This window comes from Dryobates pubescens, chromosome 30, assembly GCF_014839835.1.
Source record: "Dryobates pubescens isolate bDryPub1 chromosome 30, bDryPub1.pri, whole genome shotgun sequence".
NCBI lineage: Eukaryota > Metazoa > Chordata > Aves > Piciformes > Picidae > Dryobates > Dryobates pubescens.
Window position 1 is genome coordinate 3,405,816 of NC_071641.1, and position 288,358 is coordinate 3,694,173.

The following is a 288,358-nucleotide window of genomic DNA, read 5'->3' on the forward strand; positions in this document are numbered from 1 at the left end:
AGTACTTGGCCATCGATTTGTCTGTCAAGGACCTGGCCATTGACCTTGTCCTTGTCCATGCTGCTACTGCTGGGCAGGAGCAGTGCCCTGGTTGTGCTGCAAGGCTTATTACTGGGGGATTAGCATCTTCCCTACGTGCTGTCCTGCTAATCGTATCTCATCTCCAAGCACCGTCATCTCCTGGCTGCACGCAGCCTCGCCACAATCTCATGTTTCATGTGGCAGTAGCAACTGGCAGGTTTAGGGAGTGAGGACACAAGATGGAGGTTCCCCATGGTGGCACAGGTGACACCGAGCATCCCACTGTTGTTACCATGACATTGCTGGCATCCTCTGCCCTGGCTTTTGGCCCCCCAGCCCTGGGTGCTTGAGCACTGTCATATGTGCTCAGACAGCAGCACAAGTGCTCTGCTGTCAGTTGAAAAGATGCCTCACTCTCCTGGGTATTGCCAGGCATACTTCTCCTTGCAGGACAGCCCTCTGTGTGCTTTCCAAATAAGATAAATCAAGAAGCAGACCAAAGTCGGGCTCCATCCCAACATGCCCTCTGCTGCTCTTGCTGCAAGCACAGAAATGACAGCCAGGGCTTTGCCTTTCAAGCTCACCCCCAGCAGTTTGAGGCTGAAGCTCTGTTTCTATTTATCACAGTATGGTGGAGGTTGGAAGGGGATCTCTGGAGATCTAGTCCAACCCCCCTGCTTAAGCAGTGCCACCCAGAGCAGGTTGCTCAGGGTCACGTCCAAGCAGGTTTTGAAAGTTTCCAGAGAGGGAGACTCCACAACCTCTCTGGACAGGCTTTTATCTGCTAACACCTCTCACCCACTCACCAGTGATTCTGTGAGGATCCTGATTAGGGTTTCCTTTGGGGTTTTTTGTTTGTTTGCTTTGTTTCTATAGTGTTTCAATGCATTCCAAATACTGGTATCTTCCTTCTGTTGAAGTAGAAGATTTAAGCTATCATTGACCAAATACCTTGGGGAGGTGTGGTGTTCCTGATGGCATGGATGCAGAGTCAGCTTAAAGCACCAGAACTTGGCCATTTAAAAGGGAAAAAAGATCCTTTTCTTTAAAATTCCTCCTCCAGGATTTGTGTGGAAGTGGAAGAGACCCTAATTTTCCAAGAAAGCTGTTCTCCAAATGGCCAGCTTCTGCTGATGGGTGATGAGATCATTTGCCAGAAGCTGATTTTTAGAGGTCCCTGAGTGCACACAGCAGTGCTCACAAAACCCCAGATGTACTTGCACTCAGAGGCCCTCAGGCACTTCTGCTGGGATGGCCCCTGGTTTTCCAGGGCCATCATGGTAGTGGCTCAGCTGCATCCAAGAGAAAATGCCCCCATGGAGGAGTGAGTGCTTCCAGGGAAGGAAAAATAATAGTTTGGGTATAAAGTATGAAATGCTTTTCTAGACGTGCCTCTCTGGTGCTCCCAGCAAGGCAGGAGTAAGGGTTGCTCCTGTGGTGACACCCAGCTCTTCCACCAAATCCTCTCTGTCATTGCTCCTCCAAGCCAGGGTGCTATTTGCACAAAATGCTGCAAAAATAAGAATGCTTTCTGAGTCTGAGAGATGGCCTCAGGCCATTGTAACTGGTGGGACTGTTTAGCTTTGCTTTCCCACCCTCAGCTATGTTATCTCAATTACTCCTCAGGCTGGTCTCTGCCTCTGAATCAGTAATGGCATCAGTGGAATGCTGCATGTGTCTGTGATGGGAGAAAACTAATCCTGCTGGAAAATGTCACCTTCTCACCCGAGGAGCTGAAGCAATAGGAGCTTTATCCTCTGCTCTCACATGTCCCACCAAGGTTGCCTGAGCCAGGGATGGTTGTGAAAATCCCAGGTCAGCTTCATCTCCTGTCTGCACAATTCAGCAGTGTGCCCAGGTGGCTAAGAAGGCCATCAGCATCCTTGACTGTATCAGGAATAATGTAGCCAGCAGGACCAGGGAAGTGGTTGTTCCTCTGTACTCAGCACTAGTGAGGGCACATTGCAAATACCAGGTTCATTTCTGGGGCCCTCACTGCAAGAAGGACACTGAGGTGCTGCAGCATGTCCAGAAAAGGGCAACGGAGCTGGCGAAGGGTCTGGAGAACAGATCTTGTGATGAGCAGCTGAGGGATCTGGAGTCTGGAGAAAAGGAGGCAGAGGGGAGACTTCATTCTCTATGACTCCCTGAAAGGAGGTTGGAGTGAGGTGGGGGTTGGTATCTTTTCCCTAATGACAGGTGTTTGGATGAGAGGAAATGGCCTTGGGTTGCACTAGGGGAGGTTTAGGTTGGACGTTATGAAAAACATCTTCCTCAAAAGAGTTGTCAAGCTCTGGAACAGGCTGCCATGGGAAATGGAGTCCCCATCCCTGGAGCCATGTAGATGTGGTGCTGAGGCACATGATTTAGTGGTGACCTGGCAGTGCTGGATTAGTGGCTGGACTCGATGATCTTAAAGGTTTCTTCCAACCAAACCGATTCTATGGTTACTTTCCTCCTGAATGTTTCCTGGCTGAAAGGTGAGCTGAAGGAGGCCTGGCACGTCCAGGCCAACACTGAGCTTCACCTTACACCGTGCACCGCAATGGGGCACTTGGTATACTTGGAGGAGGCATGTGCTGGAGCACTTCACTGAATTGGAGTCTATATTTGGAGATCAACTGCAGGAGCCTGCAGATAGCTTGAATGCTTTGAATGTGGACTTGGAATAAGGTGCTCTTTGCCTTGGGTGACCCCAATGCTGTCTCAGAACTCCTGTCTGCTGGTGGATGTTTCCAAAACAAAACCCATGCCAGCCTCCTCTACAACAGCAGACCAGTGTACTCAAGGAGCAGGAAGAAATCTTTCAGGCCTGTGGAGATTTGTTCCCAGCATGTTTTTGGAAGAGAAACTGAGTTAATTTGTGAAGACCAGCCTATCTTGGTCATGCCTTTGAGCTGCAAGCTCCAGCTGGGTTAGGTAACCAACAAAGAAAGAATCATAGAATCATCAGATCATTTAGATTGGAAAAGACCTTCAAGACCATCAAGGCCAATCATTAACCCTACTCTACCCAGTGAACCTGAATGTTCTTCAAATGGATAGGACTTTTCCCCCCCAACATCCCACTGAAAGCAGCACCACAATTTTCTTTCTTTTTTTCTGAATGGGACCAGTTTGGGAATTTTTCATTTATTTCTATTTACAGTTCACTATGAAGGTATTGACAGGGCTCCAGGGTATGAGATTGTGGTAGCAAACAAACTACAAAGCCATCTGAGGACTCAATAGCAGCTCTCAAGCTGCTTTTTGATGAAGTTTTATATCTAAGAAGTTGAATGGTCCTCATGAATATGTTAGATGATGTGGCTTTGGTTTAACTTTGGGGTTGGGTTTTTTTTGACTGAGTGATCTATCAAAGCTGCTGAACTGTACTCAAGCCAGTTTCCAGTGAGGAGGTGGAATTTTGCATGTCACCAGCTGATGATACAATGCATTTATAGGGCTTTAGGTCTATGTAATTACTTTGATGGATAAGTTCTGTAGATGGAACTGATCTCTGGGAATAGCATCTAGGTTTTTAGCTATCTCCAGATGGGGTTCCAGCATACATTATGGCTGCAGGGTGTTGCAATTTTAATATGATATAAAATACTCAAGTGTTAGAATAATCTGCTCAGGTCTAAAGTGCCTGAGCTTAGCTCTAGCTGAGAAAAAGGACACAGAAAAATTGATTTTCTTTATGAATGCTTTTTTTGAAGTTTCATTTGCTAACTGCAGATGAAGAGACAAGAGGCTTGTTCTGGTGTTTGATAACTTGCCCAAAGTTTCTGGCAGGCTTCAGGGTTATCAGTGGTGGACTGCTAGCATTCAGGTTCAGATGAGTTCATCTATGGTTTTGGAGACAACAAAAGAGACTGTGCTGGAGATTACTTCACTGGTCTCATGGGGTTGTGAGGGCATTCAATGAGACTGTGTAGGGTAGGAAAAAGTAATGATGAGACCACACCTGGAATACTGTATCCAGTTTTGGGCTCCCCAATTCAAGAGAGGGAGCTACTGGAGAGAGAGTCCAACAGAGACCTATGAAAATGATTAAGGGACTTGAACATCTCTTCTATAAAGAAAGATTAAGAGACCTGGGGCTGTTTAGTCTTGATGAGAAGGGTTAGAGGGTATCTTATTGATGTCTATAAATATCTGTAGGGTGGGTATCAAGATGAAAGTGCCAGTCTCTTTTTGATGGTGCCCAGTAACAGGACAAGGAACAACAGGCACAATCTGAACCATAAGTTCCATCTCAACATGAGGAGAAACTTCTTTACTGTGAGGGTGACAGAGCCCTGGAACAGGCTACCCAGAGAGGTTGTGGAGTCTCCTTCTCTGCAGACTTTGAAAACCTGCCTGGATGTGTTCCTGTGCAGCCTGCCCTGGGTGATCCTGCTTTGGTGGGGGTTGGACTTGATGATCTCTAGAGGTCCCCTTCAACCTCTAACATTCTGTGATTCTGTGATTATCTTAGGAAGATGGCTCAGTCCCTGACCTGATGGAAGGTCCTGGTCTACCTTACGATTCCACCCCCCCTCCAAATCATTCCTAATCCCTTAGAGTAATTCTGAGCTGTAACTGCACAGTCACTGTTGGGGGGAGGGGGATTATAATCAAAATGTCTCTGATATGAACACTTTGTGCTCTTCCCTTTTCCAGGAATACTTTTGCAGACTGACACCTACTATTGTGCTGCTGCTCTTTTTTTTGCTCCATCAAACTTCTCTGCAGATATTTCATCTACTCTTTTTTAAGTTATGCTTACAAAAGGCACTGACTCAAGTCTTTTAGAGTTGTCCTTTCAAAGATGGGTAAAAAAAAAACCCCAACCAACCCAGCATTTTTCAGGGGAAGGAGAGAAAACCCTAAAAAGCACTGAATAGAATAAACTTGAGCACAACTTTTTGGCAGGTGCTGGAAGAGCACATCACCACATTTATCATCACTTTGGTCTCCATCTGTCAGGTTGTTTTATGTATAGATAAGACCTTGAGGAAAACCAAGCAGTGTTTAGGAGGAGCTGGTGGCATCAGACTGTAGAGTAGAAAGAGTCCATAGGATGAGGAGAGGCTGAGGGAACTGGGATTGTTAAGTTTGAAGAAGAGGAAGCTGAGAGGAGACCTTTTCACTCTCAACAGCTACCTGAAAGGAGGTTGTAGTAAGACGGAGGTCAGTTTCTTCTCCCTAGTATCAAGTGATAGGATGGGAGGAAATGGCCTCAAGTTGCACCAGGGAAGGTTTAAGTTGGACATTAGGAAGAATTTCTTTACTGAAAGTGGTCAGGCATTGGACCAAGCTGCCCAGGGAGATGGTGGAGTCACCATCCCTGTAGGTGTTCAAAAAATATGTAGACATGACACTTCAGGACATGGTTTAATGGGCATGGCAGTGATAAGTCAGTAGTCAAACTTGATGATCTTAGAGATTTTTTCCAACCTTCATGATTCTATGAGTCTATACTGCAGCTCAGCCAGCCAGATGGCAGCAGGTGATCCATGGAATGGTTGCAGTTGGAACAGACCTTTAAGACCACTGAGTCAAATCATTATCCAAGTCTAATGGAAAGAACACAAAGATGGAGAGCTGAGATACGCAGGAGAGGTCCCTAAGGAAAAGCAGGCTTGGCCTTTGCCAGGTGCTGACCCTGGAGGGTGCAGAGAGCAGAGTGTGGTGTGATGTGATGTGGCAGCCTGCCCACTGTGGCCAGCCCACCAACAGCCTCTGCCAGCTTATCTGCTGGTGAAATGTAATGTGCTGTGTGCCATCTGCAGAGCATTAAATGACCGAGCCCCTCCTTCCATCAGAGGCTCTCTTGACAACTGCTGTCTGCAGCCAGGCTTTGGCTGGCTTCCCTTAGTGGGAGGCTGGAGGAGTGTGAATCTGTAGTTGGGGAGAAGATCCACTGGTGAAGAAGGGTGAGGGGTGTTTAAAGTAGAGCAGGTGGAGTTTTTCAGCATGGTTAAATCCACTAACATTACTTATTTGCTGAAAATCCCCAGGGTTTATTTTATTGTCTACATTTTGATAAAATCTTCAGAAAACATTTTGCTTGGTGGAACCAGTTGGGGTGAGTAGAGAAGTACTTTGAACACCAAGGAAGAGGATCTACTTCAAGGCACAGAGACTGAAGGTTGAGTGCTAGGAGAAGGTAAGGTCCCTAGATCACCTGGCTTACGTCTGAGGGATATAGGCATATTTGTTTTCAGAATGTGACCTGCTGGTTTCTGATTTCATAACTGGAAGAACAGATGAGCTTCTGAGTCCTTGGGCAGCTTCACTCAGTCTCTTCAGTTTTGGGTCCCTCATTACAAGAAGGGCATTGATTGTCCCTGTGCATTTGGCACTGGTGAGGCCCCACCTTGAGTCCTGGGTTCAGTACTCGAGACACTGAGGTGCTGGAGAGTGTCCAGAGAAGGACAATGAAGCTGGTGAAGGGTCTGGAGAACAGGTCTGGTGAGGAGCAGCTGTGAGGAATCTGGGGTTGTTTAGTCAGGAGAAAAGGATTGTGAGGGGAGACCTCAGTCTCTCCAACTCCCTGAAAGGAGGCTGTAGTGAGATGGGTGTAGGTTTCTTCTCACAAGTAACAAGTGATAGGACAAGAGGGAATGGCCTCAAATTGCACTAGGAGAGGTTTAGGTTGGATATTAGGAAAAATGTCTTCCCCAAAAGGTTTGTCACTGCCCAGGGCAGTGCTGGAGTCTCTGTCCTTGGAGGGATCTAAAAGCTGTGTAGATGTAGAGTTGTTGGACATGGTTTAATGGTGACCTGGCAATGATGGTGACCTGGCAATGATGGGTTAACAGTTGGACTCTCTGATCTTAAAGACCTTTTCCAGCCTAAACAATTCTATGGTTCTATGCCTCTTGGAGCTCCTAATTTTTAATGAACTGATCTATGCTATCCCATTGCAGCTGGACTAGATGATCATTATAGGTCCTTTCCATTATTCTGTTCCATCCCATCATCAGGGACTTGACTTTATTGGATGCCAAATGAGCACATCAAAATGCAGTGCCCAGACATCTTGTAAAGGTCTGTACCAGCCCCCATCAACTCCAGTCACATGCCTGGTGGAAAAGAAAGGACAGCCCATGACATGCAGAGCCCTTGGCCGTGGGCCATGTGCAGCAGGATTCAGAGTCCAGGAAGCAGCTGAAGCGAAGGAGAGAGAGAGACCTTCAAGCAGGTGAAATGCTCATGGTTGCCACTGGCAACATCTCTTGATTGCACAGTATTTGATAAGACGTGGGAAGTTGAGGAGGTGGTTGTTTCATCCATCTAACACTACTGTAAGATGTGAATGTGTCTACCACCCATTTTCAGCTGAGCTCATTATAGAATCTACACTGGCTATTGATCATAAATGTTCTCCATTTTAGGGACAAAAGCCTTTTCAGTCCAGAGTGAACCTTTCCTGACAGGTTTCAGGTTAATCAACAATTGTCATCCTTCATGGAAAACAATCATGCAGCACATGCTGCCTGTTCTACTGCAGTTCTCTTTCACTTGCAAACTTTCCCCATCTTTTATTTTTTCCCCCAGTGTAAAATAATTAAAATCAGAGGTTGATTTGCATCCCAATGCAGCTATTTTTTTAATGTTAACCAGAAAAATGGCACAGATAACCTTACCATGAGAATATTGTAACACAAGTTGGGATATTTTTCCCCAACAGTACAGGCATTACAGATAAAAGCTTTTACATCTTATAATGGGTTTGATCATGCTGGGGTGGTGTCACTCTCCTGGATTTGTCCCAGGAACCAAACACTGAGCTAGCTCCTGCCCCCTGCTCTGCCCAGCACATCATTGCACCCATAGAATGGTTGGTGTTGAAAGGAACCTTAAAGATCATCTGCTTCCAAGCCCCTTACCATGGGAAAGGATACCTTCCACTAGACCAGGTTGCTCAAGGCCTTGTCCAACCTGGCAGGGAAGGAGCATCCACAACCTCCCTGGGCAAACTCTTCCAGTGTCTCACCACCCTCACTGTAAAGAACTTTTCTGATACCCAGTCTAAATCACAGAAAACATCTGGTTGGAAGAGACCTCGAAGATCATCCAGTCCAGCCCTCTACCCAGCACTGATGGGTCAATGCTAATGCATGTCCTTGAGTGCTAGGTCCACATGCTGCTTAAACACCTCCAGGGATAGCGAGTCCACCACTGCCCTGGGCAGACTATTCCAACGTTTGATCTCCCCTCTTCCAGCTTCAATCTATTCCCTCTCATCGTACCACTACAAGCCCTTGTAAAAAGTCCCTCCCCAGCTTTCTTGCAGGCTCTCTTCAGGTACTGGAAGGCCATTATAAGGCCTCCCCAGAGCCTTCTCTTTTCTGGGCTGAACAGCCCCAATTCTTTCAGCCAGTCCCCACAGGGTAGGTGCTCCAGCTCTCTGATCATCCTTGTGACCCTACTGTTGACCTGCTCCAGCAGTTTTAATGTCCTCCTTGTGTTTCCTGCTTTCTCTGCTCCATGTGGGCAAAACTAGTGCTCTGAGGTGAAGAGCTTTAGTGCATCACCCCCTGCTTGCTGCAGCTCCAGCAGCTCAGCCCATCTCCCAACCACATTCTCCCCCACCCCAGAAAGGGGATAATGATGCTGTGCATAAAGGATTAATGTTTTAAAATGGGTTGAGGTTAAAAGGTGTCAGGTGGATCTGCTCTGTGTTATTGAAGGTCAGCAGAAGCTTTAGGGTGAAGTAATAATACATTTAAAAAAATTAAGGTGTTTTTTATTATTCTTATTTTTTTTTAATCCAATTATTTTCCAGTTTTAGTGTAATGGCCATAGAAGCTGAGCACAAGGCATGCAACCCCTGTGTGATTCACCACGCTTGCATTTAGCCCTGATGTTCTCTCTCTTGGGTATTTAAATTTCTCCTTGCAAAGTAGTTTCTAGTAAGCTCTCAATACAATCAGTGTTAAAACACATAATGGGCTGATTCCCTACATGTTTCATTTTCCTTTGCCCCACCAATAATGTTTACTGGCAGCAGTGGCACAGCGCTTTGGCCACACAGCCAAATCCAGGCCACATAGCTCCAGGCCGTTTGTCCCATGTGATGTGCTTCTGTGGCTTGGACATCACCTCCTGTGTTGTACCCAAGCTGCCAGCTGATTGTTGTTTTTTTCTCAGATGAATTCTCAGACATAAACTCACCAAAGCAACTGCCTCTTTGTTGGCAGGCAGGACACCACTAGTCACCTGCCCCCATCTGGACATCGAGCCATTGACCACTACTGCCCTCTGTATGTGATCATCCAGCCAATTCCTTATCCACTGAGCAGTCCACCCATCAAATCCATATTGTTCCAGTTTAGAGAAGGCTGGGTGGAAGAAATTTAGAGCATTTTCTTCTGCTTGTTGGCATCTAGAAGGTTATTTGCATGATTGTCTATGTAAGGTTTGATATCCAGTCAAGCTATACAGTTGTATGTGGGCACCAGATGCCTACCTGGTTAAATGTGCCCACTGCTACACATATGCACCACAGTGCATCCCAGCACACCCAGGTGTGGAAATCCAGTTCCTGTGAAGTGGATTCGTCTCTGCTTTTATCCTGTGAGTGAGCAGGCAGTCCTGGGGCCGTGAGCTCTGCTAGTATTTGATGTCAGTTTGTTGGAACACATTGCCCATTGTCTTATTGAACATACTGCATTATTCATTTGAGAAGTTACAAAATGGAGCAGCTGTTGTTGGTCCCATTTAAGCTCTTGGTTCCTGCAGCATTGAAAAGAGCAGTCATTACCTGTCTCCTCTTTCAGGGGAGATCCAGTTTGCCAGGATGCATATTTCCTGGGAAGCTCCAAAGGGCTCCTCAGAATTGGGATGATTTATTTATAGGAATGACCTTAGCACCACTTTGAAGGTCTTCTGCTGACATTTGTGTACTGCATAGTATTTGTGGCAAGAAATTCTCTGTCATTCTAGTTCCCCCTGCAATTTGACAAAGTTTGGGTGAGAGTCAGGAGGCTGCAGCGGATTCTTAGTGGTGTCCAGTGACAGGACAAGGGACAACAGGCACAAACTGGAACACAGGAGGTTCTACATAAAGAAAAAATGTCTTCACTTTGAGCATGCCAGAGCCCTAGAGTAGGCTGCCCATAGAGGCTGTGAAGTCTCCCTTTCTGGAGAGATTCCAAACCTGCCTGGCCATGATCCTGTGTGATTTAGTCTAGGTGTCCCTGTTTTGTATTTCGTTAAACTCCAGAGTAAACCATGGGCCGGAGATACAGCTTGGATGCCACTGTGACTCACTCACATGGTGTCCTTTTTTTCTCATGCCCATGTTTTCCTGTTCCCTCTCTTGATACAAAGACCAGCACTGATCTACTGCACTGAGCAGCACTGATGCATCTTCCTGCAGGTTGCACCCCTGCAGCAGTGCCACAGCATGCCTTAGACCCCCTCCCCCCAACAGATGTAGAGGTCCTTTTGCCTTGTGCTGCTGCCTGGGTGTGTTGGAAGAAGTATTGTCACCAATTAAGCTGCAAATATCTCCAGGGACATGGAGCATCACCTAAACCTGTGATGCCTGTTCTGGCTATGACCGAGGCAGACTAAGGAAGTGCAGTTGCATGACCCATGGGCTTGGCCATGCCCAGCTCCAGGGATGTTCTTGACGAGCGGGACTCTGTGCTTATCTGGGCAATGTGACTGGCCTTTTTTAGTGTCTATAAACAGCCAGGCTGGGCTGACCCAGAAGGGTTTTGTTTGCACCCGTGGTGTGTTGCTCTCTGAAGGGCTTTAAATAGCACCTGACAATTATTTTGGGATTTTGAACAGGGAAAGAGCTGGTAAATATCTTTGGAAAGGTCTGATTTAATGCAGTGGGAGAGAGCAGGTTGCTGGGTAAGAGAGGTATGGGTGCAGAGGACATGTGGGCTCCCCGTGTGTGATGGGACCTGCAGTTAAATGATGTTGCTGACCTTTGCTGTGTATTTGGTAGAAACAAAACTAATAGCTCCAGCAGAAGAATCAAACTTCTCCAGTCTGGTATCTCTGTTAGCCAACCATCTATCCTCTTTATGTGGCTAAGAGTAAAGAGAAATAGATTACCCTAAAACTTCTCACTGAGTCACTGCCACAGCAGTGATCAACAGTTTGGCAGCTGATGCCCCACTACCTCCCCCAGGTGCTCTTTATCAGGGATCTCAGCAGTATTATAAGTCCCCAGGCATTTAACAGATGTGCACCACATCTCTCCAGGCTCCTGCACCAACCCCCTTCATCCAGGCTGAATCTCCCAAATGCTATGGTGTAGTTATAGAAGCATAGAATTGTTTTGGCTTAAAAATATCTTTAAGATCCAAACCCTATCTAACTCTACCAAGGCTGGTGCCAAACCATGTCCCTCAGTGCCACAGCTCTGCATCTGTTGATCCATTTTTGAGAACCCTTTCAGTGAAAAAGTTTCTTCTGATATCCAACCTAAACCTCTCCTGGTACAACCTCAGGCCATTTCCTTTCACTCCACCACTTGATACTAGAGAGGAGAGACCAACACCCACCTCGCTCCAACCTCTTTTCAGAAGCTGTAGAGAGCAATAAGGTCTCCCCTCAGGCTTCTTTTTCTCTAGGCTAAACAACCCTAGTGTTCAGCCACTCCTCATGACTTCTGTTCTTGAGGTCCTTCACCAGCTTCGTTGCTCTTCTCTGGACATTCTCCACCACCTCAGTACTTAAGGTGTGGTCTCAGCACTTTGTTTGCCTTTCACTGGGCTGATCAGAAATCCAGCCCACTGCTGCTTCAGTAGAGAAACACAGGAGAAAAGATCAAAGTCCTTCACAGAAGGATGGGAGAGTCAAGTAGATGTAATGTCCTGCTGTAGAGAAAGACCAAGTGTGAGGCAGGTCTTTCACTTTCTGAAAATGAAGTGAACTGAACAGTTAATGACTTTTAAAGTGTCATAATGATGAAAGGATTATTAAATCCTGAAATTATGGGATCAGGTCTTGACCCTCGGTTTAATTGTTTTCTGTGGAGACAGTAGAGGGCTGTTGAAATGGTTTATACTAGAGCAAATAGGTAAAAAAAGGACTGAGCTGCATTTTGGATCAGGGATGAGATTATTTGACAAGCTATAATCTGAAATCTCTGAAGTCTGGGGGAGAGCAGTCCTTTTAAAGTATCAGATTGATGGTGGTTCCAAGCTGGGACAGCACGAGCATTAGGGAATGGAAATTCAGTCATGCAAAACAGCTGCACATAACTGCTAGAAGAGATCCTAGTTTGTGGAAGAAAACAGGGAGGCTGGCCCTGTAATTTGTTCTCCATGAGGATTTTGGAAGTACTTATCCAGACAAAGCAAATGTTCTGCCCTGCTCTGCTCCAGATCTCCCCAGTGCCTCTGTGTGGTTAAGAATTAAACCCTGAAAGCTATCTCTTGACAAGTGTCTCAAACACCTTTAGCATCAGGTAAATTGAAACCTGACTTCAAGCTCTTCATCAGAAGGCAGCTTTCAGCCTATTTCTGAGAATTTCTGCTGAGATAATGTGACTTGACTAGAAATCTGAAAGCAAAGCTTTTCTCCAGCTGAATTTACAGAACATACCAAAGTATTTATTGTGGCTTTGACCACACAGGGGAGGTGAGGCAAACAAGGGAAGACTATCTCACATCTGACCTACCAGCAGTTGTGGTGACCTACTATGAGGTTCGTTTTAGGATATTGCTTTCCACAAGCTTCAGTTCTGGGTCTTTCCTTGCAAAGCTGCATCTTTACCTAAGAAAACAGCAGTACAGAGGCACCCATCCATGGAAACCCCTGTAGCAAGTTGTGTTTTCCCAGCTTCACCCAGAGGAGACATCTTTAGAAAGCTTATTTATAGTCATCCATGGGGTTTCTTCCATAGGGTTCCCCACTTCTACACAGATGAGAATTTTCTTCCTGGTAATGAATAGTTTTCTTTTAGCTTCTAGTCATGACTAATACTCATCCAATATTTTTTTAAATGCATTTTGGCTTTTGTGTGCAAGGCCTCTGTTTCTTCCTGCTGTGCTGACTTTTCCCATCTACATACGATTCATTTACTCTTTCCCAGAGGAGACCAGGGAATTAGATTAATGAGGCAAATTAATAAACTATTGTAGCTCTGAGACCTCATACACTTTACTTACCAAGTACAGCACATCAGCCCTAACCCAAAGGTCCAGAAAAAGTCATTAATGATCAAATTTTGCCAGCCTTGATGCTATAATGGCTACTGCCAAACAGGGACTTGGTGGCTGTGCCCTGAGTGCCAAGACAGTGGGAGTCCAGGGGTTGTCTGCTACAGCTCAGGCATCAAGGTGTATCTGCTGCTGTGGATCTATCTGTGTCAGGGAAATGCAGAGTATAGCTGGAGATTTTATCACAGACCATTGTAACTTAACAACAACAAAGCAATTAGAGTTTGGGCCTGAGTCTTCAGCACTTGGAAGGATGGTGGACCTTGCCTTTATGGAGACTAAGAGCAAGATTGTGTTCCCCTGTTGTGGCTTTATCCATCAGTCTTAACAGCAGGCAGATTTGTGCAGATGGATATCAGAGGGTCACCTTACCATAGCTCCACCTAAACATGAGGAGAATTTTGTGGGCTTTTTTCCCCCCTGTGAAAGTGTTAGAGCACTGGAGCAGGCTGCCCAGAGAGGCTGAGGAGTCTTCTCTGGAGATATTCAAAACCTGCCTGGACATGGTGATCCTGGGCAGCCTGCTGTGGGTGCTGAGATTGTGCTTCAGCAGGGGGGGGTTGGATTAAGTGATCCCCAGTGGTCCTTTCCAACCCTCACTATGCTGGGATTCCCTGCAAATGTTGCTTTTGTACTTCAGCACTTTTTGTGCACTCAGAATTTGCAAGAGGTCGGTTTAAGAACAGTAGGTGTCTGCACTCTCTCAGCACCTCCAGTCCTTTGGCCAGGGTGAGGTGGGAAATGATTAACATGGTAGAGGAAAGAGGTAGCTGTCTTCAGGAGATGCACCTATACATCACAGTCCGTGCCTTGATGTGGCCATAATGAGATGCTGTGTGCTCTGGACAAGCTCGTGATCTAAGACAGGAATGGAGACCATATATCTGATACTGATCTTTGTTTAATGTAATATATTAAGTAATTTAAACAGCAAGTACCTGGCAGAGCTCTTTGGCAGGCAGTCCATGCTCTTGGGAGAATCATTCCCCTCCTCTGCTATGCCCAGCCCCTGTTTCCCCTCTGCCAGCAGCTTCAGAGAATGGCACAGAAAGCTGGGAGGGACCTAGAATTATTTACTCTGAGCAGGCTGGGGCTGGAAGATCCTTTATTTTGGTAGCAATATTGCCTTTTCTTGTCAGCTTTTTCCTTTGGGCTGGGATACAGAGGGAACATCAGGGCAGGCACTCTGGCAGGTAGCTGTTCTTGCTGTTCATAGAAAGGAGCACCAAGTGATAAAGGAGTGCACAAATCCAGAGGAGATTTGGCTTTTACTAGTGGCTTTCTTCCAAAGTGCACCTGTCCATGTCTGGGATAGTTTTAAAGATACACATCTCTCTGTGTGCAGGGAGGTGAGACAGAGCAAGGGCTTCCATCTGACCCATTCAGGATGAGCACAGCAAACCTGAAGGCTCCTGACCATGATGGCAATTATACCATCCTCATGGTTAACCTAGTTCTCTGTCGGCACAGGATGTGAAGAAAGGCTCCTCAGAAACATGGAGATGTCAATGCAATGATTGCCATTAATTCCTCATCTCAGTGCTGGTGGTAGAAATATCAGCTCTTCACCAGGGAACACGGAATATCTGCTGGGAAGAGGTTGCCTGGCTGTGGTTTAATCAAACTCTAAACTTCATCCATCCAGGTTAGAGTTACAAGTATTTGTCTCACCAGGGAGAGTAATTTCTGAGCATCCTCTAATCTGGGAACCCCACCTTTGTTAGGGAAAAACCTAATGGATTCAAGGACCTAGGCCTGGGTCTGAATGCCTTCCCAAGTTCCTTCAGTAGAATTTTCTACTTGTTTATGTCAGTTTTGCCATATGTAATCTGTTTGGCCTGCCTGGGGCAGCAGCAGGGCACCAATTAATTAATGATCACAGGAATGACTCACTTTCCTTTCCTGCGGCACCTTCTTTGTCACAGTAGGCAGCAGGAGCACACATCCTGTTCCAGGCAGCTCTAGCCTAGCTCCTAAGGAGGCCAGAAAAATAGGAATTTACAGTGACTGTGCAGTGTTTGCCACTTGCCCAGTGTCACCACAGAAGAGCAGTCTGAGTGTGAGCTTGCCCCATGAACAGCCACTCTTCACTCACTGGTTCTGACGAAAGCTGGAAACACTGAGATTTTAATGGTGTTGGGATGAATGTTGGCTGCTTGCATGAAGTGTGTCTGTGATTAATGTGACTTCCTGAACAAAAATGGGGAAACTGCTTGCCCTGCTAGTCAGAAAAGGAGTGCAGGCTCCTTTGTAGGGCAGGCTGAACTGTGAGGTTCATACATCCCCAATGCAAAGTCTCGTACAAGCTCCACCACTTGTACAAAAGCTGTCACAGTCTGTGCAGGCATGCAGAATCACTGAGGGTGAGAAATCTTGCAGTTAAAGTCTTTCCCCCACCCACAAGCTGTGGGATAGTGAGAGCACAGAACTTACACCACATGTGGGAGAAAATAAACTCACAGAAACATAGAATGGTAGGGGTTGGAAGCAACCTCAAGAGATTATCTAGCTCAATCTCCCTACTAAAGTAGAGTCACCCAGAGTAGGTTCCACAGGACTGTGTCCATGTGGGTTTTGAAAGTCTCTAGAGAAGGAGACTCCACAACCTCTCTGGGGGGCCTGTTCCAGTGCTCCAAAACCCTCAAAGTAAAGAAGTTTTTCCTTAAGTTCAAGTGAAATCTCCTGTGTTCCAGTTTGTGCCCACTGCCCCTTGTTTTATCACTAGTCACTACTGAAAAGAACCCAGCCCTATCCTCTTGACCTCCACTTCTTAGATATTGATGAGCACTAAGAAGATCCTCTCTCGGTCTGCTCCTCTCCAGGCTAAACAGCCACAGGTGTCTCTGCTTTTTTTCCCCCTCAAAAATATCCTCCAGTTTCCCTTAGCATCTTTGTGTCCCTGTGTTGGACTCTCTCCAGCAGTTCCCAGTCTCTCTTGAACTGGAGAGCCCAGAAATGGAGCTAATACTCCAGGACAGAGCAGAAGGGGAGAAGAACCTCCCTTGACCTGCTGGCCACACTGTTCTTAATACACCCCCAGAACACTGTTGGCCTTCTTGGCCACAAGGGCACATTGCTGCATATGTAATCCAGTTTTGACCACCTGGACCAGAACAGGAGAGAGCTGAGGCTGTTCTCCACAAGGACCATGCTGACTAATGCAAACTCTTGTGTTTGGTGAGTACAAAGGAGATAGGATGCTGGAGGAGTTGATACTGGGACCATTGCCATGGAAGGGGTAAACTGTCTTTGTAAGGCAAGCAGCAAGCTCTGTGTTGTGGGCAGATTCTCTTCTCTCTGAGATCATCTCAGGTAAGTCACCAGACGTGGCTGAATTCTCCATCACCCAAACAAGGCTTGGTCATATCCTCTTATGACAGCTTTGAGTCTGTTATTACTGTTTATTACCAGACTGACACAGGACCGCAGGTGCTCTGCCTGCAGCTGGCAGAAGCGTGATGAGTGCAGGATTCAGGAACCCTCATGCCATTAGAAATCCTACAAGGAAAAAAGCCTCTGAACCCGAAACCTACAGTAGGCAATGTCACTGCACCAAAATAAAACAGATCTGCAAAGGGCCTAAAGAAAGCTGGAGTCAAGCTTTTTAGCAGGACCTGTTGTGACAGGACAGGGGAGGATGATATTGAACTAAAAGAGGGAGAAGCCAGGAGTTCTTTACAATGAGGGTGGCGAGACACTGACCCAAATGGCCCAGAGAGGTGGGAGATGCCCCATCCCTGGAACCATTCCAGGTCAGGTTGTCTGGAGCTCTGTGCTCGTTGTAGATGCCCTTTCTGACTACAGGGGTGTTGGACTAGATGACCTTGAAAGTTTTTTTTTTTTCCAACTGAAATCATTCTATGATTCTATATTTTAATTACCTCTTAAGTGAAGAAGCAGATTTCCAGGTAACTTAGCATTGGCGGACAGGCTGAGGCTTGGCTGACTGAGCTTTTTGAAGTTCCACATACAGTTCTTTTTCATGCTGTGCTGTGCAAAAGTACGACCAAACACCACACAGCTTGCTTTCTAACCTTTTCAAAGGTTAGGAAATTATTATTTTTTTTAATGGACATGTTTATCCACCAGTTTAGCCAAGGAGGATGTGAGCACAGTGAAGAAACTGCCATACAGTGAAAAAAGAAAGGACTCCCTCAACGTACTCTATTTTCCCAAGGATATTGTTGAACTGGAACCAGATAACATGATACAGATCTCAGCACATGCATTGAGGTGAGAGCTAAACTGGATGTTTACTTTTCTCCTGCTTACATTTGTCACCTGTGGCTAGGAAGGGAGATTCAGTTCCCTATTTGTTTAATGGGAGATGATAGAATATTTCAGGATACAGAAGCCGATGTTCTGCCAATTCACAGTGTAAACAGACAAAATACTTCCTGGGGTTGATTTGTAACGAACAGCTGTTCTTTAAGATGCTGTAGGTATCCTTCCCTTGAACTGAATTGATCATGACTGAAAAAGAAAAAAACTCCTAAAACTAATACTCAAGAACTCAAGCGGATAGTGCAGCTGCTGGGTGAGGAAGGCTTGAGTTATGAAAATGGGGAAATTGCTCCTCTACGGGAAGATGCCAGCTAAGTATTTCCTCTGGTGTGGGAAGCATTGTCATGGCAATGGACTAAAACAGAGCACCCAAGGAAATAGTACCACGAGGAAGGGTCATTAGTGGCTGGCAGATCTAAATCATTTTGCTCTGTGCTTGGTATGAACCCTTAAGGACAAATACAGAGGTTCAGGAGTCACCTTTTGAAAGTATTCTATATAAGAAGAGGGAGAGACTGTGCCTAAGAATATCAGAATGTCTTATTTTGGTCATATTTTACCTTTTTTTTTTTTCCCTCCTTCACCTCCTCTTAGTCATCATTTTTGTGGCTCAATGCTTTATTTGTCACCAAACGCAGTTCAGTTGTCCATCTATACCAGGTAGCCTCCATTGTATTTTCAGTTTTAAAACTACACAGTGTTTTTGACATAATTTATTTAAAAAAATAAATAAATATGGAAGTGGTTGTATTATATGTAGCCTCTGAGAGAGCTGTCTGGAATGCTACATAAATTACAGCCTCTTCCACTGATCATTTAATGTAAGTAAGATGGAAAAAAAACCTAAACAACTCAACAACAAACCAGCATGCAGATGATGATGGAAGACAAGAATATTTTTCACAACTCCAGGTCTTCCTGCTAAGAATAAAAATACTCTTCTCTCTGCTGGGGGTGACCTTGTGCAAAACAGCTTGCATGTGTATTTCAAAACGTCAGGACTAAATTAGGTCTTCATAATGTGACTGTAGTTGGAACTAGACTGTTTGTGCTCCCCCGGGGGCTCACTGTGCCTAGGAGGTAACTTGTTTAGCCTGGTTTAGATGCTGTGAAATGCACTGAGATGTTTTCAAGTGTGGTAAGCTGCAGAAGTTGCTTTCTCCTTGCACTTAGAAGACAGGACATCTTGGAACCACTTGTGGTAAATGGCTGTTGGGGAGATGGCTGCTAGATGCTAAGCAAATTATTTCCTTTTAGGTAGGAAATGTTGCTTGCTAGGCAGTTTCAGAAAATGCAGATGTTGTGGTAAATGACAGTTTGTTGAAACCAAATTGTTTTGCATAAGCTAAGGAGTTTCAGTGCATTTTTGAGCTATAATGAGTGCTGCCAGTTTGCCAGTAGGGCCATGCCTGGACTTGATGAACTGTGCCTCTGGGGAAGCCTTATGTTACAAAGAGGAATACCCATCACTTCAGAGGCCATCTCTAAACCAGCCACGTTGGGTTGCTGAGCTCCTTGGCTTGCACACTGGAGATCACATTTGGAGAGCACACAGAGTTTTGGAGAGCAAGTTCCAGAGTTTCTGGATAAATTATGGAAAAGTTGTATGATGATTTTATTTTTGTTTTAATGGCAAGTTTTCAATATGTTGTCTTTTGTAGAATTAAGTATTTAGCAGAAAAGAATTAATGACCCTTAATCAGTTCTTGAATGACAAATATCAATTAAATAATAGGTGTTGTCATAGCCCCTTCAGTATTATGCTGGAAAAAAAAGGAAGCCAAAGTTTTTCTTAAGTTAATGGCTGTGTTTCTAATTTCAAATCTCTTACTTTGTGCAGCCTCAGCACACTTAGGGCTTCATGATCTCTAGTCATCTTATCTCTCAGTGGAAAACAAGTAAATTAAACTTCACATAGACTTATAACAGTAAAAAGAGGAGGAGTGTGGATGTTTTGGAGACAGCCAGTGCAAACTTAGACTACATATCAGAAAAAAATAATAGGAGTCACTCAGACCCTAGAACAGGGCTCAGAGAAGCTGTAGGATCTGAAGGAAAAAAAGTCTTCTGTATTGTGAAACTGGCAGTCAAAGACAGTGGGGGAAGAAACAAGCACAGCTTAGCCAAACTGTCATTCTCAAATCCCTCTGAAATATTTTTCAGTAATGAGTTTTAAGAACCACTACTTGTGGTGGTTTTGGTCTTAATGTCTAGTTTCTGAACCTTCAGACTGAGGTTATATTTAGTCCAACTTCATGCCTGCCTTCGCTGCCTTGAGGATTAGAAACCTGCTTTGAAAGTAAGACCTCAGAGTTTAACTTAATCACTTGACTCTAGAAGCAGGAGGTCTGGGACAGAAAGCAAATATTCCAAGAAAAACATTAAAATACTGAGAGTTGACAGAATTGTGATTTAACAGTGTTTAACTGAGAAGGTCTAACAGGACTATGTGCTGAGGCAGTCATCAGCTCAAAAGGGAAGTCAAAGTCCAAGGGACTTTTCTCAAGGGGTTATCAAACTTAAACAAGATAAAGCTATTTTGATTTTGAGCAATATGCCAGTGAGACCTTATTTGGAATATTGTCTGATGTGAGAGGAAGACAGCCAAGAAATTATATGGTTTGGAGATGTGTGCTCTGAGAGAAGACCAGATCCACTTGACCTCTTCAGTGAGTGCCTCAGAACAACAAGAAACCTCTTGAAGATACACTATCTGGACAAGGACACTTGGAATAAGAGAGTTGCAAATATGAAGCCTGGATATCAAGATAAGAGGAAAAAGCACCAAAATGAAAGGTCAAACCTTCTGTTTCTTTCACAGAAGGCATTAATCCAAACAGATTTTTGTTCCATCTGAGAAATAAGCTTCCTAATTTGATGCAAGTAGCCAGCTCTATTCATCTGGACAACCTTCTTCTGCTTCTGACATGTGAAGCCTGGATTCTGTCTCCACCAGTTGCGTAATAGATGTTACTAATACACTCACTGTAATGTGATTTTTCCATACTGATCACATACAGCTTGTGGGCAAAGGTCCAAACCTTTGTCACTGCGCCTTGGGTATTTGCCCAGGCCCCTTGACTGTAGCAGTTGACTTGACAGAGAGATGTATGGTGGGAAATCTTGCAGAGACTGGGCTACATGAAACCTCTGTCATTGCAAGAAGAATCACAGAATCTTTTGATTGAGAGAGACCTTTAAGATCATCGAGTCCAACCATTAACCTAGGTCACCAGTAAACCATGTCCCTCAGCACCACAGTGCAAGAGCAGGGCAGCATCCGGGAAGAAAAGCGCGCGCGTAGCCCTCCCTCACCGGTCAAGGCTTTCAAATGTTTGTAGGGGTTCAGTCTCCAGCAGAGGAACGTGACCTTCATGAGGCTGAGCAGCTTCACCAGTTTCCAATTATTTCAGCAGGAGCTCAACATTTTGCATAATTTTGCCAAATTGGTTTTATTGATTACTCTGAATTGCACTGGGCAAATGTAAGTCAATGACTTGCCCTCTCTGCTGCTGTTTTACTTGGCCAGTAATGAGATGTACAGACAAATGATTATACATGGATCTGGCTGGCTTATTGTTGAGACAGGGGTTTACTCCTCAGTTAAATATACTTCTGAAGTCTCTAATACTCAGTCCTTACTCTGACCTCTATGGAAAATCTAACTTGCTGTAACATTTAAGCAATTTCAGCTGCATGCATACTTTAAATTGTCCTTTTGTGTTAAAGCCCTGTTAATTTCAAATTCTCCCTGGAGACTGGCAGCTCCAGAGCTGTCTGTCTTATGGAAGTGGAAGCTGTTGAAGCTTAAACTTCTTTTTCAAAGAGCTTAGGCAAGACACACAGTTGAGGCGTGTGGTTGGAATACTGAAGCAACATGTTCCTGAATCTCACAATCTGTATTTCTCAGGCTGGCAAGCATTATCTGGGAATCAACAAATACATTCTTTATATGAAAGCAGAAATGTGTGCTACTAAAGGGCTGCTTATAATGCTGCTTACCTACCAGATAGCCACATAAGAGCTATCAATGGGAGAGAGTCCTGACAACAAGCTAATGAGCTCCTGCTGCTCGATAAATGTCTTTGCTTTGCTTCAGCATTTCTTTGTGCAGTGGGAGGGAGACAGTAATCCCAGTCAATGCTCTAGTGCAATTATTTTATTGTTTCCAGACATCATTTTAGTATAACATACAAGAAAGGAAGGCACAACAGCTTTTGTGATGCCTGACACAAGAGAACCATAGTTGCTCAAGGTATAATTATTGAATTATTTTCTTTTAAAGTTAGGAATAACAGCAAGCAGAGATCTGTTCTTCCAGGGAAATAATCTAGTTTGAAAATGATGTATTTTTCTGTTTCTCTGATTTGTTTTCCCCTTGGAGTATCAGTAAATAAGGCATAGCATTGCAAGTTATCCTGCTAAATGGCCTTCTGTAAGATTAAAAGCAGGAGTAAGATTGAAAGCTACTTTTTATCCAGTTGTTGAAGCTGATGAGAAATGCTGGGAGAAGGTATGGATTTTTTTCAAGACTATACTTCTAAAATAGAGTAATGGTACTATGAATTTATGGCCTAGGCTAGAGTGAAATTAAAATACAAATCTATTTTCTTCTGAAATTCAGGACTTCCCAGAAACCCATCCTTTCCACATTCTAATTCCAATCTCATATATTCCTCAGTTTCATCAGCTACCATCCTTACAAGGTCTCCACTAATAGCATTAAACAATCCCTGATGTTACTGATATTCTTTCACTGTCCTGCTGAACTGCTGGTGTGGCAAATGGCACCACTCCATAGGCAACACTTCTCTCAAGTGTTTTGTTTTCCCATTTTTATTTGAACCATATGTATTTAATCCTAGATTTGCTCATTAAAAAGGGAAAAAAAGAAAAGAAAAAAGCTGAGCCTCAATGAATAGGTAAGGGAAAAGCTTCTGGGACACAGAATGAACATATCCAGAATCCTTAAGCAGTCTATCGGTGGATTACGTCAACTCAAAGATAGATTTTGCTCCCTCTGGCTCATCAAATAATCTGATTAGCTGGCACTGATTATGCTCAGCATGATGTACTGTGTTCTGTAAACCAAACACAGACCATCCCTTCTCTGTTGCCTCGTGAGCTCCTGGAAAGCCTGATTTTAAAATAAATTCCCATTTCACTTTCCACAACCACTTTGGCTGGGATTTGGGGCATATTAATGCCACCTGATAATGCTGCCTTGCTACAGAGGAATAGTGTTGTGTTCACCTCCAGCAGAAAAATGCATGAATTCTTGCTTCTCAGCTTTACAGCCACTGAGTTCAGCATTGATGAGTTTTATATGTTTGGGGAGTAGTGATGCCATCCGTGGGGCTCACAGAAACTAGTACTTGGAAAGAGGGAGCTGCCTGACCTAGGCATCAAAAACAGTGTTTGTAAAATGTGGTAAGTGGTGCTGGAGGAATCAGTGTTATGCTCACCCCACAATTCTGTCAATGCCTGGTTTTTTCTGCTGGGAGGAGCATTTTGGAGTGGTTGCAGTGTTTGATAGTAGTTAAAACTGTCATTGTTGAGGATAAGAGAGATGCTGGCCATTGCACAGTGGAATCCAGTCTCTTCTGCCTTGACATTTCTATACAGCAATTAGTTTATGGATTTTAGTCCATTCTTCCCATGGATTTGTGTCTCAAAACCTCACAAATGTCTTACATGTCCCTAAAGGGACTCAGGCTGTTGCTTCCTTTTATAGCTGCATTGTTACTTGTCCTCCCTCACGACTTTCTTCGAGAGTGCATTCAAAGAGCTCTTTGCATTTTCCTGTTTTATTTTGCTTTCCTCTTTGTTTTTAATACTGTTTCACATTTTCATTCATTCTCTCCCTTTTTTCCTTTTCTTCTCTTTGTTCTCTCCCCTGCATTCTTTCGCTGTGACAAACCTGCTGATGCATGCTTAGAGCAGTGGCAGCAGCCATGCTGTGCTCACCATCTGGGACAAACAGATCCTGCAGTCTCCCAGTCTCCAGAACCATACTGATTTGTGGACGCTGGAGAACAGCCACCTCATTATGTCCCAGTTTCCCATTTTACTTCATGTGAGTTGCTTTTCTGTTGGCCATTCAGTACAGGCTCCTTCACTTGCTTAGTGTCTGCCTAGCTGAGCAGAGTTTCTAAGATTTCCTGCTCACATGGCTCAAACCTTTCAGCACGAGGAAAAAATCTTTGCTGTGAGGGTGCTGGAGCCCTGGAGCAGGCTGCCCAGAGAGGCTGTGGAGTCTCATTCTCTGGAGACATTCCAAACCAGTAACAACATGGTGATCCTGGGCAGCCTGTTGTGAGTGACCCTGCTTTAGCAGGGGAGTTGGACTGGATGATCTCCAGAGATCTCTTCCAACCCCCACCATTCTGTGACTCTGGGATTTTAAAGTGATTTAGGACATAACACCTAAGTACATACTTTAGTTATGTTTCTGCATGGCTTTTTCTAGCTTTATTTATGTATTCTCTATCTTTCCTAGATATTTTGTGCCTAAAACAATCACACATCTCCTTGTCACCTCCACTGGAGTGCCTCTTGCAGGCCCAACGAAGAGCCCTGGTGCTTTTGAAGTGGGACAGCCCCATAGCTGAAGAAAAGGAGGAACATGTGGGTGAGTGTTTAGCTATGGAATGTGAACTGCTGCTACCCTCTGGGAGAAGTTTGCTACCTCTTCCTGGATATGCACACACTGAGGTAGAAGGGGCTACTTTTCTCTTTGGCTGCTCTTTCTGTGTTCCTTGTGCCAAAGCTGTTAGTGCCTCAGAGTATGGGATAAACTCTTGCTTGTAGTAAATAAGACCAAAAGGAGAAAAACTTGCTCCACATGCTTCATCTTTTCATAGCACAAAGCCCCTGAGAAGGTCAGAAGAAAACTCCTGACTCTAAAAATATTTTATGAGGGGTGGTTGGTTTGGCTTTTTTTGAGAAACAGCTGAAAACTGAGCCAACAGAACAGGTAGAATCATCAAAGCCATTTTCCCACTGCATGCAGCCATAAGCCTCATGAGCCTCACCCTCAGACCAAGCCTAGTACAAGGGCAGTAACACTCCCATCCTGACTAGAAGCATGTGGTAACCTTCCTTCCATGCCCAGAGGTCAGCTGCAAATATTTGAAGCTTACTCACAGGTCTCAGGGTGGCAGCCTGTAACAACACCCAACAGCTGTGGCAGGGAAGAAGGGATTTGGCCAGGGCATTATGCCTTCCCTGATACCATCCTCATCTGGTTGGGGGGTAGTGATATAGCTATAGTTGAATATTTTTCTGTTTCAAACTAATGTGGGAAAAAGAGCTACAGTATGAGATTTACTGAGAGTAAAGGCTGAGGCTGACTCAGAGAGATGGATAAAACGGCAACAAATCAGCCAACCATGTAAAATATCCTGTTCTCAATAGCTTCAAAAACTCTTCCTTTGGATTTCTGTGCATTTCTATTCCTCACCCTTCACCAGCTCCTTCCTCAAAAACACCGAATAAAGTAATGGCAAAAATAGGATTTGAGGAGCCGGTGTGAGCAGGGAGTCCTGTGTATTCAAAGTTCAGCTGGTGAGAAATAACCATCTGGTGAGCATGTCCATCTCTGCTCCTGGATAAGCTGAGGATGAATTGCCTCATGGGAGCCAGCACTCTGCCTGAGAGCGAGTAGTTACCAGGGTAAAGAGAATTACATAAGAGCAGTACTTATACATCACTAACTAGATGTAATCGTTGCACTTGGGCTGAGGCAATTCTGCTGCAGCACAAAGCCACTTCATGCCAGCCTAAAATAATTTGGTGTTTGTCTTTTTGCTTACCTGAAGCACAGTTTTGCTTCCCTAAGTCCCCCAGCTATCATATGCAACATCTAGAAACATGCTCCTGTGAAATGTCTTGGTGCTTTCTTTCTAATTACAGCTTTTGGTATCATTTTCCTTCAGTTACAAGCAGGGTGAATCAGAACAGAAACATCAGGGAGGGGTAAGGGAAGAAACCTTTTTCCAACAGGGAGCATCAAGAGAGAAGAAGCAGGGCAGCCTCTAAGGCAGTGGGGTGGAAAATGCCTTTGTTTAATAGGAGATAGCAGCAAATTGCAACTTGGTTACTCTTGAAAAAATCCTCAATTAATAAATCCTTTGCAGAAAAGGAAGGGAACTTCCCCACCATCTGCCTTGCTGGCTGCCAGCAAGGCTGGCACTTTGGCGGCACAAAGGGTTCCTGCTTCAGGCAGTCTGTGCTACTGGTTGCTGCACAGGTGCTGGAGGTGCAGCTCCAGGCTGACAAAGAGGAGGAACTAGGTGGGTTTCTTAGCCAGGTTCCACCGATATCTCTGCAAAATTGTGCAGATTTCATCAAATCTGTGACCTCTGACAAGGAAATTTACTATCAGCTCTTTCCTGAGCAGCTCTTGCTCTAGAGGAGCTGGAGAGAAGGAAAAGAGATAGAAGAGATCTAGGATGGCTAAGGAAGGTGGGGAGAAAGCAGCAGGCATGAGAACAGAGATTTATGATGGTTAAGAAAAAAGCAAGCTGGAAGACATACGTGTGCAAATGGTATTTTTAATGTGAATGTGCAGTTTTGCTCTGGGTTTCCTCTGAGTTACTGAGGGCAGTTGCACACCCAATTAATGAAAGCACATCATCTCCAAGGCAAGAGTGGCTTCACAAAGCCAAGTTCCCAAAATAACATATTAAGCTGTCACATGAGCGTGGCTGCTTGAAATTCCTTACTAATGGGTTAAAATTTGTCCTTAAACAGGTGGAATATGGGAAATTAGTACTTGCATACAACTTGTGCTGCCTCTAACAAAGATAGAATTCTTTCTGACATTTAGAAAAGAAAGAAAGATGATCAACTGCCAGACCTATTGAGAACTGGCTTATTAAGGCACATAGATGTTGACTTCTCTCTAAATTAGGAATCTGAAAGCCGTTATTGAATGAAATAGAAATATCAGTGTTCTGAGCTGTCAAAAGGTCACTCCCATTGTGTTTTAGTGTTTAAGTCTAGAACAAATAGCAAACTCCTCCGAGGTAAATCTAGTGGAGGATGACAACAGGTTCTGAGGTAAAGCCAAAGACACGGACTTGGGAATAATGTCACCAGCATCAAAAATGTCCAGTAGTTTGGAGGTGCAGCTGGGATTCACTTTGGAAACAAACAGCTCTGAGATTAATTTTCAAATCCAATGTTACCACACATGGTCACCTTCATGTGTTCACCTTCATGTACTATATAGGTACCTGTTTCACTACTTGGGATGCTGTTGTTTTGCCAGAACAATTGTGCAGATATGAAAATCACTTCATAGATTCATAGAATGGCTTGGGTTGAAAGAGACCTTGAAGATCATCTGTAACAACTTTCCTGGCACTGGCAGGGACTCCTTCCACTGGACCAAGTTGCTTAAGGCCTCATCCAACCTGTCCTTGAATACCTCCAGGTAGGGGGCATTCACGACCTCCCCGGGCTATCTGTTTCTGTGTCTCACCACCCCTCACTGTAAAGAATTTACTGTCTCCAGAGTTCTTCTAATACTTTCTTGTTGTTCAGAATTTTTTTACCTATGCAACAAAAGGCTTTGAAATGAGATGAGTCCAACTTCATCAAAGCTCTTTTCTGTGTTGAGAAAGTACATTACAAGCTCCTGATGTACTGCAGCACACTGTATTGTTTAAAATGGGTTTCTGGGCTCACCAAATGATTTCCTGACAGGTTTCATGGAATCATAGAATTGTTTAGACTGGAAAAGACCTTTAAGAACATTGAGTCCAACCATTAACCCAAAACTACCCAGTCCACTGCTAAACCATGTCCCTCAGCATCAAGGCTACACATCTTTTAAATCCCTCTTGGGATGGTAACCCTACCAATTTCCTGAGCAGACTGTTCCAGGGTGTGACAACCCTTCTGGGGAAAAACTTGTTCCTAATGTCCAACTTACACCTCCTCTAGTGCAACTTGAGACTGTTTTCTCTCATTTTGCCCCTGCTTACTTGGGAAAAGAGACTCACCCCACCTCACTCCAGCCTCATTTCAGGTAGTTGTAGAGGGCCAGGTATTCTCTCAGCCTCTTTTTCTCCAGGCTAAACAACCCCAGTTCCCTCAGCTACCCTTCACAGGTCTTGCTCTCCAGACCCTTCACCAGCTTTCTTACCTTCTTCTTCTTGCTCCTTTGTTGTTCTTAGATTGGAAAATATTCTGTAAGTGATATTCCCCCCATTGTTACGTATTCCTTTCATTTTCACATCTTCTTAGTCAGTGTGGTCTGTAACAATTATTTCCCATCGTTGTACAGTTGTGGCAGCATTTAGGGTTTACCCTGTTTGTTGTTCACTTCCATGACAGCTCTTCCATCACCTTTCCTGGGTGCCAAGGGCAAGGGATGTGTTATCTCTAAGCACAGAAATGGCACAATTCCTTACGATAAGGACTATTTCTTTTACATGACTTATCCAAATGCACCTGGGTCTTCTACATGGGTGTGTGAAAGAAAATACAGTTGTCTGTATCTTTTCTATAGCTAAATATACAGGTTGGGGCCCAACTCGTTCAGTGGAGTCTAAAAGAGAATTCAGTAAATAACTAGTCTGGGAAAGGCAAATCACATTACCTTCCCTCCAACAGTTTTTGATGTTTATAGGGATCTAATTTAATTGCAAACGGAGACAAATTTTTATGTCAGTCTCCACAAGCAATTACATTTTACTTCTCCTGACTCCAGTTCTGGCTGTTTGTCTGCTGGACAAAGGGATTTTCTCCAGTGTGAGGCAATGCTCTGCTTGAACATCTCAAGTGCCTTTCTTTTATGCTGACTGATGGATCCAGCTGGTCAGAAGAGGGTGAGTTTCCCAGTGCAATGCCTAGCCCAAAGCATTAGCTAACAGTACCCTCTATCACCTTGGCTGGAAGAGGGGAATGAAACCATAGAAATAAAAGGTGCTAGAACATTTGAGAAAGCCTGAAATAAAAAGTAGGAGCTGCAGTGGGGGGGAAAAAAGAAAAGAAAAAAGTCAGGTGTTAAATGGTGTAAGGCTCATGAGAGAAGAGCAAGGATGTGGGCAAACACCCTTTTTTTGAGCTGCCAGGAGCAGCTTGAAGAAAGATGCAGACCTGCAATTTTTGAGTAGAAAGCAAAGAAAAAAATGATTGCATAGCTAGCATGAGCACTGAACCCAAGGGCTGGTAGAAAACTTCTTACTGACCTTTCCCCCCCAGGAAGAGCAATGGGCTTTGCACTGCATGGCCCCTACTTGGCTAAAGAATCCTTCAAGCCAAGGTGAACATCCTGAACTCCAATCCCACACACACTTAGGAATAGACAGAATTGACAGAGGAAGGAAATCGCAATCGTTTATTTCTTAGGAGTGCTCAGGGAAGTATTTTGCTGTGGAAGAACTGAAGGAATTAATGGGAATCTGCCACAGGCTGGAGGCAGTACAGCCTGAACACAAGACTTTCCATTGCAGTTTATCACATGCAGCTGTTTTCCATCAGGACAGGGGCAGGATCAGGTGCAACAGAAGTGGCATTTTTGATACTGGCTGGCTGGCGGTGTCCCACTGCAAGGGGTTTCAATGAGGGATTCTATCCATGGAGGGATTTATGTCAGTATGAAGAAACCTTTTCACTGAAAGGCTTATCAAGGACTGGAATAGGCTTCCCAGGAAGGAAGTTGAATCCCCATCCCTGGAGGTGTTCAACAGAGACAGAGGTGTGCTCAAGGATATGATTTAGCACCAGACTTGGTAGAGTTAAGAGAATGGTTCGACTTGATCAAAACGAATCTGTAATTCCATGATGTAATACCTACAATCAGGTATATAAAGCCAGGCAAGTGGTCTCGTTACCACTCCTAATGCAGCCTCTTCCATGACTCCCCACCGCTGCTGACCCCAACGCACCAGTTCGCCTCAGGGAGAGCCCTGGTACGGGAGAGGGGCAGCCGACCCAGGGAGGCCGCTGAGGTGGCCCCGAGAGGACAGGGCGGTGTGTGAGAGAGAGGCCGCATTGGGAGTAGCGGGGACTGAGAGGGAGGCCGGAATACAGCAGGCAGGAACGGGACAGGACTCCTCGCGCAGCGCTGACGCTCCCCGGGCCGGCCGCTGAACAAACCCCACCAGCCCCGGCGTAGCGGGGATGACATCATCCATTCTGTTCAAAGAGGCGTGCGCCCATTGGCGGAGGGGAAGGCACGGGCTCCGCCAATGGGCGCCGCGCAGGACGGCAGGTCGGGCTGACGTGCGGGCTGCTGGCCGTATGGGGGTTTATTTTGCTTTGGGCCGCTCCAGTCGCCGCCATTAGAGGAGCCCGGGGAGCGGGGTGAGAGGCTCCCCCCTCCCCCCCTCCCCCCTCCGTGTTGAGTGGGAGCGCCCGTGCCCGCGGCTGCCCGCCGTCTTGGGAGAGACCATGTCGTGAGTGGGGAGAGGACGCCGCAAGCCAGCGGGCCGAGGGGGGGGGGGGGGGGGGTACGGCGGCGGCGCGGGGCGCAGGCGGCTACCAGTGGCGAGTGTGTGTTGCCTGAGGGACGGCTCCCGGCGGCGGCGGCGGCGGCGGCGGCGAGGTAAAGTCCTCTTCCTGGGCGGCGCTGGGTAGGGGGGGGGGGGGGACTGCCCGACGGCGGGGGTGAGCCGAGCCAGCCGCTGCTGGCTCCGCGACCTGCTGGGATTCGCCCACCGGCGGGGCGACACGGCTGATGGGCGGTGTGAGCAGTCAGCTTCACTAGGACCCCACCGGGGTCGGCTCGGGGTCACCGTCCCGTGTGGAGAGGGTTGGGGGGGTTGCTTCGGCGGTAAGCGCAGCTTGCTCGGCTGCCGGGGCATACGGCGTTTTTGCCCACCGTCCCGGCAGCGCCGTGAGTGTACCACCGCGTTCGGAAGGTTGTGATACAGCAGCGAAAGGCTCGCTACAAAGGCAGGAAACTGAATTTTTTTCTTTTGTGGCTGCTTTTCCAAATGCTGGGCTGCAGTACCTCGATGTGCTGGGGTGAGATCATGCCTTTGCTGCCTCCCACTTCTTTCTTCCCACTCCTTGTTTTTCTTTTTTGGATATGCCTGTTTTGGTCTGTGTGCTGTGGTGGAATAACTGATGGGAGCTACCTGCTTGTAGCTGTGAAATTTGGTTGGCAGAACTTCCATGATACTGCCTGTAGTACAATGTCTCGCCTTGGCGATGCTTCCCACGCTGTATTTTATTTCTGATAAGTATTTCAAAATCGAGCTTGTTTTTGTAAACCGAAGTATAATAACAAATGGGGAAAGTTCGATTGAGGAGTGAGACAAAGCTTGGTAACCCACGCTTCCAGTGCCTTTCTGGCTCTACCCTCGCAGTCCCACACTGCGGCAGCTTCCAGCCGGAATAAGGTAAACTTCCCTGCAGAGGTCACGGATGTGCCTGCGAGAGTCCTTCCTTCGGAGTGACAGCAACCATTCCTTCCAGCCTTCAGCCCACATCTCGAGCACTCTGTCCTCACAGTAGTCGCCGCTCTCTCCAGAGCAGCGGGTGGGAGAAGTGATGGGAGAGATTAAATCTCCTGCATGGCAAGCACAGCGCTGCTGCTGAGAACTTCTTGTTGCCATAGCGGCTTTCAGTGATTACAACAATGACAACTTTTTCTAGAATTCTTGAGAGTTGGTGTAGTAAACAAGTGGTATTTGACTGGCTTTGTGCTGTTCTTGAATAGTCTCTGCTCACTAGTTACCTACTGTGTCATAAGTGGTGGAACTGGCATGTGACTTTAAAATGTTGATACGTTGGTGCGAAAACTGAAACGTGAAATGTTCTATGTCATGCCTTAACTCTCTCTAACACTACTGTGTTCAAGCTCATGCTGATGTGAGCAGAACGTAGTAACAGTAGTTCAGGAGAGATTTGTTGCACTTTTCCTTCTCATACAAAATGTTGTCTTTGGGGACTGTAAGAGATTCCCTCCCCCTTTCTTGTGTTTTCAGTGTTTTGGTTTCCCCCCTCCCCTTTTTGAGTAATTACTCAGAGTGAAGGAAACGCATAAGCAGCAGAAGGTCTTCTGGAAAACTTACTTGCCTCCTTCCAAAGGCCAAGTTGAGTTGGTGTCTCAGCATGTGTAGTCTAGCATGTCATATGTAGGAGATCGCTTCAGATCTGTCATAGCATTAAAAGAGAATAATGCTTTTGGATGTGTTGCATTCTGTAGGAATTGAGAAAATCCTAATTATGTTGAGTAATTCTCTCGAAGAAAAATTACTACCTTTTCTTTATGCTGCTTAAGTAAGGACAGACAGATGGGGATGACCGCTGAGGCCGTAATTTGTTATTGTAGAGTCGTAGCCATTAGGATTTTCTCAGAAGTGTAACTAAAAATATTAATTTAATTGGAATGCTGAGTGGCATAAAAGCATCAATGGGATTCATCACAGAAGCATGGCGTAAAGTGGGGACTAGTTAAAATGCAGAGTTGTCTAAGGGAACATCTTCAGCTTTGTGTATGGTCACTCCGACTGTACATCATTTGATATGTAAATTCTTTGGGGACAGGAAATCCCATCCCTCTTTGGTGTTCTTCGCAGGATGGGTCTGTAAGTAAGTCAGAAGTGTAAGTAGAAAATGCTTTAGTGATTGGCTGGGAGATTATTTTTGATACAGTCAACTAAAAAAGGCAAATGTTCTCTCAGGCACTTCAATGTGAGATTTACTGGCTCCTTCATGTGGTATCAGTGTTTCTCTTTCCGCCTTCTCTTTGCCGTATCAATTTTGCACCAGTTTGGGATTGTGTGGAATTTTAGGCCAATACATTATCGTGATGGGCCATCTACTAATTCCAGGAGAGCACACAAACTGCTGATGCCACTTCTGTTAGTAATCTCATGCCCCTTTGTGCCCCCAAAATTTTAAGACTGGGCTACTTTGAGCTGTTCAAAATGTATGGCAAGAAGTGTTCCTCATTTTAACTGCATGAATTATGATTTATGGTCTCCGGGTACTGAAATGGAGCTAAACTTTAGTTTGGCAGCTGAAGATGGCTGGCTTGTTTGTGACAGAGTCCTTATTTTTTAAAATTTTTTATTTTTTTTGGTAGTACTACATCCAAAGAGGGAAGTGAGGCAAAGTTGAAGAGAGTCTTTTTTCAGCATAGTTGATAAAGAGCTTACCACTTCACTTGTCAAATGGTATAGCATGGTAAAATCACTTAAATAACAGACAATTATGTCTTTGTTAATGCCAATTGAATGGAATTTACTGTACTGTAAAAAGAAAATGTCTGTCTTCTAATTAAGGTCTCAAACATCAGGAATTCAGATAACCTTCTTGGCGCTTACTCACTTGCCTAGCTGATGTTGGTTTAACTTGCACAGAATCAGACTGATTTTGTTTCTGAGTTCATTTTTGTATCATCATTTGCTGCAGCACAGCTTCTCATACGTATGTAGCTGGTTCTTTTGGAACTTTCCTGAGATACAAGATTAAGAAAAGGACTTAGCTCTTTAGTGTCTTAACAGTTAACATACTTTAAAAGAACAACTGTACTACTTAAACATCAGTTCTGAGAATATGCCAGACTGTATATTTTCTTCCTCTGTCCTGTGAGCAGGTTTTCAGAAGCTCAACTGGAGTTGTATCTGTTTGTCATTTTTCAAAGCACCTTTTTTCCCTGCTCTTTGCTGCTGTCCCATTTATGTGAAAAGTGATTTTTGGTGAAGACAGAGGCATGGTGTGCAGGGAGCAGAGCAGGGAATGAGTGCAGTGGTGTTTGAAGAAGGAACTGCCTTCAGGAAGGGCCTGGTATGGAGACCTTGATTCAAAAAGCTGAGGGAAGGGTAGATTACAGGGCTTTTTTTGTAAGGGACATGGGAGAAACGGGAAAGAGTGATGGTTGCTGGAATGTGCAGAGTGTCTTGCCTGTGAAGCAGCAAGTTTTCAGGCCTTTTGCATCTTTGGCAATTTGCCCTTTGGTTATTTGAATTTCTCCTGATATAATCTGTTCTGCCTGTTCTTTAAACAAAGATACTATTGCATAATTACTATTTTATTATTATTTCTAATAAGGTGGCTTTTTTTTTTCTTTCTCCCTGACAATGGCTGCTAGCTTTGCTTGTGTTCACGTGCCTTTTAAGTTAACTGGATTTAGTACTGCTAAGGCAAATACTTCTAGGACATGGACAGAATTTACATCTCTCTTTAAGGCTGAGTTCAGAATTGAGCTGAAAATACTTGAAGTGCTGAGAGCTAAGTACAAAAGGAATACCAGGCTGCTGTCCAGGGGATGGGGGAACTGGAAGAATGGACCTGTGTCTATTTTGGTAGGTGTAAATAGGACTAAAACTGTCAGTTGTGAGCAGGGAGGCTACAGTCTTTATTTGGTTTTTTTTTTTCCTTTTCTTTTTTTCTTTCTCCTCTTCTCCTTCCTCCCACTGTGCTGGAAGCCACTACTTGGTGGTGTTTTGTTTGGGTTACCTTTGCCATTATTTTTGTAAACAAATATGAAGGTTTAAAAATCCTCCATGTGATACTTTGACTTGATTTAGCACCTAGTCTTGAGTAAGTGTTTTTAATGAAATGGAAAAAGGAGTGGAGGCATTTTGAACTTGAAGTTTTGTTGGCATTCTTTTGTCTTGTGGATATTTGGGACTTAGCTTTCCCAAGCTTTTCCAGCTCTGGCACTCCCAGCACAAGGACATGGAATGGTAAAGAGTGGGTCTGGAGGCAGCCACTAACATGATCAGAGGGCTGGAGTACTTCTCCTAAGAGCAAAAGCTGAGAAGAGAGTTCAGATTGTTCAGCCTGGAGAAGAAAAGGCTCCAGAGAGACCTTGGAGCAGCTTTCCAGTATTTGAAGGGAGTTACAGGAGAGCTGGAGAGGGACTTTGTAAAAAGGCATGGAGTGACAGGATGAGGGGTAATGACTTCCAACTGGAAGAAGCTGGATTTGGATGAGACGTTAGGAGGAAATTCTTCCTGTTGTGCATGCTGAGGCACAGGAACAGGTTGTTCAGAGAGGTTGTGGAAGCTTCAGTCCTGGAAGTGTTCAAAATCCAGTTGGATGGGGCCTTCAGCAACCTGTTTGTGCTCACGGCGAAGGATTGAATCTAGATAATCTGTAAGGTCCTTTCCAAACCATTCCATGATTTGGTGATGGAGAAAATTGTCAAAACCACAATTTACATGATTCTGGACAAAAAAACTCAACAACAAAATTGAGTGGTCTGGTTTGTTTTCTACAGATGAGAATTGTTGTGATCAAGTAAAAGAAAACCAACGGTTACAAATGTCATGAATGTGGATAATTGTAGAAAAAATAGGGAGTGTGCTTTGTGAAGTTGATTGTCAGTTTGAGACAGTCCTGTTGCTTGTGGCTGTAAAGACTGTAAGTGCACTGTGTCAGAGTTGACTTGTACTTCTTTCAGCCTAATGGGCTTGAAAGTGTTTCTGCTGTCTCCATTCATCTTCCAGGATCTAAGCAGGGATTCAGTTGAGACAGCTGGCATATTTATTAGCTGCTGCTGCCTGAATACTCCCCTGAAAAAGCTTCAACCCACTGGGCTGAGTCTTAAGTCTTCTGCAGTTCCAAGAAGTGTTCAGTCTACACTTACATTTTCATGCTCCTTTCTTTTTCAGTTTGTAAGTCAGAAGTACTTTGTACTCGGTGTCTTAATGATATCTGATTGTCACTTAGGTCGTTCATGGACTGGCCTGTGGGTTTAGACTTTGGCTACCAAGGCTTCCTCTTACCCTAGCTGATCCTGCTTTGGCAAGGGGGTTGGACCTGATGATCTCTGGAGGTCCCTTTCAACCTCTAATGTACTGTCATACTGTTTCCTTCTTCACTTACTGCAAGCTTGAGAAGCTAAACTTACTATCTTCCTGAAGGGGTTGGGAGGGTCTGCTGGACTATTTACATTTTTCTTGACCTTCACATTGCTGTTTATCTTGGCAGAGATAAAAATAATTGTCACCTCATGATTTTGAAATGGTTTATTTAAAGAAGGTCGTTCAGTGTTGTCTGGAGCAGAAAGTTATTCCCAATGCCCCAAAAGCAGAAGGTTTCCTGTTTTAGAACTGTTACTCTGAAACTTTCTAGCAGCTCAGATCACCTTGCAGGGATTAACTTGGAGTTGTTGTAATTTTCTTGGCTCATAAAACATATCCTAATCATAAGGTTAAAAGCCCCCAAAATTATTTAAAAAGAGAAGAGCTGGTGTTACTCCTATGGAAGAGTTTGAGTTTGTTTTGCCTGTGGTATTTGACACTAGTTCTTTGCACCATATTAAGCATTTGTGTGTGCTGTGAGAATTGCATTTTTACTACTTTCTCTTCTTTTTTTCCTCCCTTCTCCCCTCCCCCCCCCCCCCTTTTTTTTTTTTTCTTGATACTGTTCATCCAGCTCTCCTTAAGATAGTGGTTAGATGGCAGTGAGTGTCCCTTGTATGGCTTAGCTGAACTAAAACTAGTCTTAACTATGGCCTAGTTGCATATGTGTATTCCAAAGGCAGTCCTTAACTGTATCTGAAAGTGGCTTGCCATTATTAGGAGCAAACTACACGATCCTTGATGCTGAGTGTGTGTTTCCTTGTTTCATTTGAAGGCAGGTGTTTTTTCTCCACCAAATGGTGACTATGTCTGCATGTAGCCATGATCCGATTTATTGTCAGCAAGCATTGAGGAGGTCCAGAGGATAATTGCTAGTGCTCAGTGTCAAATGTACAAGTTCTAATATCATGTTCCTTGGTTGTTGGACAGGTTTAAGTGTTTCTAAGTTTTGATGTCAGACTCCACAGTGTGTTTTCATTCAGGGCATGACATCTGGTTTTCCTCATCTTGTGTGAGGATGGCTGAGATCTAAACAAAAATGAGTGTGGTGTTTTGGGGCATGTAGTCTAAACACAGGTAAACTGTTTCTTTGTGTTTGACCTCACTTTTCATGAAGAATCTTCTTGTTCAACCTCTGTACTCTTAATAACAAAGTTTTAACAATTCTTCTGTGTTAAGTATGTTAGTTACACTGTTGTCCATCTTACCTTGAGCTGAAATTCATATGACTGGTCATGATGATCAGATCCATTAAAAGCTTCTGGCTGTATTTATGTGAATGTCCTATCATAGCTCATTATTTTGAGTTGCTTTGTGTGGGTTTTGATTAGTGTTGTGTGGGAGATGCTGTGCATTATGTAACTGTTGATCTGCTTACTCTGATTTTCCTAAATGGTATTGGTTTCTAAGTAAGCAGTTGTATTTAGTTCATCCTAATGGACTCTCATCTGCAGAGTTTTCCACTTTTAATGAACCTTAGAATAAAACAAAAAACCTTGCAAAATGTAGCTTTCTCCTGAAATAAGAACAAGGACTGAACTGCAAGCTGCTGCTATTGCTTTTTATAGGTTGTTTTTAGCAGTTAAGGTTTTCCTAGGTTTTAGTCACAGATTCAGTGGAGCTGTATGTAGTTTGACCCATTTGAGATGAGTAATAAATAAAATGGAAACTTTTACTTTGCAAGTTACACAGCAGGACTAGCTGTAGTGGTTAAGGGCACAAAAATGCTTTAAAGGCTAAACATTAAAAAAAGAGGCAGCAGAAAGAGTGAAGGTTTCGTAGTGTCAAATGCCTCGTCAGTTCAGTGCCGAGTTTTCAGCTTTTGCAGAAGAGTCTAGTTAGGTCTACATCTTAACCTGAAGTTCACTGTAAATTCTTGTATTTTGGATGTCTCCTAAGATCTGTAGTCTCCCAGATGTTTTCCAGCTGTGTGGAGCATTTGCAGAATTAGGCATATTCTCGCATTAAAACTGCACGTAAATTCTCTTGCTTATGAGAGGTCAGGCTGTAAGGTTTAGCTGAAATGATTGCAGTTGCATTGGAACTTTGAATAGACTATTGAAAAGAAACCTAAGGCAAAATCAGGGTACTTTTTCTGAGCACCATAGATATTTAACGAAGCGGCCCTAAGATGCTTTGTGATGAGATACAAAGCCATAAATCAAAGTGTAAGCGGTATTTATTAATACATGTAAATGAAGTCCATCAAAATTAACTTGGTGAAGTTTTCAATGGGTACTACAAAGTTGCTCAGATTTTTGTTGTTGTTTAAGAGGAGTCTGAGGGATAGGATGAGAGGAAATGGCTTCAAGTTGCACTGGGGAGGTTTAGGTTGGTCATAAGAAGAAACTTCTTTACTGCAAGGTTCTCAAACACTGGGACAGGCACCCAGGGGCGTGTTTGAAGCTCCATCCCTGGGGATCTTTAAAAGACACAGAGGTGTGGTGCTTTTGTAATGGGCTTTTCCAACCAAAATGCTTCTGTGATTCTAAGTGTGTTTATTGCAGCTCGTTTCTTTGTGAAAATTCAGGTCTTCTGGGGTTTAACTAATCAGCCACTGGATGGAAAGTACGTAATCAAGGAGGGAGTTGTAATGCAGTTGTAGGTAATGAGGACAAATCTGTAGTACGCAGTATTCGTTGACAGCCTAAACTGTCAAAACTGAGTGAAAATGTTTAAACTCCTTTAACATAAGAATGGTAAATATTTACCAAGTTATAACTAAAATATTTTCAATGTCTCTTTTCTCATGCACTATTAATGTTACTGTTTGTGGATTGTGTTGTGACTTACCTAGCGATGGTTTGCTCGGTAATAGAATGGAGGCTTGTGCCAGTCTGAACTTGATGTCTTCCAGGATTTGAGGGGGCCCTACAGAACTGTTGGAGGAGGACTTTGTACAAAGGCATGTAGTGACAGGATGAGGGGTATGGCTTCAAACTGAAACAAGATGGATTCATATTAGATATTAGGAGGAAGGTTTTCCTCATGAGGGTGGTGAGGCGTTGGAACAGGTTGCCCAAAGAGGTTGTGAAGGCTCCAATCCTGGAAGTGTTCAAGGCCAGGCTGGTTTGAGCAGCCTAGTGTAGTAAGTTGTCTCTGCCTATGATGGGTGGATGGAGCTAGATAATCTTTAAGGTCTCTGCCAACCCAAACCATTGTATTATTTTATGCTGCCTTTAAAACAGCCACATTCTTCCTGTGGTTCATGTTACTGGGAGCAAAGGAGCACCTCTACAGCTCAGATGATCCTTGTGTGTTTTGAGAGAATGTTCTTAGTGGGATGAAGATGGGAAGGAAAATGTAGTCTCTGTCTTCCAACATAGTTCTTTGTATGTTTGTAACAATTTCTGCCTTCTGTAGTGATAACTGCAGTCTGAGTCCAGTTCCTGCTGTCTGTACTGGAAAGAGCCAGCTAATATTCTTCAAAGATAAAAATTTGGTAAGCAAAAACTCCCACCTGAGAGAGCAGCTTGCAGAAAGCGATTTCAGTGCTCTGTTCGTGGGATGGCAGAGGATTTTCTCCCTTCTGCTGATCTGTTTGGGACAGTGTCTTTTCATTTTTGAAGAATTGTACAACCAACCAAGGCAAATTACTCTTGTTAAATTCTGTATTTCAGTGTATTCAAGCTAATACAGAAACTGCTTTTACAATAGTGACTTTGCAGTAATCTTCCTGTTCTTTATTCTATTGCCATTACTGTAAAACTCCCAGATTCAGCACCGATGATCTGATTTGGTTGTCCAATTGACAAGGTCAGTGTTCTTAAGGAAAACAAAATGCAGCAACAAAACCTGACAAACCAACCCTGAAAACAAACAAAGCAACAACAAACCCCCCTGACAAAACAACACCCAAAAAACTAAATTGAAGAGATAAGAAAGCTTATTGTTATTTCCCTTTAAACTATAGAAGTATGGGTTCAAGTTTAATGCTTCTAACATACTGATCTGTTGAGGCTTATGCTGAGTTCTTGAGTCAGGTGAGATTAGCAAATAGTTGAAGGTGGAGTAAGTAAGTTTAAGAGGAAAAAAATGTCACTAAAATTGCACCTTGGCAAATGAGGCAAGGCAAATTTCCTGTGCAAGATCGATTTCTTGATACTTGGTAAATCTGATAAATTTCAGATAGGTTATTTAAAAATGTAAGTTGTCTTTGTGGAAGTGTGATAGTTCCCAAGGATTCTTGAACCCAGTTGTTATCTTCTAGACTTTCCTATTGGCTATATTTAAAAATTGGCCAAATTATTGTTGTGGTACAGCTTATGTGAGCTTTAAGAGCATCCCCTGGTTAGAGACAGCAACAGGGTGTTTATGAAGATATTTGTTTGGAAGAAGTGAAATCAAGCCATTGCTTTGTTCCCTATGGTGAGCAGCTGACTCAAATTCATCTTGGAATTATAGAAAGTTTAGGCTGGAAAAGATTCCTAAGATCATTGAGTCCAACCATCAACCTCATAGTACCCTGTCTGCTGCTAAACCACATCCCTCAGCACTGCCTCTGCATGTCTTCTAAATCCCTGCAAGGAAGGTGACTCCACCACTGCCCTGGGCAGCCTATTCCAGGGCTTGACAGCCCTTCTGGGGAAGAAATTTTTTCCTAATATTCAACCCAAACCTCCCCTGGTACAACTTGAGGCTGTTTTTTCCTTTTATTACTTGCTACTTGGGAGAAGAGACCAATCCTTACCTTGCTCCACCCTCCTTTCAGGGAGTTGTAGGGAGCCAGAAGGTGTCCCCTGAGCCTCCTTTTCTCCAGGCTAAACAACCCCAGTTCCCTCAGCTGTTCCTCACAAGATATGTTCTCCAGACCCTTCACCAGCTTCATTGCCCTTCTCTGGACATGCTCGAGCACCTCAATGTCCTTCTTGGAGTGAGTAGCTCAAACCCCAGTATTTGAGGTGTGGCTTCACAAGTGCTGAGTACAGCAGGGGGCAGTGCCTGGTCCTGCTGGCCACACTTGCTGGTAGAGGACAGGATGCCCTTCTTGTGGATCTTCACAAAACGTTCTGCACTTTCACAGAACAAAAGCAGCCACAACTGTCTGAATTCAGATGAGTGCATGTTTTATAACCATTTAAGGGGATTATCCAGATGTGTGATTCCCCCCCCCCCCCCGGTTTTCCTTTTACAGCCTTAATTTGAAAGCATAATTGCGTGCAAATGAACGACAGTTTTCTAAGAAATATGCTGGTTTTTCTGTGTAATTGGAAGAGTACTTAAGGTAGAGGTGAACAAGGGGGAACCCTTCAGAAAATACTATGTGGGGTTAATCACAGGCTCTTTCTCTTAAAAAGCTCTTTGTCCATTGTGTAAATACAAACTCCACGGCAGTGTTATCCAGCTGTTAGTGAGCAATTCCAGCCGTCAGCTTGAGCCCCTTTCTTGGTAAATGTACTTTTAAATACAATTTCATAATGCATAAAGAATACAGTAGGTGAAAGTGCTGCTGTTTGATCTTCTGCTCTGACTTTGTCTTGTTCCTCTCTGCTGCCTTTTGTAGTTGGATGTGTGAAAAGTGCTTTTTCTACACTTGTGAGCTCTTAATAGATTCTGTGTTTGCTTATGGAGACTTTCTCTAAGAATGGGGTGCTTCTGCCTATTTTGTTCTTCTGAAATGACTTTTCAGTCATGTACAATGAAAATAAAAGCATCCTGCCTTTCTATTTGGAGCAGGCTTAAGAGGAAAGGACAGTGGATCCTGCCTTGGAAGTCTTGTTGGAGGCTTAAGTTGAGAACTAAGTTCCCTTTTCCCTCTAAATCCAGAAGCAGTTAGCTTTGTTCAAAAATCCCTACACATGAGCAAACCAAGGTGGGAACACTGATTTGATCAGCATAATTACATAAGGTTTCTGCCAGCATGGATGCTAGCAACATCCCAGTACAAAATATGTAGTGTAGACTGGTCTAAATCAGCATCTGGCTTACTGATGGGCAAGGGCTTGATTATTTAATGAAATGGAGCTTCGTAGTGTTCCTTGTGTGAGCCAAAGGAACAGAGTGAATAATTAAATTGAGGGGACTATAATATATCCTGTCAAAAATATTATTTGAGGACTTCATAGTTTCTTTCCACTTTCTGTTTGTCATTTTGTCTTTTCCTATGCACCTAGAAAGAAGAATCATAGAATCATTTTGGTTGGGAAAGACCTTTAAGACTATCAAGTAAGAAGTGACAGGATGAGAGGAAACGGCCTTAAGCTGTGCCAGGGTAGGTTTATGTTGGATATTAGGAAACATTTCTTTACTGAAAGAGTGGTTCAGGCATTGGAACAGGCTGCCCTGGGAGATGGTGGACTCAGCAAATCTGTAGGTGCTAAAATGTTTCATAGATGTGACACTTTGGGACTTGGCTCATGGGTCATGATGGTGTTGGGTTGATAGCTGGATTTGATGATCTTAGATCTGTCTTGTCCAACCTTAAGGATTCTATGATTATCTAAAAGTTCCAAGTCTAGTGTCAAACCATGTCCCTCAGCACTGCATTTCTGCCTGTTTTAAACACCTCCCAGGGCAGCCTGTTCCTGTGTTTGAGAACCCTGAAAGTGAAGATGTTTCTTCAGATCTCCAACCTAAATCTCTCCTGATACAACTTCAGGCCGTTTCCTCTCATCCTATCACTTGTTACTAGGGAGGAGAGACTGACCTCCACCTCACTCCAGCCTCCTTTCAGGGAGTTGTAGAGAGCCAGAAGGGCTGCCCTCAACTTCTTTTTTTTCCAGCCTAACTGAGGGAACCCCAGTTCCCTCAGCTCCTCCTCTCAGGACCTGTTCTCCAGACCCTTTACCGCTTTTCTCTGGACCTGCTCCATGACCTCCATGTCTGTCTTGTAGTGAGGGGTCCAAATTCTGAGGAATACTTTTTTTTTTAAGTTGAAATAAAGCAAAAGAAAAATTTGTGACCCTTGTAGGTGGCCTTTTCTGACTGACTTTATATAGTAAAAAGGTAATCTGATAATGTTCTGATTTATCAGATTTTAATATAGTCTCCTCTTCATTGTACTCAGTTATGCTGTTAGTCTGCCCAGAAGGTACTCAGCACATTTTATGAACTTGCTTGGAGTTTTGTGGGTTTTAACTTCTTGCCTGCTCATGCTTTTTGGGCACTCAGGCATGCACCTGCACTCCAGTCACTGTTGTGCTATTTCTGTGAGAGAAGGTACTATATGATTCATCTCCTCTGTGGAGAACCTAAAATAGCAAAATAGCTTGAAGATGGAATGCCAAGGAAATAATAATGATAAAAAAATGTAACTAGCTTCAAACTACTTAGTGGCTGGCTGATGAGCCTGTATTGCCAGTAGATCAGAGGGTTCCGGTGTCCCTTGGGTGGAGGGCAGCTGAGGGTCAGACCAAGACCTAAATGCCAGAAAACCCTGATACTTGGAAGCACTGAATTTCCTCCTCTAGCTGTGCTGTAGTGGGTGTTGGCAGAGCTATCACAGGAGAGAACTTGCATTACTCCATTGAGCCTTTTAATATTCTTTACTTCATAATAACCTGAGGCCTCATGTTGGGAGGTAGTGAGCTCATGTCTTGTAGGCTTTCAAAGCTGCAGATGCTCAGCCTCTTTAAGAGTTATGTCTGAAAGCATCTAGCTTTTCAAGGGGCACCAAGAGTAATTGCAGCGAAACCCCTAATCTGATGATATATGTGAAAGCTTTTCTGTAGCACAGTGTGTACTCAGTATCTCAGTATTTGCTTAGATTGCTTTTGCCATCAGCTGCTTCCCAACTTGAGCAGCAATTCCCACTCTTAGTGTCAGTAAAGCAGGTGATACTTTGTTTCTTGCCCCCTCGCAAATGTGGGTTGGGATTTGTTTACTGGGTTCAAGTATTTACAAACTAGGGCAGGTAAGAGACCATTTGAGTTACAGATCCCTTTTGGGGCTCTGTCAGCCATTGTATACAGCTCTGGCTTTTGATTGAAAGCATTAGGTACTCAAAACAGGTAGGAATTATTCCCAAGCTTGTATTGGGATAGCCACTTTGTGGTTGTCCACGGCAGTGCAAATGAAACTGCTCGTGGTTCTGTTGGTGGCAGGTGGCAAGTGCAGGGACACTGTGCTGCTTCCTTCTCTTTCCTGAAAACCATGTTCAACTGCCTTCTGTTCCGTACTAGGAAATGTTCATGTCTCAGAAAACTCTCCAGAGCAAATAAGATTATTAAGAACTGTTAAAGTAATTAAATAACTTATTTGGGGAGTTGGGGGGAAAATCCCTTGACCAAGTGCAATAGATAAATCCAGCACATAGTGTGCTCATATAGGAGGTGTTTTGGCAAAGCTTTAGCTTATGGAGTAGAAAATCTGTTTTTCCTCCAAGTTCCTGAAAAATCTTCTTCACTTTTATTAAAATCAGTTTGATTTTGTATTCTTGTGTGTGTGTATACACACACATACCCCTTTTTTACTCATTTTGTTACAGAGTTGAGGAGCTGAGTATAATTTTGATCCTTTTTTTTCCATTATACATGGACATTTGGGAGGAATGGTGGAGGGGAAGCAGTAGGAAGTCTGACTGCCTTCTCAGCACATTCCTTAGACTGACACAGTTTTAGACCATTATGGGTGGGAGTGAAGAGCTCTGCAGGCTGTTCAAGCAAGTAACATTAGAACCTGAACTTCATGAGAAAGCATTCTGTATTCCTGGTTGCTCATCTGCTTTCTTGTAGCATAAATATGGATTGCTGCTGAAAAGGATAGTCCTGTCCTCTCCTCTGTCCTGGCCATGTGATAGCCCCTCATTCATGCAGCCACCTGATCTGGTGAATAGATCTGCTGGAAAAAACCTATGCTGCCTGCTGGAGTCCACGGAAAGGAGCTAGCAGCAATAAGGGTGACAAATTTAAGTGACTGTCTAGCTGTTCCTTGGTAGAATGAGGTGTGTGAAGGTATTTCAGTGAAGAATGTACTAAGCCATAAAAGATTTCCTGTCCGGAGACCAGGTATAAACTACTTTTGAGTTTTATGTCTCTAGTTTTGAACTGAATCCTGTTGTGTAACAGAATTCTGAGTTGTTGTTTTCTAGACTCTGGGTGTGTTGGTAAGCCAAGAGGGTTTCAATAAGATGAGTAAGAATTGCCAGTCAATTGATAGGACAAATTAGTATTTTAAACAATTTAGCAGGCTTAAAAATAGCACCTAGCTGAGTCTTAGATCTTGGGTAAGTGTTCTGTGGTAAGGGAGGAAACAGACTGTATGGGTTTTTCTATTTGTCCTGTATCTACCTGCCTCACCCTTTCCCTCTATTATGCCCTCTACACAAAGCTTTTTTTCCCCCTCCCCTATCCTAAGTTTCAGGCTCCAATAAGAGTGTTCATGGATGTTTTGGTGTGATTTTGATGTCCTTTGGGTCTGCTTCTTAAGCAGATTGATCACTTGTGTGACAACTAACCAGTCTCTGTTAGTCTCAGCAGGTCATGACTGAGTTTAAACAAGTTAATTGGGATCAGCATAGGCGTTGCATTTAATAATTAACTTTCTGGTTACTCAGGTCCAGTAGGAAACCTATAATGAGTCTTGTTTTCATCTTGTTTACAGGAATAGTTATCTGCTTAGTCTCATCCTTCATACTTGGCAGTCTGAGGTCGAGGTCTGAGCCAGCATGAAGACAGAATCCCCTCTTCATTAGAGAAAAAGTGAGTTGGAATTAGATTGAAATTTGTATTTGTAGAATGAGAATACTGTGTTAGCTTGTCAACATACCCAGCTTGTGCTTCTTTCAAGTGGCATTTTAACTTTGTAACCCTACTGTTATGACTGATGTCCAATCAAGGCCTAGTCTTGCTTAAGCACTTCTATAGTATTTTCCAATGTATGTGTTTAATGTCGGCTCCTACACCCTGCTTTCCCAGAAGAACTGCTTACTCATTGTATAACTGCCCACCTGGTAACACTCCTTCCTTCCAAATCCTGTGAGGTCTCGTAATAGACCTCACAGGAGCTGGATTTTGTGTTCCATTCCTTGTACTGCTGTATTCATTCTGAGTTTCATTTTAACAATTGTTGTGGCTGTTCTCCAGTATTCTCAGGGCTTTTTGCATTTCTGTTTTGCAAGCCTCCTGAATTCTTCATCTAAAATGTTTAGTGAGTCTTAGTCTTTTCATAGTGGTTTTTCCCACTTTAAATGTTGTATTAGTATTAGGAAAACAGGATTTCCTGTTTGCCCAGCCTGATTTTTCTGTGTGCTGCAGTACACATAAACTGGATTAAGTCTGGCTTTCTTTGAAGCAGAGATGCTGTGCAACCCTTGTCCACTAATGATGTCTTCTGGTTCTGTAGCTTTCTGCCTGCTGCAGTTAATTTCAAGCAGTGCACGATGACAGAGCGTGGAATGAAATGGGCTTGTGAGTATTGTACATATGAGAATTGGCCATCTGCAATCAAATGCACCATGTGTCGTGCTCAGAGACCTAGTGGAACAATTATCACAGAAGATCCATTTAAAAGTGGTTCAAGCGATATTGGTAGAGACTGGGATCCTACGAGCACCGAAGGAGGGAGCAGTCCTTTGATATGTCCTGATTCTAGCGCAAGACCAAGGGTTAAATCTTCTTACAGTACAGAAAGTGCAAATAAATGGTCATGCCACATGTGCACCTACTTGAACTGGCCCAGAGCCATAAGGTGTACGCAGTGCTTGTCTCAGAGGAGGACCAGGAGTCCCACAGAGTCTCCTCAGTCTTCAGGTTCTGGGTCAAGACCAATCCCTTTTTCTGTTGATCCGTGTGAGGAATATAATGACAGAAATAAACTAAACACAAGGGCTCAGCACTGGACTTGTTCTGTTTGTACATATGAAAACTGGGCAAAGGCCAGGAAATGTGTTGTATGTGATCATCCCAGACCTAACAACATAGAAGCAATAGAACTGGCAGACACAGAAGAAGCTTCTTCAATCATAAATGAGCAAGACAGAGCTCGATGGAGAGGGAGCTGTAGTAGTGGTAATAGCCAAAGAAGATCTCCACCCACAACCAAACGTGAATCTGATGTGAAAATGGACTTCCAAAGAATTGAATTGGCTGGAGCTGTTGGCAGCAAGGAGGAACTTGAAGTTGACTTCAAAAAGCTAAAGCAGATAAAAAATAGAATGAAGAAGACTGACTGGCTGTTTCTAAATGCTTGCATAGGTAAGTTGTTTCCTACTACCTTACATTGTTATGCCTGTGGTTGGGTATTTTGGGAGGATGAAGAACGAAACCAAACTTAAGGTGTGATTTTTGAAATAGCTTGTTTATTAATCTCTGCATTTTAATTTTAAAAAATAATCCAAATGTACAAGTTCCTGAAATAGCACTTACTATGAGAAGGGTGCAGAGTTCATCCATCATCTGAACTTAGATGTGTTTCTGTGCCACGTTTGGTCTCTTTTGACCTTTCAGATATTCTCGCAACCAAATCCTGTTGTTCTATGTAGTTGTTGAACGGTGGGGAAAACAGTAGACAGCTAGCCAACAGAACAATGTAATGCATGTAGTACTGTAGAGGGAAAAAAGCCATTCCTGGATAATTAAAATGACTCTTCTGTTTTTGTGGGTTTTGTTTTTTTTTTTCTCTGGCAAGATATGTTAGTAGAATCAGCAGCTGCAGCCTGGGAGTATTTGTAAACAGTGTAGAGCTCATAAGGGTACAAGATGCTCTGTCAGATGTTAAAAATAACACCAAAATATGTAGCTCCAAGAAACTGCATGTGTAATACTGACCTTGAAAGTAATAATGTTGTATTAATACGGATACTGTGTTGTAAATGTTTACAGGCTTTCTGAAAGTATTTTTTGTAGTCAACTGCTTCCAGAAAAATTCAACTACAGGTTTTGTTTTGTATTTTAGTGCTTTCCTAAGGAAATTCTGGATAATTCTTCCAATGCTGTTAAAGAACAGAGACATATGAGAGCAGGGTTTTCTTCAGGGTTGACCTTGTGAGTTAACTTTTGTGCTGTAACTTCCCAGAGGCAGATATCTTGTGCCCTAGTATACAAGCAGGTTAAACACTTGAAATACAGAACTGTTTTTAGAGCAAAACACTTCATTTGAATCTCTGGTGCTCCTGATATGTCTCATACTGTTTTTTAATGTTTCATGCAGTCACTTCATGGTGGTCACAACTGAAAAACTAATTTGTGGAACTGCTTTATATATTTGATCAGGTGTAAATGTTTTCATAGGTATCATGGGTTTGATTTTTCTGAGCTAATGAATATTCCACTTCGCGGTACATAATTAGTTGGACAAGCACGTTTCCTTTTGAAATGCAGTTAGATGCCTCAGTATTTCTTTATCTCCAGCACCTTACATGCTGGCAGTGCTTCTTTCTTCTGAAATGAAGCAACTGAAAATCTGTATGGTGTTCTTTGATTGTTAAATACCCAAGATCAGTTGTTGGAGATTGTTCTTGTGCTTTACAAGAATATTTTGCATTCTTGTATTAAATACTAGGAATGCTGTGTTCCCCCCCTGCTTGTTGAAAAAGGAATTCTTTTGGACTATTCTGATACTACTTAAAATATTTAATACTTTCAAAATTAATCTATATGGACATGGTTGTGTTTGTATTTAAGGATGTGAATCATGCAAGTGTTTAAGATTGCTTTAGACTGTACAATTGTATATGAAACTAAAAATATTGCCATTTCCTAAGGCAATAATGATTTAGTTCTTTAAAATGCAAATAGTTGGAAGGGATTTTGATGAGAAAGCCAGAAGTCAAATGGAGTGTGGTTCTATTTTTACTACTGTTCCTCTGAAAGCTTTCATGGATTGGTTTCTGTATCTTAAGTACTACAACTTTTTATCAGGGGTGTGTGGTGTGTAGCCAGCAACCAGAGCTGTTAACTATCAGTCCCTCATTTCAGAATTTCATTTTGCAAATCACAGATGTTGTATTTTTCCAGATACTCCTTGTAGCAGAAATAACCTTTTGTGGATTGATGAAAGATTCATAGACTTTGTGACTCTCTGAAAGTTTTGCAGAGTGTATCATTTGCAGAAAGGTGGACCAGTTTAACCAGTAATTGGAAAAGTGATAAGCCACTTCTGTGCCAGTTTTGTTGACTCAGTGTGACATGGTTAAAACAATTTAACTGCCAACTGAATAATTTTGTCTGAACTTTGTGTGCTTACCATTGAAATTGGTATCACGGCTTGCTGAATTCCTGTGTCAGCCAGCTGGAGCTCTTGTTTAGGTGAGCTGAATATTTGTCACTACTTAGCCAAACAGTTACAAAATAAGACAAATTCATAGTAAATGTCAAGTTAAGTTGGTGGAAATTGATGGAGTAAGAGTTACATATAGCCTGTTACTACTGTCTAGCTGACAAGTGGTGGCTTGTTAGGATTTGGTAACTTCACACCATAACACCTCTGAGTTTAACCTCAGCCAGTTGTGGAGAGTCCAGTTGCTTTGAGTCTATCTTATGTGGAAGAGAGGTATTCATTTAAAGCTTTTGTATGTATGAAGTGTAGCTTTCACTGAAGTTAAAATGAAGGATTAGAGGAGCAGAAATAGGAGTAATTGTTGGCAAACCAATTATTTTGTGTGAAGAGCAAGGTGTCAGTCTCTTTTCAATGGTGTCCTGTGATAGGACAAGGGGCAGTGGATACAAACTGGACTATAGGAAGTTCTACCTCAACGTGAGGGAAAACTTCTTTACTGTAAGGGTGACAGAGATCTGGAACAAGCTGCCCAGAGAAGTTGCAGAGTCTCCTTCTCTGGAGGCTTTTTTCAAGAGCCACCTGGATGCATTCCTGTGTGACCTGCTATAGGTGATGCTGCTTTGGCAAGGGTTGGACTCGATCTGTGGAGGTCCCTTCCAACCCCTGCTATTCTGTGATTCTATGGTTTTTGTTGTTGTTTCTTTTCTCTTAGAAATTGCCTTTCAGATGGTACCAAGGAAAATGTTTGGTACTTTAGGAGAGCTGTTCAGTTTAAGTACCTCTTTGCATCTCATCTCTAGTGTAAAATTCTTTTGGCTAGGTGTTTAATGTCAAGTTTCATTAAAGACATGTACTGGACTCCTTTTTCCACATCTGTTCTTTTTAGCCAAAATATGAGGATAAAATGTGTATCTTGTATGAAGTTAGAACAGTACCTCTGGGTGTCTGTCTGGACATCCAGTAATGCTCTACCCCTCTCTGTCAATGTGCCATTGAGGATTCTATTCCTTGCACACCTAGGCTGTGCAGGATGTGATGAGTGTAACTCTTGCATAACTAGCAACCTTGGTGGAGAGTATTCTTTTCAAATAGTGGCATTCCCCCTTTCAAACTCCCCAAGTGTAATTGAATGTTGTTTTTGTTATTGACTTGGGTTTTGCAGCAGTGAATGTATCCCTCAGATGATTCTTTCTCAAAAGGGTGAGGCTTTAGAACTGATTCATTTGGGTAATCAAAGCAGAACATGGAAATATGGCTGTTGAATAACATGTCTTGCTACAAGTGCCAGTTTGAATTACAACAAGAAATTACACATGGCTTCTGCAAGGACATCAGTGCTTTCTACTGGCCTTGTACAAAGTCAGTGTGAAGTCTAAGGTGACTCATTTCTTGGTGTGTGTGTGGGAAGCTAATGTATATTTAAAATTAAGCCCCACTATCTTATAAATATGGTATCTATGGTATAAATGGTATCTATGCCAAAGAGAATCTGAGAGAGCTTTTGTGGCCTGTGTGGCTTAGGGACTCTGATGTGCAAACACAACGTTACTGCTGTGGGGCCTGGTGAAGCTGGTTACAGCTGGCTGTAGATTTTAGTACAAATGGATGAAGATGGTCATGACTGTAAAACCTTTTGATCATTCTGAGTTTGTTTGGGGCTTACACTTCAGTACTTGCTGAAGCTTCCTCTCTTCTGGCACTTCAGGGCTGGGTTTTACAGTGATATTAGCGGAGTGTGTTTGCTGCAGGGCACTGCTGAGGATCCCTGGGTTGTGTACTTAACTCCTGGGCTTCAGTTGTAGCCCACAGATTAAAAGGAAAACACCTTTCTTCTTCTTGTCCTTTCTCCTCCAACCCTGCTGATTTACTGCTGCAAGAAGATGCTCATCTCTTGGTTCAGGTCAGTAAGGAATTGTGGAATGGTTTGTGTTGGAAGGGACTTTTAAAGGTCATCTAGTCCGTTCCCCCCTGCAGTGAGCAGGGACATCTCCAACTAGAGTAGGTTGCTCAGTCTCAAACAACCAGACCTGGAATGTTTCCAGAGATGGAGCATCTACCACCTCTCTGGGAAACCTGGATCAGTGTTTTTCTCTGCCTTCAGGGTAGAAAAAGTCTTCTTTCTCTCTAGTCTAAATCTCTCTCTTTAGTTCAAAACAATCACCACTTGTCCTGTCACAAGAGGCCCTGCTGAAATGTCTTTCTTAGAGGCCTATTTAAGCACTGAAAGGCCACAGTAAGGTCTCTCTGGGACCTTCTCCAGGCTGAGCAACCCCAACTCTCTCAGCCTTTCTTCATAGCAGAAGTGTTCTGTCCCTCTGATCGTTTTTGTGGCCTTTCCTGTACCTTCTCCAGCAGCTCCATGTCTTCCTTGTGCAGAGGACTCCTGAGCTGTACCCAGCACTGCAGATGTGGTCCCTGCAGAGTAGAGGGGCAGAATTGCCTGCCTTGACCTGTTGGCCCCAATCCATCACAGGCTGGAGTTGCACTGCTGGGATATGGTGACTCCAAAACGAAGCAGACATGCATTCCTCTTAGCTCTGTGAAAGAAAACGCAGAGTGTGTTTCTTAAATCCAAAATATTTAAAGCAATCTGTAATGACTCTTGTTTTGCAGTGTGTCCTTAAAAGGACTGTTAGTTCATTCCTAATGTTCCTGTAGATGTGGCTGTAAACATTACCCTTTTGTCAGTTACTTTCTCTCTCTTACAAGTTCTTGTGTGGTTTTTTGCTTCCCCTTTGTCCTTTTTCTCCTTTCAGTTTTTGAAGTATGTGTTCAAATGTGTTACCCAGGCATTCAGAAACCCTGTGGGAAAGGAGAGCCATCCTGCCCAGATATAGGTATGAAGCTGGTTGGGCAGTGTCCCAGACTGCCCAGCAGCTACTGGAGATTTGGAGGCCAGCTCCTGCTCTGTGTCTTGCAGAGCACGTGGCTCTTCACTAACAACAAAGCCTGAAGGGACTGATGTTCCAAGGTGCTTCCAGCTGGCACTGCTATCCACAGTACTGCTCCAGGCTGCTTGTTTCTGTCCTCCTGGGATGTTTGTGTGCTAGTATACAATGAAGTGCACCTGGAAGCTAATCTATAGATCCATAGAAAGGTTTGGGTTGGTATAGTGATTTGAGCCTTAACTGGAGTTTAAGAGCTCAGATGGTAGCAAAAAACTGAGAATTCCTCCCCCCACCCCCGAAGAGACTGGAAGTAAATTTACCAAATAGTAATCTGGAGTTGGTTTGGATGTAGGAGAAGTAAATATTTTAATAAAATATATCTAACAGTAAGAGGGAGGATTTACAAGGGTAAGGAATAAGGATGAATAGGAAAATACGCAAAACCAAATTTGGATGGCCTTGTATCTCCCTTGATGTGTGTGGATTTCAGTCCTTTAGGGAGGCATGGATGTGGCAGAACCAGGAGGCTGGCAGCAGCTGTGGGTCCTTTCGAACAGGCAAGGCAGGAGCAAAGAGCAAGATGGCTACCATGCCCTCCCCTTTATAGTCTTGCTGGACAGGAAGGGGGAGTGGAACACACCAACTTATACCCAGAGGACCCCTCCTCCTGGGGGGGAGGGGGGAAGCCAAGTCCACCTGGATCAGGTTTCTTTTGTCCCCTGGGGGATGCAGGGGTCTCCCAACCCTCCCCCCCAGGATGGGTGTAACCCAACACAGTTGGAAAGGGGCCTTAAAGATCATCTAGTTTCAACTGCCCACTTTCCACTAGATCTGGTTGCTCAAGGCCTGGCCTTGAACACCTCCAGGGAGAGGACATCCACAGCCTCCCTGGTCAGCCTGCTCAGTGTCACACTACTGTCACTATTTCTTTCTAATATCCAGTCTAAATCTCCCCTCCTTAAGCTTCAACCCATTCCTTCTTGTTCTCTCACTACAAGCCCTTGTAAAAAGTCAAAAAATCATTGCCATAATGAAGCTTGATAAGCTTGATTAGGGAATATTTTTGTGGGAGCTGTGATAGTTACTTTGTTTGTTGGTTTTGCTGCCTTAGTACACCCAGAGTGGTTTCCTCATGACATCAGTGGTAGAGCTAAACCTCGATGGGGCTGTTTGTGCTGTAATAAGCAAAAGAGTGTGGGTGGGAACAAGTTGCTGGAGACGGTCAAGGGTCATGCACCATTCTGTGCTAGTGTCAGAGTCAGTTTAGGCTAGCTTGGGGAGGTATAGCATGAATTAGTCACTGACAAGGGATTACCTGCCACGCTGGCCTTGGCTAAATATGGTAAACTGCCTGTTGGAGAGATTGGGAAAGAGTCCCTGGTGTGAGCTGTACAGCCTGGCTTCCTTCCCCCATTCCTTTGTGGTGCTGGGATGTATGACTTGGCATCCTTGTCTGCTTGCCATGTAACAATGATGTAAGTGTACAGCTTTCACCTGGGTAAGAAATCTTCTTGGAGTGGTGTCTATGCCCCATACATATATCCTATCATAAAGGCTTCTGTGTGTGTGCCTTTCAGAGTACAGAAAGCTTCTACAGGCCTCGCTGGTGGTAGAAAATCTTCACTCCAGAGGGACACTTTTATTTCTTGACTACATTTTTAAATGCTCAGAGCTATTTGATGTCATAAATAGTTACTGAAATTTGCTTTACAAGTACTGATGGTTAACTTCAATATCATTTGTGATTTTCCACCTGCCAGCCTCCCTCCGGGTGTAACCCTGCAAGCAACTGATTTGCTTTAACACAGCAAGGAAGCTGTGTATAGGAGAGGGCATAAGAACATCTTTAAACAAAGGTGGTGGAGTCACCATCCCTGGATGTGGTGCAGAGGGTTGTGGTTTAGTGGTAGTGGCTTAGCAGCAGTGGTGGGATTGTGAGCTCTAGGCAAGCTGTCGGACTTGATCTCAAAGATCTCTTCCAACCTCAACAGTTCTGTGGTGGTTCTTCCATGTTTGCCACTTTGCCTTGCAGTGATAAATTAGCAACATATCCCCATACACAGTCCGTGTAGTAAGAGGTGTTTGGATGGAAAAAGACTAGGTGTTAGTCATGCTCTCATGCATAGGATGGCTTCAGCTTTAGAGTATATTTTTCCTTGGAAGTTAGTTAGTTACTTTTAAGCTGATGCAAGTTGTTAAGCTCAAATAATTAAATTTAATAATGCAGAAAATTCTGTCTCAAGATGCCACAGTGACAAGGGAGGTCCTGGAAAAGAAAGAGGAGAATGAACAGAAGGGTGTGGTTGGGCCTGTAGAGATTTTTCAGACAATCTCTCCTTGTATTAATTCATGTGTCATACTTGCTTGCAAAGCTGTTCTTCCTCTGACAGGAGAACTTGGACTAAATGGGTTTTGTGCTCAAAATGCTGAAGTGGAGTAGTTATTGATAATAAAACTTTATTTAAGGTTGCCTTATTCACCCTTGGTGAATAGTTGGGTGAGGACTGAGTTCCAGGGAATGCTACAGCTTGTGTGGTCAAACCACATCCTCCCCACTCTCAGTGCTATTGCAGGACTAAGATTTCAGCCAAGCATCAGCATTAGGTTTTATGGGTCAGTTGATCAACTCATTTGCTGGAAGGTCGCCTTGGCACTTAAACCAATCTTAGGATCAGTCTGTAGATGAGTAAATGAGTGCATGTGTGTGATGTATACCACTTGCAGTTGTATCTCTAGCAGAAGAGAAGCAGCACAGGGCTCTGTTTCTGATCTGGTGTACGTTACAGGGGGATCTGCCTCTACTTCTGACTTCTTAAATGTGTACTTTGGTCGCTGGAGAGATTTGCCTTCTGTAACCAAGCAGTTCAGTAACAGTGACGTTGATTACAGTCATCCCACACGTGAGGCACAATGACCTCCTTAAGGTGATGTGTTTGCTTTTGTACTCTGCTCAGATGTGGGAACATGTTTTCTTTCTGTAGCATTGCTACCTCCTTGAACTGGAGAAATCTCAAATCTTTGGGTTGTTCTTTAGGTACTTTATCTAAAAAGAGGCATCTTCACACTCCTCCATTAAGTTATCAAAACATATATTTATTTTAGCAGGTATATTATTGAAATGAATTCTCTTTTCCTTTCACCTTCATTGTGGTCACCCTTTTCAAAGACTTAAAATGCTTTCCCTGTAGTATGTACAAGACTGTATGTGTGCTTTTTAAGTATATATATATACACAGTGATGGGGCTTTTTAACAGGCTTTGAGGGTCAGGAGCCTGCTGCAGAATCAGCTGCCGTAGGCTGTCTGACCTGCTGCATTTTGCTGCTCTACAGTTGCTCATTTGTCTTCATAGCTGTTCAGCTGAGGTATTGTAGAGGAACCTTTAACTAAATTGACAGCAAATGTGGTCAAAGGGAAGGTTACTATTCCCTGTCTTTGCTTTTCCTCTGTCTCACAGCATATTGATACCTTACTGCTGTTGGGAGCTGTGTGTGGAGCTGGTGGGCCATGTCCTGACTATGGGAGGCAGTGCTGCTGCCCAGGTCTGTTTCCCTCAGGCCCTCTACTGCCCTGTAAACCAAAAAAGGCAGAACTGCATCAGCCTATTTGAAAGAATTTGCCTATTTTATTTGCAAGTCGTGCCAGCCAGTGTGCTCCAGAACTATCAAACAGAGAGTGAGTAAATAAAGGCTGCAGCTGTAGTATTTTCTGGGGAAACCTACAACAGGTTGTTCTATCATCATTCATTGGGACTGTGCAATCAGGGCAAATGGGATTTAGGTTTCTAGATGGACATGTAAGCTTTTCTGTGTTTTTCATATTTTATTTAACTGCACTAAACCCTGGGAATATTTACAGAATCACAGGATTCTAGGAGTTGTAAGGGACCTCCAGAGAGCATCAAGGCTGCAAAGCAGGACTGCTTAGGGCAGCTCACACAGGAATGCACCCAAGCAGGTTTAGATGATCTCCAGAGGAGACTCCATAATCTCTGAGCAGCCTGTTCCAGTGCTCTATTACCCTCACAGTAAAGAAGCTTTTTCTCATGTTGAGATGGAATTTCCTGTGATTGAGTTTATGTCCATTGCTCCTTGTCCCATCATTGAGCATCACTGAAAAGAGACTGGCTCCCTCCTCCTGACAGCCACCCTTCAGATGTTTGTAGGCATTCATAGGGCCCCCTCTTAGCTTTCTCTTCTCCAGACTAAACAGGTGGCTTTCTTGGCCACCAGGGCACATTGCTGTCCCATGGATAACTTCTTTATCAACCAGGACTCCAAGGTCCTTTTCTGCAGAGCTACTCTCCAGCAGGTCATTTACTTGTTTTAAAGAATAAATGTCATAGCACCTTAGGTGAAGCAGTTTTGGTTTTAGCAGCTAGGCTTAATTATGGGCTTATTTCATAGGAGCAAGACTGGCAAACCTGCTTTGGTAGGGAGGATGGAGTAGGTGTTCTCCAGAGGTCCCTTCCAAACCCCACAATTCTGTGACTCTGTGCAATACTGATTTTTAAAGAAGACAGTTGTAGCAGGAAAACCACAGGACCATGGTGGCACAAGTAGTTGTTCTTGGGTGATTAATATGTTTTTAAATTGGTCTTTTAAACAACCTTAGTCTCTGTTGTTTGTCTTGTGTATACTGAGATTGCTTATTCCTGGTCTGTGCTCTCTGTAAGAGGCAGGATTTTACTAGAAAAAAGAAAAAATGTTGGCTCCTGGTGCTGTGAAAGAATGTTCCACTAAGAGGAAGTGCCTCAGTTGCAAATGGGGTTACCACTGAACTTGTAAATGCAGAATATGAACTTGCACTTTATTTCCTCACAGCTTGGGTGCAGCACTTGCCATTCCATCCTGTCACTTAGGAGGTCAGGTTATAGTAGGGTTTGTGCATTAAAGAAGGCAAAACTTGGTGTTGGCCACACACACAGACTGATGTTTTTAGCTGCAGCATCAGAAGAACTTTTCAGCAGTCCACTTCAAAGAGAAGCTGTTCTTGCTGTGGATCAGAAACAGACCTTGAGTACTAAGGATTTGTTTGCTGATGTATAGTTCTTGCAGCTGATCAGAGCTCTGCCCTCACAACAGGTCCAGCTGCTGGAGTGCTTGCTCATGAGTGCTGTGTGAACAATCTTAAGGCAAATGCCACTCTTCTTTTGACATTTCAACAGCCTGAGGAATGCAGTGGGTGTCACTGGGGAGGAATCCAACTGGCACAGCCCCTGGATTAGAACACAGTTCAGAGACTGCTCGTGGAAGCAATCGTGCACTTGTATGTTATGAAGTGTAGTGAATTCTGACATCAGTAAATAGTGCTGTAATATTTCTTGTAAATAGCATTTTGCTAAGCTTTATTTAAATAGACTTAATAAATTGGAGGCTGTCATTCACCTGGACAGAAATCGAAGCTGTTGTAGGAATGTGCCTCCTGTTGTCAGTAGAAGCATACTAAGGCCTAGTTTTGAAGTGGTGATCCTGACTTTAGCAAATGTAGGCAGGTTTTGTGAATGTTGCATGTAGGCAAGTTTACCCCATAGTTCTGGGGCAAGATTTGTGTTTTCTAGTTCAGATTTCTGGCAGTCTGCCTGTTACTACTCTCTTTCTGCTCAGTATTCACTGCAGCTTTAGACTTCTGACTGATAGTGGAAGCAGGCTGGCACCTGATAAGCTGTCAGGAATTTTCCCTGTTCTTTTGAAGTGGCTAAAATGGAGCAGATATTTTGGTAGAATGGGTAAAGGGAAACTTGGACTTTTCTTGCTGTGGCTAGGAAGAACTCCAGAGATGACCACAGAATATCAACCCTGCAGTAGTGATGCTCTGGATACTTGGGTCACAGTATTTCAGTGTAGGTTAGTAGAAGACATCAGAACATGCAGTAGGTTTGCAAGAGGAAGCTTGCAAGGAAAGCAACTTGTAATGGGCTCCGTGCAAAAAATTACGCAGAGGAAGCTCTGTGTAGCTTGAATTTGTGTTTTAAATTTTTGTGTGTCACATTCATCTGTTGAGACTCAACTACAAAATGGATAGTGTATCCAGGAGTGATTTTTGTCTGGACTTGGTCTAAAAATTTCCCGATGCTCTCTCCAGCAGAAATAGTCATTTGCATGTTTGGATTAAGGAACAGAGGATGACTAGATCTGATGCCTGCACATAGTCACATCACCATCCCTCCATGAGCTATGAGTGTGCTAGTTTGATGTGTCATTTAGCACACCATCACTGTTCCTCAGTTCTAGATAAAGTGTTGCCAGCCCTATACATAAAACACATTTTCAATCTCTATTTTTAAATAAGGCATAGAAAGCTTACACAGTTTGCCTGGGGTTTTTTTGCGTCACTGAGGTTGAGAAATCAGCCAGCAGGAATAGGGCAAGGATCCTTCCCCTGTATTTGGCACTGGGGAGGCTGTGCCTTCAATATCATGTTCACTTTTGGACCCCTTACTGCCAGAAGGGCATTGAGGTGCTGGAGTGTATTCAAAGAAGGGCAGCAAGGTGGTGAAGGATCTGGAGAACAGGTCTTCAGAGGAGTGGCTGTGAGGGAACTGGAGGGTTTTGTTTAGCCTGGAGAAAAGGAGGCTGAATGGAGATGATCTTTCCTTTCAGGTAGAGAGTGATTGTAGCAAGGTGGATGTTAGTCTCTTCTCCCAAGTAACAAGCACCAGGATGAGAGGTGGCGGCCTCAAGGTGTGCCAGGGGAAGTTTAGGTTAGACACTAGGAACAATGTTTTACGGAAAGGGTTGTCCAGCCCTGGAACAGGCTCCCTAGGGAGGTGGTTGAATCACTACACTGGCAGTGTTTGAAAGCTCATGTGGATGTGATGATGAGGGACATGGACGTGGGGCTTTCAGGAATGTCAAGTATTGCAAGACATGGGAATAAACTGCAGGAACTGGCGGAGCTGCCTGCAGCACATGTCGCTGCTTTTTGGAGCCTTAACTGCAGCTTGTGGTAGTTAGTGCTGGAAGGCATCGCCCGACCTCACATGGCCACCTCTCAGCATCAGTCTTATACCTCAGCTGTTGCTGAGGTTTGGTTAGGAGTGGGTTGGTAATGAGTTGCCTCAGCAGCTGAGGGTGGGGGCTTAAAAGAATGGTGACAAATACTGACTCAGCAGTAGGCAGCATGTTGTATACTGTGTAGTTTGTACTTGATAGCCTGGCCACTGCATCTGTTATGGGTGATTTAAGTCTGATCAAGTAATTGAGAAAATGTTTTGGGGATGTTTATTTGAATTTTGAAATTATGCTTGGATATTTGAATCATCAGAGTGGCTACCTATCAGTCTTGGGTCGCCTTTGGTATGGTTGCTGTTGGGTGGCATGGTGGAAGGTTTCAGTAGAAATGGTTAAACTATGAAAGGGAATGAAGTAGTTATTAGTCTTTAACAAGAGGTCTTCCCTGAATTACTTCAAGAAGAAGAAATCAAGGTTATTGTGATAAAGCAGAAAATATGCTTTTCCATAAAAATTCTTTCCCTGTGGATTCTCAGTTGATGTTGTGCCAAAGCTGTAGTATAATTTGTTTTAAGAGGGGAGGTCATGAGAAATTAGCTGGCTTTATCTGTGTATGCATGCATGGCTACAGAAAAACCTCAGCAAGCCAGTTCTGATGCATTTGGTTGGAATCATACCACAGGCAGCCTTGGTTTTGCCTTATCAGTGGCATGAATGTGATGCATGGAAATAAAATGCTGCAGTTGCCATTCTTGTTATGGATACAGCATATACTGACAAAGCTGGACCTTTTGCTTATTTTAGCTCCATATGGAAGTGAAAATCTTGCAATAGGAGAACAGCTATGTTGATCACATTTCATACTGCATTTGATGTGTGCTTTGAAGAACATCTTGAAAATGAATGAATTTTCAGTGTTCATTTCCTTCACTGAAGTAACTTTTCTCCATCAGTAGCAACTCCTCTTGAAAATAAAATATTATACAATAGAGTAAGTTCTCACTCGTACAGACTGAAGTTTTATCTAACTAGTTCTGTAGCTCTTAGAATCTTAGAACGGTTTGGGTTGAAAGGCACCTTAAAAGATCACCTAGTTCCAGCCCCCCTGCCCTGGGCAGGGACACCTTCCACTAGACCAGGTTGCTCAAGGCCTCATCTAACCTGGCCTTGAACACTTTCAGGGAGGGAGCATTCATCTGGGGTGAATACACAATCAGGCACTTAAGCAGCAGGAGACATTACTGCTGAAGTGGAATGGGATTGTCTTCTGTACAGGGAGACCAGAAACATGCATCTGAAAAGTAAGAATGTGTCACATCTTGTTTTCATTCTGCCCTGGCATTTGAGTCTTTGATGAATGGGTAGATGTTGGGTGAAACTTGCAGGTGAGTTTGTATTCTGGAACTTCTCTGCTTTAGAGCACTGTTAAAAAGAATAATCTGACTTCTATCTGTCGAGGCTTAGTAAGCAGAGCTGATAACTTTGCAGAGAAATGTCTTCACTGATAATCCATTTCCCCACTGCATTTCTTTGGAAAGCTTTGTAATCTCAGCATTGAAAATGACTGACTTTTGGGCAGAACTAAGAATGCCTTCCTAAATCCTGGATTATCCAGCAACCTGGTGGTTAGTGTGCTTCTGTGGTAGCAGGCAGTTCAGTTTATGTGGGGATTGTGGGATTTGGTGTGGAGTGAAAGCCCTTCAAAGTGTTTGAAATTTACCTCTCTGCCTTCTGATCAATTTCTGAGTCTTGTTAAGCAAATTGATTGAAGGGTAAACTGGAGTCTCGGTTTGTAGCTTCATGATCTCTGCTTGACTGCTGACTCTTAGGAGTTGGCAGGGAGGATTAGCTACATAAAATAGGGGAAAAGGTTTTGTTGCTTCTATGATCTGTACTCCACTGTTCTTGAGCTGCTGCTAATAAAGCTGCTTCTCAACAGCAAATCAGAACTGTTTACTTCTCTCTTAAAAATGGTCTTAACATCACTTTTCCTCAATTCACTGTTCAGTTCACAATTCAATTACACTGTTCTCTTGTGAAGCAAATACCTAAAACAGAAGGAGTTTCTAATTTTAGGAAGTCTTCTACTAGAACCCGTACCACCACGTTGTGTTGATGGTGTATTCTGGTAGCTGCAGCTAAGGAATGCACTCGGCACGAATGGCTTTGATAGGAAACATGGTACAGAAGCTAGAGGTTCCCAGGGGCTCTAGAAAACATTAGGGTTCCCCTGCCTCCACAGTCATGCTGTAGGAAGTACATACCGTGTGTGCCTCATTTAAGTTTTGAGTACCTTGAATAACTGCATAACTTCAATCAGTAGCAGAGATGATGAACTGAAATCTTGTGCTCTGTACCCTCTTCTTGCACTGTTTTTAAACCATACTTGGGGAAAAACAGAAAGAGGACTTCTATTCCAAAAATAATAGACCTGTTTCTTAGGTCCATTATTTTAAGATAAAAGGGAAGGTGACATACTCAAACTAATCTCTATACGACGAATGAATGACTTCCTGTCAGTCCTGCTGGTGGAAACGCCACTGAGTGTGTTATGCCAGGTATTCCACAAGGGTCCTCACCACCACTTCACAGCTGGCTTTTGACCTGCCATATCTTCAGACTAGTTTGGATAGTGGAAATGGTCTAGGAGGTAAGTGTAAATACTTTTGCAGATTTCATTTTTTTTAACAGAAAACTATAGTTTCTGGGTATGCTGGTGATCGTTGACGTTAGGTCTGTCGTAGAATAATGGCAATGTGTTAAATAAGGTAGCTCGATCTAGAATGGCTCAGTCAGCATGTAAAATGAATCATTTTTTTTCCCCCCCCAGGAGTTGTAGAAGGGGATTTGGCTGCTGTTGAAGCTTACAAGTCATCAGGAGGAGATATTGCCCGCCAGCTTACTGCCGATGAAGTACGCCTGCTAAACCGCCCTTCCGCTTTCGACGTGGGGTACACGCTTGTACACCTGGCCATACGCTTCCAGAGACAAGACATGCTAGCGATTCTGCTCACGGAGGTGAGGTGCTTCGGTCCTTCAGCAGGAACCTTATGTAACCACACCATTGTTTGCAGGCAGTGACCTGTATTTGCTGGAAGAGAGAGGCTGGTATTGTTAGAATGCGCAAATTGCTACTCTGTGCCTTTGAGGCTCTCCTTAAGAAGCAAGTGTACTTTAAGGCTGCATGTACGTAGTGGCTGTGTTGAGGATGTTCAGTTTTCTCATTAATGAGCAGTTTTGGCACACGTTCTGACCTTACTGGCAGTGCAAGTGAGCTATTGCGAGGCTTCCTGTGCTTTGGGTGGGGGAGAGGAAATGGCCTGGGACCAAAACAGGGGGATCAATGACAGTATTTTTGTTTCCTGACTTTTGTTAATGAATAGGTCCTACCTGCTCCTCCTCCCATGGTTTTTCTGGGAGTTTCTCTTCCAGAGAAGGGCAAGTTTCTTACTTGGGAAAATTGCTACATCTTTCTCACGACTTACCTGTTTTATGGAGTGGTTGGTTCCTCACTGTGGCCTCATTACTCTTGCATGTTCCATTTCTTTGTGTATTTTTGTATGGTCCATCTCAGGGGTGTGTGTGTGTGGTGGTTTTTTGTTTGTTTCCCCCCCGTCCTCCTCTACCTTTTTCTTTTTTTCTTCTGTTACGAGATCCATAAGTAATTCTGTTACCTTTTTCCTCTTGTTTTCTTAAGTTCAGAATTAAGGCTCTTCACCTAATCAGAGTTAAATTCTTATTCCTCCTTCTTTCCTCTTGATGCTTAACACAACTCCAAAAGTGTGTGTTCCTGAGAAGTAGCAGGCCCGAGAAGCACATAGGGATGATGGCCTGCTTAGGGTTGAGCAATTAAAAGGAGTAGATGAAGCAAGACAAATGTAGCTAAAGCCTTGAGAAGTGTATATATTTACATATGGCTAATAGCAGCGATTTTGTTCTGCTTACATAGCTGTCTGGGTGGATGGAATCACGTTTAAAAACAAGTTAACTTGCTAAAATACTGTCTCACAGATTTTTCTGTTGGGTTTTGTTTCAGTTTTAAGGACATGTGTTTAGTGATGTTTGAGCCTCAGGGATACTTTCCTTTGCTGGGATATTAACTAGTGAAATTTGTGTGTGTTAAAGCTTTTTGTAGTATATTCACTGTCATCCCTGTATCACTGAAGGAGTTCCATCCACTGATGATTAGAATCTGGTGAAATTTATCTTAATAGTTCTGGGCAAGAATCTCTGTAGGAAAGATTCTCTTGCTGTGGTAATGAAGTTCTTTGTTAAATGTAGACTGGGCTCATGTATACCGTTTGAGATGTTACCTGTTGTTATCTAGTTTTTATCTATTCTGGTTTTCTTGCTGGAAGTCATTATCTGTTAATTCACCTCTTAATTTAAAGATATTCTTAACCAACTTTATTATCATCTACATGAGAAATGAGAGTGAGTCACATTTAATTTTTCAGAGTACCAGTGTTTACACTTTTATTACATTACTTTCTAACTAAATACTGTCTGCTGCTGGTTATCACTCCCAAGTCTTTGTATTTAAGTAGAAATAACATGGAGTCCTTGTATTTAAGTAGAAACCACACAGGGTGCAGTAACTGTGCTGTGTTTCAGGTATCCCAGCACGCAGCAAAGTGCATTCCTGCCATGGTGTGTCCAGAGGTCACAGAACAAATTCGTCGTGAAATTGCTGCATCTCTTCATCAACGGAAGGGAGACTTTGCTTGCTATTTTCTGACTGACCTTGTGACGTTTACCTTACCTGCAGGTACCTACCAAATTTTTCTCATTAATGGGAAGGTTGTTTGGTTTTGTTTCTTTTTGCCACCCGGTTGAGAATTGCTTGTTTTGGATGTGTGCTTTGACTTTGTGATGCTGGTGGCATGTGCATATAGGTTTTATTTACCAAGTTTTAATAGCTTAGGTCAGATGTAATTGAATTCCCTAACTGATACTTGGTGTTTGCACACTTCAACCCATACATTGTTCCTGTGAAGTGAACATCTGTTGTCCTCTTTAGACATGAGGAAAGTGAAGAAGAGTGGTGTCTGCTAAGGAAAGGCTGTGTTTAAAGTTAAGATTGGAACACAGATGGTTCTGGGCTCCAGTATGACTTTTCACATAGCTGTGTTAGCTTTCACTGCTCCTGTTAAGGTCCAGAGCTATTCTTAGGTGTACCTAGCTTTTTTGGTGCTTTTGAGGTGCTCTGTGAGCCAGACCATGTTTTTTCTATCAACAAATAAACTAGAAGATTCAAAATCTCCGTAGCGGTTTGCTTCGCTTACCAGAGGTAAGACAATGTGTAGATGGAAACTCTGCTAATCAGCAGATCTGTTTGTCTTTATAATAAGGCAGTAGCATTGTACGGATTGTTTTTGAAGCCTCTTTGTTTCATTGTTAACTCATCTCCTCTTCACAAAGTCAGGATAGTATTTACCACTTGTCTACCAAGGACCTGTATGAGGTGTTGTATTCAGTCTTATTCTGAGAGTCGCAGATGTGGGTGTATGAAATATAGGAACACTTCATTGCTGTTGGGGGGGAGAAGGGTAAAAAGGGGCAACAGCATGACTCTTAACACATGAGCATTGTCACTCTCACCAGAACTGATGAATTTATTCAATGTTTTTCAAGAGACATCTTAAACCACTGTGCAGCCTTTTTACAGATGTAATAGTCATTAAATAGCTAAGGAATAAGAGTGTTCAAAAGCTTTTTTTCTGTACATCAAGAATGTCAGTGTTATCTCCACTGTCATTTACACTTAGTCAACTGAATACCTCTTGTAGTCAGCATTTAGCAGATGGTCTCAAGACATCACTTCCAAGGATAGTGATGTAAGTCACAGTCCAATCCAGATGTAGACCTATGTGATGTAGTTCAGCAACCAGATTCTGCTTGATCTTTCAAAGAAACGGACAGAATCTTCCTGAAGAGCCATTCAGCCAGATATTAGAGTGCAAAACTCTTTGAGCTGATTGCTGACCAGTGTAAGCCAGATTCAGTAGAAAGTTCCACCAAAACCCAGTCATTCAAAACTTGCACCCTACCGGCACCAACAATTATATGCTTCTGTAGCAACTCATGGGCCTAACCGTGAGCCTCAGGGTGCCGGACATCTGAGCAGGGCTAGCAGATATGACACTGGAGTTGGGAGAGACTCTGAAATTAGGAGAAGTCTTCATGCCTTTGAAATACCACTTAGTGCCCACTTACTTGCCCCCAGCATGCTCAAAGGGATGCTAGATATTTCTGCTTTAACTATTTGATTTACTGCCTTAATGTTCATATATTTGTTTCACCGTTGTGCTGAAGCTGCGAAAGTTTCTCTAGTTGCTGATCTGCCTAGCATCCCATCACTACTTGTCCTGTGTTGAAATGCAGAGCAGGAGCCAATCTTGAAGGTCTAGCTGGTGAATGTGTGACAGTGTTGGTTGTCTTGCATGCTACAGAAGTCAAAGTTTTGCCCATTGTTCATTTATTTGTTTTGGAGATAGATCCACAGTCGCAGATTCTGTCTGTAGAGCACTTGGAACGCTTGTCATTTGTGGCTTTCGTTTTTTAATTGGCATAGCTGAGTAGTTCTCCCATTTCTTGTTTTCTGATCTGCAAGCCATTGGGCTTCTCTGAAGTGTTTCATCAAAGTCTGAGTGAAATGACTGAGGATGTCTCATGGCAAACTGCACCTGTCCGTTAGGGGAGACTGGGGAAGGGAAGCCATTCAGATGGGTGGAAAACTATTGCTTAGGATTGATGCTGTCCTAAATAGAGTAAGTTTGAAAGTACTCTTTATTTTTCCACCTCAAAGTGGTTCTCCACTTTCTCCTTCAGAGAAACCTGTTCTTAGCCTTCTTGTGCTGTAATGATCCTTTCTGCATAACAGGTCTGACAGTCTGAGGTACATCTCTGCTTCAGCATGCTCTGTGAAACCTGTGATCACAAATGACAGAACTGAAAATAGTAGCAGCTTTTCAGAGGAGGGATGATGAGGTGAAGATTAGGGATGATAGGGTGAATGGTCTTGTGTACATCTTGAGCATCAGCTGGTGGTGTGTCTCTCTTACATCAGCATTAAGGTGACTGTTGTATTTGCTTTCTTATTTTCCAGATATTGAAGACTTACCGCCCACAGTCCAAGAAAAGTTATTTGATGAAGTACTTGATAGAGATGTTCAGAAAGGTAAATGCTCTGAGGATGACTATGATCTCTCCTCGCTGTTCACGGGAGAATTTGTTGATTAAAAAGAAAAGCAATGCACTTTTTGTCTAAGTGTGCTTCAAATATAGATTTGATGCTTTCAAGTTAATCTTCACTCCATAATTGTTTCAGTTTTAACATTTTTGGTCTATTTATGAGCAGAGAAAGAATGGAATCTGTAGGAATTGTGTTCATAATGTATTGTTTACATTGTAAAGATTTGTTAATGCTGTACAGTTTGAAGTCACAAGCTTTTTAAAGAAAAATGAGCAAGTCTTTACACTTCACCGACGATCCTCAACAGACTCTGGTCTGGGCTCTTGTTTGTCTTTGCTTTCTTGACAGTGCCTTGCCCGAGGAATGCTTTTAACTTTTGCAGATCACCTGGTTTTGTAGTATGAAGGAAAGCTTAGTCATGTCATGGGACCAGTCTTTTTTCAGTGGTGCCTAGTGACAGGACAAGGGGCAATGGGCACAAACTTGAACATGGGAAGTCCCATCTAAACATGAAGAGGAATATCTTTAGTTTAAGGGTGATGGAGCCCTGGAGCAGGCTGCCCAAAGAACTTTTAGAGTCTCCATCTCTGGAGACATTCAGAACCTGCCTGGACGTGTTCCTGTGTGACCTTGCCTTGGCAGGGGCGTTGGGCTTGATCTCCAGAGGTCCTTTCCAATCCCTGCCATTCAATGATTCTGTAAATGAGTAATTAATTAAGATTATGCCTTGCTGTTTGGATTCTCTGGGATTTCAAATGAATAGATTTGAAAACCTGTTCATGTCGTGTTGCAGAGCTAGAAGAGGAATCTCCCATCATTAACTGGTCGCTGGAACTGGGCACACGCTTGGAGAGCAGGTTATATGCACTTTGGAATCGGACTGCAGGGGACTGCCTGCTTGATTCAGTACTGCAGGCCACGTGGGGCATTTACGACAAGGACTCAGTGCTGCGGAAGGCGCTTCACGACAGTTTACACGACTGCTCGCATTGGTAAGTTGGTGTTCTGTCAGCTTTGGAGATGGCTTTCCATCGAGCCTGGTATGTGATAGGACCTCTGGAGGTCTAGTCTAACCCTCCCACTAACATAGGTATGCCTAGATCAGGTTGCACAGGAATGCATCCAGAAGTGCTTCGAAAGTCTCCAGAGAAGGAGACTCCACCCTCTCTGTGTAGCCTGTTCCAGAGCTCTGTCACTCTCCAAGCGAAGAAGTTTCTCTGTGAGTTCAAGTGAAGCCTCCTGTGTTCTAAGAAATGCAACCACCAATTTACTGTCAAATTTGTGCCTCAAAAGATGCTGTCATAGCAGGATTCACAGAGTATTCCAGATCTAGCCTATTTTAAATGTCAGCACTGGAAAGTGGGATGCTCTGAACTCAGTGATGGTACATGATATTCACCAAATAGCATTGAAAAGAGTGAAATATTTAATGCTGAATTCTTGTCAAGAGAGACCTAACTGCAGTCACTAAGACTGGAATTTCTGTATGCTTGCAGTATAAATCATGCACATGCCATGCCTGGCTTTGTGGTGAAAGCTTTGCAGAAGGTTGTTAACAGAAGATAGCCTTTTATTCCTGTATAAACTCTTCAGTGTTTTCATTCCATCTGCCTAGTTACAGCTTTATTTGGTATTGCTCTTTTTGTCCCTCTTCTGCCTGCTAAAATCATGGCAGTAAAGCAGAGTGCTGACATTTTAACTAGTACTGTCACTTGGCCATACAGTCATTTTATCCTTCTGTAAAACAACTTTTGTTGTTTTGTGTTGGCCTTTTTTAGTCTGATACTGTGTGGTTGCCTCTGCCAGAGGAAAAGTTCTTATTGTTGGAACCCCTGTAAGTGTCTGACCATTCTCAAGTGTGTATTGGGACTAAAGGAGGAGGCTGATAAAACCTAATAACTTAAGGCACTAATGATTAGTTTTGTGTTCTGGCAGTCAAGGACAAGGGAAACACTATCAGCAGGTAGTGAGAACGGGCCTGTTCCCTTGCTCTCTGTGATGTGCAGTACATCAACAACAAAGGCCAATTATAGGGGTACCAAAAGTGGCTGTTGTGCTTACTGTTTCAGACTGTCTGCTGTATGGAGAAAAGTCCCAAAATTAGCACCAAGATCTAATTAGCATCCATAAAGTGATGCTTTGGTAACAGTTCTCCCAAGAACCTGTGTCCAGATGGATCTGTCACTGCTTTAGAGTTGTTTATAATGGAGTGTGCATCTCAACCATACAGAAATGTCCCTGGCATCACAGGCAGTTCCTGCTGAGGCCAGAACAGAAATTTGTGACAGATAGGTATTGTGGTAACAAAAACCAAGCATGGTATCCAAAAACCATGCTGCAAACTATTGAGGTTTAAACCAGTCTTCCAGAGTGTTAGTGTTAACCATTGTTGATTTACTGTTGTAGCTAAGGTAGCACTTGGTATTTAGAGTGTATGAAATCTGGTTCAGCTTTTTAGTTTGTGTTCTAGGTGGAATTTGCATTTTGCTCTGAGTTGAAGTCAATTGTTATCCTAACTGGAAGCACAATTATGTTTTTTTAACTGGCTCTCATGTTCCTTTGTAGCTGTTTGAATATGATTTCCTGCCTTCAGTCTGGATAATCTTATTTACTAACTTGTTATTGGAAAAATTGGTACAGATTCTAGTGCAGACTTGTACAGAGCTACACTCTGAATGAGAATCGTAGAATGGTTTGGGTTGGAAGGGACCTTAAAAATCATCTAGTTCCAACCCTTCTGCTATGGGCAGAGACGCTTTCTACCAGGCCAGGTTGCTCAAGGCCCCTGCTCATCCACCCTGGCCTTGAACACTTCCAGGGAGGGGGCATCCACAACTTCCCTAGGCATCTATATACCATGTGCTAACCAGAAACCCTGGGGCCATGTTAGGCATCACCGTGAGCCAGGGAAGTTCTCCTTTCACAGAAAGGGAAACCAAGGCACAAGTAGATTTATGGCAGAGAGATGTGGTGTCCCAGATCCAACTGGTTGGACATCTCTGCCTACATCTACTGCAGTGCCTGCGCATGAGCCATGAAGGTGGTTTGCCGTCTGACCTAGCCCAGGGCAGAAATACACCGAGGAAGGGCAGGGAATCAGGATGGTTTTGGTTGGAAGAGACCTTTAGGATCATCAAGTTCAACTGTTAATGCAGAGATCAGCACCCAACATAAGTTTTTATCTCAACTACATCCCACTCCAGAGCATCCTGTTGAGGACCCTGGTTATGTATTCAGTCACTGCACAGCCATATCAGCCATGCACTTCCCTTCCCCATCTTCCTTCTCCTGTACTGCAGGAGAGGATGTTAGCGATGGAGCGCCTTGAATAGTCAACTGATGTGTTAGTGGTGATACTTGATCAGACTTGGGTCATTCATTCCTTCCAAAAAATCTGGATTGAGGGTGTGAGAAGTATTTTAGTTAAGCTCTTCTGTAAACCGATCATCCTGTACATCCTCTACTTGCTGTATAGATTCTGTGTGGGAAGATGTATTTGATTTTTGTGGGCTAAGATGTGTAGCAGCTAGGGAGTGATGCTGCTGTCACTGGCTTTAATGACAGTTGCTGAAAGAACAGGCTGTTATGTAATCACTATTCAACAACAGCATGATTAAACTTTTATCTAGTGGATTTGTTCTTCAGAGCCTTCACAAAGACACTTAAACCTGCGTATCTTTGTAGTCAGACACTGAACGTTCATGTAACTCATTTGGCCTCGTTTTGTTGTATTTGTTTAGATGCTGAACAAAGAAGAATGTATTTACTAGAGACAGTCTACTGTCTGCTACTCAGAAAAAGCTCAGTAGTGAAGTTCCCAGAGGCCCTGGCCTGTGCAGTCTTTTCCACTCACCCTATAAGTGACCATGCTTTTGTACTTCACTCAAAAGTGTGTTCCCATTTGTCCCTTTTTGTATTCCACTGTTAGCTTTTGGTGGACAAAGGGGCCTGTGCCCCAAGTGGGCTTTCAGTATTTATTTTATGTTTACAGGTGCATTCAGTTCTCTTGTGCTAAACTGAAAAGCTTGTTTTAACAGATCAAACTCTTGAGCATTGACTTCTGTCTGCATGGCTACCTCCTGTGAGCATCTGCAGATGACTTTGTCTGTGCCTGCCTAACACAAGGGAAAAAACGTTTTTAGGAGAACACTTTCACAGTAGAGCTTTTGGTGGGGGGAGGCAGGGAATTAGGGAATCCCCCCCTTTTCATTTTTGCTTTCTCTTCCAACACCACCCCCCCCACACTTTTTGCCCCCTTTCCCCCTCTTTGTGTTTGCCTTCTTTTCCCTGCCCCTCTTTTTTTCTGCCTTCCCTCCTCTTTCCTCCCACTTTTCAGTTTTCCTTCTCTCTTCTCTTCTCTTCTCTTCTCTTCTCCCTGCTGTCCCTCTCCCCCCACCTCTTTTTTTCCCCTTCTTTTTTGCTTTCTCTCTTCAGCAGAATCTTTCAGGAGCCCTGGCAATTAATTCATTTATCACAAGGTGTTGGGCCAGAGAATTCTAGAGAAAACAGACAGGACATCTGTGGAAGCAGCTGATGTATTTGGGTAGAAACTGGAGTGTGGGGAGACCCAGAAGATTCCCTGTGCATGTGTTACTGGGAGTGAGCACCCAGGCCTATCAGAGTCTTACTAATGGGTCTTTTAAGCCAAGCAAAGGTTTTGGCTGCACTTGGGAAAGCCAGCCTGGTTGGTGGTGGCTGTTACATGCAGCAGGATTTTAGGATGATTACATCTTTACTGAAAGGTTTCTTCCGCATGCACTCACTGCTGGTTAATTCTCTCAGATTTTAATTAAAATGAGTTAGTTTCAATGACTTTTTAATAAGCTAAACTCCAGAATGGTTTCTTTGTACTCACAGTGAAGGCCATTGTTCAGCAGTTGGCTTAGCACTCCTCACTAGACCCCTGCTCCTGAGCTGAAGTTGTGGCCTTTCCATAGTAGTGATCAGGCAAATTTTGAACCTTTATGAAGCCAGCACCTGCTTTTTAAAGTGTAGGTCACTTTTCTTTGTAGTGGATTAAGAAGGATAAAACTAAGGCTTACAAAAATGCTAATTTAAACAGAAAAACAGGAACCCTGTGAGTATGAAGCTTTCAGTGTAAATCTGATTCATCCCACTTTCTATATTCAATTCTTACCCACGCAGCTTTGTAATTGTTCCTTATAACATGAGATTGCCGTACTCTGTGCTCCAAAAACTGATACAAAGCACATTTGGCCTCTTAACCGTGGTCTGTTTGAGAGCACTTTGAAGTTCATTTACTCATGATACGGTCAACAATAGCAAATACTTGGTGTGTTTATGTGAGAAGGATGAGCAGCTCCTCCTCTGTGAAATGGAATGTCTTAGTAACGTTCCTTGTGCACCAGTAATCCTAAATAAGCCTGCAAGAAACCCTATTACATGAAGTATTAAAAGAAGCCAGGAACCTGTTGGGAACTTGCATCTGTTACAGAGTGTCTGCTGCAGTCATTGTCATCCCAACTGATTTCTTAAGTACAGATTACCCAATGCAGTCTCCTGAAGACTGAAACAAAACTCAGTTTTCCTGACACATCTCTTTCTTTCCCCTTCTCTACAGGCTTGGGATAAAGGATTACCAGGATTGCAAACAAGGTGTATGGTGACTGAATAAATATTTTTGCCTTTACCACTCTCTCCCTGATGTTCTAGGTTCTACACACGCTGGAAAGAGTGGGAATCGTGGTATTCACAGAGCTTTGGTTTACATTTCTCCTTGCGGGAAGAACAGTGGCAGGAGGATTGGGCATTCATACTCTCTCTTGCGAGCCAGGTAAGAAACCTGCTTTATGAGATGGCTGTTTGAAAGGTTAACTTCTGAGGAGAATGGTGCTCTTCAGGGATAAGAATTTCCATAGACTAAAGGAAGACATTCCTCTTAAGCCAGCAATTTAAAAGTATTACTTGCTGAGCTCTTCTGCCGAGATGGAAAGGTTCATGTGGAATTCTTAATTTTTGAGCTTACCATTAAGCAGCACAGTACAAAAGAGTCTGACTCTCTTGGTGTGTAAGTCAAGTCTGTAGAATAAACTGACAAATACTTACTTAGTATGTCCTGCTTCCTAGCTCCTGCACTGCTTACTCCCTAGAACACACCTACAAATCTGTAAGCTTACACTGCTTAAATGTCATCAGGGTGACTCCCTTCCAGAATGAGATTTACATTCCTGAAGCTTCCAACCAGAGGAATATTTTTATCTCTTCTTTCACATGTAAACATGATTTGGATGCTGTTTTCTTGTGCTTTGTTTTGGCTGTGATTTTTTTTGTTTTGTTTCTGTCATCAAAAGGTACTTACCTTAACCTGTCCTCAGAGGAGTCAATTATTTTTAGACTAATCATTATGTAGAGCTTCATTTATAAGTGGGGAATGAAACATGTTAGATTGAATCTAGGCAATAGGGCAAAGAATTATCCCTGACAAATGAAATTCTTCTGCAAGCTGACATGCTTTTGCTTATTTCCAGCTGATGTGTAATAGTTCTCCCAGTCTTTCTCTTTTCCTGTCAAAGCTAGATCACGCTTAAAAGCATTTGCTGTCTCAATTTGGGGATTGTTTTTCAAATATCAATACAGAAAATGGTTAAGTTCTGTTTCAAGTGATGTCTTTTTTTGTCTTTGGTGCAGCCTGGAGCGAGTTTGGAGCAGACACACATTTTTGTACTTGCACATATTCTTAGAAGACCAATTATAGTTTATGGAGTAAAATACTATAAGAGTTTCCGAGGAGAAACATTAGGATATACCCGCTTTCAAGGTAAGCCTTTTCTTCTGCCAGTGGAGTCTTAGAAAAGCTTCAGCTATAAATCATAAGGGAAGTTGGGAGTGACATGAAGCTGCTAGCTGGAAAAAGACCAAATTATGTCATAAGTAAATTCTTGTCAGGTATTAAAACGCAAACCAATCCTCTCAAACTTGCAGTTTTTCATTGTAGAGTGAGCAGGCTACCTGTAGTGACAGTAAAAGTGTGTTCTGACCTACCCTCAACGAGCCTTTAGTTTATAATGTATATGAAATACTCTGATTGTGCAAACTTATCAAAGGTTGTGTGGTCTGTACTGCTGTAAGACACAAGAGGTTTAGTAAAAGGGGTTGGGAATTCCTTTTGCCAGTGGTACTGCTGGCTGTGAATGTTCATTTTAGAAGCTGAGCTTTATAGCGTTTCCCAGAGGAGGCTCATAAAGTTGGGAGTGAGGCAGGCAGAAGATGTTTGCACTGGCAGTGTCTCACCAGTGTGACAATGGTGTCTGCTGGGTGCTCTTCCGGGACGAAGGGACATGCCTTGTCTCTCCGCCGCACCGCAGCAGCCCACTTGAGGAGCAGTGCAAAGCTGAATTTCACTATGTAGTTAAAAGGAAGTTCTAAAATGTATGTTTCAGAAATGCACTTTGCAGCAAGCATGACACAAATTCTGACCTGCTTCTGAAGTAGAACTGTAATTCTGTGCAGCTTGATCAGGTTCTTTCTAACTTCTGCTCCTCCTAGTTTTCTGGGCAAGCAGCCTGATTATCCTGAAGATAAATAAGATGATGTTTAATTGACTCCACTTTTGCTCAGACCTATGTCTGTAGGCTTCTACAAACCAAATGTGTGTTTAGGTGACTTCCCTCTGCATTACACAGTGATGCTTTGTTATTTACAGCACAAAGCCATGAGAGGGGATGGGAAAGATCTGTTTGTGCTCAGCAGGAAACAAAACCCCTGTGGAAAGAAGTGTTTGACCTGGCACTCTGGCTCTTTTACGGGCTGGCAGGGTGTTTGTTTTGCCCATGGTTCATCTTCTTGGCCTCAAGTATTTCTGCTTCATGCTTGCCCTATGGATGTTGTCACCAATACATCACTGTTTATTTATAGCTTAGTAGAGGACTTCCCAAAGCATCTTTTTGTGATTTTAATAAACACACACTAACTTTTGGAAGGAGACAAACTCCAAGCTATGGAGTTCATGTCAAATGTGTGACCTATTATAGCTATGTGTCATAGCCTGGCTTAGCTTGGAAAGAACCTTAGAGATCATCTTTTCCAACCTCCCCTGCCATGGGCAGAGATGCCTCTCAACTAGACTTGGTTGCTTAAGGCCTTATCCAGCCTGGCCTTGAATGCCTTCAGGGAGGAGGCATCCACAGCCTCCCTGGGCAACCTATTCCAGAGTCTCACCACCCTCGTACTGAAGAACTTCTTCCTAAGATCCAGTCTAAACCTACTCTGCCTCAGTTTAAAACTGTTCTCCCTTGTCCTGTCACTGGACACCCTTATGAAAAGTCTCTCTCCAGCCTTCCTGTAAGTTCCCTTCAGATACTAGAAGGCAGCTAAAAAGTCCCCCCAGAGCCATCTTCTCTCTGGGCTGAACAACCCCGTCTCACTCAGCCTGTGCGCACAGAGGTGAGTCCCTACGCAGAGCCTTCTGAGAAGCTGGCTTATAAGTTTGGAGCAGTGACAAAACTTTTTAATGCGAGAAAAATTACTTATTTTTGTTAAAGACTATAAAAAATTTGGTACTTTTTGTAGCTGTTTTATCTTTTGTTTGAGGTGACGAGAAATAGATTGGGAAAGAACAGTTATGCATGCGATACAGATCTGACACCAGGTTTGTGTGGCTGAGTGGTTTGCTAAATGTTTGTATGCTATAGGCTGGGCACCGAGGCAGAGAAGTGTTACATGGCCTAAATATGCTTTTTAAAATATATTTTACAAACCATTTTCTTGCTCTCTGAACCAGAAGGCAGCCCAGTGTCTGGGACAACCTTTCACTAGGCACACGTTTCCAGGAATTTAGTCAGGCAAATATTTGTGACTTGTGATTTGCTTGCCACAAGCTGCATCCATCCATCCGTGGGAACACATGAGACTGTGAACAGGTGAACTTAGGAGTCCTGTGTTGGATTACCTAGAATTACTTCTGTCCCTGTCTGACCACATTTTTGTGGTTAATGTGTGGTAATTAAATGCAGCACAGCTGCAAACAAACAGCTCTTGGACTCAGACCACTGTGGGCTGCTGAGACAAGTCTCTTGTAAATGGCACAAGACTTGCTGCTCTGGGCCCATGTGAGCTTTGGTCAGCATGTGCCCTCTTGGTGAAGCTTGGAGTACTGTCTGGGCTTTGCTAATCTGCTGTGCAGCACCCTACTTGTGTTTCAGATCATTGTGTTTCAGATCACAGGCCCCCAAAAAGAAAGAGCAAAGAAAAATTGCAGGTTGTAATAGAGAAATAAATATTCTTAACGCTTACTTAAAGTCATGGTTCAGTGTGCAGCACCTTGGAAGGCACTGTAAACCCCTCTCTGCCCCCAGAATCTCCCTGATCAGAATTATTTTCTCAAAGGATTTCTTGTTCCAGCTTGATATCCTTACTGTGACTGCTTTAAGTCCTGTCACTGACAGCTTCCTCATTTCCTAGATTTTAATTGGCTCTTAATGCTTCTTTAAATATTAAGGCTTCAACAATGAAAGATCCATTTTCTTGGCCTTGACTGTGCTCCTGCTCTGGCTGCATGAATATACAGCTTTTAAACAAATTATCACCAGATCAGGCTGGAGAAAAGAAATCCTACATGGCTGGCTTCCAGGATAGGTGTTAGCCCATGCTCTTTATTTTCCATGGTTTGTGTGTACATCAACTGTTTTTACACCACCATCTCAATGTATAGCAGTTTGACTTTTATGAGTCTTAGGAGCAACAAATATTCTCCATAGTAATGCTTGAAATTCCATTCTTGTGGAGGTCATCACATACTGTTGAGGAGGAATGGGAAGTGTAGCATGTCCTTCTGTCTTGAGGAAATTCTTTGTGTGGAATTCTTACTTAGATAAAACAATGGTGAAAAAAACACCACAAAACCCAAACATTGCAAAAAGCTGTGGAATTTCAATGTGAAGATTGTTCCACTCTTGAAAGGTCACATAGCTATGCCTGACCCAGGAGTTGTGTGTAGTTAGATGGAATGTGAGATGTCTGTAGAGATGAGACTCGTTGCTCATCTGTGATTTCTGTAGCCCTGATGATGTTGGATAGTGCTTGGGCTAAAATCTGTCGGTTTTGGAGAGCAGGGCATTAACTGTCTGTACTAATTAGAATCATGGAATGGTTTGCTTGGAAAGGACCATAAAGATCACATACTTCCAGCCCCCCAGCCATGGCTGCCAGATTAGGTTGCTCAAGGGCCCATCCAACCTGGCCTTGAATACTTCCAGGCTTGGAGGCTGGGCATCCTGTTCCAGTGTCCTACCACCTTCACTGTAAAGAATTTCTTCTCCAAATGGAATCTGTTTTGCCCACGATGGTAACTGTCCTTGTCCTTAATGCATGAGCTTTTTGATGTTTCCACCTCCATCTTCTGAGGAGGGGAGTGAGTGAATGGGTGGGTAAGGTCAACCCACTGCACTAGTGTTAGTATCCTGAGGAGCTGCCACAGGCTGTGAGTGGAAGGCGTGGACCTCCTGAGAATAAAGCTCTATGATCACATCTTATGGAAGAGGAGGGGGAAGCAGTCAGCTTGAGGGTGCTGATGCCTTCAGTTCTGAAAGGCCTCAGTGACCTAACCAGTATAGATATAGACAGCACCATCATATTTAAGTGAAGGACCCTCAGTTCCTTGTTCTGCTGATGATTCAAACTTGGTAAAAAGTTCATAAAGTTACTTCTCAGTGTGAATGAACAATGAATTTCCAGGAACTGAGGGACTGTCTTCATGATATTTGACTGTCAGCATGTGATTTGCAGTGCATTCTGACTGGATGTTTGGTTCTTTAAGAGAAAAGCTTGAAGTGTTTTAACTAAGACTTAAAACTAAAAACTTACCCCTTCTGCATCTTCTGTACTTGGCATTGAATTAGTGAGACTTCATTGTGGTGGGGATGAGAGGAAGGAAGTGCCTAGAAGGTATTAAATAGATTTGTCCTTAGATTTAGATGTTGTGTTGTGTGTGTGAATTGTAATGTAAAGGAAATGGAAGGATTTAAAAGAAATACACTTTTAGGTATCCCTATATTGCCAGTTCAAGAATTGATTTAGGGACTTGAAGATCTCGCCTATGAGGAGGAAAGACTGAGAGAACTGGGGGCTGTTTAGTCCTGAGAAAAGAAGGCTGAGAGGGGATCTTATAATGTCTGTAAATACCTGAGGGCTGGGTGTCAAGATGAAGGTGCCAGTTTCCTTTTGGTGGTGCCCAGGAGTAGGATGAGGAACAGTGGGCATGATCTGGAACACAGGCCGTTCCACCTCAACAGGAGGAGAGAACCTTCTTTACTGTGAGGGTGACGGAGCCCTGGAACAAGCTGCCCAGAGAGGTTGTGGGGTCTCCTTCTCTGGAGACTTCCAAAATCCACCTGTAGGTGGCCTGTGTGGCCTGCCCTAGGTGACCCTACTTTTGCAGGGGTTGAACTAGATGATCTCTAGAGGTCCCTTCCATCTTCTCAATATTGTATGATCCTAAGGTAATAAAAGGGACAAATATTTACTGGTAGCCCCCACTAATTTTTGTTGCAGCAAAGAAAGATGTGCCCTGAACTTCAGTAAACCCCTCAAAGCCAGCCCCTGGCTCAGATTCCCATTTCAGCATTGCTCTTCCATCTCCATGGCTATTGGAGAAGTGAAGTGCCTTGTTTTGCTGCAGTGTCTGTTCCTAACGTGCTGGCAGCAGCTGTACTATGAAAGGTTGCTATGCTACATGTGCTCTTAAGTTTATGCCTGGCTATTTTTAAGCTGTCACAAGGTAAGGCATTGCTTTTCCTGAAGTTGTCTTGCAGCAGCACACACCAAGAATTATTTATGTTCCTAGAAGAAAGGAGTTTCTGGGTTTATTTAGAGACTTCATGCACCTCAAGCAAATCACTGCCTTCCTTGCTAAAAATGGTGGGGACCAAAAACTGCAGCTGTTTGCAGAATCTCTGACTTAATCTGTTGTATCTGAGCAAAAGAGTTCAGCTTCTGTGTTTTTATTTTATATTGTGGGGGGACTACATATGTATGATTGATATGAGTTAATGTAATCTAGTCATCCAGTGCTTGTGAGGAGTCCCTGGGATTGGCCAGATAGGTTCCTGAATAACACTTTGTGCAGTAAAGTTCTGTTAATAACAAGTTTTGTAAGCAGATGGTGGAGCTTTTGTTCTGGTAAAAATAGGCATGTGACTGTAGCTTTTAGTTCTGTGCTGCAGAACCTGATTTTTACTTCCCCCCCCCCCCAAGTTGTTTCATGTTTAAGAAGAATTGCCAAGCATAAAGGGCTGCTTTTTTCTAACCTTGCTTTTTGTTCATTGCTAGATTATAGGGCAGTAGTAACGTGGCTGTAATTGTAATGGTTTTTATGTCTGAACTTGTACAGTTGCAGAGATACTTGACTGATCTGTTAACCCATGAATAATTACCTGTACTGAAAAGGGTGACCTAGTTTAGGTCAAAACAAGTAGGTTTTAAGTCCCAGAATCACAGAATGGTGGGAGTTGGAAGGGATCTCTGAAGATCATTTAGACTAACCCTGCTGCTAAAGTAGAGTGTCACCTTGCCTATTCATCCTACTGGGTTCCAGTTTGTGTCTGTGGTCCCTTGTTCTGTCACTGGGCACCACTGGCAACAGTTGGGCTCCATCATTTTGAACCCTGCCCTTTAGGTAATGATCAGCATTGAGAAGATCCCTTCTGCCTGCTCTTCTCCAGGTCTCTCAGCCTTAGGTCTCTCAGCCTTTCCTTATGAGAGAGATGCTTCAGTCCCCTCATCATCTTCCTATCATAGAATCATAGGAGAACTTAGACTCTCTCCAGAAGTTTCCTGTCTCTCTTGAACTGAGGAACTCGGAACTGGACACAATACTGTAGATGAGACAGTACTGATGAGGTAGAGCAGAGGGGCAGGAGAACCTCCCTTGAGTTGCTGGCTACAATCTTTGAAATACACCACAGGAGACCATTTGCTGCCTTGGCTACAAGAGCACATTGCTGGCTCATGGTGAACTTACTGTCCACCAGCACTCCCAAGTCCTCCTCTGTGGAGCTGCTTTCCAGCAGGTCAACCCCTCACCTGTCCTGGTGCAGGGGCTTGTTCCTCCCCAGGTGCTGGTCAATGTGCTGTTACCACCACTTCAGCCAAAAGCAGCAGCTTTGTCTGAATTCTTTGTTGCTGGTCTTTGCAGGTCTGAGTCTGACCCTTGTTTTAATTCCTCCTAGGTGTGTATTTGCCTTTGTTATGGGAACAGAGCTTTTGTTGGAAAAGTCCCATTGCTCTGGGCTACACCAGGGGCCATTTCTCCGCTCTGGTTGCCATGGAGAATGATGGTTATGGCAATCGAGGTGCTGGTGCTAACTTGAACACTGATGATGATGTTACTGTTACCTTCCTGCCGCTGGTGGACAGTGAGAGGAAACTACTGCACATTCACTTCCTTTCTGCTCAAGAGGTAAGTAGCAGCTGCCTGGCTGCTACCCTTTGCCTGGGGCCTCAGCAGTCTATGTAGCCTCCACGTGTTCTTGCAGGTCCAAGAACTACAGGGCATGTGGTGATCCCTTCGGTTAATGCTGCTCCTTTCCCCAGCATCGGAAGTGATGCTGAAAGATGTTTCCCCTCCAAATTAATGGCCATTTATAGCTCTGTTAATGGAGTGGAGCTTCACTCTGCAGGTGACTGCAAGTGTACCTTGAGCAGGAACCAAAAACAGTGATTCTGACACAAATGTGAGACTGCAAAATGCATCTTGCTTTAAGGGATGAAACATCAGTGTTGGCCAGTAGAATCATTGAATGTTTTGGGTTGGAAGGGACCATAATGATCATCTAGTTCCAACCACCTGCCATGGGCAGGCACACCTCCGCCTAGACCACACTGCTCAAGGCCTCATCCAGCCTGGCCTTGAACACTGCCAAGCTTGAATCTTCTGCAGTTTTTCTGGACAATGTGTTCCAGTACCTCATCACCCTTATGGGGCAGAATTTCCTCCTGATATCTACTCTAAATCCAGCTTCTTCCAGTTTGAAGCCATTATCACTCATCCTGTCCACTCCATGCCTTTGTAACAAGTTCCTCTCCAGCTCTCCACAGCCCCTTTCAAATACTGGAAGGCTGCTCTAAGGTCTTCCTGGAACCTTCTCTTCTCCAGGCTGAACAATTCTAACTCTCTCAGCCTGTCTTTGTAGGAGAAGTGTTCTAGCCCTCTGATCATCGCTGTGGCCCTCCTCTGGACCTGCTGTAACAGTTCTATGCCCTTTTTGTGTTGGGGGGCTCCAGACTGGACACAGTATTTTAGGTAGGGTCTCTCCAGAGCTGAGCAGAGGGGCAGAATCCCCTCCCTTGACAAGTGTGGGAAGGCTATATTGGAAATACAAGTCAGGAAAAGTTAGAAGGGAAGAGTAGCTGGAGAATATTTCCAGAAACTTCAGATGGTGGTTGGAAATAAGAGCCTGGATCATTGTGGCTTTTGGAGAGTCTCAGCTGGGGTGAAGTTGTATGGTAGCACCAAAGGAACTGTGTTGCTCCCCTGGGCCTGGGTGTCTCAAGAGTATCACAGGTGGCTTGTTCAAAGCCTGATGGTTGTGTCTCAGGGCTCCTTCTCAACCTGTTCTCTCTCTCTCCCCCAAAGATAGGCAATGAGGAGCAGCAGGAGAAGCTGCTCCGGGAGTGGCTGGACTGCTGTGTGACAGAAGGAGGGGTTCTGGTCGCCATGCAGAAAAGCTCTCGCCGGCGCAACCACCCGCTGGTCACCCAGATGGTGGAGAAGTGGCTCGATCGCTACCGGCAGATCCGTCCTTGTACGTCCCTGTCTGACGGCGAGGAAGACGAGGATGACGACGATGAATGACGGTGCAGAAATGGAGACGACAGTGAGCGGCGCGGAGCACCTGACCCAGAGTCAGCATTGTGCTCCAGCAGCTCGCTGTGGGACGGCGCGATGGGAGGGGGACCCGTGCTGTGGAGGACTTTTGGAACCAGCATGGAGAGAGCGGAGAAGCTCATGTGCTGCCCGAGGAGAGCGCAACGGGCTGGACTGCCCTTTGTAGCCAAACAAATAAAGAGAAACAAAACACAGCTAATTTTATTATCGACACAGAGGGAAAAAAATACCACAACACACCCCCAGTTTTAGTTTCTGATTGTAAATCTGTCTATAAATGTCCTGCATGTGGTGGTGTAAGAGATTGCGTGATGAGAAGAGCTAATCCCTGCCAAGAAGTTCAGCTAAGGGCACTTAAAGCACACGTTAGATGGAGAACTCTTCCTTCCCGGATTCTTTTGCAGTAGAACTTGGTCTTCTGTGTCACCTTAGACCCTCTTGACACATTTCTGTCCAAGGCCCTTTTATGTGAAACCTCACGAGCGCCCAGGGCAGGTTGTGAGGTTGTTTTGTTGTTGTTCTGTTTGGGTTTTGTTTGGTTTTTTTCCACCCCCCTTGTTGTTTTTATTTTTTTCCTTCTTTTTGTTTGCACAAAATCTCCACAGCAAGTCCTAAGCAGAACCCACATCCACTCTTTTACTAATCGTTTAGTTACTGCTGTGCCCCCAAAATAAAACCTAAGCTCTACAGAACAAACTGGAAGAGAAGCTATTTTGTTTTTCCCTTTTGGATGAGTGGAATGAGTTTTAAAAGTTTGGTTTGGTTTCCACCCCCCCTTTCTTTTTTTTCCCCTCTTCTCCTAATAGTTACTAGATTCAATATACATAAGAATATTTATTCAGAGAAGTGACCTAAAATAGAGGGATTTTTATTCCAGCGAGTGTGTAACTAAACACAATGGTGTGAAACTGGGAGAACTTGGCCATGACTGGGAATTCCATGTTGTCAGAACTCCACCTTGCTGTGACGAACGCCGTTGTTACCGTTTGTTCTTTCCTCACAACATGGCTGCAAATGAAAACCCACCTCTCTGTTTTTAATTTATTGTTGTGTTTTGGGTGTTTTTTGTTTTAAAGGGTTGCTCCTCAGCCATTTAAATCCAGTGAGAACAGCCATGGCAGTTCTGATTGAAAGAGAAGAATCTCTGCTCAAGTTGTTTCTAAAAGCACTGTGTTATGTACTTCTCAGTATGTAAACCTGGGAATTTCTTGCATGTTGGTTGATGTGGCCATACTTTAAAACTTCTGTAAGCTCCTGAGATTGTAAGTTCAGAGTATATTCTTCAGTAGAAAGTTTATTATATTTGATAACTTTAGCCATGTAACCTGTAATGGATAAAGTTTATCTAAAAATCTCACTTAAAACACTAAAGGTCAATGCCAGTTTTTACATGTGCAGTGCAATTCAGGTTGGTCTTGAAAAGCACTTTTTGATGGTGTGGTGGTTGAACGAGGAATTTTGCCGTAGATTAAGTTTGTTTTCTTTAGACCTTGGCAAGAAGCCCCCATAGCACTGTTTTTGTGTACTTCAGAGCTATGGCAACCCTGAGGAACTTGCTGCTTTTTCTTCCAAATGCTGCTTTTGATGGTGTTGAAATGTGCACAGCTCCTCCGTGAACTTGGTGGCGACACCAAACGCATAGAGATGATGAAGTACTGTATTAACTTCACAACCCTCCCATCACAGATTCCACTGAGGTTTGTTCTGAAATGTCTTCAGTTGTTTTGGCCATCAGATCTCCTCCAATGGGTGCATGCTCAAACCTTCAGGTAAAAGGATGCATGCTTCTCTGTGATGTACCTATGGTTGACCTGAACTACATAGGCAGATACTAAAGAGGTTCTCCACAAGCACATGGTCCTGTTTCAAGTTTGCTTTCTAAATTGGTATTTTTGGGTTGGTGGTGGGGGTTTTTTTGGTTTTGTTTGTTTGTTTGTTTTTGTTTGGTTTGGTTTTTTTTTACCTTGCAGTGAAATCCTTCTATACTGTGTCCAGCTGAGGATATGAAGGTTTTCTGTCAGGGGAACTGAACACAGAATAAGCTGGGATGAGAACTTCCATGATCTGCCCTGGCCTGTGCTGTGCTGGCATTGCTGAGGTGTAACATAGTACACTTCTGGAGGTCCCTCTAGTTCTGGGCTAACTCTGCCAGCTGCAGAAGTCCTCGTTCAGTGGCTAGAGTGCTCTAAGTTCAGATTCCAGCTTACCCAACGCTAGCTTCCTGTGCAGACCACCATCTGAATGGGCAAAAGGATGAGCTCCTGCCTTCAGTAGGCTCTTTCAAGGGGTGTGCAAAATGCTGTGCAGAATTTGAAGGTCCCACCCACCCCTCTGCTTTCTGCAGCACTTTTCCATTGAAGGAAGCAAAGCTTCCTTGTAACATGGGGAGAATAAACAATGTGAAACTCTACTTTGAGCCAAACTTGACAAGCATGCCTTCCCTCATCTCCCGATGTGCGTGGGCAGTCTGCCTCGTGGCCTGACCACCCCCATCCCCCACCAGCACTCCACCACAGCAGGTGGAGGTTCACCGTGCAGTCAGTTCAGGTGTTCCTCAAACGCATGCGCCGCGTGCTCCCGTCTTTATCTCCTCCTGGTTTGAGAGGACGGTTCTGGTACTTCAGAGCTCTTGGCTTTCTTGGTCGCTAAATGTTTTGTTCTGATGTGCTGTATAATGGTTTGTTCAGGTGAAGACACTTCCCCGGTTGCTTTGGAACTGGTGAAGCATCAAAGTAATCCAAACCTCATGTACCTGTAGATTAAAGAGATGCAAACCCCTGCTTTGTGCTAGCGCGGTGCTCAGTGTATGTTCATGGGTATTCTCTCTCCTTCGGTCACACACCTGCAAGGTGCATTTGCAGATGATCCTTTGCAGCTTGCTGGCAAGTTCTGCTCTTTTCAGCCATGCAGAGATGCCAGCAGCCCTGGGCTTCTCGGCGGTCTTTCCCTCACGTTACTGCTGGCAGCAGCCCACACTTTCCTGGCACAGAACTTGGCTTCTCGTTGCTACCTCCTTTACATCTGGTTGGTTTGTCCTGGTTTTATTTATGAATTCTTCCATGAAAAGCCCTGTATTTCTTTCTGGTTTTAATATATTAAAATTTAGTTGTTCTGGATTCTTCCAGAGTTCTGCTGCACGGCTTCTTACAGGTATTTCTGGATTGTGTTTGCTCCATTAACAAAACTGGTTTGGTTTGTGTGCATTCAGAGACTCATGTAATTGCTACTTTTTCTTTTCTTCCCCCCTTGTTTAGTGATTTCCCTTAGCTCCCTTTTTTTCTTTTATTTAGTGTCTGTCACCTTGAAGTTGCCTTCTTTCGAGCCTGCCTGAAGCATAACTGCAGCAGCATGGCTCCATCAGCGAAGCAGCAGCACCCAACTTAGGCATCAGCTGTGCATCTCCCATGTCCTTGCCCAGTAATGTTCCCTTTGAGAGCCGCTTCCTGCTGTGGTTTCATCATGATGATGCTCTTCCCATTCCTCTTCCCTGGATCTTAGTGTGTTTTCCTGGTGCTTGTGCTGCAGGTGCTTAAAACCCAACAGTGAAGGAGGCCTTTTGAAACTAGTCTGTTACCAAAACATGCCCTGAAGTGTGAGACCCTTGGGATGTCTAATTTCTGCTGGTTGAACTTGGCAGTGTTGGCTTAATGGCTGCACTCAATAATCTTTAAAGGCCTCTTCCAACCAGAGTGATTCTGTGATTGCAGCACTTCTGTAGAAGCCATCTGCCTACACTTGCATCCATCCTTGGGTTTGGCTGAGAGAGAGGTTGGGTGTTGGATGAAAACTACACAATTTACTGTCCCTGGTATGAGCTCAGCCTTCTGCTACCCTGACACAGAGTCCACCACTGGCAGCGGATGACCGAGGAACCAGCACAGAGATCATACCACACAAAATCACTTGCACCTACCTGTGATGTGCCTGCTTATTTAAAACCAGCTCAGAGTACAAGAGCAAGTTTATTTTTAAAACAACTCTAACCCTTCCCACCATTTAAGTGTTTTCATTTTTACCATCATTTTGCTGGTTCCCAAACACCTCTGTAATTAGCCTGGTTTATCCTCCTGCTTTTGTGCGGCGTTGAGGGATAATCACTGATGTGCTGTGTGGATCACTGACAGAGCGGTCGCTCCTCTGACAGGTGTCCCCCTTCTTAACCTGTGTGAAGCTGGCCACTAGTTTTCAGTTTAATTTAAAGCAAACAAAATACAGAGTTTTGTAACCTAGACATCTCTTGGGTTCAGTTTGTTTTTTCAGTCCCTTTCAAGACCAAACTCTTTGCCCTATCTAAGGCCATGTGTTCTGGCAATGTGACTGGAGAAAAAATGGGGTGGAAACCATAGACCAGGCCTCTTGCTTGGTGAGGCTGGAAGCTGCACCTGGAAGCAGCATCTCTTGGGCATGTTTTCAGTCTTTTTCCATGGCCATTTGTTACTGCTGCATTTCTTGAGTAGGTACCAAAAAAACCCACGTTTGAGGTTTAGCTGCCTTTGTAGCTTAATGGAAAGCACAGTGATTGATTTATCCCCCTGCCCCCTGCTGAGACTGCTGCTACTGCCTCAGTTGATTTTAAATAGTCACAAATTATAAGTTCACAGCTTGAGTAGGACACTGAATTCAGCATGAGTTTCCCCAGCAGTGCAATCCTGAAGCTGACCTGCATGCAGAAACTGAGTTTCTACAGCATTTCTTGAAGTCTACTGGAGGAAGCCAAGGACAGAGCCTTGGCTGATGCCAGCCATGGCTCTCTGCTACTCTTCTGCTGACTGGCAGGAGCAGGTCCCAGCTCTTCTCGAGGACAACTTAGATATTAGACTGGATATTAGAAAAATTCTTCACAGTGAGGTTGGTGAGGCACTGGGACAGGATGCTCAGGCAGGTTGTGGATGCCTCCTCCCTGGAGGTGTCAAGGCCAGGTTGGATGAGGCCCTGAGCAATCTGACCTAGTGGGAGGTGTCCCTGCCCATGGCAAAGGGGTCGGAACGCGATGATGTTTAAGGCCCCTTCTAACCCAAACCACTCTCTGTACTTACCTGCTCTCCTGTTTGGTTTTGGAGGCGGTCAGAACGTTTCTGTACTTGACTGTGCCTTCTCAGTGTCCTCGAGCTGAGGTGCTGGACTGCAGGGAAAGCTCTGACCTTCCAGAAATTATAGAAATTTTGTCACTTTTTTTATTGAAAACTGCACTGACCGCTAAATGTCCACCTTTACAAGGAACAAATACAGGAACGGTAACACTCTAAAAACAAAACATACTTCTGATAGCCATGGGGGGGGGGGGGGGGGGGGGGGGGCAGGGGGGGGGGGTTGGTTGGTTTTTGTTTGGTTGATTTTTTTTTAAAGTTTGGGACAGTTTTAAGATTTGTTTTCTCGTCGTCGTTCGCCACAGAAACAGGAAGGTATCCGTACAAAGGCTCTGTGCCGGCCGCCCTCCGCCAAACAGAAAGGCCGTGAGGACGCACGAAAGACTACAACAACGTGGAGCTACTGGGTACAAAGCTAACGGGACCTGTTAAAATCAGTCACGCCTAACCGCACGTCTCGAAGTGTTCTTGTATAAAATAGCACGTGAGGAAAAAGAAGCCTTTCATCAATGTCTAAAAAAGTGGGGGGGGGTTTGTTCATAGACAGTCTGACAAGTTACCATAAAAAGTGTTTTCCTGAGACATAAGGAAATGCAACATTATTCTTGAACCCTTTCCAGCTCAAGACTTTTTTTTTTTTCTTTCTTATTTTTTTTTTTCCACTTGATAAAATAGCTGCAGATTTTAAAACTGAGAAAATATATTTGAGTACAAATAGTGTGTGAAACTTAATACTTTCTTCTATTTTTTTTTTCTTTCCTTTTTTTTTTTTTCTTTTTTTCCTCCTTTTTTTTTGTCTTGTCTTTCTCTTGCGTCGTTGCAGGGCGCAGGTGAACGCACAGCTACTTTACTCGGGGTGTTGGGCAGAGAAGCGCCTGGCAGGTTGGGGTTGGGGTTGGGGTTTTTTTTTCCTTCAGCGCCACAGGAGCTCTGTCTGCCCTCCCCATCCCATGGATCCAGGCCGGAATGGTAAGAACTTAAACCTGGCAGGAGGACAACTTCTGTCACACGTCACTGGCCCTGGGAGACTGCAAAAAAAGGATTATTATTGGGGGGGGGTTTAGGGTTGGTGTGGTTGGGGTTGTTTTTTTTTTCATCTTCCACTTCTAAGCCAGTCCTGATGCCTCCTGTTAGAAGAGGTAACCAGACACAAGCGTGAGGAAAGGACTGAAGCCGCATCATGGTTTGCTCTTAGCATTTCTGGGCTGGCTCTGTGAGGATGGCTGAATGCAGTGGTTTGAAGACAGGTGCAGGAGCCCTGTCCTCCCCGAGCAACTGAGGGGGGGAAGAAAATTCCTATTTTTTATTCATGTGATTGATGCACAGATGAAGGAAACTTAACACACAAGAACAGAAGTTGACCATTAACGTATCACATCCTAGTTTTCAGCGCTTCAGTACGCAGGTGACTGCTTCAGGGCTTCTCCCCCGTCTTGACTGCTCTATCCCGCGGTGGGTAACACTGGATCACCACTGATGCCTCTGTCCGAAATCAGCGTTACAAATTGTGTATCAAATGCCTTTTTTCTTTCCTTTTTTTCCCCAGTTCAGGTATAACTTCTCCAATGTCTCTTGGTCCTAAGTTTATTGAAGGATTTTTAAATTATCTGCTATTGCTCGTTGGGATGTTCCCTGTTGTCCCCGTGTTTTGTGGGCTGGTTGGGAGATGGAGCTTGGGAAGGGTGTGCCACTGTGGGGAGGTTGTGGGTAACGGGGATGCCTCCAGGGATGATGCCCTCCATAGCTGCCGGTATTCCTCCCGGTGTGACACTGACCATCCCAGGTGGATACCTGGGAGAGGGGACAGAGAGAGGGCAGGTTTGTCACATCAGACAAGCACCAATCACTCCACCACCACTGTGGAAAAAATGAGGAGCAAAGAGATTCCACTTCTCCACTGGAGCTGAGTTCAGGTTCTCTTTGAATTACAAGGGATGTCCTGATGTAACACCAGCGCTGCTGTGACTTGGGTACATGTCCTCTGCTATGATACTGGGAACTGCATCTTGCTCTGTACCTTCTAAGAGGCTGTTGACCCACAAAGCAGCCTTTCTCCAAAAACTGGGTAAGGAATCAGCTGGAATGCTCTGTGAAACACCAGATACTGGTACGCTGCCTTCATCATCCCTGTGTGTGAAGCTCTGAACACCTACTCCTGGTTTGTAAGCTTTGTCTCTCTAGAAGGTGAGCTTCATCTTCCTCATGTAACCAGAGAGCACAGCTGAACCTTAGCGCTGGCCCTAGCCACTGTCCTTCCTAAAAGCAGAGCGAGTTGTACTCTGCAGAGTGAGCTCAAGAAATGACACCCAGTTTGAGACAGGAGAACTGAGAATTTCTTGAGCTGTCCACAGGAAAGATGTCATGTGGGGGCAGTAAGGCCAAAACCCTCAGGGGGTCGGTGGGACATGAAGGCCTTTAAGAGCCCCAACCACAAGCACCTGTCACTGCCATCACCTTAGGGAGAGGCAGAGAGGGAAGTCAGGAAGGTTCTACCTGCCCATGAAGGTGCTGAGCTGATCCCAGCTTACAGGGGCAGCAGAGCGGTGGCTCCTGAGGAGCTTAGCAAGGTTGAAGCACCCCACAGAGACTAAGCTGTAGAGGCTTGTCCTCAGAGCAATGACATTGTCCACATCAGAGCAGAGAGGAGCAGGACCAAGTGGCTGTTTCAGTCTCAAAGTGGGCAGTTGGTGCCTGTGACCTGTCTGCAGGGCCATGGCACAAGCACTGCTCGGGGCTGTGCCTTCCCAAGGGCTCTGCTGCTGGGTGTCCTCTTGCCTGCTGCTGCCCTCTAATGTGACCTGATGTGCCCCACAGGGCTCTTTGTATCTCGAAGTATTTCTGGCAATGGTGACATGCGGAAGGCTGCCTGTGCTCCAGCCGAGTCCTTCATTCCTGATGTCTCCTGTCAGCATGCTTTGAGCTGGCCAAAGTGGAGCAATATATACCCCTAATCTCAGGGATTTAGGTGGAAATGAGACCACCTAGCTGTGGCTCTGTATCTGGAGTTTTTACCTTGGCTCATTAACCCACAAGCTAGGCCATGCAGGGTCACAGTAGCCAGGGCATGGCAATCACTGCAGTTTAGATGTCATGTCTTATTTGCTGTGGGTTTGGGGAGTCTGGCCACTTGTGGAGATGCTGCACAAGTGACTGCTGGTCCACCAGGATTGGTGCTTTATAACTGGGAGGCCTTATAACTGTGTCCTGTGATAGGATAAGGAGCAATGGGTACAAACCAGAGCACAGGAACTTCCACCTCAACATGAGGGAAAAACTTCTTTACTGTGAGGGTGACAGAGCAGTGGACCAGGCTGCCCAGAGAGGTTGTGAAGTCTTCTCTGTGGACTTTTGAGACCTGGATGCATTCCTGTGTGACCTGCCCTAGGTGATCCTGCTCTAGCAAGGGGGGTGGACTCAATTTCTGGAGGTCCCTTCCAACCCCTACCACTCTATGATTCAATAAGCCTATGTTTAAATCAGGGAGCATCAGTAATCCCAGGGAAGTGACCACTGCCCCCCAGGGAGGGGGATTTTGCCTGCTGAGCCAATCTAGCAATTAGTTGTTGCTGGGGCTTTCAGCCTGGCTTTTTGTAGGTGGAAACCCGAACTGCAGGGGAACCGGCAGCGTGGCAGGCCGTGGTGGTCCTGTTCTCCAGCTTACCTGTACGTGGCACCATTGAGCTCTGGATGGATCGCTTGCTGATCTATTACTGACCACGGAGCTGTTGTGACAAAGAATTCCTTATTCACACAGTTCCGTAGGCTTTCTGGGATGCGCCCTGGAGTTGGTGAAAAAGGTAAGGGTGTGTCAGGCAGCTCCTACCTCATTTTCTCAGCTTCTAATAACCTACAGTTTCCTTATTTCACTGCATTGGTCAGTGTACAGGATGGGGAGAACATCCCCTATCCCTTGTTTCAGGTGGCTGGTTTGGCTGTCCCAGGGTGCAGGGTTGAAGGCCAGTCTCCTCCCCTCTGTTCCAACTCTGTTTTAAGAAAAGCTGCTCCCTTAGGCCCAGGGCTAGCCAGATGTGAAGCTGTGCCTGCCACAGCAGCAAGGATTTCTCCACGCATTTGCTGGAGTAGCAAGACCACCACCTTGGAGCAAGCTCAGTTACAGCAAGAGTTGGACACAGGTGCCTTCACTGCTTTGGGACTTGGTAGGCAATTGGCCATGGTCTGCACTGTCTTTTGGGGTAGCACCATTAAAAGGGGCATCAATTACTGCTTCACTGCCCTTTTCAACCAGAGAGGTTGTGGAATCTCCTTCTCTAGAGACTTTCAAAACCTGCCTGGCCATGTTTCTGTGCAACCTGCTCTAGGTGATCCTGCTTTGGCAGGGGACTAGATGATCTCCAGAGGTCCCTTCCACCCCCTACCATTCTGTGGTTCTTCCCAGTCACAGACACCAGTCTGCCATGCTCAGAAGAGTGCCCCACCGCTTAAAAGAAAATGCACAAGCAACACCCTCACCCAACCACAGGCATGCCCAAATGACAAAGAAGTCAAGCCTAGTTTCTCAGGTATTTCTCTGGGATCCTCTTCCCAGTCTCCTGCTCAGACAGGCAGGGTGAAGCCCTCTCTGTGTCCTTCCCGGCTCCCACTCCAGGCACACCCAGGAGCTGTGGGGCTGGTACCTGTGATGGCACGCCGTATTTCAGTAGCAGCAGCTTCTCTCATCTCTAGTGATGCCTGCTCGCTGTACCAAGCGGTGTGGGGGGTACAGATTAAGTTAGGAGCATCTTTCAATGGGCCTTGAGCAAAACTGGGAGCAGTGGGGAAAAAAAGAAAGAAGATGGATTAGTGTTTAAAGAGAGGATAAAAGATGTGACAAATTACAAGAGGCTTGTGGCTTGCCCTCTATGTATGCAAGTCTAGAGCCCCAGCACCTCTCCTGCAACACCTGAGCTAGAAGGAATATCCTGCCAGCCAGAAGCTCCTGTGCAGGACTAAAAATGCACCAAACCTCCCATCCCTCAGGGCTGAAAAAAACAACCTACTGCGTGGCTGTTCTTAATGCTCCCACAGGAATAAATGCTTGGGGATGTCTCTGCAGCAGTGTGGAGGTGCAGGGACAGGCTGAGGGTCACCTGGAACAGGGTGGGAGGGAGTAAACATGGCAGCTGCCCCTTTGTAAGAGCACACAAGCTAGCTACTTGTCCTACCCCACGTGCATTTTGCAGTGAGAGGAGCTGCACTCACTCACAACCATTCCCATTCCCAGGCAGCAGCAGCCCGTGGGCAAAACTGCCCAGTGCTCCCACAGTGACTCTGCTCTCATGCACTAGTGAAAGCTTTGTCTTATTGCAGAACCCAGGCTAATGGCTTGCTCTAACCTCCCAGTGTCCCTTCCAGCACCTGCAGCCTGCTGTGAGGTGCCACAGCCTCTTCTCAAATCATCAGGACCATCCCCCGGCACCGTGTGACAAGGCACATGGTGTTGTGCACCCCGTGGACAGGCCACTACAGACAGCAGCCCAGGAGAAAGGCAGAGCTTTACCTGAAGGGTTCTGACTCGTGCACGTCGAGCGCAGCCCCTCGTATCCGACCCTCCTTCAGGGCTTGAGTTAAGGCCTTTTCATCCACCAGCCCCCCACGGGCCGTGTTCACCAGGAATGCTCCCTGCCTCATCTGGTGGTGGTCAAGAAGAGAGAGATGACTGTGAGCTCAGTGAAGTGACCCAGGCCTCCCCTCCTGTGCCTCACTTTTTGTACTGAGTGGCTCCTACTCCATAGAAATTCCCATCCTGGTGCCTGTGGGCTTTCTATGGAAAGTCTAGGAGCAAACAAAACTCGGCTTGCTGAAGAGAGGTTGTCCTCCCCCTCTGCCCTAGTGAGGCCCTATCTGGAGTACTGTGTCCTGTTCTGGGCTCCCCAAGTCAAGATAGGCAGGGAACTACTGGCAGGAGTCCAGCAGAGGCTACAAAAATGCTGAGGGGACTGGAGCACCTCTGGGAGGAGGAAAGGCTGAGAGACCTGGGGCTGTTCAGGCTGGAGAAGAGCAGCCTGAGAGGGGCTCTGATCAATGCTCAGCAATTTCTAAAGGCTGGGAGGCTCTGGGATGGGGCCAGACTCTTTTCAGTGGTACCCAGTGACAGGACAAGGGGCATCAGGCACAAATTGGAACCTGGGAGGTTCCATCTGAAGATGAGAAGAACTTTCTTGTGAAAAGTGCTGGAGCCCTGTATGAGGCTGCCCAGAGAGATTGTGGAGTCTCCTTTGGAGAGATTCTAAACCCACCTGGACGTGATCCTGGGCAACCTACTCTAGGAGAACCTACGTCAGCAGGGAGTTTTGGACTAGATGAGCTCCAGAGGTCCTTTCCAACCCCCACCATTCTCTGATTCTGAGTGAAAAATGCTCTCTTGCTGTCTCCTCCACGCCATGGGCTCTCTTATCTGGTAAACACCGTGGGGAGGGTGACAGGGTCTTGGTTGCCACTAGCTGTTTTGGAGGTGACCTGTAGGCACTCAGGTAGTGGCGTGCTGTGGCGGTGACCACAGGGGAACCCAGGGTCAGCACAGACGCTGTACTGGAGAGCAGAGCACTCTCCACAGCCATGTGGGCAAGGTGCATTACCTGCTTAATTGTGAAGTCATTGATGAGGTGGTGGTTGTGTTCGTTAAGGTTACAGTGCAAGGAGACACAGTCGCTCTGATAGAGCAGGTCCTGCAGCGTGTAGACCCGCTGGACTCCCAAGGACCTCTCTATCCCATCCTGCAGGTATGGGTCATAAAAGATGACGTTGAAGCCGAATGCCTTGGCTCGGACCGCGACCGCCTGTGCAGTGCGACCTGTGTGAGAAGGGCAGAGAGGAGGTGAATCAACTGAGTCCCACCTCCTGGGCTCCATGTGGCTGAACATCATTTGTCATATGAGGAAAGGCTGAGGGAGGTGGGACTGTTCAGGCTGGAATAGAGGAGGCTGAAGGGGAAACTTCTTAGTACTGACAAATATCTAAGGGGTGGGTGTCAGGAAGATGGGGCCAGACTCTTCTCAGTGGTCCCCAGTGACAGGGAAGAGGTAATGGGCATGAACTTGAACACAGGAAGTTCCATCTAAACAGGAGAAGGAACTTCTTTATTTTAAAGGTGGTAGAGCACTGGAATATATGATAGAGTCCTAGTCCCTGGAGAATTTCAAGGCCTGCCTGGGGGTGTTCCTGTGTGAACTGCTTTAGGTGATCCTGCTCTGGCAGGGGGCTGGACTCAATGACCTTCAGAGGACCCTTCCAACCCCTGTGACTCTGTGAACTGCCATGCAGCCTGGCTTGAGGACTTCTGTGCAGGTCTCCTGGGCTTCCAGGACAGCCCACAAAGGGATGCTGCCTGGAGAGCAAACCTGGGCCACCTTGCACAGGAAGGGCTGTGCTTGGCTCTTGCAAACATGAAGGGCTTGTGTCATAATTGTTAAAAAATGAACAGAATTACAAGGGAGGTCATTAGACCCCTGCCAGCTCGTGGCCATTCGAACACCTGAAGAAGAGAAAGAAAAAAACCTGCTGCTTTTCTTAGGCAACTTGTTTGTGATGGGTTTTCAGCCTCTCACTGCATGGCTGGGCATCTGGGCATGAAGAAGGCAACTGTCATGGCTTGGGAGCAGAGGGCTCCCAGTGCTGGAGGAGGAGGCCTGTGGTGTTGGTGGAGACCTCCCCAGTCTGTCTCCATCATGAGGGCTGCACAGGCTCCATTTTACCCATTCTTTTTTCCAGCTAGCAGTGGTAGAGAAGCCAGCCCAGACCTCCTGCTCTAACCTCACTCACTCACCTCACCTCTTGCACTAATTAGCTGAGGGCTTTGCAGCAGAGCAGCATCAAACAAGTGGGGAAAATGGCTGCTGCAGCCCTTGTGGTCTGGCTCCTAGCTGGGGTTGTCTCAGTGACAGCTGTCCCCAGTTGCTGAGGGGTATGGAACCAGTAATGAAGCCAGAAATGCTCTCCTAATCTCCTCTGCTCAAGGTTCTATCACTTTGTGTGTGTCTGGCCACCAAGCGCTGCTTGAACACGCCTCCTGAACCATCTCTGATGGCTGGGCTTTGCTTCCAAGAGGGATGTCCATGAGGGCCATCAGGAGAGGTGCTGAAGCTACCTCTGATGATGAAGCTCTCAGTAGCTATGGGTGAACTGAAGATAAACTGTTTTACACAATCCTGCCACCATGCAGGGCGGGATGGCTCAGGAAGAGCTGGCCTGGTGCAGCTGTGGCTCAGGAGGGGGTTCTTCAGGAGAGGATGGCAGCACTGCCCAGTGTGGTCCCCCTGGAGGCACAGTGCTCCTCCAAGAACCCAGTCAAGGCTCATGGAACAGAGCTCCTTCCCCAGACAATCAGAGTACTTTGACCCATCCACGGTGGTGGGTCTGCTTTTGAAAATGCTCATTTCAGGTCCTCCCCAGGGCAGCGAAGCGGTGCTGAGCCTCCCTCAGAGGCTGCCCCTGGGCCTGCTGCCCCTGGGCCTGCTGCCCCTGGGCCTGCTGCCCCTGGGCCTGCTGCCCCCTGCCAACATACCAAAGCCGATGAGGCCGAGCGTCTCCCCTCGGATGCGGGCGGCACCGGAGGCCACCTCCCGGATCTGCTCCACGCTCTGCACGCGCGTGCCCTCGCGCAGCGCCTGGTAGAGCCACGTGTTGCGCCGGTACAGGTTGAGGACGTGGCAGACGGTGGAATCGGCTGTCTCCTCCACGGCGGCCGAGGGGATGTTGCAAACAGCAATCCCTGCGGAAGTGACACAACGAAGCTTAGGGTGGGACAGACCCTGCTGCCCACCCCATGACAAAGCAGAGGGGCTCGTGGCCCTCCACCATCACATCTGTATTCCTGTGCGACCTGTGCTAGATTCTACGGTCTTGCTCTGGCAGGAGGGCTGGACTCAATGGTCCTCGGATGTTCCTTCCAACCCCTTACATCCTCTCATCCTGTGATCTCCCAACCAGCTCATCACCTTTTTAAGCATCTGCAGTAATAAGGAGAACCTTCCTTGCTTGGAGGGTGCTGGAGCAGGCTGCCCAGAGGTGGTGGAGTCTCCTTCTCTGGAGAGGTTCCAAACCCACCCAGACACTGTAATACTGGGCAACCTGCTGTGCGTCATTCTGCTTCAGCAGGGGGGTTGGACTAGATGATATCCAGTGGTCCCTTCCAGCCCCTACCACTCTGCCATGTTTTCCAAGGATGTGCATGATTTAGGTACAGCAGCCTCAAACCCCTGCAAAAACAACCGTGACCAAAAATGATGAGGGGTCCCCTAAACACTGACATCTCTCTGGAGTAAGGGCAAGTGCAGATTCCAAGTGCAATATGTACGTAGGAGGAACTCCAGCAGCAAATGTTTGTTTTGCAATGGGAAATCTTATTCTTGTTTCGTTTAATCTACCTTCTAAGTGACATAGATTGCACTGGCAGAAGTTATTCCTCTTCCACAGTAAGACTCTCCAAATACTAAGTTATGCAGGGACCAGTGATTTGGTGCAGTTTCCCAACCTCCTGTCAATGTCCTTGCTCCCAGGAACTGCTTTTCTCATTTTAAAACTGGTTTCCACCATGTGGCTGTTCAAAAACCCTACAGGAAGTGGGAGAAAAATGCACTGACCCTACAGAGGTGGTAGATGCCCCATCCCTAGAAACATCCCAGGTCAGGTTTTTTGGGGCTCTGAGCAACTTGTTGCAGTTGAAGAGGCCCCTGCTGACTGCAGAGGGGTTGGACTAGATGACCTTTAAATATTCCTTCCAACACAAAGCATTCTAGGATTCTGTGATCTAGGGTCAAAAAATCCCACCACCATCCAACTCCTGAAAACACTACCTACATCCTTTCAGGTGATGAGGACATGATGTTGGAGCAGGTCCAGAGAAAGGCCATGAAGATGATCAGAGGGCCGGAGTACCTCCCCTGTGGGGACAGGCTGTGAGAGCTGGGGCTGTTCCAAGGGGAGAAAAGGAGGCTCTGGATAGATCTTATAGCAGCCTTCAGTACCTGAAAGGGGCCCTACAAGAAAGCTGGGGAGGGACTTTTTCAAGGGCTAATAGTGATAGAATGACAGGGAATAGATTGAAGCTTGAGGAGGGGAGTTTTAGACTGGATATTATGAAGTGAGTGAGGGTGGTGAGACCCTGGAACAGGTTGTTCAACATTAGGCTGGATGAAGCCTTGAGCAACCTGGTCTAGTGGAAGGTGTCCCTGCCCATGGTGGGGGGGGTGAAACTAGGTCCCTTCCAACTCAAACCATTCTACAATTCTATAAATCCAAGAGAAGTGGTCTCACCAGCCCAGTAAGGTGCTGGCAGCCACCAGTGAGCAGCCAGGCACCGTGTTCAAACGCTGGCCATTTACTGACTGCACAGTTTAAAAACTACCTTATGGAGAGCAATACCAATTAAACTTTACGCTACATTTGTGGGTAGTCATTACATTTGCTACTCCAAACTGTATCATTTGGCCACCCAGTTTGCCAAGCATAAAGGGAGGGATTGTTCTGCAGTATCCCATTACTTTCTGTGTTATATTTTTCCTTTCTTGATGTGCAGAGCCTCAGAACATTGTTATAATGGATTATAACAATAAGAGTTAAAAACATGAGGAAACCATTACATTGAGAAGACACTGTTTTCCTCTTGAAAAGAAAATAATAATACTTCACTACATTGAGAATTGCTTTTTAGGAATGGCTGTTTGAAACTCTCATATCGCAATTATCTCTGCAGAATGGCTCACGTGAGCCAGCTGATGTTCCTCTAGTCCCCTGAGATAACCTCTAACACAAGACAACCTAAACAATACTGTAGGACTTCTTGATAGACTGACTCTTGGGATCAGAGGATCAAAACCAGTTGTACCTCGGCTGCTAAAATCATGGATACAGTCAAGCGCTGGCAGCTTCTCAGCCTCTGTGGCTATCCAAAGCAGGATGGCAACTGAGTGGCCCCAGCACTGCCTGACAGCCATGAAATGCAGCCTGCATGCATCCTCCTAATCCAGGCATGCAGAAAAATCCCACAGCTGGACATAGGGGCTCCTTTCCTTTGACACTCTGTGAAGCTGCAACTTGTAAAGGCACATGGGAGCTCTGGTTGATAGTTGACTAAATATGAGCCAGCAGTGTGCCCAGACAGCCTAGAAGACCAGTGGCATCCTATCTCGTATTAGAAACACTGTGGCCAGCAGAAATAGAGCCATGACTCTGTAACTCAGCACTGGTGAGGCCACACCTTGAATATTGTGTTCAGTGCTGGGCCTCTCACTCTAGGAAGGTCATTGAGGTGCTGGAACATGTCTAGAGAAGGGCAGTGAAGCTGGTGAAGGGCCTGGAGTGCATGGCCTATGAGGAAAGTCTGAGGGACTTGGGCTGCCCAGGCTGGAGAAGAGGAGGCTGAGGGGAGACCTCATCACTCTCTACAACTACCTGAAAGGAGGTTGGAGTGAGGAGGGGCCAGCTTCTTCTCCCTGGTGACAAGTGACAGAACTAGAGGAAATGGATGCAAGTGTACCAGGGGAGGTTTAGGCTGGATATTAGGAAATATTTCTTCACTGAAAGTGTACTCAAACATTGGAATGGTCTGGCCAGGGCAGTGGTGGAGTCACTATCCCTGGGGGTGTTTAAATGGCACGTGGACCTGGCGCTTAGGAACATTGTTTAGTGGTGACTTTGCAGTGCTGGGTTGAAGGTTAGACTAGATGATATTGAAAGTCCCTTCCAACCAAAGCTATTCTGTGATTTTGGCGTCCCATGTAGCATGTCCCCACAGCATATGTCGTTATCAAGTTCCTGAGGGACCTTTGATGGGATGGCAAAGGAGGAAGCAAAAAGTCAACACAAAATTCCTGGCTACCACACGATACATTGACTTTCTAGCAGTGTGAGCATGGCTCTGAGAGACAGATGAGATAAGACACTAATCTTGCCTCATAAAATAGAATCAAACACCTTTCCTCTGTTTTTCCCAAAACCAGATCAACTCTCCTGTGCTACAAATAGACCAGACACACAAATATTCGTTAGGACAAAGAGGCACCTGGAACTAGGGACAGCACAGGAATGAGAAACTTCTACAGGGCAATTTTAACATTGCATGAGCCTAAAAGCTGCCTTCTAAAACTGCATCATTTTGTTGACTTCATGGTCAAGTTTTCTTCTCACAATACCATCTACATGCAAAGAATGTAAACTGGACCCGTAATTTCAGGGGCTGAATCAGCCCCCTTTGGGAAGTCCTGTCTGCAGCTCCTCTTTTCCAGCATGCTCCCATGGGAAGCAGCTTATTGTGCTGATTTTAAAGACTCAGAAGGACATGAGAAGGAATCAAGGTGAAAGAGACCTACCAAGCTCCCCTGCGGCTTTGATGTCGATGTTGTCATAGCCGCTGCCTATTCGAACAATGACCCTCAAGGCCTTGAACTTCTCTAGGTCTTCTCGAGTCAGCGTGATGGTGTGGTACATCATTGCCCCAACAGCTTCATTTAATACCTACAACAGAACAGAGATGTCAGGAGCCACCAGGATCACAGTGCAAGGACACCTACTATTCCTGAATCAGGAAGAGCAGACAGCAAATTGGACATTTTTACTGCTGACCTGCTGCCTGACCCAGGCACAGTGCAAGCTGACACCTCCAGGTGTCTCCAGAACCATCAGGGGTGTGACCCACTGATACTGAGGCCATTCCCTTTGGGAACACACCAGATGGGTATCTGAGAATTATGATATTACATCTGGGAAGACAAGGCAGAGGAAAACTAGGCTCACCTGGACCCTTTTCCAGGGGGTTATCTGCTAATCCTGCTTCCAACAGCAGTGATTCTGCTGTTATGAAGGAATTGAGTGTTATGGCAGTATCTATGGGTTCTGAACACAGCTTTGTGTCACTCTTAACTCCTCAACCTTCTTTTGTATGTTGGAAGTACGAATGTCTGTCAGACTGTTCTCATGCCTTCAAGATGTACCTAAAAAGATTTGTCTGAGGCTCTACAGTTACATAAGGCTGTACTCCATGCTCTTCAGTGGAAATTCAAACCTTCATCAGAACCCACCACAAGGTAACTCAGTACTTTGGAAACCTGAAACTGATCCAAATTCTTCAAGATTGGCTAAATCTATCAGGGCCTCATAAAAAGTCTCTGTCCTCCTTGCTGTTCAGCCCAGAGAAGAGAAGGCTCCAGACCTTATTACAGCCTTTCAGGAGGAAAGATGGGGAGGGACTCTTTACCAGGGAGTGTAGTGATAGGACAAGGAGCAATGGTTTTAAATTGAAAGAGGGGAGATTTAGATTAGGTATTTGGAAGAAATTCTTCATTGTGATGGTGGTGAGGAACTGAAATAGGTTGCCCAGAGAAGCTATGGATGGTCCCTCCCTAGAAGTGTCCAAGGCCAGATTGGAAGGAGCTTTGGGCAACCTGATCTAGTGGAAGGTGTCCCTCCCCATGGCAGGGGGGAAGTCGATGATCTTTAAGGTTCCCTCCAATCCAAACCATTCTATTCTACGATTGTGATTTCCCCTACATTTAATATTCAAAGTGCTGCAAAGATCAACACTGAAAGGATTTGTAAGTTGCCTTTCTCAGATCCTAGAAGTGATTTCTGACCACTTCAAACTTCATTTGATTTATCTAAATGTGCACAAAGAATAATTTTAGAAGAAGTATTTACAAGAAGCTGAGCTTCCAAGCAGAAACGCCCATGCACACTGTATGGATCTGTTGCACACTGCCCAGACCTCACCCACTCACTGCTGGGGGAGGAATGAGCTACTGAGGTGCAGCCAGCACCCGAGGAGACCCATCAGCTGCAGTGTGGGATGGTGTTAGCAAAGCACCCGGGGGAGGTGCAGGGTGGATGCTACTGCTGCAACCAAGCAAGCAGCCTTCAAACCCCATGAGGAACGTTAATAATGTTGATGTAAGAAGCCTGATGTGAACAGATGATGTGACTTTTTTTCCCAAAACAACATCTGGCGTCTAAAACGGCCTCGATGAATTTTAATCTGCAGCGACTTCTGATGCGTTGTCTGCGGATGGGCTCAAAGCACAACTTCCTACTCTTTTTGCCCAAGAAGAATCATAGAAGGACAGCCAGAGCACACTGTCCCCCCGCCCACCCCTGCTCTCACAGCTCCCATTACCTTCTCATGAATCTCCTGAGTTGATTGTGCGTCACAGAATGCCACCGTCGCCAGGTCCTTCAGTATGGGCATCTCCACTGTGCAGTCCCTGCCGTCCAGCAGTGCCACCAGGGGCCGGGGGTGCATGGGGCCGTTCATGATTTGAGGACGAATACCTGCAAGCAGAAGGAACGTGGCTTTTACACTGTGGGCAGCAGAATGTCCCCCCAGCAGTGGTAGCACCTGTGTGTGGCTCCTGTGTTGGATGAGGGGCAGTGGCACATGGCTTCAGCTCATACAGCAAACTTTGGGGGTGATGGCAACTTCCAGTTTCTATCTGGGAGTATAGCTGTGGTTCTGCCCCGGGTGGAGGGGAAACACAGCGAGGCTTGCTCCCAAGACTGGGATGGACAACTCCATTTGTCCTTGGGAATTTATGGAGGTTGATCCCCACTGTGCCCATCCTCACCAAAACAGGACCCACTTCAAGCAAGCCACCTAAGCCAGAGCTGCTGGCCTCTTCAACCATTTTATTTTAGCATCTCAGGAGTGAAATGAAACCCAAGACAGCAATAAATTTTTCCCTGCCTGCAGAAGGGTTGGGATTTCATCTCACAGATACACACTGGCACTTGATCTGTTTTTTTAAGGAATGACTTTACCATTTTGACTACCTTGGAAACAAAAGCTTAAACAGACATCCACTAAGAAAACAGGACTACTAGAAAATCCCAGAAAGAGCAGGACACCCAGGACCTCCTAAGCAGGCAGGTTTATATTCTGTTATATTACCAACTCCCAAAAGGCTTCAAGCTGAGAATGGAGAAGCTCAGCTTACTCTGTAAAAACCAAACCTGCTCTGTCACCACAGGACGCTCTAGGATGTGTAGTTTGAGTTGGTGTGAAGGACCAACATATATCAGATTAAAAGACTGCAGACCTCACTCCACCATGGCAGTGAGCACACTCACTGTGTCATAGGATTGTTTGGGTTAGAAAGGCCCTTTAAAGGGTTAGAAAGGCCCTTTAAAGGTCCAAGCCTCCTACAGTGAGCAGGGACATCTTTAACTAGATGAGGTTGCTCAGAGCCTTCTCCAGCCTGACACTGAAAATTTCTAGGGATGAGGTTTCTACTAGGACACTGTTCTTCCCACCCTTACAGACACCTCACCATGGATTGCCTCTTTGAAACCACTGATATTCAGGGCTCTGTTCAGCTGTACTGCATTTTTCTCATTTCATAACAACGTGTTCTCCAGACAGAGGTGAGGAGAGGAACAATCACCACCAAGGGCCATGGAAGCCTGATTTTTATATCCTATTTATTGCTCTGCTGAGGATTAACTGGTTCATTTTTAGACAAATCACTTCACCACTCAGTAAAGACACTTACTACATTAGGACTGTACAAAATATCCCAGTTATCTTCTTTGGAGGTTTCTAGGTAAGTGTAGGTGGGGGAGAGCAGGTGATCTGTGCACAAAGTGGTGTTTTATTTCTGTTGCCATACCATGGGATGGCCAGGCCTGGAAGCTTTGTGTTTGAACCTTCACATCCCTACACAAGCAGTCTTAGATAAGCTCCTCTCCTTACCACAAGAACCTTCCAGAGCTACCAACCAACATCTGCTTTGCCTTTAAGCACAGCAGTTGTGCAATCCTTTTATAGAGGAGCTAGCAGATACTACATCTGGATGAGAGCATTCTCTGCTGCATCACATCACAGGTACCTCACAGTGAGCTAGACAAGCATGGTACTTGGCTGAGGAACTCTGTGGAGGTGTTTATGAAGGAACAAACATCTCACATAGAGTATTACAGGACAAATGCTACTGTCTGTGGCACTGTTTGAGTAAGCTGGACTGAAGCTAAAAGCTGGAGGCTCCTTCACTGGTCTTCTGTGGTGCTGTGCTCTCCTTTCCCCAGTGTTTCCTGCAGCTCTGCTCAAGTGGTAACCATTAGTGATGATTATAGTGGATGCATCTGGTCATGTAGATTCTGGGGAGACAGATATGACCCGACAGCCAAGGGCTCATCTGAGCAATGTGCCCACCTAACCACAGGGCTGGGCAACTTGGAAGAAACGAACTTCTGTGCTTGGTACGTAAATATGACTGTGAGTCAGTTATCTCACTCCAGACCTACTGGACAGCCCAGGGCCTGTTAAGCTGCACACCAAGATCTCCCCTGGAGCAGGGATGCATCTCAAGGTTACTCCTCAAGGCCAAGACACTCCTTGCCACAACAGATTCTCAGTAAGCAATTAATAGCAGGCTAAACTTCAAAATCTTAGCTGAGTAATAGAAAGGATTGGTTGCACGTATATAATCCTTTAGACTTAAGTAGTTGACCCAGTCTGTGACTGGGAGTGGATCCAGCTGCACCTTCTCCTCTCTGAGGAGTTTAGAAAGCAAAGGGGTCAATTTCAGACCTCATGACCCAACTGCCTCCCTAATAGTTTTGTCTGGTCCTGTCCTCTAGGCAGTAAATAATCAAGTGTACCTTGTCATGGAATCTTGTTAAATCACTGTCACCTTTATTATCAAAGTTCATTAAATTGCTGCTTTATATCAATAAACATCTTGCTACATTTATGAGGGAATTGTGTCACTCCACCTGTGACACCCTCATGCACAGGGCTGGGTACCACTCCAGCCCTCTGGACGGTGGTCAACACCAAGAATCATGTCACTGCAGCCCCACACACCAGGAAAACGGCAGTGAGGGAAAGAAACTAACTACAGGAGCAACACACTGATTTAATTAGTTGTTTTTTTTAAAGGGAAAATTAATTATAAGTGCCTTTTTGTCCAGATTGCTGCTGGGTAAAGTGTTATCAAGATCTCCAGCAGCTGATGTGTATGTGACAGACATAGGTGCTGTGGGCCAGAGCGATGCCAGCACCGAGAACATCGCCCTGGGGAGGGATCTACACTGCTGCGTACAAAATGTGGGGTAGCACCGAGTTACTTCTCTTGTACATGGGGAAAAAAATAACTCTGTGGTTAAGCAGGCAGGCTTAAGGGAGTGGGTGTAATGGTTCTCTGTTACAGTTTCATTGAATCTGCATTTAGAAATGAAGAACTAAGCAAGCTGGCAGACCTGGCTGGAGATTTTCAGCATTACACGCGAATGTTTTTAGAGCAGGTCCTTCTCTCTGTCCTTCCTACCGAGGTCTCCATTAGCATGTACTGGAAGTAATAGATGATGGTTGCATGCATTTCATCCAGATGGAAGTGCAACTGTGTCAGTAGGCAGGGTAGAGTGCCGAGACGATTCGGATAACCGAAAGAAGCTTGCCGTAAGCAGATAAGCAAGAATAAAAACATGCACAAATCTCAGAGGGCTTACACAATCCCTTTGTCAAGCACCATCCTGCAGCTAGATTATTTTCTCAGGTTAACGAGCAAGTGAATGATAACACTGACTTAAATGCTTACCAACATGCAAGCTCTCCAAGGCTTAGAGCATCACCCAGCAGCCTTACACCACAATTGTAAATAAAAAGGAATCTGATGCAGGACCAAGGTGGCCGTGGTGGTCCCATCCCCACTCCATAAATCTTTATGCCTCTGCCTAGGCAAATTGATTTTTGGTGCCTGCCAAGGACTAGGGCAGTCCTTAGGCAGAGCAGCAGGCACACAGAGGCTGGTGGTGGCTCTCTGTGAAGTCCCATGGAAGATGAAACCAAGGGTTATCTGAAACTTTGACATTTAATCTGAGCCCCCAAATAACGGTTTTATTATGCTGCCATTCCATAAGCTTCTTTCAAAGTCAAACCAAACACAGCCTTTTTTTTTTTTTTAACCAGCATCTGTGTCTTTGCTCAGGATTAGGGATGTAATTGTGCATGATGACACAGGCTTCTTAGGCACTGTCACCCTTGCCTGCACACAAAAGTGCAGTCGTCAAGGCTGAATGGTGGCTGGAGACCCCGAGGTAGGCAGAGGAATGCCACGCACTTCTGCTTCAATGAGGGAATTTACTCCAGCTTGACAAGGCAAGTTTTGAAGCAAATCAGTACGACATGAAGTGCATAATGTATGGAAATTACCTTTTAATAAAACCAGTGGCAGGTTTGCAACTTCAGCCATGGTATATTTTCCTCACCTGCCTCTCTGGGTGCCTCTCCACCACCCTGCATCTATTCTTCACCGTCCTGGTTCCTACCTCCTGCATAAACACAATCAAACCAAAATCATTGGGCTGGCAAAGCCGAGCTAAACTTAACCTGCTTGTCTTTTTTACCCAAGCTCATACACAGTACGTTTATTCTGCGTGCGACTGCTTCATTAAGAACAAGGTATGCCATGGATCAGAAAGTAATTAAACAGCTAGGCACTCCCCCCCTAAATTCTGATCAAACATCACAGCCGTTAACCCTTTCGTTCTGCAAGAACCACCAGAGTCTCTCCACCAAGGTCTACAACATTGTTTCAAACAAGACCCATGCATGGACACCTCAGCAAGCCAGGGTGGCGAGGGCAGGAGCCAGCAGAGCAGTTCTCCTTGGGGCTGGGGTGGGATCAGCTCTCGTCCCAGCAGTGCCGGCAGGAGCCACCCGAGCAGCTCTCTCTGGGGCTGGGGTGTGATCAGCTCTCCCTCCCTGCAGCCTCCCAAATTCGTTGGCTTCCCTGCCATCTGAAGCTGATTTTGCCGATCAACCCCCAGCCGCTCTGGCAAAGTTGTGGCAAGTATTGTTCAAGATGTATTTTTATATTTTTTAGGCGTTTTCAGCTGCCCGCGGATGCTCGCCAGCACTGCAGGGAGAGAAGGGAGGGTTTATGGGAAAAAAAGGGGGGAAAAAAAAAGAAGAAAAAAAAGAAGGGGAAAAAAGAGAGAGCCAGAGAAGAAAAAAAAAAAAGGAAAGGTTTTGCAGTCACACTGAGAACTCAAAACTCCACCCCGGCTCACAGGCAGCGCCGCTTGTTGCACGCAGCCCCGCGTATAAAGTGCTTTTGTTTCATTTTTAATACACAAAGCCTGCTTGTCCTCTCCTGCCGCTCCTCCCCTTTGCCACCCACTTGTATCCGATCCCAATGGCACCCCTGCCAAGAGAATTAGGGAGTGCTCCCTGCTAAATGGCAGCCTTTGTGTGACCGCAAGACGGCTGGTACTATCTCACAGAAACAAAAGCAGAAGCCATTTGCCTAATTCTTATTAATCTCAGTTGCCTACGCCACGCAGCATTAAAAAAAAGAGAGAGAGAGAGAAAATAGTAATAATAAAAAAGGCTTTAAACATGGTCACTTGCAGTATATAAAAGTGCATCAAGAAGCAATCCTGACACTCGCCTGAATTACCCCTTCGCAACAAAGTAGCTACAGTTTTACAGTCAACTACACACTTTATTAAACAAACAGAAAAGAAACAGGAAATTTCCCCTTGCCTGGAAAATGTTGCCTCCACATTCTTCTTCTTATTAAAAACCACACATGGCAGTGGAGGAGGAGGGAGGGAGGAGGAAGGGGGGGAACCCACACACGATAAAATACTACCACTTTTTCAGTGCGTTGCCTCTCCTTTCGTCTACGAGGGGTATCTTCAAACAAGCAATCCCGCGGCCCACAGCTGCAACATCTCAAGACAAATGTCTCTTTGAACACGGAGGGAAAAGAAAAGGCTTTTGTCCTGAGCCACGGAAGAATAATCTGAAATTGCGAGAGGAGTTACAGTCACCTCTGCGCGGCTCCCAACTCTTCAGAGCACTCCCTCCAGACTTTGCCGAAGCTTTTAACTAATCGTAGTTCTTTCCCAGCCCTTGAATAAAATCATGTGAGTGCCAGCCAAAAAATCTTATGCTATGCACACTAAAGGGTTTGTATATGTCACAGTTGCTTTTCCCCCTTCCACTCCCCTCCTCCTATTGACTTGCACATACGGCGGGTTGATTTTTTTTCCCCGAGTTGTCTCGAATGGATTTAATCTGTGCCACGCTGCGTTTTGTGTTTGTTTGGTGGTTTTTTGTGTGTGTGGCTTTTTCTTTTCTTTTCTTTTTTTTTTTTTTAACTCAGAAATGAAACATGCCTTTCCATGCAGAGAGTATTGAACCAGGCTCCAGGAACAGGCTGATAGCCTTTAGCAGCACCAGGAAAACAAAAAGCACTGGGGAAAGCAAGGCTGCGCTGATCTCATCTAGCACCCAGCAAACAAGGGCCAAATTCTTTCTTGATGTGTAAATCAACTGGTTTTCAGGATCAGAAAGGACATGTACTAGCACAAGACATCTTCTTGGAGATGCCCAGTTTGTCCCAAATAGGTAACAGCAGCCCTATATCATTGTCATCATGACAGGACAAGAGGCAGTGGTTTTAAACTAGAGCATGATGGATTTAATTTAGACATTAGGAAGAAGTTCTTTACTATTAGGGTGGTGAGGCACTGGAATAGGTTGTCCAGAGAAGCTGTGGATGCTTCATCCCTGGAAGTGTTTAAAACCAGGCTGGATGAGGTTTTGAGGAACCTGGTCTAGTGGGAGGTGTTCCTGCCCATGGCAGGGGGTTTGGAACTAGATGATCTTTAAGGTCCCTTCTGACTCAAGCCCCTCTGTGACTCTGTGATGATTCTATGATCCCAATCCCCCTCCCTGCAAAGTGTGGAGGGAGGTTCAGAACTGTGCAATGCCCTGTTGTCCAGAGCACATGGCAGCACATGGCTTAGAGCATTTTTTTTTCCTCTTCTCTCATCTTTCCGGTCACCATCCTCACTGCCAGTGGCAGCAACAGCCAGAGACAACCCTTATCCATGAAATAATCTGCATCTCACTCTCATTTAGTACCTTTAGTACTAAACCATCTTACTCTTTCTATAGCTAGAGAGTACTGCAGGTTAGTTAACAGAGGGATCTAGGTGGGCTTTGTTCCAACTACTGGATACATCAAACTGATCTTCAGCCATGGAAGCCAAAACTGAACCAGAGCAGTGCTGGTGCACCAGTCCTTCACCTGGGAGAAACCGCTCAGCAGCAAGGTGAGCCTGTGCAGACACGTGTTTCTCCATCACGTTTTATCACCATCCCACTGCTTCAAACAGCATCATCCCTCCCCTCCACAGGCTAGGCAGGCTGAAGCACCCAGAGCTAAGGGAAACATCCAGGAGAAACAGTAAGCAATTCATCAGCACATTTATCTCTGTTGGATGCTTCAGAATGCCCAGGAGAGTCTTGGAAGTGAATGGGGGTGGTTTTGGAAAGCAGTGCAATACTGCAGGACCAAGAAGACCACCCTTTGCTACCACAGCATACTTACAAGTGATGATCTTCCTTTAACTTTTGCTGCTCCTCATAATAAATACATGTAAGAAAAAAACCCATGAGGTAAGACCCAAGCTTTCTCTCCCAGTCAGGGGAAACCAGATAGTTACTGTTATTTGTCTGGAGGCACTGGCTACTGTACAGACAGAAGCCACACAAATGGAACAGCCAGTTTAGAAAGGGATGTCAAATCTTTTTTATAAATAATCATGATGTACTGTTTTTTAAAGCAAAGCATCTTTGACACTGCCAGGATCCTACCAGGAAAAGACTGGGAAATCAGTCTTGTTTGGAGGAGACCTGAGTGTTTGAACCTGTGTCTCTAATGCAGCTGGAGCTGACGGGTTCCATCCTCCCAGCCAGGGCTGCTGTGGGAAGAGGGATGATGGCAAAGTGGGGACGACTTTCAGTCCACTAGGAAAAGCCACAGGTCCACGACAATCCCCTCTGCTCTGGCAAGGGAAATCATGCTTCAGAGAAACTCCTGAGCTCCAGAAATATGGGTAAGGAGGAAGCAAGGCTCGGGAGGGGCAGCGTCCCGGCCGGAAAGCAAAAAACTCGTAACTGCTGTTGGGAAGACCCCGTGCAAACTCCTGACCTCCACAGCATATTTCCTTCTGTCAGCATACAAGAACTGGCTTGTTGCCAGTTCCCTTTTCAGACAGAGTTTCCTTGAAGAATGCATTTTTAAAAATTCATAGGAAATTCCCATATAAAACTATATCCTTATTAGCTGATACCAACATAGCAATTACAGTCCCCAGCTGAACCACAGAAGCACACAGCAACCACAAAGAAATGCTCAAACACAGGGAGTACATTCACAAGGTATTTTCTTACTCTCATTTCAAATCCTGGAGATACACCAGAAACAGATGCACCTCCCTTTGTGTATCCCTGCAGTCCTCAGTACAAGAAGGACCTGGACCTGTTGGAACAAGTCCAGAGGAGGCCACAAAAATCATCCAAGGGCTGGAATACCTCTGCTGTATGGACAGGCTGAGACAGTTGGGGCTGTTCAGCCTGGAGAAGAGAACTGTCCAGGGAGAACTTCCGGTGGCCCTTCAGTACTTAAAGGGGGCTTCTGTGATTCTATGGAAGTCAAGCACGAGCTTAGGAAAACTCCAGAGCACTCCTCTTCTATGAAATAAGCTCTGAACTACATCTAGGAGCACTCTAGGTGCAGCCACAGGTATCTAAACTGGTGTAATACAATATAGCCAAGACCTTAGGGTGAAAATCCTGATGGCCAAACAAGGTGACAGGAAATGGGGGGAGTGCCTGAGGGATGCATTTGCTCCCAGGGCTAGCCAAGCACCTCAATAAGCAGGAATGTTGAGCTGGGGATGGACAGAAAGGATGGCAAGGGCAGGGAGGCAGCAGGAGCTGCCAGGGCATGTGAGAGAGATGGCAGAGCAGATGGAAAAGGTCATCTGGGGTGCTGAGGGATGTACCAAGAAAGCTAAAAGAAGCACCTGGAAGGAAGAAAGAAAGAAAGAAAGAAAGAAAGAAAGAAAAAAAAAGCAGCTTGCTCAGAGGAGCTCACTTTCTTGCATTCAATGAGCATTTTTAAGAGAGAAAAAAAGAGGAAAAATTCATTTGGGGGTGAGGGATTCAGATGGCCTCTCAAACCATCCCACCACCCAGGGCTGACCTTTGGAGCTCCTATTAAAAACAATATGAAGAAGGCAGCAAAACGCCCAATAAATTCTCCTTGAGCGTGCTCCATTACCAAGCCCAGTGCTGCAAAGGCATTATACCCATCGTGCTCAGTGGAAGGATTTCTTGATATTATCCAGAACCCTGAGAAAATGATTTCTCTCCAGTGCTGCCACTTCAGCTGCAGTCTATATTCTTTACATTTCACACAAGTGACGTTCGCCTCTGAGAGACACATTCCAGCCACCCAGCGTCATGCAGGAGGGATGACACCCTGCCCTAGCTCTCCTTTGGGTCCCTCCCTGTCCTCTTTATCCTCTTTTCCCTTCTATCCAAGTGGAAGCAAATGACAGCAGTACAAAATAAATGAGCTGCTTGAGGAAATGGACTGCTTTCCTTGTGTTGGGTTTTTTTAACTGAACGATAAATAAATGGAAGGAGAACGATGCTGATGCTTTACGCACGGGCGCAGGGGAGAGACGCTGGTATTAGCCATCTGGGCAGGAGGCTGCGCAGAGTTCAAATCACCCTGAGGGAGTCAGAGGCTGCAGAGACATTTTGGAAGATGTAAAAATCAAGGCTGAAGATGAGCCTGCTGCCTGACAGTGACAGTGCTGGCATGGGGACAGCCTCAAACGATGCTGCCCGAGACCACCACAAGACCAGCAGTGGGACTGCTGACAGTGTACCAGCGCTGTGGGTGGTTTAATCACAGACAGACAGCTGACAGCCCTATGGTTTAGACTGGAAATTTTCCTCAAATGAAAAAAAGAAAGAGGTGATCCATCAAAGCAAGCACTTGGATCCAGTTTTTGGGAAGCAAGAGGGGTTCAATCACACTCACTGTCTGTGTGCCACCCGCATCTTTTAAATGTGCATTGGCACATTGATAATGAGGGATTCTGAGTGGAAAACAAAGGAAACATCATGTCCTGAGATACTTGTAGGAATTAAATTGTGCTGGTGTTAAGCATAGACATTAGTCCTTCCCATTATGCTGGACAGAAAGTCCTACTGATTTTTTAAGCAAGATATACACAGGGCTTTCTATATGCTGCTCTGATTTGCTGCTGTCATTGCTGAGATCTGCTGGAGCTTTTCTGTAGATAATAGAATTGTTTGGGCAGAAGAGACCTTAAAGCTTACCTAGCCTCAACCCCACTGCCATGAGCAGGGACACCTCCTCCTAGATTGGGTTGCTTAAGGCCTTTGTCTTTGAATACTTCCAGGCTTGGAGCCTCAACAACTTCTCTGGGCAACCTGCTCCAGTGCCTCACCACCCTCATGGGGAGGAATTTCTTCCTAATGTCTAATCTAAATTAAGCTTTTTCCAGTTTGAAGCCATTTCACCTTGTCCTTTCACTCCATGCCTTTGCAGAGTCCCTCTCCTGTAGCCCATTTCAAATACTGGAAGGCTGCTCTAAGGTTTTCCTGGAGCCTTCTCTAGGCTGAAAAATCTCAGCTCTCCCTGAGGAGTGGTTGAGAAGGCATTGGAGGATTTTCTGTCCTGGGTATGACAATGGTTGCTGTTATCTTACAGTACTTCCTGTACAATGATGTTTCTACTGCACTGATGAGCAAGCTGGTGAGGCAGGACCACTTTGCTGGGCTGGAAGCCTGGGAAGCCTTTTGGAAAATAAATCCTCTTCTTCATGTCCACCTGTAGCTGTTGTCATCTCAATTCATTCATTTGCAGTTTGGTTGGAAAAGATCATTAGGATCACTGACACCAACCTTTATATAATCTTACCAAGTCTGATGTTAAACCATGTCCCTTAGCACCAGGAAGGGAGAAAAACTCATCAGTGATCCAGCCCAGGGTTTACTTAATGCTCTTTCCACGAGGGCAATGTGGGTGCTTTCAGCTACATTGCTAAGAGCCTCCCACCAAAGCAGTCTTTGGCTGAGTGCAAAGAGCCAAAAAAGGCTGGCAGCTGCTTTAGTTCCTCTTGCAAATGCTGCAGATGGACTGTGGGATGTGGCAGGAGCTGAGACCACCCAGAGAGCACCCAAAGCCCTGGCCTGGGATGACAGTTTCAATTCTTTAAATCCAGCTGGACATCTCCAGCATCTTCACTCACAGTGATAAAAAGCGCAAAACTTTCGAGCCAGGGGCAGCGAGTGACACTGTGGTGACATGCACCAGCAGCAAGAGAAGAACGTGGGTTTTGCCTGAGCCCTGTGAGACACACCATGTGTACTCCTGGGGGCTCTTCCACAGCTTGAGTGATACTTGCTACCTACTACAGCAAAAAGCACGGTGAGCTCGCTCCAAAACCTACAGGTCTTGTCAAGGCCTTGTCCCTTGTAAGACCTATTAAAATAGCTTTTGGGCACTTGCCAAGCGCACAAGCCCAGCTGGAACCGTCTGTTCAGCGACCCTGTTGCAAGGTCATCCCTTCTGGAGACTGAAACAGCCACTACAAATGCTTCTGCTGAGGACATTGGACCTTTGATAACTTTCTCTCTTAATACCATTGCTCTCAGATCCACACCCCTCTTCCACTGCAAAGATCAAATGAAGGAAACCTCACCGTGGAGAGGAAGCCCAACCACAGCCACGTTTCCAGCTTTTCTGTAGCCCATTCACAGCCTGCACAAGGCTCCTGCTTTTGTTGTCCTAGTTTCCTGCTTCACTTTTTTTCCATTTCTTTCCCTGTCCCAGTCTGTACCCAGAGCCCCCTCTGCTCTCTCATTGCCCTTTGAGGAATTTGAGACCAATTCCACTTTGGGCAGAGAAGATGACAAAATGGAAATATATGAGTGAGAGAATAATCCTGGAAGGTCCTGAGAGGTGCTGAACACCTGCAAATCCCACTCATTTCCCTAAGATAAATACCCTCAATTCCCTGTAGCACAGGATCATAATTGAGAAAAAACCCCACCTAAATACCAACATTTGAAAGCACTTTACTACAACCTACTTGCTATTAAAGTTGATTTACAGCTAATGTTTTACAAGTATAATGTAGGATTTTAACATTAAAAAAACCCACAAACCAACAACCAACAGGGCACACCTTGAATTCTTGTTGACATTTCAAGCAGCCCAGAACCATAAAAACACAGCAAACAAAACTTTGTGCTTGGCAGTGACCACCAAGTCCCACCTGTTCTCCCAGGGTTACCAAATAAAATCTGCACTCCAACTCTGCAGCCCCAGTCATGGCCCCAGCCTGTGCTGGGGAGGCCTCCCCAGTGTGCTTCCCCATGGCAGGGTGCCCATCCTTGGGCTCCCCAGCTCTTGGCGACTCTGCTCTCACCCAAGGAAGTAATGGAGACCCCCAGGAAACCCACCATGGGGGAGGGCAACCCTCCAGTGTGTACATGAGCTTGGCACATATTTCAGTGTGCTATCCTTAACAGAAAGACTTTCCTAGATGGGGCTGATATCCCCTCCAGGCACATTAGCAATTATTTGCCAGGCGAGAAGGCACACTGTCATGGGAGATCAAGGAGATGACTGCACTACACAGCACAGGAAAGATGTACCAGAGAACTGATTTTATCCTTTGGAGAAACATTTTTTGGAGGAAGGCCATTTGCTTGTGGGTCTTCCAGCTACAGAGGGTAAGCAAGCAAAGCAGCTCACAGGGGGCATCATCCTTTGGCCACCCCAGAGCAGCAGCTCTGCCCTGGGCTTGGTCCTGCAGGTAATGGTTGTGCTGGGGGAACAATGAGCTGGCTCTGACTTTCCCCTTGGATTACACTTGCTGAATGTTACAGAACCCCAGTATTCTATGTGGTTTTTACTATGTAATGACTGGTTCTACCTCAGGCAAGATTTACTGGTCATGACTGTATTAAGAAGACAGGGTTCCATATGTGAAGTCCTAGGAAAAGAAACTTAACTACTGCTTCAATCCCTGTTCCTTAACTAATATATTCTAGGATTTTTCATACTGTTGTAAAGCTGCCTTCCCAGATACATCAGTACAACGAGGGAGGATCCCACATGGTGCTTGCAGCCCCTTCCCAGATGAACAGGGTCTGCTGGAAAGTCCAACAGGAATGTGGTGATGTGGAGCCCCGCAGCATCTCCCTCCCTGATGTCTTCTTTCAGAGTCACCTGCAAGGCTGCTCACTCAGCTAGGATCAAAACCAACCCATAACCCCCTCCAGGAAGTCTCAATCTCTTTATCCAACTTCTCTGAAAACACATTTTAGAGATGCCACACAATACAGCCCTTTTTAGCTCTCTGTGCCCTCAAGCCATGCATTAATACAGCAGAGACTAAGCTGGATTGAGGGAATTTTAAATTGGTGTATTGGACAACATAGAAGGCTATAAAAAAATAACACAAAACCCCCAACTGAACAAAAAAAGCACTCCAAAAAGAAGAAAGGAAATACTCAACACAAAATTGAATTGTAAGCTGTAGATTTCACGAGGTCAGGGTGAACCTACTAAATCTCTCACTGGAAATGTTATTAATACGAGCATCTTATCTCCTGTAATGTAGAAAATACACCGATTAATAACAATACACTGATTAATAACAATACACTGATTAATAACAATACACTGATTAATAACAATACACCCATTAGTAAAAGCCTCCAAAATCTTCGAATATTATCACTTAATCATGGTTTCCTTGAGACTGAGGGGGGGGAAAGTGGTGGTCAGGGCAGAGAACTCTGTATTTTAAACTCATCTCTTTGAAATCTTTGACTTTTCACCTTTGTAGAGCCTTACTAGCTGCTCACTGCCACCGTGTACCCAAAGCATCCTGAGGTTGCAAGAGAATATTGTAGGCATTTCAGGAAAAAAAAATGAAGCCTCTCCATAGCTTTACAAAGACTTCTCAGGCTGACAAAAGAGCACACTTTTGGGACTGCAAGAAGAAATTTTGACTCTGTGGATAGAGAGATCAGGTTTCTACAGGTACATTTCAAGCCAGGAAAACATCTTTTGTAGTTCAGGGGTATCAAATCTTTCTTCAAATGTCCAAATCAAATGAAACCAAGTGAATTCATTTTTGTGAGCTGCTGTTTAAATTTGGCTCTTCCAAATACCCATTAAATCTTTAGAAAACTGAAAGAATTTCATTTTTAACGTACTGTGCAACTGGGGAGAGCTCAAAAGAAGCATCTGGTGCCAAAAGGATGTGTGTTTTTCTAACTATACAAGTCAGTCTAATAAAAGAGATTGTCTCTCTCTGCAAACCTTGCCTACCTTCAGTTTTCCTGGTTGAATAAAGATAACAGAAAAAGTTTAATGATTAACTTCCATGTTCTTTGTTTTCCCCCTTTATCAGGCTTTCCCTTGCTGCTAGCATTTCTGCATTGTTCCAGAACACTGGCTGCAGGTCTGAGGGCTGCTTGCACCCACCTACAGGCAGCACCAGGGACCTCAGCCCCAGCCTCTGAAAACCTCTTCCAGATACATCACCACCATGACAGTCTCTGGACCTGAATGTGACTGGAAAACTCCAGAACTCCTCCAAAAAGATTGGAATTATGATTTCTTTTGCTACAGTAGAAGGCAGCTCCAAGTAAGGGCAGGGACAGAAACTGTGATGCCCCTGGCCACCCCACCTCACCTCCCTGGTACTCTCAAGGACCAGTTGGCGAGAGAGTCCAGAGAAGGTGCACAAAAATGATTTGAGGGCTGGAACCTCTCTGCTGTGAGGACAGGCTGAGACAGTTGGGGCTGTTCAGGCTGGAGAAGAGAAAGCTCCATGGAGACCTTATTGTAGTCTTTTGGTACTTAAAGGAGCTGAGAAGAAAGCCAGGGACAGACTTTTTAACAGGGTCTATTGTGACAGGACAAGGGGTTTAAAAAGAGGGAGATTTAGACTAGATAGAAGGAAGACATTTTTAACACTGAGGGTAGCTGGCCCAGGTTGTCCAGAGAAGTGGTAGATGCCCTATCCCTGGAAACATTCCAGGTGGGATTGGGTGGGGCTCCTTGCTCACTGCAGGGGGGGTTGGATCAGATGATGGTTAAAGGTCCCTTCCAACCCAACCCATTCTGTGATTCTAAGATGCTAACATTTTTTCTTATTCCTGACCCTCAAAATGTTGTCATCTGATTAGTGATCATCCACTGCCATACATCTCCCAGGATTTCATTGGACAGTGGACCAAGCAATGCCTACTGAGCATCATCACTAACTTTGATACTACAAGTAGCCATTCACTCTGAGACACCTCACCTGTCATCATGAGTGATTACCTCATGGAGGGTTTCCACACGGGCTTTTCCTGCATGCCCAGAATGGGCCCAAGTCAAGGCCAGGTTAGGATCTCATAACTCTGCAAATCCTGCCCTGGTAACTGATTCAGCTCCACCTCTCCTGCACTCAGTCTGGTCAGCAGCACGCAAGCACCTTCTGGCTTATGGAAACATGTTCAGCTCTGCAATTTATCATCAGAGTTTAAAATAGTATCACTAACCTTTACAAGTAATGATAGACGAAACGTTTTTGTTCAAACAGAGCTATTTAAGACATGACCAGCTAGGAAAAAAAATCTTTGCTAATCTGCTAGATCTTTGAGCAAAAGAAATACTTCCTGGGTTTGGTACTGAAACAAAAATGAACATTGGCAGAGAAAATAAAATTATCTACAAATAGAAATCAACCTTTTCTCCTTGTGAGCCAGAGTAGCCCAAGGGATAACGGCACGATCACGCTTCTGATGTATTTATACAGCACATTTCATCTTCATTAATCTAGATAACACACTGGCAGATCTTTATTTTCCGATTCCAAGAATGATGAGCTAGTCCTGTGCTGCAGCACTTCAACACCCACCCTTTCCCTGACAATGTGAGGCTCACTGGAGGTCCCTGAACACCATCCTGAAGCACCATAGGTACCTCCTTCCTACCCTCCCACGGCACGGGGAAGAGGCTGTAGTGCTGAGGCTTCGGCTTGTCCCAGCATGCCCCAAAGTTCACCACACTCATTTGGTCACAGCATAGGTCGTGAAGTACCTCACCAAAGCGTGAGGCAGAGCCCTGCCCTTGCCTTCCTCAGCTCTCACACAGGGCTTTTCTCATGTGGGGCAACCTCAGCAGTGCAAGAAGAGCAAAAGAGGAATATTAGGATGCTGTGGTATAAAGCACTGCTGCAAGGATCTGTCACCTTCTCTCTGTTTTTTTTGTAATCTGACATTTTGGTCAGTAATCCTCAGATTTAAGGTGCCTTATTTTCTTGCACATGCAAAGAATAGTTAGGCTGCCAATTCCAGCAGCTGCTGGGAGGCATTTCCTACAGACATCCACAGCACATTAGGAGACAAATAAAATCCAAACTGCGGAGAAACTGACTGCTCTCAAAACCATGTTAAACTCTAATGGGCTGAAAATGTCTTCGTTTTTATGTCTCTTCACTATCATTGAGAGAAGAAAGTCAGTGCTGACGCAGATAAGCACAGGCTCCAGGTTGATCTAATAATGTACACTGAGATAGTGAGAAATACTTCAAATTTGCCTACAGTTATAAAACTGTAAAGCACATTGAACGACATCACTGCAGCAACTTATTCTCCTCTAACAGCTTTCTGCATTTTACCAGTTCAATAAAACCCATCACCTACTAACCTAAGAGCTGCAGTTAGGTACCCTATGGTTATTCTCAGTTAATTGATTTATGTGAGTTCTAAAATCGTGCCACAAACCCACCAGAAGAGCGAGGTACAGCAAAATGAACTAACCAGATTTCATTTCTTTCTTGGGAAGGAGGAAGGGGAAGGGTAGAAAATGGAGAGTCTTGCACTGAAGTTTCAGAAACCTGACAAGTTTTCCTGCCTTGCAGTAAAATCCAGTTGGCAAAGATGGATGCTGATGCATCATACCCTGGCCTACGTGTTTATACTCTTGAGTACATCATGCTGATGATCCAAGTGTGCTGTGAAAGCTCCCCGGGATCCTGAGAAAGGCGGCTCCTGCAGCAACAATGCTGTTACACAGTGCTTGTGTCCCAAGGGATCTCAAAGGCTCTCACACATGAGCTGCCACTGACATGAAACCACCCCTGCTGGTTGCAATCACGAGGTATAGGCTATGTGGCAACGAGGTGAGATAAGACATGAAACTCATCAAGAAACCCAGCTAAAGGAACATTTTGCTATCACATAGACAAGTGTGCCTGTGTTTTCATGGCTCACTCCACAAATACCCAAGAGGTAAACTCTACAGTACTCAGTGTAATCTCATCTTCTAATTAGTATCTTTGATAGTACACAGAAAATACCAATATTGGGGAAAAAAATCCACAATGCATGGCCAAATGACTTAAGAATACTTGGAGATCAGAGATGGCTTCATAATTATCCCCAAATAATTTTTCACCTAGTGACATTACTTTCAGCAAGAGTTTTCCTGAATGTCTCCCGGGTAGGTCACCTTCTTTGACCTATACTCCTCTCTACACAAGCAGGCCAATTCTCTGCCCATTTGGTGCCCTGAAATCATCTTCCTCAAGAGGAAAAAGGATGATGGTTCTGCAGAAATTTGCTAGAAGTTGCTCTCAATGGAGAGATCATCTACAAGAAGACACACAAATCTCAGTCACACGGTCTGGAAATGATTTCCTGAGTTTTCTTAAACAAGTCATTTTGTTTCTCCTTGGAAGAAGTGGACCTTGAGAGAGGTGCACTGAAGCAAATCCTTCTCAAGGCCTCGATTCAAGGACTAGCCAACTAACATCGATGGCTTTCAAGATTTTTTTGTGTGTGCTTTGTATGCAATATAAGGGTCATGACTCTTGAAGGACCCCTCTTCAAGCTCTCACTGAATGAGCATGATAGATCTTTGTACCAGTCATTCTGCTGTGCTCTCTGGGAGCACTGCAGGAAGCAGTAGAGAAGCCACTGCACAAATACCCACAATAGAAACATGTCTTGCCCTGAGCTGCTGAACCATGCTTGATGTTAGCATTAGGTGCACCACCACCTCCTCCCTGGCATGTGCGTGGAGTCAAGCATTCATCTGACTTGAAGCTGCTTGGCTCTTTCTGCCCATGTTGGGCATGTGAACAAAAAAATCAGTTGCTACTTCCTTGCGACTCACATGGGGAGTGGCTGGAGTCGATGGGTTCAGTGTGGGGATCATTCAAACCAGCTGCAGCCAATGAAAAGAATCCATTCTTCATTCCTGCAGCCCGACTTGCTAGAAAGTAGAGAGCAAATGTCCCACCCAAAATAGTTTTGGTCTGAGCACAAGAGAAGCTATTGGTAACAACGTTTGAAGTAAGAATGTCTCAGGATTGGGCTCAGATGCCTCGTAAATGTATTTTTTATCTTCTGCCCCAAACTGTATTTCTTTCTGCCTGTAACAGACTACGAGCTCTAAATGGCTCTGGCAGATTGCCAAGTGTCTTTATTTTGGCTAGCAGAGAGCTCTCCTGCACACAGGGCCTATCTAGCATGGAAAGCAGACCTACTGGGATGGAGACCCCAACCCCAGCTGAGCACTGGACCACCACAGCCCTCCACAGTGAAGCCAAGACTTGCAGGAGTCCTGGGCACACTGGGGAGCTGCTCAGCTGCTCACCTCTCCTCAGAGTCACAGAACAGGCAGGGGTGTGGTTGTATCCCCTCTCTGCTGGTCACGCAGAGCAAACCCTCCATGATATGTCCATCTACTGGGCGTGCTCACCTGCCCCACCTTCCTAGAAGGTCCATCCCAGACGGATGGTGCAGATCAGGCTTTGGGCAAATGCTCTTCCATGTTGTACACTTCTGTGACCATCTCTCCATGCACTCAGTTTTAGCAGGGTGAGGATGCTGACAGTATTCCAACAAACAATGCAAAAAGTGGCACACCACCACAGCGGCCAGCTGAGAATGGTCTGTGATTTATTTTTAGCCAACAGTGAATTTGAGAAGCAGAAGGTGCTGCTGCTCTTAGAGATGCAAAGGCAGAGCAACAGACATGAAGAGTTTCCACTGAGTGAGAATCAGGCCTGATCTGAGCATCTCCTCTGGGCTGACTGGCAGAAGCAATTAATGCTGACAAAATGCATATGTTCTGAGTGTTGTGTACTTCAGAAATGAAACAACAACAAAAAGTTATTGTGCTTTCCACTAGACTATCAAAAGCACCAAACTGTGATGCAGCAACGTGACATTGTCTTCAGGACCTTTGCCCACCTCAAGGTTGACAGAGCAGCTGGCTCACGGACATTTAAGCAGGGCCCCTATTCTTTCCTCACATAGCCAGGTGCTTTTACATGACACAATATGGCGTGTGGATGTCCCCATCCTCTTCCTACAGTCATCAGTGCAGCACGAACTAAGGACAATGCCCTTTAACAAAGATCCAAGAAAGGATAACCACTCAGATAAAAAAGATTTGCATTATAAATATCACAATGTAAGGGAAATTATAAAGCCCCACAAGCTGAGTTTCTAATTTTGTTTTAATCTCACTGGGTGTAGCTGTGCCAGTGTTGGCTGCCTTTGTGTCTCAGTCCCACTCTCCCTCCCATCGGACCGGACAAGCCTTTTCCCAAATCACAACAGCTGGCTGGACCAATGCTCCACCTCCTCCTTCTTCCTACAGCTTTCCCTTAGAGCATGATGACTTTTAAATCCTCTCAGGCTCAAAGCCCAGTAAGCAGTAAAGCCCAGCACAAAATTATATTTATGTCTCATAACTGTTTGGGTTTTTTTAATCTAAGAATCCAATAGAAAAATAACCTCAGCAGCATTCCTCATGGCCAGAGGTGGATTTGAAACTCTGACAGTGTGCTGCACAAAGTTAAGAGAAGAGATGAAGTTCCTATCTTCCTTCAGCTGTAGTAAGGAGTGGCTTAAAATCTTCTGTGGAGCTGGAAACTTTGGTACGGACAGAGAACTCAAATGAACAGCCGCAATGGCTGTGGAGTGGTTTCCTTAATTAGAAAGTTGGCTGTGTTTGTAAGGAGGAGGGAAGCAACACTACAGACAGCCAAGGCAAAGAGCAAGGAAAAACTGTAGCACATGCAGCTCTGGAGGAAACACAAACCAGCTCTATCAGCCCCCCAGGTCCTCCAAAACTGCTTGTAATTATTAGGCGGAAAATCAAGCATGGTCCTGCTGCTGAATCGGAGCAATACAAGCTTGTGAATATGACTTGGCCTTAATTAATTCATTTTGACAAGGCTCAAAACACTCCCCAGGCGATTTAAGACACTGTAAAATTCAAGGAACTGACAGTTTTTGACCTCAAGATGTCAAATACAGAACTGTTGTCTAGTTTTGATGAGCTGTCACTCTGTCCCCTGGACATCCCTACTGCAGTTTCACGTCATGGGCTGCAGCCACACAACGTGGGCCACGAGACTGCTGGCACGTTCTCAAAGCATCAGTCAACCCAGCTTCCATGGCATCCAAGACGCCTATTAATATAGCAGTAGTGGTCTGTCCGGACTACCAGAGAGGCTGTGGAATCTCCTTCTCTGGAGAGATTCCAGACCCCCCTGGTCATGATCCTGGGCAACTTGCTCTAGGTAAACCCATTCTGGGAGGGGGGTTGGACTAAATGATCTACAGAAGTCCCTTCCCACCCTCATCATTTTGTGATTCTCAGTCTTCTGTCCTGCTCTGGCACTAGGCAAGGGAAGAGTAGAGAGGCACGCAATGCTGTGAGGTCAGCTGCAAGGCGATCTGAGACACACACATATCTCACTGCCTTGCTTGCTGGCAAGGTTTTGCTGGCTGTTCTTGTGGAGACCTGATGAGCAGAGCTAGCGAGCCATGTAGCAAACAGAAAACACTAACCTGGAAGGTTGTTGATTTTTTTCTACAGCAGACCAGATCTCTGCCTGAAAGCACAAGAAACTGTCTGAGACATGCAAAGGTCTCTTCCAACCTAAAGCCTCTTATGAGTCTATGATTTCAGGCCAAGCACATCTCTCACACCAGCACAATGTACATCCCAACAGGAAGGTGGGTAACTGTACAGAAGAGTGGAGAAAACCACAAGTGGAGAAGCTGCAGCTTTCCTCTGCTGATTGCATGCAAGTCTGTCAGTCCAACCAGCACCTGACACCTGTGATCAGAAGGAAGCTGATACCTGTTGTGCTGAGATAATGGAGCATCCCACTATGGAAACTCAAACGATTGGTGCCAAAGCAGTGCTCCCTTGGAAGAGGCAGCTGTGCTGTGCGTCTGGAGAGACCAGGAAGACAAAAGGGGTAAATGTTTCTTGGCTGCAGCAGAAAACCAACATACTGATGCTTTTCCTAAGCACAAGACTCTGGCCAAGGAGAATCATGGGTTGTGGACTGTTTCCAGGGGTGCACATGAGATGCTCTCCCTGTAATTTAACATGAAGCTGTGACCTCCAAGGGCTGTGCGTGCTCCTCACCATGGCAGGCTGCAACCCTGTGTGACAGAGCATGCGGAGTTTGAGAGTTTTTCTGCTTCAGATCAGTCTCCAGGATGAAATGAAACATGGATGTCTGATGTGAGGGAGGCTGAGGGGCATGGCTTTGTCTCCAGAGAGGTGATTGGAGAGTGATGGCAGAAGGCACACTGAGTTTCTGAGTCTCAGAGGACACCCTCACCATCCTGATCCATGCAGGAGATGAAAAAGAATCATCCCAATCTGGAAAGGGAGCAGTGCATCTCCTCAGAGAGTCGCTGTCCCAAACTCCTCTGCAGCAGGGATAGGGCCATCATCCCAGGAAAGCTGCAAAATTACCTCACAGCTCACACCCAGGAGCTCAATGCGGCTTGACACAAAGCAGCAAAGCACAGGTTACACACACTGTTTACAAGAAAATTAATCTTGAACAATGTGGAGTGAAATCTTGGATCAATTTTAACTTGCTATTTTGCCAAATTCTGATTGAAAATCATTGCTCAGACCCCAAGGGCTCATAACCCGCTTACCAAACGTGGCACTGCTGTATTTGGGTGGACTTGAGTCATGGTATTTCTAACACCATGAGGGGTAGATGCCAGAGGCAACTAAACAAAGTGCACAACCACACTGACTTGAGAAAAGGAGCATACAAAAAATTCAAAACATAAACATTTAGTGAATGCTACCAGCAGCCTTGTTCCTAAGCATGGAATGCTCCCCTGGAAACTGTCTACCTTTCAGGCATCATCTCTCCCACTGCAGTATTTTACTTGACTTACTCTTGTTGATTCCGGTATTTGTTTCTGCTCTCCTACCCTCCTTCTTCCTCTCCCACTCAGATATGTTTGCAGTGAAGGAAAGATGCTCCCTTTGGCTCTGCAGAGCAGTTTCCAGCCTCAGCAGTGCTTGCAGCCTGGCTGTTGCTGGGCTGTCCAGCATTTCTTTGTAGTTACTTTGTGTTCAGCACACTGGTGCTTTGGCTTCCTGCCTTACAAATGGATTAAACTAATAGGTAAAAGGCAAATTAACTCAGTGTGCCTAATAACTTCCCAGAGTGGGAGTGAAGGAAATTGAAGATTCCCTAGGAAACTATCCTGGTATGTAAAGCATGGCCAGATTCTCCCCATTACAGGGGGGCATCATGGTGAGGAACCCTGTACTCTTGGCACCTAGTAGAGCAACCCAAAACCCATAAAGGCAAGACAGGAACTGCATTGCAAACTGCTTGTCTTTGAGTCCAGCTGCTGCTCTGAAGCCTGAGGGCACTGGGAGGAGTAGGAGAGGCTTTTCAGAAGGAGTTAAAGCAGTATTCTTCCTTACTGGCAATCTGATGCTTCTTCCTTCCTGGAGCAAAAGCAGCTTCTGGTCCCCTGGGAGAATGGTGGAGCATCTCCTCTGGCTCACACTAAGTGCTCTGCAACTTCCTGTACTGCAAACTCATTGCATAACATGACTCTGTGCTGTGCAAAACCTCTCAAGCACCGAGCCTTGTTGGAGCCAATGTTGTTTCTCCCAATCCTTCTGTGAGATCTGCTTTCCATATGTCCCTGCCAATGTGCTTGCCTTCCTCACGACTGCCAAAGACCAGTCTCCCTCTCCACTGATCTTACTCTTCTCCCTGCCTCAGCTCACCTGCTGGCTGCATGCAAGTGCACATCCATAGGTACTATATGGTTGGGTTCCCTTTTCTCAGCACCACTCTTCTGTCTGACACCTCTACTAAGGGCATAACACCATGGCTATATGTGGTCTCCAACCACTGCTCAAACAGTCCCACCACTGTACCAACAACAGAAGGCCCAGCAGGGTGAGACTTCCCTTTGTATTTCCCAGGACAAAGCTCATCAACTACCATGGAACAAGCACTAAGAGAAAAAAAATAATAAAGCAAGAGTTACCAATGTCATAATTACTACTGACTTCTCAAACTCCCTCTTTTCCATGTGCTGCCTTAGAAGAAAAGGGCAGTTGAATGGATCTGCTTTGGATTGCTCCTACACACCCCTCACAGCTGCAAATCCTTTACAAGGTGATTTTTACTTAGCAAAGGTTTTCATCCTGCGTGTTACCTTCCACCTGACAAATCTCTTTATAGTCTGGAGCTCTATAGTATTGAGGCCACAATCAAATTTGTTATCTCCACATGCTCTTTTGTGTCAATATTGCATAACTACCACTTCTCTTTTTTCTCCTCATTGCTATTAGCTTTCACAAGTGACCTCTTTGGGTCTATTGTAGCCCACGGGATCACTAATCTTAAAATTGTCCCAAGATACAGGCAGAGAGAGATGTCAGTTCTAACATCTTCTGCCACTCCTGAGGATTCTCTTTGAGCCCCTCTGAAAAACAGCCAGCTTTGCCCTTCACGCAGGACCCCATCCTTCCTTCTCCAGGGAAGAATCACTGGTCCTTGCCCCACCATTCAGGTTTTTATGGTGGGGCAGCCAAGTAAGCTCCTTCTGTGCCTCCTGCTCTTTGGATCTTGTGGATTCAGTTCCACTTCCATCACAGCACATCCCACATTCTGCTGCCACAACACATCCCATCTTCTTGCCTGGTGTCCTTTTCTCCAGGGTGGCCAGGGACTCTCCCATGACTTCTCACCCACTTCTAGCTAGAAAGCCTCTCCTGCTTAATTCTCAGAGATGTAAAAGCCTCATTTATTTCCCCCTTTCTGCTTCAATCTCCTCTCACTCTGAATCACAGAATCATAAAATGGTTTGAGTTGGAAGGGACCTTAAAGATCATCTAGTTACAACACCCTGCCATGGGAAGGGACACTTCCTACTAGAACAGGTTGCTCAAAGCCCCATCCAACCTGGGCGAGAATGCTTCCAGGGAGGGGGCATCTCTGGGCAACCTGTTCCAGTATATTACTAGCCTCACTGTAAAGAATTTCTTCCTAATATCCAGTCTAAATCTACCCTCTCTTCCAGCTTAAAGCCATTCCCCCTCATCCTGTCACTACATTCCCTAATAGAGTCCAGGAAGCACTTTTTCTGTTTCAGGAGACCTGGCTGCGCTTTCCAGCTACCTTCCAGCACTCTGCACCCTTTCAGATTTCCACACTAATGCTCCAAACTTCTCAGAGGTCAATCACATTTAAAGTCTATTTTTTTTTGGTGAAGGATGTTGGCAACCCAGCCATTTATAATGGTCAAAAAGCCACAATAGTTTATCAATTATTTTGTAGAGTACCTTCCCTACAGCACAGTGGGTCCATACCTATGATTCATTCTCTTTGTCTGAGATTTTTTTCTCTTGAGAGTCTCCAGTCAGACTAGCTCATTATTATGAGTAGAATCCAGCCTGATATAGCCAGTCACCATTTAAACCAAAATTGTGCTAATTTGCCTAATCAGAATGAGGACAGATATAAAGCTGAAATACCAGAAATCCAGAACAGAGAAACACAACAAAACCACTTTGAAATGGCAAACATCCAAACCCGAACAATGGTTCTTAGCACATACCCCCACGCCCACCCCAGTACTGCACCTCAAAGTCAGGCTGACTATGCAAAAATAACCAAAACCTAAGCAGCCACCATCAGTGCCCATCGGTCCTCCCTTGAAAGCAATTTGTGCTTTAATAATTCAACAGAATTTAATTTGCTGGCAGTAATAAAGGTGGAATTTATTTTTGTTTCCAAAGCGTGACGTGGATGGACATCCTACCTCTGTAAGGTACACCCCTGTTTGCAGCAAGCCCTGGGCACAGGGCCAAATACACACACCAAACCTTGGTGCTCAGGGCCACAAACCACAGAGACCAAACTGAGATCAAGCAAGAAATCCTCTAACAGATTTAACATGCAACATTTGAAACTGAGCAGCATTACCCATAAGCCCTCTTTTAGACTTTTGTATCTTAAATTTTCAATTGCAGACTTGCAAGGGTTTGGTGGAATACCGTTTTTATGGGCTTGCTTCAGACTGTTAGTAACAGCTCCAGTGCTAATGACCTAGCTCCTGAACGTGGAAAGAAAAAACAGCACTTCATGAAATATTGATACACACTTGGAAATTTGACAATTATCTCCAGAGTTCCTTGGTAAAATCTGAGAGCAAATAAATAGCAAACATTTCCTGTACTCATTAAAATACTGAAAAACAGAGAAGGAAACCTACTCATTATCCATTTGACAAATACAACCTATTATTTTTAATAATGCACAGGCATTCAAGGCATGAAATTTACAGCTTCTCTTGCTTAAAGAAACCATTGGGTTTGTATATCAAGTGTTAAGAAATGTAACAAAATTGTGTGGAGCTGGTGGCTTTATCAGGAGAGGGTGAGACAATTCATCTGTCAAATTCAACAGCAAAGAGACTGTTTTTCAGATGGAAGCACAGCTTCACTCACTGCCCTATTTTGGAAGCTGCTTGTCCAGAAAGAAAAGCTCCAAAAATCCTCAATGTTAATTTTGTTGGTTTTTCCCACACGAATGCAGGAAACAGAAAACTGGAGTAAGAGAGCTGACAAGCCAGAGCACGGGGCTGCTAGCCCACATAATATTGCTCTCTATCTTGCTTATCTTACACCAGTGAGACGATGTACAGGCTCGCCCTCTGTCCAGAGCTCAGCACAGGAGATACCACACTGCTGCCTGTGCTTTTAGGATGAAGGGCAAGTACAGAGGACACTTTCTCCTGCTGAATAAATATGAACCATAAGGGGAAAACTTCAAATGCAGAGCATGACAGGTTGCTCGACATTGCATTACAGCGCAATCATCGGTGTTATTACAGTAATTCTGCTTTCTGGACCTTTTAGCCCTGACTGCAGATGAAACAGAGCTACAACTGCTGCAAGGAATAATAAAATGGAAATTTAAGATTCTTAAGCCAAATGTTTCAGCTGGTGAGATAACAACTTCCACTCTTATGCAGGCCCATTCAACAAGAGCAACAATTTCAAAGCAGGGAAAGCTTGAGATCAATAGAAATTGCAAGTGCTGCCCAGGTGGGAGAAATAAAGCTGCATTTTGGCTTTCCTGAGTGTCCCAACAGGATGGTCTAGATCCTGATAATCTCTCGCTGTCCGTACTGAGCACTCTCTTATCTGCTATAATACATACTAACCAAGATTCCTTTCAGCAAGCAAGTGAAGTACATGCTCTTGCATGACCTACTGTACTTATCAAATACTCATTTAAAACTTTATCATAGAGTCACAGAATTGCTTCTGCTGGAAAAGACCTCTAAGAAGTCCAACCATTAACTTAATACCATCATGGCCATTAAACCATGTCCTGAAGTGCTAAGCCCACACATTTCTTGAGCACCTCCACAGACAGTGACTCCACCATCTCCCTGGGCAGCATGTTCCAATGCCTGACCACCCTTTCAGTAAAGAAATCTTCCCTAATCTCTACCCTAAACCTCTCCTGGCATAATTTCAGGCCATTTCCTCTTGTTCTATCACCTGAGACTAGGGAGAAGAGACCAACCCTCACCTCACTACAACCAGAAGGCAGAGAACACAAGAAACAACTCCATGTGACATTTCCATCCCTGGGTTTTTTTTCACTCTGCAGGTCACAGGGAGAGTTTCTGACAAGAGCCTGGACCATTGTAAGAAAAGGCTGATAATCTAAAGCGTCAGTAAAGGAGTGTGTAGGAGGCAGCTTGAAACTGCTCAGGGATTTGCAGTGTTAGAACCCTAAGCATCAGGAAACGTGTTAAGGTTAAGAAGACCAACAAGAAAGTTCAGGAGGCATCATCATGTTGTTGCACCCCATCTCCCTGCGGCTCCCAATGCAGCTCCTTGGCATGGAGGTAACCCATCTGGAGATCCTACATTATACATCTGGAAAACTGGTGAGACTCTGGAATAGATTGCCTAGAGATGTTTCAGGCCAGATTGGATGAGGCCTTGGGCAACCAAGTCTAGTTGACAGGCATCCCTGCCCCTGGGACAGGGGTGTGCGGAGTAGATGATCTCTGAGGTCCCTTCCAGCCTAAGCTATTCTATGATTTTATGAAAAGATAAGCAAAGTGTTTCAATGGGCCTCAGTTTTGATGCTCTTTTTCTGATGCTCTTTTTTTGTTGTTGTTGAAAGTATGTTCTACATTATTACTTATTGCTATGTTTGCTGTCTAAACAAAGTCCTGTCTGCTTATTTACTTGCCAAGTCAGTATGACAACCTAGGAAATAGCAAGTTGCTTGATAACCAAAACAAGTCACTTCTGGCAAACAATGAAGACTCCACAGAAGTGCTGATCCAAATGGGTAGTGACTGATACACTGATCATGCTTTTGAGAGTTTTCCTCCCCATTTTCAGGTATATATGTATCTGCATATATAAATAAAGCATGAGAACACCATCTTGGCTCTTCCTATCAGTATTTACTACAGATCTCCATCAGCTTCAACCATTCAGGTAAGCCCTGATGGTTTACTTCTTACAGTGACAACCTGCTTATCTCTTGGATTACAGTGCCTGTAACACCCTCCTCCTGGGGACTATGATGCATTTGGGAACTGTGGGAAGAGTAATGTTCTCTTTCTTCTCCCAGCCCCTCCTTGGCTGTATCTGCAAGGTGTGTAAGACATGGCAAGGGGCCATTGGCCTTGGTCACTCTGTGCTTGGTGCTTGGGTCTAGCTGTGCTCACAGTACCTGGGGTACTCCTGGGAGGGAATGCCACAAGGGGGAAGGGACCATAAGCTTCTACCATTGACCCCACCGATAGCAGTGATGGCACTGACTCTTCAGATGTGGAGCACACTGCTCATGCATCTGGCAGTGGGGGCTGCAGATACTTGCTGCAAACAAAAAATGAAACTTATGCCTGACCACATGAGGTTAGGTCAAGGTCTTCCAAATAACCCAAGACCTGGATCCATCACACTGCAGAACCAGCCTTGCAGGGATGCTGTCATACAGAAAGGGGCACAGGGTGGTCCCATGCAAGCAGGACTGGGGCCATGTTATGTTGAGCCATGGGATCCATGTTTAAGCTGATTGTTGGCTTCGACACCCTTTGGACTGGAGGAGACAGCACAGGAAGGAAAGCTGGGCACTAATCCTCTCCATCTGCTCCAGAGCAGCTAATTGGATTGTGAGTAAAGAAGGCAAGCCCCCTGGACGTGGCACTGGTCGTCACTGGAAAGGTGAAACTAAATACTGGAAACATAACACACTTGAATCCCACCCCTAGAAGTAACATTTTGCCTTTAACAAAACATTAGAAACAGCAGTCAGAAAAGATCAAGACTTGGCTTTCTTTACCAAAAGCCAGCAGAATGCTGTTAATGCCAGGTTTTATTTAGGTGCAAAAGTCAAAAGCTCATCTGCCAGTTGCTATATATAAACCTTACTAATGTCCTACGTCTGCCACACTTATTTTACATAGGTGGCTTAACAATGTTTGTCTCCTACTTTTTAAGGATTCAGCTGGGCACCTACTTCACTGCTCAAAACAACAGACAATTCAGTGGTGCAGCATTTCCATTAAACTGGCCTAGTCTGCAATGCTGTGGGAAAGACAAGGAGAAGACACATAAAAAATGTTTAATACAATAATGATCAGAAACCTTTAAAATTTTTCCCCTCTGTGAACACTAAGTTTGTAGCTATGGAAACTACTTTATGAGAAAGCTAAAAAACCTACCAGCAAATATATTCAGAGAATGATCTGGATATATAAAAGTCCTAACAATGATAGAGAACTACAGGCATGGGGTAAAAGGGAAGTGTAAATTGAAGATGACAACGCTTGTGCAGCTGACAACATGTTCTCCTCAGACAGGCCAAATTCATTTTTATTGCCATGGCACTAAAGTCAATGAATTGCAACTGGAATGAGTTTGACACTTCATATTGCTTTTGATAAAACCATTATGAAGAAAGCGTATTCCAGCCTTTCAAAAAGTATTTCAGAAGTGTGTTCTCTGCAGTCAGTGAATCATGTGCAGATACTGGCCAAGAGAGTCAATATTTTATCAAGGTAGTTTCAGCACATCTCTCACACACTGTTCTCCAGCCATTTACTCTACTAATGTGAGCAGCTCTGATGACTTTAGTTTTAAGATCCACACATGGCACACATCCACACACTCCTCTGCCCAGCTGAGGTTGGCGAGCGTCCTTGTGAGCCTTTCAAAGCTTTCCCAAACTCACTGCCAGTACCTTTATCATTTGGCATTTGAATGTCCTGCAAATGATGCTGTGACCACCAGTACAGCAGACATTAGCAAGACACAACTGCTTCTTTCAATATGTTCAAGAAATGTGTGCACATGGCATTTCAGGGTGTGGTTTAACAGTCACGGCGGTGTTAGACTGATGGTTCAACTCAATGATCATAGAGGTCTTTCCAGTCAAAACAACTCTATGATTCTATCAAAATCAAGTATTTTCATATGGAAGTTACAATCCCAGTGAAAATCATTAGTCCATGGTTTTCCCAGTGCAGACTTACTTTACCTAGAGAATCACACTAGCTGGGAAGGGCTCCAAGCACTTGCCATAGCCTGTCAGGTCAATGTGCAAATTGAATCAGATTTATTTAGCACATGGAGCTTCCTTTAGTGCTGTTTCAGTGTGGATTGCTAATTGAGCTGCCATACATGTATACATTGTGGTTACATGCCACGCTCTGTGCAGAAAACATAGTGAAGAAAACCTCAAGTTGATTTCTGAACTGTTTGCTATGTGAAACACTGGATAAAGAATAAACCAACACCACCAAATGCTCATGAAATCTATATCGTGCATGAAATATCACCACTGAACGCTCTCTGCCCATAGCAAACTATGAAAATTTCAATGTGGCACTCCTAAAAGAATAAGCAAATGTTGTTCTTCTAACCATCCCTGATGAACATTTCTAACCACCCTTGGTGAACCATCAACCCAAGACTGATGTGTGGTCAACACAATTTTTATCTGGGTGGAGAATACCTATAAAAGGAATCAAAACCAAGTGTTAAACAATATAAACAGATCTGAGCTAATCACAGAGAAAGGCTTTTCTAGCTGGACTCTAAGCTGATAAAAGAGAAGATGAGTCCCCTTCACACTGGAAAGAACCACTTGTCCCAGGAAAAGAGCTACCCTCAGGCTGGCTTTCAACCAAATCTTACAGTGAAGCAATACTGCTCTTCCTTCCTTACGATTCCCACCTGACTTGTACAGAGGAGCTATTCCTCATCTCTGTGGGACGAATCTCCCTCTCTGATCATTTACTTTCATCTCTTCATATTCTATGTATGTAAACTACAGCTTGAAAAACCATCCAAGACACACATTTGCAATAAACTCACTCCAGTATTCCCCACTGCAGGTCTCTAAGTCCACCATCAGGAACAGAAATCTGGACCAACCTCTTGCCTGGGGGAAGTCCAGGATAGCTACAACAATACAAGACATTTTACCTGCCAACTGCTTGAAGATTGAAACATTGGATTAAAAAAACCCCAAGTTAAGTCATCTAGTAAAAATACTAGGAAATGTGACAATTTTAAAATGCAACATTTTGGAGGTGGACCTCCATCAATCTGATCAGTGACTGCTGGACTTGGTTTGCCCTTACCAGCTTTGCTGCCCTATGCTATTTATTTCCTGGCATTACCACCCACTTCAGCACGAGGCTGGCCACAAATCCACCCTGGCAGCCAACGTGGCTTTGTCACTCAGTCTTTGTAAGGTTTACTTTTCCTGCTTGCCACCAAGAGAACTTAGTGTATTTGCTACCTGTGATGCTATGGATGGTGAGACTGCAGGAGCAGCTGGTTTTGAGGATGTTTCTTCCCAGGGAAGCAATTCCTGACAGTTTCATACACAAGGTTTTGATAATGCTGAGAGTGGCAGCTTTGCCAGAGCTGTGGTTGGGGAGTTCCGAGGACAGGAAGCCACTCAGCTCTGGAGACATCACTCCTGGCTTCCACACCCCACTCACTCTGCCACCAAAGCAATGGCTTTAGGTTGCTCATTCACCACTTTCTCTTCACACAACTCTGCAGTTTCCAGGAAGGGTGACTTATCAAACTTATTCTGAAGAACTATTTTATGAAATGCCAAGAAGTTGCAGCACTAAATCTTGCTGCTGATTTTCCCTTATCTAACCATACCGACAAAAGGGGCCCATAAGCTACTGGCATGTGCCTGTGTCCTTGCTCAGGGCACTGTCTCTGCAATCAGGAATACCAGGCAAGAGAAGATGTCTTCCTTCTGCAAGCCCTCTGCCCAAACTCCAGTAAACAGCAGCTGTACAGAATCCATACAGAGTGTCAAAGCTCAGCAGAAAATGACAAATCTTGAAACTACTCACTGTGGAAAGACTGCAATACACAGTCCAGCAAAACTTCAAAAGGAACCAAAATGCATTTTAAAGCCCTACCCATAGGACAAGCTTCAATGGACTACAACATATGCTTTATAGCTCTCCACTGACTGAGAAGATTAACCCATACCAACAGAAAACATTTGCAGCCATTTACAGACAGAATGTAATACTGGACTCACTTTCACCTTGCAACTCAAGTGTCCACAGCTGCAGCCAGGAGAAGGCTTATCACTCCTAAAAATGCATGCTGCCTCTTCCTGCTGGCAAATACAGTTTTCCCTGGATTTAGTAAAGTTTCTGTTTGAAAACCATCTTAACCATTTGTAATACTTGCTTATCACAGGGCATGTAAGTGTGAACACTCCTTAGCAATGGTGGTCCTTAAAGAGTAATTCCTCAACACAGCTCAAACACCTACAACCCGCCACGCCTTCCATTTTTCATCTGTATCTTTCCACTTGCTGTGGGTCTTACCTCAGTTTCTACTTTTAAAATGCAGTTTAAAAGGAAAAAAAGCTCTCAGGCTCTTCGGGATAAAAAAGGTGGGGGGGGAATCAATAAAAATGAAGACAATTTTACAGGTCCTACTTCAGCTAAACCTTTCAGGGACTTCAATGAGAAGATAATCTTTCTGTGATTATGGCCAAACCCTCTCGTTGCTTAGCAACACATAATTAAGGAATATGTTTTCAGATCCGCTTTGCAAGCTGGCCATTATCAGATGAAATTACTGGAGCAACAAATGTCATCCTCATGCAAATGAGTTGGTCGTAGGCAGGAAAAAAAAAATCTAAGAGGGTTGAGCAGCAAGAAAGAGCTCAGCAGCACAGAAATGCTGCTGGCTTCCTCTGGTTGCACACCAGTACTTCTTTTAAAGGGATACCATCTAGAGAATAAGGTTGGTGGTTTATATATGAGGCCCACGGAAGGAGAAGTTTGTATGTCATGGCAGAGGACACTGTTCCCAATGCCTGTGCTCCATCAGTCCCTCACCCTGTGGTTTTCACAGCGTCGGCACCAACTGGTTCAGTCCGATGTGTGGCAAATGAGTGAACATATTTGTGTTCCCTGCGTTATGCCAATTTGGCTGCCTTTTTTTTTTTTTCTTCTTTTTTTTCTTCTTTTTTTTTTTTTTTCTTTTTCCTCCAGGCTTTGGGAAATTGTTTATTTTAAAATACTGCCTGGATGTATTGCTTTCGCATCTGATCCATGTCAACACAGAATGTGTTGCCTAATATTTAAGTATTTTTTAAGAAATCAATACATTACAGCAGCTACGTCAAGGATGCGCAAGTGTGAAAGAAATAGCATCTACTTCCTCGCTGTGTAATTATGGTAAGGCAGGGAAAGGGGTACGCCAAGTGTCTGCATTTTGACAACTTTATCATTTCCACTCACAAAATCACTCTTTATTTAGATTCCTGGGGAATGGCATCACCAGTTTGGCACCCTCTTTATGCCTATAAATGGTATCCTTCTATTAAAGCTTTGTGCATGTATGCTGGTACGGCACATTGTTGGAGACTTGTTTGCATGGGAGTTGAGCTGAACTGTGCAGGAAGAAAATTCCCTGCTCGCAAAGCTACTACCAGGAAAAACGTTTCAAGGGATTTCTTTTCTCGTTTTTCCACCAAGTCAAGCCACAAATTAATGGATTTGCCAAATTTCCTTGTACAGCATGGTTTTGGGGATTAAGGCTCTGAGCATTATCATCAAGGTACATCTCCAAAGTGGAGGAATGGAACCTGTTCATCTTATCTGGCTTCACATCTCATCAGCCAAGGGCTTGAGCCCTTCTAGAAGGGGAAGGGATGATGATGAGCCACCATTCATTTTTATTGTTCTAGTGCTTAATGACAGGCTTTTAGTTTTAAGCACAGAGCTATTACTTTAACAGCTATATCACCTCACTTACAGGCATCTCTAGAAGGAAATCAAGGGATTTATTTTGTGCCTGATAAAACAGCAAATTAATAATAAGAAGAAAAGACTTAGGTAATGGCCAAAGGTAAGTCGATTCTGGAATAACACCATTAGCTGTCTGATGAATTTAGTCAAAACAATGCCAACCATTTCCTCAGAGAAACACATTTGAGCCTGATAACAGCGTTAAAAAGTCAATCTGCAGCAAACCCTGTAGTCCTAATTGCCCAGCCAGCGCGCGGTATCTAATCTCCCATTCTCTGCAAACAACAGGAACGGCAAGATTAACCCTGGCAGCAGTATCTGAGATACGGCTCACTTTTAACCGAACCTGGCTAAACAAATAAAATATCTGGATTTTAACCACAGAGAGAGAACCAGCATCTTTAGCTCCACATAGCCAGCACAGCCCCGTGAAGAAATCCCGTTTGCCTCCTTTTCTAAATAGGAAAGTGCCTAATAGTGAGGCATAGAACCCTGATATATTTGACAGTGGGGTTTTGGGAGGATAAAGTAAGCAACAACAAGGTGGTTCTAAACTACTGCACGGGCTAAGACCCTTCAGAAATTACTTGGTTCAGGTGATGCCATGGTGGAGACGATGACTGGGGGCCCCGTGCGCCTGCTGAGCTTCGGGTACGGGGAGGGCTGGGCGGGGAAAGTGGGTCCAGCGGGTGCCAGGCTGCTGTCCCCCGGTGGTCCTGGCCGGCGGAGGAGCTGTGGGCTGCCATGTGGGCTGGGTGCCGGTGACGCAGTTGCCGTCCGCTCCCTCTTCATCAGCTCCATGGGCACGGTGTAGGTGGTAGGGTAGGCTGTTTTGGGGCTGGCATGTGGGTTGGCTGTGGTCATGGGCATGCCGACAGGAGCACAGTAAGCGGAGGCTGGCCGTGGGTTTGTGCTGCAAGGCAGGGGGGTGTTGTATCCAGAACCAGGGAGAAAGTGTGGCCCCTGAGGTGCCCCTGCAGAGGCAGGGTAGGTGGTGGTCTCCAGCAGGTGCTGGGTTGGGGCGCTGGATGGCCGGCGGTGCATCTCCACTCCTCTTGGGGAGATTGGCTGCAGTGGAGGCTGAGGCTGTGGGATGGCAGGGCCATCTGTGGTGGGCCCCGAGCCCAGGGGTATCCCATAGTCACCTGGCAGCTCGCTGCGGTGGCTGAAGCTGTTGGAGCGGGTCCTGGGGCGTAGTGCCCCACTCCTCCGCTCCTGCCTCTGCAGCTGCATTTCTGCCTTGTAGTTGTGGGCAATGCGGGAGAGCACACGGGCCTGCCCCAGGTTTGGAGCCACAGATTTGATGTCATTCTCCTCCATCATGGCCAGCAGATTTGGGGAGTCAAAGCCCTGCTGCAGCAAGGCAGCAAAGGTGCTCTCTGAGACGCCTTCCGCACGCAGCAGCGCCACAAACTCAGGGTCAAAGCTCCTCTTCCCCTCTGGCCCGGGAAAGGTGGGGGGCACCGGCGGGTGGGACAGTGTTGGCACCGCTGCCTCATAGCTGTCATAGGGACCCTTGGTGCCAGCACACTCGCGGCCTGGCCCATAGCCAGTGCTGGTGCTGCTGGTGGGATCCACCACCAGGCAGGTGGGTGCAGCCTGCCTGGCTCCCGCTGGCTCAGGGGGCCGCTCTGCCCCATCGCCATAGGCCTGCCTGCTGGGGAAGGTGGGTGGCTCTGCTGCATACCGTGGGCCAGTGGGCTCCATGCCGTACCGTGCCGGGGAGACATCTCTGCTGCGCATTCGCTGTCCATCCAGGGCCATCTTGGGGTCCCGGTAGAGGCGAGTGGCCTCCAGTGGGGCAGGCAGGCGCCCCGGAGCCTGGTCCCAGGAGAGCCGGCTGCCAGGCACTCCATAGCTCGTTAATGGCCTGCTCACCACGTGGTCGCGGTAGTAGCGGGGGTCCTTGGGTGACCTGGCTGCCAGGGATGGGTCGCTGTAGTAATCCTGGGGTGGCAGGGAGCCCCGGCCTGCCATGGCCGCCTGCCGGTCGCAGTAGGTGAAGTCAGGAACAGAGCCCTTCCTGAGGGGCCCTGGGGCAAAGGTGGCATCCTGGTATGGATACGCCTCTTGCTTCAGCTCTGCGCCGCCCTGCAAGATGATATCGTTTGCTCGTGGTGGCTCATACCAGCCTCCCTCGCCGCCATAGGTCAGGGAGCTCCTCCGGCCTGGTGGCCTCTGGTACTCGAAGGCGTTCTCACTCTCCCAGTTGCCTTCATACCAGCCAGCAGCATCCCAGCTCTGTGAGCGGCCGATGTTGGGGTGCTTGCTGGGGATGGGCATTGCCACGAGGCCCCTCGCTCCCGCCGAAACAGAGAAGACAAGGCACCTTCTTTTTCAGTGCTTCTCTGGCGCACATCAAAAACAGACGGTGCTCTGCCTGAGCCCTCCTAGGACTTCAGCAACCACAGACCGGTGGTTTTGCCTTTCAAATTGTTGTCTGAATTATTAATTCTGTGAAACCTTAGCAGGCAAAGCATGCAGTGGCCGCTGCTGCCCGCTCTCACTCTGGGTCGGTGGAGGAAGAGACCCTTCCTGTGCAGTGCAGCCGCAGAAGAGGGCAGCCGCTCAGCCCAGATGCTTTATCCTCTGCCGCTGGGGATGGCGAGCCGCACATGGACAACTGGCCGAGCAGTGTGCAGGGATTAGGAGCTAAATAAAACCACTAAAGCCCTCACTCCATGTGACATCATTTTAGCCCGATGAAATCTCCCGCACCGACCCAGCCAGCAACCTCAATGCAGTTTCTCCCTGGGGGAATGGTTTAGGGTTTTTTTGCATGTTGGGCTTTTTTAACACGTATTTCATCCCTTTCAGTTGTCTCATTCCTTGTTAGCTCAGGGCTGCGGTCCACACCAGCACCCACCAGGAACTGGCAGACAGATAATGAAACGCGCACGTATCCGCTTGTCCCCCCACACACGCATGTAAAAATAATAAAGAAAGCTTCAGTGTCAGCTCAATCTTAATCCACCCTGATGAAATGCTAATCCACTGCACACAGCTAAGGACAAATTAAATGGGAGCAAGCAGGCAGGCCTAAGAAAAGGCCAATGCAGGATACTGGTGAATACAAGAGTGATTAGAAATTAGTTAGGTAGCTGTTTAACACTTTATGAATATTGTAATTTGCTTTGGAAATTGCACTTTTTTGTTGTAGTTTCAAATTAGCCACACTAACTAGGCTCCAAAAGGATTCCTTACGCTATTATCATAATACTCAAATCCTTTCATCAGCCCAGGACAGAAAATTGTGGAGGTGTAATCTGAAATGTATAATTTTAAGACCCTAGTAGAGGTCATGGAGAAGGAGGGGAGGATCAAAGGATCTAAAGCTTGGTCTTACAAAGCAAAAAGAAACAGTGGACTTCTGCCTATTATCTCTAGCTTCCTTTGGAAAAACTGCATGTTTATGAGATGGGAAAACACTCAGAAACATCAGACAAAACTCAATTTGTATCTAGTGGTATTTCAATATTCATATGGATTAAGCTTTTTTTTTTTTTTTTTAAGCACTTAAGAGTAGGCAAAAGAATGTAGATGGAATCACACCACAGAAAATTGTTACTTGGGAATATAATACAAATTTCCATATATAGTCACCATTTGCAGAGGAGATATTAAAATGGCTCCCCAAAACATGTATCTAAAATAATCCATGCTGCTCGCACTCAAATATTCCTTTTCAAAGAAGAATAGGTCAACCATTACATATTTTGCTAACCACTTCTAGTGAAGTAACATTTTCCTTTTTTAATTACAAAAATTCAGATGGAAACTATTCTTCTTTTCTTCTGCCACAATCACAAATTTCTTCACCTCCAATACACCCCTACCAGGAAGGGCCCAGTAAAAGGACTAATAGTCACCCTCCCTGGTCTGATTGCAAGACAGCTTGTGCATTTTTCCCAGCTAATCCACAATAAATGTTTAGTGCCCTAGCCACCACATGATACAACTATTGAGCTATTATGATAGCTAAATCACTAATACAGTCTAATGCTTATACTTGCCTATCATACTAATACCTCTGGGCTATATTTCTGACCCAAATACTGACAGGATCTTTGAGTAATCCCTAAATTTCTTTATTGCAATAAATATTATAAATCCTCTTCAAACATTCTCTCCTCCAACTCAGTCCCCAAGAACCACAGCCTTTAAAATTATGTTGGATATTACACAGACATGCAAAGCATGGGCCCCAAAAGATTATTTATGCAATTCTCAGAGACTATCTGATTGGCATCATCTTGAATTAACTAACAAACTTAAGGCACATTGGAAAATTTCTTCCTTTGTGAGAGTCAAAATGGGAAGACACATTTGTGCCTTATAAATAAAGCAGAGAACATTTTAACAAACAAAAACATTTTATTACAACAACATTTTGCTAAAGAATAAAACATATTCCCAACTGGATACAGTGAGATCTGTGCCATTTGTTTGTTCTGAAGCAGCAACAGAAAGCTACCAAAAATGTATACCAAAAAAAAAAGGGTAATACAATCCTGGTCTATAAATCAAGGGCATCTTCCACCATTGTCTTCAAAGAAATTGCTAATGAACACAGCCACCATGCTAATCCCTGGCCGACAATGGAAAAAACCACGCCATAGAGGAATTAAATTCAACAAATGCTGATCTTGAACAACTGCAAGGGAAGTCAGAAGGGAGCTTTGAGCATTTACTACCTCTGAAAAAACACAAAAGCTTTAATAAGCTTTTGAGTCGCATGATGAACAAACAAAAGAAACCTCGCCCAAACCAACACATCTGTCACTGGGGGCCATGCCCTGCCCAACTCCAGCGCACACATGGACAGCAGCAGAACCAGAAGACCCACCTTGAAACTCCCTTCAACCTGAATGCAGGAGCAAAGATCTCTGCCCAGGCTCTAAAAATCACCCATGTGCCATTGCACCAGATTGCTCTTGCATGGGCAAAACCTCCTTTAACACAGGTTGCAACTTATAGCCCTGGGCTTGCACTTCTCACACCTGCTTCTCAGGAAACTTTACCTTCAGACCTGCTAGTGGGAACACTCATGCATATGGATGATCTATTTCATACACACTGACCTCAATGGAACAAACTAACTACTCCTGTGCTCCAAACCAAGCAGAGGTAAATGCTTGCAGGACCAGTGACTGTAGGACTTACACTTTTGCCTGCAGCCATGAGTCAGAGGTCTTCTTTGGAGGGCTGTGCTAGCCACCACCAACCCTGCAGTGGGGAAGATACGCCCAGAAATGGTGGAACTAGGAGGCTTCTCATGCCACCACAGCAGCAAAGGAAATGTTATACCCCTCAGTGAATTGAGAAATGAATAAGAAATGATTGGGATGAAATATTGATGGACGGGCAGCAAGGGTCTTACGTTTTCCTTTTTTTTTGGCACTCTTAAAAGCAGCACTTATAGAAATTCCTGTCAGCACTGGAGCTTTCTGAATTCAGACCCAGACAACAATAGCCAAACGAGGACACAAAGGCACTGGGACACAACCCAGCGTTGCAGCAGGGGGGTTGAACTAGATGATCTCCAGAGGTTCCTTCCAACCCCCAGTGATCTGTGATCCTGTGATAACTGACCTCATCTGTGTTTTTTGGGAGCAGAGGAGGTGCTGGCACTCCTGACACGAGGGGGAGATGAAGGACTGTGGGACAGGCAGAAAATTTATTCTCCCTTTATCTTTAAATTCTAGAGATATTTGGCAGAAAAATCCCATGCACAAAAGAAAACAAAGCAAAAAAAAGCTGATCAAGAGATTAAATGCTTTGGTATTTTAGATCATGTGAAAAATGCAGAGTTTTGACTTAATACCCTGAGTTTCAGTTTAGTGTTGATCTAATACAGGGTAAACTGTGCTATGACACAACTACAGAAGACATCTGCTCTAAGGAAAACAGAGTAGAAGAAAGGTGTGCAAATAATTTCAACTGGTTGCACTTTTTAGTCTGAAGAAAAGGAGACTTCTTGCCCTCTACAACTATCTGAAAGGAGGTTGGAGTGAGGTGGCAGTTGCCCTGATTTTCCTAGTAACGAGTGAGAGGATAAGAGCAAATGGCCTCAAGTTGCACCAAAGGAGGTTTAAGTATGGATAGTAGAAGAAACATCTTCACTGAAAAGGTTATCAAATGCTGGAATAGGTTTGCCAGGCAGGTGGTTGAATCTCCAGCTGTGGAGGTGTTCAAAAGCTGCAGAGATGTGGTGCTGAGAGGCATGGTTTAGCACCAGACTTGGTAAAGCTTGATAACGGTTGGACTCGAAGATCGTAAGGGTCTTTTCCAACCAAAACGATTCTATGGCATTTCAGAAACGGATAGCGTAAAATCTGGTTCTGGAAACAAGTCACAGTGGATAAGAAACAAGTATCTTACAGAGTGCTACAAAGTGCCTTCTTCTTCCCAAGAGGAGAGTTTGTTTTACATATAAAACCTATGATAAGAAATCAGGATGCTAAATCTGCCACAGAACTGTGTAAACAACATTTTTTGGTGTCTCTAGCACTGACTCAGGAGAGGTCGGATGTGAAATTTAATTCACGCTGATTTAAAACATTTCATTACAAATTTTGAAAGCAAGTTGCTGGAAAAATTGCTCTGTGTTACAAAACAGTGCAGACTGGGTTTAGTTTTGCTTTTTATTATTTTAAAATACTTTTCAACTGCAAGTCTAAATCTTGTTTATGTTGGGGGGGGGGAAGAAGATATTTTTAATGTAGTGAAATATTGCTGTTTTCTCCCAAATCATTTCCTTCTGGGAGACAGAGGAATTGAAACAACATAGTGAATATGCCAAATGTCATTTCTGGCAAAAACTGTAAGGTGCATCAGCACTGGAAAGGCAATTTCTCTTTTAAAGGCAAAGGAATTCAACTGCTGGTAGTGAAAAATCCTCTAGAGAACAAATATATCTTGTGTTAATGGAGAGAGTAGGTATCAGGACACCCAGCCTTTATACTTCTCTCTGACACTGTCAGGGAGCAAATTACTTCTTACTCACAGACACCCTGTCCATGAAGAAGGATGTAATAATGCACACCTATCACATTCAGATGGTGTTAGGATTAATCAGTGTTTGTCATATGTTTTCAGGTACAAAGCTACCAGTAGGATAAATGCTTCTGCCCTCACTACCTGAGCTTTCAAGAACTGTGTGTGATTGTGCTTAATGACCCCCAAAGCTTGAGAAGCATTTTTTGAACATTGGCTTGCAGGATGTCAGGGAATCAGAAATGAGGGGCTGCTAAACTATACTGTGCTATATACCATGCATGCTATGGAGAGGAAAATGAATAATGAATAATGTGTGTGAGTAATGGATACACAGACATGCATAAATTAAAAAAAAAAAAGGGGGGGGGGGGGGAAGCAGGAAGAAAATGTTCCAAATCCTTGGAAATTACTGCATTTGCTAAAATTTGGCTCTGCGAAAAATCTCTCTCGCGGTGGCAATAAGCACTCTGCCTAGATGGACTTTCTAACAGTCTCCTGAAATTAGAGGACTACAAAGAGAAAATTAGCAGGATTGTGTTGGAATCATTTTCAATAATCAAAGGAACAGAACAGCATCTGAAAGCACTCAGTGCTTGAAGCCATGCCACATGCTTTTACCAATTTTCAAACCAAAAGCATAGATGCTTTGCAACTTCAACAAAACACTCTCAAATACCAACTTGGTACGATACAACAAAACACGCTTCAGATCAGCCCGTTATTAAACAATCATTGCCTCCTGCAACTCTGTATTTTGATTACTTTAAAGCAAAACCCAAAAGCTTGCATCCATTTGTGACTCACCCCCCTGGTGCTGAGATAGAAATGCGCCATAATGTTGGCTCATGTGCATTACAAGCTACAGGAAGGCACCAGAGCACGCTGCCTCTAAATGTTACGCACAAACTGGAATCCGTAACTGGGTTTAATTGCTGTTCCTGCTGGCTACATACACATGGGCACATGAATAAGGGAAATAAAAGGTCAACATTGTACCTAAATAGATGTGGAGGCACAGCAAAGGAGCCTGCCTCCCACACCAAATAAAGCAGGTATTTACTCTCAGAACTGCTAACGCAGTAATTGCAATGTCATTCCGACTAACTTCCCAAACCCCCCATAACTTCACCCATCAAAGTGACAAGAGGATGCAAAGAGTCTTCCACTCATCACTGGTGGTGAGCTGAGAAGGTGCACAGAGGTATTTCATGTAATGTAACTACAGTGACCTTTTACTTGATCGCTGTGGACCTGACTGCTTGCCTCTTCACTGCTTTTCCATGTCTATTTCTGCTCTGAAGTTTGGTGTAGGAGACAGGCTCCTTTCCACCCTCCTGGCAAGCCAGTGCCGTGTCTCCTATCACCACCACGTATCACCAGCTCTCTGGCTAGAGGTATTTCATCTGTGGTTCACTACCTCAAATTAACTTTTGTGTATTGCAGAAGAAGGTATGCACAGAAGCACCTTGTTAAAACACTTGGTAACTTGTCAGCTTCAAGTTATCCTGCTCCTCTGGAAAAGCCCTGGTGGCTTGCTGTCCAGGATGAAAATCAGATTGCAGGTAACAAATGCAGGAAGCTATCAATCATCTAAAATACACTTGCAGTTAAAACCAAGAAGGCCAGCTGTAAACCACCCTTTGAGCCATTGAAACAAGCCCTGCAAGCTCTTGAAACTTCACTCAGAAAGAATTTTGCCTTCAAGTATGGGGAGAATACAATAAAAGTTAGCAGAAGCACCATTGTCACATTCCTGCATAAACAAAGGGAGAATAAGCATATCAGATGTATCCCTACATCACTTTCAAGTACTACAAAATGAAAATCAAACTGGATGCTGAATGGCAGCCTAAAAGCCAGTGGACAAGCTTCACTGGGCACATCCCTCAACTGCTCACAAAGATCTAATCTGTGAATGCTCTTAAAAATAATCCTCTAGAAATCACATCAAGCACCTTGTCTCCAAAACTGGGTATTAGACTTTGAGGCCAAATCTCATCATTTTTAATAAGAATTCAGGATCAAGATTTAAATACCATGGGTAATGAAAAGCATGGGAATTATATCTGTCCCAGAAAGCAGCAGAGAAATCCGTTGTTAAATGAATCTATATTGTAATTCTGAACTCTGCCAGGCATGCCTGGGCTTTGCATAAAAAAATAATTAATTACTAGATTCTAACACAGTTCTGAGGAGACAAACAGGCTGGGTTCAGGGTGTCTCTCTGCCTTCCTTCCCCTGATGATGCCAAGAACTTGAAAAATGTACTTCCCTTGCAAACTCAGATAAAAACCAAAACCAAAACCAAACAGGAGGAAACATTCCTTTAGCTAAAACACAAAACATTTGTGCCTTGCTTTTCTGAAAGACTGGCATTTTGTATTATTGTATTGCAATAACCAAACCAAACTATCAAGTGTGGAGGGGCCACATCTGTAGGTAGGTCTTACTGTGGTCCTTTGCTATCCAAAGGAATGTTTATGGTAGATGGCTTCTGTCAGATGGGGATGACCGCAAGCATGAAGCTGCCAGTTCTGTGTCCCTTCCTCAGGTTCATTTCCTGTTACCTCTCAAAACTGGATGTCCACCTGTAACTGCAGGCTGTTTAGTGACCTAAAGCTATTTACTACTAAGTTTTGAGGTGCTAGGTGGCAGCAGAGTGTGTTTTGTTTAAAAAACCTCAAACAAACAAAACCCCACCAACCCCCCCTCAAAAGACCATCTAAAAAAATAAAATCAAGACAAAACAAATGAATAGTGTCAAGCTAATGGGCTATAGAAAAGTACCAGTGAGAAATGACTGATGCTGTTCAATGTTAAGGCAACAAAACTGCACAACCGACTTGCTCTTTGAAGAAAACTCTCAGATATAAAAGACATAATCAAAACCTTCACTGTTTTGGCACTTCGATCCATTACATCTGTTTGTGGATACCAAAAAATCTAAAAGAGAAGTTGTGTAATGTGTTCCCCTGCAGCTTTATTTTAGTATAGCCAGATGTTTTACTCCTGTCAAAGCATTTACTAGTAAACATTCACTCAAATCAGAATCAAACCTACAAGTCGAGTCCAGACCCAAACTGCCTCACTCTTTGAAAGATTCTCACTTAGGAGGTAGACGTGATTTTTTTTCTGGCACTTTAAAGGAAAATCTATCCTGTTCTCATCTGTCCCCAAGGACTGATCATTTTCCATCAGATATTTGGAAGAGGCAAAGCAGCCAGCTTCCACCCCTCTGCAGTGCTCCCAAACTCCAGAGCTTGGGAATAGGTGACAGAGCTGTCCTGAAGCTGCTACTCCAACAATCCTTTAACACAGCTGCTTCTGGTATATTCCAGGGATATTATCATTTTTCTGAGTAATCTTTAAATGCAGGGGAGGATTTAGAGCAAGGAGAAAAAAAAACCCCATATGCTGACACCTTGTTAATCCCTAAACCAGTTCACTTAAATGGGAAATGTGGTATGGATGAAAATTAAGTTGATGGTATTGAAGTCATCATCTGTAATTGTTTCTTAATTAGTGACATGAAGCTATAAAGCATGTTACACAAAACCTTAAGATTGGGGGAAATGGAAACAACAGGCAGAATGAAGAGTTAGATACTATTAAGTTACCATGAATGGGGGCTTAAACACAAGGGGAATGCAACCAAAGTATTTTTTCCTGTTTCTGTGCGCATAAGACTGAAGTCTCACGGAAAGGGGAGTTCTCCTTCTTGCAATAGCTTGAGCCACATATCCTTCACCAAAAAAAGCTGCATGCCACATTGATGGAAATTTTGTCTGTAACCTATCTAAATGTGTCTTACTCTTTACTAGATGCCTGGGGGATTTTGTCAGGTTGGCTTCATATCTGGCTTGAGTCCTACATCTTTGTCATGTCTATCCCCTTATGGCACGTCACAGGAGATGGACTGCATATGTACAGAGAAAAAACCTACACAGAGCTGGAAGACTACTTGAGCAGCCAATGCCTCCATGCTGCAAGAACGACAGTATACATGTAGATATCAGCTACATGGTACCTCCATCACAACACAGAAGCTGTTCAAAAATAGAGAGTTCTGGATTCAGCACAGCAAAAGGATTGGAAATCATGGACTGAAGTCACAGAATCACACAATGGTGGGAGTTGGAAGGGACCTCTGGAGATCATCTAGTCCACTCACCCTGCACAGCAGGATGCCCAGGATCGCATCCAGGTGGTTTTGGAATCTCTCCAGAGGAGGAGACTCCACAACCTGTATGGAAGCCTGCTCCAGTGCTCTGTCCCCCTCCCAGGGAAGCAGCTTTTCCTCATGCTCAGATGGAACATCCTGGGTTCTGTTTGTGCCTGTTAAGGTCAATAAGCTTAAATAATGTCTGCAAACCCAGTAAAGTTGCTTTAACTTTCTTCATCCCTAGGATCCTGTCCAATTTTTGAAAGATCTTAACATTTTAACAAAACCTATTAACAATCAGTAACTCCCAAACTTACTGTGCCTCAATCAGTCAGCTGGTTGTTAAGAGCACTGCTGGATGGCATGCTTTTCATTGCCCACATTGGTAAAGTGAGGTGGAATCCAGATTTTGCATGAATTCAAAGTGATTTTTAAAACCTTCATAAAGGCAAAACATCAGAGCAGCCAGACGGCTCTTCCGTTAGTGTAAATCAGCACAGGGTGCCATACAGAGGATCTGACAATGTAACTCTGCCTTTTCTCTAGATCACAGAATCACCAAGGTTGGAAGAGACCTCAAAGATCATCAAGTCCAACCTGTCACCCAAGACCTCATGACTAAACCATGGCACCAAGTGTCACGTCCAATCCCCTCTTGAATGCCTCCAGGGACAGTGACTCCACCACCTCCCTGGGCAGCACATTCCAACAGCTATCGACTCTCTCACTGAAGAACTGTCTCCTCACCTCCAGCCTAAACTTCCCCTGGCACAGCTTGAGACTGTGTCCTCTGTTCTGGTGCTGGTTGCTTGAGAGAAGAGACCAACTGCCTCCTGGATACAACCACCCTTCAGGTAGTTGTAGACAGCAAGAAGGTCTCCCCTGAGCCTCCTCTTCTCCAGGCTAAACAATCCCAGCTTGCTCAGCCTCTCCTCGTAGGGCTTGTGCTCGAGGCCTCTCCCCAGCCTTGTTGCCCTGCTCTGGACACGTTCAAGTGTCTCAGTGTCCTTCTTAAACTGGTAAGCAATTCTTCCCTAAAAGCCTAATACTTTATGTGCTTTGAGGTGCAAACTTAAAAAAAAAAAAAAAAAAAAAGAGTATAAAAAGCTTTCCTGGGGGGAGCAGAATCCTTGTACTGTGTTATATATTCATAGAAAACAGAAACTCCAATCCATTAGAAAAAATAATAAATTAAAAGTCTGTATTTATTCTAAATATGTAACTTTTACTTAGGACAAGCAGTATCTTCCACACTCAATATCATCTTTAACTCATTGTTTCTCATCAAATGACTAGTGCTGATAAGAATTTCCTGAGATAATAAGATTCTATTTCTAAGCAGTAAAAATAAGTATTATCAGATGCTACTTGGCATTCAAATGTGCAAGAACGGAGGAAAATTCCTCCACCCAAATGTCAAACAGTCATTTTGGCCACTGTTATGATATACAACAGAGCAAGAACTGGAGGCAGCCACATTCCAGAGTTGCCCAGTCCCTCCTGAGACCCTCAGACATGCAATGAGCCTGAAAAGAGATGCTGAGCATTGAAACCCCCCAAATTCTGGAATTACAGGTACCATGATGCCTTAGAACCCATTACTTCCTACACAATACCACGTTAACGAAACACTAAGACCTGTAAAATGAGAGGGTGCCAGAACACAGGTTGCTTGTACAACTCCCATTCTGAAAGCTTTGCAGTTTTAAACTACATTTTCCTATCTGCTTCCATGAGCATGGGTCCTCTCTTTTTCAGCCCCAACTGACTGCAGTTTTTGAGTGAGAACCTGTTCCATGTACTGCTGGTAGTGGTGTATGAGCCCAGACCTCAAGGACACGCTGCTGAAGCACTGCTGAAAAGCCAAAACCATTGCAGTTCTTGAGAGGCACTTTTTGGTTTGGATTTTATATGATAGGAAAGTGCACCACGAATAACAATTGACAGTGTGAATATTAAGTACACTTTTACAGATGAGAAAACAAAATAAACAGCAGGTACTCTGCCATAGATCTAGGTTGATCTTTACCAGAGTACCTGGCTTTATAGTATTTATCAAAATGTTACTGGATATGGTTTGCACTGATTTCCATCACAGGTGGAAATGTGGAATACACAATTTCTGCCCATTCTTGAAGCGCCTCAAGATGGCCTCATGCAGCTACGGCTGAGAACTTTGTTGATGATGAAATCATCCTTTCCTTCCTTGAATTCCCTCCTGCAATTCAGCCCCACCCCCCTTCCTGTGTTTGCAAAAAGATGAGCCAGTTTTAGGCTCCCACCTGTGTTACTACCCTTCTTCCACCTTCTTCATTCATGTCATCCTCCTCATCACCATCCTCACATCCTCCTGAACCTTACCTATTAGAAAATCTCTAGATCTATTGTTGTAGATGGTTCAGCAGCTGCAGCTGGGAGACTCTCCCAGCTCAGTAATACAGAGAGATGATCAGATACATGTATGGATGTCCAGCACTAGAGCCACATTGTCTCCTGACTGCTGCAGGATGCATGTATTTTGCTCCAAGCAGCACTTGCTGACGTCAGCCCTTTTCAGACCATATGTACTTTGTTTTAACCATCAGGTGCTCCATGCTGTGAACTTTTCAGAGCAGACACCCTCCTCAATGAGGACTTGGTCAAAATCCAGCAACTAGCAGATATAACTACAAACAAACAAGCAACAAGGAATCAACCAGACTGGCCACTGGAGGAACAAAGGTGTTTGCTGGTTCATCTTGAGTTTCCTGCTTCAGCCTGAAAATGCAACTGAACTGCTCAAGGGCTTCTGTTCCTTTTTCTTTGAATAGGCACAAAATCAATGGGGAGGCATGAGAATGGAGAGAAAAATCACTATCCCAACAGACTGGTGTAACACGGGAAAGTGTTTATTCAAGGTTTTCAATATGAACTCTTATTTCAAAGTGCTCAGACCTATCCAAGAGGCATCAGCATCCATGATGGTGTCCCACTGCTGCTGATCAACAAGGGTATGTAGGGTATGTTAAGGTCACACACAGATACTATAGAGACTGGAAGGTAAATATCTGAGGAATTCCTACTGAAATATTAATTATGGGTAGCACCAGAGAAGCCTCATACAGAGAAGACACTTGGATGCCACTCAGAATGTAAGTCAAAAAGCCTAGAGACCTGTGCATTAAGCACTGAAAAGTATTATGTGACTGTGCTGGCATTTATCAGCTGTTAGACATATCAAAGGACCTGAAAGGAAACAAAGAATATGAATGGTTTGTTTGGCACTGCAAACAGTTCTGCTATTCTGCAAAGCACAGACAGCCTTGGTAGCACAAACTGACACGTAAGGACGTGATTTGCCACTAGATGATGATAAATCTTAAAGCAAAAACTCTATCAGAAGATGTCTGTGCTCACTTGCTCTTGCAATTATTTTTTTCTCTGTGCTTCTTGTTCATCTCAGGGCTGCCACTTTTGGGGCGTGTGTTGAAAGCTCAACTGACTCATAAATGTCAGTGCAAACTTTAACCTATAAAGCCAGGCATTAAAATTTCATAGCACCGATGTTGACGGCAGCAGGCTAGCACAGCAGCAATGGTGGGGAGCAGAGGTAACACTCGGGTTCATCAGAGAAGAATTCAGTGGTGTTGGGAAACTGACATTTTACACACAAAGACACTGCCATCCTGTACACTGGATGTGCCACCACCACTACCTTGTCCTCACCGACTTTCTACATTTCACGAGAAAATGACAACACTGTCTTGCACACTGCCATAGCAACTTCTCCTCTGCCTTCCCGGCCAGGCTGCTCCCAGAGACACTGCCAGCAACTGTAGAAGGCTGCTCCCTGTCCAGCTCACAGTATTATGTAATACTTTACAAACCATCTTCAGAGAAGCACAGGATAAAACCCATCTGAACAATCAGCAGAAGCGATGCTTCAAGTTATTTCCTTTCACAGGAATGCTGTATGTGAGCGCCAGAGCCCCAAGGGAGTGATGGATGCCATGTGCCAGGCAGCTCTTTTGAGCTTGGGGTTTCCTGGAGGCAACACTGTATACCTTGTTCTGCCACAGGTATCTCAGAAAAAAACTACACCTGATCTCTTGGTTGTTATTTCCTAAATGAAAGGCAGGTGATCTTCTGCCCTCAGGGTTATTGCTTCTGATGGTTTGAAATTGCTGCTGTAAAAGCCACACACAGCAACAAGCCACCTTGACCTGGGCACAGCACAGCCTGGGACACATTCAGCTGTGTTCAGCATCTGACCCTTCCCTTATGCCTATCAGCAATACTGCACATCTTGCCTTCTGTCATCTTAGTAGGGCATGCCATGACTTCTCCTCTACCTGAGCTTCACTGACTTTATGCTGCCCAGATAGTGGCAAAGGAGGCTGGGACAGCTGAGGAGGAGCAAAAGGAAACTGCCAAGCTTAGAAGACAAGGAGAGATAACACACATACCTGTTGGATCATGCAGTTGGAGACCATCATAGAAACCAAATCATTTTGGTTGGAAAAGACCTTTAAGATCATCAAGTCCAACCAATAACTTAAGACTGCCAAGTCCACCACTAACCTATCTCTTAGTGCCCCATCAATGTGTATTTTAAACCCCTCCAGGGATGGGGACTCCACCACTTTCCTGGGCAGTGTCTTCCAGGGCTTAAAAAGCCCTTTTGGAGAAGAAGTTTTTCCTGATTTCCAATGTGAATCTCCCCCCAGTGCAACCTGAAGCCATTTCCTCTTGTCCTGTTGCTTGCTACTTGGGAGAAGAGATTGACTCACACCTCACTCCAATCTCCTTTCATGGAGTTGTAGAGGTCTCCTATCAGCCTCCTTTGCTCCAGGCTAATAAGCAACCCCAATTCCCCCAGCCATTCCTCACAAGACTATGTTCTAGACCCCTCACAGCTTTGTTGCCCTTCTTTGGACACATTCCAGCACCTCAGTGTCCTTCTTGTTGAGAGCCCCTGGTAGCCTGTGCTCATCTTCACAGAACCCTTCTGCTCCTCCTCAGCAGACTCTAGAAGGTCTCCACCTCACACCTACCACCTCTGTTTCCAGGGGAGAATTGCAGAGCACACAACAACTTTCAGCTGCATTAGCTGTGCTTCCTTCATTTATGTCAAAGGACAAGAAATTGCAACAAATTCAGCAACACTCACAGGCACACTCTTGACAGCACAGCGCCTCTGCCACAAAATTCAGACACATTTTATCCAAACAAAGCAGGCAGGTAGCATGGCTTCCAGGCTGCATGGCTGCAGGCTTGCAGCTCTGCTTTGTTTCAAATACAGCAAACCCAAGGTCCCTGCCCATCTCCCACTCACACACAGCTCCACAGCTTTTGCTGGAACTCTTTAAAAAATTTAGCCTGAGGTGAAACAGAATGGAAAATTTCAGCTCAAACAAATGTTAAATGTGGCAAAATACAAGCCAATGGGAACAGGATCTGAACCAGGGGGTGCTGGACAAGTCTAACTAAACACAGCACCAGCAGCCCCACCTCTAAAGCATATTTTGACCTACTATGCAATTAGACACAATTCCACAAACAGGAACTATGTAAACCACCCTGCATATACTATTCTCAAAAGCCCCAGTCATTCAGTGGGTACATCTTTCCACCCACATGGATCCAATTACAGCATAGGCACCCAAGCTCTCTGGGACAGCCAGAGAAGAAATAAACGGGTAAGCCAAGATCACTGCAAGCACACTATAGCTTTGCTTCCTTTGGGCAGGCTTCACAAATCTGCTTAATTATTAACAGACTACTTTAAATGTCTCTATTGCAGGCCATTGCCCTAAAATTCCTTTGTCTCCTCAAGTTTGCACCTTTATCCCACCCATAGTTTCCTGTAGAGCAAAATTTGTTACCTGGTACAGAAAGCTCACCTCTTCAAAACATCCTGCTTAGAGCAAAAAGTAACACCGTCACACAAAGATGTCATAACTCTGTAGGAAAAAAACCATCCCAGAGGAACTGGTCAAGCTGAGTAATGCAACGAGACTGGCCTGTTTCTCTTCCTGCAACACTCATGAACCTGCCTATAAAAGCTACAATCCAACTTCTGGAAGGATACCACCCCCCTGTATGGCCTGGATGATTTTTCCCTGCCAGATGCATGTTTAACAGAGTAACACAAACACTGTAGCTTCTTAATGTACTCTTTTAGTACTGCCACAGTTTGTAGGCTATTTCCCTCAACGCGGGACTGTGTTTTTAGTAATTCCTAAAGGAAATATGAAGAACACTTCTTGCAGTATAGATAGTGATTACAACATGCAGCCTGAGGACATTTCACCTCCAGACCTGCTACCATCCTACTGTGTGGAATTCAGTCTGTTCTAAGCAAACTCTCCAAGGGCTTGTGTTGGGACTTGTAAAGGGTACAGTACACACAACTTAATAAAAAGCACAAAAAGCCATCTATCTACTACCAAACACTGGGAGTTTGGTCATGAAAATCTAGCTTTGTTTTCTGTCCACTTGTTTAAAGAGAAAAGCTGCACAAGTAGCTCCACAGAACAGGAACTCACTAAAATAATTTTCTTTGGACCACGTTGATGGAGCAGTAGAGTCTTCGCCCTGAACACCATGCTGTTAGCAAAGATCCCTCTCCTCAATCTGATGAAGCAGTCCTCTAATTTATCATAATCTTTCACTAATTTCTCCATATACCTTTCATGACAAACCCAAGAGAAATGCTCATTTTTCCCAAAGTGTTGTTTTCACAGAGCTAGACTGGCCCCGTTCAGTGCTTCACTGTGCTTTAATCCAAGATTAGGAGCCTGTAATAAAAAATAGCCATCAGAGACACCAGGATGGAAACTCCTGTCCTTCAAGCCTTGTATTTTGGCAAATCCTAAACCCCTGCATTTTCAAGGTACTTTTCAGAATGTTGCTGACACTCATCCTCATCTGTCATTTCTAAACACAACACGAAGGCATCTTACAACGGTGAGCGCCATCATTTCAGTCAAATCCCCAAGCAAGTGGCAAACGACAAAGTATGCTTACAGAAGTTACATCTTCAGCACCTTTACACATTAGAAAATAATATCTTTTGACCAAGAAAGAGGAAAAAAGCTCCTATATCAGAGGAAAATAATCTAGACTTCAATCACATCTAAAGCTCCGTTAGCAGGTTTGTTGTGCATCCTTTTGAATTTCTTGTACACTCAGCAACCAGATCTGATAGTAAACATCAAACCGGGAAGGCAGCTTTTGAAAATCCAGGCTCAGCTGATACAACTCTTTTAAGTCAAGTTCAAAGTACATTTTGAAGATGAGACAGCCTACTACACCTGAGTATTTATGACATTCAGGAGGAGAAATATGCAGTTCTACACTGCAGCATACCCTGAATACTCCTTTCCTAACTCTCATCTCCTCTGCTTTGTGTTCCCACCTTCAAAATTAACAGAGCGACATTAATAGTGAAGTAACTTAGTGGTTGGAATTGGTGATCTTTATAGAACCACAGAATGGTAGGGGTTGGAAGGGACCTCTGGAGATCAAGTCCAACTCCCCTGCCAAAGCAGGATCACATAGGAATGCATCCAGACGGGTCTGGAAAGTTTCAGAGGAGACTCCACAGCCTCTCTGGGCAGCCTGTTCCAGTGCTCCATCACCCTCACAATAAATAAGTAAGTTTTTCCTGATGTCGGGGTGGAACTTCCTGTGTCCCACTTTGTACCCGTTGCTCTGTGTCCTATCACAGGACACCACTGAAAACAGGCCAATACCTTCTTCTTGACACCCACCCTTCAGATATTTGTAAACATTCTCAGTCTTCTCTTTTCCAGAATAAACAGCCCCAGGTCTCTTAGCCTTTCCCCATAAGACAGATGCTCCAGACCCTTCATCATCCTCCTGGCCCTTCAATTTTAGAGGTCTTTTCCAAACAAAACAGTTCTATGATCAGTCTAAAGCGACAGCAAAGGAGCATTAACTTGGCATGCTAGAGTAAGTATTATATAATACACAAAACTCAGGGCAAAACCCACCCTGTCTTGCTGATCAGCATTGAACCTCACTAAGCACTCCCACAAAGCCTCCCACATTGCTGAAATGGGCATGGTACAATCCCCAATGAGCTTTGTACTTTTACCCATGCACAAAACTTATTTCACCTTGTTGACACTCAAGTAATGCTGCTGCAAATTGTTACCCTCTGGGTCACCTCCCACATCCTTAAGAGACATAAGATATTCTTCCCAAACAGTCTGTTCTGCTCTTAGTGCTGGTGGTGGAACTTGCAGGAGTGCTGCTCTACATGGGAGAATTACCAGAATGCACACCAAAAAGTGAGAGCTTGTTGGCCATCACTTGATTTCTAGCATAAGTAACTATGTGAGATGCAACAGAAGATGTTACCTAAAACCTTTTTGTGCTGAAAATTGAAATACAAGGTATAAGTAATCTTTGGGGTAACATACCATTAATAAAATAATTATTTACAGCAAGTCTGCTTCATCACTACACCAGAGAAACAAAAGCTGTTCCAACAGTATGCCCCAAACCATAGAAAATACTCCCAACAGCAACTTCTACATTTCCCATATTTCTAATATTACAGGAGAGCGTCCACTTTCAACCCTCTGGGTGACACTCGTGCTGGACACTGTAACTGGCATCTCTTAGAGTGGGAAGGGAAGGAAGAGCCATGGCGCCATCCCTGTGTCCCAGGTCTCTCTCCAGTCAGAGGAGATCTCCAGAAAGCAGCAGATTCAACACAGCAAAACATTTTTCTAAAGACAGTATAAACTTAAGTTATGTTTCAAACTGGGATCAACTAGATCATTTCAGTAGAGGTTAGGTGAAAAGGGTAAGATTTAGTCCTATTCACAGGACTACAGATGACTTTCAGATAAGTAACCAATATATCCCTTTCCCAATGTTTCAATGACAGTACAATAGTATTGTGAACCAGAAGAGAGGATCCAGTCCTGAATCTGGATCTCTTTCTGTTTAAGTACTGTAAAAAACCAAGGAGAAATGAGATATTCTACCTTAACCATCTGTCAGCTTCTATGGAAAAACTGGAGCATACTCCTACCTTCACAAATTCTGTCCAGCCGCTGCCGCTTGACTTTGTGTTTATCCACCAGTGCCATTCTCGATGATAGCTTGCAACTTTCGGACTCAAAAAGCAAAGCGGTGCCCCAGGAACTCAGGAGAATCCACAGGAATCGGCGAGCATACCGCCACTGTCAATCCTGCAGAGAAACAGAAGGGTTCATGAGGATTTCCAGCACATCAGGTGAGACCTGCCTGTCCCCAGCAGCAGAACAGTTTCCTGAAGGACAGCTGTGAGTTCGGTGCTTCCAGCATACCACTGGTGACACATCTTACACTGCAAGTCAAGTTCAGTCCCTTGTATCTTCCCCTTGATTAGAGAAAACAGCATCGTAGAGGAGAACTGCTGAAGTGCTGTATGGCCTTCCTAGTTTTATTTCTGTCTTGAAAATCTATTCCTAGCAGATAAAACCCATTAAGCTATTTTGTAGGCACACAGATACTGCAAGATTGTCAGAGAGTATATATAAAAAAGGGAAAGTAGCTCTTGCTCTCCCAGTACTTTCACACACATACACGCACTCCAACCATTTCTATGTCTCATTTAAGCTTTGCCCTGTAAAAGTCATCGACAGACCTTGAATTTGCAACTAGACCTTGATGCATATTCCAGCTGTCATCATAGCCTGTCTTTGCCTTCATACTTGAAGGGCTAACAGTAAATGTTGGTGCCAGAGATGCCATCTCTAGCACACATGCTTTTAAATGTTGATGAAATAACACAATTCATAAAATGTACGTGTGGCTGATTTATAGGAAATGCTCTACAGAGAGCAGCTGCAGGCATCTGCATCTTGGTGACACAGAGGAAGACCCTAAAAATATTCTCCTAGGTCTGATGCTTTTGTTCCTACAGACAGTCAAAGGACTGTTGAACGACTGAATGTTCTGACCTGAGTTCAAGATACAGAGCCCAAATGTGCCTTTGTGGCACTTTGACCCAGCAGCTTTGTTGTAAAATCCAGGTATGAATTTTTCACAGCAAGTTCCATCACAGTATTCATGAATCAGGACATATGAGACACAGACCTCATGCTGATGACTGAATTCAAACAATTCAACACTACATGCACTATTTTTTTTACCAAGTTATGCTATACTGCCAGTGATTCAATATCCTCTTTCATATTTTAAGGTGAAGATAGACGATCCTGATGAAACCTACAGACCTTCCAGGGCTGCTTCTTCCAGCCATCCACCACTCCTTTAAGCCCACTTAAAAGCACCAAAAGAGCAGGAAAAGTGGAGAGCTGTGATTTCTAGAAACAAAACAAAACACCACCACTTTTTCATAGACTTTGCAAGGGGAGAGAAGGAAGACAGGAGCATAAGCACAGCAAAAAATCCTCTCCTGAGGGGCCACCTCTATTGTGGTGCAAAGACTCAAACACTCTGCCTACAAAGTAATGGAAAGGGTTTTAAAGAAATAAATCAATTCAGAAAAGCCAGCAATAGCCACAGACTTGGTGCCACTTATTCAAACTGACCCCAAAAGTTGACCTCAGGCCTCTGTAGCCTTGACTTCTGCTAGAGCAGCAACAGCAACATTTAACCCATCATCTCCAAACACTTCACATTCTTCTTATTCACACGGTCTGGCCCAGTGTTTCTCCCTTGCATTTTATTCCTCTGCAACATCTTATGGCTCTCCTGAAACCACACCAGTGAAGCAGTAACTTCCCAGAAAACCCAGTTAACAGCTCGTGAGAGGTGAAGGCTCTAACAAAGCTGCTGCACACCAAGATGACAATTTCATGGAGATTATTGTTATTATTATAAATGGTTATCAATTATGCATCACATTGATAGTTAATTTATAAAAGGAAAAGGGTTGTGTTGGTACAACTGAATTTTGACTATGGGAAGATGGGTGATTTCCTGGTAGTTAATGGCCAATTTCCCAGCAGCACAACTGCAGCATAATCTCTGAGATTTATAGCAATAATTAATTGATTTTTTTTAAACACAGGGATGCTAAAGAGCATGATTCCCACTCACATCAATAATGAATGCAGCACTCTAAAAGAAGCAGGAAACTTCCATTCCAGAGACAGAAGCTTGCTATATTCAAAATATTTCTTACAATAGAAATGAAGATGTTAGGGTAAGCAAAGCCAGGGTAGCTAACATCATTGCCATGGTCAGCATTTAAAAGAATACACATGGTCTTTTACCTCTAATACATCACACTGCACTTCCAGGGAGGAAAAAACAGGTTATAAAGAAGTCCTGTCAGGAGAGAAAAAGCTGGCATTCTGTGCTGAAAATGCTCTAATGGTTCATTGTGTTGGGGCTGCAACTCTTTTCTCCAACAAAATCAATGCTTGAAGTGTATCTAATTTTGACAGGGTGTGTTTTCTGATGGACAAGCATTTCCGTTAAGGTTTGGAAGAATTAAAGCTTGCCATCTCAATTCCCCATGATACTCTCTAGAGTAAAACTTTCTACAAAAGAAACTAACAGCAAATTACTGCTGGTATTACCAGAATCCCACTCAGCTTAATGCAATGCCCATGAATTGACTCCTTCCTAGTGATATTAACTATCCCACCTTTGTTTGACAGGTGTCCATGATGATATCAAGCAGCAGTAAAAGCCCAGCCCAGAAGACATATTAAAAATGTGGCAGGAGCTGCTGAGCAGGATTTGGCAGGGATGGCTAGAACGGGGAAAAGCAGATGTGCAGGGTGGCTATTCACCAGCCCTTGTACGAAGCTGTAATTAAGAAAGCAGTTCTTCCATTCGTGGGGTGGAGGACACAATTAGTTGCGCACCCAACCTCAATCTATCCTCAATGATTTCTCCATCCAACTCAATCTCAAAACAATCACAAGGCTAGATGTCCCCCCCCCAGTAAAATAAATACAATCAGGCTTGGCAGAACTGAAACCACGGGCAGCAATTAAAACAGAAGAAAACCTCATTGTATAAGGAAATGTGAGGGAGAGAGGCGCACGCACCAAAATTGTACTTCATCTTTGGTAAGATTAGGAAACAAGTGAAGTGATTTACATATAGTAATTGCATGGCCATGTTAGCCTCCAACAGTGTCTTTCAAAATGTAAATTTTCTTGAAAACCCTTGGACACGATGATAGCCCAGCACTTAGTTATTTATTTAAAGAAGGCACGTACTTAAATACAACGTTTTGGGGGAAAAAAACCCAACCCTGATGCAACACATTTAGAAAGCCTCTTAATACTGCTCATTAAACACCACAACCCACAGGCCATAAAATGAGAGCAGAGAAAGCTGTACTGGGGCCTATTTTTCCTGCTTCAGATTGAAAATGAGAAGAAAAGGTTATTTTCCAAAAGAAAATGGACTATTAGTCAAAAACATGAGAAAGGTGGCTTTACAAAGAATGTGTTGTCCTCTCAGCTACCACTGGTTTATCATCTATTCGTGGCTACATAGATAGCACAAGTACAGGGAACATCTCTTTTAGACCATTCATCACAGGCATTGCCATCAAACTGTGGTGGCGTCAAGCAGGTGACTAAAAGCCCCTGTGTTCCCAGTGCTCCAGACCAAACCCTCACATGTTCCCTCTCTCTTTGCACAGCCCCAGGAAAGCACAATGATGTTGCCACAATGAGGTTTGGGACAAGCTAAAGCTGATGCAAGCACACAACGCCGCTGCAGCATTGTGGGCTTTGGTAAGGATCGTGAAACCAGACCCGTAAGTCCTGCCCCAAATGCAGCTCATGGTCTAGGAAGCAGTAAAATTCTGACTGCTGCTTTTTGAGGTGTGAATGAACACAGCACTTCTGCCATGAATACTTGGTCACAGGTTAGGTGGGACTTCTCTTTTAACTTCAAATAGAAGCTTCTTTCTAAACAAACAAAGCATGCACACACTCCCAGACCCTCAGTAGAGTCAGGAACCCGTTGCTCACAATTTCCAATCTATTTTCTACCCTCTATGGAATATAGTATTGACAAAATCGAGATTTCCCACTGCAGAGAATTCCTAGCTCCCCAAACTGTAAAGGCTCCTGCTTCCAAAGAGGAAAGGCAATTTTGATCTTTCCTCACATTTAAACTGGGGTTCCACATCTACAGCTCCTTGCTTAACATGGGAAAGTTCAGTCCAAATATTTTGATAATGCCATCAGACATTTTCGAGGCCTTCGGGAGAGGTTCCTAGAGAAAATGTTGTACTTGTGGTTACTGCAAGACATCAGTCCTTTTTGGTGAGACCTCACTTGCAGTACTTTGTCCAGTTCTGGAGTGGGAGCAGGTCTCAAGGAGAGCACAAAAATGACCAAAAGGCTGGAACGCCTGTGCCGTGAGGACAGGCTGGGGTTGGGGTTGTTCAGACTGGAGAGGAGAAGTCTCTGGGTATACCATACTGTGAAACATGGAGACAGACTTTTTAGCAGGGCCAGTTGTGACAGGAGAACAGGTGATAGTTTTAAACTAAAAAAAAAAAGGAGATTTTGCCTAGATTAAAGAAGAATTTTTTTTACTGTGAGGGTGGTAAGAAGCTAGCCCAGGTTGGCCAGAGAGTCCTGAAAACATACATGGTCAGGTTGAATGGCTCTGCGCAACCTGATATAGTTGAAGATATTCTTCCTGACTGCAGTGGCTTAGATTAAGATGACCTTTAAAGGTCCCTTCCAACCCATTATGTGATTCTCTGAGCTGGAAGCAGACCAGTACATGCAAGCATACTCAGAGCCATGAGCTGTTTCAGCTCCATGTTAGCATCACTGGGTGCTCTAAACTAACTGGCCATTTCCAGAGCTGATCATTTCAGCCATCAGCAGCTGCCACGGGGAGGGCAGGGTGATCCGAGAAGCACAGTTCAGCACAAGAAAGGCAATGCAGAGATAAGAAAGAAGGAGACACACAAACATAATGACAGGGGAGGGAAGCAGACAAAGGAAATGGTACAAAGCAGAAGGAACACTTTGTGAACGCTGTGTCATCCTTTCTCCCTGTGCCAGCAGCACATCCTTAAGTGTGATGCCCCTGTGCAGGCCCTGCCACCTTCTCCTCCCACTAAAGACCTGGCACGACCACAGGGGAGGAGGGGAAGCACATAGAAGGGAAGAGACAGACAGCACAATCCTTCCTGAGATCCATTTTTTGGGATATTATCTTTTAAAGCACAATAAAACAACATGGAGAACTCACAGTGTCAAGACACCATTAAGCCCGAAAGCACAGCAGGAACCACAAGGGGATTAAACATTTATATGAGTAGTGAGAACAAACATAAGATGTTCATTAGCCAATATGAAAAATAGGGGGTTTTTTTGTTTGTTTGTTTGTTTTTTTTAAATGTCTGAGGGATGTAAACCTTCACATTTGGGAAGAAGAATCACACAGTTTCTGTGTGGCCAGAGCTCAGACTTCTCCCACTCTATTAAACACTCTTGGTTATTGCATGGGAAATAGGATGCTAAAAAAAAAATTAAAAAGGGCTTTTTCCCAATTTTTGTGAGAACTACCTTGGCTGCAAATCACACCTCAGTCCCAGGCTCCCAGCAGCCTACATCCCCTCCATGAGCTGTCGGCACCCTCAAAATGTGGTGAGGGCAAGACTCTTGCTGCAAATCCATTGTTCACTAGGTTGAATGCTTTGCCTAGTTATTGGTATGATTTTGCTGCCGCAGAGCGTTCAGCAATGTTTTGCATTAAGGCCCTCTCCGTGGGAATGCCTGGGTGACACCGTGGGTGGCAGTAAGTGTTATTTCTCTAGGTGATTTGCTTTTTCTCTGCCCAGAAACCTAACGATCAAAACCTTGCCCCTCCACTGGCTACCTGGTAAGAGAAAGCAGTAGCGCAGCAGGTTAAACGTGCTTCGTAGAGAGCCAGCACTCCCACGTTAGCACCTGCTGATGGCAAATAAAAGAGCTCTTCTCCTCTTCACTGTACAGAGAAGGAGAATAACATGCTGTAGGAGTCTTGCACTGAAGAACTGGTAACAATTCCGAGGAACTTGCTATTACATGAGTGAACAAAATGTACCATAACGGCATATGAGCCTGCACATCTGCTGCTAAATTAAACACGCTACATAATGATGCAGACCACATCTTAAAACATTATGCAACAAGATACAGACTGTGCTAAAATCACAAGGCTGCAAAGATGGCATGAAGGACCTGATCCTGTGTTCCTTTCAGCCTTTGAATTTCATGGCGAGTATCGCACACTACTTCTACTCCATCAAAGCTATTTGTTGACTCAGTAAAAGAAGAATTTGGATTATATATAACTCTATACCCTTTAAAGGAAAAAAAAAAGACATATGGGTTTGTAGCATTTTCCTTCCTCTCCATCTCAATGATGCAGAAAACATGAGAGAGGATTTTGTTTGGATCTGGATTTTATTTAGAAGTGTCTTTAGGAGTCGTGTTTCAGGTTACAAACTGCACTCCAGATTGGGTCCTCGGTAGTCAAAAAGATGTAACCAAGACCTACTGAAATGATGACATTCAAGTTGCCTCAATAGGCACAGGACAAAAGAGAGGGGACTGAAATGGGGTTTGCTCCTGGTTTTTTTTCCAACACCCACCCCCGACCCCCCCCCCCCGATTTTATTTTCCAGCATTTGTGACTAGTTCCTGGCTTTGAGAAAAGAAGATCTGGGCACGCTCCTTGGTCAGGTAGTAACAACCCTCCACAGATCCTCTGTGAGTTTTCAAGTTAAACTAGGAAATACCAGAACTGGCACTCCTTTCATTCCCAAAGCTAAAATTCAAACAAGCAACCCAAACAGACAGCCAGAAAATTGCTTTAAAGAAAATAACTGTCATCTCTCTTTCTGCCATCAGAAGTGAAGCCAGTCGATGCTCTCCTTACCCTGCACTGACAGCCTTCAGGTGCCTGGTGGTGGGCAAAACAATAACCAGGAGCTGAACTCAAATTATCCACTTAGCTTCAAGAGCACCTAATCCGCCTGCTAATTAATCATGGGCCTCCTTCAGCCTCTCTTATCTTGTTTTTCTAAGTATCTGACGCTGATAATGCACACATTGATACTGCTGCAGCACAAAACTGGCTGGGAAACTACCTTTAACTTTTCAAATAAAACAAGAGGAAATGACACCTAAATAATCTTAAGAGTCTCCAAAGGTCCCTGCCATACTGAAAAATCAAATCTCCTTCTATCTTTTACCAGACTTCTTTTAATTGCTTGTTATTTATTTTTACTAATCAAAGACTAATAGAGAAGAGAGGTGAACCTTTGCTCTTTGCACATCTAGATAACCAAAAGTTCTCCTCTACTCAAGCTGTTAGCTGTTCCCATACCCAAATCAGCACAGCCAAATTAGAATCCCCAAGAAAAACGACAATTTGCAGGCTTCTCAGATGAGTTATGCAGTTCCTTGGCCATTAGAGGGCATTTTATACTGCAGAGTGAAGCACTGGCACACAGCTTGCAAACAGCATCACTAACTTCCATCTGGAGCTGCTGGAGAACAGTTTCTGTCTACTCTCATTTAGTAATTGCCACTTTTCAACCTTTCCATATGCTGTATATAGATGAGCAAGCAGGAGCAAGGACAAGAGGAAACAAAGATGAAATAGCTAGGAAAAAAGTGCTGGTTAAATTAACGCTTTGGTGTGCAGCTAGTGTTGCTTCCAAGGTTTGGTTTTGTTCGTCTGCTTCTTCCACCCTCCCTAATTCCAGCACAGAAATTTCATGCTTTTTACTCTGGCAAACAGCAGTTTATATTTTAAGTTAAGAAAAGCTGCAAATTGTACCATGGTATCACTACATGTGTCCAGAGCTAGAGCTTATGCATCTCCAGATCTGAACAAAGGCAAATTCACCTTCCCCGTTGCCAAGAGGTAGGACACTTACCTTCAGACGTTGTCTTCTAGTTACTACTGTACTGCTAAATGTGAACTTTAAACCGTTTTCAGCTTTTGCTGGCTAGGAAACCACACAAAGCCACCCACTTCCCTGCTTCAGTGGTTTTCCTCTCTCCATCTAAATGCAAATCAAATTAGGAAAGAGACAGATATCTTGCTATACATCTCCAAAAATACGTATGTTTGTAATCAGGATAGCCAAACTTCCTGAACATGAGCTGCATACCAAAACCTTCATGTGGCCAAGAGCCACATCCTCTCAACCTCTCTGCCTGCTCCCACCACACATGCACCCCATGCCCCCCCAGTAAAGTCTCATGTATCTCCCATTGCCACAACTTTGTTCTGCTGATCCACCAAGCCCACTTCCCTCATCAGTCTCCATCTGAATGTACAGGTCTGCCAGGGCTGGTGGCTGCACATTTCACACCTCACCACAGCAGAGCTCCTGCCTTGCAGGATTTGATTAAACATCTGTATGCAGCATATATTTCCACAATACTCACAAGTTACTCCTGGATTCTGCCCTAAGAGAAAGTCCAAAGCAGCAAGTGCAGCTACACAATGACTACCAAAAAGACCCTGGATACCTAGCCTCTCCTTTGGGTCCCCAAGCCAACACCAAGACCACTTGGTGAGACTCTTCCAAGTCCTTGGATCTATATCCCTCTGAAACAACAGAAGCAGCAACTAGTTGGGTGCATCCTTACAAGCAATCTCATGGGAATACTCATGGAGTACAGAGCTTCCTTCCTCTGCACCTGGCAGTCTGTCCATGAAGGGACCCACTCCCACAGCAGCACCCACCTCATGTCCTGTGTTGTAATCAGGTGCTGCTGCATGAGCAGGTTGATGTAAGAAAAGAACACAAGAGCAACCTTATTCCAGCCAGCACAGCCCACACACAGACGTACAGGACGTACAACTGAACTGTCTCAATGTCTAGAGTGCTATCCTTCACTCATAGCTTCTACTTCTTCCATAATCAGGACCAGACAATTAAATCTTACTTGAAGACCCAAGTGGGTCCAGCAATGAGCAGCAACACAAGATTTTCTCCTTGCACCCTGTCTAATGGTAACCAGACACTGCTGTAGGGCAATGGCTACATACAGTGAAAGGTACCCTGCTGGCCTCAGCCCAGTTCCTTAGGGGACACATGCCCATATTCTAGGAAAGATCACAGTGGTGTGCACCAGCCCACACCTTCATACCCCAGTTGAGGGCCAGAGGAGTAAGTGTAAGCACTGCCTGGCAGGAGACTCCACCATTCACTCCAGATGGACCTAGCTCAACTGAAGTGGAGGGATGAGGCTCCTCATGCGCCAGCTGCACCGTAGTCCAGCAGATAAGGAGACTCAGATCCCCACTAGTACACCAAAATTCCCTGTACAGAACAAACTCCTTATGTCTCTCAGTATATCACAGATATCTCAAGCTTTTTCCCCCCATCAAATCTCCCAGAGCCTGTCTGGACTGGGAACAGTGGAAAGGAGCAGTAACACTCTTCTATTTCCAGGAAATCTCTGGAGTTATAATTTGCCCTTATCTTAGTGCTTATATTTACAAGCCACTCTTACATAAAAAGTTCTCATCTGCATCGACTTATTTAGCAACATGAAATAAAATAGCCTGAAGCTACTTGTGTTGCTTAACGTAGGGTTTATTTTGATGGAGATGATGCTCTGTGTAAAGGAATATTCAAGGGGGAAAACTGTGTTTTGTTTGTAACACTTATTACTATCACCAAAGAAAATATGTTCCAACAAGTCTCCAAAGGGGGAAACACATGTAATACCTTTAACAGCTCAGCCAATTCATCTTCTGCTGCCCAGCCACTGCTGGCGAATTTTCAAATGGAAAAATCTAAGAATGGAAATGCGGAAAACCCCATTTCTTGTGGTCCAAGAGCTGTTCCCACTACACAATCCCTTTCCACTGGATTGAGCCCTGTTTGTTTTCAGCACACAGAAGCTTCACTCAAAAAAAAAAAAAAGGAAAAAAAAAGAGTTCAAGAGTTCAAGGCTACGTCTCCATTCAGGCGTACACCCTCGATACAAACTGCTCTCTCCGTCCTGTGCTGAAGGCATTCCTCTTCCCACCACCTACCTACAAAAGGGCCTTGTCTGAGGGAAATGAGGAATGACGGAAGGAGCAGGATGCTAAGAATGGTGGAGAGGAGAAGAGCCCGGCCAGGTGTTGGGGCATCAAGGACCAAGGAGGGCTTGGATCAAGAAATGGGTCAAGGGAGGAAGACAGAGGGTGGGGTTTGGGGTAAGCAAGGGTCTGGGGAACCCCAGGGGACCCTCCTGCCCTTCAGGCTCTCCTCATGCAAAACTCATGCTGCAGACAATACTGAGCTCTACAGGGTCAGATACAAGTGCAGGCAGGATGGAAATGTGTGAAAGTTTCTGTGATGTCCCACGGGAAAGAGCTGGCTGGGACATGGAGCAGCTCTGGGACACTTCAATGGTGACATACTGCCTCCTCCTCACTCCTTCTGTCCTCCACCCTCATCTCTCCTTCCACACCTCACCTTCACTGCTTCTGCAGCATCACTCATGCAGTTTAATTTTCAAAGGAGTGAAAGGAGAGGGAAAGAGCCAAGCAAACTGAGAGAAGTTTAGATAATAGTAATAAATAAGATGAGATAATTCACTTGCTGCTAACCTTTCATGGTAAATCAGAGTATCCTCTGCAACCACTATAGGTTTTCATAACCTACTCATCTTTCTTCTAAGCTTTGCCAGTGCATTGTAGTAAGGCTATTTGGTATTTAACAACACTCAGGTTATTGACCTAAATTTATACAGGCTCATCTGGAGCCATAACAGTCCATTGTGTGCCGAGGCTTGCTCAGGATGCCTTAATACACAGATTATTGATGCAATGAACTGTGACAGCTCCTATAGAGCTGTTATGGTTTATTGTCGCAACACCTACTCGGGGTCCCTTTAATGCACAGATCGGTGACACAATAGACAGAAAGAGTCACTACTTGGGGATGCATTATCCCACGGATCACTGACACGATAGACCGCAATGGATCCGGCCTCCTGCCCTAATGCAGGGAGGAGGGAAGCACTGCATCACCCGCTGGGGGCAGGGGGCAATGGCTGAGAGGTGTGAGGCTTGTTGGGGTGGATGCTTCTTCCCCATGTCACTCTAGCTGCCCAGCTCTAAGAAGTGACAGTTGCAGAAAGCAATTTGCTACTGAAAGTAAAGATTTATAATGAAAGCTCTGGCAGTACCAAACTTTTAGCAAGAACAGCCACAGGCCTGCATTATAGATCAAGGCTAAAATCCTGTGTAGAAATACATGGAAATTAGCCAGAAAGAAAAAAAACAAACCAGCGTTCGATTTTCATCATTAAAAAGAAAAAAAAGGACAAAATGTTATGTTCCAAGCAAACACAGAGAAAGCAAGAGCAGTAAGAAAGTGCAAAATTAATAATCTGAATTTCCCCCTTTCTTTTCCTCTCAAAGAACAAAAACAATCTTAACAGGCTGAGACCTAAGCATGGTTTAAAGCAAGTCTCGTGCGGGGAGACCTCAGGCTGAGGAAAGGAAAATTAAAACATTAACACTAACCAAGTGTTCGTAGCCTCCTCATAAACACCAGCAAACAGTTCAAAAAGCTGCAGCTGGCTTTCCGCTATCGCACAGATCTTCCCCACCACTTACCAGGAGCTTTTTTTAACATTGGTGACACTTCACATTCAAAACTGCAGTTAAAAATAGACCATTGGTCCTCCTGCTTTAACCTTGCAAATTCCCTCTGCTCGTTCCCGCCTCCCCACACGCCCACTTCTGTTCCTCTTGTCCCACCAGCAGCCGTGAGGTTCTGCCCAGCTGCAAGGCCAGGGTCCCCCCATTGGTGCCTCAGGACCTCATTCAACTCTGGGAGCACCCTTCTCATTTCTTACCCAAGCTGGCAGCAGGCTTTATTTTTAGGAATGAAGGCAATGGGGATATTCCAAATCTCAAGTTCCCTTCCCACCTGCTTTTGCAGATGACATGAGCCTAAGGCTTTAACAAAAAAACACAAACCAAAAAAAGCCCCCAGCACTAATATTTTCTCTATGGCCTTAAACCCTGCAATCAGGAGCTCAACTAGGAGTGCAGAGAAAGAAATGTCTTTGTTATCCTGTCGCTGCTTAAATGCTGAACCTTCAAAACCTCCCCAGGAAATGGGCCCGGTGAACGGCTGCCGCTACTACAAGGAGCCCTGCAGGAGAGGAACTTGGAAATCAATACCCTTCACCCAACTTATCAAATTTACTGAGGACCTTTATACAGTGTAATTAAATAGAAAACAGATACAAATACAGAAGAGTATTTGCACAGCACTGCATAGCAATTGCATTATATCTGGAACAGAGGACACTTTGACAAGGAGGGAAAACACCATAGATCAACCAAAGAAGCCACAAGGATCATGAGGAAGGTTTCCACTCCCATTGCTCATGGGGAATGGTTAACACTTAAATAAAGACAGACAGAAAATAGACAGAAAATACACATCACCACATATACCCAAGGCATTTCTGCAGGTCCCATTCAGTCAGCCAAAATGATGTCATCACTATTAACGCTGGTCCAAAACACTCAGTTGCCTCTCAGACTCGGACAGGCTCTCAAACACATGTTGGGGCACTTCCCCCCTCACTGGAGTGGAAGCAAAGCAGACACTATTATGTTGCTTTTCATCATATGAATGTACCAAGTAAAATCAATTTTGCCCAGTAATCCACTTGGTAAGTCAGTGATATTTTTCACAACCAACAGCCATCTCAGCAGACTCGCAAGATAAAATCTTCTGTGTGAGGTTAAACCTGGGAAAAGCTGACTGCCAGTGCAGAGCAAATTAAAACACTGCAGAAAAGGCAAACTAGATTACCTGGCTATTTGCTAAACAATTATTCTCACAAGGGTTGTGTTACAAGCATGCTTTGTGAACGCTCCTTGCTTTCAGGTAGAGAGAAAGAAGCTGGCTCCTCGCTCAAAGTCCCTGTGAGTGGCACAGTGTTATAGATGTGACATCCCCCTTGCCATTGTGACCTTAAAATTCAGACTAGCTTGGTGAGTTGTTGGACACATGCTCAGGTCCAAGTGCTGGCAAATTAAAACCTGAGCATGCCTGCAGAAGGTGTCCAACTGCAGGCCTTCTTCCCCTCCAGTCAAAGATTTGGTCTCCATGGTTGCCTACAACAATTAGGCATTGCCTAATTACACTGATGAATAAAAACCAACATACAAGATGCACAGACTCCTACCCCTCAGACAGGGCTATCTGGGATGTAATCACGTTGTACAACCACTGTGCGCAGAAAGATGTTAGCAGGTTGCATGATGAATTGACAGAGGCCAACAGATGATGTGCATTGCTGGAGCAGAGGCACTATTCCCACCCACATCAACAGCTCCAGAAACAGAGGTGACCACTCAGGAACAGCCATTGCTTCTTCCCTGCTTGCTGCTTGCCCCACTGCCAGGTGCTGTGGGCAGTGCAGACATCTCATCAATCCACTTGGCAATATACTCACAGGGAAGAATGAGTATCAGATTAAAGGCTTTTTTGTTGCCTCTCATGTGCCTTACTTTGTTAAGGTGAATCACACTTAACACTATTTTGAGCAATTCTTTATTAAAAACCCCTGTGAGTCATTTTCTCTAAACTTGAAACTACAAAAATGGTAATGTTTGGGTAATAGTCAGGGTTTTTTTAAGATTTTGCACACTTTTTAATTGAACAGGAAAAGGAGAGTAACCTCACCCACAGAAAGAGATCTTTTGCCCTCCTTAATCGTCCTGCACAGACTCACTGCTCTTGAATAGATATCACAACTCATGGAGCAAAACTGAACATCCCCTCTCTAAATACACATGGAGAATATCAAAAGAACAACTACAAAACAATGTACCTCTTTAAGGAAAGGCCAAAAACCCAGTGACTGACAAACTAGGAATCTCTACCAACCTACATTCAGCTTGGTATTAAAAAAAAAAAAGTCTATAATTTAATGAGTTTTAAATTAACAGTGATCCCTTTATAAATGGCTCAATACTCACACTCAGTAACTCAACATCTAAAAATTATACTGGTCTTTATTCCTACCCCCAGTGTACCCCACCTGAAACCAACTGAACAATCACTAACCCAGAAACAGAAGCTGTGCTCCACGCAACACAGCAAATAAACTGGCCTGCAAGCATCACAGCTGTGCTTTTTTGATCCCAGACATGGAGACACCTCACCCTGTTTGATGGCATCAGATGAGACACTACTGCAACATCAGCTTTGGAGAAATGTTCCTCATCAAGAGGCAATGGTCTCGAATGAATCCATGGCATGCGCACCCATGTGCGTGCACCCGTGTTTCTCTCCTCCATTACCTCACTGCAGAGTTTGTCCCTATGGTCTCTATGTAGCACTGGAAGAACAAAGCAGTCTCCAACCAGGAGAAGCAGCAGATAAACTTTCTTTTTTTTCTGGATGAACTGGGCATCTCTGGTATTCATGGACATGAAAGTCATGCTCAGACTTGCATCTCCCTTCACCCAAAGCAAATTAAAAGACACTGGGAATGAGGAAGCTTTATTGCTCAGTCCCAACACATCTGCTTCCCAAACTCCTTCAATTCATTTGCAGATACCCACACAGCAACATCTACACCAGCAGACTTAGAGATGCTGTAGGGAAGACTATGTGGCAAAAAAGGAACACCCACATGATCTCCATGCAGAGAAGCCTGGGATAATGTTGAGATCACTTTGTCTCACTTGGGCAGGGCCAAGGCCCAAGGAGCAGCAGAGAAGGAAGCACCAGCAGGTGCCAGGATGGCTCCAGCAGTGCAGTATGCTCTGAAGAGAAGCCATACTGGTGAAAGCTGTTTACTTTTTGAGCTTGTAGGTGACTCCTTTCATTCTGCTCAACCATCACAAACACGGATAAAGGTGACCGACTTACTGCTCCAGCCATGGGGTTGCAAGTCCAACCTGTGCAAGGACTGCTAGGGAAAATATTATAAAGGGAAACTCATTTCCCCCGGGCTGCCTAATAGAGCCCATCAGAGGAAACATCTGCCGTCCTCCACAGAGGACAAAAATGAGGAGGAAGTGGTTGGTCCATCCAGAGAAAAGAAAGTCAGGAACATTAAAAGCACATGGGTCCTGACCAAGGCAAGAGGCCCTCTTCTACAGGCAGGTCTCAGCAAAACAGGTTAAAAAAGCAGTTTCATAGACTGGCAAGTACAAGAACGGCAGCAGCCCACTTGATGAGGTCAGGGACTGAAGTGGCCTACAGTACTTGTAAGGGAAAACATCTGTTGGTGTTAAAAGGTCAGCAGGAAATGAATGCTATTCACTTTGTCCTTATTGGTTAGGCCACCACTCCTCGAAAGAGAACCACACATGGCTTAACTTAGCAGCCTTCACCAAGCGACAAAAGCCCCACGGCAGCTGTCCCGCTGTCTGCCCACCTTCAAGGCCTCTTGGTGCACCCAGGAACGCCTGGAGTGACCCCTGGGAGAGGGCTGACAGTGACCTTCCCGCAGGGGATCCTCCCGCCAGCTCTGTGCCTTGCTGCAGGCCACCACCCCACATGCTTCAAGGGAGCAGGGGAAAATCCTTCATGCCGCCTCAGAAACAAGCCGTTAAAATAAATCCGTCAACATGAAAGCAAAACAACAAGAAGTTTCCCCTGAAAAACAGGAAGTGTTAGGTACATAGCGGCTTAAAATAGCACCTGCTTGATTTGTTGACAAAACACGAGTCCCAGGGGGTCATGCCTTTTTGTGGGTTTGGATGTTTTTGGGGGACAGCCAGGCTCACCTCCACAGCTGCCCTCAGGCAGCAGGGCTGGCACTGCTCCCCACCCCTCAGAGCGCCGGGCCCAGGCGGTCGATGGCAGTGGGCCTGGCCACGCTTCCTGTCAGCGGCACAGGAGCTCCCACAGGAAACCCTGACACAAAACACTGCAAACCAGGGCTGGCTTGAATCAAGGGAGGGAATATTTCAGGCTGGTACCCCCTTGTTAAAACTCAGGCTGCTTTTAAGCGCATAGGAAAGTGGTTTCAAACTTCCCCTCACTGGCTCCTCGCACATCGGAAAGGCGGGATGAGCCAACGATGCCTAAGGTCAAGCTTAACATGATAAGGCTCCAGGGCTGAGCCCTTTATGTGAATAGAAAGTTCAGAACCAAAAAATTACAGGATGGTAGAACATATGAGGGGGGAAATTTCATGCTTCAGCTTACCATTGAGGTTAACTGCCCAATTTGGTCTCTGTATCTCCTTCCCCACAAAGTACTTTGCCTTCCTGATTCAGTCCTCAGAGGTGGAAAGCAGGTTTTTTTCGTTTTAATTTAGAAATTAGAATAGAATAGGAATAGACTAGACTAGACTAGAATAGAATCAGCATTAACACAAGAACAACCCTCCCAGATGATCTAACGCAGACTGAAGAGACCATACTGAAAAGCAGGTAGACATATAGACATACTATCCCCTTCCACAAACCTCGGTCTACACATCGAGGCTACCCATGAGTCCTGCCTGCCTTCTCCTTCCACCACACCAGATGTGAAGGGGCCCCTATCGTGAATAGCTAATTATTGGACCACATTAAATTATTTCTCAAATTAAGATTTGTGGGTTTTCCCCAGGCCTAACAATGCGCCTTTGACAGCAGCACTGCACATGCACTACATCAGGAGCAGCAGTCTAGCTCTGTGTGCAATGAGGCCAGCATGTGGATCTTATTGCTCCTAAGGACTCTTATTTGATTTCCTGCACCACCAACTGGTGAGAAGTTTTCAAGGCTAAATACAGAAGAATTAGATCACTCTTTGGGGTGGTCGCATCTAGGGTTGGAAAACCAGATGGAGTGCTTTTTTTCCAAGTCCTTTGTAATTGAACCAGCACACAAAGTTGCTTTGGGGCAGCCTGCAACGGAGTTGGTGCTGTGTCTGCCAACACTCATAGACACCACCTTAAGTGCTAGCAGGGAAGAATGGTCTCAGGAGCTGGGATTTATAAAATGTCCCTGGGAACGTGGACCTAACTACAAGCATGCAGGACCTGTGACTTCCAAACATAAACACCGGCACCCATGATCTTCTCACAGTGCCACCCAAGGAATGTGGGAGAAGGATGATTTCTTTGGTTTCCTAAAAAGTTCTTGAGTAGGTTGTGAAACTAGGGAGAGGAGTACAGAGCAATAAAGAAGCTTCAGCATTTCAAAACACAGAGAACCAACCAAGTACAAAGATGGCCACCATGAGTTCCATCATGTCTTGCAGGCTGGACGGAGCCTGTGATGGGATAAGCTGTCTCTGGAGCATCCAGCCATCATCACCACAGTTGGCTACAGCAACTGCTGAAGCAGTTTGCTTCTGGCAAGGCTGTATTGCAGAACTTTGGGAGAGCCTCGTATCTCCAAGTGTCTGCCCTGGCTCTGCATGCAGTATCAGATGAACCCACAGCTCATTCCCTCAGTGGGAACCAAGCTATTAATGCTTTCCTTCCTGGCAACCAGGAGTGTGCATCTGATAAAGCATGGGATGGTCACAAGTCTTTCTTAATCAAAACATGCTTTGTAGCCTGAGGAGAGCGAGGGATGAAGTGGTTTTAATCAAAGTTTGGCCAGCAGCACACATAGATACATAGCCTAACAGGACAAGTACATCTCTATCTCTGCAGCTGCCTGGAACCTGTCTGGGTATACACATCTCTACTGCGTCTAACATGATGAACAACATCTTGCATCGCTCCACCATTCTCAGCAAGGTGAATGGAGACAAACAGCTGAAGGAGCCCATCCAAATTTTCTGATGCCACCAGCATTTAATTTCAGTCATCTAATCTGCATCAGCACGGCAGTGTCCTGCCTTGCTTGGCTTGCTGGAGTAATAGTTGCAGGAAAGTGGAAGCCCACAGCTGTGCTGGAGAGTAGAGTCTGCTGCTTGTTAGTCCTCCAAGCCTCTACACCACATGAGAGCAGGAGGCTGGTGGTCCAGGAGCTGCTGTAAATAAATCATGTCAGAAATACTCAGAGGCATTTCTTGCTTAGAGCCAATCAGTATTGGCATGGACTGCTCCAAAACAGCACAGGCTTTGCCAGGGAATGGCTGCTTTGGAGACAGAAAAGGCATCTATTTTCCTTGGTGCCTAACCACAGACCAGGTTTAAAAACCTGTGGGTTTAAAAGACTTCTTATCAGGACCTAACACAGAACACAGCTCCCTAAGATGCAGGAAGTGTACTGAAACTCTGTTTTCTTTTCCTGACTTTTTTTCTCCCCCTCCTTGGAACTCAGAACATGCAACAGGAAAGTCACAAGTCACAGTAAAATAACAAGGTGAAGAGAAATTTCCCCACCAAATGCTGAGTTTGCAACCCAAGGAGCACTAGCAACTGGAAGCTGCCAGTGAAGCATCCCTTGGGCACAGATGATGAGGGAGGGCTGTGCCTGCTCCTCTGACCAAAAGCACAGCAATTTGGAAATTAATTAACAGCTCAAACCTAAGTAGAGAACCTCTAAATATTTTTTGTGTGCTTTTAAAGAAGTAGAAACAAGTAGAAAAACAAATAAACATCCAGAGTCAGCACTTTGTGACTCAAAAGAATACATAAATGACTCATTCATATGAACATGGCTTGCATTTAAATATTCACCTTAAAAATAATCCTCTGTGCAAAGCTGAATCAGAAGAGCAAAGAGGATGATAAGGAGATCAGAGAAGTTACTGATAGAAAGCAGAGGGAACAGGCAGTGAAGGAACTATCAGAGAAGAAGGTCCTCTAGAGAAATTCCCCTTGAAAAGCACATGCAAGCACCTAGGCCTGCTGTTTTATCAGTCTTTTGTTTTCCAGGCAGTCTGCAGGTTCTGTGCACAAAAACACAGTAATTTTGCTGTAGATTCTTCTTTTTGCAGCTTGAGAACTGTTGGCATTTTGAATCGGTGTTTGAGGAGCACTCAGTTATTCAAAAGCTATTGTTTTATAGGCATTTTAATCCTAGAAAAATTCAGAGAATATTTTTCCTTTGAAGCACTAAAACTAACACCTTTGGTACTGTATTATCACATACAACTCTATACTGGCTAGACCTTTTCTTCTCAAGCCAGTTTCAGCCACACTAGCCTTCCTTTCCACTTCCACACTTCTGCTGCCTAAATAATACCTGTGTGTGTAATGCAAGCTACACAAGCCCAACTTTTCCAACTGCAGCTACAAATTAGCTCCTCCATGGACTTGGAGCATCTGGAGCCACTGGGATTTTAGTTGTTTTTTAATAACATGATGAAATACCTGGGTGACTACAGGATCAGTTTTAAGCAGCCAATTTGAAATTTCTGGTTGGTAGCTCCCCAAGGGAGTGCAAGGTTCAAGAGCTGGCCATCACACAGCATGTTTCACAATGAATTTGGACTGTTTTTCTAACCTGGCTGTCTTGTTTAAAAACCAATACAACCCTCCAAGGTATACAAATAATTAATTTCAACCCAAGCTCTAAAGCAGCAGCTCCCAAACTTCCTCTCCTGGCTGCGACCTCATTTAACAGACCAGTAACTCCATACAACCCCAAACAGCAGAATAAATATTGGATGAAATGAAATTTCTGTCAGGCTCATGACCTCTTTCAGAACTACCCCAAACTGCATTTTGGGGACATCACCTCACTTTGTGAACCAACACAGCTGTAACACAAATGGTGCTCAAAACACAGACCCACCTATAGACACCACCCACCAGTGCTCATGGAGCCACCAATGCCCCCAAGGTCATTAACAGGAGACTAACACCTGAAATACAAAGGTCAGGAGGTATGTGCACCATCCTCACTTATCCTTCATGGTCCTGGGCTTACCTTACAGACCTCTATGCCAATACCTCAGAAGAAAGCCCTCATTTACCTGAGGAGTTCAATGATGTCTGTGGGGTCTTGCCCAACAACACCTAAACCCACCCTGCAGTCCAGCTTTCTTCATATGCTTTCAGAAGCAGCAAAACTCAAAATGTGGACATTACTTAGCAGCACATCATAAACAAATCCCCTTCAAATTACCACCCTTGGTATTTTTTTATTGCCACAAGACAAATTTTAGATTTAGGGGAATTAGGCTGCTTTTCGTACACTGCCAGGGATGCAGTCACTGTAACAGGCACACATTATGAAGCAAAATCACCGCTACCACTACGTGAATCTGGTAGCATGAGCTAATATTAGAATTAAGGCATTTTCAGTTCCCATCAGATCCTACACAATTATAGCCTTGTGGTCAACTGCACAAATGGAACCTTTCTACACTGGGTATCAGAGACCAGAAAGAGGAAAACAAACAATCAGATTAATTTCAGAAACCCTTACCTCCTCTCCTTTGGCTGCAAGTTCATGATTTTGGCATCATCCCTGAGAGCACTGACTTACACAATAAAAAGAGCACCCAGCAAGTTCATGCAGAAGAGCAGGGATAAGGAGAGACATATCCTGAGGACAGATGTTTTTTGCCATCTGCTGCTTTTTTAATGTCTATTTTAAAAGATAAGAAACACCCAAAATAGTTTGACTGGAGGGTTGGATTGTGAGAGGGGAAGTGTGGCCATAATGCCTACAAAGAAGTATCTCCTCCACGCTTCCCAGGTCTGCAACCTGCATTTCAAACACTGAGATGTGCAGAAGACCAAGGGTAAAAACCTAGTCCTTTAGCTCCCTATTGCCATTAAAGTTAATTGCCACATAAAACTGCTGATTCCTACCAAATGAGTCTGTACAATTTATCAACTCAAGGAGAGAGCAAACTCACCAGTGGTTTAAATACATTACCTGAGTTATTACTAAGTTTGGCACTAGTGACAGTTTTATGGATAATGTAGGTTTTGTAAATTCATTAGTACAGGACTAACTTTCAAAGTAAATAAAGACATTAAACAAACGTCTCAATACTGTATTTACATGCAAAATAGATTTGCCTTTCCATTCCAAAGCCACATTGGGATGCTTGGAGGAAAAATATGAAAGCAGATCTGCTGTAACACTTGGTGAAGGAAAAACACGGCTGCTCATTAGCACCCAAGTCAGTGACGGCTGAGCTCAAACCTGTATTTCTTCCCTGCTCCTGACCTCATTCACGAGCAGGTCATCCAATGTGCTCTTCATTCAGCTTCTTCAGGCTCTTAAATAGTCGAAGCATCATTTCTATACCACAGAATGAGACTGGACCTGCTCCAAAGCCCTCCACAGTCCATGGCACCTTTCCATTGATTTCAGCAGGCTTTAAATCAACAGCATTGCATTGCTTAATTAAAGGGACGCTGTCAACAGGAATCTACTCTGTTTCAAACAGAGTTAAAACCAGTTTCAGGACTTATGCCTGGGTGAATCCCTCTGCCCTCTTCCTGTTGATTAAATGGTTTCCCTCCCAGCTGATATACGAAAGCCCTGCCAAGCTGACCGAGGGCCTGAACATTGAGCAGAAAGAAAAATTGCATCTCTGTAACTTGCTGTCAAACCAAAGGAGACACTGAGAAAAAAAGGAGGGAAAACATTTTCGGGTCCTTCTTACAACTTAAACCAGACATTAACAACCATTTCAGAAGGAAGTAGAAACTTTAAGCTGATACTGCTTCTTCTGTGAGAAATCTTATGATGGCAGTTGCCTTAACCTGTATTTGCTGGAAGAAATGACTTTACATTGCTATAAAAACAAAAAAGAAGAGGATTGTAGGAAGAAAGCTGAATTTCTCCACTTTTCCATTCTGTTTACTCTGTGCATTTATCATCAGCATATGTAGAAGCAGTCTTACTCTTTCCCCTGTGCAGGCAATGAGTTAGTCACACATTCCCCTGTTGTGCAGCTCCTTTACTCAGCAGCAGGGAAGTGAAAAAGATGAAAAAAACTAAACAAAACCAGGAAAAAGCAATTGTAAAAAACATAGAAATTAGCAGGAGGTCCTTGTAGGCAAATGTAACATTCACATCCATTTCACTTGCTTTAATTTAGGAGATTGCAATCTGGAAAGGAGCTCCATTGCCTTTCCATGCAGCCTTTCCTCCAGAAGACATGCATGTGGGGTATCGAAGAGGGAGGACAAGCACAGAGGAGAGCCAGTGTATGGATGTGGGAGGAGAGCTATAGGAACCCCTGGGGTGCCGAATCATAGAGTAATTTAGACTGGAAAAGACCTTCAAGATCATTGGGACCAACCATTAGTCCGGCACTGCCAGGTCACCACTTAACCACATGCCTCAGCATCTCATCTACACATTATTCAAACCCCTTCAGGGATGGTGACTCCACCACTTCCCTGGACAGCCTGTTCCAGGGCTTCACAACACTTTTGGTCTAGACACTTTTCCTAATGTCAAACCTAAACATTCTGTGGCACAATTTGAGGCCAGTTCCTCTTGTCTTCCTTGTCTTTCTTGCATCAAGAAGCTTGAGAGTGACATCACAACATGCTTGCACCATCCTCTTGTCCCTTGACTCAAAACTGGAAAGCATCCTCCTGGCTACATGAGGGCAAGACTCAGGCTTAAATAATCATGTAATCTTATCACACTTCTACATAAACCCAACAGAATCAGACCTGAGACACTCTCAAGGCAGATCCCAGCCAGCTAGGGTTTAGGAATGGTTTAGCCCATGCTCAGATACACTTTTCAAACACAAACAGTCCTTTCCTCCTTCTAGGAAAGCCCTAAATCACCAGCAACATGATCTGGAATAAAACACTTACAAATACTCTTGTACAGAAAAATGATTCTCAAGATACTTTTTTCCTGCTCTGGTGTTACTCATCACACTCCAGAAGCGTATTGCACTAACTGAATTTAGCCTGGCCAGGCACTTCCCACAAATGGTTAAAGAAAAAAAAACAACAACAAAGAACCAACCAAACAAAACCCAAAACCAAACCAAACAGAACAAAACAAAAGACCAAAAAAGCAGCCAGTGAGAGGCTGAGCAACCTCACGTGAGCATTTCTGTCACTAATACAAATATTTAATTCTCCAAGGATTGCCTCACATGCAGACTGGAAGCTCAGTATGGGATGAGATTTTTAATCTAATCTGTTTTCAAAATAATTTTGTTGGCATTGATTGTGCTAAATGGTATCTGTGGGAAAGAATTTAAAGCAAGAGCAAATGCATATATATATGACCCAGACACGCAAGTGTCTCTTACCATTACTGTGAGCTGGTAACAACAAAGAACAACCTTGATGTTAACGTTAGGTAAAATTACCTGGTCTCAAGAGCCAGCACACAGCTGTGTTTGTAAAAATTATTCTGACATACACAATATTAAGCCAAACTCTCAAAAGCAGCCTAGATTTAAAATTCTTTTGCTTCACTTTACTCCTACTCCCCCAGAAACAACCCCTAAAATCTCAGCTGCCTGTAAGCCCAGCTGTTTCCTGGCTTTTCTATGAAAATTGTTCTCCCTGGATTTTATTGTGTGCATGTATATGTCTCTTAAAATGCACTCAAGTTTGAATTAGGAGCCCTACTTCCATCAAAGGGAATTCTCGTAAAATAAGCTTCATCCTCACAGTATCCAACGTGGAATTATTATCCCATAACTCAGGGGTGTCCTGGTGGTTCTCTATTAAACACGTTTCTCAAAAAGTCCCAGAGGGAAAAGCACACAAAGGGACATGAAGAGTCACTTGAATGCAGATCTGCAAAACAAGGAATTTCCTATCTGCTCGCCATGTGTCTGGGTTAGGACATGCCTCTTGCCTCACTTCTGAGTTTTTATCTGTCAGGATTAACTAACCACTGATTACATTACTGTTTAATTAGGCTTAATTAAAACTTAGCTTAAAGCAGGGAACACTTTCTTTTCAATTCCAATCAAAACCATTTGTTTCATTCTCAGTTTGATATTGGCATCTCCCTCCAGCATGAGACATTTAAAACCATTACTATATGACAGCAGGAAAACCAGAAAGCAAAAGATACTGGGGTAGCTGGTCAGAAAGCTCACAAACGACTGCCAGAAAATGATGAGATTGCTGCTTGTGGTTTTCACACACATTCCCTCCCCAGATTCCCACTGGCTTTCTGGCTTCTTTGCATCATATTGAACACCCACCCCCCACCCCCCCACCCCCCCTCAAATGGTAAAAAGTTTTTTTGTGTTCCCCCCACCCCAGTTTGCTATTAAATTATTTCAGCTGAATGCTAGACCAACCACACCATTGTTTGGTCCTGATCAACCTCCCATCCTCACCAACCTTTTGTTTGGAATTTGCTTGAGTTTTGTTTCCAACAGCAATATATGCATCTGCACAGTGAACACCTGCAGAAGCACTCAAAATCTAGAAAAAACAGTTATTGAAGATTCTTTCAAAAGACCAAAGACTCTTTAGCCAACTTCACCTATTCAGCTCACCCTACACAACAGCATTTGCTATCTATCACCCCTCTCAAAATTCACATTTCCAAATACATAGAATCATGAAATTGTAGAATGGCCTGGTGGGAAAAGACCTCAAGACAATTGAATTCAATCTTAACCTAGCAATCTCCCTGTACATAACTGTCAGATCATGTCCCTAAACACTTCAGCAAAATGTCTTTTAAACACCTCCAGGGGTGGTGACTCCACCACTTTCCTGGGCAGCATGTTCCGATGCCTGATGACCCTTTTGGTGAAGAAATTTTTTTCTAATATCCAACCTAAGCCTCTCTGGTGCAACTTGAGGCCATTTCCTCTCATCTTACCATGTCTCACCTGGAAGAAGAGGCCATCCCCTACCCCGCTACAACCTCTTGTTAGGGAGTTGTAGAGAGAGAAGTAGCCTCCTCCATGCTGAACAACTCCAGGTCCCTCATCTGCTTCTCTTAAGACCTGTGTTCAAAACCCCTCACCAGCCTCATTGCCTGGTATCATCAGCATGGAAATGGACTAATTCATCTTATTTATTAAATTCCAGCCTTAGGCCAAACTATTTTTATGGTCGAATCAGACATACACTGCTGTTGTGCCAGCCTGCAGTGCTGTCTTCGTGGATCTTGAGTATTTTAGGCACAGACTTTGCAGCGTGTGACCCAAACATTGTCCTCGACTGCAGAGACAACTTCATGTGATAACCACGGACTTTCAAATGTGTGGACACCACCTGAGAGCAGAGTTTGCCCCACGCTGTTTAGTAACTAAATGATAGTCTGTGCTAATAAAATATTTACTATGCTCTACACAATAGTGCGATTGAAACGATGTACTTCCTTCCCTATCCATCAGAGTCCACTGAAAGCCCTCTTTAACTTCTACCCAAGAAGTCTCAAATTACACATAATTATTTTTTCTTGGAGATTTTCCTACAGGATTGTGTATCTGCAAGGCACTGTTTGGCAGTGGTTGCAGTTTACCCAGAAATGCCAAGCTGTGGTTGGTTTTTTCCTACCCATTGCCTCAATTTCTCTGGAAAGAGATCCCTGGCAGTCTCTCCAGATTCAATTTCCTAAATGCAAATATAAAGCCGTAAAATACACTGAACAGAGCAAAAAGCCACATTGCATTTAGTTACCCAGTGCCGTACCAGTCTCCACCAAGAGGAAGGGAGAGGGGAGGAAAACGAGGAAAATAACAAAGCTCTGTTTGTTGGGATTGCTTAGTCCAACTGCCCAGCACAGACCACTGACACCCTCCTCCCCTCTGCCATGTCACGGCCATATTCCTCTTCCAGTGCTCTCAGAAACAGCTCAATAAACTGGGAACCTGCTTGAAATGGTAGTAAGTCCTGCCACCACCAATAAGGCCAAGCAACAATGAGGCGGCACCAGTGTGATGCTCAGTTTGGACGCCCATGAACTGGCATAGGGAATTCAAAGGGATGCTCATCAAAGTGCTTGCTGTCCTTCAAGTCAAGGACCTTGTGGAAAGCCTAGGTAGCAGAGGGTGGACAGAGTTGCTGGGAGGTGAAGGAGCACACCTTGCCCTCCTTCAGTGGGTATGTAGCTGTTGGCACCAAGACAGAAAGACCTGCAGGGGATAGAAGGAATTGAAATGGAAAAACCAGGAAATAAAAAGTAAAAAATGTGTTGTGAGCAAGTGATTGAAGGAAGTAGCAGAGCCCTCAACAAATTGGTTATTTGTCTGGTTAGCTGATGCAGAAGTGGAACAGGAAATTAATTCAATATGCTGCAGACTTACATTCCACTATTTGCCCCCTCCCCCCCCCTTTTTTTTTTCTTTTATATATATATAATCTATGGAAGCTAAAAAGCAAAATATTCCTGGGCAAGCTAGCATTTGAAGTTTATGAGACTCCAATTAAAAGGATCTAATAATTATTAGAGTTAGACTACAGACAGTCTTGGAAGTGGAAGAATAGAGTAAGACCAGTTAAGGAGAAAAGACCCTCTTCAGAACCTGTTTGGGTGCCAGCAGCTCTTGATTTGTTGAAAAACATCCCAAACCAATAGGCAATACCATTACACTCAAATAAGCCTTTATGAACGAGCTACCACTCTCTGTGCCTTACAGGATATGGCAGCTTGCCAGTAATTTCCCTTTAAATACGAAAATGGATATCGAATCCCACTTTCTAGATATAATAGTGGCAGAGGAGATTGATGGCATCACTGTGCGGCACAATGACTATTTAAAACACTTTTGGCTGCGCTTACAAAGCTCCAGTGACCTCCAGAACGATAGAAAACGTACATAGTGTTAGGAGGAAATAAAATCAGCAATTCACAATGAAGAACTAAAGCAGTTCAGTGCTTTTCCAAGAGGTAGGGACTGTGGTTAGCATGTCTGCAACGACACCGGCACACAGCCTTGTGTTTATAGAAGGAAGGAAGAAACACTTCCAACTTCCACAAACGAAACGTCTGCTGCCGAGATGGCACTAATGGTACTGGGGGTGCCAGGGAATTGAAGTGGAATGGAAATAGATTTCTAGTTACCAGAGAACTAAAGTTCCCCCTGGTCTTGCGAGGAATATCACTCCCACACTACACGGCCACATCATGGGAGTGGGCAGTAAGAAAATGGCAAAAGGCTGAGAAGATGACAAAAGGGAATGAAAGCTGGAGGACGAAAATAGGAGGAGAAGCGAGAAGCTGAGATTAAAGCAGAAGGCAGAGTAGATGGAGTAAGAAAGGCCAACGACAGACAAAGCAGGAGGCACCCTCATCACACCTACTGCTGACTCACACATTTCGGGTTACTTTCATTATTTCTTTGTACTCCAGCAGCATCTGGCATCTGCCGCTGAGACCAGAGCTATGTTGTGCCAAGCATGAATCAAGACCTTTCTGCTCATGAGCTGAAAATCCAAACAGACAAAAGGGAAAAGAGTGAATGACCTCACCAGTGCCACAAAGCCCATCCGCTTTGCACCCACCCACCATCCTGGTGATGTGGGGAGGATACACAGCACAACCTTTTTTTTTCCCCCCTATAGCAAGAGCTGATTCTTTCAAGTGGTTTTTAAAAGCTCTCAGGATTCATTTGCCTCTCAGTAAGGACGGATCAAGTATTGGTTTGTCAGGCACTGTCTCAGCATTTGCTGCTGTAAGAAATTAGGATGGCTTCCCTGTGGTCCCTGTCCCCCAGAGCTCAGATATTATTGTCCATGGAACAGATCTTCTGCGAACCTATAGAAAACTATGAGGAACCTATTAAAACCTACAAGGAAGGTACAGAAAACTGCATGAATGTGATTTAAGGGCATGGACCAATTCTAATGGGCAGCAGATACAAGCAGGTTCTTCCAGGCATACAAATGTGTCACATCACAGGTCCACAGCTGACATTTAAGCCCATTTCACACCCATCAAGCCACAATAACCACGGGGCTGAGGCTCCTGAACTCACTCTTGGGCTGCCTTGCACCCTTCAGGCTCTGCAGATTCAATTAAATCGTGGCTATAAAAAGTCCAAAGAGCCTTCCTCTTGTATTGTACCATAGAGCTCTGCAGAACTAATTATTTTGCAAACAGAGCACTAAATCATTAACAAAAAAATGTTGATTGTAGCATCTGCAATCATTATTTGGCCCATTACTTAAAAGGCTGGATGCAATGAATCAGATGGGGAATATCTGGTATCAAGCTCCCAGAGCTCAAGAATAAGAGATGTCAGAAAATGAGCACTGCCTGTAGTGGTTACACTTGGGCTCTGTGAGTACTTTGTAATCAGACCACTGCAAAAAGCCCTTCAACCCCAAGCACTTAAAAAAGCCTCACCAGCTACCTTTAAAAGAATGAAAATACTGTGGGATTCTCTCCCTGGCCTTTTGTATTTTCTATTTGCAACATTCATAAACTCACATTTTTACATTTCCCCATCAGATTTCTTAGATAAATATTTTAACTTTGTTAAAACACCACAACTTGAAATGGGGATGACTTCTCTCTGTTTGCTTTCTTCCACACTGGCTGCCAGCTCTGGGAGTTGTTCTTTCAAACATTCAGTGGGAATGTGAATGACCCACACGTCCCTTTGCTTTCCTCTCCCATGGGCAGCTGTGGACACTCAGATGAATCCCACCACCACCTCAGTCTCCACAAAAGGCATTTATAGCAGGACACCATTTGCACATGGCCTCTTTCATGTCACCTCCAGTGGCATCAGAGTGCAAAGTCAGGCTTGGAAGGAATCCTCCAAAGAGAACTGTGTTGCATTGCCCTTCAAACAGCCAAGCAGAACACTCTTGCTGCAGTTTTCTTGCTGTCAGAACTGAGTACCCAGATGCTCATCCTCCACTCTGAAAAAATGCATGCATCTCTCAGGCTTTGGCAGAACTTTGATCTAAAGCCTATCTGGAGTGGCCATGTGCTGAAGCAACTGACTGCCAGGAGCCGCCACTGTCACTGGCAGGTGATGACACAGGCAGTTTATCCCTGGCTTCTCACTACATGACCACAGGCTAGCTTCTGCAGCACACACAGATGTGCTCCACCAAATTCAACAGAATGATCCAGAGCTCCAGCAGAAAGATACCAAGTTTGCAGCTAAAATATTACAAAGGGCTCACTCCCCCAAGGGAAACACCTGGCAGGAATCTAGGCTTCCATGGCTGGAAGGGACCTCACCAAACAATTCCTTTGGGCCATGAAGTTTGAGAAACTTCTCTTCATGTGAATATGAGCCTTCTTTCAAATTCAACCTAAGCATACTGATGCAATGGCTGCCAGCACAGACCATGTCCCAGGCAGGGTGTCCCAGCTCTGAGGAGATGTCTGGACTTGCCCTGTGCTGGCAGCTAACTATGTCCTTTTACCAAACATTTCCTACTTGCCCTCCCACCTCGATTGTTTCTTCCATGGCTGTGTTATCCCTTCCCTTCTTGCCTGATCAGGGGTTCTGTGCTGGTTGCTGTTGTTATATAGATGTTCTAATCACCCAGAGCATGCTTGAAAAAAACCCCAAACCAAACCAAAACAAATGGTGACCCCGATGTGATTTGAACACACAGCCTTCTCCAACTTCACTCTTCAATGCAATCAATTCACTTAAGAGCCTGGCAAGCTGGTTTGGTTTTTGGTTTGGTTTTGGTGCTGTTCTTCCCCCCCCCAAGTCTGCTTTACACAGTTTCAAAGGAATAAGAAAAAAAAACCATTTCCCTCCCCCAGCATAAAGAATAAAAATCTTCAAGCTTTGCTTGCCCATAAACAAGGCACTTTTTTGAAATACTGACTACAATAGCTGGTAAAACAGGGCACGATGGAGGTGCATAGAAAGGAGAGTAAATGAAGTTCAACTTCCTCACCTGCCTCTAGAGAAAGAAATAAAGTAGAAAGGCTGAACTTCTCTGACCTCTCTGAATTTTGATGCAAAATGAATTAAATCTCCTACTTCTGTTTTTAAACCTTTAACTTCAGTACAGAAAATGCAGATAAATGGAGCACAACACCCAGTGCAAGCAGGGGGTGCACAACTGAAGTCATAGGCACACTGTCAGCATGCAGAACTGGGTATATTGGACATCTCCAGTGCTGCAAGCCCAACATAATGAAGAAAATCCCAAACCCAAACCTTCCTTGTGCTAATTAGACTGTTTGACAGAAAATGATCACACCTTCTGGCAAGCACCAGGCTCACAGAGACTTTGCCTGATGTACACTGGAGATGAGACAGGCCATGCCCATGTGTGCCACAAGGTCCCTGAAGCAAGCTGGCCACCATGACCCCCTGCCCCGTGCCACTGGTCCCGAGCTGTGAGTCAGCTTCCCCCGCAGCAGTGCTACTCTTCCTACTGCTGGTGTAGCCATCTAAAGGGTTTTTCTCCTGTGGTTAGTTTATATGCTCCAGCTCATTAACATCTCCTAATACCAGAACTTGAGGCTAATTAGGCATGGCAAACCCGAAGAACATATTCTCCGTTCATCTTCCCAAAGCAGGATGCTCCTTGGCGGCCCAGCTGCAGCTCCACATGCTACCATGAGGGTATCACCCTGGAAATAAAAATACTCCAGGATCCCACACATTACACAGCAGGGATCCCATACTTGTTAGTTGATGGCACCGTTTACAGGCTGTTTTGCTTGAAAATTGGAAGCATCTCTGTCATCAAGGCAGATTCCTGCTCAGCAGCCTCAGGGAATTTCCCCAAGAATTATCAATACACCAAGGCTTTCAGAATAAAAGCTACTGACTTGAAAACCAAGGGGCAAAGCAGTTAGAAAACTTAGGAGAAAGCATTTGATAGAGCAATGCTAGTTGGGATTTTCTCCCCATGGCTACAAATGCACAGGAACCAACAGGCTGTGTGGTCAAAGACACACCTTCTGCACGTGAACTCCTCCTAAGAGCAGGCTGTCCATCTACACATCACCTAAGTTCAATACTCACTACAGCAACAGGTACCCAAGGAACACCAACAGGCAAACAGGGGGAGTTGTGACCAGTACCAAGCACTTCTTTAAGCACAGGAGCTCATGAATCCCGGCTTCCCATGTCTTCTGGACCACACAAACACTGAGCAAAGTTGGGACATTTTAAAGCCCATTGGATAACTCACGTTATAGGCACCTGCAGATGTTTCTGTGGTTGATTTTTTTCTGCCTGTTTTCAATGGTCATTGCCTCCAACACCTTCACCCTGGATCTGCTCAAAATGGCTCTTAGGGTTCATCAGTTGTGAAGGAAGATGACACTGGCTGTATTTCTCTGGTCACCATTTCAAATTCCTATACTTTCATTTCAGCATCTGTTTTTTATAACTAAAGGCAGTGATAGCTAAAAAGCATCTTCTAAATAACTACAACTAAATAACTACAACTAGATACCTTATTTTCATCCCATAGCACCCTATGAGTGTACACACAACATATTCCTTCTCCAATCGCTGGAAAACAGGGACCTCTGAGGAATCAAAATGCAACTACAGACAGCCCAAAGGATGACTTCATTCCTTCCTGCTCTTGAAAAAACATTGTAGTATCTTTACTGGTGATGGGAAGAGCAACTGGAGGAGCTGTGCCCACAGGCGAAGGATGCAGCATGCCACTGTGAGAGGGGAGCGACAGAAGTGATGGAACAGCAGCGTCCTCCTCTGAATCTCCTGCAGCAATTTCTCTGTTGTGTGTGAGGTTTTTTCCCTCTTCCTTTTCAAATCCTTCCTCTGAGAACTTGACATTGGACAGATTGAGTCAAATTCACTGCCCAAGGCAGCAGAGACCTGCCTTCAGCTGCCCTCTGACTTTATTTTTGGAACAGATTCATTTCTAAAAGCTCCTATAAACCTGGCTGTACTGGTCCAACAGATTACAAGATGGAAACATGGAAAAATCCTGGACAAGGATGAAGCATCCACCAAAACCCCTAATTTGAAGGCAGCATAAACGCAAATTTTCCTTTGCTAGACACCTCGACATCAAAACATTTATCCACTCCTCTGGAGCTCTTTCACATCACCAACATGCAGCTACAACCAACTGTCAAACTTGTTGTGGGGAAAACACACCCAAAATTCCATAAGGGAAAACAAAACAAGGTGTTTCATTTTGGGCCAGCTCAGTCCAAACTGGAATTTTGTTTGTTTTGAACTGACCAAGGCATTGGCACATCAGAGCCCAGTGAAGCATTAACCTGCTTTACTAAGCAAGCAACGCATCCAGCTCCTGGGCACGAAACCACCAGGTTTGGCACCAAAATTAAGGTTGGAGCTTTGAAGCCTGGCTCAGTGTATGAACCATGAGCCACAGCGTGGGTCTCTACACCTCCATGGGCTTGCCAGCGTGGTCCCAAGGAGAAGCAGCGCTTTTGAAGGAGCAGAAAACAAAGCAGACTGTCATCTGCAGAGGTGCCAGCGTTTTGTTTATCTCTGAGCAAACTCAACAGCGTGGGCCAAACGTCATACTTCTGTACTCCCTGTTTTGGTGTGTGATCCCTGGCACGGTGGTGCTATGAAAAACATAGGGTGAGTTCTGCAACAGTACGGGGTTAATATTAATTAGGCTGTGCTTGAGGAGTCATGCGAGTGAGCGACACAGTTTTGTTCCCTGCTCTCACAGGGGATTAGCTGTTGGCAGAGTCATGATGCCGGCAGCAGACTCCGAGCTGTTTCTTGGCACTGGTCTAGTTTGGCTGGAGCTGCTCCTCACTCTCTGAAATAGCATGGTTTTATTAAACATTTCTGAATCCTTGCAATGGCCTTGACAGTGGCCAGCAGCCCTTGTTCTCCAAGAGCCCTCTCCACCATCTCACCTGTCATACACTAAGCACAGAGCAGTGTCCTGTTTCATGGTGATGGCTCATCAACATAAACTAACACCCAATGGAATGGGGACTCTTCTTTGTGTCTTCTGGCCAGATGTGCACTCACTAGACTGTATCAGAGTGAAGAATCACAGGATGGTGGGGGTTGCAAAGGACCTCTAGAGATCTAGTCCACCCCCCCTGCTAAAGCAGGTACTCCTAGATCAGGTTGCCCAGGACCACATACAGGCAGGTTTTGAAAGTCTCCAGAGAAGGAGACTCCAATGGAGAGTCTCCAAAGGAGACTCTGGACAGCCTGTTCCAGTGCCCTGTCACCCTCACAAGAAAATTTTTTTCCCTTATGTGACCTCCTGTGTTCTAGTTTGTGCCAGCTGCTCCTTGTCCTGTCGCTAGGCATCACTGAAAAGAACCCATGTACCCAGGCCAAGAGATGCGAGTACCTGGGACAACTCCCACCCTTGTTCCATTACCAGTGTCCCAAACAAGCCCTCCAGTCCATCAGAGAGTCCTGCTTCTGCAGGTTTTATACAGATTAGATGACTTTAATTAATCTTTTACTGATGAAGGCTCAGATGTAATTATATAGCCAGTATATCAACATCTGCCCTCTCTTTGACAACTCCCAGACCACATCTCCCACTCACACTACTGATGTACTGGGCTGATGCCAGAAAACAAGCCCTAGTTGCTCTGCTATGGGGACACAGTGCTACACTCTTCTTAAACCCCTGCAACTCTAACAAACCAAAAAGCAGACAACTTTCAAACCCACATACACAAATGACAGTTACCAAAGTTGTCTCAGCAGAGAAAGCCACCTAGGATAGAGAATGTCTTACAAGCACACAGGAGTGCTTGCTGCCACCACCACACTCAGATTTGGGGTAGAATTACCAGGGTTTTAAACCAAGCAGGCATTTCTTTCCATCTCCACTTCAAAGAGCATTGTGCTGTTCCAGTGTTGTACCAGTGAACTCACACTGATCCTGTCAAATAAATGCCTTTCCCGAGGTAATGCTGTTTTAAATATATCCATTTAGTAACCTTATTTGAAAACATTGGACAAATTAAATGACTGTAACAATCTGACTTTCCAGGATTTTGTGTTCAGATAAACTCCTCCAGCACCCTCTTCCATGGCAGCCAGCCCATATTTCCAAATAACCACAATTTTAAAAAGCCAGCTACACTTTTCAGTATCTGTGCATTAATCATCCCTCTCAGTTCAAGAACTCTTTTTGCCTTCAAAGAAAGAAATGTGAGAAGAGGAATGCGGGTGCAACATATTCCCCTCCAAAAAACCTTCAGCCAACCACCTCATGTAGCCTGACACGCTCTCACCCCATCCCCAATGTACCTTACGTTCCCCATCCCCAACCAAGGATCCCCCACCAGCTGGATGAAGCTCCCCCATTGCTTCTATCAAGACCTGGACTGCGAGAATCAGTTCTGCATGACAAAGGGAAACGGTGAAGCTGGTAAAAACACTGCTGAGCACAGCCCTGTGCTCCAGAAGAAGTCAGGTTAATTGAATGTGACTTCGAAATATTTCAGATTCTCAGCAAGGATTTGGTAGCAGAGGGGAACATGCTGTGACGGACTGTATTTCTAACACAGTATGAAAAGCAGTTTCAGTACATGCTGCCAGAAAGTGTCAAATGGGCTAAAATATGCTTGTCGATAGATAAGCAAATGATGCTTCTGATGGCAGGAGCAGGAGCAGGCTGCAGCCAGGGCAGCTCCAAGCCCACGGCAGCGCAGGGGCTGCCCAACAGCCCCGGTGTTTTGGTAAGCACTGGAGGAGAAATGTCGCTTTGCGGAGAGTCCAGAGCACAGCTCTGGTTTTATTGGATTTTCCTCTGCTCTCCCATTTGGAGAAAGATTAAATATGTCAAGCATTAGTTTACAAAACCCTTCCAACGAATCCTCTTACTCACATGATCTTCTCAATAGTCCCAATCTCTCCAGCGACACAGAAGAGACACTATGTGCTTTGACCACTCCAGATGCCACCTCCCAAAACTCAGAGGTTCCCGTGCCACGGCGACGAGGAGCTGACCTCCCAAGACAATGCACACATGAGGACACTATGGGCACCTCCCTTAAGAGCATTATCAGAGTTTCCATATTTTCTCACCCATTCTTCCTCTGGCCTAACATCTTGTTTGATCTTTTGTGACTGTGGCTGCACACTGAGCAGATGTCTTCATCGAGCTGTCTGCAGCGACCCTCGGGTCTTTTTTCCCCCCATGGTTACAGTTCATTTGAAGCACAGCAATGTGTACAGGGAGCTTGGATGCTCCTTCCTGCATGCTTAATGTTGTGTTTGGCTGTCCTGACTTTCATCTGCCTCTGTGGTCCTTCTTCACTTGACTTCAGCTCTGCCACCTCCTTCAGGGGCTGCCTTCCACCAGTGACACCATGCCATCTCCTGCCGTCTCTGTGCCACCAACTCACGGTCCATCTCTTTTTTCCAGTTTAATAATGACAATGTTCAGCCACACAGTCACAAAGCAGATACTCAGAGCAGTCCAGCATCAACTTACATCCTGAAAAAAGCTGATGCTTGTTTTCTGTTCTAAACCACAGCAAGCTTTTTTCCACCCTGCAATACTTGCACAGAGGCCCTTTGAAAATCACAGGCTGGTGCTCTGAGATCTACCACTTAAAGAACCAGATTTGTGATTTTCTTTGTCCTTCTCCTATTACATCCTTGTCATGCAGATACCTTTAAATGTGTTTAGGGGTTTTTTTTGAGAACTGGTATTCAGATGAGGAACACAACTGCCCTCCCTTCCTTCTTGCTGCAAAGAACCCCAGGCAGGTAAACCATGTGCAGACCCAAGCAAGAGCCTGGTTAGTTGTGCACACTGGAGGTAGAAAAACCAAGGAAAGGGGACGTGAGCGTGACCCTGAAAAGCAGCAGAGCAAGGGGATTTCTCTGATAAGAGCTCCTGCACTGGCAAACCAAGCGCTGCATCCAGAGGAGAGGTCACAGGGTGGGAAAGGACAGAGCCAAACCAGCAGTACCCTGGGAGCATCCCCTGCACCCACAAAATGCAAAACCTAAAAAATGGATACTTTTTTAAACCAAGTACATTGTTTTAATGAGATGGCACATTTTTTTGTTGGGTTTCTAGAGAAGGTTTATGAATGTGCCATGGTCTCCAAGACCTTTTGTTCCCTGAGAATAGGACGCCTGCACCTCACCACAGTACATGCTGAGCCACAGGACATGCCATCAAGCCCGGAGGCACAGACCTGCAGGAACGTGTGTCATGCTAGCCCAGTGCCTGTGGGATGAGGTTGCCTGCTGCAGCCTGTCCAGCTCCCTGGTACCTGTCACTCCTCATCGGCATGCACCCACCGCCTGTGTCCCATGTGCTCATCTGCCTGAAAGACGCTGACTTGGTCTAGATAGTAACTGGGTCTAGCCCACGGGAAATGCTGATGCAGAAATTGCACATCTTCTCTCCTCTGTCTCCAGCTTCATTACCAGCTGCTGTTTATCCCAGAAATCCATCTGAGCAGACAGCCTCTCCCTACAGCTGTGCTGCTCATGGGTTTCATTCCTTTCCCCACATCTCCCTACAAATCGTCTTCCACCTCAACCTCAGCCCTATGGATTTTCATAGCAGGTTTTACCAGCCCAACTCCTGACTTCATTTGGGCCATTTTCCATTTGAGACTAAACCATTTGGTGTGAAAAGTTTTCATCTGCTTTTACCTCCCCTGTGAGCAGCACCAGCCCACTTTCCCCAACACCTCCAAAACCATCCCATTTTGACCAGCAAAGCAACAACAAAGTCAAGCAAGATCTGGAAACACCCTGGTGTTAAGATCTGCTTAATAAGTTGTCAGCCAGGTCCCACGTATCTATTCTTGGGGGTATAAAGATCTCTGTCAGCAGTCAAAACACGGATTTACCCTCCCAGCACAATTCCTAGCGGCATTTAAAGATTTTTAACGACCATCCCTTTGTCCCAGGGAGTTAAGCACTGATCGAATGTCACAACGCGACGCATGAATGCACAACACAACGGAGGTTTGACAGGCAGCAACATTGTAATATGATAATTCCTCTTTGTCCCTTAATCGCCTCTGTTTTTTTGCAGACTTGATTCACTTACCAACATGTGATCAATCACTGCCTTTTTCAGTGAGATAATTTTTTGCCCTCTCTCTAAATGGCTGCTGTCAAAGGGAATCCAGTACTAAATTAAAGCTGATATGCTTGTCTCTCCCCTTTTGTTTGTTGACTTCTTCTCGCACACAATTGATTTTAAATAGATTTCCCCCCCCCTTTTATGGGTTCCATCGCTGTTTAAGTGTATGTATTTCTAAAAATATGGGCCCTCAAAATTCACATGGGAGATGTACACATTTAAAAATGGTCTTGAATATATAATTTAATGGGGAGGAATAAATACAAGAGCATGTGCCAGCAAGTGTATCAGGTCCCCACTAGACACCGAGTAAGTCGCCTGTTTAGATCTTCCCACGTGCTCTATTTAAAACGGGAAGATGACAATCAGCTCTCAAGATTTGTGAATATAACAAAAAGAGGACAGCATTAATTTAACACAAAAGGAAGCAAGGCAAAGATGGTCTTCAGCTAAATCCTAATTATTTTTTTTACAGACTCAGAAGAGACTAACACAGAGCTTCTCAACACCTCACCAGCGTTTGCACACCCTAATGATTACCTCCTTAACAACAGGTAAGAGGTTTTTGGGGGCACAAGCATGTTAAAAATGTGACTCTGTGAATAAAGCAGAGAGGGGTTTTTTCAGCTCTCGATTGATCAACAGACATGTCCCATGAGGCTCTGCACTGCCCAGGACAGAACCAGAGCAGCTACAACTGCACCAACCCAATCACTCCCAGCACAGCCACATGAAAGCAAAACTTTTGCCTTGCTGCCTGGCTCTGCCCCCCAATTTCCTCATGCACAAACACATGATTGAAAGCTCAAATTTTCACATTTTGACCTCTCTCTTCAGCTCCTCTTCTGAGCTGGACCTTCCACACCTTGTCCTCACACAAAACCTCAGCTCAATCCTACTAAAGCAAATAGCACAGCATCCACAGACACTGCTCCCTGGTCATCATGATCCCTCTGCCTGTATTTGCTTAGTGATTGCTATTGGGCAAGAAAAGCCATGCAGAAATCCCCAGCTACAACTTTGTCCCTCACACCCCAAGCAGCTAGCTGCAAAGCACTTCTCCAGCTGTCATTGTTCCTCACCACAGGATGTGTAGTTAGTGGTAATGAAATGGGATGATTTCAAAGCTAGGTGGGGATGATGCCCAATACCTGGAAACATTCCAGATCAGGTGGGACAGGACTCTCTGAGTGATGTGATCTAGCTGAAGATGTCCCTGCTCACTGCAGGGAAGTTGGACTAGATGATCTTTAAGGGTTCCCTTACAACCAAAACCATTCTATGATTTTAGAGCGCTTATTTAATTCACTGATTGAATGACAGTAGATTTTTGGCCGTGTTGAGCATTATAAATTATTCTACATGGTTTCAGCACTTGTCCTGGTTATGCACATAAGGCACTTAAGACTTTGCCAAGACCATCTAATAGACACATCATAATCAGCTCTATAGTACAAATGATCTCTTTTTCTACATTATTTTTCTCCTTTTTGGAGGAAGCCACCTCACCAAACTGCTGGACTGCCAGACCTTTCTAATGTGGGCCTTCCTCGAGAGCAAAAACAAATAAAATTTAATGTTTTCATCTCGTGATTCTAGCAGTTTTCTCCCGCTGCAAGGAGGAAGAAAGGAACAAAACCAGCTCTGCAGCGGAGGTGTCGCCCCGGGTGAGGAGGGCAAGCAGCGTTCCAGATAGACGCGTCCATCCACAAAGGGTGGCAGAAGCCGAGGCAGTCAAAACATACCCATGAATTGGGAAGGGGGAAGAGTGGCTCAGGAAAAAACCAAAACCAAACAAAACCACACACACACACACAAAAAAAAGGCAACAGAAAAAAGCAGCTCATTTTTCAAAACAGGTTATTATCGCACAAAACGTTATTTTAATGTATTTTCAGCAAGGCATCACATGCCCCCAGTATCTGCTTTGTGTCTCTTGGCAGCTCAAGAATGCCAAGGCGCCCTGTCCTCAGGGTGCCAGAACCAATCTGTTGCCAAGAGACACAAAACTGATATCACGGGTGTATAAAGCCGTCTTTGGAAACGTAGGAAACAGTGAACGACCTCATGTTCAGGGTTTGACTTAGTCAGCAAGACGTCAAGGAAGAAAAATTAACCTTTTGTTAGAAGGTTTAGAGCTGACCATTTGTACCCTTCTCCAAGGAAGAGTCAGCCTTTCTGAAGGAGAATTGCGCTTGCGTCCAGAACTGCATTTTGTGCAAACACACCGCTGTAGTTTTCCTTCGCTTTTGAGAGGAAAAATAAATAAAAGTCACTGGATTTGGGGCACTTGGGGAAGCAGGGATGTCACAAGTTAGGGAGTCTGGGCAGGTGACATTTATGAAGCGTGTACTTTCAAAGGAAACCCAAATGCCACAGCTGGACCTTCATGTTAGCACTCAGGTGAGGAACTGGTGATCTTACTAGCTGAGAAGGATTTTGAGGCTCCAACTGTAAACATCCAAAAGGATTTTGCATTTTAAAATCTGGTTACTGGTAAGTTCTTCAAATATAGGATCACAAACTCATTTAGGTTGGAAAAGACCTTTAAGATCATCAAGTCCAACCTTTAGCACAACCAGGTCACCAATAAACCATATCAGCACCACATCTACACAGCGTTTTAAATCCCTCCAGTGATGGGGACTCCGTCACTGCCCTGCTCAGCCTGTTACAGGGCTTTACAACCCTTTTGGTGGAAATTTTTCCTAGCATCCAACCTAAACCTCCTTTGGCATAAGAAGTATCTATTACTTCAACCGGTGAGCAATGCACTGAAGATGCCACAGGTTCACCCTCTGCAAATATTTCCCCACTTTCTCTTCCCAGGGCAGCTCTCTCTCCTTCTGACCTGCAAACAGGATGGAAATCCTTTCAAATGGAGTATTTCTGTCCCTCAGAATTTTCCTGCTGCAATTATGGCCAAAGTTTGCTGCCCTCCCCAGTTACAGAAATAAAATTCAATGCATTCAGGATTCCCTCAAAATACAAAAATATGAAACCAGCATGATTGCTTCTTTCAGACAGGTTCTCTGCAAACTGCTTCTTTTCAGTTTGTGTCACTGAAGCTGAATAGTTGGAAATTAAGACCCTCATGAAAAAGTACAATAATTAACTGCAATTTGGAGTTACAGTAAGATTTGGGGTTCTTTTCTCTCTAATCTGAGGCAAAAATTTTCACATGTTAAATCAAAATCTCCATTTAGGAACATGAAAGTTACAAGGCAGTGAACCAACTTGTTATCAGTTTGATATTCTCCAAGAAAGTTCAAATTCAAAGGGCAGAACATGTTTAAAATATTAAATTGTTGGATTATCATCTTTTTGGTTTTTTTTGCACTTCCAAGTAATATATAGATATACAACCACACAGATACAGAGGTATCCACATCGCAGGTGTCACATTACCTTTAGAGACAGCATCTCACATTAAACAGAATTATAGAATGGTCTGGGCTGGAAAGGACCTCCGAAGGCCATCTAGTCTAACCTGCTCTGAAGCAAGCAGGGGCATCCTCAACTAGAATCAGGCTGCCCAGAGCCCTGTTGAGCCTTCACCTTGAATGTCTCCAGGGATGGGGCCCCAAGCACCCCTCTGGGCAACCTGTTCCAGTGTTCCACCACCCTCATAGTAAAGAGTCTCTTCCTAACATCCAACCTAAGTCTACTCTTTTCTAATTTAGAATAGAATAGAATAGACCAGACCAGGTTGGAAGAGACCTTCAAGATCATAGTGTCCAACCTATCATCCAACACCACCCAATCAACTAAACCATGCAACCAAGCAACCTATCAAGTCTCCTCCTAAACACCTCCAGTGAGGGCGACTCCACCACCTCCTTGGGCAGCCCATTCCAATGGGCAATCACGCTCTCTGTGTAGAACTTCTTCCTAACCTCCAGCCTAATCCTCCCCTGGTGCAGCCTGAGACTGTGTCCTCTTGTTCTGGTGCTGGTTGCCTGGGAGAAGAGACCAACCTCTGCCTGTCTACAACCTCCCTTAAGGTAGTTGTAGAGAGCAGAAGCTATTGGAAGCCATATAAATAATATAAATAAAAATGGTGAGGATTTTCAGGTGATTCTGTAGCAAGGACACAGAAGCACAGCAGACCTTTGGGATTTGGAGGGGGATTTTGTCTGGATTACAAATAAAATGGTTTTACCACTATGCCAAGGGAAAAATACCATTTTGTCTTCTGTCTTATGGGGAGAAAGCTGAGCAGTGTCATACCAGCATGAGAGAGATGGGAGGATTGGGAGGGGTGAGGAGAGTTAATAAAATTCCTAGCCGCAAACAGAAAATGAGATTAAAGGAGACATTTTGGCCATGAGGCCTTCTTTTGGCTGAAGAAGGCCTCAAAGCCAAAGTGTCTCTTCTAATCCTATTTTCTATTTCAAGAGTGCATTTTAATAACCCCTTTGTATCTGGTACAATGACTTTAGCAAGTCCCATTTTAAGCAGATTTTCCACACTAGAAAGCAAAATGGGTTAAAATAATCGTACCGTACACCTCGCACGCGCGACGCTTTGTCTAATCCAGTGTCAGACACCGGGGCCGCACAATATGGTACAGGGTCCACGTACAAAAGCGTCTTTCACGACAAGCAGCCTGAGGCATGGCGCAGGGGAAACCAGGATGAGGAGCACAGCTCCCTCCCACCAGCAGCCGTGCCCTTGCTTTTTGATATGGATGGGCGCTCAGCTGACGTCACCAGGCTTCAAGATTCATAGAATCAGAGCATTTTCGAATCGTTCAGGTTGGAAATGACCTTTAAGATCACTGAGTCCAACTGTTAACCGAGCACTGCCACGTCACCACTAAGCCAAGTCCCTCAGCACCACATCTACGTGGCGTTTAAGCTCCTCCAGGGACGGTGACTCCACCACTTCCCTAGGCAGCCTGTTCCAGGGCTTGACAGTCCTGTTGGGGAAGAAATTTTTCCTAAAGTCCAACCTAAACCTCTCCTGGTGCAACCTGAGGCCATTTCCTCTTGTCCTATCACTTGTTACTCGGAAGAAGAGACCAACATCCACCTTTTTGTCCTTCAGGCAAAATGCTAGCAACTGCCACTCCCCACCAGGATCTGAAGATGTACTGTCAGGAGGGTGTGGGAGAGGATAGTTTGCAGAAGTGAGCCTGGTACCAAGGGAGAGCTCACCTGCCACTCCATGGCAGCGTCAGCACAACCACCAACTCAACAGCCAAGCTCATCTTGGTAATTTATCTCTTTGTAAGTGGCTGGCCTTAGATGATGTTCTCATTACCTCCACCCAAAAACACTGTGAAACTACATCTGGAGTACATGGTTAGAAGTTTGTCTTGCATGCACAAACCCCAGCTTTATTGAAATAAAAAAAAGCTGAAAACCTTCTCTCAAGCAGTATGAGTTAACAACCAAAGGGAGTGCCACCCCTGCTGGAAAGCCTGCATCTGTCTCCCCCTGTTGTGGTCTAGACAAGGCTGCTCAAAGCCTCATCCACGTGGCCTTGAACACTTCACAGAGGGGACATCCTCCATTTCTCTGGGCAACCACTTATCTGTGATAATGAAAACGGAACCAAATCCAGAGACTCCTGGAACAAATCATATGCAACAGAAAAAAGTCAATTTAGTCCTCTATGCAGTATCAGTTAGTGCTACCCAACCTCTAGGCAGCATGCACGAGACCACTAGTCAAAATGAATGAAGCAGGAGGTCCAGGCACAGTAGCCAGATGGTACCAACCACTCAGCAGCTCCCTGTGCTACTCCAATGAGGCCCTCTGGCAGATCTCCCGAGTCCTGCGCAGCTTTACCTCTGGCACACACAATGGGGCCACAACAGAAGTGGCATCAGCTGTTGCTCTTCCCCATCCATCCCTTAGGGTGGTGAATGTAAACCTCAAACATTCACCAGGTGAAGCATCAACTGGGAAGTACAGGAGAAAGCACCGAAAGGCCTAAGCAGCACTCTGCGTGTCGCAGGGAAAAAATGTCTTTAAGTTATTATAATGACAGGTTAGGTTCATCTGCAGCTTTCCCTCATCTCTGTGGTGCTCTGCGGTAGCCAACGTTCATGGCCAGCAGAATAAAATAGAGCAGGTGAGAAATGCAGAGCTCTATGTACCATGAAATATCTCTAAGAGACTTGTTTAGCAAAATTAACTAGTAGTTTAATAGAGGGGAAAAAAAAAAAGCAAGCTTGATGTATGAGAGTGCTCCAATTTCTTCATAGAAATTAACATTTCAATCCTGGTTTTATCTAGAAGTCATTAAACTGTGCAACATGAATTATTGGAACTGTAGCAGCGAATTAACTCTATTCATCAAGTAAGTCCAAACAGTTTAGAGTGCATCTGTAATGAAAAAATAGCTCCACATTTCTATCTCTTCTCATTAAAGTAAACCAGTTTTCCTTCTCTCAGTATATAAAACTGTCTTCTCTTCGTGTAATTTATATTACCATAAGCCAGCTCACATTCTAAACTATTACACGCCTCCAATTAATTTTTGCAGCTTTTGCCTGAAAATTTAATGAGATAGTAGTGTATGAACCTGCTGACTCCAGATTACGTGTGTGCTTCCAATATTAATGTTGGCATAATAAAATAATCTGATACATACTTGATGAGAGCTTTTCACTATTGTGAGAGTAGTTAAGGCAATATGTAAACCAATTCCACTGATTTTCTTCCTCCTCTCATCACGTTTGGAATAAAAAAAAAATAACCCCAAAGCCAGTAAAACTTAGCAGGCTGAAATTGAGGAGTCCTGAGTTAAGCGCTAAGATCATCCATGCTTTCCTGGATATTTTCCATCAGATGTTTATTACTCACCTATTAACGCTTATTTTAAAGGCTGTACCTCAAAACACTTTTAATTTTGAATGCTGAAGGAGAGGGGCTTGGTGGGATTCATTACACCCAAAAAGGGAAGGTATATGTTCAGTTCTGGGCTTCCCAGGTCAGGAGAAACAGGGAACTACTGGAGAGTGTCCAGCAGAGACGAAAAAATGCTGAGGAGACTGGAGCATCCCTGTGAGAAGGAAAAGCTGAGCAACACAGGGCTGTTTCCCCTACATCGGACAATTTTAAGACTCAGATTGATGGGGTGTTGGGCCACCTTATTTAAACCATACTATTACCTAGAAAGGCTGGATCAGATTGTTCTTAAGGTCCCATCCAACCTGGCATTCTATGATTCTGTATTTAGCCTGGAGAAGACGAGACAAGAGGGCAACTCCTCAATGCTGATCAATAGCTAAAGGGTGGAGGGTAAGAGAACGGGACTGGGCTCTTTCCAGTGGTAACCAGCAACAAGAAAAGGTGCAATGGGCACAAACAGGAATTTCCATCTGAACAGGAGGAAAGGCTTCATTGCTGTGAGAGTGCCAGAGCCCTGGAGCAGGCTGCCTGGAGAGGTTGTGGAGCCTCCTTCTCCGGAGAGATTCCAAACCCACTTGGATATTGCAGTCTTGGGCAACCTGCTGTAGATCACGCTGCTTTAGCAGGAGGGTTGGACTAGATGATCTCCAGAGGTCCCTTCCAACCCCCACCATTCTGTGATTTTAAGTATCTCCTGATGCTACCCTGTTGGTTTGAGGGCTGGATGTGCAAATCAGACCATCCCTCCATGCTGCCTGCAAGCGCAGGAGCAGTCCTTGCAAGCCCCAAACCCACTCAACACCCTACTACTCACAATGGCTGACAAAGTAAGAGTTTGCATTTGTGCTGGGAAACTGGATGGGTTTAGAGTCCCAAGTGTTTCCATAGCTTGCTTTCTCTGCAGCTCATTTCATGGGGATAACTCTTATCTAATTTTGCAAACTGTTCTCCTGCATATTAGACCAATAACCTTTTCTTCAAAAGGACACATTCTTTGAGACTAAAACTAAAGGAAAAAAAGATTAGAATATTGCTTTCCAATGCGAATTCAATTTTATGATCACATATAGTGCATAATACAACTTTTAATATCTATGTGCCAGAGAGAAAAATTGGCAAATGCAATGCTCTCAGAGATCAAATAATTTTATATGTAGACTAAAAAAATACATATTTGGCATTATTTGGTACCAGCCTGAATTTATATTTACAGGAAACTATAAGCTGCTCATGAATCATGAAGCACCTCAAACTCAGAGGAGCAAAGAAGTCATGCCCAGGGGGCTGGCACAGCCTGGAGAGGGGAGCCCAGTGGTTTGTGAACTCAGTATCTGCAGGATCACAGGAATAATCATCATTACCTACTCTAATTAAATCCTCCCCTTACTCCATTAAACAGCAGCCTACTCTATGTATTACAAGCAGGGAGAGAAACACAGCTGGACACAAAGAGAAATTCAGGCTCCAGGAGATGATGGTCTAGGACACGGCCACAAGGCATCATTGGAAAAGCCAAAATTCTCACGCGCTTGTTGGAAGAGACATCACGCCTTCTAAATACTGCTGAGATGAGTGGAACCTGAAATTCAGGTCTCTACAAGATGATAATAGACTGGGAGAAGGGATGGATGGAGGTGGATGGCAGGAGAAATAATAAATGATAAGTGTGGAGGCCAGCGACTGCACACTTTAACAGCTCCCAGTGGCTTCAAGTCAATTTACATTTAAAATAAATGAATTAAATCTGATAATCTCTGATACCACTCAACCTATTTGCTCCAGGGCACAGAAATTCAAATATTCTTGAGTTCTGAAAACAGGAGTTCACTCATATGACACAAAAAATGAAGACAAAGAGTACCAACACCAAACACAACCTCTCTAGTTTTTACACAATCGAGTGGCAAAATCACTTCCACGATTTTCAAAGCGCTTTGTTACTACGATTTTTGCCCCCTGCAGTCAATTTCCAGCATTTCTAAGGCAGTCATTAAAAGAAAAAAAATAAATCAGTTTTCCTTCCAAAAACCTGCATTGGATGACATCAGGTGAACAGAATAAGGGGCACCCACCTCAAGACCTCCTGGGCATGGGAGAGCACCTTCACCTGCACCCCACTGCTGCAGCAGATGGATCCACACCAGAAACTGAATTACTGGACCAATGTTGGCTATAACTAACTTTTCTGGTGTGAGCAAGCACATTTTAACTGAGCTCTGATTTTCATCAGGGCTGTGCTGACACAGCCATGATGCTGAGAACCGTCTGTCCAGTGCAAAGGAGGTAGCAGATGCGGTGATGCACACGCAGAGACGTACATACATGTTGAGATCTAGACAGTCTCTCTGGACTCGCTTTCAAAAGCGAGATTTCTCTTTTTTTAACCAGATTTTTCAAAACTTGACCTTGCACTTTTAATTTTATAATACCTGCGTGCCCTTACACCTAACAACTCCTGCTTGCACCTCTGCACGCCAAAAGAAACATATAATTAAATTAGGAGACACGCACATCCTTCCTTTTCTCCCGCCTCTTCTCCTTGAAGATCATGCCAGATAGCAAATCAAAATCTGCATTTAAATAGAGTATTTTTCATGTATGAAAGTGGGCAGCCTGAGGGTAAAGAGGTATTGCATTCACTCACCATATGCACAAAATTGCATTTAAAATGCGCTACTTCGCTTTAAAAATTTATTGAATATTTTTGTCCTTCTCCTATCTTTGTTCTATTGTAACCAAATCTTCAGTTCTGTGGAGATTTCTGTACCCCTGGCACGCTAATAAAAACAATGTGATATTACATCATTTTATCAATTTAATCTGGAGGAAAAGATGATATTCAATCACATCTCGTAAGTCACTATCTCTGGTAATTCCGGCCATTATTCAGTGCGAAATTCAAGCAGTCGGAATTCATTAACAGAGGGTTGCTACAAATCTGCATTTTTTAGACTTTGTCAGAAAATGCAGCAGCCCAAACTCAGTGACCTGAATCTAACAGCCTTTCAGCTGAAATGGCCTCGCTCTCCAGCCCCAGCTCCCTTCTTGCGCCGGGACAAAGCCGTGCTGCCGCCAACCGGGTCGTGCCTGCAAAGCCCAAGCTGCCGTGGGCTGAGGCAAATGCTCCCCACCGAAGTCCCCGTGAGGCATCCCTGTGCCAAAGAGGGAATCACGATGCTTCCAAGGTTGGAGTGCGGCTACAGAGGCGGCATCCGCGGAAAACGAGCCCCACGCGCCGTGTGGAGTGAGGGTTCCCATGAGCCACCAAGGAGTGAGAATGTGCTAGTGTGGAGTGACATATGTTAGGAACAAAGTGTCACATTGCATCGGACAGGCCACAGGGTGATGGGTACCAAGCCGCTTTGATGCTGCGTTATCAGGTCAGCAACTTCAGGAAAAGGGGAAGAGAAACACAACCTTAAAATAAGGTGGGTTTTTAAATAACTGCAATGAGAAGCTGCTAAAACCATGGAGAGGGCTGTGGCCACAGTGGAGACTTAACCCTGTGCTGCAGAAGCCAACAACAAAACCCTGTCAAACTCATTGGGGGTAATTCCAGCCATAATTTCACAGAATCACAGAACTGTCAGGGTTGGAAAGATCATCCAGTTCAAAGCCCCCTGCCATGGGCAGGCACACCTCACACTAGATCAGGTTGCTCAGAGCCACATCCAGCCTGGCCTTAAAAACTTCCAGGGATGGGGCTTCTACCACCTCCCTGGGCAACCTGTGCCAGTGTCTCACCACCCTCATGGTGAAGAACTTCTTTCTAACATCCAACTTCAATCTACCCACTTCCATTTTTTTGCCATTTTAGCAAAGCCCTCTGGCTTAATGTCATTCTGCTGCAGGTTTCCATATCCTGTCCACCTCCCTCAGCCCACTTTGCAGCTGAGACATGGTCCTCATCTTACATTGCCTGTGTGATCCTTCAGAAGCTCTTCTACCCAGTTGGAAGCAGCCTCCCACCTAAATCCTACCAAAACCAAGGACCATAAGACATTCCAAGCAAGAACATGCTATCTTCCAAGTATTTTCCATAGGTTTAATCTGTAAAGGCAGGATGAAAATAATTTATTTCTAATTCGAATGTATTTTTCTGACTGATGACCCAAGTTCTTCACTGTACAGGTAACAGAAAAGTTAATACCATAATGCCCATACTCATTGCTGTAAAAAGTGTAGTCACTGTATGGATACAGCACCCAGTTCACACTTTGAACAGGTGTCCTCCTCCATTTTATTCAGTAGATGCTGTAAAACATCCACCATAGGCAACAGCCACATTGTAATCACAGAATGGTGTGGGTTGGAAGGGACCTCTGGAGATCATCTAGGCCAACTTCCCTGGCAGTGAAGGTTCACTTCGGGCAGGTTGCACAGGACAAGCATTCAGGCAAATTCTGAATTACTCCAGAGAAGGAGACGACACCACCTCTCCGGGCAGCCTGTTCCAGCGCTCCACCACCCTCAACATGAAGAAGTTCCTCCTCACGTTTAGACGGAATTTCCTGTGTTCCAGTTTGTGCTCATTACCTGCACTCAAGTCAGATCTGCGTTGACCAAGCCTAGCAAAAACCCCTCTCCTAAGAAAGGGGTTTAATTCCATAGAGCATTCACCCATAGACTCCCATTTATTTGGGGGAAACCATTACATTTACACTCACACAGACACAGACTTGCCAGAAACCACCCAGCCCAGAAAGGTGAAATCCATTATTTGAAGGAGCAGACGAGGCTGCTGTGATTCCAGAATAAAATGATAATGTGCTGTTGGTAGTGAGCAGTACATTGTTCTAATGTGTTAGGATATTTATAAGTATATGAAGTTTAAATAATCAGATGACAGAGAGATCCTTTTCATCTCCTGAATGTTTATTATTCTTTGCACATTAGCACTTCCCCCCCCCCAAATGTTATATCTTCTGCCATTTATAATTAATTTTAACAGCTTCTGCAACTTATCCCACAGGTTGTTGCTGTTTCTTTTAAACAGCGTGCTGCTGAGAAATTGATTTGTTTGCTCCGTATGCCTACAGAAATCACATTATGAAATATGCATAAATGTCATTTCTTGGGCTGCTTCTGAGATTAGCAGAAAAGAAAAGCTTGCTGAAGAAAAGGAAGAGACAAACAACAACAAAGCTTAGCTTAACACTTCAACCCAGCTTCATCACCCTGGCCAAATGCAGCTCCCTGGCTACCCCAGACCACTCTGGTACAGCAGCGAGAAGAGCCAGCAAGAGATCCCAGCACCACAGGAATCCCCTTCTCTTCCAGTAAACAAGTCCCTGCCAACGTAGAGGAGAATTAATGAAGCTAATTAACGCACAACAAAGTGCTTGCACACCCTGAAAGCACTCTCACAGCCAGAGGCCAGGAGAAGTCCTGAGGTGAGCTGCCTGGAGGCTGCACATGCTCCACCATCACCTCCAGGTCTCTAGATCCCTCCATATTGGCTAGCAAAAAAAACAGGGAGGACAATTACTCTGGCAGTTGCAGTTGGCCACGAGCAACTAGCTGAGATGGACAGAAGACCATGGCTTGCTGCAACTCCCTGCAACATGGTGTGGGAGGGCAGGGTGACAATCATAAAATTATAGAACAGAATCACAGCATGAATTGGGTTGGAAAAGACCTTTAAAGGCTATCTAGACTAACACCCACTGCAGGGACCAGAGACATCTTCAGCAACAAGAGGTTGCTCAAATCCCATTCAACTGGACCTAGAAGGTTTCCAGTGATGAGGCTTCTATCCTCCTTTTGGCAGTCTGAGCTAGTGTCTTCACCAGTGGCACTGTAAAAAACTTTTCTTGCATCTGGTTTAAATTGCTCTCCTCTGGCCCCAAACCTCAGAAATCAGATCTCTGTGGTTCTGCAAAGGTAGCAGAGATTCACCAGCCATAGCAACCTCTCATTAGCATCGATACACTTCTCCTCCAACTGTTCCCACTTCAACCAATACAGGAAGCTCAACCCCTTACATTTTATTGACTGTTTTGATAGCATTGTTTTGATCCATAAAACTCTTTACAAAGTTTTACAACAGCCATCGTTTCATACACTTATCTTGACAAAGCAGGTTCTATCTCCACCACTTTAGCAGAGAACAGGTATGGCAGATCTTTCCTCTCCATCCACTGTAACCACAGATGAAAAACCCTAATGTCTGAGGTTAGGACAGAGCTCAGAGATGGCACCTGATTGCAAGAAGAGTTTTAGTACCAGATAAATAAAAGCATCACAATAAAATCACAGTATGGTGAGGGTTGGAAGGGACCTCTGGAGATCATCTAGTCCAATCGAACTCATCTAGAGCAGGCTGCAGTCCAACATATAATGTAACCTTGGACCAACAAACCACAGCACTGTACAAATCCCCAGCAAATAGAAAGTTTTCCTGAACAGGCAGATCCAGCTTGCTGGGAGCAGAGCAGAACCCCTTCTCTATCCTGCTTGGCAGAGGAAGCAGGAACAGCCCCTACACATGCCGTACGGATGCGGTAGCAGCCTGGGATGGAAGGCACCTTTCCCATGCTATCTCCTACTGCAAAACATATTGAATGACAAGTTCTGAAATGCAAACCAGATATTTTTCTCTAAGACTTCGTTAGTCACATCACTCTCTTGTATTACTACAGAGAGCTGTCAAAACAGCCTTGTGGGAAAGCTCTTCCACAGACATGCAGAAGTATAAATTGTCATAGTATAAAGTAAATGCCATTAACAGCTACATAGTCATTATTCTGCATAATAAAAGTAAAGGCTCTTTGCTTGTGATCTATGTATTTATGGCCATTGAACCAACAAGCACTCTCTCTCTTCTTTGATGCCTTTGTTAAAATTGCAAGATAATTGGTTGCTGTTGCAGATATTAATGTCTGATAACAAAGTGCCTAAGGCAGGAGAGCTGAAGTGGTGGTGAAACAGCACTACTGACAGAGCTCCAAATCCTGTTCTTTGAGGATTAACCAAACCAACTCAAAGACAAACATGGTTTTTAATTTCTGTTACTACAGACAATATTTGAACAAATGCATATTAGAAATCCTGGGCAAAGCTTTTAAAAAATAAATTTCTCCTTCTTCTGGCTGTCAAAAGCTCCCCAGCGACCAACCACGAGACAATCCAAGCATGTTTCAGTCTAAGGTCCTGAGAAATATCACAGAATCAGTGACAAGTTCTAAGATAACCTCAGTAACTTCCCTGCTCCAGAAACAATTGTATGCCCATCCATAAGGGTTAAGGGAGGGGGGGAGGGAGCAGAAATAACAAGAGTTCCTCAATAATTAGTGCAAAACAGCCAGCACTTATACACTACACCCATTTTAGTTGGAAGCATGAATGGTGATACACACAAATACTCAGCTCCCTCTAAGTGTACACACAGTTGTGTTTATGAATAAAATTGCAGCTTAAAGTCTCAATGATGGTGAGCAATTCGGAAACTTGCTGTTCATAAATATCATGCCAATTGCAGCAAGCTGCTTTGGGGATATTGTATATTATTTATTACAATTCAGTCTGTCATGGAATTAAGCATGTTGAACCAATTTCAATATGAGTGTTGGGGAAAGAAGAGATTATATTCAAATTAATAAAGTTGCTTTATAAAATCCCAGAATCCTAGCATGGCAGGGATTGGAAGGGACCTCTGGAGATCATCCAATCCAGCCCTGCAGGGTCACCCACAGCAGGTTGCCAAGGATCACAGTGTTCAGGTGGGTTTGGAGTCTCTCCAGAGAAGGAGACTCCACAACCTCTCTGGGCAGCCAGGTCCAGAGTTCCAGTACCTTCACAGCAAAGTAGGTGGAACCTCCTCTGTTCTAGGTTGAGCCCAGCGTCCCTTGCCCTTTTTAAGTAAAGCAGAGTCATCAGGTATTTTTTTTAATCAGTTGGCCCATTGATGGGGAAAAAAACCAACCCAACAACTTGCAATTACCCACCCAGCACATTCTTGGTCCCCTCTCCTCATGTGGTGAGGAATACAGGGCATTTCTTGTGCCTCCTCTGGGAGACTAGATGGAAGTCAAAAAGCTCAAAGTTCAAAAACTCAAGGATGGCAAGTAAGAAAACAGACACAAGCATCTGTATCTGCCACAAGAAAGGACTCCTTGCTATAGTTGCTCAATTATTAATTATTCTCCTGTGATGGACATGATACTATTAATTTAATTTCAACTTGCATTTCCTATTAGTGTAATCTACTGAGTTATCTCTATAGCAGTAGCAAAATCACTTTACGGTGAGCTCTAGCACTTTGGAGTTAATTACATGTATTTTGGTTTGATAAATGAAAATAGGGGACATGATTAATTGAAGGACAATCAATATGATCCAGCTATTAGACAGCTTGATGAGGTATCCAGAGGATGCATATAATCCATAGTAATCAGCTAATTGAGGGCTGCGGACTATAAAGATTTTAGGAAATCTCAGCTTCCAATTGAAAAAATATCCCAGTGAAATGGATGAAGGGAAAACCTTCATGGCATCCGTGAAGGTTTAAGGCTTGTTTCTGTTTTGGCTGGTTTTGAACAACAACAACAGAAAATAATTGCTTCATTGTCTTAAGAAAACCCAAACAACCAAAGCACCACAGTGATAAAACACTGGAATTAAAATGAATTTGGTACGTGAATCCTGAAATGTTTTTTCTTGTTTACATCCACCCAAACTCCCTAAATTGTGTTTTACTAATGCTTTATGATTTCTGGAACTGCCAGAGATTGTTCAATAGTTTCATTAAAACCCCTCTATCTGTCTCGGTTTAGCCTCACACCAGATCAAATTAAACAGTCAAACAAATGGACCTTTCCCATCTCTTCTGACACGACACCAAGCATGCAAGAAAGCCCTATACTGATGCCTATTAGACTTGTGCTTCCAAAGAAGACCCTCAGAAGGGATAAAATAACCACCAGGTGCAAAGCCAGAGTGTCAGAGCTGTTTAGAAACACTTGGAAGAGGTGAGTGCACTCTGTAAGCCTGCGGTGTGGAAGTACTATTAGCATAAATGCTGACAACTGTTAATCTCCTGTAACCCTGATTAATGGTTGCAGTTGTCCATTAATACTTGGCATTTTAACTTACTACTACAATTGATTAGTCAGTTAAGAATTCAATCCTAATGTTCAATAAAACTACACTTTCTCTGCAAAAGCAATATGAAAAGAGGTGAGGCATTTAGCACCACTCACATACATCAGGAGGGTGCAGCATGACGGGAAGCATGGTACCACTCCTGGCTGGCACAAGCAGTACATCCACCTCCATCCACCTGAATTCATGTGAGAGGTGGTGATACCCCTATGGGTACAGGCAGGCTGGGAAAATCCACCTAAGAAAGGATGGGAGGAGCATCTTGGGCTGGGCACACAAGGAGGGAGGTTATGTCCAGACTGGGCATTGCAGATGGATACCTCATCCCATGGGGTCTTTGTTCAGCCCATGGATCTGGTGAAAGCTTAGCAACTACTCCTCTTCCTGGTAAATGCTAACCTGCACTTTTCTCCTTTTTCCAATCTTCAGTTTCACAGAATCACAGGATGGTAGGGGTTGAAAGGGACCTTTGAAGATTGTCTACTCCAACCCCCCTGCTAAACCAGAGTCACCCACAGCAGGTTGCACAGGACTGCAAAGTCCAGGTGGGTTTGGAATCTCTGCAGAGAAGATTCCAGAACCATTCTGGGCAGCCTGCTCAGAACCCTCACAGCAAATAAGTTTTTCCTCACGTTCTGACGCAACCTTGTGGGTTCCAATTTGTGCTAGCTGCCCCTTGTCATGGTGTTGAGTACCACCAAAACCAGTCTGGCTCCATCCTCTTGACTCCTAATTGAGAAGATCCATTCTCAGGCTACTCTTCTCCAGGCTAAACAGCCCGACCTCTCTCAGCCTTTCATCCTCACAGAGATCCTCCAGCCCCCTCAGCATGTTTGTACCCTCTGCTGGACTCTCTCCAGTAGTTCCCTGTCTCTCCTGAACTGGGAAGCCAAGCACTGGACCCAGTATTCCAGATATGGCCTCACCAGAGCAGAGTGCAGGGGGAGGAGAATCTAATAATAATTTCCATTGTTGCATTATTATATAATGGCCATTATTATTACTACTATTATTATCATGATCATCATGCTTTTCATAGAATGGGCTGTGGTGGAAAGGACCTTATACTGCCTTCCTCCACAGCACCACCCCCGGTGCAGCACATCCAGAAGGGACTAGCCAGACACCAAGGGGCAAACGTCACTTTGTTACAACACTTTGTTCCCCTAACTCATAACACGAGGGTACAGATTTCACACCGCATTACAGTGGCGCAGAGCAGTCTGCAGCACCATCACTACTGATCTCACTCAGCTCCTGCTGCAAACCTTCCCTTCTAGGGGGTCCTTTACCATGGATACTTCAAACACTTGACGCAAGGACTTTTGCATCCAAATATCGGGTCTTGGGATGAGCTTGGCAGCTATCAGGGATGCTGGAAAAGGCAGCATCAGTGCAGAGGAGAGGAACACTTGCTGCCAAAAAGATCATTTGTCATGAGAGAAATACCTTCTAAAAGCTGTCTTCAAATTTATCTTAGAGAAAGGAGCTGTTTTCTGAACAGGTAAAGCCAGGTAAGTAATTTTAAGGCATTCTTTGCCAAAGGTCAGGTATTTCAGAACCAAAAGCATCAGCCTGCCTTTCCTGGGGCACCAGTAACACTAAAAATGACAGCTAAAATAGAATCCTGGAAGAGCATGCTTTTAGTGTTGGCAGCAGCAACTCAGACCTCCTGATCCAGAGGTCCCTGTTCAATCTTTGCACATTTTTGTGGAGCTGTATTACCAGAAAGGTTCCCTAAGCACCAGCTCCTCCAGCATCCCCATACAAATAGAAGCCCCAAGAGATGGGAACAGTAATTTGGCCATAGCTGAGCCTTGGATAAGATGCACAAGATTCTGTTTTCAATTAATGTTTTTTAAGTGCTGTTGAAAGCAGATTTAAGAGATGCTGAGCTGACGAAGTCACCGTCGTGTTCCAGCAAGATTCAGCCAGTCTTCTGAAGTTAACTCTAGGGAGCTGAGAACAGTGTCAAAATGGCATTTAGTAGATGAATTTAGGATTTATGTCCATGGTGAGTCCCAAGGAAGTCCAAGCCCCTGAAGCACTAGTGTCATGGAGGCTCCCATTAAGAGAAGGACTGAGACCACCACCATCTCAACTGACAGCCAATCAGCACTGCAGCCCAGATCTCCCATGGACTTGTTACCTAGAAGTTTGCCAGTGAACAAGCACCCACAACAGGCCCAGGCTTTCACAACTTACACACGTGGCCCTTAATCTTGAGACCCTAACTGTTAGGGACATTCTAAGTATCTTCAAACTCTGCTGTATCCTCCTGCACACAGACACACACCACGAATGATGGGAAAGCTAGCAGCCTCCAGAGAAGGCCCAGTGACCTGACATGCTGCTTACTGCACACATTATACATTAAACATTTCAAAGGGCCCGTAAATCCTGTTATCATACTGCTAGGGGAGGAAAAAGCGACAAATAACCAGGAGGAAGAAGAAACTCCAGCACAATAAAGTATCTGGAAGCCACCAAGGACCTTGGTATAAATCCACAGCTGATTCGTAAGGACAACCCAGGACACAGCCCGGATGCTTTTTACTATTTATTGGACCAGCAGCCTGGAAAAGAGTGTTTCTGCCCCAGCAGCACCCAAGGACATAATCTTGTATGTCAGTGATCTGCCAGGCTGCAAGGCCAGATGCGGTGGCCTCTGGAGGGTGAGAATCACGAGGATAGGGCAAGACTCTTGTCAGTGATTGCCCATGCCAGGACCAGGGGCAATGGATACAAATTACAACACAGGAATCTCCATCTGAACACGATGAAACGTTTCTTTGCTGTGAGGGTGCCAGGACCCTGGAGCAAGCTGTGCAGGGAGGTTGTGGAATCTCTGGAGAGATTCCAAAACCACCTGGACATTGCAATCCTGGGCAACCTGCTGTGGGTGACCCTGCTTTAACAGAGGGGTTGGACCAGATGATCTCTAGAGGCCACTTCTAACCCCTATCACTCTTTGTGATTCTGTCTCTCATGTCTTCCCTTCTCTGGTGCTGGGAGTCTCAGTGCAGGAGACTCCACTAGGAAATGTTGCAAGCAAGTCCAGGGTTGGCTTTATCCTCATGCTCGGATCAATAGCTGCACCGTGTTTTAGTCCCTCCCAGTCTTAACTAAATACTGCTTAACACTCCAGAGACAGCCACTTCAGCAATTAAGTTTGAAAAGTGATTGGAATGGATGGATGATGAAGAAGCAGGATGGATCACAACAGGTAACCAAAGGTGCCTGGCACCTGTCCCAGCTTGAGTTTCCTTGGTCCCACTTGAGCCCTCACAGGAACAGAAAGCTGCTGGTGCTCCAAACCTGCACGTCACCCAAGCATAGTAACTCTAGCAGCACCCAGCAGTAACACAATGCCCTCCTCTTCAAAGTCTTGTAATAACACAAATGTCTGTCAGGCCAGCCTGGAAGGATGAGCATATGGGAAAACTGCCTAATAGCTCAGTATTATTGTGTGTTGTCTGAAATAACTCCACACGGGTTCGTCTATCAAACACTAAACTTCCTTAAGATGACATTTGAACACAGTCAATTATTTCACTGTAGCTCTTCATATTGAAAGAGGTATATTGAGGTATACCTCGTCACAGCAGAACTACTGAGGTATTTAAAAGCACATTTTGCATGAAAGCAAGTTACAGAAACAATAATATAAATATAACATTACCCTTTATGCAGCAAAAATGCTGGACAGACACACTCATAGCACTACTCTAAAAGTCCTATCAACACTTCATTATAAACTTCTCCCCTTATATTCAGGGAATTTGAAATCTCTTTGCCCAGAGGGGATTGTTTTCACAAACTCACTGCACGCTGCTCTGGGTAAGGCAGGAACATTCATGGAGAATCTGAGATTGGAACATTTCAAACTGGCTGGTTTCGAGTAGCACACACGTAAAGCTACAAATAGCGAGGACAATGCAGGTATGAAAAGTGAAGAAACAACGCATTGTGCAAAACCCCCCAAAGCCCAAGCACCCAAGTTTGTCAGTGACAATGGAAAAATTAGCCTCTTTTCTATTTGACTAAAAATCTAATTTACTATCAAGCTATTCCACTTTGCTGTTAGAGCGCTACACCTACGATCTCCAGGATCTTTTAGTAACAGCTTACATATACAGCCCTCAAAGGGACAGGATTTTTTGGAGCAGGGTGTGTTTAGTCTCCTGGTGACTTCCCCAGGTCACCTCTGCTCAATGCTTCAGGTCAACACCTCGACATACAATCAGGAATTCAAATACAACCCAAGAATTTTCAAATCAAAGTGAGCCCCAGCTGCCAAAATAAGGCGGTGCAGCATCTTGGTGCACAGGCAGAAGCACAGCTGTTTGCTTTTTTGCTACAACCACCCTAGCCTGAGCTTCCACTTCAGTAGCATGGTGCTGTGCCAGGAGAGCCTGGGCAGGAGCACCACAATGCTGGACTTGAATCACTGCCTCCTAAATTCAGCAGAAAAGGGTAGTAAGAGGGGATGACACCTAGAGGATGGGCACACAGGAGGAAATACAGAGCAAGATTGCTTTACTGTGCAGACCATTGGAAGGAAAGAGCAGTAAAAGCTGCCAAAACAATTATGCTGGTGCAGCGAAGAGTCACGTCCTGCCCCCACCAGAAATGAATATCTGAAGTCTGAAAAAGACAGGGGTAAATCAGGCAGTACTTCTGTTAGTGCAACACACCACTACCTATGCAGCTACTCCCTGAGTGCTACCTCTTAAATAATATTTTAAATACACAGTCATCTTGGGAATAGCAATGGGGATCTACAAACTCACCGCTCCCATGGCAGAGTTACCAGCAAGGGTTTTGTGGGTATCTCCCAAACTGTCTTGCTGCAAGGTCAGGCAGATTTGATGCAGGTACCATTCTTGCTACCCCTTCAACAGCAAACTCTGAACTGGAGTGGATGAGGAGTGCTCAAAACCACTGTTATATCAACCACAGCCGTGGTGACCTCCAGCTGAGCAACAACAAGAGCAAGGTCCAGACAAGACCATCGTATAAAGCTCTGAAAATGTTCACACATACCGATCAGAGAAACCACAAGCACACCAAGTGTTGCATGTCAGACATGAAAAAGCTTCTGGAAACCAAGATCTCCCTCTTGCCCACATCTCAAAAGCCTTTATAGTCCAGGCAAAGAGTCAAAAGGAAAAAAGGCTGGCTAGGGGAAAAGGTGAGGAAAGAAGGAAATATTAAGTCATCAAGTCTGTTCCCGTTGTCCTACTCAACTCTGCTCTACCACGTATTTTCCATTGCTGTCTTGAATTACTTTAAACAATCTATACACAATTGAGCCCCTGACTGCTTCTCCTAGTCTGCTGGTTCTGGGAGATATTCATGGCTGACTACAGCATCTCCACCAGCTCCATGCAGCTTGCACAGAAAAGGTGTCCACCAGGAGATGTATGGGGCAGTTTAGACACTGGAGGAACCACCAAGCACTGCGATGTGTCAAACTGCTGATAGAACTTGCCCTGCCTTTGCTCTTCTTTGAGCTGTCTTTGCCTTCAGCTATAACATTCTCTACAGTTTGCCAGCAATATTCTTGCATGGCAGTAGCTGGACTTACTGTGCATCCTATATCATTAAAGAATGCAACCAGATGTGTAAAAGAATCCACAGTGGCAAAAATCTGTGTCTCTGCACATACTTGACTTTTTTGCAGCTTGTAAGAGTACTGGAGCAGGCTGCCCAGAGAGGTTGTGGAGTCTCCTTCCTTGCAGAGATTCTAAACACATTTGGACATTGTGATCCTGGGCAGCCTGCTCTAGGTGACCCTGCTTTAGTCAGGGAGGTTGGACTAGATGATCTCCACAGGTCCCTTCCAAGCATCATGTTGCTGAGATTCTGGGAGTATGGCAACTGTAGGGTGTAATCCTGATAGGGCAAAGACAATAAATGGTAGGTTGTGGGTCAGCAAGAGCTTAAAAGACAGACAGTAATTAGGACTGATGGGTAAATGTAACATTTAAAATCATTTTTGGCTGATGCATTTCAGCAACCTGGTCTAGTGGGAGGTGTTCCTACCCATGACATGGGGGTTGGAATTAGATGATCTTTAAGGTCCCTTCCAACTCAAGCCATTCTACAGTTCAATGGTAATTCTACACCCTACAGTATCAAGGCTCGAGCTAGTGTATGGTGTGGATCCACCATCTCCCGACACATCAGTGGCTCAGTTACCTGCAGTGTGTCTCCTCTTCCTTCTAATTCTGGATTTAAACCCTCTACAGCAGAGCACATGCAGGGTGAAAGCATCAAATGCTAAACATTACATTTTGGTGAAAGATACTGCAAGTGAATCTTCTTTTGGAAGAGGCTGGATGGTTTCTTTTACTTGGAAAATGAAGTTCTCATGACGTTAATATTTCTGGGCAACTTCTGCTTCTGCAGTGCAGAGAGAAGGGTACAGTGAGCAAAGGCTTCTGGTATTGCAGGTTTCCTCAGCAAATCTTGCTGACACAGCTCCCTCTTCATCTTTGTCTCATACCAAGTTAGTAGTCAATGTGTTACTTTAACAACATGACAACAACTATACAGAATGTTGAATGGTTACCTTTTATCTGGGATTTTATTCCTGCTATATATTTCAGTGGAAATATAGAAAGCAGCAAGGCAGCCTGAGGCAAAACACAAATATCTCTGGGGAGACCTTAGAATGACCTGAAGGGGCCTACAGGAAAGCCAGGAAAGGACTTTTTACAAGGACTTGTTGTGATACGATGAGAGGGAATGGACCGAAGGTAGAAGAGCGGTGATTTAGACTGGATGTTAGGAAGAAATTCTTTCCAGTGAGGGTGGTGAGCCACTGGAACAGGTTGCCTAGGGAGGCTGCAGATATCCCCTCCCTCAAGGCCTCATCCAACCTGGCCTTGAACAACCTGGTCTAGTGGAAGGTGTTGCTGCCCATGGAATGATGGTTGGAACTAGACGATCTTTAGGATCTGTTCCAACCCAGACCACTCTAAGATTCTATGATCTGTAAGTGGGGAGATCCAACAGTAAAGCAATGGATGTTTTAGAAGACTGAAGAACTGTTGAACAGTGATTTATTCAAGAGATTCAGCAGTTCACCAAGTTTGCAAAGCTTTGGAGATGGTAAAAATGTAACAACCGAGTGTCTTGCATGAATAAAAAATTACATTTTACATAAATTAAATATATAATTTGATTAAACATGTTTATGTCTTTGCAGTGACATTTAGAATAGGAAGTATTCATTTTCTGTTTTGAAAGGAAAAAACTCTTTCAAATGTAATTTGAAGCTGTCAAACCAATCTTCTTTACAGATCTTTTAAATGTCACATACCTTCGGAAGGGGATGGCAGATTCCTTTTAAATATGCAATTGCAAACAGTCCAAGCAAAATCAAGAATTTATTAAAATATGCTACTGACATTTATACTGATTAAGTATAGCCCTTTCCTCACTCCCTTTCGATAGGCTCCCCTACAAAAGATGTGTCACAACAGCTCCCATTAACGCCGCGCTCGCCCTAGCTCCCCACCACACAACCAGCACAGCCCAGCTGCAGGAGCAGATCTTGCCTCTTGTTTTGCACAGGGACTCATGTGAATTTGTGGTTGCTTTACAGGAAGAATGGTGCTTTTTGATGATTTCTTACCAGCATGCCTGAAATTTATAACCAAAAATATTAACTGCACTTACTTTAAATCAAGTGCAGCACTATACCTAATGGCTTTAAATGGAAGAGTGTATTAATCACAAGCATGAAGGAAACCCACTGCAACTCATTACAGACAACTTTATGGTTTCAACCTGTATGTTCTGGTTTATAATCACAATAACTATTAAATCATTGAACCACAGATTCACAGAATCATTTTTGGTTGGAGGAAACCTTTCAGATCAAGTCCAACCACTAACCCAGCACTGACAAGTCCACCACTGAACTTCAGCAACACATCTACAGGTTTTCTGAATGCTTCCAAGGATGGAGACTCCATCACTTCCCTGGGCAGCCCATTCCAGGGCTTGGTAACCCTTTGGGGTAAGAAATCTTTCGTAATGTCCAACCTATACCTCACCTGGTGTGACTTGAGGCTGTTTCCTCTTGTTCTATCTCTTGTTCCTTGGGAGAAAAGACCAACTGATTCTTTGATTACACCTTATTCTCCCCAGTTAGAACACACTTTGGGATTTTTTTTTTCCCCTTTCCCTTTTCTTTTAAAGAACAGAGAATAGGGACAAAGGAAAACCCTCTCATGTGCCAGTGAATGGTCAAACACAGCAATGAAGGGAGCTCCCATTCTCAGTTCCTTCCCACTAACACAATGGACATTTTAGGGTCACTATTATTTTAGAAGACAATGAATTCAATTATTATTTCTCCTTCTCTCTCACCAGGCCAGTGAAGTGCATGGGCACAGCTCTCATTAGCATTAATGGAAATCCCTACTGTAAATTCTCTCCCTGTGAAACAACATTAAGAGCAAGGCCATCCTGGGCAAGCACGCTCAAATTGGAAAATAAAACATACCTCCCATTTCTCACTACCACCACAGGGAAAACGCAATGAAGTGCAGGAGATTAAGCCACAATTCCTGTATCAAGTCTTCCTTGCACTATGTAATTACTCAACACAACATATACAAGAGTTACTTCTTGATGAAGAGAATTTGTTGCACGTTATTGAAAGACTTTAGCCTAATGCTCTCAACTTTCTGGTGCGTAACCCAGCAAATTACAGCACGGTCACTGGAACATAAATCACCATCACCAACTCTAGGTGTAGACTCGGTATTTAAAAACCAGAAAATTACTAAAGGGACTCTTAGTGCTGCAGAAAGCACGTCAGAGCCAGACAACAGGGATGCAACACGGCCCACTGGCAGCCCTCTCTGCTGAGCACACCAGAGAAAGCATCCAAAGCAACGTGCCTGAAAATAGCCAGGACCACAACCAGCATTTTCTTGGAGGATTCATGTGAGACATTCATCAACAGGCCATAAGGAATTTCATGTAACTAATGACAAAAGAGGAACTTTGCATTGGCTTCAACACCAAACCTCCCACCACCTGCCCATAACAACTGATGATGTCCACAAGGTGCCCTCAGTTCTGGTCCAGTTCTGGGCTCCCCAGTTCAATAGAGTCCAGCAGAGGGTACAAAGGTGATGAGGTGCCTAGAACATCTACCAACAAGAAAAGGCTGAGAGACCCGTGGCTTTTTAGCCTGGGGAAGAGCAGACTGAGAAGGATTCTTGTCACAGAATCATAGAATCAGTAAGGTTGGAAAAGACCTCAAAGATCATCAAGTCCAACCTGCCACCCAAGACCTCATGACAATGCTCATCAATACCAAAAGGGCAGATGTCAAGAGGATGGGGCCAGAGTCTTTACAGTGATGCCCAGTGATAAGACAAGGGGCAATGGTCATGAACTAGAACACAGGAAATTCTACCTTCCTTTGAGGGTGACAAAGCACTGAGACAGGCTGCCTGGAGAGCTTGTGGAGTCACCTTCCCTGGAGAGATTCCAAATCTGCCAGGACATTGTGATCCTGGGAAACCTGTTCCAGATGACCCTGTTTTAGCAGGGGTGTTATACTAGATAATCTCCAGAAGTCCCTTCCAACCACCACTCTGTGATTCTGTGAAAATACATGCTGGTGGCTTCAGCTTATGATGGACAACAAAGTGATTGCCCTAGGCCTCTACCCTTCCCTCCACCACCCATTGCAAAGAGCATCCAAGATTTCTGGGAGTTCCCAAATGACCCTCTTTGGAACAACAAACATCAATACATAATCCTTCCATGAACTTCTACCCTCTGTTTTATGGATCTACCAATACCTTCTGCTGATAAAACACTGATGATCAGGGTCATGACACTGCTTAAATAAAACCAATGGAAGTTTAATCCCACAGTCAAGAACATAATTTTTAATGGGTTTCTCAAGTATGCAAAATAAAGTCACCACTCAACTCCTCTGAGCAACTCCTATCATTCCCCTAAATCATGTCTTCTGTATGACTCATGTGAGATGAGCCACTGGAGGAGATCCTGCTGGTTATCTACCACACCATATGTTGAAGCTCGTGCCTTCATACAGCCTCTTAAAGGACACAGAAGCATCATCTCCCAAGGTGAGGGCACTCAGCATGTGACAGCACAGAATTTTCTTTATCCTGCCCAAATCTTTGGACAGCTCCCACAGAGCAAATGAACCTTCTTGCTAGCAAAGGCAGCATTACTCCCATTCCCTGCACCTGGAAAGTGCTCCCTGACCAAGACTCTTCTGCAGTGCAGGGACAGCAAGGAATTTGAATTTTGCCTTTCAGCTTACCCAGTTGCTATTATATGTAGAAACACAAATGCAGGAGCAACCAAACAACTAAGATGTGAATGGGACCATCTCAGCTTTGGCTTCTTGCCATCCCTGCTGAACTGTGGAATCCAGTCCCTCCAAACCCTTTGGTCTGCAGTGCTAGGGAGAACAAGATGTGCAATTTGAACGTTTTTAAATGTTTAACTCAACTTCAGCCAGTCCACAATACTTTCCAAGCCTTGGCAAGGTCTTCTTACAAGTTTTGTCCACTGAAACAAGTGGAGTGGACTTCAGACAAGACTCCTTTCCCACTCTGGGACATGGTTTGGTCACTATGGAGGCCCTAGGTTGATGGTTGGACTCAATGATCTCAGAGTTCTTTTCCAACTGAAACAATTTATGATTCTATGATTTCCAAAGAAGCAGTAACGGAACCAACCACCAGACACTGTATATGCAGTACTTGCAAGCAGGCCTCTCCCCTCAGGAGAATTCCTTCAAACCCTGAAGGTTATGCTCATGAAATGAAGCCCTGGGATATGTCAGTGGATTGCTTTGCCTGGCACTTTTTTTTTCCCCATGTCACTGCCAGCACCAGGACATGCCACCTGGAAAAGGTAGGAATTCAGCCTGATGAGCTCTCTGGAGGTGCAGCAAGCCTGATCCATGTCCAGGCTGCCCTGAAACATAATTTTGGAACACGTCACCAGCTGGTGTAAGTCAGCATCGCTATGGATGTGCAGCAGAGAGCAGAGCCTGGCCCCTGCCGCCGCTCCGAGGCGCAGGAGCATCCCTGATTTCCCCTGACAGAACCAGCGCACTCGTCACCGACGTTTTCCAGAGCCAGAGCAGGAGGCTTGCCTTTATTTCCACTTTGCTGCAGCCAGCTGACCCAGGACACAAGGTGGAAATGCCAAGTATGGAGTGACAAGATTTAATCGTCAAGTGATAACATGCGGCTCCTGCTAGAGCCTGCTCCTGGAAGACAGGTATTTAGTAACTCCACTCTGTCCATGAGCAACCCAGGCACACAGACATCCCAGATCATCAGCCTGGAGAAGTGCCATGCCAACCTCATGTTCTCTGTGACAGCAGAAGGCACACTAACTCCACTCAGATTGGCTTCTCAGTGAAGATTCCACACGTGATCTTTCCAGTGACAATGCAAAGTCCTTTTCAGAGGAGTCCTGTCCAAACCTTTCTCCACCTCCAAACATCTCTCCCCTTCATCTCTTGAGTGTTTCCTAACCTATGTCCAGCAGACCCACATCCTCCTCCATCTGCCACAGTGCCACCACACCAAATAGCACCAGCAGTTCCCAGTGTTAGATATCCAGCAGAGACAGCATTTCTCCCTCCTGGACTATGTTGTTTGATGCTTGATTTGTGGAAGCAGGAACAGGAGAAGGAACCATAGAAGGAGTACTGCATAAAGATACTTAAGGAAAAATTACAGCAACATAACACAACACCCCTGCAGAGCATGTGAGTTTATAAGCATTTCTCCTGCCCTAACAGAATTAATGCAGAACATGCTGGGATCACGTTGGGTTTTTTTCCATGCAACCCATGCATTATTTTTGTTGACTTGTCAAGTTGGGTTTTTGAAAGCCATCACTTTCTGCATTCCACAACAGAAACTTTACACCCACAAAACCTAGTACCATTCCTTTCTATTCTTGTTGTCTCTATTCTATTTATTTACTCAGCTATCCAACATGAAAGGCCATAAATTGCATGGCTGCTGAAATCACAGGGGGAATTCCTTTAAATATAAGTAAAAACTCATAAATAACTTCCTGCAGCCAACAATACACTTGTTTTCTCCTCTGCTTTCAGGCTAATCTTCTAGCTAACAAATCAAGTACCACAATGTAATTATTCCATTGTAATAACCATCTCTTCATACTCAGAGCTTACCTCGGCTTATTCTCAAACTAAAATTACCAGAGAGGTGTAGGATGTTGGGAGGGAGCAAAGGAAAAGTGATGAGGCATTGGTAAACACAAGGTATGACATGGAAATCCTTCAACTGGACCCAAGGTGTAGAACAATTTATGTAGAATCATAGAATGGTTTGGGTTGGAAGGGGCTTTCAAGATCATCTAGTTCCAACCCTGCTGCCATGACCAGGGACACCTTCCTCTAGATGAGGTTGCTCAAGGCCTCATCCAGCCTGGCCCTGAACACTTCCAGTGTTGCACCATCCATAACCTCCCTGGGCAACCTGTTCCAGTGTCTCAACACCCTTACAGTAAAGAATTTCTTTCTACTATCCTCCCTAAATCTCCCCTCTTCCAGCTTCGATCCACTCATTCCCTCTTGTCCTATCACTACAAGCCCTTGAAAAAAGTCCTTTGAGGTTGGAAAAAACTTTAAGATCAAGTCCAATTGTTCAACCAGTGTTGCCAGCTTACCACTAAATCATGTCCCTTAGCACCACATCTGCATGACTTTTAAACCCATCAATTCCCTGGGCAGCCTGTTCCAGGGCTTGGAAACCCTTTGGGGAAAGAAATTCCCCCTAATATCCAACCTAAATCTCCCCTGGCACAACTTGAGGCCATTTCCTCTTGTCATACCACTTTTTCCTGGGAGAAGAGACTGACCTCCACCCGACTACAACCTGCTTTCAGTTAGTTGCAGAGTCCTGTATCCTGAGCAGAAGGCTTGCTACTGCAAGCCTTTGGTGGGAAAAAAAAATTACCTCAAATCCAGTTTAGCCTTACTTTGTATTAGTATGATTCATGGCCTGATTTTCAAAGCAATGAAGTGCATGATCTCAAAAAAGATGATTTTAATATCAGGACAATTCCCCTGAACTTGCTGGGAGCGATGCAGTAAAATAAAACCAGGAATTAATCTGTGACAAAGTCAGTGAAGAAGGCAAGAAACACTTGGCAAAACGCACCTGCAGAGGACATGGTGGGGTGTGAACAGTTGTTTTGCCCTCCAGGAAATTTACTGCTTGTATCATGTAAACTAACCCTCATCACTTCCCAACACCTGCCTGAGCTCTGTGCTCATACCCACCAACATGGGCATGCTGGGAAGGAGCAAGGCAAGTGTCCTGGAGAAATGAACCCACATGGCCATGAACCTGTCACATTACACTGCTCCACACCATGGGATTGCAAAGCGGTGGCGAGAGTCAACAGCGGGGCCAGAAGCACCAGACTAAAAATAAAGAGCCAGAAATAAACTTGCCTGGGCTGCCAGCCTCCTGAGGAGATATTGCACAGGACTTGAGGGGAAAGAAAACCAACTCTGCGGTCATCAGTTTGCATCCAGCAATTTCTGCTGTGCAGCACAGCAAAGGGATGGTGGCAGAAGCAGAAAGGCAAGAGGCTCACCACCAGCACTGGAGACGGGGCATAGAAGCACAGTGGGGAGCAGGCACAGAATGGCAGTGGGTGAGTGGCAGCCTGCCCAAGAGCATCCTCATCCTCCCCGGAGCACACCTGGGAAAGGCAGAAGCTGGCACAACCCACCCAGGAAGGTGATGAGGCTCCAGGAAAATGGATATGGATGGCTGCTGGTAATGCTATTCCACACCACACTTAGTTCAATTTCTCTTATTTTCACAGAAGCATGGAATGGTGGGGGTTGGAAGGGACCTCTGAAGATCATCCAGTCCAACAACCCTGCTAAAGCAGGATCACCTAAAGTAAATCGCACATGAACACCTCCAGGCAGGTTTGCAACACCTCCAGTGGAGACTCCACAACCTCCCTTCCAGTGCCCTGCCACCTTCAAAATGAAGATTTTTTTCCTTATGTTTACATGGAACCTCCTGTGTTTGTGTTGCAGTTTGTGTTCCTTGCCCCTTGTCTGTCACTAGGCATCACTGAGAAGAGTCCGGCTGCATCTTCTTGACCCCTACCCTTTAGAGACATTAGTAAGTATTGAGAAGATCCCCTCTCAGTCTCCTCCAAGCTGAGCAGACCCAGGTCTCTCAGCCTTGTCTTGTTGGTAGATGTTCCACTTCCCACAGCATCTTTTTGGCTCTTTTTTTATCTTACTGTTTTTTGTCATCTTCAAACTAAAGGCTCACCACAAGAGTTCACAGGCAAACACCTTCTCCAAGTCTTCGACAGCGTGAAGATTCATCATGCTGAAGTAATAAATCACACTAAGCACGCTTGGACATGAACATTTAGAACATAAGCAGTTTATAGGACAGTTTCAAAGGCTGCAGGTACAGAAGCCCAGTGTGTCCAACAAAGCCCATGCTCACACAGCTCTGGCAGCATGCTCCCTGCCAGCCCTGCACCTCACAAATGCAGCCTCACCTCAAAGGCTCACACCTGATCGGCTCAGATTCCTTCTTAATCTGACTTACAGGTCTGGTTTTGTGCCAGAGAGTTCAGGATAGGATATCAGAGCAGTTAGGAAGGGTGGGTTTTCTAGTTTTGGGAAAGATGCACATCGCAGGAGACAATGCTCCAGGCTGGTTACAGCCTTACAATAAGAAGAGATCAGCCTGAAAACACTGATGTGTCCTACAGCAAGGGCCACCATCAACTCATTAATTTGCCCAGCAGCCATGTCCTGGTGCCAGCACGTCCCTTTTTACTTCAGTGGATTTGTTTGACACATTTAAAGTGAGATATTGCTAAATCTCTGTGACATAAAGGGATTTTTAAAATGAGCTACCAATAAAAACACGTGTTTAGTGATTTAGAGGGAAAAAAACAGAAGAGAGATTGTATGTGCAGAGCCTCCCACAGCTCATGGGGAGCAAGAAGCACAGGATCTCCTCTCCCCTTTCAGACAGGCAGCAGGATCTTGGCCAGCTCATTAACCCACCTACACTCCACAAAATGTTTGGAAATCCTCAAATAAAGAGTTCGTAGTGCAATAAAAAAACCCCAACACCTCGCATTACTTCTATCACCACTTAAAATCCCTAACACTCACCTTGCAGCGAGTTTACATTAGGAAAGAGAATTAACAGATATCCACTCAGCAAGGAACAATTCTTTGATGGCTTCCTTGTGTCTTTACTGAGCTCTTGCTAATTCCCAAGAAGGCCAAATGCTGGAAACTGGCATTTCTGGGTACAGTTCCACACAAGTTATTTCAGGTACTCAGGTCTAGGTTTGCAGCACTTGAACACAGCCAACCACCCAACACCATGCTGGGTACCAGATACATATCCCACCACCATGCGTAGGCTTAGTCCTAGAGCAAAGTAAGACTGTTTTCCCTTAGGTATAAGGAAGAGATCACTTCAGTGACTGCTCTGCACAAGTCCTCACAGCAGGTCTAACTGGTGAAGGTATCCAAGATACCAAAGGACTGTAAATGAAATTACAGGTAAACATCAATTTGCTAGCAAGGTGGGGAAATTTCATGCTCCTAAGGCTGTGGGTTCCATTGCTGACAATGGAGGGGAAGAAGCCCTGAACTGTTGGGAGGTGGTTAGTTTGTGTGGTTTTAATCACAAATAAGGCTCAACATGGTCCCACACCATCATGTGGTGGGTTACTGCCAAAGGTGTGGGGTGAAAAGATGACTTCCCTAAGCAAAACTCTGAAAACAGACCAAAACCAGCCCAAGCCCAACACACTTTTCCCCAAGTGTCCTTTTCCAACACACCAGTCAACAAAACAGGGAAAGACAAGATGTAACAGAGAAATGGGGGCTGCTACAGCAGTTGTGAGCTGTGGGGTGTCCATTCTGGACTTTAGAAGTGGACAGACCTGACCTGGAGATGCCTGCCCAAATGGCACCCGCATCTTAGAATCATAGAGTGGTAGGGGTTGGAAGGGACCTTCAGAGCTCATCGAGTCCAACTCCTCTGCCAAAGCAGGATTGCCTAGGGTGGATCACGCAGGAGTGCATCCAGATGGTTCTTGAAAGTCTCTAGAGAAGGAGACTACACAAACTCTCTGGACAACCAGCTCCAGGGATCCAGCACCCTTACAGTAAAGACGTTTTTCTGTTGAGGTGGGACTTCCTGTGTCCCAGTTTGTATCCATTGCCCCTTGTCCTATCACAGGACACCACTGAAAAGAGACTAACAGCTTATTCTTGACACTCATCCCTCAGGCTGCTCTTCTCCAGGTCTCTCTACCTGCTTCACAGAGATACTCCAGCCCCCTCAGCATCTTTGCAACCTTCAGTGGATCCTCTCCAGTAGTTCCCTCTTTCTCTTGAACTGCAAAGCCCAGAACTGGACACAATTCCCCATATGAGGCTTCACTAGGGCAGAGTAGAGGTAGAGGAGAACCTCCCTTCACCTAGTGGCCATACTCTTCTTAATACCATTAGCCTTCTGGGCCACAAGGACACATCGCTGCCCCATGGATAACTACAGTGGGGCAGGGTGACCAAGCAGGAGCAAGGATGGAGAGAGGGGCTGCCTGATCACCTCAGGTTCACATGGCACACAGCTGAGGAAGCAACACATGTTTTTGTTCTGCCTATCTGCCATTTTCTAGTCCCCAAAGATCGAGAGGACACAGAGCATCGTTACGCATACCACAACCTGAACGCAGCAGGAAAGGTTAACATTTCAGCTGCGTACACAAAGCCCTCCAACACGCGTCGATTTTATTTGATTTGCTGTAAGACTTTTCTTCCATCTCTTGAAAGTAATTTTTTTCTCTAAAGCATAACTGCTTAATTGGCAAGTGTACAAAATATAATTACACTGCATGTAAGTTACAATATTGCTTATGGGAATATCACTGTTGATGCATTCTGCTTTATTTTCTGTTTAATCTCTATTAAGAGATCTGTAGGAAAATAGCTAGGTACTGCAGATTTCATACACACCACACGTCAGTCAGTCATTTCTCTGCCTTAACCAAAGCCCAAACAGAAAGACAACCCAAGAAAATTCCTGGGTTAACCTGAAGTTCATAAAGTTCTCGCTTTCCTCTGAAAGAACTGCCATGAGCAGGATGCTAAAGAAACCACCGACCTCCCTGGGGCTTTCAACACAAGAAGGACAAGAAAGGGTCCAGAGGAGGGCCATGAAGATGACCAGAGGTCTGGTGCACCTCACCAATGGGGGCAGGCTGTGAGATTTGGAACTCTTCAGCCTGGAGAAGAGAAGGCTCTGGGGAGACCTTAGAGCAGCCTTCCAGTGCCTGAAGGGGGCCTACAAGAAAGCTGCGGAGGGACTTTTTTCAGGGGCTTGTAGTGATAGTATGAGGGGCAATGGCTTTAAGCTGGAAGAGGGGAGATTTAGGCTGGATAATAGAAAGAAATTCTTTACTGTGAGGGTGGTGAGACACTGGAACAGTTTGCCTAGAGAGGAGGTGGAGTCCACATCCCTGGAGACACTCAGGGTCAGGCTTGATGGGGCTCTGAGCAATGTGATCTAGTTGGGGATGTCCCTGCTCACTGCAGCGGGGTTGTACTAAATGACTTTTCATGGTCCCTTCCAACCCAGTGTATTCTATGATTTTCTCCAGCCTTAGATTTGTCACATCCATTACGCTATCAGACAAGGTAGATGGGAATACATTGCTTTTAATAACAACTTCAGGGGGTTTATTACACTCCCCACAAGGACCTTTACAATCACATCCTTGATAGCAGAAGGACAGCACCACAACACAAAAATATGGACCCCCTGTGCTAACATGGTGAACTTGGTACTCAGCAGCAAAAGAACTCCTGCTGTGCCTCCAGCTCTCTCCACCCACAACTCCCACTAAATCCACATCCCAGCCCCACCACCAGCCCAGAGTAACTCCCCATTCTGTTACATGCAAGTAACGTTACACACAGGAGTAGATGTACTGTCTGGACCTCACTGGTCTGACAGTTAATTAATATAAGCATGTTTTAAGTGCCTTAAGGGTTTATTTCATTTGCTTGAGTAATGAGATTATGCCATGTTTGTTTGTTTAAGCTAAATCATACAAAGCCAAACATCTAAATGTCCTTAACTCACAGCATTAGCCCAAGCTGTGCTACTGTGTGAGCCTGTCTTACGATCCTGCTTTAAACTGCACCAACAAACTCCTGTTTTACACCAGTTTCACCCAGCACACCCAGACCTTGAGTGGCCAAATAAAACATTCAACATTGCCAGGCACTGCCTCATGTTTTCATGCTCCATATTTGCTTTGCAACTAAGCTTCTGACATACTCAATTTCTGGACCTAAAGAGCCAGTGTAAACCCAGCAGATACATCCATATATATATACACACACACATACATAAGGGATCCAAAACAACACTCCTGCCACAACAGCTCCTGCATAATCAAGAAGAACGTGGACTAAAGCCCAGAGATCCCACAAACCTCACCCATGAATGATGGATGAGACTGATCTGCAAGCTCACCTGGAAGCAGAGTATCTCTGCAAACATCCAGCTGTACATTCTTGCTTCAAAATGTGCACACAATGACACTGATTTTCTTCCAACCACGACACAAGCAACATGGAGTTTTAAATCTTTGAAGTTTACATTCCTAGCTGGGTTGTTCTGCTCAGAAGTTTCTCACCAGGGCTGAAGCTATTTCTGAAGTCCCATGGCCACCAAGAGCTGACCCAGTGTCTGAATAATTTTGCACAATTGGATAAAGCACATGAGTATTAAAAAAACCCAAACAAACAGAGAGAGAAAGGTAATTCTACCGTGTTTCCTTCTTCCATCTAAATCAATTCACACTGACCCAGACATCAGCCATGATATGGGGCTAACACAGCCCCTGCTCACTTCTTACCTGGTGCTAAGTACCTGCTGCTGGAGGTAACTCATCCCTACACTGGATAAAAGGAATTTTTTTAAGGAAATGAAGAACCTACAATCTTTCCTGAGCACTAATGGTCACATCCTGCAATCTTCACCTTCAGATGCAGGTCTCCTCTCTGCAAGTCTTGAAGGAAATATACAATGCCTGTGCTGGGAAGCTCTCATTTAAACTATGAACTTCTGTGAATTTTGAGGTCAGAAGAGACCACTGTGGTTTTCCAGCTGATACACTGCATGCTTACTTACCTATATTAATCCTTACTTGAGTGTCATCAAGTATCATTCACATCAATCACTAAACATCCCTGAATTTGGCATTTCCAAAGGTGCAGAAACCACCTGCACGTTCAGCAGCCTCTTCCAGCATCAATAGTAGTGAAAATACAGACCTCACCTCTCTCCTTTCCTTAGCTTCACCTTCCAGCTATGAAGTCTTGTTAAAACTTCACCTGCTAGACCTGAGACTCTTCATTATTCAATTTATTTTCCCTGTGACAACACTAATTGCCTTAATTTACCTTCCACCACTCTTGCAGACAAGCCAAGCGAACAGAGGTCCTGGACCCTTCCCGACTACTTCAGCATTCCCACAGCACCAGGCGCTGGGGACACGGCGGCTGCCACGTCCCTGCTCCAGCCTGGCAGCCCCCCGCCGGCACAGGTGAGGAGCGCACCAGACCTTAGGCCATAATATCTTATTAGCAGGGCTGGCTCATGACTCTCCGCTCCTCACTAAAGGACAGGATTTCTCCAGACAGCATCCTGGAGGTACAGCCCGTGTTGTTTGCTCTCAGATAGAGAAATTTACAGTTGGCCATCTGAGAAATATGACTTGCTTGTATCCAAGCAATACAAATTGCTTTCACCAGCGGTCACTCCTTTACATTATTTACCGCTCTCCCAATCTTAGTGACATTTCGAGCTCCAGCAGCGGTGACTCTCGGCTGTATTGCAGCTTGCTCACAGACATGTTAAGCAGCAGCAGGACAGAAAGCGAGTGCTCAAGAGAAGCTGCTAGAAATGCATGCTTGGAGATGATTTCTGGGTTTACAACTGTATTTTGAGAGCTGGGTCCCAGACAGTCCCTCTTTTGCACATCCCCAGCCAGAATAGTGATGCTGTACCTGGCTGCATTTCTTGCTGCATCTTAAAGGAATGAAAAGCCCCATAGTTACTGTCATCAATCACACATCACATCATCAAGCTCTTAAAATCAAAAAAGGGAAGTCAGCTCTAAAGGATATGCTGCCCTAAACTCAAGCTGATCGAGACTGACTGCACCATCCTGCACTCCTTCCATGGAACAAGTCCCCTTCCTGTGCCTCAAACTGTTTGCCCAGGACTCAGGTTAAGCTGACAGGTCTGTGTTGCTCAGCCTGGCCCATTTACTGCTTGTCCACACTAATACAAGATCAGTTTTACTACAGGATTTCTCCAGTATTTCAAGACCTGGTGAAAAATGAGCATTACTGGATCAGTTTACTCTCACCTGTTCAGTGAGAGACTGAAGAACTGGATAACCAGATCCTGGACAACCAGGACCGATGTCCAAAGGTCTGACTAAAGCAGAAGCTGTTTATTGTTCACTTCTACCACAATCCCAGTGACAAGCTGAGGGGTAACAGTTTTAAACTGGAAGAAGCTTAATTTAGATCAGACATTAGGGAAAAAAATTCTTCCCCATGAGGGTGGTTACGACGTTAGAACAGGTTACCCAAAGAAGTTATGGATGCCCCATCCCTGCAAGTGTTCAAGGCTAGGTTGAGATGGGGCTTTGAGGAACCTGCTCTAGTGGTTCCTGCCTATGGCAGGTGGGGGTGGAACTAGATGACCTTTAAGGTCCCTTCCAAACCAAATCATTCCACGATTCTATGAACCACAACAATCCTCCCCCCACCAAACAAAAAAGCCCAACCCACCAAAACCCCACCAAACCCACACCAAGTAAGTAGTACTTTTTTGGTCTTTTCTACCAGCTTCACCTAGTAACCCAATTTTATTTCTACTGTTTTACAGAACCTGTTGGTTGTTCTCACCACTACCAGCCACAGCTTCTTGCTGCATTCCTTTGCCTCCTTCCTCATGCTATGATTTGTATTCTCTATCAATTTCCCCCTCTGGCACTCAGATGTGCAACACAGACCATATCATAAGGGCTGTGCACCCTGCTTTGGCATTCAGAAACTTCAATAGCCCGGAGCAGAGGGTGGAAGGGTGGCTAAAGGTGCAACATGCAAGCAGAGACCCACTCGTCCAGAATCTTCCTCCTGATACATCATTCACCTACATTTTTTTTTCAGAAACTGCTACAAAAATCACTGGCTGCAACCTCCCTGCCTGGAGCTAAACGTGAGTGAGATTCCATGCTCCAAGCAAGGCTGGAACTAGTATTTTGTGAAGCTGGGTCACCTCCAAGACAGCACAAATTCAAGAAATATGTTGAACTTTTGGCTAGACAAAGCTAAAATTGCACTTTGTCTCCCCAAAGCTCTCTGTGCTGCTTCTTTCTAACACCTGCAGCTTTTGTTGTCCAGATAGAGAGATAGAGATCTATACTTTCTTCTCTTCAAATATTACAGATGGGAAAAGTATGTCAGAATAATTCCAAATTGCCTAAAAAAATCAATAGGCACCGCCACTCTGGATGCCCTGACATGGCTGCAGCATGCCACAGTGCTGCCTGACCTGGCCCACAGGGCCACCAGACACACAAGAATCTTGGTAAGTCACCTCAGAGTAATATTACAGAGTCTTTAAAAAAACACTTGTTTCCTTCTAGGAACAGAAAAATAGGTAAAACAGGTATTTCAGCTGAGAAATGCTCCTCTTATTAGGAAAGAATAAAAGCTCAAGTTGGCACAGATACTCCAGCACTCAACTTCTGGATACCCTAATTTCAGGCTCAAATGTTCCACCATGTTTGCATGCAAAGAGCTACTAGCTCAGACAGGTGGTAAATGTAAAACCTCTACAGGCTTGTGCCACAAGATATGAAACTGCAGGTAACTGCAGGATGGTGAAAGCTGATGAGAAGGGGGTTTGGTTTTACATATATTGAATTAATTTTATTCACAACTAATCACAGCAAAGCTCAAGTCTCTCACCTTTTAAGTGTAATATCCAGTATTCAGCCTAATAACTGCTTAAATTGCTGATTAATTCCAGCATCCCTCTCATGCAGAACCTCATTTTCAGCACAAAAATAATAAAACAGTCAACACTTCATGACAACTCTACAGGTACCTCTGCCACCTCTTATATTTGCCCTAGCATGTTTTTACAGGGGAATTTACAGGTTTTTCCCTCCAGCTAACACAAACCCAAGGATATTCCCCACCTCCCCGTCCCCCTTGTAAAACTAAAGGGTATGCTGATAAAAGCAGAGGAAGCTGTTGATGAGGAAAGCAAAGATGCAGTTAGCCAAAGGAGCCTGTAGAAGGCCAAATTAAAAATTTTACCTGGAACATAAACTCTTCATCCCCAGAAGTATTCCTCATGCATCAACCACAGCAGATATGGTGGCACAGAGAGCTCACACCTTAGGGAAGCCTCAGCCAGGTATGTGGATAGTGAACAGCAGGAGGTGGAAAAGACCTCTGGAGATCATTTAGTGCAATGCCCCTGCTAAAGCAGGGTCACCTGCAGAGCTCATCACACCCCCACAGCACAACACCTGTGCAAGAGTCACAGGTGTGATTCATTGCTGGGATGGTTTATTTTCTGCCCTAAAAATCACGTGGTCAGCTCCACCAGTGCATCAACTGCATGAAATCTAAGTTTCATCTCCTCCACCTGGCTTTTTCAGGCCTGACCCCATACTTCTTGTAGACCCATCACTGTTCCCAAAGCCCACAAGCCTTTGAAAGAGGCTCAACCCCTACTCCCATCCAGGGTCACCTATACCTTGCAAAGCCATGCATTATAGTTATTATTACAGTAATAACCAAAAAGCCAGGCTAATTTTGGGGGTTCCTACAGTTTTGTGCCCGCCTCCTCAGCACAGAAGCTCCTCTTTTCCCCAAATGAACAGGTCACTAAAAAAAAACAACCAAAAAAAAAGAGAAAAAAGTCAAATAAAAATGACAGGCAGCACCCATTACATATCTGTTACACTTAGCAACAGAGACTCCATCTGCATGATTCCTGGTCTCATTAAAGATTTGGCTCCTTGTAAATATTATGTCTCTAATCCACACGTTCTCCCTCTGCACTGTGTTTCAAGGGTCTGTTTAAGTAATAATTGGTATGCGTTGTTGCAAAGAAAATAGTGGCTGAGTGTTTGACAACATTGCACAAGTTAACATACACGGGAGCCACTGCTGCAGTCCTCCTGTGAAAAACCAATTCAGTGAGGTTCCTACCAGCATCTCCACAAAAACCTCACAGCCAAGGTACCCTGCGTGCTCTGCACTTGAGTCTGAAGAGCATGAGGTCTTCAGCCTTGATTTGGCTACCATGGTGGCAAAGGCCTTTCCTTATCTCATGTTGCTCAGGATGGGAGAGGACCTGGCTTGCAGCAGAAACCAAAACTCAGCAATGAAGCTGGTTGCTGTAACCATAAAAAAACCTCCTTCTGGTGGGAGGGGATGGGCAGAAGCTCAGAAGTAAGCAGAGCAGTTACTTTCAGCAGGACCACTGGCTTTTATTGGCTTAAAGGATATGTGAAATTACTGCCAGATGAGGCTGGAGGAGCAAGTCATTAATAATTAAAATCTACTCCCTATGTATTCAAGGAACTTGGATTTTATTTGCATTTTATAGTAAAGTCCCAGAACAGATGGGACTTTATGGATGCCTGTCAAGATGCCTACCTTGCTCCACCCAGAAGACCATCTATTTGAAACACAAGGGTGAATACTCAAAATAACTGCGTAGTGCACGTGCACACAGCTCCCATCAGCTGTGGAGCAGCTGAAAGGTGGTGGCGTACCACCCAGGTCCTCCCCCAGCAAAACCACAAAGCAGCAACAAGTCTGGCATCACCCTGGAGTGGGTTTGGCTCCTGGATGAAATTTCAGGATGGGCTAAACACCCAGTAAAAATCCACGAAGCTGGCAACTCCGCCACACAGCAGCACAGCTGATTTCTGTTAGGGGTTGATGGGTCCATCAAAGTCAGACATAACAACCAGACCACTCTGGTTCCACCACAGGTCTTTCCCTTCTAACTCTTCCAGATGTCTCTTTTTAACAATCCAATAAATAATACAACCCAGTCACTAATGAGCAAACCAACACCTCCAGCTTTGCCAGCAGGACCACTGAGATCTTCCCACACAGCACCACCGTGCTTCTCCCTCACCAGACCAAGTACAATAAACACAACTGACCCAAGTCAACACCAAATCCTGGGATTATTTCTCAGTCTCAAAACACAAAGATCAAGTAGGACAGCGAACAAATTTCAGTTCACATCCCTCTTGCCATGAAGAGGAACATAACAAAATGAAATTTCAGTGTCTCAACAGCCTCTCCTCCAAACTAGGAACTTTCACCTTTGCCTTTGCAATCTCACCACCATGTTTCCCAAACACAACATCCCTCCAGCATTACTGTGTCAGAGAGGAGAAACTGAAAAGTAATTACAGAAACTCCAGATGTTTAACGCTGTGAAAACAATTCCTGGTTCTTAAGAAATCATCAAGGCTCAGGGTGCGAGAAAGGGGAGTGTACAGTCTTAAAGCATCATCAGTCACTGGAGAACTAAATAAATAACAACTGACTCATCTGTGCTCTGTTATCAAAAACTCCGTTGACTTCATAGAAAATGTTATCTGGTGTCTTCCTGGTACTCTGTAAAATGCCAGAGATGCTGGTCTCCACACCATGATGGGACTAAACAGAAGGGAGATGCATGCAGGGTGTGTAACAGGAAGGTTTCCATGCCCTTGCTGGGGCAAAGGATGGTGATGGCATTTCTCATCCTTTCACCTAAAGCTCATGTTATTTCCTCTGGCAGAGGAGAAGGAAGAAAACAATGCACCACAGGAAAAGGGGAGAAGGAATGAGAGTTGGCCCAGGCACAATATGGGTGTGACAAAGTGCACTCTGAAATTACATCTTCTAGGATCATGTACAGCTGTGGAGAAAACACCAGTTCCTGGTGAAAATTTTTGTGTCAAGAACAAAACTAGCACTGACCTGCCAAAACCTCTCCTCCAAACGTTCAGTGTTCCCTGCAAGAGCGGACCCCCAAAACTATCCTGCACAGTCCTTGTCCTTCTGGGAGCCCTGATGCCATTCATCCTGTTTGAGCCTTTCATCCAAACATCTTTAGAGCAACAATAATTTTCATTGAAGAGTGAAGTGGGCTGCACTGAGGAAATAAAAGGTATTTCACAGGGCTTCATCCTTCTCATGACAAAACTGAGCATCAGAAGAGGCATAAAACATTCTAAGATTCATATCACATGTCCTTACGCTGTTGCTTCCAAATCCCAGCGGCCAGGATGCTGAGCTCAGGGTGCTGTTCTATAGCTCTGCCAAATAACCAAACATACCAAAAAGGTGGGATTTTAGGGGCAGGAGGGAGGAGAGCTGCTGCATCCTGCTTTGGCAGTGGGATTGGACTAGACGATCTCTAGAGCTCCTTTCCAACCCGTAACATTCTACGATCCCAAATTTCTAGGGCAGGTGTAATAATCACCCCAGGTTAAGAAGCCCCTCACCAGCAGCTCTGCTCTCAACTTACTACAGACAGAATATCAAGCAAAGAAAGGAATACTTGCTAGATCTGATGTGAGGAGTAAACATGACACCTATCAGATTTTAAGAGATGGCATCATCCACCAGATTTTAACAAAACACTCACAAACTGCCAGTGCTGTTTAGAGCAGCTTTTCCATTTCTTCTGCTTACACATGAAGCTGCTTTTAACTGCCACAGCTAGAAAACACCACCAAAACCCAGTGAAAATTAACCCACCCTTTCCACAGGGCTGGGCAAACCCAGATTCAGGGTGGTTTTTTCCTTAAAGCACACATTCTTACCAGTCAGCTGAACTGGAGAAGTTTGATTTGAACTGCAGCCAGCGTGATGGATTAATCTACTTTCCTGGCCAAAGGTTTCAGTATTCTGCTTCCAGTCCCTGCCTAGGACCTGAGGCTGATGTTTTTCCTGATACAAAGAATATTATCACTGGACCTCGGAGACAAGTCTCTAGTGAAACCACAGCATTAAACACCATGGTCTGTGCTATGGAGGGAAATTCCTTTGAATGTTTTCCAGTTAGGAAATACAGGAGTGGAAAAGCAGGTGGGATAAGAGGAATCAGCCAGCAAACATGGCTGGAAGGCTGCAGCTCTGTGGGGCATCATACTCCAGAGGGTCCTTGGAGATCCCGAATGGGCTTGGCTGGGAAGATAACTACCTTAAACCCAGGGAAAGCTGGAGCAAGAAAACCCCATCAACAATCTGTATGCTGTAACGCAATGACAAAAGCCTGGACTGAGGAAGCATCTCAGGCTGACATTTTAGGGGAAAACGGAAAGTCAAAGGCTCCTGCAACTCGCACTTCAAAGCTCTGGAGCGTCTCACTGCTCTGCCTGAACTATCCTGTTTTCTACTCAGTTGCAGAAATACTCGGTTAGAACTTTTAAAGGGGAAGATACTTTGCTTGCCTACGGCTGGACGAGCTCAGATCGAGCTACTAACCACCCTCAACCCCCCGACACGTCTGGCTTTGCTGATCCTGGCAGCCAACCTCTGCCCCCGCTACTAACAGGTGGGGTTCACCAAGGGGTCCCCAAATCAAAACCCCCTTTCTAAGAAGACATTTACGACACCGCATTTTCCACAAAAAAATACTTGCCGCTCACTGATGCTTCCTGAACAATCCCTTTCCCAGGAACTTCAGGCAGCAGAAAGTTTTGGGAGGCAAAGAATACCAATCTTTGTTTAAGGCTCGAGCCCCACGGACGAAGCCATTCCCCCGGCCAGCTCTGGAGCTCCAGCACAAATCAGCTTTATGGTAATAACAGATTACACATCGCCACAAATCATTATTTATTATTTCTTCCCCCCACTACAGGATGCGTAATTGAAACGTCTGCGATCCAACAATCACCTCAGAATCCATAAACACCTCATAGCATTCTGAACACACTCCCCTGTAATGAGCCCGTCTTCAATTTTCCTTGGGAAAGAGACCTTTAAGGAATGCTAAAGCAGGTCGGCGCCCTTACGCACTGATGGAAACAGGAACAAAAGCATTTTGTCACCAAGGCATCTCGTCCAGCATGATTTTCTTTGCTCTGCTTCAACAAACTGAAAAGTACTTGCCTTTATTTTCCCCTTCTCTCCCCACCCCCCGACCCTAAAATCTGGGCAATAAGCTGCGGTTTCAATCCCATCGGTGAGCCACCATCTGTATGGAAACAACGGCCCATTATAACCCTTCCCGGCTACCGGGGTTGGGTTGGGTGATTTTGTTCTTTTTAAATATATTTCCCCCTCCCCTGCTTTGCTAACCTTTTTTAAAACACAGGATTAAAATGTCATACCATCCCTCAGGATGGAGGGAGCTGGGTGTATCCCTCTCCTCTGGTCTCGGTGCACTTAATCAAGTGTGAATGATTAAAAGTACTTCAATTAGAGCTACGTACATTCATCGCAGGCGATTCAAAAGGCAGCGCCGAAGTGCAGCTTGAAATTTACTTCCACTACTTTGAGATCTCCATCTCCCACTTTTTTCCCTCCTCCCCAAACCCAACCAGGCAGAGCCACGGGACCAAACAAAGTACCCAAGGCTCAGCCCCAGGGCAGGATTTTGTACTTGGCAGGACAAAAGGCCATTCTTTTCCCCAAGTCCAGCAAGTTGAAGGGGGGGGGGGGGGGCCGAATGTGATGTGTGTATTATTTTTACTCAAAAGAGCAACGCGTAAATGTGCCCGTACGCCCGCCCACCCTCCCCCCCCCCCCGCCCCGTCCACCACCTTTTCCTCCCCGGCGACAGAGGGTTTAAACGTAAAAAACCAAAAACCAACACCAAAGAAACCATAAAAAATAAATACAGAGGGAACTGGAGCATTTTGAGCCCTGCGGGGTGTAGAAGGAGGATGGGGAGGGGTGTGGGAAGGAAGGAAGGAGCCAGGCACGGCTCCGCGTACCGCCTTGCGCACCTCCGCGGGTCATACGCGGAGAGCTGCGCAGGGACTCAATTATTTATTTATGTCCCCCCCCCGCCGCTATGAAACAGCTAAATCGCCCTTACTAACACAAAAATCCCAAAATCGCAGCCGCCAGCCCCTCGCGGATGCGGCGTCCGGGGGACGCGGAGCTGGCGGCTGCGCCGCGGGGTCGTCGTCCCCCCCCCTTTCCCCATCCCCGCCTTTCCCAAACTTTCCAGCCGCCTCCTCCCCGTTAATCCCCCGGCAGATGTTGCCGCCGGCTCTCAGTACTAAGTAAACAATGCGGGGCCCGGCACAACAAAAGATTTCCCCACTTCGCTCCGCCGCCACCCGCGGAATTTACGCGGCCGCCTCCCATCACTATCACCCACACACATATCCCACCCTCCTTTTCCCCTTGTATTTTTGTTGTCCTCCATCCAAAGCAAAGATGTCCTCGCTTTTCCTTGTCCTCTGTACACCCTGGACTCCACCACCATCATCGCTTCCCCATTACCTGCTCGGCTCCGCCGGCAGCCCCGCACCGCTCCTCAACGCCGCATCCCTTCCCGCATCCACCAAGCTGTCGGAGATCCACCTTAAAAACGCCAGTCGCTCGTACACCGCACGAAAAAAAAACCCACCACCACCACCACAGAAAAAAAAAAAAAAAAAAAAAAAAAAAAAAAAAAGAGACACACACCAACTTAATCCTTCCCCCCCCCCCCCCCGCGCTTCTCCGCTCCGCTCTCCTGCTCCGCCCGCCGCCGCGCCGGGAGCGGACGGGGCCAGCGGAGCCCCGCCGAGACGCCCAGCAGCAGCGGGGAGGATGCTAATTGCAACTGGGGGGGAGGGTCGCTGCTTTCACCCCCCCCCCCCTTTTTTTTCCCCCCTTTCCCCTCCATTTTTTTTCCTCTCCTTTCCCTCCTCCCTCCTCTCTTTTTTCTTCCCCTCTTTTCCTTTTTTACCTTTTTCCTCCCTTTTTTGTTTTGTGTTTCTTCCTTTTTCCCTCCCTTCCTTATCTTTTTCCCTTCCTTTTTTTTTTTCTTTTCCTCCTTTTATTTCCCCTCCCCCCTTTTCCCTTCCCTTCCCCCCTTTTTTCTTTACCTCTTTTTTCCTCCTTTCACCCCCCTCTTTTTCTCCCCTTTTCCTCCTTTTTTCTTCACCTCTTTTTTTTCTTCCTTATTTCCCCCACTTTTTCTCCTCCCCTCCCCTATTTTCCTCTCTTTCCCTTTTCCCTCGTTTTTGTCGTTCACCCTCAGGTTTTAGCTTCCCTCCCCCCTTTTCCCTCCTTTCTTTTCTTTTTTCCTCCTCTTCCCCCCCTTTTTTTTTAATCCTTTCCTTTTTTTTTTTTTTTTTTTTTGTTTAAACCACCCTCCCTCCTTTTTTTTTTTTCCTTTTCTTTTTTTTTATAACGGGGAAAGTGCCCAGGCGGTGCTGGGCGGAGCGGACGCTCCCCCTGCTCCGCGGTACTTGAGCAGAGGGAGAGGTAAGCGGCTCTCACTGCTTTTCTTGTTTTTTGGGTTTTTTTTTCCACCTTTTTTTTTTTTTTTTTTGGCAATAGGCGGGGTCTCTCCTTACAAACCAATGGCACAAACCCACATGGACCAGCCTCGCCCCCTATAGATACTCTTCACTACAAATAGGCTCTCTCGGGGGATTAGTGGATCAGCTAAAGTACAAACAGACGCAGCGAACAAGGGGCGGGCGGGGGGAGAAGCGGCGGGAGGCGCCGGTGGAAGGGAGGGAGGAAGAGGGTGGTGGGGTTAGAACGGGACCGAGCTGCTCCGGGCACCCCTGCGGGGCAGAGGCTTGGCGGGGCGCGGTGCCTGTTGCGCTCGGAGCGTATCTGAGAGTAGGGGGGATGTGGGGGTTCGGGGGCTAGGGGGGCGGGGGAGGGAATGGAGCGGGTAGGGCTGGCCGCCACCGCTGTCTTTGTTCGGCCACCCGCGCTCAATGAGCCCGCGGAGCTTCCGCGCATCCCCCGCAGCCTCTCCCGTTCCCCGCGCACTGTGCCCAGCAAAAAGCCAGGGGCCGCTCCCTAGGGTGGGGAGTACCCTGCGCAGCCCCGGAGTGGGGCCTTTTGTGCGGCTCGGCCCCGCCGCGGGGCTGAGCGGTGACCGCACCACAGCTCGTCTCGGCACTGCTGTTGTGAGGCAGAGAATAAAGCCCCCGGCTGTGCTGGGCCCTCCGCCTATGGCATCGTACGGAGCAGGGGGTAGTGCATCTATCCCCACCCAGCGCCGAGTTTGAGGGGACTTGCCTGGAATGACAGCGGATCTTGGGCTCCAGCGCGTCTGTTTATATCTCACAAGTACCTCCTGCATGTGGGAACTGATGTTTTGACAAACGTTCCTCATCTGCTTATCACAAGAACATGGGCAGGTGGTGATCCCATCTTTTTGTTTTATAATCACACAGCCTCCTGTATTATCACCGCTTAGCCTGGAGAAGAGGAGGCTGAGGGGAAATCTTCCTGCTCTCTACCACTACCTGAAAGGAAGCTGGAGGGGTGGGGGGTGGTTCTGCTGACATGCCATGGACAAGTCCTGGGTTGATGCAAACCACTGTTACTCCTTGCAGTCAAGGTTCCATCTGCTGAGGAGCTGCCCATCATACTTAGTTACTGGTGTTGCCAGTGCTGGATATCCAAGAAATCTTGGTCATACAGGAATGGTGATTTTTGTGGTTGAATCCCCATCCCTGGAGGGGTTTAACAGCTGCAGAGATGTGGTGACGAGGGACCAGCCTTGGTACAGTTAGAGAATGGCTGGACTTGATGATCTTAAAGGTCTTTTCCAACCAAAATTACTCTATGTTTTTATACACACGCACGCACATGTCATGCTTCTCAACTAACCTTCAGGAAAGCACGTCCCTCTTCTAGTCAAATAAAATACTGGCACCAGACAGTGGCCCCATCAAAATTAATAAGTGACCATCAGGTTTTGTGGGTGGAATTAGATGGTCAAGAGCCTAAAGATTGTGACTCCTAGAAGCGTTTGAGCTCCTTGCTGGATGTTTACAGCCTGGCCATCATTTGTTTTCTGAGCACCTGCTGCCAGGAGCTGCAACCTCTGTTCTGCAGAAATTGGAGCCTTGTTTAGGTTCCATTCACTAGGATTTCCTGTGGTGTTGGCACTGAGATGGCCACAGCTGTGGCCACCTTATGAGATCCAGATGTAGGGTGCAGCCAGGCACCCCCAAGTAAAGTTTAGCAAAATTCAGCAGCTTGCAGATGGAAGACATATCTAATCCTGTCCTTTGGCAAAGGTCCCCCTGGAGAGAAAACCCTGCTTGCCTGCAGGAGCATTGACCATAGAGTCATAGAATCACTGCAGTTAAAAAAGACCTTTAAGATCATTAAGTCCAACTATTATCTAACTCTATCAAGTCTGGTGCTAAACCATTTCCCTCGGCACCATGTCTCTGTGTCTTTCAAACACCTCCAGAGATGAGATCACCATTTCCGTATGACCAAGATTTCTTGGATATCCAGCACTGGCAACACCAGTAACTGTCTAAGTATGATGGGCAGCTCCTTAGCAGATGGAACCTTGGCTGCAAGGAGTAACAGTGGTTTGCATCAACCCAGGACTTGCCCATGGCATGTCAGCAGAGCACCCCCACCATCATTCTTTGCTTTGTTGAATATTACATATATGCAATGCAGGGGAGGGTGGGGGGAAATGGGACAGGAAAACTGTAGTTGCTTCTCATAAGTAGCACTGAGCTCGTGATACAAACAGTGTAAGTGACAGACGTCGGGGCCAAAGACACAAATAATTATTTCACTGCTGGAGCAATTAGATTACAGGTGGTAAAGAAGAAAGCTCTGAAGCAAACGTCTTCAAGTTTAGCAGGGGGCAATCCTCAGGCATGTGAATTTTTCTTCAGCCTGTTTGGATTGCGATCGAACATTCATCAAGTGTGAAATAGCCTTTGTAATTAGATGCTAGGAAAAAAAGATACACGGTGGGGGTCGTGTGTGTGTGTGTGAAGCCGGAACAACAAGGGGTTTAACTTCAAATTGCAGCTCTTAAAGCTTCCAGTCATCTGCTGCCCAAACTTGAAGGAGCTTCAGCTCCTCCTGTGTCTCACTGGTTGGTGCAAAATTTGGTGTGTGCTGGAGCTCGGGAGCAGGAGGTTTGGGATGAGATGTAAGAGCTGAAGGAGGAGGATGATCCTGCTGCCTAGGGACAGAACTCTTTCCTGGCCTCTTTCTTCCAGGTTATTTTTGGAGGAAAATAAAACACCTCCAGGTATTTTATCCAATTATGGGACAGATTTTGCAGTCAGTGGGCTTCCACCTACAAGGCAGCTGCCCCACATCTCCCCCTTCTCTTAACTGTATTTTCAAAGACTGAGGCACTCATTTTAGGGAGTAACTGGGGGTAGTTGTGCACATAATCCCTGCTAGGAGAAGAATAGTCCTGAAAACTTAGTTTGAGGAATAACTTTGATGAGGGATGTACCTTTCATGAGGGATGCTTGCAAAGCCAAGCAAAACCAAGCTGTTCCTCTCTTCTTTTAACCTAATGATAGCTGTGCTAAAAGTTACCAGCACCATTTTAGGAACCCAGCAGCATTTTTGAGTGAAAACAATTGAACTTTAAAAAAGAAAAAGCACTTCTTATGAATGCTTTCACTATGGGAATGAGGTGTTTGGGGTGCAAGGTTTTAATGGCCCCCTTTTACCTGGCAGACAGGGCTCACCTGTGGTGTTCACTCTGCTGCTGCTAAATAACTGCAGGACTCAAGTGCTGCAGCTTAACTACTTCCTAAGGTAAGCCAGAAAGTCTATGGCTTCTGTGTCTGTAATGGTTATAGCTGATGAATCTGTAATTATTTTTAGGAAGGGATTACAAGCCTCTCCTGTGAATAACTTGGTTTCTAGTAGCTGTGGATTGGGGAAAGCCATGAAGCACAGTTTCCTGACCCACATGCTGGCTCCCAGGCAGTCACACGAAGCACTCCATCAACCGGCAGCGCAATCACACTTCCCCTCGACACTTCACTGACACGTCAGCCTGAGTGCAGCACCTCCTGCTACACTGGTACCACTCAAGACCTTGCAAGGAACTAAAATAAAAAAATAAGATTTACAATCTGCTTTTCATAAAGAGGTTGATTTGCAGATGCAAATATGGGCCTTGATCCTGCAAAGATGATGCTCCCACGTGGCTTTTATGTAGTATGAGGAGTCAGAGGGGCTTCAGCTGGATGGCTCTCAGTGCATAAATTTAAGTGTGTGCATCGCTCTCTGCAGATTTAGAGCAAGGATGAATTGACTAGAACAGACCTGGTATTTTACTGCTCCCATTGTCTGTGTAACTTGCTCAGTGCTTTGTGGGAACAGGCTATACAAATCCTGCCTAGAGCCCTCTGAGACCATGTTTGATCATTAGAAATGACAGTTGTATGTTAAGTAATGCCACATATCCAGTGCCAATGTCAATATCCCATCTATTTTTTTTACCAATTTTTAAAACATAGCTGGTTTTAAACATCTATGTTGGCTGGTTTACAATGGATATCAAACACTGGAACAGGCTTCCCAGGGAGGTGGTTGAATCCCTATGCCAGGAGGTGTTTAAAAGATGCCAGGACGTGGTGCTGAGTGACATAGTTTAGTACCAGACTTGGTAGAGTTAGATAATGGTTGGACTCAACAATCTTAAAGGTCTTTTCCAACCTAACCAATTCTATGATTCTATCATATTCATTAAAATAATCATCTATGTTTAAGAAGGTGCTTGGGCACTTTACAAATCAGTGGCAGCAAACAGTTCTTTTCTACTAGTTCTGTTGACCTAGAAACTTAAGCCTAGAGTTTGGTTTAACCATTTATAGTATAGGGACAATAAGCAGGAATATGCATGCATTAAGGAATTTCCCTTAAAGATTTTTGGGAGCCCTGAGAAATTAATTGGTTTGTTTTACTGAATTATCTGTGCCGGTATATTGAGTAAAAATGCCTTAACAGAAACACATCCTTCATTTCACTGCTCTGACTGATGCAAACCAGGGATGAATTTGCTCCAAAGAAGATTTGTTAAACTGTCTGCAACTAAGCATTTAGAAGATGAGTTTTTTCTCTTCTACTGGAGAAAGGAGGGTGAAAGGGTTTGGGGTTTTTGCTTGTCAAAACATGGGGAACCTTGCTCAACACAGAAAAACAGAACAAATCATCAAGGCAGATTTGATTTCAGAGGGTGCCAGGAAAAATACTCAATAGTTTTTCTTCTCCATTTCTCTGGAAGTATTTCCAGTGGGTTTCTTAAGAGACACAGCTCTCATTTGTTATCTTATACCGCTGCTGCCTTGATATTTGAGGTGCTGGGTCCTTCAGGCTCTGATTCTAACCTGACACGGGTGGCTGCATGTGTTCTCTAGAGGCTTTGAGACCTCAGATTGTCTTCCAGCCTGCCCTCCCCTTCCCTCTGCCTCTGGGAACAACTCTGTGGGCAGAGGACTTGCACATCCCCTGGGGTCATGGTGTACTTTGAGCTCCTTATTGGGAAGGTATGAGTTATTTGCAGTGTGTGCAGAAACTCTCCCAGTTCTTTTTGATTTTGAAAGAAAATCAGCCCCAGAACAAGAGGACACAGTCTCAAGCTGTGTCAGGGGAAGTTTAGGCTTGAGGTGAGGAGAAAGTTCTTCACAGAGAGAGCTGTTAGCCATTGGAATGAGCTGCCCAGGGAGGTGGTGGAGTCATCGTCCCTGGAGGTGTTCAAGAGGGGATTGGAGATGGCACTTGGTGCCATGGTTTAGTAGTCATGAGGTCTTGGGTGACAGGTTGGACTTGATGATCTTTGAGGTCTTTTCCAACCTTACTGATTCTATGATTCTATGAAAACAAACTGATTAAAAACAAAATAGCCACTCTGCAGCTCAGCTGCTGCTGCAAGTGCCTCAAGAAGCAGTTGGCTCCTCTGGGCCCTGGCCATGTGCTCCCAGCCTGCTCTGCTGCCTCCTCCCACTGCCAGCGACAGCATTTGTGCAGCTGCAAGGTGAAGTGGATCAGGGAACAGATCCAGCTGAACGCTAATCCCTGGGAAGGAAAAAAACCAAAAACCCAACCAGACCAACAAGCTTATTTTCAGCTGGATCTGTTCCCCAACCTGGTTCTGCCTTTAGCCGCATAAGACACGTGCTGGCACAGGGAGAGGCTGACACGGGTGGGGAAGAGCAGCTGGGGCTGGGCTGGGTTTATGGTGGTGCTGGCTTACGCCCTCTTAAAAGCATTTGTCAGGTGATGACCTCGTGTTAATATATCACTGTTTGGGTGCAGAGTGCAGCAGAGGTTGCAGGGCTGGATTTTCACTCCCAGAACCATGACGCTGTGTTTTACAGGATCTGTGGGAGAAAAGAATCCTGTGGTGGTCCAGCACTCCCTTTTAACTACAGGGATGTAGTTGGAGGTGCAGAGATGAGCTTGGGATCACAGAGGGGCTGCTGGCAGGGAATGGGGTACCCACACACGTTATCAGGACATATTAATGTCTGCTGCCAACATTGACTACAGCAACAAGTGTGCTGTAAGGCCAGCAAAACACATGGGATATCCTCATAAGAGTATATAAAAAGGTTTAATTCAGTAGTGTGTTGATTGCAATAGCAACACTTGTTTTGTGATGTAACCATGGTATTGGGATCAGACTTCCACATTAAATTAAATATAGATTCTGACTGATTTTCATGAAGTTGCCCAAGCTTAGGGGCCAGGTGAAATTTTTCATAATACTTTGATGTTCTCTCTTCTCAGTAAATTTATTCCTATTGAGAAAGAAAAGCAGTTACAGGCTGAGAACCCCTGAATTGAATGGTTGATTAGAAAGAGGAAGTACGTATTACTTCTGCCTTGCTACAGACACTGGATTCAGCACTGGTGGGAAGTTCTCCAATCCATTTCCCTTTGCAAAGAGGGGCAAAAAAGGATGCAAATGTACACCATATGTCTCTTTGGAGAATTCTGCTTTTTTCTTCCCCCCTGCATGTGTGACATCATTATGCAGAACTATTGGGGTGTTGTTGGGGGTTTTTTTGCCTTTTTTTTTAAGTTTTGTGTTTTGTTTTGTTTTTTTCCTCTCCTTTTATTGATTTTATATTCTTAAGCAAGGAATTAAAAGTTTGGAGAAAAACCTCACTGAGTGTAAATGCATTCTCATACCCCTTCCATAAAACATCTTTACATCATCACTGGATGAGCAGAATTGTTCTGTTGATAGGACACAGGGCTGATGTTTAATCTTTCCAGAAAAGTTTAATAAAAAGTTCTTGAATCAATCTGTCTGGTTTAGACTTTGAAGGGCAGTCGGATGTACTAATCTGATGTATGTGCCAGGCGTTTCTAAACAGTTATTAGATAACACAGAGCCCTGCCTGCTTCCTCCCCCTTATCTGCTGTGGGCTTCCTCAACGTGATCCTTCCATAAATGCTGGCTTACTTCAGTTGCCTGCTTGTACTTTAATATCTTAATGAGGAATCCCAGAATCTCAGCATGGTGAGGGTTGGAAGGGACCTGTGAAGATCATCTAGTCCAATGCCCCTGCCAAAGCAGGGTCACCTACGTAGGTTGCCCAGGATCAAAATGTCCAGGCAGGTTTGGAATCTCTCCAGAGGAGACTCCACAACCTCTCTGGGAAGCCTGGCTCAGGCACACTCACAGCAAAGAAGTTTTTCCATGTGTTCACGTGGAACTTCCATGTACCCAATTGAAACATTTAACAGCCCCACAAAGGCAGATTCAGAGATACCTTCAATTCAAACCCAGAATACAGTTTTATGGGAGCAGAGCAGAGAGAGAACGTTTTGACCACATTGAAGCTGTGCTATGCTCAGAGCAAGGCTTCTTGCTGAGCAGTGTTTATTATGTTAGATTATGTTATCATATGAAAAGAGCTACTTGTCTGAATCGAAGCTGACAATCTTTGGGTCACTGTAATGCTAAATGCAACCCTCTGAGCCTAGCAGTTCAGACAGCTTTCCACCTAGCTCACCTACTTTGTCAGTACCTCATCACTTTTTCTGTAAGAGAAAAACTTACAGAGAATATACAGCCCCTGAGGTCTACTTCTGCCTTTGTTGGTTTGTAAGCCATTTACTGCAAGATTTAACATTAAAATGTCAACAGAAAAGAGTTGGGTAATGAAAGGATGAACCAGGCCTTCCAGATGATCTGCAGTTTGCTGGGACACTGGTACTTGCCCTGCATGGCTGTTACTGGTGGCTGAAGTGAAATGTGTTTTGCTTGTATTCCCCAGTGCAGGCTGGACCCGGCTCATGGCTGCCTTGCTCTAGCTGTCACTCGCTGTTTAAATTACAGTGGTGCCTGGGGCATCATCTGAGATCTGGCTGGAAAAGAGCTGGCCGAAGGGGGTGTGACAGATGTCTGTAAAACCCTGAGGGCTTGGGAGAGGGAATAGGAAACAAGTGTGTTGAATCACAAGTAGGAATCAGGTTTTGAAAGCAAGAGTCTTTTTTGTAGTAGAAAATGAAATTGTGCAACATGTGACCACCAAAATGCTGTGGAGACAGATTATCTGCTGGGTTAAATGGGGCTGAAACACATTCATAGGCCATTCATGGGCCATCCGTGATTACTGCACATGGTCATCTAGACACCTCCTCTGTGTTCAGGGAATCCTCATACTGCTGGTTGTTGGAAATTCAAAGAGATGTTTGCAGTTCCTCAGAGTTGGCCCTGAATCATCTGTTGTGACCCCCATTAGAGACAAGAGATAGGGTGAGGTGGGCCAGAGCTAGCCCAGACAACAGATCTGATCTTGTTCTTCTTACATCGTCCTTAGAAGATCACCTCAGTCCCCAAGCACCTGCAGGCTAGAATCAAAGCAAAAACTGGAAGAAAAGAGATGAAGTGACTCACACCATGTACCTTGGTAGGTCATGGAGAAGCTGGGTTTCAGCAGTCCCTAGCCAACATCCTGTTCTCCAGGGCTCCGGTTGTTCAGTTTTATGCTAATTAGGAAGTTCCTGGCATACAACTGAAACACTGCAGCCTTGAACGAGGCCCTCCAAGGATTTAAGTGCCTGGAAGGCAAAAGTTGCATTTCATTGATAGTACAATTGTGCCTTCAAACTCTCTGGTCACCAGAGATGTAGCAAGTGTGGTGTCAGCTCAAGGCCAAGCAAGGTAAATGCAGATAAGACAGTGCCTGTGGATTGTCAAACATTGACATGGTGCTGGTACAGTACCAAGGGACCTGAGCTGTGTGAGCCTTGGACCTGCTGCTGTGATTTCAATAACCCTGAGACACCAAAGACAGGCTCCTGCGATGGAGATTGAATATTGGCTTCAGTTTTGGGCCTCTCACTACTAGAAGGACATTGAGGTGCTGGAGTGTATCCAAAGAACGGCAATGAAGGTGGTGAAGGGTCTGGAGGAGTGGCTGAAGCAACTGGTTTAGTGTGGAGAAAAGGAGGCTGAGGGGAGACCTCATTGCTTTCTACAACGCCCTGAAAGGAGGTTGGAGTGAGGTGGTCAGTCTCTTTTCCCAAGTAATAAGTGACAGGACAAAAGGAAATGGCCCTCATATTGTACCAGGAGAGGTTTAGGTTAGATGTAAGCAAAATTCATCAAAATTGTTGTGAGACACTGAACAGGCAGCTCAGGGTGGTGGTGAAGTCTTTGTCCCTGGAGGGATTTAGAAGATGTGTGGATGTGGTGCTGAGCAACACGGTTTAGTGGTGACCTGGCAGTTCTGGGGCTAACAGTTAACAATGATCTTAAAGGTCATTTCCAAACAAAACAATTCTATAATTCACTAATGGGGACTGCCACGATCTCTAACTGGGAATTTAAAGAAGAGAGATCATCTCAGAGGACAGTTGGGCACTTAGGAGTGATTCCACCTATGCATGAGCAGCAAAGCCACCTGCCCTCACCCCTCCTCTTCCTCATTTTTGAAACAAAGACCCTAGCTAAATCTCAACCAGTCCTTCCAAGAGCTGCTAGTTGCCAGATTGTGTGCGCTGAAGCAGAGGACAGTCCGCATGAGAACAGCACTGCTGTTATAGCAGTGACAGCTAGAGATAGGAGCTTGGGTTTTGATTATTTTTTTTAAGCTGAAATAGTTAGACACTGGAAGTCCTACTGTGATATAATTATACCGGTGCGAGCACGCCCTGTACCATCTTGCTTATTTGGCGTTCTGAAGCAGAACAAGCTGCACTGGTTGTGTGTTTCTTCTAGCAGTTGAATTGGGTCCCCACAAGGAAATTCGCTGCTTGAACAAAAATAGTGTTAAAGCACCAGACCTCTGCAGTGGAGATGGGTCCTTAGCTTCTAAATAAGCAGTTTTACTTTTTTGTTGGCAATAAATAAGCTGTAGGACTCTGGTCCTTTGAAGAGATAAAAGGCACAGAAAATCTGGTCTCTTCTGTTGCTATTTCCTGATTAGACTTCAGAAAGGGCACTCAAAGAAATGTCTTCAACCTTCACCATTAAATCTCCAGGAAGCCCCAATGCCCAGGCCCAGGAAAAAACAAATCTCTCCAAAGCCAGAGGCAGAATGGATGTCTCTGTTTGGTCCAGCACCTTCACAGAATACCAGAATACTGTTAGAAGAGACCCCAAAGATCATCTGGTCCAACCTTTCTAGGTGATAGTGTAGTTGAAATGATGTGGCCTAGCATGCTGAGTCTTAAAACTGACCAATGTAGAGAAATCTGTAACTTCTCTTGGGAGATGATTCCAATGTCCAACTGCTCTCATGGCAAAAAAAATTTCTTCTGGATTCCAATTGGAATCCCACCAGGAGTAACTTGTGCCCATTATCCCTTGCCTTTTCCATGTGACCTCTGGTAAAAAGGGAGTATCCATCGTTCTGGTCTTCCTGTGATGCAACCAACCTTCTGCTGGATCTTGCATTTTTGTACATATGGTCCCATGCCATGATATTAGGGAGGTTCCAGTAAGAGATGTTTCTGATCTACATCCCATTTTGACAAGCACTGTGTTCAGTGGTGATTGACAAATGGAGCCAGCATCTAAGCACTGATTTGTCCCAAAGAGCATACCTGCAAAAGGTTATCAAGGATGCCTAGTGTATTACCATGGTCACAGCCTTGGTGGATTTTCAAGTTGCTTTTAGTGGGGGGGAAAAAGCAAATTCCTCCCCTTCTTTGTGTCTGATACCCCATTCCAGGTGGGCAAAAACAGACCAGTGAAGGTATCTGATGTAAATCTTTGCCACTTGGAGGGGGTGTGCAAGAAGTAGAGTGGAAGGTTTGGCACAATGGAGACAGCTGCTACAGGAGATCTGTTGCCAGTCAACTACTCCTTTGCCATTCTGTTTCTCTGCTCCACCCTCCTTGATCAGCAAGTTTTTCATGGACCCAGTGCACTGAGAATTAATCCAGGATGTTTTGAGTGTGTTGCTGGCTTGATTGTCCTCTGACATATCAGCAAGGATGAACCTGAAGTGTCTGAAGTCTAATGGCTCAGAGACAGATGACCCTAAATTGACAAACAAGGGATTCCATGCCATGGACATCCTATTCAGTATGAAGTTGAAGTTCAGTATAAAGCTTAAGGATCATCAGGGGCTCTTCTTCAATGGCCAGTGTCCCAGGAGGACTCTGTCCCTTCTGCCTTCAATCCCAATTTGTGAGTTCCTGAACCCAGTTTCTGAATCCAGCTCCTGAATCCAGTTCTTGTCTGTGGCTGTGTCCAGTCTGGGGCTTCCCCAGTGTCTGCCCCAGTATCAGTGGTGATGGTGACCTCATTGCCAACAAGGGCTGGGTTGGATATTGGTTTTGTATATTTGTGTCTATCTAATTTTATTGTTCTTCTTTCCATCCCAGCTGGTTTTGTTTCTTTCCCAACCCATTGGTCTCTCTCTCTCATTCCCTTTCCATGTTCAGATGGAACTTCCTATGTTCAAGTTTATGCCATTACCACAATGACATCTTTTTGCATAGAAACTTCTCTCTGTGCCTCTGAGAAGTGTGTTGGATGTTGATACTGAGCCAAGCAGGGAGAAAGTTGCTGGTTGAACGAACCCATCCTCCCTTTATTTCCGTGTGTTATCAAGTGAGAGGAGAACTCCTGTGAGTCACTCAGCCTGTGGACTAAGCTAAACTCCCAGGAAATTGTTTAGGGGAGAGCCTAGGCTTTGTTGAAACAAATAAACACAAAGTACAAGAGGGAAGAGCTATCCTGAGGCAGCACAGGAGGGTTGGTGAACCAGGCGAACCAGCCTGTGCATTCATTCTCATCAGGTTTTTATTTCATTTAGATAAATATCAACCCCAAATTTCATTTGCAAAACAACAAGAGGCTCTTAATCTAGAACAGATCAAACTGGGAAAGTGTGGAACTTCTTTTTTCATTTGGGGCTTTTCTTCTACATGAGGCTATTTCCTGAAATCATGATGAATTTGCAAATAGTTTCAGCTGTCCCAAAATTACACTTTTCAGCAAACAGCTACTCGTCTAATGAAAATCACTCAGCTGTTACCAAGGTCTTGGCTAGCTCTGCTGTTACATTTCCAGTGGGATTTTTCCACAACCGTTAAGCAGGAGTGGCCTGGGAATTTAAATATGGATAATTCCCTTCATCCTGTTGCAACTTGGGCAGCTGAAGCTCTTCCTTGGCTCCAGCATGCTGCTGCTGGGGACACGTGTAGGGATGCCAGCGACTGCTGCAGGCTGCTGGAGCATCCCTTTGGGAGGAGAGACAGACAAAATGGAGCAAAGGTAAAGTCTGAAGGAGATATAGAATGCAATTGGAGATGGAGGGCTTAGTGGAGGGCCCACGGTGGAAGCTGGGGAAGGTTTGACTGGGTCAGGACAGGCTGGGAAAGCAGTGGAGAGCCTCAGTGGGAAGAGCAGCATCATGGCAGCTCCTGTCTGCAAGCTATCGGATATAAATGTTATCTAGCAAGGCAGGGTGGGGGCAAGAAAAGACTTTAAATTTTACACACATTGGGGTTTTGAGTAAATATTATTTTAGCTAGCTAAAGCTTTCAGAGTAATGGCAGCCGTTTCCTTTCATGCCTACCATTGCAGACCCAAGGTTTATTTACTGTAATGTAATATATCTTGAGGGAATGTCGCATGCAGATATTAGCAATTAACTCATTAATCTAAAAATCACAATTCTTGCAATTAATAGAGCACTGCACAGTCACTCTAATTACAAACTCTGCACAAAAGGCCAGTCTCACAGGGAACATGTAGCCTCCTAATTAGCCAAGATTTCAAAGGCAGACAGAAAATTGAGATGTTGAGGGTCAGGGAGGGAGAAATGTGAATACATTGCACTGTGAGCATGTCTGACAGCAGAACTGACAAGCCACACATAAAGAGTTTACTTGGGTAAAGGCTGGGGGGCAGCACTCACCTACCATCCTGCTATGGTCTACCAGCCATGGTGTGACTTATTTTGGGGGAAAGAACCAGCAAGACTCACTTGCACAGCGGTGATGGGATCCTAACAAGGAATTAGGAGTTTGGGAACTCCTAAGCAGGGAGTTCCCAAACTTTTCAGAGTGCTCACACAGCCATGCTCAAGGGAAGCATCTGGCATCTGGTGATGGAGGTTTATCTGCTGGGTGACCTTGGGGGCTCAGGAATGGGGAACAGTCCTTTGGGACACCAGCAAGCAGTGCAGCATTTTCTCCCCCAGTGCTGTGAGATGCCAAGTCTCCTGGCTTGGGTCCAAGAAAGCACTTCTGTGTGCAGTTAACTTCAAGTACAGGAGTCATCCTGCTGATTTCATTAGGGCTACTCACACACTTAAGGACTCAGCTGATCTGGAGAAAGTGTGTTCAGTAAGAAGCAGGACCAAGTTCTCTATCACTGGGCATGACCATGTGAAGTCTTTCAGCAGCTCCAATTTTCCTGCTACAAGTGGAAGCAATAAGAGCTGCTTCCCTCCATGTCCTCTTGCCAGCTAGTGTGGTAGCAGAGTCCTGCTGTCAGCACAAGTGGAGCTTCTCACCTGCCTCTAGATGGGGTCTTCTCATTCCCGAGACATGAGACCTGTCTGCTGATATACTCACTGATCTGGTGTTGCAAATCCCAGCAGAAGCGTTGGCCTCTGGGCACCACAGGCATACCAGACAACATCCCAGGGGGTGCTGTGGGAAGCATTTCCCCACCCAGGCCTCCACCCAGATGCTATTGTAATCTTTATCTCCAAGCAAGAGACAAGGAGTCTGCCAGTACAGGGCTGGTGTTGGTAGAAACCGTTGTCATAAGCTGACTTGCAGTGGAAAAACGCTGTGGAAGACAATGCCTGTCTGACTTACGAATACGATTGCAGTGCTGATTGCTCTTCCTTTACATTGTGTCCCTCCTCAGAAGTTTAGAAGCTGATGGGTTTAGCCCCAAAGAGAGTAGGGCAGGGGAGAACTTTAAACATAATATTGTTGAGTCAATATTGCTGGAAGACTTGGTCAAAGATATTAAGAATCAACTAGAAAAAGGCTGGGAAGAAAAGTTGAGAAAGAACCACTCCTTGGGGTTCCTCAATCTTATAGCACCAGGCCTGTGCCCACAGCTTTTTGTCATCTATTGGGCAATGCCAGTAGCTGCTGGTGCTGCAGTGGGATAGGGATGAGGCACTACAGTCATCTTGGGATGAATCCACCTGAAAAGTGGTTTTAAACAAGGTTAGTGTGAGGAGAAATGTTCATTTCTCTGGGACAGTGGAGAAACGCTTAAGAAAAAACCAGAAGTTTTGTTAACGTTGCTGGCTGTGGATTATGGTTTGCTGGGAACAGAGCAGGTGATTTTGATGTATTTTTTAATAACAAAGATGGCTGGACTTGGGAATAAACAAAAGTTATTAATACACTTCTTGTAAGGATACCCTGCCTGTGAGTCGTGTCTGGGGTGAAGCAGCACAGCTCTCCAGGGCTCTTGGCTTTGTCTTTGCCCTTTCCCTCCATGTCTTAAGCAATTTGTGCCCACCCTGCTTCTGCTGCAGCTGGGGTACTCAGACCTGACCTATGGAGAAACTTTGATTAACTAAAGGCTGTAAAGCATTTCTGGGTCATTGCATGAAAGGCACAATGGATATATAAAGTACTGGGAAGGAGTTTCCCTCTACTCCACCCTAGTGAGGCCACATCTGCAGTATTGTGTTCAGTTCTGGGCTCCCCATTTCAGGAGGGACAGGAAACTACTGGAGAGAGTCCAGCAGAGGCTACAAAGATGCTGAGCATCTCTGTGAGGAGGAAAGGCTGAGAGACCTGGGGATGTTTAGCCTGGGGATGAGCAGCTTGAGAGGTCATCTTTTCAATGCTTATGAAGGTCTAAAGTGAGAAGGGCAAAAGGATGGGGCCAGTGGTGCCCTGTGACAGGACAAGGGCAAAGGGCACAAACTAGAGCCTAGGAGATTCCATCTGAATGTGAGGAAAAACTTCCTTGTTTTGAAGGTTCTGGAGCAGGCTGCCCAGAGAGGTTGTGGAGGTCTTCTCTGGAGACATTCCAGAACTGCCTGGGCATTGTGATCCTAGGAAACCCACTCTGGGTGACCCTGCTTTAGCAGGGGCCTTGGACTAGAGGATCCTCGAGGTTCCTTTTAACCCCCATGATCCTGGGATTCTGTGAGTAGCAATGACGTGATGTTTATATACAGATGAACTAAAAAGCCAAGTTTTCTTTCTTGAAATGATCTTGATTTTTGCCTCTTGCACATGAAAAACTCATTGCAGAGTGTTTAATCGCAACCTAAGGACAGTTATTCAAAGGGTAGGGGAATCAGTGCACATCTTAAACTCTCTCTATTGCTGCCACATAATTAACTCAATGTTTTACAAAGATTTTCTCCCCAGATGAATGATGAGAATAATACACTTTCAGTTCTGTTCATTCAGTAATTCATCTTTGTAGGGAGGAAACTTCAAGTGCTAGCAAAGTAAATGTAAAATATTAGGCTGGGAGAGTTGGGGTTGTTCAGTCTGGGGAAGAGCAGCCTCCAGGCTCCTTCTAGTGACCTTCCAGTACCTGAAGAGCACCTACAAGAAAGCTAGGGTGGGACTTTTTAGAAGGGCTGGTTGTGATAGGACAAAGGGGAATGGATTGAAGAGGGAAGAGGGGAGAATTAGAGTGGATCTTAGAAAGAAATTCTTTACAATGAGGGTGGTGAAACACTGAGGCAAGTTGCCCAGGGAGGTTGTGGATGCTCCTTCCCTGAAGGTGTTCAAGGCCAGGTTGGACAAGGTCTTGAGCAACTTGGTCTAGTGGAAGATGTCCCTGCCCATGGCACGGAGGTTGGAACTAGATGATCTTTAAAGTCCTTTCCAACCCGAGCCATTCTATGTTCCTATGATTCTGTTTCCATGATTAATGAGAGCATTGAACCAACGTGAGACCACCAGATGCCATCCAGAACAGATGAAATGCCACCACTTGTCTGCACTCCTCAAGAGCAGGAATTTTATCCAGGCATTTCAAAACTCCTGGCAAAACCAGTAAGTTCCAGATACGCCGAGGGAAGTCATGCTTGGGTTGAAAAGTGGAGTATTGCACCGTGCATGGTGGAAAAGAAAGGAAGACAAATAAAATGTAAACTATTGCTCCAAGTTTGAATGGAGCAGTCTGTCTTGGAAGACCAAAAGGAAAAAAAAAAAAGATGATAAAAAAAGAATTGGAAAGTCCAAGCTGGCAGTTATTAGACTAGCAAAAACATAGTGCTTATGTACATAATGGTTGAACTTAGATTAAAAACCATAACTTATCTGAAAACACTCCTTTTAGTACTTTGGAGGTTAAATCCGGTTCATAGCAGCTCTCACAATTAAATTGTTTTTCCCTTGCTCCAATAAAATATATTAAAAATAATTTCCTGAAAAGCAACAAAAGATCATTATTTTGGTTGCAAACTGACACCGTGTTATTCCTTTAAAGAGAAAACATGTGCAGCACTGGTGGCTGCACAGCGCCAGAGCTTGTACACCCTGAGGCACCTCTGTGGGTAAGAGTAAAGGGTTCCATCAGCAGGACCTGAGCTGTGGTCTGTTTGCACCAAAGGAGCCAATTGCTCATTGAAATTGCTGTGCCAGCATGATACCACAGCAATGCAAACCCCGTGAGGTTGTTCAGCCTGGAGAAGAGACGGCTCTGGGGAGACTTCCTTGTAGCCTTTCAGTACTTAAAGGGTCTTGTAAGAAGGATGAGGACAGACCTTTTAGCAGGGGCTGTTGTAACAGGACAAAGGGTGATGGTTTTAAACTAAGCGAGAGAGATTCATACTAGAGAGAAGGAAGACAGTTTTTACACTGAGGGTGGTGAAACAATTGGCCCAGGTAGCCTAGGGAGGTGGTAGATGCCTCATCCCTGGAAACATTCCAGGTCAGTCTGTTTGGGGCTCTAAGCAAACTGCTCTAGTTGAAGGTGTCCCTGCTGACTGCAGGGGGCTGGGCTAGATGATATTCAGAGGTCCTTTCCAACTCAAACCATTCTTATGATTCCATGATCCCTTTCCTCCCCATAGCCTGGAGCTTGACTGGCCTCACACCACGTGCCCTGGTGGTAACCTGGGCTTGTTGGGTGGTTCCCTGCTGTCAGGGATGGTGCAGGGAAGATGCTGGATGCAGGATTGCATCCTCAGCTATGGGAGTGCAGGCAGCAGATCCACCTGTCTCCATCAAACATTTAGTTAAAGCAGCTACACAACATCTACTATAGTGTGTGGCAATGGCAGTAGAGCCTCAAAGCCTGAATGCCTGAGGAGGACTGGATGCTCCCAGGCACTAATCCCTGTAAGCATATGGTCCAGAGAGGAGCTGGTTCCAATTCCATACATTTTGCCTGTAGATGTTTTTGTAGATTGCTTTGCTTATACAGTGGATTTTGTTTGTTCATGGTTGATGGGAAGGGCTGAGGGTTGCAGCCACCTCTTCCTTCTGGCTATTTTCATTTGGAATCAGATAGTATTAAAAAAACTTTCCTAGGATAAGGGTAACTACAGTAGGGAATCTGCAGATGACTGGCAGACTCATCTGCTCGCTGTGAGAGCAGCTGTAAATGTACCATTAGATGTGAGAGTTGTGTCTAAAAGTAGGAAATTGCATGGGCTTATCTCCAGCAGAAAGGTGGACTCCCCAGGCCACACTCTCAAATGCATCACATTACCCTTCTCCTCCTCCCTGTCCACCTTCTCCTCCTTCCCAGGATTTCTGTCATTCTTTTTCCAGGAATTTCCCCTGCAGTAGGTAAGGGTGATGCCACAGTTTCTTCTAGCCCTGGGGAAGAATTGCTTTGGAAGTAATCCTCACTCCTGCACTGCCACAGCCACTGGTTTCTGACACTGTGCTTGTCACAGTGGTTCCTCACCACAAGGATGGTGTCACGGGTGAAACAAAGTCCAATCCAACTGCACTGTAGGAACACATATTTTGAGAGCCATGCTGATGCAGAACAGCAAAGGGGAACTGGCAAAGCCACCAGCACATTTCCCAAGCACACGCTCTGAAGATGCCATAAGTACCTCTGTGGGTTATATCAGCCTAAGCGCTGTGAACCACTCAAGTTACTTCCTCCCTAAAGGGAGAATGAGATCAGTATCACTATTCAGCAGCAGGAATACGGACATCACACGGACAAATTCCTCCTGCTGTCATGGCAGGAACCCATACTGGCTTTTAGCTAGGGGCTGTTCCAGGTCCCCCAGCATCTGTGAGCCTTCAGAAGGAGAAGAGGTCTCTCCATTCAGCAGCAGTCATCCATCTTTCTGTGACCTAACCTCTGCTCCATGAAGGAAGGAAGCAAGGAGGTACTGATGTTTCCCATTTTGTTCCCCGGAGCTGGGTGGCTCCATTGTGGAGGTGGTGAGGTTAAATAAGATGGGAAGAAATGGGAAAATTCCTCCAGGCTTCATTATGGATGTAAAGGGCCCTCGAGGGAATAAAATACGAAGATGGAAACTGTCATCTATTTTTGGAAATGTTTTCCTCTCAGGGACTAACTCCAAGGCTATTAATCAGCATAACAAGAAGAGGAAGAGACTCTCAGAGATCAATTGCTCCTCGCTGGAGAAGTAGTTCAAAATAATTGTATATGTGTTGGGGCTCTTTTTGGTGTAATTGAACAGTACCAAAAGAGTCAAGTATATTTAAGGGATAATCTCTCCTGTGCTGTAGTGAACAAAGCAATAAATGCCTATTGAGATTGATTAATCATTGAGGAGGTGCCAAAGAGTTTAATCCATCCCAGAAGTCTTTTCTGACAAGGAACCTGCAAAGTGGTGGGGATTATTATGATGTGAGAAAAGTGTTAGAAAACAAAACACTCCCTCTCTTTGAAATATGTAAATATTACGTTTCTGCCTCTACCTGCAGGAAACCTCCACCCCAGAGGTTTGGATAAGGATCTACTGGTAAAGCTCACCATGGACAGGAAAGGTTCATGTAGTGTAATTCCTAGAAAACTGTACTTCCTTGTTTGCTCCCTACTGAGAGAGATACAGAGGGGAAAAAGCAGAGAAAAAGATTCTTCTGATTAAAAAAAAAAATAGCTTCAACAGAGAAACCTTTCAGTCTGTACAAAACTGAGCCTGTCCCTTTACTTCCCTTGCCACCTGAAGTGAGAGCATTTTTAGTGTCCTGTTGGCCTGGAACATGTGGGACTAAATCTCCACTTTATCTAAAGCAAACTCAAGCAGAGCACTAAAAAGGAGTGAAAGAGAGAAAGGGATGTACAGAAACACATGATCATGGAGAAAAATGAAACTGTGTCATTGCCTTTAGAGCATGGAGCAAAGTGTGGGGTCTTGCTGGGGATCACACATCAGCCTGCTCCCGGAGGAGGAGCCAAGTTGTTCCTCCAGTGCATAGGTGATGGGCACATTAACAGCTCATATCCAGAAGCACTCTTGTTGAAATAGAGACACTCGAGGCACTGGAACAGGCTACCCAGAGAGGCTGTAGCTGCCCTCTCCCTAGAAGTGTTCAAAGACAGGTTGGATGGGGCTTTGAGCAACCTGGTCTAGTGGAAGGTGTTGCTGCCCACAGAATAGGGGTTGGAATTAGATGATCTTTAAGGTCCCCTCCAACACAAACCATTCTAATGATATGATATGATATGATATGATATGATATGATATGATATGATATGATATGATATGATGATATGATAGTATGATAGTATCAGTCAGGGTTGGAAGGGACCACAAGGATCATCTAGTTCCAACCCCACTGCCATGGGCAGGGACACTCCACACTGGATCAGGCTGGCCAGAGCCTCATCCAGCCTGCTCTTAAATGCCTCCAGGGACAGCGCCTCAACCACCTCCCTGGACAACCCATTCCAGGGCTTTGCCACTCTCATGGTGAAGAACTTCTTCCTCATGTCAACCCTGAATCTCCCCACCTCCAGCTTCATTCCATTCCCCCTAGTCCTGTCACTACCTGATATCCTAAGGAGTCGCTCCCCAGCCTTCTTGTAGTCCCCCTTCAGATACTGGAAGGCCACAATTAGGTCACCTCTGAGCCTTCTCTTCTCCAGACTGAACAGCCCCAACTCTTTCAGTCTAATATGACATGATATGATATGAGATGAGATACAGTACGATAATTCAAGCCTGCAGAAGCCTACACAGTGCTACTCCAATAAAACAAAACATATGAGTGTCCCTAATACAATCCAGCAAATGTTAGAAGAGGGCAGAAGAATGAACATCCAGAGCTCCCAGCTTTGTCCTTTCCTACAAGAGAGGTCTGAGTTCAGCCCATCATCCTTGGGATGGAAAACTTGCATTCCATGGGGAATCAGTGGCATGAAGCTTGTGCAGGCTTCTGCCATGTCCTGGGAGGCAGTTCTGCACCTGGCAGTGATGCTGGGCACACTTTCCAGGAAAGAGGATGTGAAAAGAGGGGAGAGAAAACTGGTCTAAATTGAATAGCAACCACAGTTGGAGGACTAATACAGGAGGCATGGTCACCAAGGAGATCTTCCTCTTAATTTTAAAAAGAGTGCTGACATGCCAGGTCCATAGAATGCAGGGCTACTGCTGGACAGGCTAGGCAAGAAACTTCCAATAGCTGTACATCCAGGGTCCAAACAGAAGTATCTCATGGGTGTTTCCACACTTCCCCCCCCACCCCCCCACTTTGCCCCTTAGCAGTGCTGAGTAGGCAGAACTCAGCTGACAAATCAAATGCAAACATGAGAACATTGTTTGCTTCATCTTCCTAACCTCAAGACAGGATTCTTACCATGAAAGTACATGAAACAACAAACACCTGATTTGCTTGTAAGGCTCTTTCACAAGAAAGAGAATGTGTCCTTTCATCTTGATCTCTGATGTACAAATTCCTGTCTCTGTGCAGAATGTAATTGCCAGGGCAAAGCCCAGTTTGGCTTGGGATTAGATAAACCCCACACCTAAACTGGTATCAGGAGGGGCTGGAGGTGTCTTCATCCCTGCACATCCATCAAGTCCATTGTTTCCAGCCTTTCTGGATCCCACTCACTTGCCTATGAATCATGTGCCTCTGGAATAAGCTGCTGACTCAGAGTGGTGGTCAAGGTCAGGCAGGTAGGATGGGCACAGAAAAAAAAGCTTTGAAGGAACCAATTCGACCCATTTGAGTTATGCATTCAAATGACCTTATGGCCCTCGGTTCAGGAATGCATCAGCCATCAGGAAAGCCCTTTAGGATGTGTGTGGAGGTTATCTTTCCTGATTCAGGGTCTTGCTCAGAAAGGACAATCAGCTGAGCATCTCCACACCATGGAGGAAGCAAAACCCTCTTCTGTGCAGAACTGCACACAATAGGCTACTGTTTTCAAAAACTATTCTTTTCACTGTTTTACTTTTTTAATGCTCCTTTGTTAATTTAGACTTCAGAACAACAACAACAAAAAATACATCCTATTATTTTTGTCAGCATGGTCAGACTCTTCTGCCTGTCCTTCTTGCTCCAGTGTTTGAGTGTGTCAGACCCCACATCCAAAGGGCCACTTGCTTACAACCACTTGCTCCCACTGACAGTTTTCAAATGATGGGAGCAGTTGTATTAAGTCTGTCAAAGCTACTTCTAATAAAATTGTGATTTCTGATGCACATTATTAAGACAAAAGCAAGACTTTAAGTCATCTTCCCCTTGCTTCCATGCATCTCAGTTACCACCAGGCTTTGGTGGGTGGGTTTGGTTGGTTTTGTGTTGTCGGGGTTGTTTTGAGCATAATTATCAACAGCCTTAAGCTTCTGGATTGTGTACACCTGATCAGTGGTGGCCACACTCAAGAGGAAGAATGTGTGGTCTACCACCACACTAATTACCAAGTCTAAACTGTAAATGCATTGACTCCAAATTTCTCACTGTACCTGTGTTGAGAGATGGAAGAGCTTCCCCAGGCTCTCTCTGGCTGCACCTCAATCACATACCACCCAGTGGCACAGCCAGGAACTGTATTCCCCATCTATTCAGGACTACTATGTGGATGCAGTAATATATTCCCAGATGTATTTTGGGAAGGGATCTTCTTTTGCTTTTCAAACCCAGCTCAAAGGATCATTAACTTGTATTACATTTTATGATAAATGATAGCTCACAAGAAGCCTTTATGAATTGCCATAAAAATCTGTGTGTGAAAGCAGATTCTTATTCTTGCTGAAGTGTAGAAGTGCACTAACAGGGCACAAAATGGTTGGACTTGATGATCTTTTCTAATTGAGAGGAGTCTATGATGCTATGAAAAGTGAGGCAATAAACATAGGCTAGATATGGCTATCAATAGCTTCCATACCACACAGGGCTGTGTGCTAGGGATGTATTTTCACTGACATCATGCAAAATGAAATGAAAGACATGATTAGCATGAAAGCAGCTCAGGGCATAACTGTTGGCCATTCAATTCAGCAGGATTTTCAACACCAGCTTTAAAAAATGCAGAGCAAGACCCCAAAGGAGACCCCCCTAGTCTGCTGTTACCATAGCTCAAGGTCTACTTTGCAGGGGCTCCTACATGCACACAGGCTTTGCTTGCAAAGGATGTAGAGAGAACATTTCCTGGTTAAGGAACTGGACAAGACCCTAGAAATCTGTTTTCACATTTTATTTCTGCCACAGGCCTCCTGTACAACCCAGGGAAAATCATTTAACTGGGAGTGCCTGTCGCCAGTAGGACACCACCACCACCTTGTTTCTGGTCTCCAACTGGACTTCTGCAAGGCAGGATGGAAAAGACACAGAGATGTGGTGCTGAGGGACACGGTCTAGCACCAGACCTGGTAGAGTGAAATAATGGTCGGACTTGATGATGAACGTAATGATTTAAAAAGCCTTTACCAGCCCAAATAATTCTGTGGTTCTATGATCTTGCTCAAAGTGCTCCCTGTACTTTGCACAACGAGGCCCAAGGGTTGGCTGACACCTCCATGATGCAAAGGCATCAATATTTTGGAGCAAAACCCCATTTTTTTTTTTCATGGGGGATAAAAGTCTTGGTTTGCCTTTTTGATTTGGTAGCCCTCTGAGACACTCCTACTCAGGAGTGAACCATCCCTACCTCTTGTAGGAACACTTCCATCCTGATTAACCTAACATGAGCAATAAATACTAGTATGAGGAAAGTCTGAAAACTGCCCTTTACCATTACTTGTGTCTAATGGATGGGTGTGAAATAAAATTGATATTCTCTTCACCTTCTCCTGAAGAGTCGCTGGTATTTGATATCAAGAGACTTTTTTTCCTTTTAAATTAATCAGAAGTCGTCAAGTTCTAGGTAATGTCTAGGAGATTTTTGGGAGGCTAACTTCAGAGTTAATACCAGGGAATTTGAAAAGGGTATACATTTTTCATTATGTCAGATGAAAAGAACATCCTTCCTATTTGTATGACAGCACAATAAAAGACAGCACCAGTGACTTCAACTCCTGGGTAACTTTTTACTTGTCTATCTGGTTCATTTTTCTTTGATCAAACAAAGACTAAAAATACTGTGGCATTTTGCTACTTCACACCTCAGACAGACACAGACTTTATGTTTCCAATGGAATATTGGAAAGGATTGTATATTTGAAGGACAAGTTTCATCAAGTGTCACATAGCTGCCACGTTGCCCCTTGCAGCATTTACTGCCACCAGCCAACACCCAAGTGGGGTTGAATCCAAGGGTGAGATGGTGGAGGGAGTTGCAATGCTCCAGCTTTACTACCCAGCTATTTGAAAATCATCTTATTTTTTTCTTTTTAATGGAGGAGGAAAATTGCAATGTCAGAAGCAGATTGTGCTCCTTGGCTGCTTCACCATCTCCTCCAGGTACCCAACCCTTTGTTTTTAGATTTCTACCTTCTTGTCTTGCTTATCTTTTAGCCCTTCCCCTAAATCCACTCACTCCCCTATCATTCTTATTTATTTTCTTCCTTTGCCTCCAAATCAAATAGCAAAGTTCTTAACTCTTACTGTCTGAACTTCCTGTCCTTTATCTCACTTCCTCTCCCTTACACAGTTTTGTGTTTCTATGTCTCCTCTCCCCACTGCATGTTCATTCAGTGATGACTCCTCATCTTTCTTCCCTTCTCCAACACTGTCTCTTCACCTTTCTCTCAGCTCTCTAGGGTCTGGCACATTTCCCAGCTTGCAGGCTAGGCTCTCCAGCCCTCTGCTCATTCCCCCTCTGAGGCTGCAGCTCAATGACAGCCCATGTCCTGAAGCTCTCGTTCTACAACATCCTCCTTCCGTCTGCTTCTCCTGACCTCTTGAGCCCCTCCACAGCTTTCTCATCAGCGACTCCACCAGCATCACTGCTTGTACTGCTGCTCCCAGCTGTATGTCCACATCTGTACCCCTTTCAAATCACTTTTGGCTTAATCTTTAACTACTCCATCCTCACCTTACAAACACCTTCATTTCCATGACGAACTTTCCTTTCTCACAAAGCCGCCTCTGCGACCCATCCTCTTTCTTCTCACCATTAATTATCCTTGCTCTCTCCCTCATCTAAACTGCTCTCTGCCTCTTGCCTTTTTTAGACTGTAAGTGCTTTGGGACAGGGAACATGGATCATCTGTGTTTATAAAGCAAATGGTAAATTTTGTGACACTGTATAAATATTTCCTTTATTAATTACAGGCTCTGACATGAGGCTTTTCTTCAGAAAAGGTCTGCAGAAAGGAAATACATATTTTGGCAGCATCTCATAGAGTATGTTGACCTCGCTTCATAATTTCCCTCCCAGCACAGGAAAGCACACACCACAGCGATCGCTATCGTTGGCCAGGCAGGCAGAGCTTCTTCCGCATGCAGGAGACAGAGACCTATCTGTTAACCTCCTGTTTATCTCCTCATCATCGCAGACCAATTACGTGATAACATTTTAAGTGAGGGTGACATTTCCTACACCTCGGCTCCTACAATTAGATCTGAGTGTCAGAGAACATCATGTTGGTGTAGGTGAGGAGAAAGGAGGCATCAATCTTCCCTAACCATTTTGTCATAGGGCTGGTGTTACAGTTCATTCCTTCACTTGACACTAGACTTTCTATGGTGCTCAAGCCTTCCTGAGCCTGTTGTGACAGGACAAAGGGGGATGGTTTTAGACTAAAAGAGGGAGATTTAGACTGGATAGAAGGAAGAAATATTTTACAATGAGGTTGGTGAAACACTGGCTGAGGTTGCTTAGAATGGTCATAGATGCCATGCCCCATCCCCCGAAACATTCCAGGTCAGGTTGGAGGGGCTCTGAGCAACTGTAGGGGGGAGTCAGCCTAGTTGACTTTGAAAGGTCCCTTCCAACCCTAAACATTCTATGATGCTGTGATTCTCTGTCAGTGGGTACCCAATGAGGAGCTCATTTTGTGGATATGTCTTTATCCAATCAACAACTTGTGCACATCTCACTCCTAGGGTGTGTTATAGTGCTACTAAAGTTTGTGAAAAATCTCTTTGGGGGCAAATTGGTGTCTCAATTCTTACCTAAGCAAAACACATTTTGTCCTTGGAGTCTCTAGCAGAAGTGTGCACCTATCAGTGTAAACAGGCAGTAGCCCTTCAACAGACCCTGCGTGCCAAGGAGAGCTCTTGCAATGTGCCCAGCCTGTACTCCAGCCTTTTCTGTCTCTCAGCTGGGCTCTGCATTTGGGTTTGTATTGACTTTTTGGCAACTTGCATTTTCTTAGAAGCTGTTGTTGCTTTTGTTATTCCACTCTGGACAGCTGGAGGGGAAATCATTGCTGGTGGCTGGGCTGAGCATGGGGCACGAATGCACCCTGTTGCTGCTCCCACCCTGGTCAGAGTGGGAAGTGTGGACTGGCTTTGTGTGATATAGGGAGCAAAGAGATTGAGTGTAAGGGCAAAAGTGGGGAGGAACTACACGTCGTTGCCAAAAATCTTGCAAATAAATCCTGCCAGAGGCAGCAAGCCCAGTTTTGATGCTGCCCAGGCTCTTCTTGCAAACTTTGCTGCTGTTCTCCACAGCTTTGCAGGTACAGCAATACCAGTGTCTTCACACTTCCATATTTGCAATCACATTTTTTTAGGGAATTAGATTAAATTTTGTCCATGAAAGACAGATTTTGTCATTGTGACTGTTCCTACATTAGGAACTGCACCACTTACAACCATATAACTTCTTCAATTGCTAATGTCTGGGCAGGACTCTGTTCTGCCTTTGATCCTGATTAATTCCTGAGTCCACTTCCAGAACCCAGCTTCTGTATCCAGCTGTCATCAGTTGCGACTTCCCCAGTGCCTGCTCCCAGCATCAGTGCTGACAGTGACATCACTGCCATCAGGGGTTGTTTTCAATATTGGTTTTGTATCTATTTTTGACTGTTTTATCATTGTTCTTCTTTCCATCCCAGCTGGTTTAGTTTCTTTCCCAACCCATCAGTCTCTCATATTCCCTTTCTCTTCCCTTTGGCAAAGCAGAGGGGTCCATAGAGAGCATCTGTCACTTGTCTAGTGGCCGACCCAGCCCTAACCCTTGACAGATTTATCTATATTTTAGAAAATCATGTGCCTTACCCCAACAGCTGCATACAAAATGTGTAAGACCTCACTGTAGTACTTTGCCTGCTCTCTCATAAATGAGTCTTAATGAAATATTGACTTAGTGCTGGCACTGTTTCAAGAGCTTGCTTGCACCTTACTCTAACCAGTGTAATATCAAATGCCTAATCAAAGCATAAATCATCACAAACAAACAAACAAACAAACATATTTGATTGCTTTGCAATAGGAGAGTTTAACAAGGCTTTCCCAACTGGGATCCTAGAGGCGCGGTAAGCCCAAATTGACAGCTGCTCAGCTGGAAACTATAATGATTGAGACCCAGCATGAAAAAAGTACACAAGAACTGTGATTTTTAAAGAGCTGCCAATGCCTCAGTAAAAACTCTTGTGTTGGAGTGATTGTTCATTCTGAGCAGATACTGAGCCCATCAATACCTGTGCCTCAGTGCAAAAGAAACTCAGCTACTAATTTAACCCCTGCATTTTATTCACCTCCTTTTACAAATGTCCTCCAGAAAACAGATGAATAATGAAATGGTGATACAACTTGATCCAAAAAGCAAAGGCAAAGCTGTCTGAAAGCTGCAGAGGGTCTCACAGTGCCAAAAGGCTCTATGGCAAAGAAGCAGATTGAATTCAGCTCTGGGAAGCTCAAAGGGAAAACCCCGGCTTTCACTCTGTATACTCACTGATAAGCTCTTCTTCAGCTATTACCCCTTGGAAAAGAGATCTGAGAGCTACTGCCGATAGTTTGAAGAAACATCAGTCAAAGCTCATAGGAAGCCAGAAGGGCAACTAGACTATTATAGGCATGTGTGCCTGAAAGCTCATTTAATTTTTCCAGCTATATAAGATGATGTAACCAAAGGTGTTACATCTATGAACTCTGCTCCATCTGTATCCTTAGACCAGCACAACTGCAGCAAAACACCACTGAAGCAGACAACAGCCTTGTGCCACTGTGTCAGTTCTTGTCTGCTCACCTCTTGAATATGGTGTGTGGGTCTCCCTTTCCCCGCTCAGATCAGAAAAGAGATGATTAAAGGGGGAAGAGGATAAAGATCTGTAATAGCATGAGTGGTGTAGAGGAGGTGTAATGGGAGAGATTATGCATTACTCAGCTTAAGAATAAGCGAATGCCTACTGCTAAACTGTAGGCAAAGCAAATACCAGGAACTCTTTTTTGTTTGTTTGTTTTTTCCACATAAAGTCTACTTAAACTGTGCTTAAAGTCCACTTGGTGCATCAAGGCTAAAAAATAAACAAATAATGGATTTTAAAGGGTTAGACAAACTGACAAAGTCCAAAGGATGCACTGTATCTCCTTCTTCCTCTTTTTACTCATCCAGCTATGTTGGATGGAGCTTTAATGACTCTTACCTTCTGCAGTGGCCTCACACCTCCTTCAACGTCCACATGTGCTGACTGCTCCTCACTTCTGATTTGTGTAGCTGCATCCACACTTGCTTCTGCTTTATGTAGCCTCCTGATGGTCACTACAAGAACAAGATCAAATGTGGAGAATATATCACAATGTGGCCTTAGCATGCCACTACCTTCTTACAGGGAGTAGGTGTAAGGAATGGGAACTGTAGGTGATGACATAATTAGTGTCATAGTGTTTTATTTAAGCCATCTTCTCCTGCAAGGTGATCCTGGGGTCACAGGATCAATCAGAAGGAAAAACTTCTTTACTTTAAGGGCGACAGGGAACCAGAGCAGGCTGCCCAGAGATGTGAGGACTCCTTCTCTGGAGAGATTCCAAACCTGCCTGGACATTGCAGTCCCAGGCAACTTGCTCTGGGTGACCCTGCTTTAGCAGGGGGAGTGGACTAGATAATCTCCAGCAGTCTCTTCCAACCTGTACCATTCTGTGATTCCTCACCATGTTCATCTTACAAAATCCCAGTTTTTCCATTGTTATGAAGACCAAGCTACCACCCACAACCATCACTACCAGGAATTCAATACTTAGAATTATAGAATCATTTCAGTTGGAAAAGACCTTTAAGAACATTGAGTCCAACCACTCCCTCCCTCAGCACTACATCCCTGCATCTTTTAAACATCTTCAGGGATGAGGATGCAATTATTATCTATTAATTACCTTATTTATTATCTCATTTGTTAGTCTCATTAATCTCTTAAGCCATGAGTTATTTTGTATCTGGAAGTGCTAGAGATGTGGACCTCACTGTGTTTATGCTCACTGGTTAGCAATGGGGTTAATGAAAGCAAATCTTTGCCTGTGCAGCTGCTGTAGTTTTAGAGGAGAAAGAGCGACCACAGAACACGGGGATCTCAGCCCTTGTGTTCAGCCTTCCCACAGCTGCTCCCTGTATCAGCACAATTATGGTTGAGGTTTTGCACAGTGTGGGATAAGCAGCTTTAAGTCATCTGCATGCAACCACAAACAGGGAGGGTTAAAATCAGGCTTAGGATTGGGGTCTTCTTGGCTTCACTCCTCCACTTACTTAGTCCAGGGTTCATTAGTAAGAAGGAACAGAAGTGCTGGCTTTGACCTAGGATTTAGTCCCAATTAAAAATCTCCTCCAAAATTATTCCTCATTAGTCTTCAAAGTCAGCCTGAATATTTTCATATCCACAGGTCCCTGTAGACACTCAGTTCAGCACACACACACATGCTGACCAGCCCTCCCTTCCCTCCCTGGGAAAGATTTTCCTCATGTGGGGCTACCCTGCACAATTCCTGTTCCTGCCAGTGGGAGTTGTGTATGTGTCTAAGAAGAGAAATTGGCTGCAGAACAGTATTTTAACTACTATATTTAACATATTGTATTATGACATTTACAATATTTCCCCCAAAGCTCTTCTCAGATTGAAGAGAAGCGACTATTTGCATTATGCTGGCCCTTTTTTCCTTGTTGATTGACAGCAAAATTAAATCAGTTCATTGCTTGCATGTTGTATGCAACTAATTCTGCTCGGCATGGTTGAGCAATAGCTTATTCTGCTAGACACCCCATCGACTCCCCCAGAGCCTCTGACTGCGAGGGAGGGCTCATCCTGAATAGGGCTGGGGGATCTCTGGCTGCATTTGAATGAAGATCTTTGTCACCAGAGAAAGTTGAAGGGCTGCAGGGGGGGTGTTTTGGTTTTAGGAGGAGGTTGTCTGGGTTTCTCTGGGTGCCTGCATTTGGTTGGATGTGGTTCCCTAATGCTGGGTTGGAATCACATTTACAGCAAAATCCATTTCATTTGATGTTAATTATTTAATACAAATTCAGTTATCTTGCCATGCCCCAGTAGCACACAAACTGTTCAGCCATAAACACATGAAAGAATACTTCAGGGGCAAAGCACTAACGTCTGGAGACATAAGTCAGATAAGAGAAGCATGGAGAGGAGGAGGAGAAATCTATATCCAATAGTAACCGAATACATCCCCTTTAATCTAGAAACAGGAGACAAATTTCAAGTCATATAGCAACCCTCTGATTTTTTTCTGTTTCTGTGGGCCTCAGAAGACTAAAGCAGTGTGCCCAGTTTTGTAGGAAAGAAACAGTTTGTAGAGAAAAAAAAACCCAACTTCAAACCTAAAAGCATAGGAGTGCATTAATTTCCCTGGAGTCCCTTGGAGCAGTTTGTATCGTTCTACTGTTATCCATCCAGCCTTTTAGAGCAAACCATCAGCGGGAAAGTTCCCTAAATCCAAAGCCCAAGCTATGTCTTAAGTGTACAACTAGAGGCAGATCAACATTTTGCAAACAGCTCTCCAGTGCCTTCAAATGCACACATCATGGTCACTGGAACTGCCTGGGAATGCTTGAAAGCTTCTTCTCTTGAAAACATGCCTTCTAAATCTATGCCAATCCTCCTGCTCTAGTCAGGTTTTGGCTGGAATTGTGGATCTGCTTCATCTTCATGTTGCCTCAGACCTGGAGCCTGAACCTTCCCATGTCCCTGTTGCAACAGCCTCTGGCTCTGCAGAAAACTCAGGTCCACTGCAGTGCACCACGGTGTGAGTCGTTTGATATGGTAATATAGAATGATATCATCTCTAGGGTCCATGAGGTACTTCGGGATTTATGTCTGAGGATCCTGAGTATTCCCTGCTGAACCTGAGCATGAATCATGTCTTAGGAACACCTGTGCAAAGGCTTTGAGTGCTCCAGCCAGGTAGCCCTGATTTCCCACCTGCAGAATGGTTCCTCCTCCCTAGGTTTAAGGATATAAAAGAGAGGAGGGCCACAAAAATAGTCAGAGAGCATCTCTGTTGTGAGGACAGGCTGGGAGAGTTGGGGTTGTTCAGCCTGGAGAAGAGAGGGCTCCAGGAAGACCTTATAATGACCTTTCAGTACTTAAATGCTCCAGGGAGACCTTATAATGACCTTTCAGTACTTAGAGCCTGTTGTGACAAGACGAGGGGGGTGGGGGGGACTAAACTAAAAGATGAAGGTTCAGGCTGGATAGAAGGAAGAAATGTTTTACAATGAGGTTGGTGAAACAATGGCCCAGGTTGCCCAGAGAGGTCATAAATGTCCCATCCCCAGAAACATTCCAGGTCAGGTTGGAGGGGCTCTGAGCAGGCCCATCTAACTGCAGGTGTCCCTGCTGACTATGGGGGAGTCAGTCTAGTTGCCTTTCAAAGATCACTTCCAACCCAAACCAGAGCATGATTTATAGATAACAGAGGGCTTGGCAGCACTGGCACATGTGTCCCAAATGATGGAGACCAGAGAGGTCTTTGAGATAGATCCAGCCTTTAACCAAACCCTCTTGGGAACTGGCAACCCCAAAGCGCAGCAGACACCTCAGGCAGCTGGGAAGCTGTAGGAACTCTTTTAATGTCTGTAGTTGTAACGCCTGTCACTGCAGTTCATGAGAGACAACTAATCAATAACCATGGAACCAAACAGGCAAATAAAAATCCAATCCATTAATATGGCAGAGGTATTTACTTGTTGTATTTACACCACTGAGAGCTGCACTGTCAGTCAGTGCTTCCCTGTCACAAGATAGAAGCAATTTGTGCAGACTGATCCCAGTTTTCTCATTAATATGTAAATGAGGCATGCCAGTTGTTAGGTTAGAAGAAAGCTGTCATGTTTATTGTGACAGATTTAATGGATGTGTTTGGATTGTGCATTCAATGTGTTTTCAAGAGCATGTCTTATCTTTGTTTAGGCAGTAAATCAAACATGTAAACAACAATTCATTAGCATCTGTCAGAAGCTCAAAGCTACATTGTTATAGTTGAAAATCTCCCCAGAGGTGAAAAAAAGTATATCTGACTTATTCCAGATTAGTTTGAATATTTTCTTTCTGTTTACCAACTTGTAAGTAATAATTGAGCCACGGAATCGGTGCACTGGGATAGCACTAGGGGTCAGGCAGAAACCAACCAAACACTAGGGATCCAGCGCTGGTCCAGATGCAGCTGGCCAGAGAAAGGCCTGTGGCCACCCAGCTCTGCCACCCTCAGAGACCTGGCTAGTGCCATGTTCAGGCTTGGAGCGTTGGCTGTGGGATGCTGTTTAATGCTTCAGAAAGAGAACTCTCTACCTGGGCTGCTGCAGCTGCACCGGCAGCAGCTCAAGCCCAACATTGACAAGCGGGAAATTATTGTATGGGATAGATGGGAAAAAATAGATCTGATACAAGTGGTCTCCCAGTGGGCCAAGGCTGGATTTACTGGAGCAGAGAAGAACTGGAGCTCCAGACTCCCAAAATGGTTCATCCCCCAGAAACACCTCTGCCTTCATCCTGCTCCTTTGAACAGCCTGAAGATGAGCATGCTTCATAGGATGCCTCCTCTCAGAGATCTCAGTGTGCTTCACTAACATCAGCTAAACCTTATCACAAATCCATTGCAGAGGAGTTGTATCCATTTAACTGATGTCTCTGAGGAAGGAAAGAGATTAAATAAGAAGGACATTGAGGTCCTGGGGCATGTCCAAACAAGGACAATTAGCTGGTGAAGTGTCAGGAGCACAAGTCTTATGAGGAGCAGATGAGGGAACTAGTCATATTTAGCCTGGAGAAAAGGAGACTGAGGGGAAACCTCCTCACTCTCTACAGCTACTTGGAAGGAGGTTGGAGTGAGGTGGAGGTTTGTCTTTTCTGCCAGGTAAAAAGCATTAGGACAAGAGGAGACAGCCTCAAGTTGTGCCAGGGGAGATTTAGGTTAGATATTAGGAACATCTTCTTCCCCCAAAGGGTTGTCAAGCCCTGGAACAGGTGGAGTCCCTGTCCCTGGAGGGATTTAAAAAACATGTAGATGTGGTGCTGAGAAACATGTTTTGGTGGTGACCTGACAGTTCTGGGTTAGTGGTTGCACTCAATGATCTAAAACATCTCTTCCAACCAAAACAACTCTCTGATTCTCTGATTCTAAAAACAAAATAATACCCAAAGACATGATGAAGACACAGCTGGGAGGAGAAAAGAAGAATGCAAAACCATAGCAGGGCTCCAGCCCTCAGTCTCATAGGCCTGCATCACTGTTGTTTTTAGCTCCTACTAGTTGATGAGTTAATCTATTTTTAAATGTTCTTTGTACCTGTCTGAGTTTGGTTCTCCAGACACTAGAAATATCAGCCAGAGCTGGGCATTATGCAGGTAGGAATTATCTAAGTTGTGTCACATAGCCCATGGCTTCTGCCTGCTAAATTTGGGATCATCTGAGCACCAACTCTGCTTTTTGCAGTGGTCAGGGAGGCAGTTAGGTGGAAAGAAACACAAGACAAGTTCACTGATGGCCTTCCACAAAGCCACATCTTCAGTGATGAAGTGTTGCTGTGTTAACTCATTCCTCTATACCAAATATCTATGCATTTAATAGAAATAATAATTTAGAAAATGGTACTTAAGAAGCAGTAATTACAGTACATCAAATATTTATGATTTGCAATCAACCTGAAAACGTTCCCTTATCTACACAGCACAGTGTGATTTCTTCTGGTGAAGTCACAAAGCTTCTTTTAGAAAGTGGCAACCAGCTTCACATACTAGCAGGTTGCTTGGGATGGTCCAGTTCTGTCCACAGTCCACAGTCCAACTGCTCTGTGGTAGCAGAGCCAGCTAATGCCCTTCAAGCATGAGAGCCAAGTCCCACTTGGCCATAGAAGCCGTGTAGCACCCACAAATCAAAGTATCGTAGAGTGGTTTGACTTGGAAGCTAGAATACCTTCAACAAAGACATGGAATGCTTCATGAGTGAGGTGGTCTTGTCACTCTTTAGTCATAGGACCTGTGAAAATCTGGTTGTACCACAATCATAGGAAGTTTAAGACCTTGAATAAGGTCAGAATTTGTGCCCAGGTGCTACAGGCAGCTTGGTTTGGAGGCAGGGATGAACCTGTATCAAGGGAGGTGGGTAAGGTCTCTCTGGCTGCTGGCTTTCTATTCCTATGCGTACAGAAGAATAAAGGCAACAGGGAGAAAAGGCAGGGAGCAAACTCCACAGGGTAAAGATCATCTTTGTTTGTGGACGTACAGTACAAGGTGGTCTCACCCCTGGGTGTGTATTTTGCTCCAGTGATGGATGCTCAGTAGCCATACAGGAGGTCCAGTATCTCTTGATTTAAACCCTTTGTTTTAAATCCATGTGGGCTATTAAACACAAATATCTTTCTGACCTTCTATCCTCTCTTACCGAGTTTACAATTGATTTAATTTAAGGCTCTGGGGAGACCTTATAGTAGGCTTCCAGTATCTGAAGTTGGCTTACAAGAAAGCTGGGGATGGACATTTTGTAAGAGCTTGCTGTGATAGGATGAGAGGGAATGGATTTAAGCTTGAGGATGGTAGATTTAGAGTGGATATTAGAAAGAAAATCTTTACAGTGAGGGCAGTGAGACAATGGAACGGGTTGCCCAGGGAAGTTATGGATGTCTCCTCCCTAGAGGTGTACAAGTTAGATAAGGCCTTGAGCAACCTGTTCCAGTGGAAGGTGTCCCTGCCCACAGTGGTGGGCTGGAACTAGATGATCTAGGGGATGATTCCCAGGGAGGTGGTGGAGACACCATCATTGGAGGTGTTCAGGAGGAGACTTGATAGGGTGCTTGGTTGCATGGTTTAGTTGATTAGGTGGGTTGGATTAGTTGATAGGTTGGATGCAATGATCTTGAAGGTCTCTGCCAACCTGGTTTATTCTATTCTATTCTACTTTTAAAGTCCCTTCCAACCCAAACCATTCTATGATTCTATGATTAATCTTCAGAGACCTTGGGTCAAGGGGGGCGGATGGAACTGATGAGCTGCTGTTGAACCCTTAACCCCCACCAGCCCATCAAAGCCCCACTGGGCCAAGGCCAGACTTTCATTTATTCAACTTCTTCCCTCTGAAGGAACTCACAATTTAATCAGATCTTCTTAATAGTACATGAATTCTAAATTGCAGCCATTTGTCGCAGCCAGCCGCAGGCTCTTCTGTCTGTGAGAAATATCTGTGTTATTTGCTTCTTTTAGACTTTACGTAAATAAAATAAAATAAACTTTTACAAATAATGTTTGCCACTTAATGTTCTCAGCCAAAGTATCTATCTGAGGAAATAGAAATCCTTCCTTACAATTCATCTTAAGGATGTAGTTTCGGTTTCTGGTAAAGCAATAAGGAATGTACCACAGATAATGTTCCAATAGTGCAAATGAGAGGAGGATATAATCAAAATGATAATAGCGGGTATTGTACGGCTCCTATAATAAAATCCATCCCACTATGAAAATCATATCTCAAGGCAGCATTCTGTCTGGTTCTTGTAATAATGGTACCAGTGAGAGCAGGGCACCAGGCGGCCACAGAAACAAAAGTGCCACAGTGGTTCATTAACCAAGCACTGCCCCGACAGCCCACCCTGCCCGGTCAAGGGTCTCTGCTGCGGTTTAGAGAGGAATCAGCTGCTCAAAACAGATGAATAAAAACCCCTACTAGAGCCTGCCCACACCTCTGAAATGGTCAAGATGCAGATTAAGCCCGACAAAGGGTTTGTATTTGTGTGCCTCACCGCACTCTGCCTGCACAGGCAGCACCATTTGGAGGAGCACCTGAGCTTTCCTCTGACCAGCTTTACAAGGCTCCCGGTGAGTTTTGCTCCTTCACTGTGGTCACACTTCTCCAAATGACCTTCCTCATGATGGGGGAACCTGTGGCTCTTCCTGACTTAGAGGTTTGTTGTCTTCTTCTTAGAGGTTTCCCTCCACTCAAGTGGACATCATTTTCCTCACTCCTTTACTCAGTGTCAGTCTTTGCCACCTTTGTTGTGCAGCACTTGGGGATGGTGGCCGTGTTGCTTACTGTTTGGGGCCCATTAAAAACATTTGTGTACATACATAATTACTGAATTTTAAAACACAAATGAGAGCCTTTGGGGCCAACAGGCACAGCAGATACAATCTGTCATGTCAACTCTCATTCACTTCAAGGCTATTTTTTTCTTCTTAAAGAAAATTACTGTGCCAAGACCATGCTCTGAGTACTAACAGCATCAAAGCCAAACCCATCCACCAAGAGAGGCAATGCTCTGGGTTAAATGTCCCAAGCCAGGCTTTTTCTTCCCTCCTTGTCTACTTAGCTTGTTGTTATCTGTCACCTTTGGTGCCTTATGCATTTTGCTTCAGTCCTGCCTGGCACCCCAGCATTCCCAGGGAGCTGCTGCATGGTTGCTGCCATCCTGGTGGAAAAGGAGGTGCCAGGCCTAGCTGATGCCCAAGGCATGGAGGACATGATGTGGCTGTAGGATTTCAGCAGCCTGGAGTTACTTCCAAGATCAGGATCTTAATCCGGAAAGTGAATCCCATCTAGTCTGTCGTATTCCTTCCACCCGTGGCTGCCTGCCCCAGCAATAAGGTCTGTGTTTGGGTTTAAGTGTCAGGGATTAGTCAAGTGACACATACGTGTGTTTACATGTGTGTGCTCTTAAGTGAAAAATAATTTTCATCCTGTTCTCTCTCTGCTTTTATACTCTGCTAAACACGTATTGCTGCTTTCATTACACTCTAGTGTTTGATTGCTGAGCTGTGTTAGAGCATCATTACAATACTTCACGCTCCTTGTATAGGAAGTATCATTAGCCTCTGCTTAACAGCCCCGGAAGAGCCCTCTGCCTGTGTGTGTCCACCTTTCCCAAGCCCTGAGGGCTGGGCTGGAAGGAGTTCCCATGCAAGAGCTGGGCCATCTATGGGCTGAACACCATGTGCAGGGCTTCCCTGAGCCACTTCTCTCAAGGCTTTGGACCCAGCACTACCTGGGACCACGTTTGGGCCAGGGCAGGAGTAGCAAAAATAAGATTCCTGCATCCCTGGGGCTGTTTGCATCAGGAAGGCCTTCTAGATTTTTTTATAACAGGTAAACTGGAAAAGAAGTGACATCCTAGTGGTAGGAAAAGAGGAAATGGCCTCAAGTAGCAGCAGGGGAGGTTCAGGCTGGAGATTAGGGAAAAAAAAATCTTCCCCCAAAGGGATGTCAAGCCCTGGAACAGGCTGCCCAGGGCAGTGGTGGAGTCCCGATCCCTGGAGGGATTTAGAAACTGTCTAGATGGTGAGGTGATGAGGGAAATGGTTTAGTGGTGGACTTGGCAGTGCTGGGTTAAGGGTTAGACCTGATGATCTTCAAGGTCTCTTCCAACCAAAATGATTCTGTGATCTTCAAAAAATGAAGGTGACACTTAAGTGAAAATGAAGTGCCACTTGGTATTAATGGCAGCAATAGGGAGTATTATTTTAACACAAAAATTGAGTGTGGCACCACAGTGAGCATGGAAATGTGGGGCTATAGCTCAAACTCCACACAAACCTTGTTCCATTTGTGTTATGGACACAGAGAGGAAGGGCAGCCCATGCACGTTCTGAGACTCTAGTGGGAAAAAAGAAAAGCATCTGGGCTCACCCATTTGTCTCATACAAAGACAGAAAAGTGCAGAAAGAGCCACTAGAGCCTTTGAAAACTTCTCATATGGCAAAGTGGCTTGTTGCTAACCCACTTCAATGTAGTATTTATAGATTAGGTCCATCAGAAAGAGTGGTTTCACAGTCCAGAAAACAATAATGGGCTAAATCTGCTGGGAATAAGAGTTTTGTCAGAAAGGAACTAATTTATAATGGGGATTGCTCAAGCACCTTTTCCTATCTGCTGAAAACCCCTAATCCCATAGCTGCAGAAGACTTAAAGAAAGAGATAGATGTATTTGAAAGGAAAAATAAGGGAAAAATAAAGCTAAGAGAATATATATATATAAACACCACAGAGGTGAGGCAAACAGAAATCAGAGTTATAGAGGCTAAGCAAAGTAAAGAAAAACTTAGAAGCTGAGTAAAGCAAGAGGATGATGGTCAGAAAATGATAGTATATTAGCAGTAAACCAAAATAACACTGGTATTTGCCTGGCTAAAGGCAAACCTTTACCTGCTCAAAGGTAAAAATTACATTCCAAATGATGCTATTAACCATCAAATCTTCAGAAACAATGCAGAAAGTACAGAGCTTTGAATAGATGTTTCATGTCTGCACTTAGAAAAACATCCAGAGTGATGTCCTCGCAAGGCAGCATCTTGATGAAAATTCTCTTCCCAACAGCACCCCAGAAGAATATTAAACACTACAAGTAGTTTAAAGCTGGCAGGTTAAATAATCTGTGTTTTCACATTTCAAAGCAGCCAGGGAAAGTGTAGTCTAGACTATGATTTTTTTCCCCCTCCACAGCTTTTGTCTCATTCTCCCTTCCTCACCTGCCCCGTGGAGCCTCCTGTCACAGGAGCTTTTTCCAATTGCCTGGAAAACATCAGGGATGTGTGTTTTGCTTCCCCAGCACTGCACTTCCCAGGGACACACACAGACGCCACAGTCCTCCACCTGAATTTCTCCAAGGGCTTTTAAGGGAATCCCTCTCTTTTCCAGCAGCTTTTAATGACTCACACACCTTACAACTTGTCTGGCTTCTTGACTTCAGGCTAATTCAGAAACAAAAGCTGAATTAGATTTGGTAAAAAGATGACAAGCAAACGCTGGCAGTGAAAGCCAGAAAATCAGAGCTATAAAAGGGGAATTAAGTTGTTAATCAGGTTGAATCATTTCAAAAAGAGTGGAGAGAATTTTCCAATGAAAAAGATGACTTTGGCATATAAATTAATCTTTTGTATAGGAAGAAATGAAAGTCATTAAATGTCATTGTCTTATTTTAAAAGCAGCAATATCCTGTCTGATTGCAAGTACTTAAAGTGGGATGATTAAACAGAAACCTTAGCTGCAGTGTTCCAAGGAGAAAATTGGAGAGAAGTTATCCAATTATGGATAATAAAGAACAGGAAAAACCAGAGCAGAGAGGAACTTGCTTAGGTAAATTATGGAGGAAGACTTGGCCATGGATCCCACCCACCACACCAGGCACAGACAAAAGGTGACCTCATGTTACATGAGACTTCACAGCTTTGGGAAGCCTTTGAACTGCACACTTGCTTGTGATTTTGCATTTTTGTGAGCCCTCTTCAGACCTTTATAAAACAATAGCCCTAAGGCACTTGTAAATACTAATATTCTGTTAAACATCTGGTTACTGTAAAATGGGATTGTCTTTATTTTCCAACAGGAGTTTACAAGCAGATTAGCAGCTGCTGGCTGGCTGTTGGTTTATACTCTCCAGCAGCCCGCTGTCCACGGATTGCTCGGCCTGAATGGCATGTCTCTGTGTTGTCAGTGAAATGTTAAGTAGCAGCAGTAGCTCACATGGCAGAGGGGATGCTGTAAGGGGTCTTCTTCTTTCTGCTGCAGACATCCATATGTCCATAAACTCCGAGTGCCTCGTGTCTTTAATGCAGCTATTCTGTCAGCGTCTGTGTGAGTTGGCACAGATGACTGTCCCCATTCCCTGCACAGAGGGACTGTGAATGGGGACAATATAAAACAACCACTCACAATGGAGCTCAAACAGTCGAGGTTTAGATCTTTGGCCAAGAATGAAGCTTTGCATACCTAATTCCAGAGGAAGGTTTCCTTCCCTCTGCCAAGGGAACAAGCCCTTTGTCTGGCCAGGACCTCCTACTGTTGTCAGGAGAAGCGGGAAGGAAGGAAGAAGTCTTGTGGCTCTGGTCACAGCCCCATTTGCAAGCAGAGTTTAAAAAACGACCACAAGTTAAAACTCAAGTTCCTGCATTTTCAGGTGCTCTTGATGCTCTTGGGAACATGACCTGGGTGGGAGGAAGTAATAATGCCTACAAAGGGTTCAGTGTCAGAGCTTGTGGCTTACAGACAGCAGGTAGAAAAGCTTTAACCCTCACACCTTTCTTAATTTATCCTTTCAGTGAGGTAATTTCAACTCTCACTTATTTTCTTTTGTTTCACTGTGTAGGCAGCTTTGGCTAACTGCAGCCCCAGGGAGTCGCAGGGCAATGAGGCATTTCCCCATTGCCAGGTCCCCTTTTCCATCTGGTACTCATAGGTGCACAGCCTGCACACAAGCACTGGCTGGGAAGAAAGAGGAAGGTGAAGTTGTGTATTTTTATATGCATGCAGCTCTGTATCTGATGCATTTGGCAAGTAAATAACTAGACCTGAAAGCGGAACAATGTACCTGTCAGGGGGGGTTAGCTTCTGAGGGAAACTTGCTTTTGAGTTTATAACAGGAAAATTACTCTTAATGAATTCAAAGATGCTTCAAAACAACCCCCTAAAAAAAGAACTCAGCCTTTAAAGTGCACTTAGTTATGTATAATTGCTGTCATTAAAGGGATCTTTGGCAGAATTGTTATTTGTGTAAAGAAATTACCAGGCGTAGGACTCTGCCTTTACATCTTTTGATGGCATAAGAAGTACCTTCACAGCTGAAACTTGCCTTCAGAGGCAACCTGAGGCTTAGCTCTGGAAGCTTGACTGTCTGGAGATGTGCTGGCTGAGTAGAGTGGATAACACTTCATAATCTGGTGTGACTTAAATCTCCTCCATGCCAGATAAGATATCCAAGGGAGAAAATCAAATCAGGTTTCAGAGAGCGTTATCACACTTCTTTGTACAAATTTGTATCTGAATCTGCAAACCAAGGACTGTGCTCAAAAACCTCTTAAGAAGGACACATAGGAGGAAAGCTGCCTCTCCTGCTCCATGTGCCTCATAGATTCATAGAATGGTTGGGGTTGGAAGGCACCCTGAAGATCATCTTGTTCCAACTGCCCTGGCATTGGCAAGGACACCTTCCACTAGATCAGGTTGTGCAAGGCCTCATCCAACCTGGCTTTGAACACCTCCCGGGAGGGGGCATCCATGACCTCTTTTGGCAACCTGATCCAGTGTCTTACCACCCTTAATGTAAAGATCAGCCTGACTGCTTGAAAACCATGACACCACTTTACCCCCTGAGTCCACAACCTCCTTCCACCGTTCTTTCTCCAGCAGTCACTTTCACCACAAGCAACCCCTTTCTGTGTTCTAGATTAAAAGACATCCATAATGGATACAATGCACTCACAGACCTTGGGACATCTGTTCTTTAGCCTGCTTTTTCAAGCAGTTGGATATGCTTTTATGATGGAAATGTTTCCAGTTTCATTTGCTGGCTGCCATGCCACGGTGGTGCTGGGGTATTTACTGGAACAGCCACTGCTTTGATTTTTACGACCAAGCAGAAATTTCTACAGGAGCATGGATGTATTCCTTCTCCCAGCAGCTGGAGTGCAAGCTTTCATCTTGAGCTGTCCTTCTCGTCTTCCAGACTCTCATCTGAGACAGCGTCTGCTCAGCTCAGGAACAAACAGATGTTTCTCTTGCTACACAGTGTGGCTAATCCCACATCAGGGAACAGCCTGGTGCATTCCCATGCAACTGTCAGCTTTGGAAGGTATTTTGCCCTGGATATGTGAGGAAATGCAGCTGATGGAGATTTTCCAGCAACTCTAATCTAGTGGCTTTCATGGATTTCTGGATTGTTCTAGAGGAAAAGAAATGCAAAATATAGTGCCCAAATTTTACACACACAGCTGGAAGGACCATCTTATGCTACCAGATTGTGGATTCAGATCTGTAAATCATCCCATATGTTCCTTAGTGACCTGTAAATGGAATAACTGTAATTTGGACACTGAAGTACTCAGGAGCAGCTCACAGGCTTCTGAGTCCACATAACCTTAATGAAAGCTGAGGATAATCAATGGTGCAGATTCAAATTCCTGGTCCAGGCTATGCTGACAGTCTCATTCCACTGGTCCTGCGCAGTGTGTAGTTATCAGAAGAGGCAAGCTGCAGATGGAGGTACCAGAGCTCTGTATGGAGCTGCTCTGCACACAGAGGACACACAACTTCACTGGTGAGTCCCTGCTTCATGAGAGGATGGCTCTGCTCTTCTGTGCCTTGCCTCAGGGCAAGATGCTGCCCAGAGCGGGCCTCAGGCACAACCAGTCTTAGTGACCACTATGGCCCTTATCAGGTCAGGTCTTTACAATCACATACTTGCACAGGGAATGACTGTCACTTCTGTCCCACTCAGACCTGGAGGTGATGTTGAAGGTTTTCCTGGACACTGGATCAGCACAGTAATTTGCTTTCCCATGAGTTTTCCAAAGCAAATTAACATATGTAACAAATGCAGGGCTGTATTTTGATAGGAAATGAAACCTTTCTGAAAACAAACTACATGATGCAAGGCAGAATGATGATCTTTCCACAGGGTTCATAATCTTCCTTCTACAAAACAAATATTGTGTTCCCTGAAAGGATCAGAGGGTCCCCGTGAAGACCCCAGGGACTTGATGAGGTACCTCATAGCTTCAGCCTGCCATCAACTACCTTGTCTGCACAGTGTTTGCCACCTTAGCAATGCTTTCTCAAGTCAAAACTCTTTACCTGTGGCCCCTTTTAGCCTGCTTTCTGGAACCCTTCCCCTTTCATTGACCTGAGTCATTTAGAGCAGGGTAGATTTAAGTTAGACATAAGGAGGAAGTTCTTTACAATTAGAGTGGTGAAATACTGGAACAGGTTGCCCAGAGATGTGATTGAGACTCCGTCCCTGGCAACATTCAAGTTCAAACTTGATGGGGCCCTGAGAAACCTGATCTAGTTGGAGATGTCCCTGCTGACTGTTGCGGAGGTTGGACAAGATGACCTTCGAGGGTCCCTTTTAACCTAATGCATTCTGTGGTTCTGTGATTTAAAACGTCAGCTCATGTCCCTGCTAATGGCTGCCTGTTTGGGACAGGAGTTGGGATTTAGCCATGCAAAGATGCCTTCCCCTTCTTCCCATCACTGGATATTGCTTTGGAAACACCCTTACTCCTGCCAGCCCACTGAATGGCAGCCCATAACCACAAGTCCCACTCCTCTCTCCTAGCAGCAGGGCCATTAGCATCACACACACTATTACCGGTAGCCCTACACACAGGTCCCACTAAAATCAATTTATCGCCTGAAGAATTTGGCTCATAAAAGGATAGTTTCCTGTTTTTTCTTTCTTACCTTCAGAACCAAGGTTATCTGCTCAAGAATATGGAGTAAATGAGGTTGTTCAGCTTATGGATACAAATAGATCTTGTGGTTTTTTTGACTTGCAAAATGAATTCCACTGTGACTTCGATAAAACTTAAGTATGCTAATGTTCAGTCAACCAGTTGTCTATTTATTTCTGTTTATGCCAGCATACCCATTAGCAACTTTTTCTTGTTTTCTTTTAGAATATTAAATGGTTCAAACATATTCTAAAAATTAGTTGATTAGCTTGTTAGGGCACATTTCCACTGCTCGCTCCTTCTGTAGCAAAAGAGAAAATGAAGGTAATTTTGTTTGCAAGGAACGTATGATTGGAAGCTGACTGTTGAAAGATGTGCCATGTCAGTGTAATGAGGGAGTGTAATATCTTAGTTTGCATCAATATGGAAATAACTGTGCAGTTTGACAGACCTGATGCTAAAGGCAGCACCAGAGCACTCATTATGCATTCAGCCTCTGATTATGAAAAATAGTGTGTTTTCTTTTAAAGAGGAATACACATTATCAATCAAACCTGCACCAATTATTTCCAAAAGGGATCACAGCTAAACAGGCGTGGGGTCTCTTCAAATATAACTGCACCTGAGAAAACAGACAGATATCAAAGTACATGATCGTTTAATTTCATGACAGTTGAATTAATTAGGCAATATAAACCCTCTCTGACGACTGGCGCTGCGAGCTGCGGTGACTTTTCCTCACCACGTAGCATCACTGGTTAGGAGTCTGATGTCATTGGGCTGCTGTTGCTATGACCATGATCAAGGTGTCCCACGAACATGGAAACTCAAATGCAAAAGTCCTCCCATGGTCAAAGGGTTGGACATAACCTCATCTAGTTGAAGATGTCCCTGCTCAGATGTCCCTGTCCCTTGAAAGGTCTCTTCCAACCGGATCCATTCTATGGTTCTGTGATCATATCCCCAGGTATGAATCATCCCCATCTTCCCAAGGACTAGGGAGCTGCCAAGGAGAGGGCTTGCCCTCTGTAATGGCAGAAAGGGGCTCACAAGGTCCCTTCTTCTGAGGGCCCAACCCCTGCCCCAGAAGCCCTGGCAGATGCAGCCCAGGCTCACTGGGAGCTGCTCATTTTTATTCTGATGAAGGTATGGGCTGGCTGGTTTTGTAGGCAGCCCGCAGCCACAGCTGGGAGTAGGTTAAAAAACCCCCCACCGAACCCATGAGAAATCAAACAATGGGCAGAGCAGCCAGGAAAATGGCTCCTGCATTTTTGATTTGGCCTTCATTTGCCAGTAGGAATTGAGGTCACACAGTCACTCTTTGGGGTAAGAATGCACTGTACTTCTTCTGGCACTATTTATTCTTATTAACCCTTTCTCTCCTGTGCTCTTTAAAGGAAAGTTTGCACTGTCTCCTGATCTTCAGGGATCCAGCTGTGAGAATGTCATGGTATCTTCACTCCACAGGCAGTGAAAGCCATTGCTCCAATCCTTTTGCCATTTCACAGTATCACAGTATATTAGAGGTTGGAAGGGACCTCAAGAGATCATCGGGTCCAACGCCCCTGCCAAAGCAGGATCACTTAGGGTAATCCACACTGGAATGCATCCAGGTGGGTTTTGAAAGTCTTCAAAGGAGACTCCTTGACCTCCCTAGGCAGCCTGTTCCAGTGCTCCATCACTGTAAAGAAGTTTCTCCTCATGTTGAGGCGAAATCTTCTATGTTAAAGTTTGAACCCACTGTTTATTGTCTTATTACTGTGCACCACCAAAAAGAACTTGGCCCCCTCCACTTGACACCCACCCCTCAGATACTTATATACATTGATCAGATCCTCTCTCATTCTTCTCTTTCACCCAATATCTTGCTCCCACCTCCAAACACCCTGCACTGGGACTCTCTAACTTGTCTTTACAGCCCAAAGTCTTATATTGACCCATGGCCTTCAGTAGCTCCTAGCTGAGCTGTGATCATTTTTGTCTTAATTTCAGCAAATGACTTCTTTAAAATGCAGAATCAAGCTGCATTCAACCATCTTAGGAGAATGGTCACTGGGCTGTTATTGTGTATAAAGAGGAAAACTGCAAAGTCACCAGACAACACATCTGAACTCAGGCAATTATCTGAAATAAAGAATGGCAGCAAGCACTGGAAATGATGCTAAGGGCTTTTCTTATTTCAAGGGATTGGCTCCCTGTGCTTTATGCAGGGGGAGTTCTGAGCCCAGAGGCTGAGCATTAAAGCTCCAGGATGTGCCAGTAATATTTGCATGGAGGATATTGTGGGGAGAGTCACAGCTGTACTTTAGAGGCTTCAACATGGAGCAAGCAGTACCATAGGAATCAAACTTGTCCAGCTTTTCTCTTCATTCCCCTTCCTTTCCATCAGTTTGTCCCCAAAGAGACATCCAAATGAAAGCTGTGTTTTTTGTAAATAGGGAAAGTCAGTTGATCATGTAGTATTTCAGTCTGCTTTTGCATCCGAAGGTCTCTAATGTCAAGTTGTCTGTAATTTGTACTGAACCAGAAGCAAAATGCTGCTGTGCTGTCACTGGAGTGTCAATGACTTCTCTGCAGAACTGAATCTCTGTGACATTTACACATCCTAAGGACCTGTCTGAGCTCTGCATTCCACTGAGATGATGCAGGAATAACAGTTTCTTCAGGCTTCAAACTGAAGGTCTTTTGGCATTTTGCAGCTATAGCAAGAAGTGGCAGTGGGCTGGGGGGGGTGGAACCTGATAATTTGTAACTGACCTTCTGTTCTGCTTCTTGGGAACACAACATGTTCCAGAGAGCGGTACGGGACCAAAGGAACTGCAGACATACCGGAGGTGTACACATTGCTAGGGAATGAAAACCTAACTGGCTTTGGTGAATGTATTTTGGCTTGTTGTTTGAAGAGTATATGGCTGTATAAATGCTAAAGAGACAAAGCTTGGTGTTGGTCCTCTCATCCGCAGGAAACTAAGCAGATGTGTTATGACTTTGTTAGCAATGCACAAATAAACATTAACTTAAGAAATAAGGAATGTAAACCCCAACTCTCTGTAGGAAATGACACCAAGAAATCCCAGTAAAATCAGTCCACAACTAGGTGACTTAGATTTGTTTAAGGGAAACAAAGAGCCTCCTGGTTTATGTGTCTCATTGGAAAGAACACAGCAAACACAAGGTTCAATAGATACCTTTGGGTGATTTTGTTAGCATAAAAATGAATGTTGTACACACTGGTTTGTTGAGAGACTGAATGCATCTTCTTTGAGGACAGATCTACCTGTTTAAAGTGTTTCCCCCATTACGGTCCATCTTGATCCCTTGCCATTCAATGAAGTTGCAGTCATTTAGGGTACTTATGTCTTGCAATAGTTTCTATGACAACAGATGATGATGTTAAGAGTAAAGAATTTAGAGCTGGGTTTATGAATAGGGAGATAAAGGCAATAAATTGCAAAGGGAAAGCTTTGCTTTCAAGCATTTAGCTTAAATATCTCTGCTATTAATATTTACCTGCAAATACTGATAATTGTATGAAAAGCAAATACACTCAGACTTTCAGTTTTAGGAAGCAGATATTTTCCCCCAAAATCTTTCTGCTGTGGATTCAGTCAGTTCCTGTGCTCCCTGTCTGAGAACACCAGAGTGTTCTGTTGCAACCCCAAAACTATATTCACACCAGAATGGCAGCATTCTAGTATGGTGGGGGTTGGAAGGGACCTCTGGAGGTCATCCAGTCCAACCCTCCTGATAAATCAGGGTCACCCACAGCAGGTTGCCCAGGATCACAATGTCCAGGTGGGTCTGGAATCTCTCCAGAGAAGGAGACTCCACAACCTCTCTGGGCAGCCTGCCCCAGGGCTCCAGCAAAGCAGCTTTCCCCCTCGTTCAGGTGAATCTTTCTGTGCTCCAGTTTGTGCTCATTGCCCCTTGTGCTGTCGATGGGCACCACTGAAAAGAATGCCAAGAAGGCATGGGTGCTAAAAGCCCACAACAGCTCATTCTGCATGGGACTGAGATCAGATTAATATTGCTTCAAACACAAAAATGTGCTTTCAAACACAAAAATATCAGGCAGTTTAGAGATGATGGCTCCAAAACTTCAAGATGATAACTCCTTTACTTGCAGAAAAACATCCTACAGATACTTGGGAAGCCAACACTTCTCTTCCAGTACCCTGTCACACAGTGCCCTCCCCATTGAAAGCCCACTTGCTTCTGGTTTCAAGATCCACACTCATGCCATTAATTCATTTTGTCTCCTGCCTGCTTTGTCTACACACAAAGCTACCTGGTGGCTTGCCTGGGGTTGGGTTGTGCTGGACAGAAAGAAGCCTTTCCCATCATCTAGGGGCCAGTATCTGACTGCAGGATGCAAATAACAACACACCAGGAAGAGTCTTCTCCAGTGGTTAGTAAATGTCAGGATTGCAGTTGGAAATCTATTGCACAAGTTTGGGTTGCATAATTAATTTAGTATTATTTCAACGTGGATAATAAAACCTGCTTACCAGTGATGGTCCAAAAAGGTCATTAGAAACCCACAGCTACGAAAGCTTAAAGTTCCTGCCAATCCAAATGGCAGCTGCACAGAGAGAGTGAGGAGAGGATCATGGTTTCATGGCCAAATGCACTGTAATCAGTAACTGGCAGCACCACATCCTTCCAGGCCTAATGGATGACCTGGGAGGTGTTCATTTCCCATGGCCCAAGTCCTGCTGGGAGCAGAGGGCATTCCAAGATAACACACTGCCTGGTGTGGTAATGGAGCAGCTTGTATATGGGGTGGTGGAGTCAAGGACAGCAGGGATGACACTGAGGCTGATGCTCTGTCCTGGAGAAGGGATTTTACTGGGCTCCTCAACCTCAGGTTGCACACCAAACATTTTCTTCCTAAGAATCATAGAACGGTTTGGGTTGGAAGGGACCTTTAGAGGCCATCTAGTCTGTTCCCTGTGCAGTCAGCAGGGACATCTTCACCTAGATCAGATCAGTCAGGTCCCTAAACAACTTCACCTGGAATGTTTCCAGGGATGGGGCATCTACACCCTCTCTGGGCAACCTGGGCCAGTATCTCGCCACCTTCAGTGTAAAAATTTATTCCTTCTATCCAGTCTAAATCTCCTTCTTTAAAACCACCACTCCTTGTTCTGTCACGACAGGCTCTGCTAAAAAAGATCGTCCCCCCTCTTTCTTATAGGCCCCACCGGTGCACAAACATAAAGCCACCACAGATTTAACTACTGAGCTTACAACTGTAGCCAGCCCTGACCTGTTTGATCAATTCTGGAGTAGGTATGACGGAATAAATCCCAAACCCTTATTTTCCACTGCTGCTGAGGACCATTGCTGCTCTGGCCTCTTACTCTGCTCACAAGCAGGACAAAATTTACTGACAGAAGGATGATTTTGAAAGTGAGATTAGAAGAGTCCAGTTCTGTTATGGGCTAATCTGGGCTAAAGTATGTGCCAGTTCTCGTAACCTTCTCATGCCTGCACTTTGTTTTCCACTAAATGTCAGCTCTGATAGACCAGTCTGCTCATCTGAAAGGGCAGGTTTTTGCTTCAATAAAAACAAACCTAGTTAAAAAGATAGACAGTGCCTCAATAAAAAAATACCACAGGCTCATGAAATGCTCAGTCTTAATTGGTATGGCTATGAGGCACTGTTCCCTTGCTGGCATATGCTAGTGGAGAATATTTGTTGTCAGGGGATTTTCAAGGTTATAAAGCATCTTAAAGGTGTGTGGGAGTGTGTAAATTAAGCTGCTACAGGTAGGTAATGTTCTCATGATGTCAGGACTAAATATGCTGGTGCCTCCAGGTAAGAATTTACCATAGGATGGAGTACATGCTGGGGGCCTGATCCTTAGTTCATGTAAATCTTGTTGGCTCCATTGGTTTTTACTACATTGATTCAAGTTGAATGGGGCTTTGAGCAACCTGCTCCAGTTGCAGATGTCCCTTCTGACTGCAAGGGGGTTGAACTGGATGACCATTAAAGGTCCCTTCCAGTCCAGTCCATTCTGTAATTCTTACTCACTGCATTTTGGATTCAGATACTCACCCTCTCAATTTAATGCTTAGAATACTCAGATAGATTAGAAATTAAACCCTGACTTTCAGAAGCTGGATGCTTCCCTCTGGAGGGACAGGAGGCCTTGCTGAGTGCCAGCTCATTTCCTCAGGGCTGGGGACTGAGGACTTTTGGCAGGACACGTGCTGCTCCAGCACAGCCCACCTGGAAGCCATGCAACCAAATTAATGGTGCTTCTGCTGCAATAAATTATCATCAAGGGACATGTGAACATTAAAGTGGCACATTATTTACTGGACTGGGGAATGAGGAAGACAGAGGAAAGAAGAGCCATATTCACTCATTTTGAAAGGGATGAATGAAATGCAGGACCCTTCAGGTTTTCTTTCACTGGGGATGCAAAGGAAAGCAAATGCATGCAGCACAGCATTGCAAGTCCTCTCCTCTCTCCTTCCTCCCTGGAAGGGTGGCACTTGCCCAAGCTCTTTGTTATGGTGGTAAAGTCTTAAACATCTGCCTCCCTATCTCCTCATCAAGACATGCCAGATCTGATGAGCTGATCAGTCACTGTCACTTTGCATCAGCCCAGCTGCACCACAACTCTCCAGCCATCTAGATCAGCGCATCGTGGAGCGCTTGACCCCTGCAGCTCCCCACCCCACCCAAGGTGTGCAGGTGAGGGGATCAGCCAAGGCTAAACCAGCAGTGGTGTTGCTGGGAAGGACACACAGGGGTAGCATGCTCGGCTCCAGCTCCAGCTCACTTTTTCCCTCTGGGCTCTCACCATGAGAGCTGCTGCCGGAAAAGTATTTAGGGAAATCTTGTAAGCATTAGCAGCATGATAGAGCTCTGCAGCCTTCGTGTAAATGTTATTCTGGGTTAAAAGCTTTTGATGAGTATGTTATAAATACAAGTATGTCCATGGGGATTGGTAACTCTTCCTTTGCCAAAGGAATGTCCCTTATTACTGAGCATGGGAAGCTTGCAGAATGCAGTGTAGGGATAATGGTATGTTAGGACTTGCTGCAATTCAGACTCTAATTTAAACCATGGGTGAATACAGGAGAGAGGATTTAGTAATGGATACACTTCTTCCCTGAGATGCTGGTGTTACAGTTTGATGGTAACCCAAAGAGCTGCTCTAGTAGATCTTGGGGGGTAGCTGCATCTTGTCCATGTGGGCACCAGTATCTACTAGAATGCATCCAGACCACCCCAGATACCCCTCCAAGTCCTTCTGCTGCCCTATGCATCATGTATCATCGCATGCTTACACCATCAACAGCCAGCAAGCAGCCACTGCTGAGGCCAAGAGGCTCTGCCTGGACCAGGGACCAAGCACTTATGGGGAACCATGGATTGCTTCCTCTGGGAGGACTCCAGGACAAGGTCAATGAGCCAAACCAAGGTTTGGTTTTCAGCAGAACCAGATCTCACAAACACAGAGCCAGGCTGGGAGCTGCCTGCATGGTACACACAAAATCACCTGCAAATACCAGCACAGGGAGAACATCCCTTTAGGAAATACAAATACCAAAGAGGTAGAAATGCCTCTAAACCCTCCCATGGCCTAAAAACTCCTACCTGGCAGCTGTTCATGCCCATTTGGAGCACTATTTCTATGGGAAAGTTGGCTATGGAAGCAGTGCAGAGCAAATCGTATGAGCATATCCATGGCAGATATGAGGCAAGTAACACTGTTAGCCCCAGAGCATGGGTGTTTGGCCAGCTTTGGGCAGGAGGGTCACAGCCACCCAGATTTCCTTAGGGACAAAAGCTTATGTATGACTGACTCACCTTCTTCTCCCAGGAGGTTTGGAATGTATTGAGAAGCATGGATGTGAGCTCTGCTCCTCCAGTGTGGCAGCAGAGGGCAGCAGCCCTCACTGGGGTGAGGGCTGGGGAGCTCAACATGGAGGGGAATATCACCAGCACATGCTGGGGCAGCATCCTGCAGCCACGGTGGTGGGGACAGAAGGGAGAATGGCCTTTGTGGGGGGATGCAACAGCTCACATGCTGCTGCCACATCTTCCTCCCACTCGGGGGGAACAAATTACCCTCATACTTCTAACATTAGCAGCCATTTCCATAACCAATTAACCTCTGCGTTATACCATCAAGCATCTGAAAAAGGTGTTGTGACACAGTTATTAAAGGATGGAAAGGACTTGTTGGCTGGCATACATAATAAAGAGCAGCCCTGCTTTCCAACTTGAATTTCTGAACAGGGGCAGATGAAGTGCAATCCTTACAGACCAGAAATATTTCACCTTGGTTTGAGAAAGATTTGTTCAAGCTCTGTAACGTGTTTGCAATTTAAATTCTGGGTTTCATTCATTTGCTTTTACAGAAAGATTTGTTTTCTAGCAAAGCAAATTACTTCAGAAATTGTTTTCCTACCACTTTTATTTTAAAGACACTACCTGGATTTTGGCTTTTCTTTTCCCCCCATAAAGATGATGAGACCTGTTTCAGGGCCAAACAGTACTATACTGGTCTGGAGCATCTCTTCTATGAAGATAGGCTGAGAGAACTGGGGTTGTTCAGCCTGGAGAAGAGAAGGCTCTGAGGAGACCTTACAACAGCCTTCTAGTATGTGCAGGGGCCTGCAGGAGAGCTGGAGAGGGACTTTTTACAAAGGCATGGAGTGACAGGATGAGGGATAATGTCTTCAAACTGGAAGAAAACAGATTTACATTTGATATTGGGAAAAAATTCTTCACCATGAGGGTGGTAGGATACTGGAGCACCAGAGACATTGTAGGATCCTGGAAGTGTCCAAGGTCAGGTTGGATGAGGCCTTGAGCAACTCGGTCTAGTAGGAGCTGTCCCTGCCCATGATAGGGGTGTTGGAACTAGGTGATCTTTAAGGTCCCTTTCAACCCGAACCATGCTATGAGTTCAAGCATTAACCCAGCACTGGCAAGTCCACTGTCAAACCATGTCCCTCAGCACCACATCTGCACATTTCTTAAATACCTCCAGGGATGGGGATTCTACCATTTCCTTGGGCAGCCTGTTCCAGGGCTTGACAACATTTTCAGTGAAGGGAAAGTTGTTGGAAGAATTTGTCATTTTGTATGGCTTGCTCTCTTAAAACTCCTTTCCTTTACCCACACATACATAGCATGCACCAAGTTTTCCACTCGAATCCTTGTCAACTGGAAAGCATTGGGGCTGCCACCATCCAGGCTGCCAAGGATCATGCAATCAGGAGGCACTTGCAGCACCATTGGGACAGGCTATGTATGAATCAAGATATTTCACCAACATCCAGTTTTATGGCAAAAGAAGAATTAGAAATTCTCAGCTGCAGAGAATGATGGAAGAGGGAGTATTTTCCAAATAGCTCTGCAGGCTTTTTTCTTACTGTTTCCCCCACTTTTAAAACAAAGCTGACAGAATCTGTGTGGTTTTACTTCCCATTTTTGCAGTGGGGAGAACAGCAGCCATACCCTTTTTATTTAGGAAGTCTACACTGACGCTTTTATTTCAGGATCAAAGCAAGGCAAGCACCATGACTCCAAGCCTCTTCTCTTTTTTTATTTCCCATAAAAGTATGCTATGGAGTTTACTTGTGGTGCAACTAATGAGGTGACTTCAGCACCCAATTCACATCATTAGCACTCTATCTAGGAGAAGCTGATGATCTTTGGCCACTGTAAAACATGATTCCCAGGCCAGGTGTTGGGCTCCCAGCCAAAATGTTGTGTTTTTCCCAACACTGCACTACAAAGGGCCTCAATGACGATAGGAAAGATCTACTTCCTTTAGGGATCAGAGATAATTAACTCTTTATAGTTGCTCTTTTATTATTACTGAACCCATGCCAAACTTTTGCATTGCTTTACTTAATAAAAGTACCTCCTGCACTGCTGGTAGTATCCAAATGGCTTTGTTCATTCATTAACAGTCAGGCCTCTAACTGCATTTTGAAACTCTTTGTTGTAGAAAACTCCCCAAATCAGTAATTTCTGAGCAGTTCCACTGCATGCTTCCCTTTGGCTTCCAAACTTCATAACAATATTGTCACCACCAAAAGGGAGGAATTGTGAAAATGCACAAAGAAGTCAAAATAATATCAGCATATGTTTGATACAGCCACTTTGGTACTTTGTGCTA

At 44.8% G+C, this 288,358-nt stretch overlaps 2 protein-coding genes across 4 annotated transcripts; one reads left to right on the plus strand and one right to left on the minus strand.

Annotated features, from left to right (window-relative positions):
- The first annotated feature begins 29,767 nt into the window (after positions 1 to 29,767).
- On the plus strand, positions 29,768 to 80,808 carry ZRANB1 (zinc finger RANBP2-type containing 1). 2 transcript variants are annotated; one of them, XM_054174643.1, is made up of 11 exons: positions 29,768 to 29,786; positions 44,786 to 44,883; positions 45,527 to 46,377; positions 61,071 to 61,258; positions 62,855 to 63,008; positions 65,349 to 65,420; positions 66,229 to 66,427; positions 71,109 to 71,229; positions 72,084 to 72,213; positions 78,620 to 78,849; positions 80,026 to 80,808. In XM_054174643.1, the coding sequence occupies exons 3-11, from the start codon at positions 45,564 to 45,566 to the stop codon at positions 80,242 to 80,244; spliced, it is 2,127 nt and encodes a 708-aa protein (XP_054030618.1). In that variant the 5' UTR covers positions 29,768 to 29,786; positions 44,786 to 44,883; positions 45,527 to 45,563; the 3' UTR covers positions 80,245 to 80,808. The 2 variants fall into 2 exon arrangements, with proteins under 2 accessions (XP_054030618.1, XP_054030617.1); XM_054174642.1 differs by lacking the exon at positions 29,768 to 29,786 and adding an exon at positions 44,052 to 44,190.
- A 5,640-nt stretch (positions 80,809 to 86,448) lies between these two features.
- On the minus strand, positions 86,449 to 234,516 carry CTBP2 (C-terminal binding protein 2). 2 transcript variants are annotated; one of them, XM_009907115.2, is made up of 10 exons: positions 234,397 to 234,516; positions 153,072 to 153,231; positions 99,466 to 99,620; positions 97,670 to 97,814; positions 93,865 to 94,071; positions 91,940 to 92,154; positions 90,862 to 90,992; positions 89,999 to 90,126; positions 89,026 to 89,143; positions 86,449 to 87,155 (listed from the first exon to the last, which is right to left on the minus strand). In XM_009907115.2, the coding sequence occupies exons 2-10, from the start codon at positions 153,127 to 153,129 to the stop codon at positions 86,975 to 86,977; spliced, it is 1,338 nt and encodes a 445-aa protein (XP_009905417.1). In that variant the 5' UTR covers positions 153,130 to 153,231; positions 234,397 to 234,516; the 3' UTR covers positions 86,449 to 86,974. The 2 variants fall into 2 exon arrangements, with proteins under 2 accessions (XP_009905417.1, XP_054030700.1); XM_054174725.1 differs by lacking the exons at positions 153,072 to 153,231; positions 234,397 to 234,516 and adding an exon at positions 133,449 to 135,465.
- Positions 234,517 to 288,358: the final 53,842 nt, after the last annotated feature.

Coding starts and splice junctions, on each gene's coding strand:
- ZRANB1 (XM_054174643.1), top strand. CDS start 45,564: ATGACAGAGCGTGGAATGAAATGGGCTTGTGAGTATTGTACATATGAG. Junction 46,378..61,070: donor GTTTCTAAATGCTTGCATAG/GTAAGTTGTTTC, acceptor TTCCCCCCCCAG/GAGTTGTAGAAGGGGATTTG. Junction 78,850..80,025: donor ACTTCCTTTCTGCTCAAGAG/GTAAGTAGCAGC, acceptor TCTCCCCCAAAG/ATAGGCAATGAGGAGCAGCA.
- CTBP2 (XM_054174725.1), bottom strand. CDS start 135,144: ATGCCCATCCCCAGCAAGCACCCCAACATCGGCCGCTCACAGAGCTGG. Junction 90,127..90,861: donor CACGAGTCAGAACCCTTCAG/GTAAAGCTCTGC, acceptor CACTGCTCCCAG/TTTTGCTCAAGGCCCATTGA. Junction 87,156..89,025: donor CTCAATGGTGCCACGTACAG/GTAAGCTGGAGA, acceptor CCCCTCTCCCAG/GTATCCACCTGGGATGGTCA.